The sequence below is a fragment of the Rattus rattus genome, chromosome 12, assembly GCF_011064425.1.
Source record: "Rattus rattus isolate New Zealand chromosome 12, Rrattus_CSIRO_v1, whole genome shotgun sequence".
NCBI classification, from domain to species: domain Eukaryota; kingdom Metazoa; phylum Chordata; class Mammalia; order Rodentia; family Muridae; genus Rattus; species Rattus rattus.
Window position 1 is genome coordinate 58332189 of NC_046165.1, and position 241956 is coordinate 58574144.

The 241956-nt window shown below is 46.3% G+C and overlaps 5 protein-coding genes and 1 pseudogene across 5 annotated transcripts; 5 read left to right on the plus strand and 1 right to left on the minus strand.

Moving 5' to 3' along the window:
• Window positions 1-2272: 2272 nt before the first annotated feature.
• On the plus strand, window positions 2273-45298 carry Ephx2 (epoxide hydrolase 2). Its single transcript, XM_032917970.1, has 19 exons — window positions 2273-2441; window positions 9749-9833; window positions 14014-14173; window positions 16167-16357; window positions 17021-17143; window positions 18741-18809; window positions 20244-20339; window positions 20830-20908; window positions 23313-23347; window positions 26453-26479; window positions 28856-28941; window positions 34741-34852; window positions 39883-39957; window positions 41404-41437; window positions 42527-42629; window positions 43311-43380; window positions 44282-44362; window positions 44669-44727; window positions 44894-45298. Exons 1-19 carry the CDS (start codon window positions 2341-2343, stop codon window positions 44970-44972), a joined length of 1665 nt encoding a protein of 554 aa, XP_032773861.1. The 5' UTR covers window positions 2273-2340; the 3' UTR covers window positions 44973-45298.
• Window positions 45299-51306: 6008 nt separating this feature from the next.
• Adam2 (ADAM metallopeptidase domain 2) lies at window positions 51307-90287 on the plus strand. Its single transcript, XM_032917915.1, has 21 exons — window positions 51307-51379; window positions 51729-51805; window positions 54652-54707; window positions 55661-55739; window positions 60664-60740; window positions 61304-61472; window positions 65158-65214; window positions 66291-66362; window positions 67356-67522; window positions 68472-68553; window positions 70977-71113; window positions 72556-72733; window positions 76167-76268; window positions 77004-77199; window positions 79865-79970; window positions 82480-82663; window positions 84738-84815; window positions 85051-85180; window positions 87961-88120; window positions 89679-89740; window positions 90113-90287. Exons 1-20 carry the CDS (start codon window positions 51307-51309, stop codon window positions 89710-89712), a joined length of 2214 nt encoding a protein of 737 aa, XP_032773806.1. The 3' UTR covers window positions 89713-89740; window positions 90113-90287.
• Window positions 90288-101885: 11598 nt separating this feature from the next.
• Window positions 101886-125108, plus strand: LOC116913178 (L-gulonolactone oxidase). Its single transcript, XM_032917377.1, has 12 exons — window positions 101886-101981; window positions 103782-103883; window positions 106674-106799; window positions 108386-108480; window positions 109941-110031; window positions 112444-112629; window positions 116012-116119; window positions 116762-116838; window positions 120929-121078; window positions 121658-121822; window positions 123589-123679; window positions 124163-125108. Exons 1-12 carry the CDS (start codon window positions 101886-101888, stop codon window positions 124289-124291), a joined length of 1416 nt encoding a protein of 471 aa, XP_032773268.1. The 3' UTR covers window positions 124292-125108.
• Window positions 125109-130830: 5722 nt separating this feature from the next.
• Window positions 130831-143006, minus strand: Clu (clusterin). The gene is made up of 8 exons (XM_032917191.1): window positions 142856-143006; window positions 139779-139899; window positions 138148-138296; window positions 136614-136784; window positions 135647-136058; window positions 134645-134749; window positions 131767-131993; window positions 130831-131010 (listed from the first exon to the last, which is right to left on the minus strand). The coding sequence occupies exons 2-8, from the start codon at window positions 139870-139872 to the stop codon at window positions 130831-130833; spliced, it is 1338 nt and encodes a 445-aa protein (XP_032773082.1). The 5' UTR covers window positions 139873-139899; window positions 142856-143006.
• Window positions 143007-144538: 1532 nt separating this feature from the next.
• Window positions 144539-149489, plus strand: LOC116913179 (annotated as a pseudogene).
• Window positions 149490-157344: 7855 nt separating this feature from the next.
• Scara3 (scavenger receptor class A member 3) lies at window positions 157345-192107 on the plus strand. Its single transcript, XM_032917192.1, has 6 exons — window positions 157345-157605; window positions 172992-173090; window positions 174272-174391; window positions 178610-178708; window positions 179927-180970; window positions 190364-192107. The coding sequence occupies exons 1-6, from the start codon at window positions 157599-157601 to the stop codon at window positions 190813-190815; spliced, it is 1821 nt and encodes a 606-aa protein (XP_032773083.1). The 5' UTR covers window positions 157345-157598; the 3' UTR covers window positions 190816-192107.
• Window positions 192108-241956: the final 49849 nt, after the last annotated feature.

Here is a 241956-nt window from a genome sequence, read left to right on the forward strand (position 1 = left end):
GCATTAAATACATACATATTAAGTATGAGTGATGAGGTAGGCCAACAAAATCTCTGAGATGATCTGTTTCCAGGAAGCCAAACCTTTAAGAAAGAAACACTGCCATGGATCTAGAATCTGCCACCTCTGTCCCAGTCAGCTGACCAGGAACCAAGTTTCAGAGCATGTGGTTCAGTGGTCAGCCAGGGGTCAGCAAGTAACTCTAAGGTCTCGGGATGGAGCAGCTGAGCCAAGGTTTATGCTGCTCCTGTTTTCCGGCCAGTTTTCTACTATCATGGCAACACCAGAGCTTATTAGCTTAGAGAAGGGAAAGGTATTTCTGGCTCACAGATTTGGAAGTGTCTTCCTATGAATGGTTGGTCTGATTGCCCACAGCAACAGCACGTAATAAAACCAGTCACCTCAGGAACAGGATGCAAGGGAAAGACAAAGTAAGGGGCCAGAGTCCAACCATACTCTTGAAAGACATACCTCCACTGACCAGAAGACCTCCCTTGGGCCTTCAACTCTTCAAAGTTCAGCTATCTCCTAATAGTGCCATTGGTTGGGGGACAAGTCTTTAGAGGAGACTTAAGCAAATCATAGGTTCTTGGAAGAAGCAGTTGCTGAAGGTGAGACCAAAGCAGAGTTCATAGTCAGGAGCTATGGAGGACCATTCCTGGGTCAAGCAAAGTTGCTGGATGTGTAAATCTGGAACCCAAAGGAAAGTCTGTCAAGTCAGAGGTTTATTTAAGAGTGTGTATGCAAGCTTGTATACAAGTTGAGGCTAATACTGAGCCCTGGAACCTTCTACTTCTGCATCCAGAACGTTAGAATCACAGTCAGACAGGACCATACCCACCTCAGATTCTCTCTTCTTCTGTCTTCAGGCCAGGGCCACCTAATTTCTTTCTCCAACACTCTACTACAAGTGCTCCCCAAAGACTGTGTCTGTTCTCTGGGCAACACCCCACATTTTCAGCCACTTTCTGCTTCTTAGGTATGAATTTCAGAAAACACAAACTACTCCAGACAAGACCTGAGGCAAGAAGTGGAAGTGTCTGACTCTCAAAAATTAATCCATAGTAGGACCATTTTCCATCACCTCACTGGCAGCAGCTAGAGCAAAGGAAGAAGTCAATTTCTGAGTCCAGTAAAGGAGGGAGGTTTTTTTATTTGCATTTAAAATGTTATTCCCTTTCCCAGTTTCCTAACCACAGGCCCCCTATCTCCAACCCCTCCTCTTCTTCTGTAAGGGTGTTCCCCTCCCCAACCACCCCCCTTCTCTCCCACCATGACATTCCTCTACAATGGGGGGTCCAGCCTTGGCAGGACCAAGGGCTTCTTCTCCCATTGGTAGCTGGAGCCATGGGTCTGTCTGTCCATGTGTACTCTTTGGGTAGTGGTTTAGTCCCTGGGAGCTCTGGTTTGTTAATATTGTTGTTTTAATGGGGTTGCAAGCCCCTTCAGCTCCTTCAACCCTTTCTCTAATTCCTCCAAGAGGGACCTCGTTCTCAGTTCAATGATTTGCTGCTAGCATTTGCCTCTGTATTTGACATGCTCTGGCTGAGCCTCTCCGGAGGCAGTCTTTTACTAAAGGCAGCCTTGGACTAAACGGTGGGTTTGTTCATTGAATTCATTAATAGGCGAGGTTTCTCTTTTTCCTCCCAACTAGGAAGAACACTGGGCCAAGGGACAGGAAGGTTCCAGAAACCTCCAAGAAGCCCAGCTCACTTTTAAGCAGTGTTATTTCAAATACAGTGTATAAAGGGGAAACAGACTCGATTCTTTTTTTCTAATCCTCAAGAGAGAAAGCATTCTGGGTTGGCACACCGTGACTGGAGGCGATGTTGTATTTCAGAAACACTGCTAGAAGAAGCAGGCAGATGAGAGGGGGTTGCAAAGATGTAGACCACTTTTAGAGAAGATGGTCCACAGATCCCGACATATATGGGATGCGACATTCAAGACAAAAAACTGAAGGAGGAAACGTTTGGAATATCCCTTCTCCTCCTTCCCTCCCCCTCCAGATCCCTCTCTTCCCATACTAAGCCTGTTTCCAAATAGTCAAAGTCTGAGAATGGGGGAGCCTTGGCAGGGTTTCTAGTTCTTGGGCTAAGCAGGGGGAAGTGGCCAAGTATTCAGGCCAACTTGGTGGAACTACCAGCAGGAAGTTCCCAGCTAGACAGCCAGTCAGTAGGCAGGGCAGTGTCAGTAGTGGGCGTGGTGGGGCGTGGCAGGGGGCGGTGCTGAGCCTGGCGCTGCTCTAATCTTAGGTTTCCCCCAGCCATCCCCTCCACTCTAGGCCACAGCCTTCCAGCTTCTTGTCTGTGTCAGCTTGGCGCTGCAGCCCGGGCCATCATGGCGCTGCGTGTGGCCGCGTTCGACCTTGACGGAGTGCTGGCCCTCCCCTCTATAGCCGGGGTTCTCCGCCACACCGAGGAGGCCCTGGCGCTGCCCAGGTAAGGGGATCAGTTTCCAGCCCGGAGCCCTGTCCACACGTCCAGCCCAGGTTTCAAATTACTTTCCAGGTGAGCCTGGCCAAGATCAAAATCGTTGCCTGGTACTAAAATGCCAGCGTGCACGAGTAGATGCATTGCTAAACACTAAGTAATTAAACTTTGCTTTAAAAAAAGTTACGAAAAGAGTCGTTACTATTAGGCCTATTACGAAAATAGGCTATTTGCTGCAGGAAAAGTTCTATTGCACTAGTTCTTTAAAATACCCGCCTCAGTTTACAAGAAAGTTCAATCGAAGGCCAGCGTTACAGGACAACTAGTGCCAGAGCAGTTTACAGAAATGTCCCACAGCCCAGGGAAATGGGAACCTGGGAGGCACTCCCTGATACCAGAAAGTAGTAGCTCGGTTTCAGACGCGGTTGGGAGGAAGCAGGAGACTAAAGAAAATGTCTGGAATAAATATATCAAAATATCCAGACACTGGACAGGAGAGGTGACTGGGGTTTAATAACGTGTTCTTGCTGAAGTTTGAGTCCCAGCAACCAAGTCAGGCGGCTCACGGGTATCTGACGCCACCTTCTGGCCTCTTAGGACACGTATACGCAAAAAAGGACACACAAACACAATTTAAGGCTGTTTCGTTTTGAGACAAAAGTTTCTCTGTATAGCCCTGGCTATCATGGAACTCGCTTTATAGACCAGGCTGGCCTCGAACTCATCCGCTTGTCTCTACCTTCCAAGCGCTGAGACCAAAGGCGTTCGCTACCACTGCCCAGCTACATGCAATTTAAAACGTAATAAAAATAAATATTTTTTAAAAGATCCAGACATCACTAATCGTATATGAGCTCATGTATGATTTTTCTTCTACTTTTTTCTCTTTATTTTGCAAACTTTCAGTTTAAAAAACGTGTTTTATAATAAGAAAGGTGGAAAACATATTTATTTAAACAAATAAAAAAGATGAAAGGTCACTCTGGTATCACCCAAGGAAAAGAAGGAATGGCAATTTCAAATTACCACTGAGGGGAAGAGACATAAGGCCAGCTTGAGGTCTGGTGATCTATCTCGTTTGATGATTCTTGAATTCTTATGACACCAAAGGCCAATAGGGACTAACCTTTATACTATATAAATCATGCGAGCCACGGAAAGGGTGCTCAACACCTAGACCAGGCACCGTTTCAGATGCAGAGCCTGGGGCTTGGCAGGTCCCTTGCTTGACTCTCCTGCTTGATCACACAGTAGGTAGCCTCAGTGTCTCTGAGAGCAGTGTCCTACACTCAATATACCTTCCTTCCTCTCTGGCTCATTGTGACTTTGTATCTTCCTTGGTTACTGTTCTGGAAAAGTTTCTGTCTGGGGATGAATAAACACTTCAATACTAAGAAACACAAATAAACAAGTGGCTACAAAGTCCACCTTCAAATGGTCAGAGGTGGCTAATTATAATTTGACAGGGAACTACATTTGAAAGTGAAAAGCCACTTACCTTGTGCTTGCCCAAAAGGAGTTATGCATTTGGTTGGGAAACTGAGGAAGGAATGATGAGGTAGTTTCCAAGAAGTGTGCATGCATGCATGTGTGCACATGTGAGGCTATACCAGGTTTTTGTTGTTGTTTTTGTTTTTTATCTTTTTAAAATTTAATTTAACTTTTTTTTCACTTTACATCCTACTCACTGCCTGCCTCTGGTCACCCCACTCCCACAAGCCTTCCCCCCTTCCCTTCCCTTCTCTGCGCAGGTGGGGCCCCCTGGGTATCCTACTCTGGCACTTCAAGTCACTGTGATGCTAGGAGGATGCTATCCCACTGAGGCCAGACAAGACATCCCATCTAGTAGAGCATAACCCATGTATAAGAAAGAACTTTTGGGGGGGTTGGGGATTTGGCTCAGTGGTAGAGCGCTTGCCTAGGAAGCGCAAGGTCCTGGGTTCGGTCCCCAGCCCCGAAAAAAAAAAAAAAAAAAAAAAGAAAGAACTTTTGGGATAGCCCCGTCCCAGTTGTTTGCAGCCTGCATGAAGGCCAAGCTGCACATCTGCTACATATGAGCAGGGAGGTCGAGGTACAGCCTGTGTATTCTCTTTGGTTGGCGGTTCAGACTCTGAGAGCCCCATGGGTCCTGGCTAGTTACTCTGTTGGACTTCCTGGGGAGCTCCTATCCCCCTTTGGGGCCCATAGTCCTTCCTCCTGTTCTTCTAGAAGAGTCCCCAAGCTCCATCCACTGTTTGGCTGTGGGTGTTTGTGTCTGTCTGAGACAGTTGCTGGGTGGAGCCTCTCAGAGGACAACATGCTCCTGTCTGCAAGCATAACAGAGCATCGTAAATAGTGTTAGGGATAGGTGCTTGCCCATGGGATAGGTCTCAAGTTGGGCTGGTTGGTTGGGCTAGCATACCACTAGATGATACCTCACATAGCGCCTCTGTGACTATGGTCAGGGTTGTTCACAGGTGCCATAGAATAGTCCACAGCAAAATGAGCTGAACTCAGGAGGTCAGAGTGCAGGACTCTGAGCTTGTTTACCCATCAGAAGTGAAAACTGATTATGTAGGTTTCAGAAAGTGAAGAAAAAGCCTCTTCCACGCATGGGCATTTTCATCATGCCTGCAAACATAACAGCTCTGCCCATACGATCAAAGATCAAAGGTCAAGGTTCCTGGAAATGTTCTTGTGTCTCTCATTATTTGTGTTTAGTTTTTATTGTATTGTGTGGTAGTTTTGTCTATATGTGTATCACTGTGAAATGTGTATTCTTGGCACCCATAGAGGCAGAAGAGGGTGTTGCATCCTCTGGCACTAGAGTGATTGCTGAATGTAACCCAGGTCCTCTGGAAGAGCAGAAAGTGCTCTTCTTTTCTTGAAGCATTCTTTTCTTTAAATGTTTATTTACTGAATATATTTGTTGTATATGAGTACACTGCAGTTGTCCTCAGACACACCAGAAGAGGGCATCGGATCCCATTACAGATGCTTGTGAGCCACCATGTGGTTGCTGGGAATTGAACTCAGGACCTCTGGAAGAGCAGTCAGTGCTCTTATCCACTGAACCATCTCTCCAGCCCTGCAGGTGAAGCATTCTTAAACTACAGTGCTCAGAGGCTGGGAAGATGGCCAGGCTGACAAAGGTGCTTGCACAACACCTGAATTCCGTCTCCATGAACCATGTGGTAGAGGAAGAGAGCTAACTCCCTCAAGTTGCCCTCTGACCTATACGTGTACATTGTGGCATGTGTGTGCCTGTGTGCCAAGGACCAGCCTCAGCTTGGAGAGGGTTCCTAAGGAAGGGGTGTTCAGGAGCAAGGGATGTTGAAGAGAATGACTCAAAGTCAAATGTGGATACAAGCTGACAACCAGTGTTCTGCTCAAGGTGGCTTTCTAGACATCTCCAGACAGCTCATCCAGATAGCTCAGCTTTCTGACCAGTCTTTTATTTACATATAAATTCAGTCGTTTACTCCAAGTTCCCTTTTGATTATCCCACAAATCAGCATTCTATGACCCCAGCCCTTTGATTCTTAGAAAGAGAGGGCAAGCACATTTTTTAGCATTGCAGATGAATTCAGAGATCTGCCTGCCTTTGTAAGCACAAACATTAAACTTAGCTGTGTGGGATCTTGCCCTGCCTTCACCACCCTCCAAGTCTTTTTGTCTCCTTCCTTATTATCTTTCACACTGGCTCATAGTGCAGCTGCCTTTGTTCATTTAGGTCCAGGAAGCCCCTCATATTATTCATACTGTATCCTTATATTTTGCATTCTTGAGAAATTGTATATTTTTAAACTCATGTTTTCAGAGTTCTCTCCAATAGCCTTAAGGGCTATCCTGAAGGTCCCAGCATTTACCATTTTTCCTTAGGACATAGACACACCCTCACCTCTCAGATTCATGCTGTCTCTGATTATCTTGGAGTCATCAAAGTTGGCAGAGAGCACATTCCCTGATAACCTTGGCAGGCAGGATATTTCCTGATATCTTTGGCAGAAAGAATATTTCCCACAAGAACATGTGTGTGTGTGTGTGTGTGTGTGTGTGTGTGTGTGTGTGTGTGTGTGTGTGTGTGTGTGTGTGTGTATCCACATCCTCCTGACTCTGTTTCAGGGGCAGGAATCATGTCACATCCATACCATGTAGGACTTGTTGCATGTATGCATACGTACACATAAATAAGTGCAATAAAAATTAGAGCTCGTGTTTTCCAATGGCAAGAATAGTCTTGTTATCGCTTTTACTTTAAAACACGCCCTGCCTGCCCTTGCAGTGTCCTATTGCAGTCATGCTGGTCTTGTTCACTCTTCTTTAACCATTCTCCATTTCCCAGGCAGAAAAGGTAATTTCCTTAGTTTCTCCATCTCAGTCACACACTACAGCTATCTGCTTACCAATCACTGCATTGCCTAAGGATGGGGTTGTTATTCTCCCCATCCTTTACATCACAGATTGTAGCCCAAGCCTCAAACACCTTAGACATCTAATGAAAGCTTCTGGCATCCAACTGCAGTTGGATTCTTAAAACTGCAGGGTGACTGCTAAAAGGGCCTGAGGAATCTCACGACACAGATGACACTGGACAAAGGTGATATTCGCATTGCCCTAAGATCACTACGAATTGTTAGATGACAGATTGAAAATGTGTGAATTTGATGTCATTCGTACCTTACTGTGATTGTTCAGAAAGCGCCGTTGGCACAAGCGGAGCAGAGCCGTCACTAACACAACGAAGTTGGTCGAGGCCACACATGCTTTTCTATAGATGCACAGAATTGATTTTACCTGAGAGAGGGTTAGGCTGTAGCAACAACAACAATAACAACAAAAGCTTCATTATAGTCAGAAACAAACTACTGAAGTAGGAGATGGTTGTTCTCACACCTAGGGATGGTGAATAGTTGCAATGGGCCTGGCAGTTGCAGCTGATAGTAGGCAAGGTGGTCCCTTCCTCAGCGTTGAGGAAGAGTGCAGACCACTGGCTTAGCAAGAGCGTATTCCAGGAGCGGGGAAGTCCAGCCTTCAGCAAAGTTCATGTCCTGGTTTGCTTTTCTTTTGCTGTGATGAACACAGTAGCAGGAAGCAACTTGGGGAGCAAAGAGTATGTTTGGCTGACAGGCTGCAGTTCCTCTAGGGAAGCCTGGGCAAGAACTCCAGAGCAGGAAGAACCTAGAGGCAGGAACTGGAACAGAAACAGTGGCAGAATGATGCTTATTGGCTTGCTATTCCTGGCTATTTCTCAGCTGCCTTTGTTATACAACCCAGCGATGGCTCCCACATCAGTCAAAAATGAAGAAAATGCCCCTTAGACATGGCGGCAAGTCAGTCTGATGGAGGCAGCTCCTCAACGAAATGCTCTCTTCCCAGATGAGCCTTGATGTGTGCCGATTTGACAAAAAATAATAACAACTATGACAGGACAGTCTTCCCCATGTCAGCATTCACACACAAGCATGTCCCTTTAAGCAATACCCATTTTATTACTTGTACCCAAGGTCTCCGTGTTCATATTACAGCATAAAATACAGTCTGAGTTTTAGAAGTCCTATTGTCTTTAAAAATTTCAACACATAAAAGTGCAAGATCTCTTTAAAGACAGGAAGTCTTGAAAGACCCCTGGAGTGGGGAGACCCTCACTCAAGTCTCGGGATGACACAACCCCCCAAGAACTCACACAAGACCGTCCTTGTTGTAATCACATGAGGTTTATCGATAGCAACCAGTGCACTGGGGTCGAGACTCGTATCCCACGCAGGGGCAGAGGAGTTCGACCCCGAGAGGCTTGGAGAAGAGGTATTTAAAGGGAGAAACCACAACCCGAGGGGGCAGGGATGGCGTCATAGAATAACAGTGAAAAATCATAAGGAAGAACTCTCTGTCCCCCAAGATTGTTTCCTAGGAGAAGCTGTCTCCTACTTCTCAGATTGTTTAACTTCATGGTCCGCTAGTTCCTAGGAGAAGTTGTTTCTTGCTTCTCAAGATTGTTCTCTAAGATTTATGGTCAGCTAGTTTCTGGGAGAAAGCTGTTGAGCTGGCCAATGTAATTATCCATTCTGTAGCCCTAGGAGAGGCTTTTTGGAACATACAATTCTGGGGCCTAACCTGTTTTTTTTTTTTTTTTTTTTTTTTTTTTTTTTTTTTTTTTTTTTCTGCTCTAAACTTTGTGTCTAGGGGGGGCAACTTTAAAACTTTTATCTTTCAGTCTCACCTGTGAGCTCCTATAAAGTTAAAAACAAGTTACATCCTTTCTTGTTCCAAGGGAGAAGCACCAGAGTACAGTTACAATCAGAGCCCAACTCCAGCAGTGTAACCAGCTCAGTGTCTGGCCTTCTGGGATTCACTCATGATCTCCTGCACTCCAAGGGCTTAAAGACTATGTCTCCAGTGCTGCCAGCTGCAGCATGCACAGTTGGTCTCAAAGGCTCACTCTGGCTCTCCTCCATAGCTGTCACTGTCCTAGGTAGATGTACCATGGTCCTGGCACACCTAATCTACTGGTGTCTTCACTACAACTGAGGCTAGCCTCCCTGCTGACCCCGTCACACAGTGCCAAGATCCAGCTGCTCCCATGTCATCAAAACTAACACCATTGGAGAGGCTCTTAAACATTACCAAGTTTGTCTGCCAGTTTGAGACACAGCCGTGCCCTCCCGCTGGCCCCAACCACAGCTTCTGTGTGCTGACCCTGATGAAATACCTCCCAGACGATTTAATTACAGTGATTCTTGCCTCTTAGTAATCAGATCTGATTCTTCAGTTCCAGAAGCCATAGTCTTCTTCTAACATAGCACACTAAATTTGTGACAGATGGTTGCCTCCAATGAGTCTCTCCTTGGCTTGAGGATAGCATCTTCTCTGTATGTCCAAGAATGCTCTGAGCTCTGTGTGTGCCTGTGTCTAAGTTGCCTCTTTTCATTATAGTGCCAATCATGGTAAATTAGGACCAGCCCCAGAGGTCTCATTAACTTCATTATCACTTTAAGGAGTCCATCTCCAAATATAGCCCCATTGTGAAGTACTGGAAAGAAAAACTTCCGTGTAGGAATTGTGAAGGAGAGATATTTCAGTCCCTAACACAGGAAATGTTTTTAGAAATTACAGATTAAGATAAAATGGGACTATATATGCATAATAAGTACCAGGAAAAGAATTGTGCCTTTTTCAAAGTGTGAGCTAAAAATGGCTATATGTGGACAAACTTGACCTTGGCTTAGATCTACCCATCCTTATCCAAGAGGTTGTCTACAAATATCAATGGCCACCGTCTGTCCCTACCCTGGGACACATGATGTAGCCATCAGATAACTGCTTCTTATATCTTCCAGAGACTTCCTACTTGGCGCTTTCCAGATGAAATTCCCAGAGGGACCCACTGAGCAACTCATGAAAGGGAAGATCACATTTTCCCAGGTGAGGGGACACTGTGTGGACCCCTTGGGGAGGTTCTTTGAATCATTACATTTATGCCCTGCCCTTCGACTCCCTGTGGACATGATCATGTCTTCTTGACTCCTGCAGCCCCACCTCAATCCCCTATGACTAACAAAGTAGCAAGACTGGAAGGTGGGTTTAGAACTGGGTCGTTGTCTGTCTGAGGCAACCTGAGGGACTTTTCAGGCTTTGAAGAACTGTGACAAGAAATTATGACAAGAGTAGTTACTTCAGGACAGGGCCACTCAATTAACTCAATAACTACAGAGTAGGAGCTTTGGAGTTAAGGACTGGGGTTTGAATTTATAGGACCTGCTTACAGATCAAGACCACAACAAGTTACTTAACTTTCCAAAACCTCCATTTTGCTGTCTGTAAAATGGGGTGATATCACCCACCCATGAATGAGTGGTTGTGAAGCCTAGGAATGCTTAGTGTTGTGCATTTCACTCAGTCACTGCCACTAAACATTGTTCCTGGTACTAAATTCTCGGTTATTTTTTAATCAGCTAGTCATAGTATTCATAATTGTGAACTTACAGTTAGTGTGTCCACAAAGAATTTGTTTATAAGCCCACAGTTCTTTTTAAATCTACTTGTTGAAAAGTTGTATTATTGGGGCTGGAGAGATGGCTCAGTGGTTAAGAGCACTGACTGCTCTTCCAGAGGTCCTGAGTTCAATTCCCCAGCAACCACATGGTGGCTCACAACTGTCTGTAATGAGATCTGATGCCCTCTTCTGGTGTTTCTAAGACAGCTACAGTGTACTCACATCCATTAAATAAATAAATCTTTAAAAACAAGAGAGAGAGAGAGGAGTTGTATTATTGTAGACACTTATTACTCTATCAGAGAACCTGGGGACCATCTTGGTAAAAAGAAAAATCATAAGAGACAGTAAAGATCAGGATGTCTGCCAAAGACAGTGTCTCCTATATGGGACATGAAATCTCAATATGGCTGCCTAAAGAAAACCATCCCGATGATAGCATCAATTGCTATGACAACACGGATGGAGGAAATCTCACAGAACCCCCATCCCAAGGTGAAGAACTATAGACAATTAATGACTGCTGAGAGCAAGAGTCAGTTCCCTAGGGAGGAGCCACTTAATTGATTATCCAATCCCTGGTGGTCATACATACATACACACACACACATGTCTGTGCACATGCATACATACACATAAACTACACTAAATTAGAGGGAATAGAGGAAACACAGGAAGCGTTGGAGGAGTAACAGGGAGGGATGAACATGCTATAAATCCAATACTCTTTTACAACATTCTCAAAACACAGTTAAAAACTACACACAAAGCATTATGAAAATCCCATGAAGAAATCCATTACCTTTTTGCTAACTTTTAAATTAATAATAATAAAATAAAATTTAAAAAGAGAAAGAAAAGTCTCACCCATATGTGGTATTGCTGAGAACATTGAGTTACTTTATTATACATGCACACTGCACACACACACACACACCCACACACACACACACACACGGTAGTGAAGGGCGGTTGTGCCAATGCCACGGGAAGCAACTATCTCTGCAGCTACAACCGAGAAGAGTGCCTTCGGCAGCACCTCTCAGGACAGTGCGGGGCACCATGTATTTTCAGGGCTGCAGGGATGGTTTTGGAATGAATTTCCAATAAGCAGCCTCATGACCCGCATCTGATTCAGCCTCCTGAGCAAGTTCCGTTACTGTAGAAATTCTCTGGATTAGAAATCTGAGAACCCTAATTACACCGGGATAAACATGCCTAAAACTTGAATTGTCTTTTTTTTTTTTTAATTATATTAGGAAGCTGTTCTAGTTTGCTTTCTATTACTGTGAGAAGTGCATGACCAAAAGCAACTTGGGAGGAGAAGGATTTATTTGGCTTACAGGTCACAGTTCATGACTGAGGAAAAGTCAGAGCGGAAACTAAAACACCTGGAAGTGGAAACCGGAGCAGAGACCGTGAAGGAGTGCCGCTTGCCGCCTTGCTCGCAGGGCTTATGTGTCGCTACCTTTCCTGCAGTGTCCAGGACCACCTGCCCAGGGGCGGCATTGCCTACAGTGAGCAGGACTCTCTCATGTCAATCATTAATCCAAACAATGCCACACAGATTTACACGCAGGCCAACACAATGGAGGGATTTTCTTACTGAGGTTCCTTCTCAGATGACCCAATCTGTCTCAGAGCGACAAAAAACTATCGGCTCAGAAGTGAGCTTTGTCTCTTAACTCCATTTATTTGTAGTGTGAAAACAGAAGGGTGCACACAGCGTAGGGCAAAGTTTCCAAACTGAACACAGTTTTTAGCACCAGGTTAAGAAACATGTGGGCACAGTGGGATCCTCTACGGGACTGTGGACGTGACCTTTTCACAAGCAACTGCTTAGCTTTCATCGTTCTCATCTGTGTTGGTGTTTGTTCAAGGGGATGTCGCTGTCTGGCATCTTCTGCTCAGCCTTGTTGTTCACAGATGCTATTGCAGGCAATTAGCAATAGCTTATCCTTGTAGCCACCGGGGATCCACTGTATGGATATACCCACTCTGTGTGGCTATCCTGCTTAAAAGGATGAGCTTCTGGGTAGCTGCTTTTAGTCTGAGATGCTCTTGAATAGTTTTGAAGTGGGGCGTGTGTGCTATAATCCATCTGCAGTGAGCTTGCTAGGCTATGCCAAAGCCTAGGCTGCAGTTGTAGATATGCTACAGAAGTCTGGGTGACTCAACTGTCAGATATTCACTTCGCACTCTTCCAGGAGCTAGAGAACACAAGACATCTAGGGAGGGTGCTCTTCCTGGATTTCAGTCAGTTCTCTTCTTGCTGTAGCCTCATAGTAGACAAAAAAAAAAAAAAAAAAAAAAAAAAAAAAAAAAAGCAAGCTCCCAATGCTCCTGTGTCTTATTATAAAGGTACTAGCTCCAGGTATGGGGACTCCACTCTCATGACTCTGTCATCTCTTAAAGCCCCCACCTCCAGATAATATACACTGAGAATTGGGGGCTTCAATATACACATTTAAGTAGAATACAGATGTTTAGTCCACTATAGGCTGCCATAGTAAACCACAGACCAAATATCTCAAACAGAAACTGAGAAGTTATAGACTAGAATCTCAGACGGATTGGTTTCTTCTGGGGTTTCATTTTGCAGACAGCCAGTTTCTCCTTGAATCATTAGGTGACTATCCCTCTATGTATGTGCATTGGCTTTAGGTTTCTAGAATAGAATGCCTAAGGCAAATAAATTATATAAAGAAAATATTTATATAGCTCACAGGTATGAGTCCAGTCCAAGATAGGACAGTTCTGTGGTGTCGGGCATCTGGTTCAGGCAGTACAACTTACATTATGAACCAGTTAAGAGACAGAGGCTGGGAAGCTAATGTCCCACGGTCCCCTATAATTATGTGCTCCCAATGGCCTAAGGACCTTCCACCCCCTGTATCTCCCAAAGTCTCCATCCCCCAACAATAGTGCAGCCAGCCCTGTGGATTAAACTTGGAGGACAGAAGCCCCCCTATTTAAAGATCGCTATGTTCTGATTTCATCCTCTGAGGATACCCAAAAAGATATTGAATTCGAGTCCATCCCAATGACCTAATTTAACCTGACTCTCACCTTTAAAGCCCTAGTCTCCAAAACTCATTCTGAGGTGCGGAAGATGAAGACTTCAATGTTCCAGTTTTGAAAGGACATTTTTCCATTCAACCTCTGGTAGTCATTTGTGTAGTTCCTCTGAAGGCTGGATGTCATCTCAGTGCCTGTGACTGCGTTCCCATTGCATATGTTAAGGTTCTAGCCCGTGTTAGGCTGTGGGGCCTTCAGGGAGTAACTAAATCAGCAGAGTAAAGCCCTTCAGAATGAGGTTAGAGTCCTTGGGGAAGGGACCACAGAGAATTAGTTAGGCTCTGCACCATTCTGTCTGCATCTTGACTTCGGTCTTCACAGATTTCAGAATTGTGGGAAAGGAACTTACCCCGCTTCCAGGTTCCCTAGCTTCTGATATCTTAGTGCAGCCCAAGTACATTCATCCATTACTTTCAGGGAACATGTTTCCGGGGTTGGAACACACACGTTTGAACTTAGTGGCGCTGCCAAACGTTCTCCAAGGTTGTAACCACTGACTCTGCTACCCACCCCCATCTGTCTGCTTTACAGTGGGTACCACTCATGGATGAAAGCTGCAGGAAATCCTCCAAAGCCTGTGGAGCCAGTCTACCTGAGAATTTCTCCATAAGTGAAATATTCAGCCAAGCCATGGCAGCAAGAAGCATCAACCGCCCCATGCTTCAGGCAGCTGCTGCTCTCAAAAAGAAAGGTAAGAGTCCTCTACTGTCCGTTCCATGGCTCAACTACAGCAGAGCCCCCGAGAAGCTGAGGTCAGAATACCATGAAGTCTGTTTCAAGGTCACGGAGCCTTCTTGAGACATGAGACAACCCTGTACTGTTACGATCCCTGGGGGAATGACATAATTGTATATAATAAAGCAATTACCATAACTGCTTTATGAACAAACTCCTGCCCTTTCGTTGGCACTGATTAGTATCAATAATTAGTCAAGTGAGCAAAAATTTTGCCACAGTTTTTAAAACATGTCTTTCAAGCAACTCTGATTTTCCCAGTGTTGGAGTGTCAGAGTGCCAGTCTTTGGGTGTCAGAATGGTCCTATAGGCTGGTGTGAGTTGAAAGGATATCATGTGGCCTAAGACACAAGGTCAAAACCATCCATTAATAGGTATTTTATTTTGGTGCCTGCCTCTTCTTCATAGCGTCAATGAAACCATCCACATGAGACAACACCACTGTGGTCAAGGCATCTGACTCAATCCATCTGTGCTGCTATAACAGAGGCCCCAAGGCCCGAGAGTTTATAAAGGATAGGTATTGCTCCTTATAGTTCTGGAGGCTGGGAAGCACAAGATCAAGAGGCCTGATCTGATGGGGCTTCCATGCTGTAGTTCACCTGTGGAAAAAGGAGAGGGCAGAATAGAGCGTGAATGATGGAGAGACAAGACACCCCACCTTGCAGGTCCAGTTATTTTACAATAAGCACAGGCGTCCTTCCTGAGAAGGCAGAGCTACCATGGCCTGGTCATTCTGTTAGCCATTTGCCCATTAAGTCTATAATGTAGGAACTCAATTTCCAACACAAGTCACATGGCAGCTGTAGCCCATCCCATGTCCGTACATCTTCTCTCACCATTGTCTCATCTGTGTCTTGTTTCCAATATCTCCTCTTTCTTGCCATGGCTGAATGGGTAGACAGAGCCAGGAGATGATGCTGTCTCTATTTGGGTTTCTTCAGTTTGGAAATGGGAATGAGGTTCCTGGTGGTCAAGGCAAGGTTTTTTGTAGAGGGCATGAGGCCCACATGCTCACAGATGAGCGCTTGGGAGGCCAGAAATGTTAAACACGCAATGTTTCTCTTCCAAGGAAGATGTATACCTGTTTTCCGCTGGAGACCCTGGGGATGAATGTAGTTAACGGCCTGGTAACCCGTGGTATTTGGAGGGCCAGCCCACATGTGAATTCCCCAGACTATTGTGTTTATTTCAGTCATTTTCCCTAGGTCCTTATCTTGAGCATTGCTCTGAGTCAACAGACCCATCTTTACGGAGGAGACCATATGTGCTTTGTAAAGAGTTTTAATGAACACGTGTCTTATGCTTTGTTTTACACATGGGATTGATTAATCATCATCAGGAAACATTTTCCAACACTGTGCTCTGCTTAAATATGCCTAAAATAAACTGCCTGATGTCAAACTCAAGAACCAACATGTGCTACTGAGTTTCTCTGGATCAGATTTCCTTCTTGCCTTCCCACCACGGTAGTCACCGAGACCCTCATTGTCTTTAAACAAAGGCAGAGTTTTCATTAATATAGACTACATAGGAGCATTAGACTTCACTGTGGGCTCTGAGTAGTGTGTGCAATGTTCATTTATCAATATGGGATAGGTAGGTCTTCCCTGTCAGTCACGGAAGTGGAGAGAACCACGTGAACTGAGGAAACTTAGACACCCTTATAAAATGAGGCAATAGTGTCAAAATGCTGTTGTTCACACCGTTAAGGAGGAGATACTGGTCTTCAGAAAGCTATGTTCAGGACTGTGCCAGGAGCTGCTGATGGGTAATGTGGTTCTTTCTCAGCTTCTCTAATGAAAGCTGTGTGTGTAGAGATTGGAGTCAGTTAGCAGGAGCTGCAGTAGGGACTTCCCCATCCTCAAGGACCCCTTGGAGGTACCCAGAGTATCAACACACAGAGTTCTCTCTATATCTGATCCAATCCCTGGTAACTTCCTACTCAGGATTCACAACATGCATTGTCACCAACAACTGGCTGGACGACAGTGACAAGAGAGACATCCTGGCCCAGATGATGTGCGAGCTGAGCCAACACTTTGACTTCCTCATAGAGTCCTGTCAGGTCGGGATGATCAAGCCTGAGCCTCAGATCTACAAGTTTTTACTGGACACCCTGAAAGCAAAACCCAATGAGGTTAGTAGGTACTCCCTTTCGGGGGGGAAAGAATGTTCCAGAGATCTTGCAAAAAGGGAACCATTGAGTTCACAGACTGGGGTGCACTTGGGTCTTGCAGCACAGTCATAGGCCATTCCTTCTGCATCAGGAGGAATGTTTTTTAACGTGTAGCTTAGTCCAGAATGTTCCATTGTAGCCCTTCTGTGGCTGTATGTTAAATCAGATGCCGTTAGAGCAGCTGCTCATGTTTACTCATGAAGAAACAGAGACCCTGAGAGACTTTGCCACAAAGTCTCAAGCTATTGAGAGTCATCCCACAAAAGAGTGATCAGGAGTGGTCTCCTGCCACGCCTCCCTGTCCAAGCATCATGTCCCACTTGACTCCTGTCTCTGTACATTAAGTGTCCTAGGAATCACGAGGCTGAAACACTGCATTACAGTCTCCTTCTCTAATCTTAAAGGGTAAAGGAAAGGTCCCTCTCCTTCCTATGCTATCCCTTCCTCCTGTGGGACCCACCTCACCACAAGATGCCAGATCAGAACCTAACCCCCTGCTCCATCCCTGAAGGTCCATGTTCTTCATTTCATCCTCTTAGAGCTGCCCCTGGTCCTGTTCTCCTTCTGAAGTTCTCTTCACACAAGATGCTTCCTCTAGCTGACATCCATATTGTTTGGGTCCAGGTTGTTTTCCTAGATGACTTTGGAAGTAATCTGAAGCCAGCCCGTGACATGGGGATGGTTACCATCCTGGTTCGCGACACAGCCTCGGCTTTGAGAGAACTGGAGAAAGTCACAGGGACACAGGTAACATTAGGTTTGGGTAGAGTCTGGGTCCTTGCCACCCATGACTCAGGAAGTCCACACCCCTGACCAACATCTATCTATTTCCTTCTATGCAGACAGTAAGCAGGAGTTTAAATCAACATTTGCCAACTCAGGAAACTAAGACAAGAGAGAGGCACTTAGGGCTGGAAGATGGCTCAGTTGGCATGTATCTAACATGGAAACATGAGGTCTGAATATGATCTCAAGCACTTGCATGGTGGCACATACATGTAATCCTATACTGGGGATACAGAGCTTTGAAGCTCTGACTAGAGTCTATCCAGTTAATACACTCATATTTGGAGATGCTGGGATCTAGAAATTTATTGTATGTATTTCAGGGGAAGACAGAATCCAGCTTATATCATAATAGCTTACATTTTTAATAAATAAATACATTTGTTTAATACAATAAATTAAATCGTGCCCAAGTTTAGCTGTTCCCTCTAGACCCAGAAGTCTTACAAGCAGAGGGGAAACTGAAGTCAACTTGAATCAAATCATCCATCCCCTCTGTTGCTAAGTTTGTCCCTTCCTCCCAGTAAGCTAGATACCTATTCTTCATCCTTCCTTTCTTCCCATTGGTTATGAGGAAGTATAGTGTATTGCCCAGAGAATGATTCACTATGACCATACTTTGGTCTTTGAATGAGTGAATTTATTAAGAATAAAACAAGCCAAAGTAAAAGAATAAATACCAAGAGAGAGAGAGAGAGAGAGAGAGAGAGAGAGAGAGAGAGGTGAAGATAGATATCAAAACATCACCAAATTGGGTGCTCAAAACATCTAGCAGAAATTATTTGGGGAAGCCCATTTAAGGGAGCCAATAGGAGTTTCTGAAAGAGTCCCTAACAGAGCAGATTGTCCCCTGTGGTGAGGCTTCCAAGAGAAAGAACAAATAGTACAAAGGTGACATCATCAAATCAGGGCTTTATGAGCATCCAACAGAAACCAACTGGGGAGAATGAGGACATGAGCTGGAGTGTCTAAGGCAGTCACAGAGATGGGCTGCAGCTCACTGAGAGGCACAGAGTAGGGCTGCAGTTGACTGAAGGGAGATCCCTTCCTACAGAGGCATCACAGAGAGGCAGCAGCTATGCCTGGCCTGAGCCTGGTGGCCGTCTGAGGACTTCTGTGGAGGATGGTCTGAAACCACAGAGATGTACAAATCTTGTGTTTTCCTGGCTCATATGATGTTTATTTGGCAGCACCAGGGCCTTTGTGGAACACTGCCAGTCATTCGGGGACTTGGGATGACAGAGGACCTACTGTCACTCACTGAGGGCTTCCAAAATCTCACAGGCTGCCCAGTGGGAAGATAGGAGTTGAGGGACTGTAAGAGAGTCATGTGTGGGTTTTGTTGGCTTGACTAGAGCCGCTATGCACTGCTATCTGCATTCCATCGGACAGAACTCAGTCACAGGGCTCCAATGGACAGAAGCAGCTGATGGAGTCCAGCCATGGCTGATCTAGATTGGGTTGATTCTTAAAGTGCATCAGGATTCACTCATGAGCGGTGGCAGGGGTGATGTCTGGGGTCTCACAATGTCCTTCATTGTACCCATCGTACTTTCAGTTTCCTGAGGCACCTCTGCCAGTCCCGTGCAGTCCAAATGATGTCAGCCATGGCTATGTGACAGTGAAGGTAAGTCAGCCAACTTCTCTCTGACCACAGATGATATGTGAAATGACAAGGATCATCGAGTTGTCGGTCCACAAATGTGCATACAGATGGGAAAACTAAAGAAAGCAAAGCAGGCTCAATGGGCGGAGCCCTTGTGGAGCATACACTTCTGATTGGCCAGGACTCAGTCATGTGACTACATCTACTATTACCAGGGGAAGGCTTGTCTACACATGCCAGCATGTTTCAGGGATCTGGGATAAAGCAGACATTAGAAGCCTTAATGGTCATCTTTCCAGTAGAGCCACCCAAAAGGACAATGCAAACAATCATATTTAAGAAACAAACGTCTGAGGAGGGGAGACAACTGGCCAGTCAGGCATTCACTATGCGAGCATGAGGACCTGAGTTTCATGTGAAAACTAAAGCTAGGCATGGTGGTGTGTGTTTGTAATCATGATCACTGAGAGACAGAAACAAACAGATCCCTGGGACTCGCTCACCAGCAAGAATGGCCTCCTTTGTGAGTTCCCGGCAAGTGAGAGAGGTTCTATCTATCAATAGTAAGTAAGTAAATAAATAAACAAACAAACAAACAAAGAAATAATTGGACTGCTCTTAGGAAATGTGTCTTAGTTATTTTTTTATTGTTGTGATAAAATATCATGACCAAGGCAGCTTATAGAAGAAAGAGTTTAATTTGGCTTATTATGTCAGAGGATTAGGGTTCATAAACTGAGCAAAGTCATGACAGCTGGTGGCTAGAGCAGCAGTTGAGAGCTCACATCTTGATCCCCAAGCAGGAGGTGGAGGGAGCACATTGGGAATGGCACAAACCCATCCAACAGGGCCACACCTCCTAATTCTTCCCAAGTAGTTCCACCTACTGAAGACCAATTAATCAAACAGAGGCCTATGGGAGTTATTCTCATTCAGACTATCACAGAATGATACCTCTGGCTGTCACACATGCATGTACCCTCACACCCATCACCCTCTCTCCCTCTCCCTCTCTCTCTCTCTCTCTCTCTCTCTCTCTCTCTCTCACACACACACACACACACACACACACACACACACACACACACAATCATAAAGTAGGCACAGAATTCTATACATCACCATTTGTCTTGTAGAAAATTGGCTCCCAGTTGAAAATTATGAGACACCGCCAGTACTAAGTCACTTTGGAGGGGAAACTAAATTGTTTTGATTCTGTTTGCTCCCAACTGCATAATCTTTTCACATCATTGTGAAAACTGCCTGGTGTGTTACCCACATTGGCCATTGACAGTGCCAGATATTGTTACCTAGCCTTTGGGTCTTGAGCTGAGGTGGCTAGGTCAGGTAAGGTCTGGCTATCCCCAGCAATGGCTGGGAATGTCATCTGCATAAGGAAGCCCCAGTTCTGCCTGCATTGCACCAAGATTACTGTTGCACCCCTCTCTTCCACAGCCAGGGATCCGTCTGCACTTTGTGGAGATGGGCTCTGGCCCTGCTATATGCCTCTGTCATGGGTTTCCTGAGAGCTGGTTTTCTTGGAGGTACCAGGTAAGGGAAATGGGGGAAGGTGTTCCCCAATAGGGGCGGGAACAGAGGCGTTAGATGGTATGGGCCAGCCTGGGATATTATAGATGATGAATCATCTCCGAATTGTGACCACATGGCCTCAACAGTGCTGGCTATAGGAAGTTTCTTGGGGCTGTACTGATCCTCAAGACATCTGCATTAGAAGGTGGCTCTTGAGGACATTCCACAACTCCTGCTGGGAAATCTTAGTAGTGAACACAGTAATACGCAGCGGCGTTGTCAGACGAGCTCTGCTCAGTGTGCTCTGATGCGGTGTACAGCTGCCCCACTGTCCATGGCCGTCGTAGGAGATGGGCTCCTTCTAGCTCCATGCGATTGAGACTAACAAGTGTCATGTGGCACTTTAGGTGGAGCCATTACAAGTCAGAGGGAGAAAGGGATACAAGCAAAGAGCTTCAGCTAGGGCCTGGTGAGTCCAACTGCCATGCCCTTGAACTGCTTTGTTTTCCAGATCCCTGCTCTGGCCCAGGCGGGCTTTCGTGTTCTAGCTATAGACATGAAAGGCTATGGAGACTCATCTTCTCCTCCAGGTGAGTTGGCTGTCTTATAGATTAAAGATGTCCTATACGGTCATGCTTCTCTCTTGTCAACCTCTCTAGCACCCCTGAGCTCTCCAGCCCCCCTGAGCTTGCCCTGTCCAAGTTGAACATGTTTGATGAAGTCCTGATCCTCTCCTGTAGTGTCCCATATCTTAGGTTGGTCTTAGGTTATTCCTGCTCTGTACACTCTGAGTGACCCAGGAGGCACACAGGCTCGTGCTGGAAGGGGCGCTCTGCTGGTCATCAGTGATGTAGAATGTAGGATACAACGTCTATTTCTAGAAAGGTTTTCATAGGCCTCGCTGAAAGACTGAATTCGAATCCTCAGCTTTCCCTCCCCTCTGCCCATTCTCTCTATGAAGGTGGCTGCCCTTGATGCCTCCCTCACATCAATGCACTCTACAATAGCTAACCTCTCATGGCTGGCTGATCTCATCTAGTATGCTGACTCTGCGTTCATCCCTGTCGAATTATAGCAATTCCTCACCTTCCAGATGCATGCTTTCAGTGTTCAATCCGCCCTCTGCCTGTATATTCCTCCTCCAAAGACCACTGAGGCACCCCCATCTTTTGGCTACTTTGATTAGCAATGTTCTAAACATGGGTGCGCGCGCACACACACACACACACACACACACACACACACACACACACACACACACCCCTGTGCATCTCTGCCTTCCATTCTCTAGAACTCCTGGAACGATTCTGCAACCATCGTAGGTCATATCTAAGCCCTGTGTCTACAGAACCCAAGAATGAGCATTAAATAGCTTCTTAACCCTGAGGCCATTCGTAAGTTTATGAGCATTTTCCGGATAGGAAGCGTTTTCCTGTACCAGGTTCAGTAGAGTCCTTAGGTAAAAGGTCTTTGGAGCCCAGGTGTGGAAGCAGGGACAGGATGCAGCCAAGCATGAACGCAGCTCCTCCAAAGGACAGGGATGCTGTTGACAGCTGGGCTCTCTAATCTGCTTCCCACTGCCCTTAACCACAGTGCTCACAGCTGGCAATGCCTGTCTCCTGTGTTTAAAGTCTGCTGACCCAGACTGGGGCATTGGGCACTCACAGGACCATCCTCCACATCCCTTGACATGTCAGGCTGGGGGGAATGGGGGTTGTTCTCTACGTGTGGCAGTGTCTGCTCAATGTGTCCTGTCTCCTGGACAACGTCACTCAACTGTAGACTAAAGGGACGCTTCCATCCCAGGGAAGAGCCCAGGGAAGCCAGATTTCTAGCTTGAGTTATAAGAGTAGTTGCTCTCTCTTTACCTCAGGACAGTCTACTTGGGATTGCCTGGGGATGATATAGTGATGTTACAGCATTCTGAATAGAGCCAGTGAAAAGAGAAGGGTTAGAACCTTTACTGAATGGTTTTATTATGTTTCTTATGTTTTCATCATTTTTGATACTTCTTTGTCTTCATGTTCACTGGAGTGGTTTTTTATTAAAAAAAAAATATTCACTTACACCCCAGCTCCCAATGTGATCTTCAGGTACAATGCTTTTTTCAAAATTCCAGTGGCTTCTTTTGCCCATGAGACTAGGATTTGCTATTTATTTTGTTGGCTGGCTTCAAATTTGCTCGCTTGCTCTGTGTTCCAAGTGCTCAATGGCATATTTTTTAGACAGAAATAGAGAAATTTTACAATGTATGCAGTACCACACATATCCACAGAGTGCATTTTGAGAAAATCCACAAGTCTGTAGGGATTTGAAACTAAATGTTGTGATTTTAAATATTAATCCAAGATCATAGTAGTTAAGTGGTGTGATACCAGTGTAAAGACAGGGTCTCAACAAGCAGAGCAAACTAAAAAGCTTAGAAGTAACACACACACACACACACACACACACACACACACACACACACTCAACTAGCCTTTAACAAGGGTGCCAGGAACACTTGCAACTAGCAAGGAGGAGCTAGTTCTTCAATAAGTGACAGAAAAAAAAGCTCAAACAGTCAAATTAGGCTTTTATCTTATGTCATATTCATAACCCAATTTAAAATACTTAAAAAGTAAACAGAATCAATATATTGGGAGTTTTTGATAAATAGGATTTCTTGTTTATAAAATTAAAAATCACTTTCCCCCTCTCTGCTTCTGTCTTTCTGTCTCTGTTTCTGTCTCTCTCTGTCTCTCTGTCTCTGTCTCTTTCTCCCTCTGTGTGTGTGTGTGTGTGTGTGTGTGTGTGTGTGTGTGTGTGTGTGTGTGTGTGTGTGGTGTAGACCACAATAGTCTTGAACTCACAGAGATCTGCCTGTCTCTGCATCCTGGAGGCTGAGGATTAAAGGCATGTACCACATGCCTGGCATTCATTTATTTATTTATTTATTTATTTATTTATTTATTTATTTATTTATTTATTTATTCCACTTATTTCTAATTACAGAAATAGAAGAATATGCTATGGAATTGCTGTGTGAGGTAAGAAGCCTCTTCAGTAACACTACAGCATCGTTTCCATCCTGAGCTTCTCCCTGACATGAGCTAGGGCACAGGTGTCCATCTAAACCCCAGGAAAGCACAGTGCCTAGCTTGCATGGTGACTCTCACTGAACACGGAGGTGGCAGTTCGAAATGACAGCCAGCACGTATGAAGCATGGTGTGTCTCCCAAATTGAATTAGGCAGCCTGAGGTTGCTGCCATAGTTGACAGGCAGTAGATCCAGCTTTGCCTAGGTCTCCCCACCAAGTCCCCAGGAATTTGCTCCCACTTCCCATCCCGCTGCTGTCCACTCACCGGCTTCACATTTATTTCTATTGGAATCTGTTCCCAGGATGGGTACCCTGGGTTGCTACAAAGATCCACACTCCTGCGTGGGGTCCCAAGGTCAGAACAAACAAGACAAAGAGAACCATCCCTGGGGTTGGGGATTTAGCTCAGTGGTAGAGCGCTTGCCTAGGAAGCGCAAAGGCCCTGGGTTGGTCCCCAGCTCCGAAAAAAAAAACAAAAAAAAAAAAAAAAAAAAAGAGAACCATCCCTATCCTCCACTCTTTTAGGTATCAATAGTACATCCACTACTAACTAGAAACTAGCCCACGAGAACTAATGACGAGAGAACCCAGGCCCCACTATTCAAAGCAGCCCCATCCATAGTAGCTGCAAGTGGAAACAACCAAGCACCACCCGCTAATGACTGGGTGGGTATTACGCCAGCATCTGTGCACTGTAAGGTTACTCAGCCAGGCAGGGTAGTGAGGCAGTGGACCCTGTCCCCACACGAGTGAATGTAGAAGCTACCAAGTTAAGCAGAAGCCAGCTACAAAGCCACACAATGCAACTCCATGTATAGGGAGTGTCAAAACCAGGCAAGCCAGAGGGAACTTAGGTTAGTGGCAGCCAAGACACAGGGGAAACAGAATGGAAGTGGAAGCCTGTTGGGTACAGGGCTTTCCTCCACGGCAGAGAAAGCTTCCAGATACTGGATGGTGGCGACAGTTTCACAACTCTGATTGTTCTAAACTCACTGAAGTGTGGACTTTAAAGGGGGTGGTTACAGTGTGTGACTTATATTTTATAATGCTCCTCTTGAAAAATCACCATGATAATTTTAATGTAAAATTACATTTTAAAAGCTGAAATTGGCTTCAAATATGAGGTCAGAGGAAGTGGAATTAAGACTCACATCACTGCTTGTCTTCAGGTGCCTTTAAAGCTTTCTCTCAGCACAATTCCCCAAATGCCTTGTAAAACCATTCCCTCAGCTACAAATCCCAAAATTGTGTGAGTTCACTACGTGACTCATAGCTTTTCTAAAACCAGGCTCTCCATTTATTTATTTTTTATCTTTAATTGACAAGTCTTCTGTCCCGCATAATGAGATGTTTGATGCCCACTCTAAAACAGTCATGTCCAGGAAACCGGCAGGCGCGTGACTGCACAAACCATCGTCTTACGGTGGCAGCACATGCCAGTCACCAGACATTTCTCAAGAACATATCATCACTGATTACAGCCAGTTTGCTGTACAGTAGGTCCCTTGAAATTTACCTCCCCCTCTTTTGTACATACCAGAGAAGTGAACAGAATCAATATATTGGGAGGTTTCTTTGTTTTGTTTTATTTTTTGATAAAGAGGACTTCTTGTTTATAAAATTAAAATCGCATTTTCTCTGTTTCTGTCTCTGTCTGTCTGTCTCTGTCCATCCTTCTCATGTTCACTGCCTCAGCCTCTATTATATGTTCTTCCATGATGCCTCATAGATAACCGGTCTAGACCTCATAAGAATGAGCCTCTCTCTCTGTCTCTCTCTGTCTCTCTCTGTCTCTGTCTCTCTTTCTGTCTCTCTCTCTGTCTCTCTCTGTCTCTCTGTCTCTCTCTGTCTCTGTCTCTCTGTCTCTGTCTCTCTGTCTGTCTGTCTCTCTGTCTCTGTCTATCTGTGTGTGTATGTATGTGTGTATATGTATGTGTGATGTGTGTGTATGTGTGTGTGTATGTGTGTGTCCGTGTGTGTGTCTCTGTCTGTCTGTCTCTCTGTCTCTGTCTCTCTCTGTCTCTCTCTGTATCTCTCTGTCTCTCTGTCTCTGTCTCTCTTTCTGTCTCTCTCTGTCTCTCTCTCTGTCTCTCTCTGTCTCTCTCTCTGTCTCTCTGTCTCTGTCTCTCTTTCTCTGTCTCTCTGTCTCTCTCTCTCTCTCTCTCTCTGTCTCTGTCTGTCTCTCTGTCTCTGTCTGTCTCTCTGTCTCTCTGTCTCTCTGTCTCTCTGTCTCTCTGTCTCTCTCTCAGCTGATTTTATTTGACTACCATGTTCTCCACGTTGCTACAATAAGTTGACTTCACCCTTTTGTGTGTGGCTGGTAGCCCTTTGTGTATGTTCAGGGTCTTTCATCAACTGATGGACACTTGAGTTGATGCCATCTTTTGGCTCCTGTGAAAACGCTGCAATAAACAGAAGTGACTTTTAATTTAGGATGAGAGCCTTTATTCTACCCATAAGCCTCCTGTACATTTATAGCCTTGGGATTGCAAATTGAGAGTGCTGGATGTAACCTAGCAACAGTACCTTTTAAAGCTCACTGGCGTTGGGTCATTTACTGTGTGTGGCTTGGTGTGGGCGTTTAACCTTTGCAGGTCAGGCTCTCGAGTGTGAGACGCAGTGAACGGCTGGGGGCTGTGCATTGTGCTAGATTCTTAGGATCCAAGTGTGATTCTCAGCTGTGGAGACCGGAGAGGACACTGAACTCACTCTGACCTCTGTGATGAACTGAAATGTGGAAAGCTGCTGTCGTGTACTTCAGCAGGGTGTGTCACCCATGCTGTTGAGGTTTCTTGGGGTCTGGGAGTTCTTAGAAGCAATGGCAGAGTATGAAGTGAAGGTGTTTGTGTGCTTCCCCAGGACAGAACCCAAGGTTTCTATCGGAGACTGCAAGAGGTCTCAGGAGGCAGAGAGACCACTGTGGTTCAGGAAGGGATAGGGGCTCCATGACATGAGTTCCCTGGGGCTTGTGCTGACAGTGTGTGGTGTGTGGCAGGTGGCTAAGCTTCTGTCCACCTTACCTGTCTGATGTCATGTTCCTGTGCTCTCTTAAAGGAGATGGTGACATTCCTGAATAAACTGGTGAGTCATTCCTTCAGGACGATCTCTCTGGAAAATTCTGTGTAAATCTTGGTAATGAAAGGAGATCTGAATGCCGTGGAGGGCTGCCCGTTGGTGACTGTGAGTTGAGAGGACCAGGAGAGGGAAAACACAGGCTTTTGGCAGTGGCAGGGGAGAGGATCTGTCCCAAAATTAAAGATGGCCAACAGTGAGGTTGGAGTAGGTCTTTTTTGCTATTCATTCAAGAAAGGGGAGATAAATCTCTTTATTGGATTCCATCCAGTGAGAGGAACCTTGAGCATCAGGGAAGGATGTGGTGAAATAATTTTAAAGCTTTTATTTCACAACTCATTAAAACTTGAGTCCCTTCTGACAAATCTCAGACCATTACATGATGATGACATTGTTGGGAATGTCAAATTCAGTCACGGGAATGAAAGTCAGTGGCCACAACAATCTGCAGAGTGCGTATACCCCACACTGCTCTGCTATGCCCTCTGCCTCACAGCATTAGGCTGGAACGGAATACAAACACTGCAGGATGGTTTGGAGAGAAGGAATGTTCTAGGACAGTGGCAATGGAGGGAGAGAACAGGGAGTGAGGCCTGGCTTACTAACTGGATATAGGGTGGGCAGGTGATGGCTGTCTCTATTCCATGGAATTGAGTCTGGACATTGTGTGTGTGTGTGTGTGTGTGTGTGTGTGTGTGTGTGTGTGTGTGTGTGTGTGTGTGTGTGTGTGTGTTAGAGAGAGAGAGAGAGAGAGAGACAGAGACAGAGACAGAGAGACAGAGACAGAGACAGACAGACAGACAGAGAGATCTAAATGACCATGGCCCAGTCTTACTCTGTGGTCTTTTTTTTATTATTATTTTACATTATTTTTATGTGTACACTGTAGCTGTCTTCATACATACCAGAAGAGGGCATCAGATTCCATTACAGATCGTTGTGAGCCACCATGTGGTTGCTGGGAATTGAACTCAGGACCTCTGAAAGAACAGTCAGAGCTCTTAACCACTGAGCCATCTCTCCAGTCCCCACTCTTCTTAAGGCATAGCTCTTAGCTGGCTGAGAATGTTTCCAACTGGAAATGGGAACCCATGGATTCAGGTCAGTAGGGTCACGTATCCATCCTCACACAGATCTGATAGGTCCTAGATCGGAGCCTGGGCCAGCTGTGCTCCTACCTCAGGGGTGTAAATTAAAGCAACTGGGACAGATCTGTTCCCCATAGACAATGCCCATTTAAGCAGAAAGTTTCTAAAGGCTGAGCTATGAGAAAATCTGTCATAAGAAGCAGAGGAGAGGGGTTGGGGATTTAGCTCAGTGGTGAGCGCGCTTGCCTAGGAAGCGCATGTCCCCTGGGTTGGTCCCCAGCTCCAAAAAAAAGAACAAAAAAAAAAAAAAAAAAAGAAGCAGAGGAGAGATCCAAGTTGTAAGTAGCTTGAGAAGTCCAGGCTCACTGAAACACAGGAAGAATATGGCAAAGGATGTGTCTGATGTTGAGAATCATCAGAAGGGTGAGGTCCAGCAGAGCCACACAGCGCTGCTCCTGATGGCTACTGGCCTCAAACAGAAGGGAAGGATGGGGCCTGCTGAGACTTATGAAGGCTCTTAGGGAGGGGACTGGTGTTGACCACCATGGAAGCTCCATAATAGATATGAAAGAATGGCAGGGACCTGAGACAAGGAGCCACCTTCAGAGGGGATACAGAGCCACGAGGCATCTGAAAGGCCTGGGAGGGCCAATTGGGCATCGAGGTGGAGGAGAGAAAAGAGCCTGATTTAGTCTGTGTTGGGAGACCTGGGTCACAATGGTGACTGTCACTTACCTTGTGTGGTACAAGGTAGATCATTTCCCACTGGTATAACAGGTATTACAGGCTACTGCAAGGACTCCAGGTGTAGATATGAACACCTCCATAGCTCCCGGATATAGTAGCTGTTCAGTCCAGGGGAGCCATTGTCATCAGCAACAGCAGGAGAAAGGGGGAAAGATGGATTTCTTGTGGCTAAGAGAGAAAAGCTCCCAAAAGAGTAAGGGTAGAATTTTAGTCAGTCAATGACCTTGGAGTGTGAAGAAGAAAGTTATCATTTTAAAGAGACAAAGTGGAGTGAAACAAAAATCGATTTGAGAGAAGAGAGACAGAAAGAGAGAAGAAACTTGTGGTCAGTGGTCTTGTCTTCTAAGGACATTAATTCAAAGCCTAGTCATGTGCATAGACGGAGGAGGGGAAGGGTGATGTGTGAGAGATGCAGTTAAGAATGGTGCATGCCTTTGAGAGGCTCCTGGGGGTTCCTGTTGGTGTCACTGAGTTTGTCAAGGAGAGCCTTTGGCTCTTCACTCCCCGTCCCAGAAATCCATCTTCATCGTGTCTCTTCTTGTTTCTCTAGGGAATCCCTCAAGCAGTGTTCATTGGCCATGACTGGGCTGGTGTGCTGGTGTGGAATATGGCTCTCTTCCACCCTGAGAGAGTGAGGTAAGCAGTCGGGTGCACTAGGATTTACTAGGCTGGACTCAGAGTCCCTCAAGAACTGCTATGGGCTTCTCTGGGAAACGTCTAGACAACAGTATGTAATAGGGAAAGAAACCCACTAAGCTACTGAGCTCCCAGGAACAATCTCTAACAAGGTACAAGTAATTCAGAGACAGAGTATCTTGTGGGAGGAACTCAGGGCTGACTCTGGGTGGGGGAATAAAGAGGCGAGGGTTCATAGAGTCACGCCATGAAGCAGCAAGAGAGAGTTCACCCTGGGCAAAATTCAGAAAATGCGGCCTTTAAGTGGGCAGTGAGGCACATGCCTCTAATCCCAGCACTTAGGAGGCTGAAGCAGGATTATAAATTCAAGGTTACCACAGGCTACAGGGGGTGGGGGAAGACAGGACACAATTCTGTCCAAGACTGAGTGGCAAATCACGCCACCTCCTCGACCTTGGTTTCTTCAACTACAAAGCTACACCTGGAACTGATGGCCAGACCCACATCCAGAAGTGCTGTGTGCTGTGCAGCTCCCACGGCGTGGCATGGTCGCCACACAGCATCTATAGTTACTATTATCAAGGGTCTGTTGGGAGCTTTTGGATGGCCTGGACCCTAGCAAGTGAAGTGGACCTCGTGGCCACCCACAACCGAGCTGGGAAGCTGAAGTTAGTGCCCCTGTCTCAGCGGCAGGTGAGAGGAACATAGACAACAGCCTCTGCATACCACAACCAGCACACCCAGTCCTCATATAGTGAGGTTTTAAACTCTGCTTTTTGGGCTAGTCTGGTTGGGGAGTTCTCTCAGGATCTGCCTCTCTCTGCCCCCTAGTGCAGCAGGTTGCAGGCACTTGTAACCGTGCCTGGCTTTTCACATGGGTGCTGGAGATTTAGACTCACATCCTCATGTCCTTGTGTTTGTAAAGCAAGTTCTTTTACCCACTGAGCTACCTCTCCTGATCCCTCATAAAACACTTATAAAGTTAGTATATTACTGCTACACACACACACACACACACACACACACACACACACACACACACCTTCCCTCTTTCTCCTGTTTCATTTAAACTGAAAATAAGAGGTTTGATTCTTTTTTTTTCTTAGAATTATACTTTGCTATGTTTTATTAAATATGTTATCTCTTTCCCTTTTTTTTTTTTTTTATTTATTAACTTGAGTATTTCTTTTGTACATTTCGAGTGTTATTCCCTTTCCCGGTTTTCGGGCAAACATCCCCTTCCCTCCCCCTTCCTTATGGGTGTTCCCTCCCCACCCTCCCCCATTGCCGCCCTCCCCCGACAGTCTAGTTCACTGTGGGTTCAGTCTTAGCAGGACCCAGGGCTTCCCCTTCCACTGGTGCTCTTACTAGGATATTCATTGCTACCTATGAGGTCAGAGTCCAGGGTCAGTCCATGTATAGTCTTTAGGTAGTGGCTTAGTCCCTGGAAGCTCTGGTTGCTTGGCATTGTTGTACATATGTACATATGTCCCTTCAAGCTCTTCCAGTTCTTTCTCTGATTCCTTCAACGGGGGTCCCGTTCTCAGTTCAGTGGTTTGCTGCTGGCATTCGCCTCTGTATTTGCTGTATTCTGGCTGTGTCTCTCAGGATCGATCTACATCCGGCTCCTGTCGGTCTGCACTTCTTTGCTTTATCCATCTTGTCTAATTGGGTGGCTGTATATGTATGGGCCACATGTGGGGCAGGCTCTGAATGGGTGTTCCTTCAGTCTCTGTTTTAATCTTTTGCCTCTCTATTCCCTGCCAAGGGTATTCTTATTCCCCTTTTTAAAGTAGGGTGAAGCCTTCACATTTTGATCATCCGTCTTGAGTTTCATTTGTTCTAGGCATCTAGGGTAATTCAAGCATTTGGGCTAATAGCCACTTATCAGTGAGTGCATACCATGTATGTCTTTCTGTGATTGGGTTAGCTCACTCAGGATGATATTTTCCAGTTCCAACCATTTGCCTACTTAATTTCATAAAGTCGTTGTTTTTGATAGCTGAGTAATATTCCATTGTGTAGATGTACCACATTTTCTGTATCCATTCCTCTGTTGAAGGGCATCTGGGTTCTTTCCAGCTTCTGGCTATTATAAATAAGGCTGCGATGAACATAGTGGAGCACGTGTCTTTTTTATATGTTGGGGCATCTTTTGGGTATATGCCCAAGAGAGGTATAGCTGGATCCTCAGGCAGTTCAATGTCCAATTTTCTGAGGAACCTCCAGACTGATTTCCAGAATGGTTGTACCAGTCTGCAATCCCACCAACAATGGAGGAGTGTTCCTCTTTCTCTGCATCCTCGCCAGCATTTGCTGTCACCTGAGTTTTTGATCTTAGCCATTCTCACTGGTGTGAGGTGAAATCTCAGGGTTGTTTTGATTTGCATTTCCCTGATGACTAAAGATGTTGAACATTTCTTTAGGTGTTTCTCAGCCATTCGGCATTCCTCAGCTGTGAATTCTTTGTTTAGCTCTGAACCCCATTTTTTAAGAGGGTTATTTGTCTCCCTGCGGTCTAACTTTTTGAGTTCTTTGTGTATTTTGGATATAAGGCCTCTATCTGTTGTAGGATTGGTAAAGATCTTTTCCCAATCTGTTGGTTGCCGTTTTGTCCTAACCACAGTGTCCTTTGCCTTACAGAAGCTTTGTAGTTTTATGAGATCCCATTTGTCGATTCTTGATCTTAGAGCATAAGCCATTGGTGTTTTGTTCAGAAATTTTTTCCAGTGCCCATGTGTTCCAGATGCTTCCCTAGTTTTTCTTCTATTAGTTTGAGTGTGTCTGGTTTGATGTGGAGGTCCTTGATCCACTTGGACTTAAGCTTTGTACAGGGTGATAAGCATGGATCGATCTGCATTCTTCTACATGTTGACCTCAGTTGAACCAGCACCATTTGCTGAAAATGCTATCTTTTTTTTTCCATTGGATGGTTTTGGCTCCTTTGTCAAAAATCAAGTGACCATAGGTGTGTGGGTTCATTTCTGGGTCTTCAATTCTATTCCATTGGTCTATCTGTCTGTCTCTGTACCAATACCATGCAGTTTTTTATCACTATTGCTCTGTAATACTGCTTGAGTTCAGGGATAGCGATTCCCCCTGAAGTCCTTTTATTGTGGAGGATAGTTTTAGCTATCCTGGGTTTTTTGTTATTCCAGATGAATTTGCAAATTGTTCTGTCTAACTCTTTGAAGAATTGGATTGGTATTTTGATGGGGATTGCATTGAATCTGTAGATCACTTTTGGTAAAATGGCCATTTTTACTATATTAATCCTGCCAATCCATGAGCATGGGAGATCTTTCCATCTTCTGAGGTCTTCTTCAATTTCTTTCTTCAGAGTCTTGAAGTTCTTGTTGTACAAATCTTTTACTTGCTTGGTTAAAGTCACACCAGGTACTTTATATTATTTGGGTCTATTATGAAGGTGTCGTTTCCCTAATTTCTTTCTCGGCTTGTTTCTCTTTTGTGTAGAGGAAGGCTACTGATTTATTTGAGTTAATTTTATACCCAGCCACTTTGCTGAAGTTGTTTATCAGCTTTAGTAGTTCTCTGGTGGAACTTTTGGGATCACTTAAATATACTATCATATCATCTGCAAATAGTGATATTTTGACTTCTTCTTTTCCGATCTGTATCCCCTTGACCTCCTTTTGTTGTCTGATTGCTCTGGCTAGAACTTCAAGAACTATATTGAATAAGTAGGGAGAGAGTGGGCAGCCTTGTCTAGTCCCTGATTTTAGTGGGATTGCTTCAAGTTTCTCTCCATTTAGTTTAATGTTAGCCACTGGTTTGCTGTATATGGCTTTTACTATGTTTAGCTATGGTCCTTGGATTCCTATTCTTTCCAGAACTTTTATCATGAAGGGGTGTTGAATTTTATCAAATGCTTTCTCAGCATCTAATGAAATGATCATGTGGTTTTGTTCTTTCAGTTTGTTTATATAATGGATCACGTTGATGGTTTTCCGTATATTAAACCATCCCTGCATGCCTGGGATGAAGCCTACTTGATCATGGTGGATGATTGTTTTGATGTGCTCTTGGATTCGGTTTGCCAGAATTTTGTTGAGTATTTTGGCGTCGATGTTCATAAGGGAAATTGGTCTGAAGTTCTCTTTCTTTGTTGGGTCTTTGTGTGGTTTAGGTATAAGAGTAATTGTGGCTTCATAGAAGGAATTCGGTAGTGCTCCATCTGTTTCAATTTTGTGGAATAGTTTGGATAATATTGGTATGAGGTCTTCTATGAAGGTCTGATAAGAGGTTTGATTCTTAAAGCTTCCGATTTACCGAAAAGTTACCGTATAAGCATACTCCAATGCTATTGAAAACAAACCAATGGGGAAATAGCCACCAGCATGATTGTAGCTTAAAGATGGCCGTATATGTTGTTTTACTCAATTTAATCTCTTCCCAGAAAAAAATTGGAACATTTCACTGGCTGAAAGGAGGTTTTTACCCAAATAGCAGGCTGGAGTGAGACATCTCAGCAGGCCCTGGTCTCAGCTCCTCCTGTGTGTGTTCATCTCAGGCTTCCTAACCCTGATATCTGCTGTGATTGCTCCAGACACTCCCAGGAAGGGTGTGTGTGTGTGTGTGTGTGTGTGTGTGTGTGTGTGTGTGTGTGTCTGTGTGTCTGTGTGTGTGTCTGTGTGTGTCTGTGTGTCTGTGTGTCTGTGTCTGTGTGTGTGTGTCTGTGTGTGTGTGTCTGTGTGTGTGTCTGTGTGTGTGTGTGTGTGTGTGTGTCTGTGTGTGTGTCTGTGTGTGTGTCTGTGTATATGTGTCTTTGTGTGTGTGTGTCTGTGTGTGTGTGTCTATGTGTGTCTGTGTGTGTGTCTGTGTGTGTCTGTGTGTGTCTGTGTGTGTGTCTGTGTCTGTGTGTGTGTGTGTGTTTTGTGTGTGTGTGTTTCTGTGTTTGTGTGTGTGTTTGTGTGTCTGTGTGTGTCTGTGTCTGTGTATGTGTGTGTATGTGTGTGTTATGTGTGTATGCGTGTGTGTCTGTGTGTCTGTGTGTGTCTGTGTGTCTGTGTGTCTGTGTGTGTGTGTCTGTGTGTGTCTGTGTGTCTGTGTGTGTGTGTGTGTGTGTGTGTGTGTCTGTGTGTGTGTGTGTGTGTGTGTCTGTGTGTGTCTGTGTGTGTGTGTGTCTGTGTGTGTGTGTGTGTGTGTGTCTGTGTGTGTGTGTGTGTGTGTGTGTGTGTGTCTGTGTGTGTGTGTGTCTGTGTGTGTGTGTGTGTGTGTGTCTGTGTGTGTGTGTGTGTGTGTGTGTGTGTGTCTGTGTGTGTGTGTGTGTGTGTGTGTGTCTGTGTGTGTGTGTCTGTGTGTGTGTGTGTCTGTGTGTGTGTGTCTGTGTGTGTCTGTGTGTATGTGTCTCTGTGTGTGTGTGTCTCTGTGTGTGTGTGTCTATGTGTGTCTGTGTGTGTGTCTGTGTGTCTGTGTGTGTGTCTGTGTGTGTGTCTGTGTGTCTGTGTGTGTGTCTGTGTGTGTGTCTGTGTGTCTGTGTGTTTTTGTCTGTGTGTGTGTCAGTGTGTGTGTGTCTGTGTGTGTGTCTGTGTGTGTGTGTGTGTGTGTGTCCACATATGTGTACACGTGTCTAAGGCAGGTAGGTTTTAAATGTTGCAATTGAGGGGAAGCCACACCGGGTTAGGAATTGGTTCTCATGCCACCTCCCACCCACCACAGCAATAAGACCTCTGTGTGTGGTTTTCTCACTTCAGCCTTACTTCTGACCTGGAATGTTCTTTCTGAGTCATGTCTGTCTCCCCAACAGGCTCGTTGTTTTAATGTTGCTTATTCCTGCAGGGCTGTGGCCAGTTTGAACACTCCATTAATGCCACCAAATCCTGACGTGTCCCCCATGGAAGTTATCAGATCGATCCCAGTTTTCAACTATCAGCTGTACTTTCAAGAGCCAGTAAGTGCGGGACACAAGAGGGATGATGTCAGTGTTCGTGTCTTCCTCCTCTTCTGCTCCTTCTTTCTCTCCCCCCCTGATCCTTCCCTCTCTCTTTCAGTTTAATCCCTGCTTCCAAAATATTCTAAAGCATTAGTTAGAAATGACTTTGCAAACAGGCTCAGGCAGCCTGACTATAGATCCAGTGGGTTCTTGGTGAGTAGGTGAACAGGTCTCTGTCTGTCTGGGTGGCCACAGGCTGAAGAGCAGGAGACGGTGCCAGGCTGGCTCCTGTGCTTCTGTGATGTGTGGAGCAGAGTGCTGAGAGCCCACGTGAGGCTTTTGGCCTCACACTCTTGCCTTGTACTCTGCTCCTGACAACCGAGCCTTGTGAAGTGGCACTGAATACCAAAGAGACCCACAGCGGGCATGTTGAAGGAGTGTGGGGTTGTTCTAGGTGTCAGCACAAGTTCCACAAAGATGCCTTTCAAACACAGCCCCTGGACTGTGGTGACCCTTGTGATGGGGTCTGACACTACATTGGTGGGCAATTTCTGAGAACACCATGGGTCACCTGATCAGAAGCAGCAAGAGTCTATCTCCAATGCACTCTAACCAATGACTACACAGCTCAGCACCAGCTAACCTGTACTGTGCCACGACTTCTGGCCAGCAGGCACCTTGCTGGCCGCTTCCTTAGTTTAGCAAGACTGAAATTCTCCCAGAAGCCATGCCTCCTTCAGTAATCCCCACCTCAGGAAGCCCTGCTTCCTTCCGCCACTGCCAAATAGCTCTATATCCTTGATCCCACATTGCTCTGTGTGCATGTGTGCGTGCGTGTGCGTGTGTGTGTGTGCGTGCATGCGTGCGTGCGTGCGTGCGTGCATGTGTGTGTGTGTGTGTGTGTGTGTGTGTGATCCTCGTTCACCTTGAGGGCCAGAGCTCACTTGTCAGCATTGGTGTGTGACCCTGGGGTACAATAGGGCTGAACCAATGTTCTCAGAAAGGAGGATCCTACTGCCACATGCATAAAGCCGTGTGGTGACCATGTCCCCAGCCCTTGAACACTTGAAGAGGTCATATTGTTTGGTTCTGCACATTGTGCCCCTTGAGGTAGGTTGACTCTGGATCTTTGCCCTTGCTGGGAAGAGGTGAGGACATTTGTCATCCTCCCCATGCTGAATTTGCAGTTAGAGATTTTTATGAAAGTCATGTGGGCCTGTTAATTGCGAGCCACTCATTTGTAGGATGCAGTTATAGTGGAGAATCGATAGATGCCTTCTGCAAGGTGATGAATGCCAGGCAAGAAATAGCAGCGGGAGGTTTAGATCCACACTGATGGATGAGGGCCTGCCCAGCCTGCGAGTCAATCCTCAGTCAGGATTCGTATTTATTGTGAGCTGACCGCACCCCAGATGCAGCTGCTGCTGGTGAGCACATTTCAGTGTGAGGGAACTTGATGAGATCTCCACAGCGCTCTGATAGGGTGCCAAGAGCTGGTGAAACCCAGAAAACACACAAATAAATAGTGCTGCCCACCCAGAGGGAAGTCCATTGTGCCGACAGGGAGAGAGAATAAAGGTGGGGGCAGAACTGGAGAAGGTAAGAGGGCTTGTGTTCTTGGGTATGTACAGAAAGACTTCATTTTCAAATACCAAATGTTCTGTCAGCCCTGCTAGGAAGGGACAGTTCCTCCTGTGCTCCCTGAGCCCAGCATTAAAGAATGGCCTTTAGAATCTAACACCTGCAGCTCAAGCCTGGTGCTGACACTCATGAGCTGAAATGGTTTACTGCTTTGCTTTATCTTTAAGAATTTCCTTCTGGGGGAGCTGGAGAGATGGCTCAGTGGTTAGGAGCCCTGACTGCTCTTCCAGAGGTCCTGAGTTCAATTCCCAGCAACCACATGGTGGCTCACAACCATCTGTAATGAGATCTGATGCCCTCTTCTGGTGTATAGGTGTACATGCAGGCAGAATGCTGTATGCATAATAAATAAATCTTTAAAAAAAAAAAAAAGAATTTCCTTCTATCGGTGGCACTGTCAGGTGGTTTGTGTAGTACAGAGTTCGTGTTTGTGAATGACAGAAAGACACTTCGGAGGTTAAACTCAAAGGTGCATGCACTGAGGCCTTAGTGGGTGGGGTCCATTAGCCGCTCTGCTGCTCCCGTTGGGCTGCCTTTGATAAGGGGGGGAGGGGATCTTCACAGAGATTTTGTCTTCTCGGGTGACATCCTTGACTCTTGGCCAAAAAGAGAGCCAGGGCTGGGAGTGAGGCTCTCTTTTCTCTTTCTTGTTCCTTCATTTTCTTGGTGATGCTCCCCAACCTGACACACACCTTGCTTCATCCTTATTTTATCTCCCCACTGACAAAGCGAGGTATTAGTAGGTGTTCCGAAAAGGCTCAATGGATGGAAAAGGGGGCAGGTAGGAGTGGAAATAAGAAGGAAAATGAGCAAGGCTTTCAAAATCTTGTTTGTTTGGTTGTTTGTTTGGTTGTTTGGTTGTTTGGTTGGTTGGTTGGTTGGTTGGTTTGGTTTGGTTTGGTTTGGTTTGGTTTGCTTTGGTTTGCTTTGGTTTGGTTTGCTTTGGTTTGGTTGGTTTTTTGTTGTGCTCCTGTGTATCTGGTGGGAAGTTTACCTCCTTTATCATGTACCAGCATAGGAGGTGCCCTGTTCTGGGATAGTGCTCTTTCTGGGCTGCTGTAGGAACTGTATGGAGCCATCAGCAGTGGTCAATATTGGCTAGTGCTCTCTCTGCCTCTGGGTCCAGTCAGACCTTTGGCTTCTGTTCTCCATCAACTCTAGACTTCATGTTTGGCTGAAGCTCATGAGTATATGGAGGAAAGGGTGGCTAGTGTATGCGAGGTGACCCTCTCCACTGGGCAGGGACTATCAGATGTGCCTAGGATGTGGGTCCACTGGAGGATGTGGGTAATGTGAAGCCTGGCTCTGTGGCGTTGCTAAGGACCTGCATTCTAAGCATCTCCCAGGTGAGGAGATGCTCCCAAAGCCAAGTCTGGAGCAACAAGACCCGTAATCAAGTCTCCAATGAATTATTGAGGATTTAGCAAAAGTTACAGTCTCTTGCCCACAAAAGGTAATGCATACTACCCAGTTCTGTGGCAATTCTAAGATATTCTAGAATTTCTGAAGGCTAATATCTTAGTTAGGGTTTTACTGCTGTGAACAGATGCTATGACCAAGGCAACTCTTATAAGGACAACATGAATTGGGGCTGGCTTACAGGTTCTGCGGTTCAACCCATTATCATCAAGATGGGAGCATGGCAGCATCCAGGCACGCATGGCGCAGGAGGAACTGAGAGTTCTGCCTCTTGATCTGAAGGCTGCTAGGAGAAGACTGGCTTTCAGGCAGCTAGGATGAGGGTCTTAAAGTGCATGTCCACAGTGACACCCCCACTCCAACAAGGCCACACCTCCAAACAGCGCCACTCCCTGAGCGATGCATATTCAAACCACCACAGCTACCCTAAGTATATATACCCAGCTGTTTCGTTTGGAGCCCCCTCTCATCCCGTTGCCCTGGGGATTGTTTGCCTAGATCAGGCTGACTAGCATCAAGTTCTAGAGATCTACCTGCTTCCACCTTGTGATAGCTGGGCTTGCAAAAGTGTGCTACTTCATTCAACTTCTTCACATGGGTACTAGACATCAAACTCTGGCCCCCATTGTTGTAGCACAAGTATTTAGCAACTGAGCTGTCTCTCTAGCCCTCCTGTGGGAGAGGAATTTGACATTCAAAGTGCACCCTGGCACTCATCCTCTAGGCCAGCAAGGCTGTGCATTCGAGCTCTTTCATCAAGCCAGAATACCCTTCCTCCATCTGCACAGCCAAGTCCTACTCATAGTCCAGCTCCAGTGTTCTCTCTCTCAGTAAAAACAAGCTGTTGCCTTTTAGACAAATGGGGTCAACTGTCACTTGCTTTGTGAGCCTTGCTGTTTAATCATGAGGTGTTTGCTGCCTGCCCGACTCCCCCCTGAAGTCTTTAGCACATCACAGAATTAAACAGTATTTACAAGGTGAGTTAGTGAACATGAACACTTGCCAAGAAACACCAGACATAATATTTTTGATATTTGACTATATTTGCAATGGACAACCCCTCCTCCACATCGCAGGGGCATCTCTGTTTTGCCATAACAAGCTCCTAGTCATGTGTGTGAAGTTTAAAGGCTGATTCAGAGGAGAAGTAAGTAGAAGAGACGTTGGGAGAAATGTACCTCTGTGTCCCTTCTACCTACTGCTCCTCATTCCTGCAGCCTGGCATCGGACCACAAGGAGTTTGAGAACTTGTCGTAACCTGTAATAGATAAGCAATTATCTGTAATAACACTCTCCCAAGACAGAAGAACCTGGTAATTTAGCACCACCAAGGACGTGATGTCCTGTCCTTAGGAAGATAGCCCTGATAGCATTCTAAAAGTCTGTAATGATTTAGGACTAAATTGAAGATGGTTGAAGCTACTACAGTCAATTGAGAAGCATTAAAGGAAGCTGGGGGGCTGGAGAGATGGCTCAATGGTTAAGAGCACTGTCTGCTCTTCCAGAGGTCTTGAGTTCAATTCCCAGCAACCACATGGTGGCTCACAACCATCTATAATGAGATTTGGTGCCCTCTTCTGGCCTGCACGTGTACATGCAGGTGGAACACTGTATACATAATAAATCTTTAAAAATAAAATAAAATAAAATAAAGGAAGCTGGGAACAGAGCTCACTGCTTACATCCTCAGAGCCTGGCCACCACCTTAAACCTATATCAGCCTCTTTGATTACCACAAGTCATACCTCATTCTAGAGATCTGGGCATTATCGATAGGCCCACCTCCCCGGAAGCACCCCGTTAGCATCTTATATTGTATTTTAACCCTTTCCTAGCAAACATATCACATTCAAGGAATGCAATTCTAACAAAATGTTAAACGGGCTAGATGGAGCATAAGCTAAGGCCATTGGTCAGGTGGGAGAGAGTGCTACAGTTTCCAGGGCATCCTGACGGGATCTTTAACTTTGCTTTCTTGACTGCTTTAGGGAGTGGCTGAGGCTGAACTGGAAAAGAACATGAGTCGGACTTTCAAAAGCTTCTTCCGAGCCAGTGAGGATATGGTAAGAGGTGGGAGATGGAGTGTGTGTGTGTGCATGTACATGTGTGTGCACTCATGTGTATATATGTGAGTGAAATGTACATGTGTGTACACTCATGTGTATATGTGTGTGCATGCATGGGTGTACACACATGCACACACGTGTTCATGTTTGTGTGTGTGTGTCTGTGTGTGTGTGTGTGTGTCTGTGTATGCATAGAACATGAGTTGGACTTCCAAAAGCTTCTTCTGAGTCAGTGATGAGATGATAAGAGGTGGGAGATAGGGTGTATGGGTATGTGCATGTACATGTGTACACTCAAGCATATATGTGTGTGCATGCATGGGTGTACACACATGCACACACGTGTCCATGTTTGTGTGTGTGTGTGTGTGTGTGTGTGTGTTTTATAATTTTGGTTTACGAGCTTATCTTTAGTGACATTTAACCTGTACCAGCCTGTTACTTTGGACTTTGGAGCCTCTCTCTTCGGTGTTTCAGCATCATTTGTTCTACATTCTGTTGGCAGCACCAACCCAGGTTCACTTCTTTGCATCACACCACAGAAGTTTCCAGATCACATGAACTGTGTAAATTCAAATTCATGTACCTGCGGGCGGGCTTCTGAGGACGGGATCGTAGGGACGAATCTCAGTTTGTTCTTAGTGCTAAGCTGGAGTGGATAAACGTTCTGTCGGCCTGACGTGGGAAAGCCTTTCCATTTTACCTTTTCATGGATGCTTCTGAGGAGCCCTGGGTTGTCAAATTTTTCTCTGTGGCAGGCCAGGGCACTGCTCGTTCTAATTCCTCCACCTTCTGTAAGTCTGCGCTTTTGCTCCCAACGGCTGGTGAGCCCAAGCCATTACTCAGGTCCTCAAGTGCCCGCCGCTGCAGCAGGAGCAGTGGACGGGAGTTTCAGCCCCCCTGGGCTGCCTTTCAGGTTTAGCCTGTGTTATAACATAGCCCCATGTGCTATTTTACTTTCTATGATTTCAGTTATTCTTGTCTCACCATGATCCAATAATACCAAAGGGCAAATTCTACAAAGTTTAAGTTATAAATTGTGTGCTACACTGAGAAGTAGAACAAAAATCTCACATCATCCCACTGATGTGAGTCTGCTCTGTGCCAACGGGGTTGGGGGGCGTGGGGGTGTGTGTCTGTAATTCACTATTCTGTTTTAGGATTGGCTGTCATTTCAGATTATCTCACGATAGTGCCTCATTTATGAGTCAAACATTATCATAGGTGTCATTACAGGATATGCATGGAGCACACAGTGTCCAGTGCTCTGTGCTATCCTGTGGTTTCCAGCTTCCGTCCCCTGTATATTTTAACACATGTCCCCACAGGAAAGAGCTCTCCTGTGGGCCTCATGCACGTGAGCTCTTCTGCATTGGGGATTTGAGTCTCAGTCTTCTTGTTTTGCCTCACTTATGACATCCTCTCTAACTTCTCTTCTCACAGGGTCTCCTCACTGTGAATAAAGCCACTGAAATGGGTAAGAGGTACCCCTGGGAGGGAAGGGACAGTGGGGCCACATCTCCTGAAGGCTAATGCTACTGGAGTCCTGTCCCTTCTGCCCATGAAGAAGCCCTAAGCTTGCCTTGCTGTTCTGAGCTTCAACATGCCAACAAAGGTCTCCTGACGATTGATGGTGTTTCCCTAGTCTGCCCCTTAGGGAGTTGAGTGCTAAAGTCCTAAGACACTTTGAGGACTTGCACAGAGTATCTGGGGCAGCCCCTGATGATGGGACCGGAGGGAGGCCTTTTGGTTTAGTACTAACCTTTCTGGTGAGGAACCCGCCCGGGAAGGAGAGTTGGCTGCTCCAGCCACCAGTGTGCACAAAGTAGATCGCACTAGGTCCCACCTAGATCTCCACTGGCCCCTCCACCCCGAGGCCCTGTCCTGGTCACTGTTCCCACTCATAAGGACCATCTTGGTCACCCTGCTGAGTCCACTCCTCCGAGAGGCCCCACATTCAGTGCTGAGCCCACAAATGCTTGCTTCACTTGTAGTCATTATTCATTTGACTCTAGAGGTCTTCTCCTCTAAAGATATCTGCCTCCTTGCCTGTCTTTTCCTACTCAGCCCCTTACTAGTTTGATGATTCTGTGTTCTGAGTGCCTGTCTGGAGAGACCTAGGCTGGGGTGCTACCCACAGAGAGTTCAGTCAGGGTAGTTCAGGGAGGCAGATCATCAGTAGATATGCAGGTGGGAGGGGTGCTCCCCTAGGACCAGCACTGGTTTGCTCTCTTACTCCTCTGACATTTAGCATCAAAACCTGGAGTGACTGTGTCCTTTGCGTCTTAGGGTTGGAGAATAAGAATGATGTGTTTGTCCCCAAGGAACCTTTAAGGGCACTTCCAGAACACTGCATACCTTGGAAGACAACAGGGCATTCTATAATGAGAACCCCACAGTAGAGCAGATCCCAGCCCCGAGGAACTCAATGAAGAGGGGGCAGATGGGCAGACATAAGGCACATGAAGCCTTCGTTCCAAGTTCAGATGGGGCAATATCAGCAGGGAACTGCAACTTTAGAACCAGTGGCTAGCAGCATGAGAGGACACGGGTGTCTTTTTTGCAGGGGGACTCCTTGTGGGAACTCCAGAAGATCCCAAGGTCAGCAAAATTACTACTGAGGAGGAAATAGAGTATTACATACAGCAGTTCAAGAAGTCTGGCTTCAGGTAAAAGGAAGGAAACCCCAGACAGGGTGGAGGGCTGCTCAGCTGTTGGGGGATGGAGGTAGTGCTCCCACCACAGCCCTGTGAGCACCACAGTGACCTGTCTGGGATTGAATACCCCCAGTGCCAGGAGGCTCACTACCTGTGGTGTGTAGCTTCCTGTGGGGTATCCAGCTTGTTCTTTCTTGTGTATTTTGGTTTCTCTAGAAGGTGGAGATTTTTAACTGATTTTCAGCCATAGCTCCTCCAAGAATTGGGACAGCTCTGCAATCTGTCCTCAGAAAAGCAAAAACCATGTGAACGAACCCAAATGTACATGTCTTCTCTTTATCTCTCATCCACCGTGTCCCTTCCAGCTGACAGTGGCTTCTGGGTGCGAATGGGCTGCCCCAAGTTCCACCCTCTGGCCTGTATCTTGAAGATGAGAATGGCCTGTAGGGTCAGCCTCTGTTTGCCCCCAAATCCTGTCAGAGGCACCAGCCTGGTGGCAGAGTTCCGGTATTTGGCCTGGCTGAGGAAGCAGGAGCTGTAGACAGGCAGGCAGCCTGTGTCTGGGGATCCCACTCTGTCCTGCAGCACTCACTGTCCCTGACATAGTTGTCTCTGGACAGTGTGGGTCATTGTGGGCTAACAGTGGCCAAGTCCTGGGAACTCACCTGTGTTACTGTCTGATCCTCTCCTCAGAGGCCCTCTAAACTGGTATCGAAACACAGAAAGAAACTGGAAGTGGAGCTGTAAGGCGTTGGGAAGGAAGGTGAGCACTGTGACCTCCTGCTACACACACACACACACACACACACACACACACACACACACACACCAGTTATACATATACACATACCCTCACACACACCCCACACACCCCACACACAGACATCACATACAATGTGTGTGTATGTGCACACACACACATACCAAACACAAAACACCAAACACAGACACAGGCACACACACACACACACACACACACACACACAGAGAGAGAGAGAGAGAGAGAGAGAGAGAGAGAGAGAGAGCACACTTACACAAAAACACCAAACACAGACACACACAGACACACAAAAACATCAAATACACACACACAGTACCCTCAGAGGCCGGAAGAGGATATCAGATTGACAGGAAATGGAGTTACATATGGTTGCCAGCTGCCATGTGGGTACTGGGAGCCAAATCCGAGTCCTTGGAATGGACCCTGAATCTTCCACAAGAACAGCAAATGCTCTTACCACTGAGCCATCTCTCCATCTCCTGACATAACTTTTTAAATCCAAAGGAGCTTTGTCCTTCATCCAAGGATATCTGTCTTCCTTCCTGGTGACGTAGAATCAGCTTTATGACTTAACTGAGATGCAGACAAGGTCAGCTCCTCCCACTCTTTTAACACACACACACACACACACACACACACACACACACACACGCACGCACACACACACACACACACACACACCATAGCACTGCATTGCTAGATCCAATTCTGATGAACCAGCTCTGAAGAGCTGGGTGGAGGCAGAGGACAGGGCAGGGTAAACAATGTCTCATGCGCTGGTGGTGAGGGCTGGTGGTGGCGGGTCCCCAAGGCATCCTTCCCTGGGCACAGATGGCATCAGGGTAGCTGAGTGACAGATTCCCTTACTACCTGTTTCCCCCAGATCTTGGTCCCTGCCCTGATGGTCACAGCTGAGAAGGACATTGTACTCCGTCCTGAAATGTCCAAGGACATGGAAAACTGGGTAAGGCGTGACCCTGCACGTGGGCTATCAGGGTGTCCCTCAAAGAGAACACGGGTGCCCAGAGGAAGGACATGCCCGTGAGGGTGGAGGGGGGGGTCAGGTAAAGATTTCCCTGACCCAGCTCCCCTCCCTTCCCCCACACTGGTAAGGTCTCCCTGTCATCCCTCATTCCTGTCCTGGATAACACAAGGGTCCTCTGAAACTGGTCTATGGGAATCAAAGAGGACGGGGTCCCCTCCCAGGTGGACCCCACTTAGCCCTAGTAGCGTTCGGCTGCTGATCTTCCTGCATGGGGTTTTCTTTCAGATCCCTTTCCTGAAAAGGGGACACATCGAAGACTGTGGTCACTGGACACAGATAGAGAAGTAAGGAGACTGGGGTCCCTGGGCGAGGAGGACATAGTTCCCTGGTCATCTGACCTATGGGTGCTACAGGCTTACTTCTGCTCAGGTCTGCCAGGATTTTCAGTCATGATGCCTTGGTGAGGACAGTGGGTCAGACAGGCTGACCTGCCCTTTCTTTCCCTTCCAGACCGGCAGAGGTGAACCAGATTCTCATCAAGTGGCTGAAGACTGAAATCCAGAACCCATCAGTGACATCCAAGATTTAGCCAGTGGCATGTCCTCTGCTGGGGACATGTTTCCGTTTCTGGATGTGGCCTTATCCACAGCCAGCAGCATCGTTCTTTTGCCAGCAGTGATTTTCTTTAAATGAAAATGATCAGATGTGATGTAATTTTAGATCAGGAAGAAAGTGGTGTGTCTGATTCTTTTGAGGATGACTGTATCACCAAAGGAGAGGTCACACCCCAATAGGGAGGCATGGGGCAGCCCAGTTTGTACCTTTGCAGCCAAACCCAAGCCCGCTCTTTCTGAAGCAGCTGATCGGAGAGTAGGGACCTTCATTCAATAAAGCTAAGGCCTTGGTGCTCCAGGTGTTTGTGTGCTTGGAGAGAGCACTGCTTCTCTGATGGACAGAAGCCTCATATGAGCCTCCAGGTGACCTAGACCAGCTCTGTCCAGGAAGCCTTCCTCAAAGATGCTGTGGGTGGTCGGTCCATACAGTGTCTAATAAGTGTGTACAGCTACTGATGCATGCTGGATCTGACCTTGCTGAGAGCAGTTCAGGAAGTGAATATCATCTCTCATTCCACCAGGCTCAAGCTGAGTTGGCTTTGTTCCTTCTCTACCCTCTGCCTCCCCACACACCTCCTCCTTTCCCTTGTCACATCTAGGGAGACCCCAGGTCTCACTGATCTTGTCTTCTGCAGTTGTCTGCCTTCCGATCTGCTTTGGGCACCAGAATCTCGCAGAAGCAGCCTCCTAACTGCCCACACCACCCGTTGGATCCTCAGCGATTCACACAGGCTCTGAGACCCACCCAGCCTGACTCATCACCCCGATTTCTATTAATATCTGCTCTCCAGTTTGTCTATCCTCGAATCTTGCACTCACACCAGGCGGGCTCTCCTGACCCTCCACCCAAACTGTGTCTCCTCTCTTATGGAGTCTCCCAGCTGCCTCCTTGGCCAAGCCCCAGTCTGAATGGTGTGTCCTCTCTCCTTGCTGTTCAAGCTGGGTACATTCACATACGTTCACATGCATGTATACCCTCACTCTTACAACTGTCCAGAGGAACTTGACCCAGCGGGGACCTTTGGTTCTAATGACTGAGTCCTTTGTACTGAGAATCTGCCTCCTAAACCTGGAGACCAGCCAGTATAGATATTTTATCTGCTCCTTCCTTGCTGTGACATTGAAGAAGTGCCCTGTACCTAAGTTCCCACAGCTTTAAAGAGAACATCAATACTACCTAACAGGTGGTGGTGGTAGTGATCAATGTGTCATATATAAAAATATATTATATATAGATAGATATAGGTATATATGTTATAGTGTTTGGTGTGTATGTATATATCTAGACTAGGAGCCACATGGACGAACAGCTATAGACAGGTGGTTGTGAGGACCCTTATTTCTATTAAGACAGGACCTTAGAGGACTTTAGATTCAGTGACACCGGGATCACCTTCATCCCTCTGGACATAAAATTGAAGGGCTTATTTGCCAGACAAACATGTGACCTGGCGGAATATCTGTATGAGACAGAAAACAGCATTTTCCTAACGAGATGTATGCAAGCTCGTCTCTAAGGAAGACTATGAGAAGGTTCCCCTAAACCAGCAGAACACCTCAGACATCACAGAGCCCAGTGAATCGGGCCCATAGAATTGCAAAAGCAAAAGAAACACACAACCAGGCTTGCAAGGTTGAAGGTCGTAAGTGATGCTGGATGGGCAAAGGTCTCTAGGTTACATAAGAAAGTTTCAACATGTTCAGATGCTCAGCTCTGAGGAACGTTGGGCCACAGTTAAACTGCTGTAGCTTTGGCAGCCAGGGGGTTAACTGGGGCAGAGAGCAGTTCAGGTACCATTTTTAAGTAGATTTGCTTGGAGTCTTTCCAAAGCTTTTTTACTATAAAACAATAGTCTTTTTTTTTTAAAGAGAGATTTATTTGGTTACTAGTTTATGTATGAGTGCTCTATCTGCATGTACACGGGCATGACAGAAGAGGGCATCAGATCACACTATAGATGATCTTGAACCACTATGTGGTTATGCTGGGAATTGAACTCAGGACCTCTGGAAGAGGCAAAGAGCCAGTGCTCTTCAATTGCTGAGTTGGGCCATCTCTCAAGCCCCTAAAGTGACAGTCTTCCTTTGTTCCTACCGAAGGTGTGAATAGTGTCATCTCTCTCCCTCTCTCTCTGTTTCTCTGTCTCTGTCTCTCTGTCTCTCTCTCTGTCTCTCTCTCTGTCTCTCTCTCTGTCTCTCTCTCTGTCTCTCTCTCTCTCTCTCTCTCTCTCTCTCACTCTCTCTCTCTCTCTCTCTCTCTAAAGAGGCAAGGCAGCCCCATATCCAAGGGAGCAGAACGGCACTGCCTTTGGTGAGCTGAGATGAAGTACCCTCTCCAAAGTGGGTGTGTTAGACTGACAGAGAAGCTATGGCGGTTCTTCTTAAATCATGATGAACCCATAGTTTAAGGCCCTGAGAACTGATAGGCTAGTCTGCATATTGCTCACACCAATATTATCACCAATATAACCAATATTAAGAAAAAAAAGAGTACACACTGAAACCTAAGTGTGTGAAGAGACAGTCGTATAAATGTCCTAGGAAGAGCTATATGTAGGGGACTGTGGATTTGCGGTCATACTGGCCAAAGGATATAATAACAACCAGGTTCAAAGATTAAGGTTCAATCCTTAAAAAGAAGCGTAAGACCTAAAAAGCACACATTCAATGGATCAGGGAATGAAAGTTGTCTTTTGATGAAACATAAAATTGACAAGCTCCTAGTTAGACTGGGGCAGGGGGACACTCAATTGATAACTCAGGATCCAAAGGACATTGAGTAACTAGTTCTCCAGAATGCTAAGAGAGCATGAGGGGCAATAAGAACAAGTATAGGCCACTAAGCCGGCAGGCCTAGGAGGTATGAACAAACTCCTACAGCAGCAACCCAGAGTGAAACCTGAAGAAGCAGACAACCCGGGCAGACTAACAACAGACAAGCGATGGCTTCAAATCAGTAGTAAGAAGCTGCCCAGTGAGAAAGGCCAGGACCAGCTTCACTGCTGACACCTACTCTGACTTCTAAAATAAAACTAGTATCAATCATTAAACTATCAAACGTAAGTGACATCAGGGAATTCTCTAGACTCATCCAATGAGATCAGCATTACCTACCCTGATACCAGAAGCCAACAAAGACTTAACAAAAACTAAAGACCAATAACCCCAATGAACACAGGTTTAAAAAAATCAATAAAATACTAGCAAAAAGAAATTAAATGTCCACATTAAAAAGTGTATACATCATAATCAAGTGTGAAATACACAAGACAAAGAAGAAATCATGGTGAAAATTGGAAACTCTTAGGACCTAATATTAGAGAAATAAAACATTGCTAAATAAAATATACAATGCGGAACATATAATGCTTAGGTATGAAGCTAACGCAGGGGATGCATAGAAATGGGTACATTAAGCAGACATGAGGAAAAGAAAAGTTTTTGAAAAATATATAAACTTCTGTTTTTAGCAGCCAGAAAAAGAGGACAAAGCACATCCAATAAAAACAGGAATCAAGTCTGGAGAGAGATGGCTCAGTGGCTTCCAGAGGTCCTGAGTTCAAATCCCAGCAACCACTTGGTGGCTCACAATCATCTGTAATGGGATCTGATGCCCTCTTCTGGTGTGTCTGCAGACAGTGACAGCATACTCATATACATAAAATGAATACATCCTTAAAAAAATAAAAACTATTAAAAAAAAGAGAGAGAAATAAGAATCAAGTCAATAAGTAATGAAATCTGACTGGATCCTCGTCATAGGTTTTTAATTCAATAACAACTGACCACAAGTAAAGAGAAAAATCATGTTGTCAACTATTTCTATTTTTAAAAGAATATTCATGTAGCAGACTACGGCCTTTAAAAGGTTGACCTAGGAGAGGGAGATGCTTATATTTTTGCAAATACACTTCAAAAATCAGAAAAAAGAAGGATAAAACCATTTAGAAACAAACTGCCTCACACTAGCACAGCTGGAAAGAGACTAGCTGGCTATTTTTAAGAAATTAGATCTACAATAAAACCCATCCTCTGACAAGGAAAATTCTAGCTCTTAACCCTCCTGTACACAAGTGCTGGAGAGCAGGGAGGGAACCGACAGTGTCGCACACTGAGACTGTCCTCCACACCCCTCCACAGTGTGGCACACTCAGACTGTCCTCCACACCCCTCCACAGTGTGGCACACTCAGACTGTCCTCCACACCCCTCCACAGTGTGGCACACTCAGACTGTCCTCCACACCCCTCCACAGTGTCACACACTGAGACTGTCCTCCAGACCCCTCCACAGTGTGGCACACTGAGACTGTCTTCCAGACCCCTCCACGGGGCAAGCACAACTCTGATGCAAAATTCTGGTGAATTCAATGCAGCAAAAAATATTTGCAAGAATCTCATTAAGTCTGGATACAAAGATTCTAAAAGGAAGGTAGGCAAATCAATCCAGAAAAATGTAAAAATGGCAAAACCTAACATGGACACAAGCTTGCATCAGTAGTTTAACTCGAAATGTGGACTGAAAGTGAAGAAAGTCTGGTGACCAGCTTATTTATGCAGACTAGGGATTTCAGTAAACTGGCTATCCATGATAAATCCATAGGAAAATCCCATCCGCTGAAATAAAAGAAAACCTCTGACTATGGCTAATGGTGTTAGCAGAAAGCTACTGAAGGCAATGATTATACACAGATTCTTTTATAGTCATTATTTCCAACAAAGGGGTCCTATCTAGAATGTATTTCCAGGTTCTGTGCACAGTGAGAGAGAGGCAAAGCAACCCATTTAGTGAAGGGGCCAGCATCTCAAAGAGGCAACTGCCAAAGAGGCAACTGTCCCCGAGGCTATGTATGTATGTATGTTTGTATGTATGTATGTTTGTATGTATGTATGTATGTCCTCTATATATGTATGTATGTATACACATATGCATATTATAGACACACAAATATGTATACATATTGTATATGTATCTATATATACATGTATATATGTATATGTATACATATATATTTATGCAAAAACGCAGAAAAGTATTACCCACCAGGAATAAACAAGTTCAAGCCAAAACAAACAAAATAGAGAAAGTAAGGACAGACATTTGTTCTAGTTACATTCTGTCACAGTGACAATCATCATGGCCACAAAGGAACTTAGAGGAGGAGGGGATTTATTTGGTGCACACTTCCAGGTCACAGTCCCTTGGGGGAAGTCAGGGCAAGAACTCAATTAGACACTTAAAGCAGAAACCATAGAGAAATGCTGCGTGATGGCTCACTCCCAAGCACATGTTAAGCCAACTTTCCCATACAGCTCAGGACCAGCAGCCTAGGGAATAGTGCCACCTACAGTGGGCTGTGTGTGCCCTTCTATGTCAATGAACAATCAAGACCACCACCTCACCTCAGCCAACAGCTCAGATTAGACTCCCTCCTCAGGCTGTGTCAAATTAACAGAGCTAACCAGAGCAGTGCTGACAGAATCTAGAATCTTCATACACTTCTGGCGGGATGTAAATTATGAGCACAATCTTGAAGGATTCTTCAGAAGTATTTACAAGACATACTCTTCAATCTGGCAACTTCCCCCTGGGAATAAACTCAGTAGGAATATCTCAGTATTAAACCAGAACCACACACAGGGATGTCATACACAATACCAAACATGGTGAAATATTCAATGTGTGGTATGCACCAATAGGAAACTGCTGTTGTGGGTGGAACCACCCAAGGATCTAGGTGTAGAGGAACACAGTGTTTCACACTCTCTGGAAAAAGGTTAAGGCAGAAAAAACTAGTTTGTGGTTATGAGAATTGTCAGGGAACAAGCCGGAGGTTTGGTGGTTCTGTCGTAGCAGCTGATATGGGCTGTAATTACACTGGTTTGTCTCCTTAAATGTTAGTCAGACTGTCCACGTATGATTGACACTATCCAAATATAGGCAAAGCATTATTAGATACTATAGCATTATTGTTATTAAGAGAGTCACAAAACAAAACAAAACAAAACAAAACAAAAAGAATTAAAACTTAGCGTAAGTATATGTGAACCTTTCTGCTGCTCGACTGTTCCAATGGATTCTGACTCTCCGGAGGAAGGTTTGCCTCCCTCAACTACCTATCCTCCCTTTCCCACCTTTAGTCTCAGAATTCAAGCCCAGCAAGTCCTTCAAACCCCGCCACCTTTCACGGAGCAGCACAAAAGCCTTGCAGCACACAGCTGCGCTGCCCACAGCCCTCACCTCGCGCCCCCAACTGCCCTGTAGAGAGCCAACTGCCATTCCCCGGGGCTGGGGTCCAGGAGGCCAGGCCATGTGGCTCCTCTTGCTTCTGCTGAGTGGGCTGAGTAGACTTGGAGGGCTTAGCGAGCCCCAAACAGAAGGCAGTGAGTAACAACCTGTCCTGGGGCCATTGGAAGCCAGCTCGGCTCCTTTTTCCCTCCATGTTGCCTTGGGCGTCCCAGAATTGCACTTGAACAACCCAGGGTCGCCCCTGAACCAGCTCAAGCCACCAACTCACCACAGCTGAAATGCAAAACGGATACATGGGGCTTTCCCACAGGCCCGAGGACCCTAAGAAACGCGATATTGGGGGACGGGGTGTTCCCAGGCTTGGCTCCCACAACCCTCCAGTTTTAGATCCTGTTTCAGGTTGATGATGCTTCATGGGATAAGGATGAAGTTTTTCAGTGTGCGAGGGGTGTGGCTCTGAGAAATGCCTTTTGCGCCTTGCAGCTCGTGAGAAATTACACGTGCAAGTCACGGTGCCAGAGAAAATCCGGTCCGTCACAAGTGAAGGCTACGAAACACAGGTAATTAACTACCAATTTGCTTTACAACTTAGAAGTCACAATTATTTTTCTTGTCGAGAGGTTACCTTGGTATTTCTCATCCGTGCTTAATAGCTAGATGTTATAGGTATGCCTTGTTTGCCAACATTAACAATGCTTAGAAAAAATACTGCCGATGACACTGGGTTTCTCAGCCCCGCGTCCCTCAGTGCTTTTGAATACTCACAAATTGACCTGATCCACCAAAGGCTCTATTCTCAACCTCCTATCCTTCTGTGTTTGGAGGAGAGGTGATGGTTGTCATTTAATAGAACTATTTTTTCCACTTTGTAAATATGTTCCTCACTAAGACTATTCTTTTCAAACTGTTTTTGCTTCTCTTTAGGATTATTTTCCTTTGTTTTCTGTTTGCTCGCTTGCTTTTGTTTTGAGTAAGCTCTAGAATCCTCCATAAGCTGTGTTCCTTGAAGTAGCAAACCTTTGTGGCTGGGCCGCAAATGCTGCAGTCATTAAATGCTCATGTGTCCTTAGCGTTTCTGTCTGTGACTCTCTGAAGGGTGAAGCTTGTAAAGTTTTATACATCTTTTTAAAAAGGAATGTCTGTGTGTGTTTACGACACTTCAATCGTTAAGTTAAAGGGGCCGTTTTAAAAAGTGGTTGTTTTCTTTTTTAATTGGAAAACAAGGATTCTACATGGAGGGACTCGCCAGTACCGATTTGTAACATGTAGAGTATAAAGTAAAAGAGCAGTTGTCTTAACTATAAAATTTGGGACTCAAATTGTCTCTCTCATTAATGGCTGCATGTCTGTAACCCTGTAAGAGACCTGCTGGCTCCCTTGGAACTAAGAGGCTGTTGTAGTTACTGTCTCGAGGGACACAGGCACGTTTACAGTTAGTGTGTTTAGCAGAGAATAGAGATCCTAAGAGGAAGACACTTAAACTGTTAGGAACTCAGTTTATAAAAAAAAAATTTTTTAAATCTCTTTAAATATTTGTTTTTTTAATTTTAATTATTATGAGTGCTCTCCCACATGTGCACCTACATGCCAGAAGAGGACATCAGACACCTTTATAGATGGTTGTGAGCCACCATGTGGTTGCTGGGAATTGAACTCAGCACCTCTGGAAGAGCAGCCAGTGCTTTTAACCACTGAACCATCTCTCTAGCCCTTTAAATCTTTTTAAAAAAGATGTTGCCTAAGCAATATTATTTTCTGATCACAATCATGTAAATGTGCGCATCCAGTTGCAAATGTTTGAAAATTATTTTTTGTTTATTGTTTAGGGTTTTTTTTTTGATTGAGCAAGGTTATGTTTAAATTACAAGTAAACTTGTAAACACACTCAGTTGTCAATAAAGATCCTTTCATATGTAGCATGCATATCTATCACCACTTTGCTTACAACTGTAAAACAAATGAAAACGAATTCCCAGTAATAGGCTGAATGAGTAAAGTCTGCTGTACTCAGAAAGTGAAGCATCACACTGGAGGGGACAGTGCTGGAGATCAATGTACTGGAACAACGGTCATCACAGGGGTGCAGCAATGCCAACTGTGTCTGAGGCCGTGCTTTAAGCAGATGGACCATGTACTAGGGAAGGATAAAACATATGTAAGTCAACATTTATGCAAAGCAAACCACTGCTTAAATCAATATTCATAGCCAGTGTGACCATGAGTAGTAAACATAAGGTTTAGCATCCTGGCCAGCTGGACTGTCAGAGGGCTGTGCTCTACTGACATAGAGCGTGATGCCACCTTCAAATACTGTCAGTGTTTGGGTTTTTAATATAACTGTTGACGACAGGTATTCTACCGATTTTTAAATCTACCATGGCTAAATAAAGTGCATGACAATTAAAATCTATAACCAAAGTGGCTTACAGAGAAGTCATAACGCCCTTTACAAATAGCATGAGGTTGAGCTATTGGGAGGTATCCCGGAAGAGATCTAGAATGAAGTCAAACTGCCCACCGTTAATGTCTGCCTACCATTGTCCTGGAAGCTCTTACCGACCCACGCAAGAAGGGAAGAACACAAGAGAAAGGTGATGGGCATAAGAATTGGAGAGAAAGGGGGAAAGCCATTATTTGCAGATAAGACAGACAAAATAAAAATCTGTATCAGATCAAAACCCAGCAGCAAAAATTGTATAAGTACGATCGAAATAAAAAAAAAAAAAACACACTGCATCTTTATTTTGGCAAAGGAAAAGGAATAAAGCAGAATTTCAAAAAAAGGGGGGGGGAGATTTAACTCTCACTAATAACAAACAATCTAATTGCACGTAAATCTCACAAATGTGTAATCATTTAACTGAGGACAAGGAAACAAAATGTGCCGAGCTATGCTACTAATTACACACCTGTGGATTAAATGGCACCAAGTCTCTGCTGATGGGCAGACTGAGACCTGGTAACTCCAGGGAGCGTCTCTAAATCATCATCCTGGTATTGGTATAGTAGTTGGTGAGCTCCTGATCCCCATCATACGCAAACTTAACCCACAAACACCACACCCCAAGCTCTCAGCCTTCTGCTCTCGGGTCTGCAGAGTTTCCATGAAGCTGTATCTTGCTGTATTCTGCCCAGATATGAAGTGCGTTTTATACTGACCTCAGTCTTTAGCAAGCTAATACAGTTACTAGATTAAAAAGCAACCTGTTCTTTAGAAGGTCTCAGGTGAAACAACGGATGATAAATCACACCACATTTCATTAAACCAAGTCAACATCAAACTATCGATTTTTTCTTTTTGGTGTATTAATATGATTTGGGGAGTATAGTGTTCATATAAAAATGTTTTCCTTTATAACTCCCTCACCCCATTTTCCTTTTCTTAAAAAATATATTCTCCTTCCAGGTGACCTACAGTCTCAAAATCGAAGGGAAAACATACATCCTGAACCTAATGCAAAAGTACGTGACTGTCACATCTTATCAACAGTCTTTCTTCTCACTTACCACTGTTGTTAATAATTACCTAGAGTGCAAGACTTTATGTTCGGGAATTTTCTGGTTATGGGCCATTCATCTTGTCCCCTTGCTTTCACTTCTGAGACAGAATCTTCCTGTGTAACCAAGGCTGGCTCAGTACTCATTAACTCCCCTCCCCCCTTCTCTCCAGTGCTGGGATCATAGGCTCACACTTGACTTGTGCTTCACCTTTGTGTCTAAAAGACTATGAAGTCTCTGAGACGAATCCCCTTTACCCCCATGAGAAATTTTCCCTCATTCTACATTTTTACTTAACCCATAAGATTCAGGCTTTGGCTCCACCGTCCCACATGTGTGTACCCACTGTTCTGAACTGTGCTTTGTGAGTGTTACTTCCTATGACCCTTTCCTACCGCTCTCTGGGACACGGAGGCCTCTCCATGGAAATGGTCTGTTTCCCATGACCCTCTCCCACATGTCTTTGGGACGTGGAGGCTTTGGGAATGACTTGGTGACGTCTTCTGCCTGATCCTTCTGGGTCTTTCCATGGGGCTAAGGGTTTATATTCATCCTTCATTCCGGCGTCTTAGCAGGGCAGGGGCTGTTGGGAATTCAGTTCTCAGCTTCCTGTAGGGTAGTTTAGGTTGTTACGTATTTGTGTCAAACGTGGCCTGGAATGGGGAGCTTCCTTCTGTCCGTGGTCTGTGCAGAGCAGGTGTCTTTGTCTATTTGGTTGCCAATAGGAAGACACTATCGTTTGAGTGGCTTGCAAACAATGACTATGTGTGGGAAACTCAACAGAGGTAAAAGATCTGGATACTGAGAAACCTTCTGCAAACTTAGAGATAATAATGTCTGATAGTAAATGTTTAAAAGTTAAACCTGTGGGAAGCAATTTTCTATTAAGTGCATTTATTTTCTCTTGGCTTTTGCAGAGCGTTCTTGCCTCCCAACTTTAGAGTCTACAGCTATGACAGCACAGGGATCATGAGGCCTCTTGAGCAGAAGTTTCAGGTATGAGCACCACCTCGCCCTAACCGGGTGGTATGGGCCTGGGATACAACGATGTCCTCCGTTCAGACAGGAACTTAATCATTTCCTTTTTGTTATATGTGCTGAGCCCACTAAGCTGGTGATTACCAAACCAAATCAGAGTACAGTGCTTCCACGATATTGGTTTCCCACCGGTGCACACGTGTTCGTGTGGGAAAAGTCAGGATTTGAATCAGGGAAGGTATATCTAGGAGGCAAGGGAACCCCAAGCTATTCTCTGGAGTTTGCTCGAGGACCAAATAAGAACACATAAACCTTCACATACATTTAGGAAAATATTGCATTTTTCGCACATTTGAAACACTTGGAGCTTTGCTTAGTGATATCTACCCTGGGAGTGGGGGTGGTGAGCAACTGAAATGTGGGTCAAACTGCAGAGCTACCCCATGTCTGAAGTGCACTTTATTATCGCCATTGCCCTGTGCTTGCTGCTTCCTCTCCCTCCTCCTCCTCTTCCCCCTCTTCTTCCTTTTCTCCCCCTCCTCTTCCTCTTCCTCCTCCTCTTCTTCCTCTTTTTCCTCCTCTTCTTCCTCCTCTTCTCTCCTTTGCATTTTCATTTTCTAGATAGTGATGCCATCACTTTTAGAGGCTAAGATTCTAACGAAACATTAAATAGACACAGCCCTGTGTCTTGCTTTCTTTACCTGCTGCTGTGATAAGGGTTTTTTCAGAGCTGGGGACCGAACCCAGGGCCTTGCGCTTCCCAGGCAATCGCTCTACCACTGAGCTAAGTCCCCAGCCCCTCGGCAAAGGTGACTTAAGGGAGAAAAGGTGCGTTCCGGCTCACAGCTGATGTTCACCATGGTGCTGAAGCTGGAGCTTGAAGCAGCCATTCACATTGCACCCATGGGAGAACGCTGGATGCACCCTACCTCCTGGCTCCCTTTCTCCATTTATAAAGCCCTGCATTCCAGGCGGGGAGTAGCGCTAACCCACAGTGGACAAGTATTCCCAATTCAATGAGCAAAATCATGATTCCCCAACAGGCATTCATTCCCAGAGACCCACCTCCCGGATGAGAGTAGATTCTGTCAAATTGACCATTAACATTAACACACCTTAACTGTTGTTTAACAGGAAAAAAGCAGACACACATGAGTTGATTTTGATATATTAAAAAAATTGCATGCTGGGGGTTGGGGATTTAGTTCAGTGGTAGAGCACTTGCCTAGCAAACGCAAGGCCCTGGGTTCGGTCCCCAGCTCTGAAAAAAAAAAAAAAATGCATGCTGTCCATTGGTGCTATAGTGTTAAAGAGAGAAATTTACATGTGTGTTTATGTATGTAAAAGAGACAGCCTAGGAAGCGCAAGGCCCTGGGTTCGGCCCCCAGCTCCAAAAAAAAAAAACCAAAAAAAAAAAAAAAAAGAGAGACAGACAAACACAGGCCACAATAGCGCACACTTGAACATGAAGACATATGCCTTTAATATCAGCACATAGAAGGTAGAGGCAAAAGGACTGAGTTCAAGGTCACCCTCAGATACGTAGGAAGTTTACCAGCCTGGACTATATGGAGAAATAAACAGTAAGGACAACACAAATCAGACGAAGCAAAAGCGTACATGGTAACACATATGTGTAATCTGAGAGTACAGGAGGCTAAGGCAGGAGGATTGGGAGTTCAAGGGCAACTGGGAATCAGTGAGTGTGAGGCCACTTGTCTACATGGTTAAATCTGCCTTCTGTCTCCAAAGTACAACTTTAAGAAAAGGCTGAGAAAAGAACGCTTTACTTAAGACATGCTGAGCTGTTAAATGTTGGTCCCAAATGCAACAAACATAGGGCTTCACATAGATAACCTGGGTTTCTGTCCTTCTCTGAAACCTGTTTCTAGACTAGGAAAATTCAAGGCCATCAAGTAGGTAAAAAAAAATTTACAGAATTGTTTTTCTGATTTTCAAAAACTGTATTCATCCCTAAAAATCAGACTATCCAGTCAAGGAACAAATGAACCACGCTCTGTCTCTTAATACCAGCACCCTGGGGGCTGGGGCTCGACAGATGCATTTTCAGAGAATCCAAGCATGCAGCCCCTAGAAAGTGGGGGGGGGTTCTATAAGATTCCCCCTCCCCAATCATTTTGTGCTCCTTTCTATATCTTGCAACGTTTTGTTTGAAATTAGACATTCTGCACAGTGCCTGTACTCAGCCTGAGTTTCCTCTCCTGCACCCCCTGACACTTGTAACTGTTGCCAGTTCTATTGTCTGATGGCTGCCTGGGGAAGTTGGTCCTCCTGCCAGCTGTGTGCTAAGTCCATGATGTCATTTCATAGGAAGATAAAGGTTAAGTTTTCGCCTTGGCCACCCTGGGTGGCAGTGGTCACACAGGTTCTCTTTGTCCTTTCCCTCTGGTCACACCACTGTCCTCAGACTCTGTTCCTTGCTGGTCACTGCCATGCCTTCACAATGCTCCAGGGCACGTACTATTCTGTAGCTTCCTCCAATCCACTGTGTCCGTCTGTCTCGGAGGGACAGCTGCATAGGTCTAAGTCCCATGTCTGGTGCCACCCAGACACTCCTCCTATCCATCTGCTTTCCACCCGCCCTTCACGGGCTACCTGGAGGCTGAACACTGAGAGAGTTCACACATGTAGCATAGCCCTCTCCCTACAACCTCTAGCCTTCTGCCTGTTTTTAATATGCCTGCAGGCACAAGCTTCTCCTTGAATTCTTGCAAGTAACGTCTCAGAAAAGACTGGCTGTCAGCCGCCCAACAGCCTACTTCTCTCCGAGTCAACCTCTGAGTCAGCCCTGGCAATCAGAAAGTGCTTCCACCACCCTCATCTTTGCCCTGGGGTTAAGCTTTGGGGCTCTCTTGGTCTTTACTAAAAGCTGATGCTAATGAAAGGGTTTTCTAAAGCATGCGCTGGACTAGTTCCTTTGCGCTTTTCTCCATCAGAGCTGGACGGGTACACCAGTGCTGACCTTGAGCACTTGCCTAGGAAGCACAAGGCCCTCGGTTCGGTCCTCAGCTCCATAAATAAATAAATAAATAAATAAATAAATAAATAAATAAATAAATAAATAAATAAATAAAAAGTGGACACTTCAGAGGAGTGGGGGGAGGGGCGGAGGACAGATGACATCTCCAGCTCTGCCCTCACTGGTCACTGAGTTAGACAGTCTTCAGTTTCCCAGCATCCCTTGCTTCTCCCTGCAGGTTTTCCTGTGACCCCACCTCCCTATGCTCTTCTAGCTTCTCTTTCTACTCTGTTTCCTCCCCTGCAGAGCAAGGCCTCGTCAGCATTTCTCACTGGACTGATTTGGAAGGGTTTCTGCTCTGAAACCTACCTGGCGTGTTATGTTAAAGTGTTCTATTCTTTCCTAATTGTTTTTTTATGCTCTACAATTCTATACACACGTGTACACACACACACACACACACACACACACACACACACACACGATGTGTACTGATTTTTTGTTTGGTTTTGGTTTTTTGTTTGTTTTGTTTTGTTTTGTTTTTTGAGACAGGATCTTACTATGTAGCCTTGGCTAGCCTAGAACTTTGTATGTAGACTGGGTTGACCTTAAACTCACAGAATCTACCTGCTTCTGTCTCCTGATGGCTGGGATTAAAGGTATGCACCATCACGCCAGCTAATATTTTTTAATCACATATTGGCCATGTTTGATGATGCAATCAAAATACTTGTGAATCTTTGAAGAGTTTTAAGTCTTGAGCTTGGAACCATAGCTCAGTGGTACAGTTCCTGCCTAGCAGGCATGAGGTCTTAGGTTCAAATCCTAGCACTGTAAGAAATCAACTTCAAGCATCTCCAGTCATGTTCTAGTAACTGGTCTGGAGCCAGTATCTAGCTTGGCAGCTTTCCAGGTCTTAGCTTCTGCCAGATTCCCTGTTATCCACAGATTATTGTCCCTACCCCAGACAGATCAGTGTTTAGTACCACAAAGTGAAAGACAGACCCTAGGCTGAATTTCATCTGCACAGTTTATCCAACAGCCAGAATAGACCACAAGAACCTCAAAAATTCTCAGCTCACATACTCGGGGGAAGTCACACCGTATTTACACAGTCTGGGACCAGGGAACTGCCTCTCTTTGCCTCTTTTATGGTCCAGTGCTTTCTGTTGGGGCTGCTGCTGGTGAGCGAGTCACTATGGAAACTACATAGAGACTAGCTATTGTCATGTGATCAGGCTGGCAGCCATCTTGGATCTGGGTGGATTCTGCCCACCCTTCCCTGAAGAGGAATTTCTGTTCTGTAAGCATCCTGTCCTGTCCTCGGAGACAGGCAAGATGAGAGCAATGTTACTACTCCCCCAGGGGTTGGGGTGGTGGGTGTCTCTGTCATGCCACATCCTCAGCTCAAGGGCAGATATAGGAGTCCCACCTGGGCATGCATCCTGGGATCTCCTTCTGTATCTCCCTCTCTTCCAAGGCTTGTATCTCATTTCCTCACAAACTCTGGCCACCTCCCAGAACCTGAAAGTTCCCTTGCCTGGCAGATGGGGGTGTGGGGAGGAGCCCTTGCAGCAGAGTCTTGAAAAGCCACGAAATGAGATGTTCAGAGAATGTAGTGGCCCTGTTGGGGGGTTATTACTGTTTCTGTGAAAGAGCTCTGTGCAAGCCAATCTAGCAACACACTCAAAACACTCTTGGAAATTATTTCCCTTTTTGATTCATTTTGCTTCTTTAACATACATAGTGAAGCACTTTCTCAGAGAGGACAGACAGAGAGAGACCATATGAAAATATGACCATGAAACATGTTTAAAAATTATATGACACTCTACTCACTCATCTTATGGATCTGCTTTGGAAACAACTGGTATTTGATACACATAGCTGACAATTTTAAGTATTTGATAATGTTATCTTTACCACAAGGGATATATTGTATATTTTATCTTTGTGTTTCAGAATATCTGCTACTTCCAAGGATACATTGAAGGTTATCCAAATTCTATGGTGATTGTTAGCACATGTACTGGACTCAGGTTGTAATACATAATTGTATATAAAAATGGTATTTTTTAAAAAATTAGTGTGTGAATGCATGTATGTGTGTAAGTGTGTAAAAGGCAAAATGGATTATAAATGGAAATTAATTTAAGTGATAGACTCCATCCTCATACTGAATCTAAGTTGTTCTTAAGTTTGAAGTTGGTAAACAAGTCTCAGCATTTGTCTATTATGTTTATGTGTATGTGAGTGTGGCTGCCTGAGTGCTAGGTTAGTCCAGTGCAGCAACAGGTGGCTGCTGGAACTGCTGTGTGGAGCTGGGAACCAATCCCTGGTCCCCTACATGAGCAGGAAGTGCTCTTATCCACTCAGCCATTTCTCCAGCCCCACAAAGGTCATAAAATGTTACTAGCTGGAAGATCCCAATCACATCACTATTGTGTGCCACTTGGTTTGTGACTCTCGAGTAGCTCAGTAGGAACTAGTGACCTTATGAAAATGCAGTACTTAACTGACAATTAACTGCCACTTCCGCGTGCATTCTTTCATTTATAACTAGTACTTTCTTGTCATCGTTGTTCTGGTTTGACTTTGTCAGGGGCGTACTTCAGTTTGGAAACGTTAGCTACGGAATTGAACCCCTGGAATCTTCCAGTGGTTTTGAACATGTAATCTACCAAGTGGAACCTAAGAAAGGAGACACATTACTCTATGCCGAGAAGGATATGGATTTAAGAGACCCGCAGTATAAGATACGAAGTATCAAGGTAGGGGATTAATTAGGTAGTACCGAGTCACTTTCTGATAAACTTACATATCCCCCCACACAGATACCACAGGGATGTGTCCATCAGAAAGCTCATCTGGCACAATCTTTAAAACTAGTTATGTAAGTTTTCCTACTGTCTCTTCCTTAATACTGTTATTGATGCTCTCTTCTTTGTTTCTGAAGTTATTAATCTATGAAGCTTTCATTTTTAAGTAATCGCATTCATTCTTTGCCAATTCCATACATGTATATAAGGGATGTTGATCACATCCACCCATCCCCCTGCCTCATCCCACTCCCACTTCATCTGCAGCCCCTCCTCCTCCTGTTCTGTTCCCTCCTACTTTCATGGCTTGTCTTTTGTTTTCTTTTATTGTTTTTGCTTTTATTTTGTAAGTCACTGAATTATATTAGATGGATTTGCATGTGCATAGGTGTATTTTAAAGCTGAAGATGTCACAGGGAAAAACTTTTTTTCAGACTGTTGTTTTTTAATGTGGCAATTTTGTCTTATTCATGACCAGTTTAATACACATGTGTAGAATAGTCATGAGTTAAATCAATTAAATCTATCACCTCATGTCTTGTGTGTCTCTTGTTGTGTTCTTTTTCCTTTATTCTTCCTCTTACATTGTTTTTTGGTTAACCCTTTTAAATTTGTTCTGTTCTATCCTCCAGGGAACTTTAAAATGACATATTGTTTTGTGTATTTTGTATTATATATTACATTAGCCATATTGGAAAATAAGTACAAAGCTTATTTGAACAATATAACAATGTTAGTGCTTATTCCTCTACTAGATATAGAGAAATTTTAATCTAGCAGCATGGCTGCTCTGGCAAGGGATCACAGTCAAAGATCTTCTAGGTCTGTGTGATCTGTCTGGAATGACACACCTTTAATCCCTCTGGCAGAATACAGACATTCCTTTAGTACACACCTTTAAGCCCAAACAATGAAGGTAAAGTTAGTTTATAGAAGAAAGAAGCCATGTTTGAAAGTGATGTCTAGTTGACTGGCAGATGAAGTGATGAATCAAAGGAAGACTTGACAGAATGAGTGAGAGACAGGTTACACCCAATCTCATGAGAACAGAAAGGAAAGAGGGGCTACTGGAGAACAGTGCAGGGTGAGTCAGGAAGGAGGGCAGTTCAGTGAGTAAAGTCCAGTAGAGGTGAGTTTGTTCATGGATTCATGCAGCTCAGTGCAGTTCAACAGGGCCAGTTGAAGCCAGAGAATAAGAAGGAACCAGAAGATCAGAGCAGATTGCCAGAGTTAGTGTGATGGTGTGTATATGCTTGGCCCAGGGAGTGGCACTATTTGGAGGTGTAGCCTTGTTGGAGGAAGTGTGTAACTGTGGGTATGGGCTTTAAGACCCTCATCCTAGCTGCCTGGAAGTGAGTCTTTTCCAGCATGCCTTTGGAACAAGATGTTGAACTATCAACTCCTCCTGCATCATGCCTACCTGAGTGCTGCCGTGCTCCCATCTTAATGATAAGGAACCAAACCTCTGAACCTACAAACCAGCCACAATTAAATGTTATCCTTTCAAGAGTTTCCTTGATCATGGTGTCTGTTCATAGCAGTAAAACCTTTACTAAGACAGTTAGTTTGAGGCCAAGCAGAGCAATTCAATGAGAAGCCAAGAGAAGCCGGTATGAATCAGTCAGCTTGGAGAGGAGTTTGGGCCAGAAGAGCTGAATTAAACCAGCCAGCCAGAGTTCAGAAAGAACTAAAAAGGGTGAGCTTATTCAGCAGTAAACCTCCAAGATAACAATTACAGCAGGTGAATAAAAGTTACCTTTACAACTAATGAGTGCCTGTTCACATCTAAAATGACTTATTGAGACACACATCACACATCTTCTGGACCTTGTTGGTATCTGCTTTCACAGTTAAATAAAAGTAATGGATCTAAACGTACTTCTCTTTCCATTTGCCTTCCTCATTTTGAAAAATACACAATTCTGCATTTATTGGATGGCTATATACAAATGGAATCTTCAAGTATGTTTCTTTTGTGATTTTTTTACCCATTAATGTGCTCATAGTTGTAGCATTTTGAAATGCAGTTGTTTTTATGGTTGAGTCATATTCCATTTCAGGAATGTGCCACATTTAATTAATCACCAGGTGAGCAATTGGTCATCCCACTATTTAAATAATACAATACTGCTAGGAACATTTGTAAACAAATATTTGTTCTGATAAAAGCTTTAATTTCTCTTAGGTATAAGCTAGGAACTGAATTGCTGGGTCCCTGTCTTGTTTTAGTTACGGCTGCCCTAGTACATGTGAAGACGTGGGTCATCAAACGTGAACATAAAACTCTTTAAAACAAGTCTACTTTGTGTTGCCATGATTATCTTATTTTCATGTATATTACATTCCTCATCTCATAGGACATTGCTTTGACTGTCATTGCCACCAGCGTTTAACATAGACAGTGTCCTTTCTCTTTTTCACTTACCCAACTTCGTTCTATTGTCATAGGTGGAAATATAAGTCACAATTATTTAAAGACAATTTCTGCCCTAGTTATAAAATGACCGGTTATTTATTTTAATAACAATTAATATTTAATGTAACCCCTCCACCCAAAATAACTCCCAATTCTTTTAATAGGAGATGTTTACAAACCTAGGATGTTCATTGGCAAGTAGAACAAAGAAGAATATCCAAAGAAGTCTGTGACTGTCTTAATTAGGGTTTCATTGCTGTGAAGGAACACCATGACCAAGGCAACTCTTATAAAGGACAACATTTAATTGGGGCTGGCTTACATTTCTAAGATTTAATTCATTATCATCATGGCGGGAAGCATGGCAATGTGCAGGCAGACTTGGCGCTGGAGGAGCTAAGACTTCTACATCTTGATCTGAAGGCAGCCACTAGGCAGAGCTTGAGCATAGGACTGCAAATCCCACCCCCACAGTGACACATTTCCTGCAACAAGGCCACACCCACTCCATCAAGGCCACTCCTACTCCAAGGCCACACCTCCTAATAGTGCCACTTCCCATGGGCCAAACATATTCAGACCATCACAGTGACAATGCAGGTGACAGGAACCACAGGTCTCCACCAGATGTGAAAACAGCAGATTGGCCCATACAATACTAGTTTCACAGAGATGACTGTGCAGACAGGACCATGTTGTCAGAAAGGAAACCTGAAAGGCTTGGGGGTGGCTGGATGCTAATTTATTGAACAATAAAATTAGATAAACTCTTAAACAGAGCAGAGATCTAGTAGCTAAAAGCAGTTGAAAACTCAAGATCAATATGTGGGTGAATTCTCTACACCTGGTCTAGGGAATAACTGTGACAACATACCTAAGAGAACCACAAACATTGGCACTGCACACATGCACACACACACACACACACACACACACACACACTCATTAGGTTGTAATTTAAAAATAAAGATAACTTTTAAAAAGAATGTCATTCAGCTAAGAAAACCACACATGAAATCAAAGAAAATATGGAGCGGGGAGGGAGGGGTGGGTTGTTTCCTGGATAGAATAGAGGTTTGATGAGGAGCCTGGTGAGCTTGCTTGGGTAATATTTCCAGTTCTCTTTATGAATGTAAAAAAGTCCTTCCCACTTTAGTGGTAAAACCAAAACTCCTGAGCCACTCTTCAGTGCTGACATGGAGTTGGTGGGTCTCTTTTCAGCCTCAGCGAATCGTCTCGCACTATCTGGAAATACACATTGTAGTTGAAAAGCAGATGGTAAGTGTATTCCAAGTGTATTTGTCCTGTTCGTCTTCATTCCTATTATCAGCAGTGAGGCATGAGAAAGGCTCTTCTCCCGTGCCTCACAGAGTGGGTTTCTGACAGAGGAGAGTTGATAACTCTGTGTTAGTACACTTTAATAAACTCTCAATTGCTTGCACTCTTTCCTTTTTGTCGTAAGTGGAGGGTCATTTATTTCATAGTTCCTTGGAGTTTGTTTACCTTCTTATTTGAGGAGAGTTATACATTCACACATACTTGCAAGAACATGTACACAGCCTGACACCTCCATACACAGACGCCCCTGCCAATGCTGCGCCAGCCAGCACGTGGCAAAATGCAGTCAAGGTAAAGGATATTTGCACCCCAGCACAGAGCCACACACTTCCCACCCTCTCTCCCCAGCCCTCAAATCCACTAATGCATTCCTCATTTCTATATCTTATTTTCACTTCTAAACCATTGGATAAATGGAATTATTCAGTATGCAACATTTGGGAGTGTCTGACATACAGATTCTGGGAATTTTCCCAGTCTTAACTTACTTCCTAGAGGTGGAGAGGTGACTCCGAGGTTAAGAGCACTTGCTGCCCTTTAGAGGACCTGGGTTCAGGTACCAGTACTCCCATGGTAGCTCACAACAGCCTGCTAAATCCAACCCTTGTAATCTGGTGCCCTCTTCTGGCTTCCATGGGCAATGCATGCATGAGGTGCACAAGCACGCATATAGGCAAAACACTGAGATAGTCACATCTAAATTAAAACTAACATTTTTCTGTCAGGAATTATTATCCTTAATTTATTGACAGGTCGTTAATTAACACATTATTATCAGGTCATTTTATATTTTTTACTTTCACAGTATATGCATCACATAATATGAATAATAAAATAAAGTGGATTAAAATATGTTAATGATCTAAGTTTATGATTTTGCTACATTAAAATTGTAACAAGAGAGTTGCCATTATCAATGTTAAGCAAAAAAATATATATGTGTGGTGTGTGTGTGTGTATATACAGATATATATATGCATATATATATACTTATATATGACAATTATGTTTTACAGTTTGAGCATATTGGGGCTGATACAGCTGTTGTCACTCAAAAGATTTTCCAGTTGATTGGACTGACAAATGCTGTAAGTATTTTTTTTTGTCCTTTTAAAAATGTTTCATCCTTGTTATCTTAGTTACTTTTCTATTATTGTGATAAAAAGTATAATGATAATGAAGGCAGCTTATAGAAGGAGGGTTTATTTGAGCTCACAGTCCCAGAGAGTTTGGGTCCTTAGTGGTGGGGACAGCATGGTGGCAGGCAGCAGACATGGCAACTGGAGCTGGAAGTGAAGGCTCATGCATGGGACAGAAAGCAGAAAGCAGAGAGAGTGCACTGGCGATGGTGTGTGGCTTTGAAACCTCCAAGTCCTTCCTCCCATGAAATACTTCCTCCAGCTAGGCCGTACTTCCTAAACCTCCCCCAAACAGCGCCAGCAACTGGTGACCAGCATCCGTATGCCAGCACCTATGAGGGGCAGTGTCTCTTAAACAACCACACTTGCTGTTTCTAACGACCCCCACACTTCCTTTTATGACACTGCATAAGGATTCATGATATAAGGATCATTGTTTGGGTTTGAAGTTTCTGCTCTCCTACCTGTAAAGTAGGTCATTGTGAGGATTATTACATACAAGACATCCCTCACGGGGGCTTGATTAAAGGCAAGCCTTTTGAATTATACACAGGGCTGGAGAGATGGCTCAGTGGCTAAGAGCACTTGTTGCTCTTGCAGAGGACGGAGTCCAATTCCCAGGACCCACATGTTAGTTCACCACCATCTTTAATTACAGTTGCAGGAGATCTGGTGTCATTTTCTGCTTAGATACCAAGCATACATGTGATGTCCATTCACACATGCACTCAAAATACAAAAGGAATACAGTTAATCTAATTTAAAGGATCCAGGGTGACTTTTATGACCAGGACACTTACTGCTGAGTAACATTTAAACACTGAGTCCAGACATACACCGCAGTTATTCAATGCATGACCTGAGCTTGTTTTCGAAGCTCTTTTGCCCGGTCCCTTTAGATCATGTTGTTTGAACAGGTTTTCTGTCTGTGTTCTATTTTAGATCTTTGCCCCCTTTAATCTTACAGTAATTCTGTCTTCCCTGGAATTTTGGATGGACGAAAACAAAATCTCGACCACGGGTGATGCTAACAAGTTGCTGTACAGGTTCCTGAAGTGGAAACAGTCGTACCTCGTTCTGCGACCACATGACATGGCGTTTTTACTCGTGTATGTACATTTTCAAGATATGACAGTCTATGCCAAGAAAAACTGGCCCCCATGGTCCCTTTTCCAACAATCCACAGACCATATGGGAGGAAAACCCAAGTGCTCCATGATTTCTCCCCTCTGTATATAACAGCTGCTATTGGAGCAGTTTACCTACAGTGGGGTTGTTAAGATCTCCCACTTGGTTGGTCTGTAGTTGAAGCTCACTTCTTCAGTCCTGTTTCCAGATGCCTTCTCACCATAGAGCACACAGCACTGCACCAAACACCCCTGGCTGGGCATCACAGGTTCACATCTGTTTGGAAGGCCTGCCTGGATTCTATGAACGTAGCCACTTAGCTCTGATCTTTAACGTAGTGATCATTACAACAAAAAGGAGACAACTCTATGGGGAAAGTGTTTGCTGTACGTTTATGAGGACCTGAGTTTAGAGTTCTAGCACCACGGAAAAGCCAAGTGGCCTCTGTTCTGCAGCCCCAGGGCTGAGGATGTAGAGCAGGCAGATCCCTGGGGCTCGCTGGCTGGCCCGGCTAGCCCAAACAGCAAGCTCCCAGGTTCAAGTAGAGACCCTGCCTCAAGAACTCAGGTGGACAAAAGTAGCTATGATCCTTTAATACAGCTCCTCATGTTGTGGTGACCTCCAATTATAAAATTATTTCATTGCTACTTTATAACTACAATTTTGCTACTGTCATGAATTCTAATGTAAATATTTTTGTAGATAGAGGTTTGCCAAGGGGGCACAACCCACAAGTTGAGAACCATTTTTCTAACATACCATGGGTCTAATGTAGCCACATGGTGTTGCAATTTTAGCATGCAAGCCTTCCCTTTTGTTGTTTTATCACTGATAATTTCAGAACACGCACCTGACCTATGAAAACAGAGCATTAACTGTACTGTGCTTACTTTTGCAAAACTCAATGATTAAAGTCTATTTTCAAATCAGCTACAGGGACACCACTGATTATGTTGGCGCCACCTATCAAGGGAAGATGTGTGACAAGAACTATGCAGGAGGCGTTGCTCTGGTATGCTGTGCCTTAATCTGCTTGATTAAAATGTATAACGGGAGTGGGGGTGGGATAGGGGTGGGGCCCCTTACTGAAGAGTGTTTGCTCCTCTGCAGGGGACACAGTTCAGTTCCCAGCACCCACTCACATCCTCAGCTCACAACAGCACCACTCCAGCTCCAGGGAATCTGATGTCCTGCCGTGGCCTCCATGAATGTGCACTCTCGCTCTCTCTCTCTCTCTCTCTCTCTCTCTCTCTCTCTCTCTCTCTCTCTCTCTCTCTTTCTCTCTTTCTCTCTCTCTCTGACGCACACTATCAGAAATAAATATTTAGTGTATAACAGGCTGCTGTAGAAAACAGTATAAAATTAAAGATCCCTTGATTTATTACTTTCATTAAAATCGTCACTCCCTAGGGCATGGACACTGGTGTGGGCCCCTTCCCTTTATGTATGTTTATATGGTGTCTGCTGGAGTTTCAGAGAGGGAGGCAGCATAGGATCATCTCCCTCCAGGAAGCAAGATGAAGAAGAGTGGGGCTGGGAAAGAGAGGGTTCTTATTTAAAAATCATAAACTGTATTTTGGAAAAATGTAGCCTTTATGGAGAAAGTGATTTCCTTGATCTCTAAGGCATAGGACTTCCTTAAACATTCACATGTAGCACGCACGCACACACACACATGCGCACACACACACGCACACACACACACACACACACACACACACACACACACACACACACACACCATGCAGCAAGAGCTTCACTGGTTAGCAAAGAGGAAGAGCGCATCTGTCTAAAGGCAAACTGGTTACCAAGGGCGGTCCAGATGGAGAAGAAAGCCTGAGATTTGCAGGCAAGAAACAATGGTTCCCACGGACTGGAAGAGGCCTTCCCCAGCACTTTTTCCCTTCCCCCACATTTCTTTGGGAGGTAACTATCATTGATCCTTAGCTGGGAAACTCCAGCAACATCCAACATCCACAGGAATGAGATGTTGAAATACATAGGTGAGCTTGGCTCACCAATGTTCCTCCATTCATCTCTCTCCCTCCCTCCCTCCCCCCTCTGCATAATTTGTCAGGGCCATGCAGTGTCAGTGAGGCATTATGTCCTATTGCCCTGCTTCCTAAAAACCAGCATAGAAAAACAACCCAAGCACAGCTATAGTTGAAAAGCAAATGAGAACCAGTATGTGTTTTTTTAAGTTATATATATATATAGTCGAGTACACCACTTGCTTTACATACATAGACTGTGTAATGGTTATGACAGACAATGAACAGGGACCAGGAGAAGAGTCCATGGATAATGAACCTTCTGTGTAAGCATGGGGACCTGATTTCCCAGTCACCATGTAAGGAGAGCTGAACCTGGCGGTACACACTGTGCTGGAGGCCAGAGAGAAGAGGATCTGTAGAGCTCCCCAGCAGCCAGTCTAGCATCCAAAGTGAGCTCTAAGTTTGGCAAGAGACCTTGTCTCAAAAAATAAAGTGGAGGGCAAAGAGGAAGCCCCCTGAGGTGGACCTCTGGCCTCCACATGCACGCCCGAGATGAGCACACTCGCATACACATACACACACATACAGGCATACACCATAGACACACGAAACAATACATGCACACATATGTAAAACGAAAGAGTGCAGCTCATAAGACACAATACTCGGCCCTGTGAGTCTAACTACTGTAGGTTTCTTACTAAGTGAGATTGTTTCATGGGCATTTTCCCTTCGTAACCTGTGAGCATTTGGTGGTGGACTTGAACACTGAGCTGTGTTGACAGTGGTCGTTCTTGTGTCTTTTCTGATCTACGGGAGAAGCGCTGTCTGGCTCTAGAAGACAAAACATTTGCTCTGGGCTGTTCTTTGACATGATGAAAAGCTCAACTGTGTTTTGAATCAGTCTGCTGAATCAACTAGTTTCTTATCACAATTTTAAAATAATTCTTGATGACCTCTGTATTTTCATTTTACACTCATGACTGTTTTACATCCATGCATGCATATCTGTGCACCACAAGTGCACAGTACCCATCAGGAGGTCAGAAAAGAGTGTCAGATCTCCTGATGCAGGTGGAAAGTTGTGACCATCTATGTGGGTGCCTGGAATCAGACCTGGATCCTCTGGAAGAGCAGCAAGTGCTAAACACTGGGCCATCTCTCCAGACCCTGCAAATGTATTTTTATTTTGCATCTAAATATTCTAACCGGAATTTTATCAAATTTAAATTTATTTAGACTATTTTTCTGAGGGTCTCACATTATTCAAAGGCATAGTTTTAGACCTCTCCTGTGTTTGCAGCATCTGTGACTGGCACAATATATGCTTTACTTGACTGTGTGGCCTCTGTTAATAGCTAACTACATTTCCTAGCCACAAGTAAAATGCCTCCCACGACGTGTACACGCACATTTGTGGTCTGGTGTGTTTTCTTTTCAGCACCCCAAAGCCGTAACTCTGGAATCACTTGCAATTATTTTAGTTCAGCTGCTGAGCCTCAGCATGGGGGTCGCATATGACGATGTGAACACGTGCCAGTGCGGAGTACCCATCTGCGTGATGAACCCCGAAGCACTGTGAGCCTCGACTTCGATGCCCCGCCCCTGGAGTTTATATTAAGCCAATTCCTGTCAAGGAAAACTAACCTTAGAAGCCTGGCATCTTAATAGCTTTCTCTTACTGTTATAAAACACCAAGATCAAAAGCAACTCAGGGAGGAAAGGGTTTCTTTCACATTTCATTGTCACCGTCTATCACTGAGGGAGAAAACAAAACAACAACAAATCAGAAAAAGAAGGCAGCAGAGACCTGGAGGTAGGAGCTGAAGCAGAGGTCATGGAAGAGTCTGTTTGTCTCAGCCTGCTTTCTGATTCCACTCAGGACACACAACCCATAGTGGGTGGAGCCATCCCACTTGGATCGGTGATCAATAAAATGCCCCACAGACATGCTCACAGGCCAATCTGGGTGGAAAGCCTCCCTTATGTGGCCTGCTCCTTACCCCTTAGAAATCCAACAGAATGTCCTTTAAAATGTGTTTTATTGTGTGTGTGTGTGTGTGTGTGTGTGTGTGTGTGTGTATGTGTGTGTTCACAGGCAACGTGTAGGGAGGAATGTACATGCTGCAGCACGCATGTGGAGATTGGAGGACAACTCTGAATTGTCTCCTTTGCCCATATGTGAATTCTAGGATTGAACTCAAGCTACCAGGCTTGTGCGGTAAGCGACCTTATCCACTGAGCTGTCCTGCCAACCATCTATTGCTTTTTCTTCCTTGGCTCTCTGGTTTTTAGATAGGAACCATGCTAGTAAGATGGCTCAGCGGCCATGGCATTAGCTGCAGCACCTGATAACCTGAGTTCAATCCCTGCATCCTACACAGTGAAAAAGGTCCTACCCCTGCAAGTTGTCTTCTAACCTACGCATGCGTGTTGTGACCCACACAAGGCCACACATATACACACACAGGAATCACGACAGTGGCTGGAAATGTATAATCAATCCCATTGTATATGGTTAATGTAACTGAAAGTGATTTTGTGCGTGTGTGTGTATGTGCACACACAAACCTGTACACACATGACATGTACATACACATGCATGTGTATACATAAAGAGTTGCCTACTGGACTTACAGAATTCAGGCATTAAGGTAAAAGATAAAGATATAGGAGTTATTTTAAAACTGCAAAGCCAAGTTGGGAAGGGATCACCTCTGACTAAGTGTAGATAAAGACAAGAAAGCTGTTTGCTTCCCTTGAGGTGAGGGTGCCTCAAAGTTCAGAAGTCCTAGTGGGGAAAGGCAGGGACAAATTCAGAAGAAGTGGCATACTGTGTGAGGTAAATGCTAAACCATAATTCCAGTGTCACAAAAACTCTGCCATGTAAAAGCCGGTCCAATCCCGTGCTATTTACCCCTACTAAAGGATCCACGGGGGTTCCTGCAGTTGGTTTCCTGGGCAGAGAGAGGGCGATGGGAACTCTTAGCACAGACATTTGACACTTGGGCTCCTTTCAGTCATTCCAGCGGTGTGAGGTCCTTCAGTAACTGCAGCATGGAGGACTTCTCTAAGTTTATCGCAAGTCAAAGCTCCCACTGTCTTCAGAACCAGCCACACCTACAGCCGTCGTACAAGATGGCAGTCTGTGGGAATGGAGAGTTGGAAGAAGGAGAAGTTTGCGACTGTGGACAGGAGGTGAGTCTGGCTTGGGGAGGGTGTGGCCAGAATTGCCATATCAATTAATGTCTGTACCATCCCTTTGTCGGTCTGCTTCCTTTCTCATAGTGATCCTTCTACAAAGCTCTTTGTTAGGGACACACAGACACTCAAGAGAGAACTAACATCTTGTCATATGGTTCACTGATTGATAGATCATCTTTAAAATTACATTTGCTTTTTGACTTTCTCTTGTTGGAATATAGCTGACACCTAAAGAAATGGTGCAAGTTGATGAGTTGGTGTTGGCTGCTTGCATGCAAGGCCACCACAGCTAAGCCTGCCGACTCACAGCATCGGCAGGCTCAACTCACAGCATCAGCACACTCAACTCACAGCATCGGCACACTCAACTCACAGCATCAGCACGCTCAACTCACAGCATCGGCACACTCAACTCACAGCATCAGCATGCTCTTTATTGTTTCCTAGCATAGGACGCCTTAGTCCATGCTGGCCCCAAACTCAGAACCTGTGCCAGCTTTCTGAGCACTGGAATTACAAGCTTGCTTGCACCACCATGTCTGGCTTATCTTCCCCTGCTTCTCCTCCCCCACCTGTCCTTCCTCTCTTCTTCTTCCTCCCCTCTCCACCCTGTCCCTCCTCTCTCCCTCCTCTCCTCTCCCTTCCCCCGCCCTCGACTTCCTCCTGTCCCTCCTCTCCAATCCTTCCCCTTCCCTCCTCTCCCGTTAAGAATTAGGATATAACAGCAAGCACTTTGCATAATATATTTTCTTGCAACTGTATGAGATAAACAACCTCTTTATTGAAACTGAACTGAAATGTATGCCATCTCTTAGAAGCATATTGCCTTAATTTCAAATCTGTTGTGGTGATAAAATATCCTGACAAGACCAACTTAGGAGGAAAGGGGTAAACTAAAATAAACCCTCTATCCCAAACTCTTGTAGAGTGGGAAGAATATAATTCATGCCAAGCAAGCTCTCATTTCTCTTTCTTCTGTAAGGATCAGATCACAACCTCTTAACAAACACAATATAGTCTATTAGCTACAGTCAGCACTGAGCATGAGACCTCCAGAGCGTGTTCGTCCTACTCACCTGCTAGTAACACTCCCGGACCACTGTGTCTATTTCTCCCTCCTATGCCCCTTCAGTTCTAATTTGTTTTGTTTTGATTTTGATTTTTGAGACAGGGTTTCTCTGTGTAGCTCTGGGTGTCCTGAAACTCACCCTGTATGTAGACCATGCTGGTCTCGACCTCACAGATGTCTGCCTGCCTCTGCCTCCCAAGTACTGGGATTAATGGTGTGTGCCACCACCATCTGGCCATTGTGATTTTTTGAACGACCCGTTTTGAAGATAATTAAGTCCCATCTTTGAGTGCTCCAGCTTCTTTCTCTTCCTCTTAGGCACACTCTTGCCCAGCCTTTCGCTCAGGCTCATTTGTCATTCAGAAAGGGTTTTACTGCTATGAGCAGACACCATGACCAAAGCAAGTCTTAAAATGACAACACTGAATAGGGGCTGGCTTAGAGGTTCAAAGGTTCAGTCCATTATCATCATGGCAGCATTCAGGCAGACATAGGGCTGGAGGAGCTGAGAGTTCCACCTCTTATTCTGAAGGCTGCTAGGAGAAGACTGGCTTCCAGGCAGCTAGGATGAGGGTCTTAAAACCCATGTCCACAGTGACACACCTCCTCCAACAAGGACACACCTTTTAGTAGTGCCACTCATATAGCAACACTCTAAGCCAAGCATATACAAGCCACACAGCAGGTATGACGCTTTCACTGTGGAATAAGAAAATATGGAGACACGTTTGAGGTTTGGTGTTGGAACTTTATTGGCTTTTACCAATATTTAATCACCATTTTAAATTCAATATCTAAGTCAAAATTATTGGAAAATACCTAGAACCACAGTAAGTTTCTTTTTCAAACTAAATAAATCTTATGTAACACTGGGGTTAGAGGGAAGTGAAAGACGGAATGAAGGTAAATGAGGTAAAAATACAATGATAAAATGAAAGGGGGAACAAGCTGTTCCCATAGCTGCCGAGAGTACTATGTCCCTGGGGACCCAGGAGGCAAGGGTTCATCAGAGTTCTCTATGGGCTGGCTGAGGACACTGAAATGTGTGCCTCCCAGCAGAAAAAGTGTGTTTCTGACACTTAAACGGTGTCCTGCCTCCTTTCCTGTTGCTGTGACAATCTATACTCACAAAGGGTTTATGTTAGCTCGCAGTTCCAAGTCGTAGTCCATCACTGCAGGGAAGGTGAGGCAGCAGGAAGTCGAAGCTGCTGGCACATCCATGGCTGACGGCACCGAGAAAACAAGTGCCTGCATGCGTGCTTACTTGTGCTCAGGAGCCTTTTCCATTCCTATGTAGTGCAAGGCCCAGTCCTAGGAAACAGCGCCCCATGGTGAGCATGCACAGTGGATACAGTCAAGATATTCCTCTCTGACATGCCCACAGGCCCACCTGACCTAGACAACCCCTCACTGAGTCTTTCTTCCTCAGATGTTTCTAGACTGTGGCAAGCTGAACTAAAACTATCAGAAAGGAATCGTGTGCTTTTAAGAAAATATTGCCCATCACTTTGGCTTGAGTGAAAACGCGTTGAAACTTCCCACTCAGATCTGGCAATAGTGTGTCTTTGCTTCATCACGTTCCTAACTAAGTTCTAACCACTGTGCTATCCCTTCCCTGTAGATGTTCGTGTACTGAGCAAGAGCAATGACATTCATTTGGCAGAACAGTTGTGCAAAACACAGAAACCTTCCTGTGCCCTAATGTGTATCTTGCAGAAGTCACACTAAGACAACTGACCTCCACGGCTAATTCCTATCTGCTTAGTGACAAGTTTTCCCATTTTACCATTTCAAATCCCTGGGGATTAAAAGTGTGTGTGTGTGTGTGTGTGTGTGTGTGTGTGTGTGTGTGTGTGTGTGTGTGTGTACGCACGCGTGCGCGTCTCTCTCTCATATATATATAACATGAGAGAGAGATGAGATATATATATATATCATCTTACACACACACAACTTTAAAAATATTATTATTGAGTCTTACAGTATTTAGGTTCAAACGTGGCACATAAAAAGTAACTATAGCTTCTCTTTATCCCACATCTTATATTTACTTGGCCTTTACAAGAGCCAGGGACCACCTCACTGTCTCCACTGTGAAGGATTGTGTGGTATCAGAGGAGTCTACTTCCAACACAGTAGGCTCTATCCTAGAAGAAACGACTACAATGTAATACCTAGTAGGGTGTCAAAAAAATCAGTGTCTGTAGGGCAAGAAAGAAGTGACTCAGTTTCCTTTTCTGTTTGCCAACATGAAAGGCAAGCATCTGTCTGTAGGCTAGGAAATGTGTCGCCATTACAATGTCTGTCCAGTGTGAATGGATTCAGATAGGCACTTGAGGCTTGTGGTTTGGCTTCCAGGGCTGTGAGGATAAGCCTCCTCCATGCTGCAATCCCACCACCTGTCAGCTGTCAGAGGGCTCCACTTGCTCCACCGGAAGTTGCTGCGACGCTTCGTGCAATGTAAGAGCCTTTTCCTTTCTTCATTTTTTCGTTTTTAAAACCACTTTTTCTCCATTCTTATGTGTATGGGTGTTTTGTCAGAGGCCAGAAGGCAGTGTCAGATCCCTTAAGACAGGAGTTACAGACAGTCGTAGGGTGTGCCATGTGGGTGCCGACACTAAGCTTGGGTTCTCTAAACAACCAGTGCTTGTAACCACAACCACCGGGCCAAAGAGTACTGACATGTCTACTCTTTTTTTTCACATTTGTCAGTGATTTATTTTGATATCACAAGTATTACTACATCGTCCTTTTCAAAATTAATGTGTAATTCCTTTTTCCAAATTTATTATATTATATTATTATATTTCTTCCTTTTAAAATTTTCTCTATACAATACATCCTAACCACAGTATTTCCTCCCCCCACTCCTCCCAGTGTGTTGACACCCCCTCCACACACACACACACACGCACACACACACGCACACACACACACTTACATTAGGCTGACCCCTTCGGATGAAACTGCATAACCTATCAGGGGGCTCACCCATTGGGAGACTCATTCTCCCTCTCTCAACAGTCATTAGTTACCTGTAGCTCTCATCTGGGGCGGGGCCTTGTGAGATTACCAGTCCCAACTGGCACAGGTCAGAGTGTTTGTTTCCATATGACCTCCTATGCAGTGCCCTTCAGGGACAAATATCCCTACTTCTCTGCTGCCTTATTCACTGTGATTCACTTTACCCACCAGCTGAAGGCAAAGGGGGAACTTTGCAGGCCTGCCAATCAGGAATGTGACGTCACAGAGTACTGCAACGGCACTTCCGAAGTGTGTGAAGAAGACTTCTTTGTTCAAGACGGTCACCCATGTGCAGAACGGAAGTGGATCTGTATTAATGGCACCTGTCAGAGTGGAGCACAGCAGTGCCGGGATCTGTTTGGCACTGGTACTTTAATCATCTTGTTTTCCATATGGGTGCAGATATAAATAGACAGATCTGTTTGGTTCGGTACTGAGAATCGATCCAAGGCCACGCCTTACACACACACACACACACACACACACACACACACACACACACACACGCACACACACGCCTGAAGGATGGATGAGAGGTAGAGATGGAGAGAGGAGAACAGCTGTTCAGGGTCAGTCTCAGAGGTTTAATCCTTGTCCCCTGGCCCTGATACTTTCAGCACACCATGGGTGGGTGAAATGACAATGGCATTGTAAGATCAGGTGGTAGAGGAAACTGCCCATACTTAATGTTAGCCAGGAAGCAGAGGAACAAGTAGGCCAGGGGTCTGAGTGTCCCCTTAAAGAGCACCTCTCACCTCACACCTTCCACCTCACACCTCACACCTCACGACTCATGACTCACGACTCACACCTCTCACCTCACACCTTCCACCTCCCACCTCACACCTCACACCTCTCACCTCATGACTCATGACTCACGACTCACACCTCTCACCTCACACCTTCCACCTCACACCTCACGACTCATGACTCATGACTCACGACTCACACCTCACACCTTCCACCTTCCACCTCACGCCTCACGCCTCACGCCTCTCGCCTCACACCTCACACCTCTCACCTCACACCTCACGCCTCACACCTCACACCTCACAACTCACGCCTCACACCTCACACCTCACAACTCACAACTCACACCTCACACCTCACAACTCACACCTCACACCTTCCACCTCCCACCCCACACTCCACATTCCCCCAACATGGCTATACTTCCATGAAAACCAAACGTTTAGTCCAGCACCAAGCATTTAACACTGAGTCTTTGGGAATATTCAGAATCCAAACAATAGCTCTGAGTGCTTACTTCTTTTTTTTTTCTTTTTAAGTGTATTTATTATTGTTATTGGTGTGTGAGCCTGTGTGTGTGTGTGTGTGTGTGTGTGTGTGTGTGTGTGTGTGTATGAGAGAGAGAGAGAGAGAGAGAGAGAGAGAGAGAGAGATGCATCACGTGCACAGGTGTGTACATATCATGGCACATGTGTAGAGGTCAGAGGTCAGCTTTCAAGACCCTTTTCCCTCCTCCCCCTGGAGGTTCCCAGGACTGAGAATGAATCTGGTTTGCATGGGAATCACCTTTAACTGCTGAGCCATCATGCCGGCCCAACTGTGAACTTCTGCTTAGAGTTCTCTGAGTTTCTTGCAACATGAACTATGTGTTACAGTATCACGCAAACCTCAAAAAAATCAAATATAAATTTATACCTAATCATCTACTTCCATTTCTATTTTTTATATGATTGGGAATTTATTTTATTTTTATTTTATGTCTGTGGGTGTTGGGAATCAAACTGGGTTCCTCTGATAGAGCAGTCAAAATTCTTAACCATCTCTCTAACCCACCTATTTCTGATAGTTTTTCTTTCTTGTAGATTGTGTCCTTTTGGGATTTTTTTTCCATGAAAATGTTAAGATACTTGTTCAGTCATTTTAACTCAGCTGACAAACTTCGTTCTGTTTAATCCTGAGTGAAACTACAGATAGAGGCATAGCTTTAGTTAGAAGTTGTTGCCCCATCTTCCCTCTTCCGTGGTTGATGTTAACGAGGCCTGTGTGTAGACTGTGCATCCTGCAGACCCTGCCAGTCAGTATTCTGTCGACCCTAAAGATCGAGGGCAGTCGTCTGGATTCATTTGACATTTGTTGATAACTGATATCCATTGGGCATCAGTTAGAATTTGAAGGTTGTTCCTGTGCTGTGATTCACCAGCGGGTCTCCAGGGCTTCCAGCTCCATGCTTGCATGGATACTTACGCAAATAGGGAGCTGGCGCAATCGAAGCCACCTTTTGGACTCCATAGCCTATTCTGCCCCTGTTTACTCTCAAGAGGAAGCTGGAAAAGAGCCAACAGTGTCTGAGGGATCAAACATTGTCCTGGTGGCTATGAAATACTCCGATTCTGCCTGATGTTTTTCTGGTCCACAAAGAACAGTTTGATGTCCTCGCTGAGCTCAAAATCTTTACTTCTTACCCACAACCAATTTGGCAAATGGTTTCCGAGACATAATGAACCGTTACCTTTGGGTTCGCTGGTGTCTCTAGGCAACTTAACTGGGCACCTGGTGTCTGTACAGGGATGCTGTTGTGACAGGTCACTTTCCTCCAGTTCAGCAATGTAGGTGCCAAATGTCCCCATCAGAGGCTTCAACAAGAGTAGAATGGATGGAGGTTGAAAACAGAAACTGTTCTCTAAGTAGTTTGGATCTTGGAAAAACTGAAACTAGGAAAAATCAGAGACAAAACACAATTGGTAATGGTTTGATTAAGAAGACAGGTATGCAAAAAATAAAAGCCCATCTTTATTCACCAGAACATCAATTATTGTTTTTAAAAACTAGCTTTTTGTTAGTCTGCATGGGGATTATTGACATTACATATTGGGCACTGTGGCAGATACATGAAGTTGGAAGTCAATCACTGAGGTGGGTTGAGTCATCAATTTTCAGTTCTATGTGATGCTTGCCTTTTGTGCAAACCATTTCAGAACTGTATAGGTCTTCATTCCTTATTTTAATTCCAGGTATTAAAACCCTCAACACAACTGACACTGTTTCATTTGCCTGACTTCCAGATGCAGACTATGGTACAAAAGAATGTTACGCGGAGCTGAATTCCAAAAGTGACATATCTGGGAGCTGTGGTATCACTCCTACGGGGTACAAGAACTGCGCACCTAAGTATGCCTTTGGAAATGTGACCAGACTCTGTCACTTTACACTTGAAAATGTCACCAGTCACTTTCATACTTCAAGCAAACTAACCCCCTACCATGAAGCCTGACGTTAAATCGAGTGGTAGATGTCAGAGGTGCAGAAAGGGATTCCCTGTCATTTCCAACACACCTGGGCTGTTGTCCCACTTGAACTACTTTGGCCTGAATTTTTAGCCTGTCTTTTTCCACTCGGGGTTTTATTTCAACAAAGGTGTACTTGTCACCCATAAGCATTCAATTTTAAAAATTCTGTATGCTATCTCCATAATTTAATGAAGAATGAGCGATCCTGACTTGGGAAAATGGCTCAGTGTGTGAAGCACTTCCTGCTTAGCCACAAGGACCTGAATTCAGATCCCTAGTACCCACATAAAAGCCAGATGTGCTGGCATAGTTTGGTAGCCCTGCTAGGGAGAACAGTGGCAGGCGAGCCCAGGAACTCCTGACCAGCCAGTCTAGCTGAAATGGTGAGCCCCGGGTTCATTGGGTGCCCCTGTCTTAAAAAAATAAGGTGGAGAGGAATAGAAAAATACCTGTCATTGACCTACGGTCTGATACACATGTGCACAAGCAAATAGACTCTCATATGCACCTTGCCACAAAGGCTTATACAACACACATACACACACGAAGAGTGGATATTCTTTTTTTGTGATTTTCTGTTTACTTGTTCTATTTGTATGGATTTTTGCCTGAATACATGTCTGTGCACCACTTGCATGTCTGATGCCCGAGGAGGCTAGACGAAGGTGTCCCAGCCTCTGTGGCAGGGGTTGGGTGCTACCCACCTGGGTGATGGGAATCAAACTTGGGTCTTCTGCAAGAGCAGCCAGTGCTCTTAGAGGTCAATTCTCCAGCCCCAAGAGTGGACATTCTTTATAGAGTACAAGAAATATACTATACCTGGGACAAATATAATAATGAAAGACCTATAAGGCCGTGACCCAGGGTGCATCAGCCCTTACACACATGGCATTTCTGACATATGGTGACATATGGCAGTGAGCTGTAGACATACTTCAAGCACCTGAGTTTTGGTTCCTAGAATTTGGGCTTGTGTTGGGGGCTCTTTGCAAGTGTTCCAGAAGAAGACCTTTGCTGTAAAAATAGATGTTTTCATGAGGCAGCGTGTTTCAATAAATACATGAAGAGAGAATATGAAAGTGTTAAGGCGAAGAGGCTATGGGTGGCAGAAAAGCAGCAGTCTGTCACACTAGCTGTGTGATGGTGTGATTGTTGAATGTGTGGCATAGACATACTGTGTGTGTGTGTGTGTGTGTGTGCATATGCATGTGTGTAGTTTGCAGTAACAGTTTGCTGAAGGTGCCAGTGTTCTGTCTCCATCTTTTGAGGTTACAGAAATCTACTCTGTAGACCCCATGTCTCACCAGCCTCTCTAGCATAGTTGTGCTTCTCCCTGAGGAGCCTCCCCTGGGTCGTTTGGGTGACTCCCTTCAGCCATTATCATCTGCCTCACTGAGGCTGCTGGTCTCAGTGTTACACACTGAGGGATGTTTGCAATGTACTTCAAAGAAAGAAAGGCACCCGGGTTACTGGTTCTCATCCCTCCGAGGCTAAAAGAATAAATAACCGTTAGCTAAAGAAGGGACCAACAGCACGCCCAAGAGACAAAACCTCCAGGGTCTTTTCTTTTCTGGGTCTGCATTCTTCTTGTGACTAAGTGTGAATCTGTCTACTGTTCAAGGCCCCAGTCCCATCATACACAGAAGTCAGCTAGGTCAGAGACAAAGAGATGTGAGAAAGTGAGCCTCTATGACGAGGAGCTAGCTGCCTGGAGAGTGGAGGACCATCTTGCCAGGAAGTTGGTTAGAAAGTCATTTATACAGGAGACGACCTTTCACACTGTCAAGTAGTCTCTGCATGTGGACCAGGGAGAAGGTACACTTCTTTCCCCTGTTGACCAGACCATTCCCAAGTTTTCTGGTCTACATTCCTGTTGTCTGCCCATCAGTCTTCATTTTCACTATGTTCTTCTGCAGCTAATGTCCCTTTACTGTCTGGCTGTGCTTATGCTTTTGGGGTTTTTTTTTTCTATATTTTTCTGCACTCACATTTAGAATATATATGGTTTTATTGTTTTAATAATATGCATGGTGTATGATGACCTTTTAATACGGAATTCAATATCTTATCAGTTGTTAAACTCAAAAAGGAAACCCAGTGGAGCTGGCAACAAGGCCAAGTGCCCATTTATAAAGTTGGAATAAGCTTAGATTTGATTGTGACCAAATACAAGTGAAAAAGTCACAAACAGTAATCCAGCTAATGGAGGAGCCCATAGTTAAGTAGTTCATTATTGTGAGCGATTCAGGAGGGACTCTGTATGCATTATTCAAAACCAATTGCCTATATCTTATTTGCCAACTCCAATGTTTAAATCTATTTGTTTTTGGAAATTATATTCAAATACTTCTCTGTTAAAATAATGGCTTACATTTATTTGTAAATTATAGTGACCGGATGTGTGGAAAACTAATATGTATATACCAAAGTGAAGACATACTTAAAATGAGGTCTGCCATTGTTATCTATGCCAATATAAGCGGGCAAATCTGCATCTCCCTGGAATACCCCCCAGGTCACAAAGAGAGCAAGAAGATGTGGGTGAGAGATGGAACTGTCTGCGGGTCAGGGAAGGTAGGTCACCTCCTCTCCCCTAACTCCCCAGGGCCCTGTCCTGTGCCCTCCTCTCCCAGTAACTCCCAGTGTTGTGCCTTATGTCCTTATTGGTACACAGGCTTTATACTTTTTGTGGAAGTTGCACAAATCCTCCAAAGAAACAATCTTACGGTTCACCCATTGCATTTTGTTACATTTTCAGAATGTGTGTGTGTGAGAGAGAGAAAGCCAGCCTTCTGATGTGGTGAATTATCTTTTGATGTAATTATTCTTAAATAATAGTGAAAATTAAAGAGGTCACAGAGTAAGGCAAAATCAATTATATTCAAATTTTTCTCTATTAAAATAATGGCTTACATGTATTTGGAATGGTTAGTTTTAGCTGTCAACTTGCTACCTGGGAAGAAAGTCTCAACTGAGGAATTGTCTAGATCAGGTTGGTCCAAGAGCAGGGAGGTCGTTCTTTTGATTGTTAATTGATGTAGGAAGGCACAACAGCCCCTTGTGGGAAGCACCATTCCCTAGCAGGGGGTCCTGAATATTATAAAGTGGAGAAACCTAGCTGAGAGTAGAGAAGCAATTAAGCACATGGGCCTACATGGGTTAATTTCTCTCTGCTTTTGCTTATGAATGAGATGAGACCAGCTGCATCCTCAGTGATTGATCATAACAGGGAAATGTAAGCCTGACAACTTCTCCCTGTCCTGAGTTGTTTCTGGTCAAGGCATTTTAATCACAACAACAGAAATGAAATTAGTACACCATGTGTCTGATACACGCCTGTGATTCCCATTCTCGAGAACATTAATTACCCTAGTGCATATGGTATGGCAAACACCTCAAACCTGTTCTCTCAGACTTCAGGCACACCCTATCAACTGCCATCCCCATGCTGTTGGTCATATTCCTAGATGTATTCATCCTCCGTCATCCTTCACAACTGCAATATTACATGACTTCTCTGCATTCTCTTCTGTCACCGCTGGCCTTCTGACAGTTTCCACAGGCCTCCTAGGTTCCATACATAACTAAGGTCATGACATATGTGTCCTTCTGTGTCTGTGTGATGTCACTTAATATGTAGTTCGGCCATCTCTCTGAAGTCAGAATTGCCTTCCTTTAAAGGCTTGAATAATATTCCATTTCATGGGTAGAAGGAAGATAACATATACATAGATAGAACCACAACTTTGTTTTCCAAATGAACTGTTTAAAATTCCACCTGTATACCAAAACAGTATGTTGTGCCCCATATGCATACAAGATGAAGATTAAACCATTAACTTCGAGTAAAACCCAAGAGAAAGAAATCTGACAAAAGTGGCTCAGTGGCCCCTCAGTTTGCCTGTGACAATGGGCTGGTGTCGCTGGTACTGCCCGGATCATGAACTCTGCAGTTGCACAGTCCGGTTAGAATCTTTACGGTTATGTCATAGCTTTTTTTATGGCAGTATCTGAAGAAATGAGAGGACAGGGTCTTTCCTGTCTGTGAGTGCATTAACACAGTGAGTGGGTATGAGGGTGTGAGTCCCCTCATGTAATAGCAAGGATGAGATAAACAAACAAAAAACTCATTGTGCACAATCACAGCCCAAACCTTGGCCAGCTTGAGGGTGCCCCTTCCGTTCACTTCTCTGGAAGTCCACCGCATAGACTCTTCCACTTCAAACACCCGTCTTCAGCTTCCTCCGTGCCTCTTTCTCCCATGCCCACAACTGCTGTTCTGCCCATGCATGAAGCTTCCAACTGATTCCCTTAGGAATCAATTGTCTAGAACGGGAATCTCCATGTGGTGCCCTTTACAATCAATTAATCGATCAATAAATCGATCAATGTTCTTTACATGCTCTCATTCTTATGCCACCGTCCCAGTATGCTCCAGCTTTTCATGTGTGCCGCTTCCCAAAAGGGATTTTTGAGGATGTTAACTGTGGCCACCTAAAGTTAAATAACAATGCTGTTCATCTGTCCCTTTATCCCTTTAACTAGGATGAGGTGATACTTCAAGGTGGTTTTGATCTTAAGAGGGTACGGATTGGTTTTAATTAAGGGATGAGTCTGGCTAGCATCTCAGTTACCTTTTCTGTTCTAGGTTTGCTTGAATCAGGAGTGTGTAGAAGATACTTTCTTGAACTATGATTGCACCCCAGAAAAATGCAACCACCATGGGGTAAGTAGCAGACCTGTGAGTGAAAAAAGGGAAAGCCACTGAACCTGCTCTGGAGAGCAAGGCTTAAGTCCCTCTCCTTTCTCCTCCTCCCCTTCCCTCTCCTCCTCCCCCTCCCTGCCTCCCCCACCCCTTCCCAATAATGGATGTAATCTTAAATAGTCATTACTCTACAGACTTCTTGGGTGTGACTGAGGCCGGCTGCCTGTCTCAGCCTGTGACTTTATGGTGTTTTCAGGTATGTAATAACAAGAAGCATTGCCACTGTGAGCCCACATACTTACCTCCGGATTGTAAAAATACGGAGGATACATGGCCTGGTGGGAGCATTGATAGTGGCAACCAGCAACGGGCTGAATCCATCCCTGGTAAGTCTTACTAACAAGTAGAAAACGTAACTAGAGTGATGTGGAATAGGGGAAGTGAAATGTTTGCCTCACAAATGTGACGACCTGAGTTTGATTCACACACACACACACACACACACACACACACACACTAACAAAAACTGAGGGGGGCTACTAAGAATGTTAAGTAGGTCCGTCTACAGTAGCCACAGCAAGGTCCAAAAGAGAGAAAAGTTTCTGCTGAAGAGATCCATGACTGTGACCTTACTAGATTTTTTTTAAATCCAACACTCAGAAACACATATTGAAAGTATCCTGTCCTTGTGAACTGGATGTGGTCGGGAGAAGTGTGTATAGTTTGGGCTCCTGTCCACTACCAACAAGAAACAGGCTGAGAAAGCCACCCAGCTGTGATGAGGAATTGTCAACCAAAAGGTAGAGCCAAGAAGCTGGAGTCAAAAATTATCTTCTTTGTGATTTGTGGCTAAGAAAGCTACCAGAAAAAAAGAAAAGAAGGAAGGAAGGAAGGAAGGAAGGAAAGAAGGAAGGAAGAAAGGAAGAAAGGAAAGAAGGAAGGAAGGAATAGGAAGAAACAATTTTTTTGCCAGGAAGAAGTAGCACTTAAAGAAGAGTGGTAGGCTAAGCCCTCCCAACTAATTTATCATTGGAGGAAAACTTGCCCCTGATGCCACATGTGCAAACTAACAAACAAAATTTGCAAAGGAGCATCCTTAAAAATGCACAAGTAAAATTCTTTAACACGCTACTAGCTCATAGTATATACTTATCTGTATTAAAGTTTAAAATTTCATATCAGGTAGGGAGCTTAGACAGCACATACCAGGCCCTGAGTTCAAACCCAGGTACCACCACGAAGGGAAGGAAAAGAATCCATACAATGGGTGTCTCCTGTAAGACTGCGATCCGCACATTCACTATAGCAACAAAATACACCAGACAAAATTCAACACCCACTCCTGAGCATCTCATCACTCTTACTGCTGTTTTGTCTTGAGGCACTCTTTATTCCAGAAGGATATGTTCGAAGGCATGATTTCCTCATGGCTCCTGCCTTCCCTGTGAAAAGTGTGGTATCTTTTCCAATAAACTCTGTGCGTGACAGTTGTACAACAGGACCATAGTTCAGATTTCCCTCTCATTTTTTCAGTTTGTTTGCTGCAGTTTTAGGGACTGCTGTGGGTCACTGAGTTCTCAAATGGAGACTTACAGATGCCTGATCTTTCTAGAATGACTCATACTCCCTCCAAAGTGAGGCCCTTGTCCTGATGTTTTCACGGAGCTACATAAAGGCCAACAACAGCGTTGGAGAAGTTTCTGAAGGTGTCCAAACCCACTTTTAGAAGGACACAGCACCCTACACTAGCCATGTGAAGGAAACATACAATGTAAATCACATACTTTTAAGACCAAATCGTCCCCCAATAAAGCCAATTTTCTGACCAAAACATAGGAAGGGTTCTTCCTGTAACCACACTAACCTGACCTAGAGAAATTAGCATAGCCACTGTTCCCATGAGGGCCTCCTGGCAGCCTTTCCATGACACACAAGAGATCAGGATCCCTTGTTTCCAAGATCCCTTGTTATTCCTAATCATTTTGTCCCTTCAACAGCACCTTGCCGGGTGCTCTATCATTGACTTTGACCCTTTAGTCAAAGACCTCAGCCTCTCAGACTAAGGACCCTTATCAGCAATGGGGACCCACAAAAGAAGGTCAATACCCCACCCCAATATACAGAATGCTTGACCACCAATAAAAACCTGAGGGATTTGTTACCTCAAGGACAGCAGTCATTGCCTCTGTCCAAGTTCAGGGCCCAGAGTTATGTGTGGACCAGGAGCTGAGAGCAGAAATACAGAGGAGTCAAAATGCCTGACTCTGTTAACGCAGACAGCTAGTACCATTCCATAGACCCTGAGGAGATACAGGCAGTAAAGAGACACCCCAGGCCTCAAGAGGAAGCTAAGATGGGACAAGGTGAGGGAAAGGCCTTTTCTCTGTAGGTCCAAGAGAAAGAGCAGAGAACCCAGGCTGTCTGCCCTCCCCCCACTCATCAGAAAAGGAATGGCCTCATCTTTTGTGCCTGGACCTGGGAAAGCGAAAGCAGCTTGAAGGTGTACGTCCTGTTGGAAGAGTGCATGGCTTGTCTGCCTCCGACTGTGGGATTGCAGATGTCCTCCAACATCAACCAGTCCAGTGCAGCACTTGGAACCGAAAAAATAAAATCAAAGGAGAGAGAGAGATTGAGGCTCCTCACCCACCACAAAGTAGCCACAGACAAGGATGACCTGGCCAGATTGAAAAAGGAGGTCAAGTATTGGAACCAGCACATCATGGGATAAGCAATATCTATTTCCCCAAAAAATTAGGAGCAAAACTGAAGCTGAAGAGATGGCCCAACAGCTAAGAGCACCGACTGCTCTTCCAGAGCACCTGGTTTCAGTTCCCAGCACCTACATAACAGCTCACTCTAGACTGCCATCTGTAACCACAGCTCCAAGGGATCCTCATCCAGACATGCATGCAGACCAAACACCAATACACATAAAACAAGCAAACAAAGACACATAACAAGAAAAGCCAAGACAGGATACACAAGCATTCAAAGAGCTTGAGGGCAGGGACTCCAGTGCCATTGTGGTAGCTACACAATATGCAAATGTGTTACACAGTTTTTAAATAGTGTAATGTGTGTCTCAAAAGTCACAACAAGCACACAACAGTATCACTGTTCTATTCCTGGTGATTGTGTCCTAACCCCTGGTACTTTCCTTTGCTAGCACGGTCCTATGTTGCAAGTGCCTACCGCTCCAAGTCTGCACGGTGGCCATTTTTCCTGATCATCCCTTTCTACGTGGTGATCCTTGTCCTGATCGGCATGCTGGTAAAAGTCTATTCCCAAAGGAAAAAATGGAGAATGGATGACTTCTCAAGTGAAGAGTGAGTAAACTTCATACCTGCTTTCTTTCATAATTAGTCAGCGCAATGGGTTGTTAACAACATCAAGACAGACACAGTTCATGACTCAGACTTAACAGTTTTTGTTATATAGAAATTGAGTGGTTAATATATTGATTAATTTAGTGGGTATGAAAATACCACATCTAGATCTGGGGTTTTTGTTTGTTTGTTTTTTTTGGGGTTTTTTTGTTTGTTTGGTTTTGGGGGGGTTTGGTACTGCTAAGAAAAAATCGGCGGGGGTTGGGAGGAGGTGTGAGGACCTTGGTCCTCCTTAGGGGTAAAACTCCTTGGTCTTCCTTAGGGGTAAAAGTCAATGTAAGTTGCTGTCTTCTGATTATTAATTTAATTGTTAAATATGTATTAAGCACTCCTTATTCTTTACTGTTTCCCCATTGTAGAGTTTTGATATGCTGTTTTGAAAAAGATGACTGAGGCTGAGGAAATTCACTTTTCCTTTTATTCAGTGTTTCAGTTAGGGTTTTCCTGCTGTGAACAAACAGCCATGACCAAGGCAACTCTTTTAAAGATAGCATTTAATTGGGGCTGGCTTACAGGTTCAGAGGTTCAGTCCATTATCATCAAGGCAGGAGCCTGGAAGCATCCAGGCAGGCATGGTGTAGGCAGAGCTGAGAGTTCTGTCTTCATCTGAAGGCTGATAACAGAACACTGGCTCCCAGGCAGCTAGGATGAGGGTCTTAAAGCCCACACTCACAGTGACACACCCACTCCAACAGAGCCACACCCACTCCAACAAGGCCACACCCACTCCAACAAGGCCACACCCACTCCAACAAGGCCACACCCACTCCAACAAGGCCACACCCACTCCAACAAGGCCACACCCACTCCAACAGAGCCATGCTTTCTAATGGTGCCACTTCCTGGGCTGAGCATACACAAACCATCACATTCAGTTTTACCTCTTTTTTTTTTTTTAAACAAAATGGGGAGCTAAGCAGCCAAAGGTAAGACTAAAAGACATAGCCACAGCACGGGGCTGCACATTTGTGGCAGTCAGATTATGAGTTCAGGCCAGCCTGGTAGCAAGTCCCAGCCCAGCTCTGAGCTACACAGTGAGACTCTGTCTCAGAAAGGAAACACTTGATGCTGCAGCTCTGGGATAGAGACTGGCTCACTCTAGTTAGCTGACTTTCTTACTCAGCCCAGGCCCAGGGACCCAGAGCTGCCTTTCACAGTGGGCTGGCCCCTCCCACATCAATCCAGCTGCTCTCTCACAGGCTATAGGCCAATCTGATACAGGCAGTTCTTCAAGTGGGATTCCCTTTCCTTAGGTGACTCCGGGTTATTTCAAGTTGACAATAGAAACCAAGCTGGCCAACGATGGGGTTGGGGTGGGAGGAGAATCTATGAAATTTACAGCAATGGATAGTCGAGCTTCCTCTTAAAGCAATGGGTAAAGGTGAAGGTGAATGGTCCCAAAACCTTAAAGGCAGTTTAAGCCAAAAATGCTAAGACTCTGGGAATGCGCTCAGCCTTACACCACTGTCTCTAAGGAATTGCCTCTGTCTCTATCTAGACAATTTGAAAGTGAAAGTGAGTCCAAAGACTAGTGTGGACAGCAAAGATTCCAGTGTCATGGTGAGCCTCCAATATTCCAAGGGAAAGGGAGGGAGGGAGGGGAATGTATGAGACATAATACAACGTATGATGGTCATAGAGTTCTGTATAATACAAACGACCACTGAATAAGTCGCAGTATTCTCATATCGATAACATGAGAGTGTTACAAATGATACCACAATTTGTCATTGAATTACATCAGTCTCAAAGAAATCATTCTTTCAGTTACACCCTTTTAGAATTATTGAGTTCAAATGTTGGTTAACGCTAAGTAAAGAGCCTTGAGTTGCCCTTCCCCATGAGGTTCTCCCAGGGTCTTCGTTGCAGCCAGCATGGTTTAGCCTGGCTCACTCTACAAGTGACGCCTCTCCTTTGTGTGCTCTTTTACAGTAATTCTCTTCAGTGGACAGAAAAAAAAGTGGAAAAGAAAAACCTATGCATCATCTGTTTGCCTGAAAGTCAAGCCTGCATATTGTGGTTTCCATCTGGCCAGAAATCATATCTCTCCATACACATGTGTGATACATATATGTGTATATAATTCCATAAATGATTTACTTGTAAGAAATGAATGATTATGAATTTTATATTATGCTTTGATATTTTACCCTACTTCTGGTAGTCGGTAGGCACAAATTGTATTATCTAGTAGGCACATTACAGGAGAGGCTGTAAGAAAATAAATGTGGTACCATGACTCAAATACAATGGATATTCTGTCATGCTATAGTCAAATATTTCATAACCAGCCAGAGGACAATGAGTCTAGGACTCAGAAGACGCTCTAACACGTGGTGTTACACTACATGGTGTTTATAAAAGATACACATTCAAGAACACGCAGACTCAGAGTGAAGGATGAGAACACACACACACACACAGAGAGAGAGAGAGAGAGAGAGAGAGAGAGAGAGAGAGAGAGAGAGAGAACCTGTGCAAGAGAAGAGAATGGGCTCAAACCTAGGAAGCCTGCGTGGAGGTGAAAGACAAAAATTCAACATTTCCTGGCTGTTCTCACAATCCTGGGATTGAAGCCCAAGGCACTTCCTATGTGCAAGTCAAATACTGTGCCACACAGCCCTTGTTGGTTTTAATCTACCTTTGCCATACACAAAGCACATTTTAGCCAGATAATTAGGAAAATCACTACATTTAGTAAGGGATTCAAACCATGTAATTAACAAATGTAGTCTACTTGACCTATGGGACTCTGACAAAGCATGAAAACCTATACTACAAATTATGTATGTGTCTAGGTATATATGCAGGAATGTATATGTATATGTGTATATGTATGTATTACAAAGGAATAAGGTTTGATTATCATGTAGAATATTCTAGATTATGTTTTTAAGCTAAACTCTGGGGGTACCAGTCAATTGACAGGAGCTAGTCTATCATGCCCTTGTCCGAGCTCTGAAATTACTGGGCACAGCCACACTTTCCCATGGTCCAAGCACCAGGGAAGTGGAAGCAGGAGGATTAGAAGTTCTAGGCCATTTTTGGTGAGTTTGAGGCTACCCTGGGCTACGTGAAATCCTATTCCCTCATGGAGGTGGGGGGAGAAAGAGAGGGGTGGGAGATTTAAGGTAAATATATGGTAAAATGCTTAAATCTCCTAAGTATTTGATCCAGGCAATACATTTATAAATGTATGAATTAAACACTTAGTGGGACTTTACACATATTTTGAACTATGTCTTTTTAAATATTATTGGGAAATGTGTGATACAATTAGGTCTTAAGCTTAGAAAGTATCTAAACTATTTGAAGATACTAGAAGAAAAGTTTTAAAGACTACTATATTGTGTGCTTGTAAATGTGCACTATGCACCCATATATGTATGTGCACCTTTGTGGACATGTGTATTCAGGAACACATGCACATGCTGTCCGCATGTGTACGGAAGCCAGAGATTGACAGAGGTGGGTATCTTCTTTGACTGCTTTCTGCATTATTTGCTGAGGCAGGGTCTCTCATAGGAGCTGGAGTCCTGGGACTACAGGTGAGCTATCATATATACCACCTGGCTTGTTTGTGGAGGCTTGGGATCCAGATTCTGGTCTCCACCTGCCGAAACTCATTCCTGGTCCCTAGTTTACTTTTTTTCTTTTTTTGGTAGGAAACTGTAGAAATTAACAGAAAAGATTGGACCAAAAAAAAAAATAGAAGAAATTACAATATTGAAAGTAAAGCCAAAATGGCTTATTAAAAAAATGATAAAAATAATTACCTTGTTTTTCTGAAGATAGAGGAAGATTTTGAAGACAGATATTAGCATTATGTAGAATAAGACTCGTGCATCATAACAAATAAGAAAGCTGTAATTTTTAGGTGAAATGGAAATCTTTTACTTAAAACAACACCTTGCAAAACTGATCAAAGCAGAATTTTAATATCTGCAAAGGACTACCATATTTTTCAAAGCAATCATAACCATAAGGAAAAGAAACATGAAGTCACAATATGGACAGCGTCCCCAAAAGCCTCACATACCCTGGTGGCTTTCAGGAGGTCAGCAAACACTGATAGCAAAAGCACTCAAACTGTGGAATATCGTTTTCACCCAAGTGCATAGGCTCTGAGCTACAAGGGTAGGCATGCAACTGAGTCAGGGTATCAACCCAAGCTTATTGACTCCAACCTGCACGATCCAGCCAAAACATGCTAAGAGAAGTGTGGGCTTTATTCCAAGTACTGCCAAGGAGAAAAGGGAGGCTGGCAAGACCAGTTCCCAGCCCACTTTGAAAAGTGACCTTAGAGAAGAGATGCTTGCTAATAACAGCCCTGAGAAGGACAAAGATCCTGTTGGAGGTAGTTACAATCAGTGTGAAAGAATCAGAGCTTCTATTGTCCTGGTGCAGCCGCTGAGCTTTATCTGGGAGAAGATCTTGGGTGATGGCTTTGTTCTCAAGCACAATGCTTCTTGGCAGAGACTGTGTTGGACACTCAAATGAGTAGCCTGACTGCAGAAACGAGACTGGAGTGAGTCCAGCCCCCAGCTGAGAATGGTCCACGCAGCCCTGAACTGGACTGGGGGAAGCTCACCCACAAGGCTTACTGCTGGTCTGCCCACTATCCTATCACTGAAGAGGTCAATAGAGGCTTGTCTTTCCTAAGCTGCAAAAGCTCGATGCCCTAGCATAGTCTGACTGATAAGAATCAACTATCAGCTGAGTTGACGTCACTAAATAACCCCTCCTTCCTGCCTCCCTCCTCCCAGCCAGGTCCCCAGAACTCTCCCCTCCCGACAAGATGAGTTGTGTTGAAACCCAAAGATGGAGAATTCCATCTGCAGATCCTGCTGTGGTTTGCTGGGACAAGAGTAAGATCAGACGAGCACAGCTCAGTAATTGCCCTTGTAGCCCTTGACCAGAGAATTTACTGTCTTAGACTACAAAGTCACTTCATCGATAAACACAAAAATGGGACTGTTTTTCTTGTCGGGAAGAGAAAAACTTTTTACACATACAGTGTCGGGAAGGGAAGCAGCAGAGGGGTTTGTATCTGCAAAACAAGTAAAATGCCTTTTTTTTTTTAAAGCATAGCTGGTTCCATGACAACCGTTAGGATGTTTAATGTCCTTGCTTGGCCTGGGATAGTTGCGAGTCTTTTGGAAGCCTGTCCTCTTCTGCCTCCCAACTATGAGTATTTTCATTTCTGGGGAAGGAATGGGTGCGCATGTTCAAGTGTGTGCATGTGCGTGGGTGCATGTGTCTGTGGATGTGGATGTCTGCAGCATGTGTGTGTGTGTGTGTGTGTGTGTGTGTGAAGTCACATGGCACTTAAGGCATATTCTAAGCCTTGTAAGTCCACTTTTGTTTCCAAATTTAGCCAGAAACTAAATAGAGAAACAACTCGGGAAAGATTGTAGGCAGAGGTCACAGCAGAAAGCTTTACCTAACTGAAGGGAATCCCAACACCGGAAAGCGATGGCAAACCTTTTCTAATCTCTGGAGCACAACAGCTCCTTCAGGCTGTGTGGTTAGGTGGACATTAAAGACATGGCTTATAGGTTATTTTGTAGAGCCCACCCTCCCACTCTGTATCCTCACATGGAAAAGGAGGGAGGGAGGGAGGGAGGGAGGGAGGGAGGGAGCTGACCTTCCAAAGGGACAAGGTTAAATCTCTTCCCACCCGCCCAGGAGCTCTTCACAGATAGCTGCTAGCAATAGTTTGGGTGTTTTCCAGCATTTTCTCAAATTTGCTTTTAATTGAATATGTATGCCAATTAGATGAACGTGCATCTCTTTAACTATGATGCAATTTGGCTCACAAGGCTTTCTCATTTGATGGCTCTTGAGCAAACTTCTTTATAGGAGTACAGCTTTATCTTGTTCTTTTTAAAGGTTCATTAGCATTTCCAGACAGATGAACGAGATCTACTGCGTTGACCTTCTGCTGAGGTCATTTGTTTCTACTGTACAGTACAGTTAAGACACGCCGTGCTGCTCGGTGCTCCCTACTCATCGTGTTGTGTGTCTGTCTTACTCTCATAGTTTTAACTGTGGTGCAGGTACATTGCGGAGAAGGGAACCAAATATTGTGAGCTTGAAATCTGGTATTTTCACACCCAGAGTTGCCATGTATACTCTACCTGACCTTGATAGGGGCACTTGACACATCTCAGTTTGAAAGGCTTTGCCTGGGAAATGGTCTGGTCAGCTCAGCGCTACTTGGAGGAGCAAGAGGCAATGCAGTCTGGAAGGGTAGGCGGCACCTGAGCACCTTGGGTACTCTCAGAGCCACTCTGAGCCTGACTCTCCATGTCTCTTCCTCTGATTGGCTGAACAGCAGAGTCATAAGGGCCCGCAAATACTGAGACCTCCACTGGATGGTATCACCTCAGCTGTGCCAGAGAAGTTCCAGAAAGGTAGTGCCACAGAGGTAGGAGAGCACACTCCTTGTGGGCAACACCATTCCCTAAGCTTGGGTGCTGGACTGTATACAGTAGAGAAATCCAACGGAGCTCTAGAAAGCATGCAAGTGTTCGTGGGTCTCTGTTCTTGGTAATTAGCTGCTTCAAGTTACTGCTGCCTTGACTTCTGTGCAATTGTTGGACCCCGAAGGGAGCCCCCCACTCAAGTCTCGGGAGAGGCGCGCACCCAGTAGGACACAGAGACCGACCTGCTGCAATCACACGAGGAAGTTTTATTGTAAGTGAGATAAAACGAGAGCTCAGGCCAGCATGCTGGGGTCGAGACCCATACACCACACAGGGAGTAGAGGAGTTCGACCCCGACCTGACTTTTCACAGAGCTTATAAAGGAAAAAACCACAAACCAGGGGGAGCAAGTGGGAGGGAGGAGGGGAATTCCAAAACCATAAACAGCCCATACAGTTAGATCATATGTTAGTCATGTGTAACACCAGGCAACACACCCAGGGCTTTGTGACATTGTGATTATGGGTTGTGACATTTTACAGGGGCGTTGGGACATTGTGGCCGGAGGCTATGGGTCATTGTGGCTATTCCAGGAAACTTTTCATGCAAGAATGTTTCGGGAACCATTGTGCAGCAGGGGAGGGTGAAAAGTTCAAGCTCTCACAGACCCCACTTCTTCTTTTTGGGTAGTTAGGCGGCTTATTATTAATTTTTTAATTCTTCACAATGATGGGCTATAACCTGGAATTGTGAGCCAAATAAACTTCTCTCCATTAATCCAGCTGCTCTCATTGGTGTTTTATCACAATAATAAGGAAACAAAACGTGACAAGACATTTCCTTTTGAAGTCTGATTTCAGGTTGAAGAGAGGGCAAGAAGCAGGGGGGTGATCTGGATGTGCTGCATTCTGATGAGTCTATGGAGGGCTCCCTTCACACCGCCTCCATCTGAAGTTCTACCGTAGGGACTCTCGTTCCCCAACACTTAAGAGAACATAGTGAGGGGTTGGGGATTTGGCTCAGTGGTAGAGTGCTTGCCTAGGAAGCACAAGGTCCTGGGTTCGGTCCCCAGCCCCGAAAAAAAGAAAAAAAAAAAAAAGAGAGAACATAGTGATGCCCCAACAGGCTTGGAATCCTTCCATGTACCCCCTGGAATGTTTTTGGGTACATGGATACAGCCGAGCAGATCTATTCCACAGGCTGTGAGCCAACGCTCAGTTCTCAGCTCATTTCAGAAGGGAATCTGCTGGGCTGGTGAGTGTGTGCCCTCACTGTGGGCAGAAAAATAAGTCCCTGATCCATGTGGTCATTCAGAGGCATGCTGCAGCCTTCACTACAGATCTCCTCCTCCTCCTCCTCCTCCTCCTCCTCCTCCTCCTCCTCCTCCTCCTCATCCTCCTCCTCCTCCTCCTCCTCCTCCTCCTCCTCCTCCCTTTCTCCTCTGCATCTATCCAGCCTTGCTGAGTACTTTTGTTCGCCCTGATTTGGCAGTAGGAATGAAAATAGAAACGGGATACAATATGAGTCTTTGAGGTGCTCACAGGGTAGTGAGGGCTCCAGACCAGAACTAGACAATTATAGTGCAATGTGATGACAACGACGATGACCATCACTGGGGATTGGCATGACTAATGACAATCAAAACAGAATGAACCACGGTAAAAAGCACGCAGAAGCCCTTCGAGTCCTCACATATCATCCTGAGGCAGATGATGAGTCAACCTGGACCATGGAGAGCTAAGATCAAGAGTCAGTACTGGAGCCTGAGCCATGTTGTGCTGGGTTCTAAAGGGCATCCTTTAGCTCTGGCTCAGGAGCACAGAAGGAGTGTCAGGAGACGTGCCATTGTGAAACGCAGCCTTCCCTTGGCTAACTTGAGGCAGATAACACAGCTGGCACACGCCCAGGAGCACAGGCCCTTTTATCTTCGCCCGCTCTGGCCCTCACCTTTATACCCTCTCCCTGGCGGCAGGATGGACTTTCATGCAAGCAGGCAGAACTATTTACCAGTGTACACTCTCTGAGTCTCACCGACTGTTTACTCTTCTAAACACCATGTGAGATCAGAGCTCTGTGGAGGCCTCTGCATGGCCCAGACACTGACATGTGTCCCTGTGCTGCTGCTGAAGTGAACTCAGTTTTCCATAAATAAGAATACGAATCCTGACTGAGGTCAACTCACAGGCTGGGCAGGCTCTCATCCATCAGTGTGGATCTACAGCCTTTCGCTGCTATTTTCTGCCTGGCATTCATCACCTTGCAGAAGGCGTCCATTGATTCTCCACTGTAACTGCATCCTACAAATGAGTGGCTCATAATTAACAGGCCCACATGGCTTTCATAAAAATCTCTAACTGCAGAGCCAGCAGGAACAATGATCAATGCCCCCACTCCTTCCCTGCTCCCATGGCACCAATCCCGAACTCTCAAGAGGCATGAGGTACAGACCTAAACAAGGTGACCTCTCTAGGTGCCCAAGACCTCAATCACTGTCACTGAACAGCTTTACCCATGTGGCTATAGTTTGCCTCTTAAATGTCCCCGCATGTTAAAGGCTTGGTCTCTACATTGGTATCATTTGGAGGTGGTGGAAAATTGAGATGTGGGCCCTAGTGGAAGGTCTTCTGGTCACAGGGGACAGGTTCTTAACAGCAACCTACCCTTAGCCCCTTGCATCATATCACCACCAACTCCTGAAGCAAAGGGACCAATTGATTATGAAGCAACTGAGTCTTACAACCTCCAAAGCTGTGAGCTGGAATGAACCTTTGTTCTTTTTAGGTTGATTATCTGGTCTATTTGTTATAGCAGTAGAATGCCAACACGATGTAGCTTCTATAGGATCCCCTCTCTATCCCAGGACCAGCTGAGATACTTGCCTTAAAATCCCCTACCTTTCAAGAACGTAATTATCCTTCTCCCATCGGGAGCATGGCTGGAGCGTCTATAACAAAAGGCAGTCTAATAAGAGACAAAGTATGGTAGGTTTGTTTTATAAATTGTCAATACGGGGTTGGGGATTTAGCTCAGAGGTAGAGCGCTTGCCTAGGAAGCGCAAGGCCCTGGGTTCGATCCCCAGCTCTGAAAAAAAGAACCAAAAAAAAAAAAAAGCATAAATTGTCAATACAATAAAAACACAACTACCACCTCAAAGAAAGAAAGCAAGAGGTCTATTCAGAAGTTAAATATGGGTGGCCCTAGCCTGGGAATACAAATTCAAGTTACTTTAAATACCAAATTCCAAATGCTTATAGTTTTGTTTTGGTTTTTGCTTGGGGTTGTTTTGTTTGGAATTTCTTGTCTGTCTGTCTGTCTGTCTGTCTATCTGTCTGTCTTGACAGTGCTGATATGTACCTTGGATGGCCTAGAACTCACCACACCAACCGAGCTGGCTTAGAAGTCATAGAGATTCTTCTGCCTCTACATCCTGGGTACAAATACATATGACACATTATGACATTCCAACTCTGTCATCAGTTAGAAAACCTTGTAGAATGTTTAAAAACAGGTATTATTTCTGGGAATGTTGATTCATGGTATCATGCTAGCCTTAAAGACCCACCACAGGGGCCCCAGCTGTTACGCTTAGACTCGGTATAGAATAGCAGTGCAGTAGAAATATGGTTGAACAGAAGGAACCGTGTAGAGGGCAGGAGGGCCTTGTACTCACAGAGAAGTGCTAAAAGAACCAGGAATGTTAATCATAACGTGGTGTCTTCTCAATGGATGAGATAAAATCAAATACCTGCATTCCATCCAGAAAGCTGAGAGTTGGAGGTTGCTAACAACCTGGTGACCTTTGCTGTTTGAAGGGACAGACCTCGCCCAAATTCTCCATAATGATTATTCCAGTCTCTTCCCTCCCTAACGTTTTACTCTTACTTAGGAGAGATGTCGCCATGCGCTTTATGGCCTGCTGACCTCTATGCTATCAGCCAGGGACCACATTTGAGTCTAGGTCTTTTAGCTATAGAACCCACATGTAAATTGCAAAAGTTGCTATGCAATTGCACTTTAAGCTTTACTGTGCATATGGAATTGGAATTATAGGAATTATTGTTGCCCGCAGACCCTTTTCCAAATCCTATTGTATTTAAATATGCCTACAATAAACTGGCTGGCGTCAGACTCCCGAAGTCTGACGCAAGTCAAGGAAGTCAATCTGCACTGAGTTTTTATTCCTCACAGTTTGCTCCCTGCCTGGATACCTCAGGCAACCAACTGAGCGAGGTGGGAAGCCAGCCGGATGCGTTTCTTCAGTCTTCTGCGCCGTCCTTCCAGAATGGAGCTGGCACCTCTGGAGTGGAGGCTTCCCAGAGAGAAAGCAGAAGCAAGGCCTTTCCTATGGCTTGCTTTGGAATAAGTGGGTTTCAGTGACAGAAGGGAATTGTGGTTGTCATAACTCAGTAAGAGGCAGAGAGAAAGGACCAGTACGGCGAGAGAGCCTTCATATCTGAGCTGTTTTCCATCAGTTCAAAGGGTTCATGCCAAGGATGGAATTCTGTGTCCTGAACCTCAAGAGCAGCAAACTTATCTTCTAATTAAGTAAAAACTAATGTTTTGTTTTTAGAGTTACTGGGTTAGGATTCAAATCTCTTTTTCTGAAGGAGCACTGTTTCCCTGACATTGCTAGTAAAGTAGGAGGGCAAAATCCATCAGCTTGCCATGGGGCTATTTTGAAATTCTCTTAGAATTTCAAAGAAGTGATTCTTTGTCCCTGGGATTCACAGAAAGCATTTCTGGGAAGCTCCATGTGTGCTCGTTACAAGTTGGTGGCTCGGTGAGTGTGCATGTGTGCACGTGGTCTTCATCTGGTGTCCTAGATTCCGATGAAAATCAACTCTGAATGACACAGAATACTGTAGGAACCTCTTTCCTACTTCAGCCTGAGACCCAGGCAACCCAGAGCCTTACAACACAGTAAAGAGGATGATCTGACTGACGGAGGACAAGGAAGCAATAGTCAGACAATGCCAGGGTTGTTGAGGTCAAAGCTCCGGTTCTGGCAGATAGAGCAAGTCGGACTCTGCCACTTCCTCAAGAAGCCGATTAAAGAGACAGGGTAACAGTAAAAGGCAAGGGAACGAGATTTATTTAATATCACCACACTGGGACAAAACAAAAAACAAATAAAGAGGTTCACTGACCTCCCAAACCCATCTTCTGGGTACTGACATAAGGAATTAAGTTTAGATAGAAGGCAAGAAGTCACATAGCTAAGCCATCCTAGTCAAAGTGTATAGACCCTGCATAGCTTGGTCTCTCATAAGGTGGTCAATACACACCATGGCAGAAGGATACACAGACATGTTAGTGTCTTTCCACAATGTCATAACACATAGAGTAACAATCAGGTCACAAGGAATATCACTTTGGTTGGCAGTCATTTTCTTTCTCTTAGTTGCAAATACTAACTCACAGATTGTACATTTCATATTGCACAGATAGATAAATAGATAGGTGGATCCATAGATAGATAAATACAGACAGACAGACAGACAGACGATATCTGTATCTGTATAAATACACATATACTTAGTCTATTATGGCTATGGAGGGCTAAAAAGGCCCTAGTAGAGCCCAAGGAGTTTCAAAGAGGCCTGAGGATACAGAAACTGATAGGAATGCCCAGAGTAAAAGGTAAAAAAAAACAAAACAGACTTCAGGTGTGTGGCTGGAAGGTCAGAGTTGACCTGCAGAAACAGTATGTGCTAGAGACGATAGATAGAAGTAACTGCAAAACTATTTTAAAAAGTAAATAAACAGCAGGTTCCTTGGGACTAAGAAATATTCCAGGTGCTGCCTTTTACCAACAATAGCCACAGCTGTCCCTGACTTTCCTCCCAGGCAGATTTCTCTGGCTAGTGTTTTCTAGAGACAGGAATGCCAGCAGTTTAGTATTACTGACATGTTTCAATATGATTGGATCGATTGATTAATCAATTAATTAGTTGCAAGGAAACGGAGCCGAAGAAGCCTATTAGGCCTTTTTTCTATTTTTGTCTCCTCTCCATGTCTATCTCCAAACTACTCCCATTGTCTGCTCCATTCCAACTTTGTGTCCCTGGACTCCATCCTTGAGCACCTCCTTCCAGGGATTTCCTTCCGCTCCATCCTTTCTACGTTCACAATCCTCCACACAATTCTTTTTCTCTTGTTGGGTTAATTTCCATTCTCAGTGCACCTCTACCCTCCATGCTAATTCTGTGTGTGAGGTGAGTTACCGTTGGGCCTCCATCTTCCTTAGGATACCCATTTTGAGTGAATGTGTGCAAACTGGGGATCCATCATGATGGGAAAACTGATCCTTTTTAACCCACCCAGTAAACTGCCATCCGCATTTAAATAAACAGCAGAGTCAGTTAAAACATCCAATAGCTGAGAAACATCTAGTACAAGCTGCCTGACCGTATAGCAAGCTGGGACTTCAGAGTTGTAGCATCTGGCATGGGCACCTCTTTGGAGACCACGTGGAATTTGTATAGAGAATATACGCTCCTTGTCCTTTCTATAAAAACATTAAAAACAATCTCTGCTACATTTTAAAATCAAACATCAATAGGATGTTTTAGATGTAATTTTAGGCAATACCCCTGGGGTATCTTTAAAAATCTTAGGAGGGAATATTTTGGATTATTATCTATACTGACACACTAATGCAACCTGCCAATTATAACCAGTGTGAAGCAAATAACAGATCTGTGTTTTATTTAATGGCACAATAATTTCTATATGCTCTTACCAGTGAGGGACTATTTCTGTGAGTTACCGCCGCAACAGCTGTGCTATTTAATAAACTGATAACTGGCCCCCACCCCCACTTTAGACAGTTCGTTTCTTGTAGAATTTAACTAAAAGTTTCCAAAAAGCAACTTAAAGAGCAGAGCCAAATCCTGGGCTATGGTAAACAGATAAGAGAACATCCGGTGGTGTGACCTAAAACTTTCAGTCAAGGTTAAGCATTTATTTAAGCATTGATTAGACACGCAGCAGAAAAGAACACACTCTACAGAATGAGTGGTTAATACCTCTGGAAGTTTAAACACCTTAATGCTTCATGCCCTGATTGCAATTGTTTCTGTACTAGAACTCGGACTTGCTTTAACTTTTCCCCCTGTGAAGGAACCATTGATATTGAGTTAGTCTCCATATTAGAGGGGGAAATTTTTCCCATAAAGGGACCTTCAATATTGAGTTATTCCCTCTATGGAGGAAAAGCAAAAACATTTAAACAAAAATCAAGCAAAACAAAAAAGGAAAAGTTAGTGCATGTTGTGATGGTGGAGTTCCACCAGTCATTCCTTGGAGCGCTGCAAGCACTAGATCTGGTGCTCAAAAGACGCTGCAAGCTAGAGGGCAGATCGCTCAGGAGCGTGAGAGCCTCAAAGTGGCTCTGTGGCTCAGGGAAGCCTGAGCCACTGGTGTCCCGTACCCTGCCAAGACCTGCCAAGAAGTGTAGCGAAAAATATTCTCTCTCTCTCTCTCTCTCTCTCTCTCTCTCTCTCTCTCTCTCTCTCTCTCGTCCAGTCGATACATCACTGTACCCCTGCTTCTAAAATAATTAACAGAGATTTTCATCCACCTTGAATGGGCTATAATGTTGCAGAGCTGCAGCTCTGAATATTTTGCTCCTTTGGATCTTAACAAGTTTCTCAATAATTGTACAAAATGCTGTGTATCAAAGGACTAAGAAGAGTCAACCTTTTAAGGCCGATGAGGCAGACTGTCCCAAAGCCAGACACGTAGGCAGCTAGCCTAGTTCTGAGCCTGAAAATAGGGCTTTAGCTCTGGACTCCCAAGGCTGGGCTCAGAGCCCCAGCAATGGGTTTCAGAAGCACAGCAGCTGCTGTTGGACCTCCATTTTTCAAGCTTCCTTGGTGCTCACAGACAGAGGGCAGGGGGCGGGACCCAGCTCCTGTTTACAGGGATTGCCTGGGTCTTGCAGGGGGAGGAGCCTGTTCGACACTGTTTTCCTGCCTTTGTCCCAATGCCTTAGTATGGGTGGCTAAACACCCAGTCCTGTTCTGGCTGAGGTAACCCGGAGCTGAGGTTGCCTGACCACTGCACCTGCCACCCAGGGCTTTGTCCGACTTTCCGTGGGAAAGCTTCAAGTCAAGTCGTCTGATCCTCCTGATCACTGGAATCATGGTAGGAATGCTAGGGGTCCGTGAGACCGCCAGTGTATACAGTCAGCTGTGTCCAGGCTGAACCTGTGGGCCAAATGTGGGAGGGTAAAGTCAGGCCAAAGCTGGGGCCATCGGAGGGACCATAGGGGTTCCCCCAAATGAACTTGGGGAACCATTGGGGTGTTAGAAGAGGTATAAAAGAAGAAGGCCCAGGCTGAACTCTTAACACCTTCATTGGGCTTCTGTGAAAGCTTGGGGCAGACCCTTACTGCTCCAAGCCTTAACTTTGGGAGCTGAAAGAAAGGCTAATGTCTTCTGATTCGTGACATTAATTAAAAAAAGAACCAAAAAAAAAAAAAAAAAAAAAAAAAAAAAAAAAAAAGCTCTAATAAGATAGGACACACAGAAGACCCACGGTGTCTGGCTGGCTATACAGTGGTGCACAGGAGAAACAATGCTGATGCCCAGGCACTGTACCCCTGCTTCTAAAATAATTAACAGAGATTTTCATCCACCTTGAATGGGCTATAATGTTGCAGAGCTGCAGCTCTGAATATTTTGCTCAATAAATATTAATAAATATTAATTAATAAATATTAATACTAAGAGAAACCCCTTCCTGCCTGGGAAGCCAGACCCCAGCCCTTGCCTGCAGGGCTGTTTCCTCCAGCTCTTTCTCAGACCGCCCTACTGGGCTTATCTGCTGAGCCATCAACAATGTACCTGGCGCAGCGATTGACCTGAGCCCTGGCTTATCAGGATTCATGCTTATCTTTGATCCCCTCTATCCCTTTGGCCTCAGAACGGGCAGAATTCCCTTCAGTCTGACCAGGACTGATCAAAGATAACATTAGGAGGCAGGGTGTGGCCTGCCAGTTTCACAGCAGCCGGTCCTGTTTGATCTTCTAGTGGCCCTGACCTAAGAATTCTAGTGGTCAAAGAGAGCCACTATGACTTTGTGACTATGGGGTGTGGGGTTGGCGTTGTGACATACAGTGAGGACAGTGACTGCTCGCCTGCTGAGACCTGGTTTTCTTCCTGGTACAGGTCCATGGGTACAAAGGGGTCCAGTTCCAAAACTGGGCAAAGACCTATGGCTGCAGTCCAGAGGTGTACTACCAGCCCACCTCCGTGGAGGAGGTCAGAGAGGTAGGTGTCCATGAACACCGCATGGCCTGCCCAGCCTGCAGCCACAGCCCTGGCTCTGGAAGAGGCCGGATGTGGGGCTTTCTGCTGGCCTGGTCAGGTAAATGCAAAGCACTTCTTCCTGCTTTCCCCAGCTCCAGGTCTGCTCAGCAGCCTGCTGTAATGTTCTATGCTCACTCCAAGCCTGTTCAGCTGTATGCCAGGGGCAGCCATGTCTGCACTCACCTCTCCAACCTCTGCAATAAACTCCATGCACACACACTTGTGCACATATCTATGCATGTTTGTGCACATGCAGATGCATAGACATACATGCCTGCAGACCTATGCACAGACACACCCATGTACGCACCCATGTATATATGCATATACATTCACACATGCACATATACCTATGCACAGGTGCATTGATAGGCCACAGTGCACAGATACCTGTGCAAATACACATCTATGCACACACACACACACACACACACACACACACACTTAAATCCTGTGCACTTGCTCACATAGGCCTATGCACACACATATGTACACAGACTCGTGCACATCTACATAGATGCATGAACGTTTATGGACACATGCACAGACATACTCATGCTTACATCTGAGAAGAATCAGAGCTTCTGGGGAAGGAAATCGTGAGTGTAGAGACTGAGGACTATACCCTAAGAGACAAGAAAGAAGCATCAGGAGTAGGTGAGAAGCTGGAAGGCAAAGTGGCTTTAATGGAGCTGGGGCTATGAGTGGATAAGGGAAGGAGCCAGGAGTGTGCTTCTGGTAGCGCTACCGTACACTTTCTGGGATGTGCTGGTGAAAGATCCCCGAAGGGAGACCCTTACTCAAGTCTTGGGATGTCGTGGACCCTAGACACACGAGAGACCATCTTGATGTAATACACAAAGGCAAGGTTTATTACGGAGATCTCCGGGCTGACACATATCCCATGCAGGAGACAGAGTGTTGACCCCGAGTGGCTGGGAGAAGGGCTATTTAAAGGAAGAAATCACAAGCCCCAGGAGATGAGGGGAAGTCAAAAGGAAATACCAGAAATGTCACAAGGAGAAACTCTCAAAGTCACAGGATTGTTCTTAAGACTCTAGGGTTTAAATCGGGGAAAGGTCAAGCCCTCATTTTTCTGAGAACAGATCTTGATTCCTGTCCTTTAGGGTAAATGTTTGTCAGAGTTGACGAGGCATCTGCATCTGAAACACATCTGGTTAGGCTTCGGCCCCGGTTTCCTGGAATACTATCTGCAGGACACAATGGCTGGAACATTATCTGTAGGGCACAATGGGGGCTTGAACAAACATCACAGGGGCAGACCAGAACCCGTTACTCATTTACTCAGGTCCGGTGACATGTGGCGGGTCAGTGAGTCTGTACCAGTCCTCCTGCATTTATAACTGTCTTCCTGAGTCAGATCCTGTTGCTGAGTTTTGAGCTAATTTAAAACTCTATCTCTCACTGGCAGCCCATGGGACCTTGTGGTACTAGCACGGTAAGGCATAGTGTTTCCATAGAGAACCAGCAGAATACACTGAAGATTAAAAAAATAATAATAATTGTGTAACCAAGCAGCACCAGGATTGTGGCAGGACACAATGTCTTGCTTAGCTCAGAGAAAAGTGTACTGTGTGGGGAGCAGGCGGTGCAGCCAGCATTGCCAATGGAACACTTTGTGATACACTTGTAAACTGCGTCCCGAGGTACCTGGATGAGGGTGCTTGACACGAGGGGGAAAGGAAGTGGATTCCTTGAGGCAACGTCGTGGATCCACATGTTTTCTGCCAACTATCTCCAGACACAGTCTACCTGAGCCAGCCCTCGGATGGGTCCCAGCCATGCTTCCTGTCCTCTAGGAGCCTTTACTGCAGTGTGGGGGTAGAGTAAGACTTCTTGCAGTCAAGATGAGGCACTTGGGGGTTTATCCTTCATCACTAGGATGGCGTTAGAAGGTTTTGTATGGTCAAGGAGTGCAGTAGGGCTTGTCTTTTCAAAACCTTTAAGCTGGGGTTGGAGATACAGCTCAGTCAGGAGAGTGCTTGCTTATCATGCACAAAAGGCCTGGGTTCCATCCCTAACACTGCACACACTGGTGTGGTGATATACACTGTAATCCCAGCACTTAGGAGGCAGAAAGATCAGGAGTTCAAGGCCAACCTAGGCTACTTGGTGAATCTGAGGCCAGCCTGGGCTACGTGAGTCTCAAAAGAGAAGGGCTTTCAAACTAGCTCATATGGAGGCTCAGATTCCAGCATTAGGGAGGCAAGAAGACCACTAACTAGGGAACGGACTGGGCTACATATCAAGACCTTGGCTCAAAACACCAGAACCAAATAGAAAGGATGCCCGGGGCTGGAGAGATGACTCAGTGGGTAAGAGTACTGGCTACTCTTCCAGAGGTCCTGAGTTCAAATCCCAGCAACCACAGGGTGGCTCACAACCATCTGTAATGAGATCCAATGCCCTCTTCTGGTGTGTCTGAACAGCTACAGTGTACTTACATATAATAAATCTTTAGAAAGAAAGAAAAAAAGAAAGCCAGCCAGCCAGCCAGCCTGGGGCTATAGAGGGAAGAGGGGCAAGAGCTGCAAACTAACAGTGACTCTGTCCTAGCTTACCTCACTTACCTCGCACCCCATCTCTCTGGCTCTCTTTCTAGTGTCAGGCAGGGTCCACTAATGCCAAAGGCACTGCCTCCTCCCCCAACAATCTCTGCAGACTACCCCAGGCCCTGAAAGCCCCCTGGCTTGCTCTCTGAGCAGGACCTTACTGGTATTGTCATGGCAGGTGCTGGCCCTGGCCCGGGAGCAGAAGAAGAAAGTGAAGGTGGTGGGTGGTGGCCACTCGCCTTCAGACATTGCCTGCACTGATGGTTTCATGATCCACATGGGCAAGATGAACCGGGTTCTCCAGGTACTGGGGCCCCTAGTGCCCTCCCAGCTCATTCCCAAGTTGAAGAGATTCAGTCTATGTCCCAGAATCCATGCATGAAATCTCCAACCTTTGCCTCAGTCCTCAGCTTCTCCCTTTTCTGTGTCCTCAGGGTGACACCCTGATCCCTGGCCTTCCTCCTGAACAACTGTCACCTGATTTGGATTTCCCAGGCCACTTGTCAAGTCTACCTGATCCACTGGGGCCACAGAGAGGATGTCCCCAATCTCCTGCTGTAGCTTCCATTCCTCCTCATTTAAAGAGTTATGGAGAGATAGGCTCCCAAAGAGTAAACTAATCCAGCAGAACCCAAAGTGGCACTGACCTAGGCTTACAAATAGGGAAATGAAGATCAGAGACAGGCAGTGACTTGCCTGTGGTCACACAGCAAACAACAGCAAAGCTGGCCCCAGACTCAGGATTGCCACTAGCTTCCTATTGGAATACTATTCATGCAGTTCAGCCAGCACCCGCTTGCCTACCAGGAACTCAGGAACCCTGAGATGTGTGCTTAGGACTCCAGCCCTCACCTTCAGGGGCTGGCTCCCCTAAGCTGAGTTACATAGAATGCTCTCCCCTCCCCGCAGCCAACTAGCAATACCTAGGTTGCTCTACTGTGCCGGTGTTTACTCAAACTGACAGACTGCTTCTTAGCAAACATCGGTCATGGCAGTAATTAACTCTGATAGCTAATTAGTGAGGACTGGGCTCTGGCAATTGATTTTCCAAGCTCTGTGCCCCAGGTGGCTGAGTGAACTAGTGCTTTGTACTCAGGTGGATGTGGCTTCTGGTCTCAGCTTTGCCACTGACTTCTCTGTTTACATGACCTTGGACCTTGGCGTAGCCCCTGTGCTGAGGTCAGATCTCAGGGTACAGTATCTGTATTCAACACAGACACCCAGCAGAAAGTTGTGCTTAGACATGTCTCCTCCCTTCCCAGTTCATAGCCTTTGCTCAGGTCTTGAGGGTGAGAGCAGGCAGAGAATCTCCTCCAAATAGCAAGGCCAGGCCGTGTGGCAACAGAGTCTATCCCACTCTCCCAGTGTGGATAGGGTGCAGAAGCGTGGGTGTGACCCAGTCCCCATCCTAGCCCAAGTGTCCCTGGGCAAAGCTGTTTACTTTCTCTGACTCTCATTTCCTTCCCCTGGGAAAAGAGATATTGCATGGAATATTCTGAAGGGCTCAGTAGAGAGGTTTGCCCAGTAGGTGAGAAGACCCGGGTTCCATTTACAGTACTAAAGAACTGACTTGATGAGACAGTAACCAAGGAGCTGAGACACACTTCTGTAACCCCTCCACTTGGAAGGTGGATGCAGAAGGGATTGTGCATTTGAGGCTAGTCTGGGCTACATACTCAAACTCCATTTCAAAACAAATCCCCTCCCCCACTCCCATCCCCCAACCCCTGCAACATCCCTGCATCCCTGGGCTCTCTGTTCCCCCTCTAGACTGAAAAGTACCTCAGGCTGTCCATGGACTGATATAGCTGTACTCACATCCCAGAGAGGGGTGGCTGGGAAGCAAGGACCCAGCTGTGGCCTCTTCCCAGCCTGTGCTGACTCTTCCAGGTGGACAAGGAGAAGAAGCAGGTAACAGTGGAAGCCGGTATCCTCCTGGCTGACCTGCACCCACAGCTGGATGAGCATGGCCTGGCCATGTCCAAGTAAGAGTCCCTCCGCCAGTCCCACCTGGGGAAGCAGCCACCTCTTCCCTCCTTGCTCTGTGCTATACTCTCAAGGACCGTCACACTTCTTGGTATGCATCCCTTCTTCAGAGCTCTGCCTTTCCTACTCAGGTTGCCTTCCTTGTCATGCCCCATGGATTAAGGGGGAAACAGAGCCAAGTTTAACAGAGTTATAAGCAGTGGTCTTGATCCAGGATGAGACAATTTTAAGGACAGAGTCTTTCCAAAAGGACTCAGCTTGTACTGGGTAATATACATCTCCAGAGCCTGACACAGGAACATAAGCAAAAACAGCTCCGTATGGGGTGGAAGAGCAAGGTGGTCCTTCCTGCGATGATTTTCTTGACCCTCCATCCAAGTGCATTTGTCATTGCCCACCTTAGTGCTAGGGTCTACCATCCACAAAGCAGTCAAGGGCAGCTAACGAGGTGACTCCGTCTGGATTTTACCCAGAAGAAAGTGCTACCTGATGTTTGAACCTGGGTGTAGAAATCTCACTGCTGCTGGAGTTAACTCTGGAATTCTATGGTTTGAGTGTAGGTGCTTGGCCTGCCTCAGCCTGCCTAGCATAGGCCCCACAATTCTTCACTATGAGGACCATTGTCCCTACCTCTCCGAAGATGAGAATGACATGTATAGACCTTGCTCAGGCTCTGGAGAAGGCAAAGACAAACAAAACCCCACCTTCATGGAGCTCCAGCAGGGGGCAGGTGGATACAGACACTGACCAGCACCAAGCAGGAAACAGGTTCAACCTCAGTGACAGGTTGAGTGTACTGAAAGGTTTCAGAGGACCCCAAGTTCAACATTATTCATTCTGGGGTTGGTCCCCAGTCTAAGGAGCTTAGCTTTCTCCTAGGGCCCTGAGGAAGCTGTCCAAGTGGGACAGGTGACTGCTCACTCTCTCTCTCTCTCTCTCTCTCTCTCTCTCTCTCTCTCTTCTCTCTCTCCCTCCCTCCCTCCCTCCCTCCCTCCCTCTCTTCTAGCTCAGGGAGGGTCACCTACAGACCTGTGCTGGGATATTTGTGTGTTTAGAACCAGGACAGTACCATGAGTCTTGGTGGCTTGGGAGCAGAGGAATTTCAGCCAGACCATGTGGCTGTGTTTGGAGAAGATGCCTTTGGTAGAGAGAAAAAAGGTAGGGGAGTGGGGGGTGGGGGAGGCTGTTAAGTTGTAGAAACCTCAAAGATTAAACATATAGGCCTCCCTGCAAACTTGCCCATGTCCCAACCAGCTAATCTGATGGTCCATGGAGATCAGAAAACAGGGACCAAAAGACATGGGCACATCACAAGCTAAGCCATCAAAGGTAAAGGGGAATTCTCAGACAGAAAGAGAACCTTTTGCCCCTAGGAGCACCTATGTCACCTTTGGTTCCCATTGTCCTGAGAAGCCTAACTGATATGTGATGTCCCTCTTGCTCCATCTGCTGAGCCCAGTCTGGGAGCAGTGTCTGATGTGACAGTTGCTGGTGTCATTGGATCCGGAACACATAACACAGGGATCAAGCACGGCATCCTGGCCACTCAGGTGAGTCTCCTATGTTCATGTTGGGTAGGTACAACTCCATAGAGGCCTCAGATAGATGCCCCCAGAAATACCACTTCCTACCCTAAACCTTATCAGGCCTGAAGGAGCCCCAGGTTTATCAATGCTTTAGCCATTCCAAGGGACACCATCATCCCCACGTCTACATATCCTTATAGACAGCACAAGGCAAGGAGTAGGCAGGTTCAACTCCATTGGAAGTTATAACCAGAAACCAGGTGGGAGATGGGACAACCCCCAAGTAGCAGAGGAGGCAGAGCCTGGAGAAGTCATAGGGGCAATCTGTAGCAGAGTCTACATGTCCTTCAACAAAAATCACATCTTAAACTTTGTTCCATGAGAATCCAGTTTGAGGAACTGTTTAAGAGTACTAATTTGAAGATTCAATGCCTGAATCTTAACCTATATCCCACTCCTTGGGTATGTGCACACACCAGTAGACTCCCTTAGCTTCTGGATGCATTGCTGTCAAAATCCTCAGATAAAATGAAGAATTTCAGCCCAATCCACAGGGAGAGAACATAAAGAGTTAAGGTCACAAATTAGCACTCATTAAATGGCTTCTGGCCACATGGCAATTCAGAAGCACCTTCATGAGGAACAGCCTGGCACTGGCAGTTGGCACTGGTAACTTGGAGGCCTTCATGGCTTTTGCCATCTCAAAGCTGTGCTTACTGCCCAAGGGGCCCAGTGCTAACTGGGGATAGAGAGAACCTAACAGTACCCCTAAGATATGAGAACCCAGCTCTTCCCACTGTCTAGGACTGATGTTCAGCTGGTCATGTCAGTTGCTACACACTGGTCATCAGGGAATAAAATTAAATTGGCCACCCATAAAAATGCACATAGGGGGGTTGGGGATTTAGCTCAGTGGTAGAGTGCTTGCCTAGCAAGCGCAAGGCCCTGGGTTCGGTCCCCAGCTCCGGAAAAAAAAGAAAAGAAAAAAAAATGCACATAGGATTTATTGGTTACTTTTCTTTGGACTCCCCATTGAGCAGGCCTAGAAATGCAGGGGAGGGCTTATTCTGTTACAGGCATCCGGGTGACAATTATAGTGACCATTTTTTGGCCCTGTAACAAAATGTCTGAGGAAATCAGCTTCAAAAAGGAAAAGTATATTTTTACTCATGGTTTAAGAGGTTTTGGAAGAAGACATTTCTTCCAGCAAAGCCACTTACCACATAGCAGCCAGGAAAGGACCACAGACATGAGAGGTCTTTCCGGGGCATGTCCCCAAAAGTATATTTATTCCAGTTAGATCCCAAATCTTGATTTTTCACAACCTCCATCAAATTATAGTCCACCCATAGGTCAGGTGTTAGGTGTGTTGTGAGCTAATGGCTTCCCCCAGACCCATCTGCTGACAACCAACACAAGTACCTTGGGGAGACATTTCAGATTCAGGCGAACTGCAGAAGCAAAGTGAAAAGGGGTGGACAGCTTTCAAATCAGCTTACAGCAGGAGGCTAATCACAGGCTTCACACTCCATTCATCTACGATCATCTGTCAAGGTCACATGAGCAGTTAATACAGCGCCCGCCCTTCACAGGCCTTTAGCTGCCTATGAAGCGTCTCACAGGCAAGCTATCTTTCAAGATCCTGAATCTTCAGTAGGGTCCAGGCTTCCGGAACAATCACCCTCTCACCACAGCTGACCACAGTGTCCCATTTCTGTCAGTTCCTCCTCTCTGCTCTCTGGTCACTGTTAATCAGGATTAGTTCAGCTGTAGCTGCCCTCTCTCCCTGAGCAACCAACCACCAACTGCCCATGTCAGAAGCAATTTCCATCCAAATTAGCAGGTAGCTAGTCTTCAACAGTCATGAGAGAGAGCCCTTCTGTAAGTGGGTACCCTTGCAACCGAGCACCTCAATACACTCAGAAACCCTACGTTTCTGGTTAGATGAGGCTAGCCAGGATTTCCTGGGGTGTGGGATGGCGAAGACTACACATGGGGAAGGCTGTTGGAACCCTACTCCATCCACTGTCCCATCTCAGGGCACACGTTTACTCACTTTGCCTTGTCAGGCATCTTCCCTGGGGATCTGTGCCCTCAAAGCATCTTCAGGCAGAGGAGGCTAGCTGCTTCTTGACTGTGAGGTCAGAGAATGAGGGAGGACATGCCGAACCAGCAGCATCCCCATTGGACATCACAAGACCATGGATTCTGCTCTACGAAGAGCTGATGCCAGATGTGGTTCTCCTCTCACCCATTCTTCCCCACCACTACCCCCCATTCCCAAAATGCCCTCTAGGTAGACCTGGTTAGGAAGCTGTGTGGTTGGCCATGGTGGTCCCTGGTGGTAGATGTTATCTGGCTTCTATCGTAAGGACAAGCCAGAAAGTGGGGTGATGACTGAACGGGCTCTAAAGTGTGACACCTCTCCACGGCTAGGTGGTGGCCCTGACCCTGATGACAGCTGATGGAGAAGTTCTGGAATGTTCTGAGTCAAGAAATGCAGATGTGTTCCAAGCTGCACGGGTGCACCTGGGTTGCCTGGGCATCATCCTCACCGTCACCCTGCAGTGTGTGCCACAGTTTCACCTTCAGGAGACATCCTTCCCTTCGACCCTCAAAGAGGTAGTCATGTTTGGCTCTCCATGGACCAGCCTCAGAAAACAAATAGAGATCCTGACAAAGGACCCCAGCCCTCAGTTACCACAGACCTCTGGTGCCCTGAGGGGGTGGGGATCAGGGGCATAGATCTTACTTCACCAGACCTTCCTTGGCCCAAGAGAGACTGTGGTCAGAACCCTGGTGGGCTGTAAAACCCAGAACATCTCAGAGCTTACTGACATGTGCGTGTGGAAGAGCTTGGGTAGAGAACTGCTTCAGGAAAAGTGTGGATTGGCTGCTCTTAGGGCATTGACTCCCACCTGTCTGGTAAAGAATGTGCCAGGACTCCCTTACCATGGAAGGCACCAACAGGCTTAGGTCTGGTCCTAATCTCTAAATAGGAACACATTTTTAGGAAAACTGGCAGAGTTTTCCTTAAACTTAAATCTTCAACTCCCTAGGCAATTGATCTCCCACTCCATTACCCCCAAATGGTGGGCTTTTGTAAAAGAAATGGGCCTTTGAAGACAGGGCATTTGGATGTCAAGAGAACACAGAGAGGCCTCAAGGCAAACAGAGGGGTTAGCTAGGCAGGAATGAAGATGGGGAGGAGAGAGTGGTGTTCCCAAAACAATAGGTAATGGGTACCAGAGGTCATTACCCAGGTCATATCCATCTCAGGAGGTCACTGCTGGCCTCCATGAAGACAGCTGTAAAGGAGGTCTTATAGATTAAGGAGGAAGGGTCATCATAGTCTCGGAAGGGATGGGCAGCTAGGACCATGTTCCATCAGAAAGAGGTGATCTTGCACACTGCACTATTCAGTCTTTTGTCTTCCTGACAACATACTGATGCTCAAGCTGGAGCTTTTGATCAACAGATAAAAGGTTTGATTCTTCCTGCCAAAGAAGGCTTTAGCTCCCATGTTTCCACTAGAGAACCGGATCTGGGTGGATGGGTTGTCTCCTGACTCCTGCCTGTTCCATCTCCTTTGACCTAATTCAGTAGCACTGAAGTCAATTACAGACAAGTCTTAGGTCTATTAGAGTTTCATTTTAGGCTGTCTCCCCAACTCCAACATGCACACAAATGCACGCATGTTGCACTATATACATACTGATGCACACGTAGGCATGCCCATGCACCCTTGCGTGTGAAATGTACATGTACCTATACGTGATCATACAGAAGCACAAATATACATATGCACATATCAACAGATGCACACAAATCAGTGTCAAAGACCAGCTCCAATAGATAATGTGCTCAGCGATCCAGGGAGGGGAGTAAAGCAGGCACACACACATTCACACACTTGGTAGATGAAGTGAGCTTCAACAAGCTCCAACCATTTTACCAACAATATATACATACATACACATATTTGGTGGATAGAGCAAAGCTCCAATAACTTTATTTTTTTTCTCCAATGGCTTATATATACCAGAAAAAAAAATTTCAAGTCGCATAAAAATTACAATGTGATTATATTCTATTTTTCTTCTAGTGAATGATTATAATGACTAAATGTAAGAAAAAGACACGTTTCCCAATTTCCTCCCATGAATAAACCTTTTTACATGTTACAAGCAGAAAGGAAAAAGAAAAACAAGTTATTCCTAAGAACCCACGTACATTCGTAACTAAGCAACTTGTTATATATTAACAAAGTGTAAGCAAGCAAGGGGGTTTTCTCAGCCAGTTTCTCCTACTGGCAGGCTGCAATCTATGGGTACAAAGAAAGGATCGATTATTTTATTATTTATCTTAAAAACTAAACTTTTAAAAATCTTAAAAGAATCGCAAATCCAAGCTTTTATGTGAAAACCAATTAGTCATATCTACTGTAAATCATCAGGGTGCTCACCTACTCAGTAACAATTTTTTCATTAAATTATATCAGGAAACTGAGGGCAAAAATGGGTACAAGAAGTTATTCACGGGGGATGTTTGCCTGGAAACTGGGAAAGGTAATAACAATTGAAATGTAAATAAGAAATACCCAATTTAATAAAGATGGAGAAGAAAAAAAAAGAAGTTATCCACAACAACCTTGTTTACCAGCCCATCTTTAGCAAGAGAGGCCTTTCAGAGCTGGTCAGGCTGCCATTGTTCCTGTGCCCCTAACTTCAAAAAAATCCCTGGCTCAACTATGGAAAGTGACTTTCTGAATTTCAAGTTGTTCCCTAAGATTTTCTGCATCAAAGCCACTAGCAAACACATCTTAACCTAACTTTACTAACCATCCACATCTCCAAATTCTTTTTAGGGGTGGTGGACATCACTAACATCTCCATCTCTAAGTTCTCTCTGGGGGTGGTGAATCAATCATAAACCTACTGCAGCAGCCATGCTGGAAAAAGACCGATCACTGTTATTGTAGGTGCCAAGGACACTGCCCAGGAGGGACCAGAGACCCCCTTAGAATTTTCATACAACTCATCGATTAGGAAGGACATGATGACTCGGGTGTGGGGGCGGGGGGGAGGCAACAAGCAGAGTGAAACAGCTCTAAGTCCTCAGCACCCTACCTCTCTGAGGCACACCCATTGTGGTTGTACTGACTGGTGGGCCGAGTTCCATGAATCCTAAAGCTGTTTGCTGTTCTTCTTGCATGACCCCCAAGAAGTCAGACCATCACATTCCGTACAAGACAGTCTGTGAGCCTGGATGGGAGAGGGCTGTCTTCCTAATGGTTCCATTCGGCAACCATTCAGTGTCATGAAGGGCACCGCCTGGTACCATTTTAAGTACTTTGTGGTCATATCTCATTTGATCTTTATAACAATCCCACTTGCTGCTGACATTGACCCCAGTTTCTCCACACCATTATAATTCTTTAAGCTAGGATAAGAAGTCACTCATCTAAACTACTTGGGGAAGTCAAAAAGTACATGAGCAATTTTAACACCCAGCATATTTTAAGACCTAGACCATGCTATTGGGTAATATTAAGGCAACTTAAATATTTTCTCCTATTAGAAACAAGCCAAGGCACAACTAAGCCTTGACTTCCAGGCTTTCCTGACTTCTTCCTGAGACTAACAGCCTCTCCCTAAAGGAGAAAGGGTTTCTTTGAGTTCACGGTTTCAGGACATTCTGCCCATCATGGGAGAACTCGGGAGACAGAGCAGGAAACAGAAGAAAGGAAGTACAGGGAGGGGCCAGGGCAAATTACCTGCTTCCTTCAACTGTGCCCTACCTTTGACCTACTACCACTTCCAACAATGCCTTCACAGTATGAGTCCATCAAGAGATTGGCTTGCTGATTCGGTCAGAGGCCTCATGATGTCATGGTCTCTGGAGACATGCCCACAGACCCACCCAGGCAGGCTTCACTAACCTAGGTGTTAAATTAGGTTGGCAGTCAACATCACTCTCCTGCTTCCCTTCCCTCTTGTACCAGGTCCTTGACAACCTGGACAGCCACCTGAAGAGGTCTGAGTACTTCCGCTTCCTCTGGTTTCCTCACACGGAGAACGTCAGCATCATCTACCAAGACCACACCAACAAGGTAGCTGCAGTGTGGTCTCAACCTTGCCAGCATGCTGGAGCAGGGGGCTGCCAGTCACTAGCACACAGTCTCCATCCTCACTGCATCCCAAACACACCACCCATCCCAGAGTAGCTGACATTTGTTGTACTGATGGCCAGGGACATGGAATTGTCCACACGATTACAGTTTTGACACAGCAGCAGAAATAATTTTATAGTTGGGGGTCACCACAACATGAGGAACTGTATTAAGGGGTCGCAGCGCTGGGAAGCCTGAGAAAGGTGTAGAATGACTTTGTAGGGTTTGTGAAGGGTGGCTGATGGACATCTAGACCACAGGATCTCAGAAGGAGGGACAGATGACATCTTTGTCTTGTGACAAGTAAATGCAGGCCAGAAACATAGCTCACCTGGAAAGGGGATTTACTGCCAACCTCGATGACCTAAGTTCAGTTCCTCAAACCCACATGGTGGAAATTATATCCACCATGCAGAAATAAGTCTTCAAACTGTCCCGATAGGTGGGTCATCTCACTTTTCTCCCTCCTCATCTAATGTGAAGTCACTCCTGGGACATTTCTTCTACTCAGACATTATCATAAACAAGTCAGAATGCAGTTGAGCCCCTGGTATCTAACTCATGATGCATTATCCTTCCCAGGCCCCCTCCTCTGCATCTAACTGGTTTTGGGACTATGCCATCGGGTTCTACCTACTGGAGTTCTTGCTCTGGATCAGGTAGGAATGTCACAGTGCCTCTGTCCCTTCTCTGTGCCGTGGAGGATGCAGGCCATCAGAAGTGTCCTGCCTTTACACCTGCAATTGGGTCTGTCTCCTGGGTCTATCCCTCACTGCATGTTAGAATCACCTGAAGAGCTTGGGGTCATTCTAAGAGCGAGGAAAATCATTAGAAGGGTTTGAAGGAGTATTTTTAATAAGGCAGCCCAGGGGCTGTGAGCCAGTGGACTGGGAGAGTCAAGGGGAATGTGTGCGTGGGTGTGGGTGTGGGTAAGTCCCCAGGAGTCAGGAGTAGAGGAAAGAAAAGTGGATGAGTGGTTTGGTGGATGCGTGATTTGATGGGTTGCTGTTTGGTGGATGAGTGGTTTGGTGGATGGGTGGTTTGGTGGGTGAGTGGTTTGGTGGATGAGTGGTTTGGTGGATGGGTGGTTTGGTGGGTGGGTGGTTTGGTGGATGGGTGGTTTGGTGGGTGAGTGGTTTAGTGGATGGGTGGTTTGGTGGATGGGTGGTTTGGTGGGTGAGTGGTTGGTGGATGGGTGGTTTGGTGGATGGGTGGTTTGGTGGGTGGGTGGTTTGGTGGATGGGTGGTTTGGTGGGTGGGTGGTTTGGTGGATGGGTGGTTTGGTGGGTGGGTGTTTTAGTGGATTGGTTTGGTGGGGGGATGGGTGGATGGGTGGTTTGGTGGGTGGATGGTTTAGTGGATGGGTCGTTTGGTGGATGGGTCATTTGGTGGACATGTAGATGGACTCGTTTATATTGCTGTGACAAAACACATGAGAAAGTCATTTTAAAGGGAGAAAGGGATATTTTGGTTCATGAGCTCAGAGGTTCCAGTCCACAATCATTGATGTCTCTGCTATGGGATGGAGGCAGAGACCCATGACAGTGAGGGCACAGTGGTGAGGAACTGATCACCTCACAGTGAGAAGGGAGCAGAGAGACAGGAAATGTCTGAGGATAGGTAGACATTTGGAGGCACACCACCAGTGACCTAATTCCTCCAACCAAGTCCTACTTCAAGTACCACCTGCTAAAGACTAAGCCTCTGTGTGTGTGTGTGTGTACATACATATATTTCTGTGTGTGTGCACGTGTACATGTGTGTGCATGTGTGTATGTGTGTATACATGTGCATGTGTTCATTGTACATATGTATACGTGTGTGTATGTACATGTGTGTGCATGTATGTGTGAATGTGCATGCGTGTATACACATGCATATATGTGTGTGAGTGTGTGTGCACATACCTGTATGTGTGCTGTCAACACCAGGCATCCATTTTCCTCTAAGTTTTTAAGACAGGGTCTCACTGAGCTTATCAATTTGACTAGACTCTGGCCAACAAGCCCCAGGATATATTTGTCTCTACCTTATCAGCACAGGGTTACAGGCAAACACTGCTATCCTGGCTTTTTTTTTCTTTCTACATGGGTTCTGGAGAGTTGAACTTAGACCTTCATTCCTACCCAGAAAGATCCCTGAGCTATCTCACTAGTCTCTGGGGTGAAGCTCTTAACACATGGGCTTTGGAGGGGAACACCACACCCAAACCATATCACTGGCTATCTCTGAGAGTAAAAGTGTCAACCAAGAATGAATAGCAGACATAGACTAAATGGCTCTGAGCACCTGCGGCTGGCCTGGTAGCCACTGTCAGAGTGAGTGTCCCAGTGGTCCTGAGACTGTAGATGCACCCATGGCATGCTGTTGGAAGTGGAGGGACATTGTCATTGACGGGGACACCCTTGAGTGGCCGGCCAGGTACTTTGTTCTGGGCCGACCTCCCAGTGGAAGGAGATGGAGAACAAGGATTTCCCCTCCCAGAAGCCTTCCTCATTGCTTTCCAGACCAGCTATAGAGCTTGCTGTCGGGCAAGTTTGTAACCTCTCCATGCCCCGGCTTCCTTGTCTGAGGAGAGAAGGCAGTGATGGCTTCTGTGTCAGGATATGGTGAGATGGTTCAAGCCCTTCACCCAACCATTGGAAGGAGGATAGTGTGTAAGGCAGGCTATCACCCTTTGCTTTTCACACGTCTCTCATTCTGCACTCTTGATGCTCCAAGTCTCCTGTCTCGGGGAAGCTCTGCCTGGGGGCTACAGGCCCAGGCGGGACATGATGGAATGCTGGTTGGTTCTGGTCCAGCCTGACCACTGGGCCATCCTCAGCTGCATTAATTCTCTTCTTTCCTGTTCCATGCTGGCTCCATCCTCAGCCCCACTGCAGCCAGCTCTGTCCAAAGCCTTCCACCCCCACCCTCCCCCCTCTACCTTTCACCGAGCAGTCAAGTTTACCACTATAAATGATAAAAACCACTCTGTTACTTCTGACCAATGGCAAATGAGACCTTCTTTAAGGTGTAATTTATATTTCAGGCAGTGTACTTTTATTGAACCATCAACTGGTTCTTGTGTGTCCAGTCTCCCACAACTGTCCCCTCCTCTATGCCTTAACCAGGCCAAGAAAGCCACCATTAATATGGAGCCTTATTTCTGTGAGCCGTCAGTGGGAGATGTTAAGAGCCAGGTCAGCTAAGGGGGACTCTAAAGTTTTCTTCGTCCTGGTGACCAACTTGGTCCAGGGTCCAGAGTCCCAATACACTTTGGTATTTAAGCCCCAGAGCCTGTTTACTCCCTGCAACCAAGGTTCCCAAAAGGCACAGTTTTGCATCCATCACCTCCTGGAGTAGATCCCCAGCCTTTCCAGGTCCTTGAGTCATCAGTGAGATGTCACAGTGGGAGACCCTCAGCTCTGGGGCCTCAGGCAGACCCAGCTGTGACGCGTGCCCTGGAGGCCCAGCCACAGAGGGCACACAGGAATGTCCGTTGGATATATAGCATGTGACTTTGTCCCTTCCAGGCAGGCACCACCGGTGTTGGGGCCATCCTGCACTACCCTGAGCAATCCTGTGTTTTTGACTCTGCAGTATGCCTACAATGAACAACTATGGTTTTCATAAAGAAAAAGAATCCTGTGACTACTTGTGTGTGTGCACATGCATGTGTATGAATGTCTCTGCATGCTTATGTAAATGCCTATGCATTTGCATCTGTGTCTGTGTGTATGTACGTCTATGCATGTTTCTATGTGTATGTGTGTGTATGCAAGTACGTTCATGGATGTACTCGTGTGTGTGTGTGTGTGTGTGTGTGTGTGTGTGTGTGTGTGTGTGTGTGTGTGTAGATTTTTAAAACAATGGCATGGTGAACATTTTAGAGCCAAACGCGAGGAGGCAGCTGAGTCTTGTCCCAAGAAGCACTGAGCTCTTTTCATAGTTCCCCAGGGAGCTCCCAGCATGGTTTCTAGGGACAAGAGTCTAAACCAAGACCCTCTCCCAGGACACTGGACCATTTAGCTGTTTACTCTTGGAAGCATTGAATCAAGGATGTAGAAGATATCTTAGTTAGGGTTTTACTGCTATGAACAGACACTGTGACCAAGGCAACTCTTTTTAAAGATAACATTTAATTGGGGCTGGCTTACAGGTTCAGAGGTTCAGTCCATTATCATCAAAGTGGGAACATGGTGGCATCCAGGCAGGCATGGTACAGGAGGAGCTAAAAGTTCTACATCTTCAGTGAAGGCTGCTAGCAGAATACTGGCTTTCATGCATCAAGGATAAGGGTCTTAAAGCCCACACCCACAGTGACACACCTACTCCAAAAAGGCCACACGTTCTAATAGTGCCACTCCCCGGGCCAAGAATATACAAACCATCCCAGAAGGAGAGTGAATGGCATGTTTCTTTATGGAGCTAAACCTGGCAGGCACCTGCTCAAATTAAAATTCCACTTACCCTTGCCCTAGCTAGCCAGTAAGGCCTTGAGACATGGACATGTGTTCCTGTGTAGCATGAAGTGACAAGACACTGCGTAGAGTCTTAAGGGCTTTTGGTAAAAAAAAGTGAGATGTGGGATGGGGTGGGGGGTGGGAGGGCTGTCCCTACCTAGACCAATACCACACTGGCCCATCCTGGATAGGAGACAAGGAGTGAGGAGTGAGGGCCTAGTTCGAAAAGAACTCACTCCACGCCTGCATGCAGCCGGCACAGTAAATGCTGGGTCCCCTAAACTCTCTTCCCTGTCACCGGCAGCACCTACCTGCCATGCCTCGTGGGCTGGATCAACCGCTTCTTCTTCTGGATGCTGTTCAACTGCAAGAAGGAGAATAGCAACCTCAGTCACAAGATCTTCACCTACGAGTGTCGCTTCAAGCAGCATGTTCAAGACTGGGCCATCCCCAGGTAGGAGCACCCCCGGTAAGACGTTCCCCAGATAGGGCCATCCCCAGGTAAGACCTTCCTCAGATAGGGCTATCCTCAGGTAAGACCTTCCCCAGATAGGGCTATCCTCAAGTAAGACGTAACCCAGATAGGGCCATCCCTGGGTAGGGCCATCCCCAGGTAAGACCTTCCCCAGATAGGGCTATCCTCAGGTAAGACCTTCCCCAGATAGGGCCATCCCCAGGTAAGACCTTCCTCAGATAGGGCTATCCTCAGGTAAGACCTTCCTCAGATAGGGCTATCCTCAGATAAGACCTTCCCCAGATAGGGCTATCCTCAAGTAAGACGTAACCCAGATAGAGCCATCCCTGGGTAGGGCCATCCCCAGGTAAGACCTTCCCCAGATAGGGCCACCCCCAGGTAAATAGGGCACTCCCCCAGACCTACCATGAAAAAATGTGTTCCTCTAGAGCTGGGAGTCCCTGATGCCATGAGCATCCCAGGCTCAGTTCCCTTGAGGCTAGGAGCCCTATATAAACCCATGGTGGAGGATTGGGGTAGTCCCTTCATACTCTGAAGTCTCTCCTGGGCTGAGGGCAGGGAGAAGACCAAGGAGGCCCTACTGGAGCTAAAGGCCATGCTGGAGGCCCACCCCAAAGTGGTAGCCCACTACCCCGTAGAGGTGCGCTTCACCCGAGGTGATGACATTCTGCTGAGCCCCTGCTTCCAGAGGGACAGCTGCTACATGAACATCATTATGTACAGGTAAAAGCTCACCACAGGGTTGCAGTTTAGGGAGCAAAGGGATTCCCAACCTTCCAGTGCCATTTTCTGAGGCCACCTTCTCTATTGGGAGATTACAGACCTTAGCCAGGGACAGCATCTCACTCCTTTGAATTCTTAGAATGCTTCCTCCTGTAGAATCTTGTGACATATACCACTTATAGGCTATGCTCCATCACTATATTCTAGTGTCAATAGTGAATTAATGCCAATGAGGAATATTTACTATTTGTGAGGATTATATAATGAAATGAGCAATGTATTCTTGCTCAGGTGCCCACCCCAGTGACATCTCCGCTGGCCTGGAAGCCATGCTATGTTGGCATGGGTTCCAAGGCTAGTTTAAGTTCAGTGGAAGAGGGGGTGGATACCTGATGTTGGATCCCTGCCTGCGTCCATTAGCTTGTCAATCCCAGGGACTGAACCCAAGCCCGTGGCTGGCCTTCTTTTCTCTCTTTTCAGCCTTCATGAGTCACCTGAAGGAGTCAGTCTTTTCTGGTTTCTTGCTAAGATGTATCCCTTATCTACCACCCAACCCATCTCCAGTCTCCATTCATGCTTCATGAGGCACAGGCTTTCTCTGGCTTTAAAAAAAAAAAAGTGGCCATCTTGATCCTTCTAGGGCATTCCTCCCCCATGTGTAAGGCCCCAAATCCTTGCAAAGCCAGGGACAACTGAATTCAGTTTTCTTGGGGGGGGGGCTCAAAGAGCCACAAACATTTTTCTGAAAGACTAGTCACCTCGTTCACAGAGGGGTAGCTATGGTGAGGCTCGTGTGTCAGCTGTCTGCATGTCTCAGCTTCTCGCTCCTCCGATGCAAATGAAGAAGTAAGAGTTGCCACCAGATGCATCTGAACATGTTTGAAATGTTAGCATGACGTCATCTTTGGAGATCAGTTGCTTTGAGGCTGAGTAGCTAGGCAAGAGACCGACTGGAAACCTTCACTAGGTTACACAGCCTTGCTTTCTAGACATGAATGAAGTCATCTGCGGATTCCAAGGCACTGGCCAAAGTACTATATGTGTGTGATATATGTGAGGACTGTATGTGATTAGTATGTGTGGGTGCTGTGCAAATTTCGTGTGCATTATATATACATATCGTGTGTGAATACTAGATGGGCAACTATTGTGTGAGTGTTGTATTTACGTATTAAGTATTGTATATAATTATTATTTGAGAATTTGTGTGTTATGTGTATATTATATGAATACTGTATGAATGAACAGTGTGTATGTGTATATTGTGTGACAGTCATGAGTTGCTTGCAGAGGGGAATTATTCTGCCAAACACACCATTAGCAATTTTATCACAATGAGCATCATCCTGTACAGATCTTGATGGCACACCCTTCTGCACACCCCTGCTCTTCCTAGGCTGCATGGCTGTACAATACATTGCATCTGTTGTATACTATTGTATACTGTTGTGGCGAACCTGTGTAAAGCAATGGCCTGGGCAAGAGAATTTTTCAGTTCCATTACCCTAGGGGTCAGTCTTTAGCCAAGATTAAACTCACAGTCATGTCCAGGTACCAACTGATGAATACAAGAGGGGACAAAGTCTTGGGGAACCCGTGGGGATGCGCAGTGAGCAGGCACCTGTCCTGGCTGTGCTTTTCTGCAGGGAGCCAGCCTGATGTCCAGTCACCTGCCAGATTAGGGGCAGGTCAGAGAAGGCACCTGAGACAGTGGTAGCACATCATGGGACAGAGCCGGATAACCACCTTCTTCCTCTCTACACTAGGCCCTATGGAAAGGACGTGCCTCGGCTAGACTACTGGCTGGCCTACGAGACCATCATGAAGAAGTTTGGAGGAAGACCCCACTGGGCAAAGGTAAACATTCAGACATTTCCCCTACACCCAAAGCCAACTGTGTGCCTTGTGTCCACAAGAGGGCGCGCTCCTCCTGTTACTCTGAGGAATCCTAGCCTCTTAACCTGCTAGTGAAAGGGCACCAGAATATGCCTCTCATGCACTCTGGCTCCTGAAGTCCAGACCCCTTGGGAATCTTCCTAGAAACTTCTTTCCTTTTATTCGATTTTCCTATGGAGCTTGGCAGCGGGATAAGGTAGACATCAGCGTGCCCACTTAACAAATAGAAAGTGAAGGCCCGTGTAGTGGTGGGACCTGAGCTGGGCCCTCATTGGTATCACAGGATGCATTCCAAGGCCTTTTAGCTTTGCTTTCCAGACCTTTGTCTGAGAGTCTGATTGTGTGGAGTGGTACGGAGCAGTGCCAGTGCAGGCTCAAGGCCTGCAGCCTCGCTTAACTTAGCTCTGTGAGGACAAAACCCGCTGCTTCTGATTGCTTCCACAGGCCCACAATTGCACCCGGAAGGACTTTGAGGAAATGTACCCCACCTTTCACAAGTTCTGTGACATCCGTGAGAAGCTGGACCCCACTGGAATGTTCTTGAATTCGTACCTGGAGAAAGTCTTCTACTAAAGCAGGAGTGGAAACAAACCACCCTGACCCCTCACACTTCTGCTGCCCCCGGGGGTCTGGGGAGCGGAGCAGTGTCTCACAAGCACAATGGGAACTGACCTCTCCTCCTGACCACAAAGAAAGGCTGGGCTCTGGGCGGGGCCTCTCTGCCTTCGGCATCATTTCCCTTACACCCAGGCAAGAAGTGGCCTCTCACTCAAATTCCTGTTAGCATTTCCATGGGTCACACATAAACTGCAATCCTCTCAGGAGAAGGGGGATCCCTGATACATCATAGCTGTCCAGACTAAGGATGTGGTCCTTCCTAGATTCTATGGCTCCACCAGGTATAGAGAGATTCCTGGGGCCTGCAGTTCTCCATCCCTCTTCAGAAGGAAGGGATCCCTTGGCAAGAGTTTGGCACAGAGGTAGCATGAAGCATGCTCTGCTCTCTTACCCTTGAAGGTCCTTCGGATGCCCAGAGATGTCTGCTGGTCCTGGGCAAGCCACCATTCAAACGGATCCGACCTGGCCTTCTGACTGCCATGGCCTGACCCTCGCAGTGTCTCTTCCAGAGGTGTTTAGAGTGGAACTCGCTTCAACCTCTTAACCAGTTGCTGATCCCTGTGTGTCTCTCCCTTCTCCTTGGAGACAACTCTTGGAGGGGGATCCCACCATGTCCTTGGCTTTCCCTGGGTATTGTTCTCCTCTTCCTCTTCACAAATATGATTTCAGTTTGATTTGTGGCCTTTCTGGAGTGTTCCTTGGAGAACCAAGATGTTCCAGCTACTTTGTAAGAATTAAAAGGCACTGAAGATGTTTTTCTGCCCTTGAGAAATTCATATTTTAATTCTTTATCTCATAGAGAGTTAAAGTACAAAATGTACTTACCAACAGAATTGCCAGATCAGCATAGGGGCAAAGGACTTGGATAGATATTTCTCTACAGCAGAGAGAAATGAACAAGGCCAGTGAACACATAAAGACACGTTCAATGTCATTGCATCTTAGGGAATGATCAGTGCATCGATGATCAATATCATTGCATTAAGGAAGGGCAAATAAAGCCACCACAATGACACAGTACTATTAGCACCAAGAATAACGAACAGTTAAGTATAGATGCTTAAAATATGAAGAGTTTTGAAATTAGTTTTATAACTCGACTGCCTATTTCTTGTGTGTGAACTTTTGTAGATAGCAGGGCCATGTTGACAAGCCAAAAGTTTAGACATGCCCACTGGGAGAAGCTTTGGGGCCACAAGAGTCCATACTGACTCCAGCCAGAGTTTGCAGCCTTCGGGCTGCCTTGCAGACTGGGTCTTGTGAAATCACAAGTACCTAAGTCCAACACTGAATCCCTTGCTGTAGATGTAGCCATTTGTTGTTTTTCTCTAGGGCACTCTGAAACAGATTGGTGCAGCTAACAAGAGTAAATGTGTGGCTGGAGAGAGGGCTCAGAGCGTAAGAGTATGTGTTACTCTTGTAGAGGACCTGTGTTTGATTCCTAGCACAGGATCAGAAGGTTTACAGCCACTGAAGCTCTATCTATCTCTTCTAGACTCTGAGTGTCTGCACTTATGTGCACAAACCCATAGGCATGCATACATACACAATAAATCTTTGGTGTGTTGAGGGGGGATAATAGCAAACTAAACCCCAAAGCATTGAAAATCTCCAGGTCTAACTCACCCCACCCCTGACCTTCCACACAAGAAGAAATTGAGGCCCGGGGAAGTAAAGAAATGTGTCAATATCTCAAAGCGAGCTACCAAAGGGAATGTCTTTAAACTCTTCAACCAGAGTGAGGGGGGAGATGAGACAGGCTGCATAGCATGGGGAGAAAGGTTGACTACTTGCTGCTTAAAGAAAAGGGAAACCACAGAGCTGTCTGATATCAGGATGTTGTGTATCATTCAATCAGTGAAGAACTTGGCCACCCAAACCCAGCTAGGCCCAGCATACCTCCTGACTGTCCTTGGCTTCGTTATAATGGTTCCTTCCACCACTGGGCTTGTAAGACTGCCTTTCCCATTATCCATCTGATGCCATAACATATCTGGAAAATCCCGTAAAAGGACAAAAAGAGGTAAACCCTATTCTGGGAAAATCCACACATGGGACCGCCCACCCCGTTTTAACTCACAAATAACCCCCATTCCATTAAGTTTGCTCATAAAGGGATTATCCAAAGTGACTCCACTCTTGAAAAGTCCTCCCTTCCTCAAATATCCTTTTGTCCTTTCCTTGACTGTGTGTCTCTCCCATGCTTAAACAAGCATGGATTTTTCTTTTTTAATTAATTATTTTATTTATTTACATCCCAAATGTTGCAATCCCCCTCCTAATCCCCCCTCGCTTCTTAACAAGCCCTGGACTTTCCTTCTATACTTACTGGACTCCACTTCACTTCATACTGACTCATCCTGAAAGAAAATGGTAGTTTTGCAGCAGAAGGCTGGACCCAAGCAGCAGCCTGGGGAGGGCATCTCCTACTGCTGGAGACAGAGCTCCTCTTCCAGTGTTTATTTTAGATCTACATTTCAATTCTTAAACGCCACCAACAGAGCACGCTATGGAAGACATATAGGCAGTAAGGGACTTGGTCCAATGACAGATCTAAAACTTCCAAGTTCCTTAATTCTTCAATTCCTAGATTTCTTGGCCAACCCAGTGTTCTGGAAATACACATTCTGATCGCCAGAATACCTGTGTGTCCTTAGGGGTTTTGGCTTCTGATGAATGTGATTTATTCTTTCTTTGGGCTGGTGTCCTGACGACTCTCATGGTGCCACCCTTTTGACCCCGAGTGATGTGTGCTGAGCCCCTACATTGTGCTCTGGAGGGCATTGTTCATCTAAATCCGTCTTCTCTCCTTCCTTCCATTTTTCTCCTCTTACTCCTGTACCAAGCTCCCATTGGCTAGGCTCCATCTTGGCGGCAGCTTCCCAATCAGCAGAACCTGAAACCTGAGGAACCAGCTCTTCTACCTCCTGGTGGCAAACACTAGCCTCCTCTCTGGCTGTGGGAACTTGTGGGTATTGAGGTGTGTGCCTGTCTGCCAAGCCTGGACTCGAATAAAGTGGGCAGTAATCATTAGAGCATGCAAGAATTTGAAATCACATTGACCGATGAGGCCCAGTGGGTGCTCCACCATGGATGGAGAAGGGAAGGGAGAGTTACTAGAATCGCAGTACAGCATCAGCTCTCCAGGCTGGATTTGGTTAAGAAGTAACCAACTACACTTCCCTCCAGATGCCCACTGGTCCCCATACTCCTCAGGCAGGCCTGCAGATGAGGAAAAGAGGGGCCAGGCGAGTGCTGAGCCTCCCACGGGATGCAGTCACCTGTTCCTCACTCTGAGGTTTCTACCAAACCTGAACACAGGGGCACTGAGAGGCCGAAGACATTTGGTCCTTATGCTCTGGAGTCTGTGGCTCAAGATAGGACAAACAGACAAACTGACCAGGCCACCTATTTGGTGGCCCAAATGTGCATGTCCCCACAGGCTCACGGGCCTGATCATTTGGTCTCCAGGTGGTGGAGATGTTTGGGGGAGGTTGTGGAACTATTAGGGGACGAAGCTCTCTGGGCTGTGTCTGGAACTACCAACCAGAATAAGATCTTTTCTCCCTTCGGTTGCTTTCATTAGGGTCTTTTTGTCACAGCAATAGGAGATAACCAAAACCAGAGAATGGATAAACTGTCACCTGGGAGCCTTAACTAGGACATTGTATGTGACCTTCCAGGAAGGCAGACTGGTAGAGGTGACTGGTGAAAGTCACTGAAACTCGCCAACAGAGGGAAGGAACACAGTAGTCAGGGGAAGGGATCTCTCTAGTCATTTCATGGTAGCCTCTTACAGATCTCTGAACTAGGCCTCAAGCTGTCCCCTAGAAGGGGACAAGCTATACACAGGAGAAAATCTAAACCTAATGTATGCCTGCCATGGTCCAGACAATAAACTGACCTTGAATATCTCAGAGAAGGGAGCAGACACTGAACTCAACAGACCATGGCTGACTTCAGATTTGCAAGTGAGGTCCCCTGGTCCCTTGCAAGGTCCCTGCCTGTGGTTTTGCCCAAGACAGATTCTATCATAAGAATGGGAGATTGGAAGCTAGAAATAAAATTCCAAAGAGACTAATCACACAGGCCAAGGGGGGCTTGGAAAGGGAATCCACAAAGAGGCATGACATCACCAGGCAATGGGACGCAGAGATCACTAAAAGCTGGTGATGTCTTCTCTATGAGACAAGGCCTTTTAGAGACTAAGAAAAGCCCAGACATTTCCAGAAATTTTCAAAAAGGAGCCACCTATGTGTGTTGTTGGTTTCATGTCCTTGACATTATAGACACAAGATATCTTTACATAGCCAGAGAAAGGCAGTAGCATGTTATGGTGAAGGCCTTCAAGTGTCAAAGAACTAAGTCTTTCTATCTTTAGGACCTGTTGGTTGCTGTGGCCTTATACATATGACATCAGTGGCAAAGTTGTCGTGGCACCTTGTGAATGTGAGCTGGGAAAAAATGGCCCTTCAGTCACCCCCACCTGTGATGTGCCCTTGGACACTCAGAAAAGCTAGAGACAAGATGGAGTCACAGAGGGCGCCCAGTACCAACCCACGACATAGTCTTTGTTCCCCTGAGTACTGTTCAGGTGAGGGCAGTCAGATCGTGGTCCCCAACCTATAGTAACTCCATTCCGAGCCTAGATGAATCCTTATCCACTTCCACTCGGGTCAGAGATGGTCAGAGATGGTCAGAGATGGTCAGAGCCGCTGCTGGACCATCAGTCACTGAGCCTGGGCAACATCTGTGCAAACACTGACCCTGCTTGGCCATCATGGAGTAAAGTCATAGTCAGTGAGGAACAACAGGAATATGAGGATCAGAGGTGAAACGAAACCTCTGCAGAGGCAAACCGTTCATTCTGAACCTTGAGCCTCTCACTGACAGGCTCGGTGCTCACTGGTTCTACACTGTCTCTTCATTTTCCTCGTGAATACCGGATTGACCAAGCTCTTCCAGAAAATACCTGGCAAGACTAGGTCTGGAGAGGACACTGAGCTAGAAGCCTTGGCCTCTATAAGGCCATGGTGAATTCCTTGGGTTTTCTGGATCTGTTATTTACTAGCTTCATGACTAGCCAATAAATGGCCTCTGTCATTTCTGCAGTGTCACTCACCATGGCTCCTCTCAACTCCTGCAGATAACACATTAGATGTGCTCAATAGAGATGTAGCCTACGGCCTGTCAGCGTCACCTGCTGGCAGCACCTGGTACTGCAGCTAAGCCAACAGCTCTGACTGAGCAATGGATGAATGAACCATGTAAGCAGAGAAATAAACCAACAGAGAGGTAAAGATTGTATGGAGGGACAGTGATGGGAGATGCCATGGTCCAGAAGGTGCCCCAGGTTCCCATGTTCTTACAAACAACAAGAAAACTGCCTCTTCATTTGGCTTCTGCTGAGCAGTTTCCACAGGAAATTGTCAGTTACACATTAACCCATGTGTCCCTGGGAGACTGCCCCACTTTGTCAGAACTCGTGGACAGTGTTGTGGTAGGAGGGAAAGGTTTCTGGCTTCAGGAATTTACCTCGGCAGCTTATTGGAACAAACCTCTCCCCCAAAGCCAGAGGTCCCCCCAGTTGTCATGAGTACTCTTTACTCTCCAGTATATGGAGACTCTTATTCAGTCTCAGCTGTTAACTTCGAGATTTCTTCTACATGTGTGGCCTTGTGTCATTCTTTGGTCTCTTCATACCTGTGTTCTGAGACAAGATCTCTCACTGGGACCTGACGCTCACCAACCACCCACCAGCTCCAGGGACCCTCTGCTCTGAGAGCGCTGAGGTGCCAAGATTAAGTTACAAGAGGGTGCCATCATGCCTGACTTTACCAAACTCATGTCTATGTGGCAAGCGCTTTAGCAACTGACCCAGCTACTTCCTTGTTTTCTCTCCATATCAAATGAAGATGTGAGGCCTGCAGGAGAATCAAGTATGAAAATATGAAAGCGGGCCCAAGGGACACGTATCGCAAGGTGGCTTTATTGGATTAGTTGCGTGGGGGAAGCAGTTCTTCCCGAGAGCATCAAGTGCAGGCATTAGAGTACAGAACCCAGAGGAAGGAGAGGCTGCTGGGGTGGAGGCCTAGGCGCCTGGAGACATGTGGAGTTCTCTAGGGGTCTGCAGCAACCTCGGAAAGCTGGGAGATTCCCTCCTTGAGACTCCTACATATAGAAAACCGATGCTTCTGTCTCATTCCATGCTGGAAAAAAAAAGGAGAGTAGAGAAGAGAATCAATATCCCCCAAGAAGCAGCCACCAACACCCACATCCTGGCCACTGAGGAAAAATGTTTCCCAGAGCAAAGAAAATAAAATCCCCAGGGGGTTTTCCTAGCTCACCCGTGGGGTCTGGCCTCGGGGATAGGCCCTGCATCCAGAATGCATATTTTGCTCCTTCTCTGGGCTCCTTCGGACTTTCCAGCCCTCCAGGGTCTTGTTTAGAAAGACTTGTTTATCAGCCCTCAGGGTCACAGAAAGGCTGCCCGCTTACCGGCTTTTCCTGCGGTATTCCTGTAGCGCTTTCTCTGCCACTGTGTCCATAAACTTAGGGTTATCCTTGGAGACGTCTTCTGGTAACACCACTGTGATGGGGTCAGAGTCAAACAGCTTCACCACCACCTCAGTGACCCGAGAGGGGACCTCTGAGTCAGAAGAATGGGTTGTCACCTAGAAGAAGGCAGGAGAAGTGTCTCTGCACGATGTCTACAGAGCGTGCCCTTCTCTTTGCCCCTGCAACCAAGTATGGAGCTCCAGGTTACCTATTGCTACTCAAGATGTTCAGAGAATTCTGAGCAAAACTATCTCGATTTGAAGGGACAGATGTTATTTGAAAACCGACTAGCCAAGTAGGCACCCCAGAAACTTGAAATGATTGTCAAATGTTTTCTTCTTGTCTTATTTTCTTGTTTTGCCTTGTTTGAGAGAGGCCTTCACTGTATAGGCCAGCCCGGGCTCAAGATCTCCACTTTCCTGCCTCAGTTTCTTTGGTGCTGGCTTACAGACACTCACCACGACACCTGGCCCCAACATTTGCTTTGTACAAATGCTAGCCAGTCTATGGTGGAAAGAGGACGAGGGGGGCTGTGAGCACTAAAGGAAGCCGTTCTCACTGGCTAACACTAATTCATGCGGCACTCAGCATGGCCCTGGGCAGAAAGCAGCAGCTGACAGGCTGACTCAGGGAAGCTGCCCAAAGTTCCCTCTACTTAGCAAGCCACAGAACCTCTCTCTTTCCTCATCTTGGAAATGAGACTTGGATATCTGACCTCGAGGGGTGAAGGCATTTCAATGCTACAACGCACGTATGGTTTTCCCAGTTCCTGCTGGTGTAAACCTTTGTCCCACGGCACCTCTAAGAGGCATCCATCACCTCTGGATCACTCGTGGGCCTTAGCCTCATCAAATAACTGGGATACTACTCACTGTGGAGACCCGAAGGTACTGTTCATCGCCCTGTGTGAGGTTAGCCAGCTGGGACACCCAGCTGAACTGGTCGTTCAGCTGTTCCAGCAGGGATGAGGTGTTGAGCATCTTGGACTGGAGGGAATGAAGCAGCTCGTTGTACTGCTGGGTCAGCCTCTCAGCCACCTGGAGCGAGTCATTTAGCTCCTGGCGCAGGTTAGCCTGGGCAGGATTGTTGGTCGAACAGTCTGGCCAGGGAAGAAAGAAGCAGAAGGCAGAAGCATGAGAGATGTTAAGGGGGGTGGAAATGCCCTTGGGGACCAGCTCCAGCCACTGGGATCTGAAGCAGAGGAGCTCTTCAATGGAAGTCTACAAACCAGTTCTTACAGTTCCCACAGAACAGTGCCCCTGACATGGAAATCAAGAGGCTGCTCCCTTCACGCTTTGGGAGGCAATAGTGCCCATGCTAGGCTGTGTTGGAGCAGTGTAGTTGAATCCTCTCTGGGTGGTAGGCATGACCAATCTTGGTGACCTGTCACAATGCCACTGACCATGTTCTGGAGAGTACTGACACCAACTACTCCATGTTCTCAGACCTAGAGTTATTCTCGTTCCCTTAGCTCCCCCCTTAGCTCATTTCCAAGTAGAAGGAAGCTACTGTTGCACTGGACACTCCACAGAGAAGAGCATTATTTCCTTAGGTGGACCTACTGTGTGCCTCAAAGTATGCTGGGCTTGACATAAGCATCAACACTCCTGATTTACCAGTCATGAAACAGGTTTTTGGAAGTAAGGAACTTGCCCAGATCTAGAGGGGAAGCAATCTCTGGAACCAGGACTGAACCCGCATCTTCAGCTCCTCAACCTGAGCTCTTCCTCCCCTGAGACCCTGGTTCTAGAACATTCTCCAAGCTTATTTTGGAACATATTTGAGAAATTTCACAATACCATTTTCCCAGAACCCAAGCTGCAGAAGAGACAGCCAGGTTTCTAGGCTACAAAACACAGGCGTCCGGTGCCTGAGGGTCAGTCCTTGCCTGCCCCTGTCCACCCACAGCTGGCCAGGAAGACTCCTGCAGAAAACAGGAAAACTGGTGTCTTCCCTCTGGTCCATGAGTACATTGCAGGTATCAGGCATCTGGGTCCTACAAAATGCCCATGTTTTCTGAAAACCATTTTTTCTGAAAACCCCCTCCTCTACTATTTTTAAAACGTCTAGGAGAGTCTGTGTATCAAAACTAAGCAAGACAAGGGAGCCTCTGTGCCCCACGTGACAGCTGCAATCGTTCATACTAAATAAGATAAAATGTTGCATGGGGCAAGAAAGAGGATTAAAGACAAGCAGCACAGATGAGAAGAGATCTTCGAGGAATAGCCTGAGTACCCTTACTCTTAGCCCAAACAAGGAAGAGTCCTGGAGGGGACCGACGGTGTAGAACCGTGGTTCTCAACCTGGGACCACACTACCCACCAGGGGACATTCCAGACGTTCTGAAGATATTTCTGATTGTCTCTTGGCACATGGCAGGTAGAAGCCAAAAATGTTAAATGCTCAGCCATGTTCGGGTCCACCTGCAGGGCTGAGTCAAGTTGTCCCAGGTGAGAGGTCCCTGTGGAGCCTCCCTGTCATTGTAAGCACCGTACACAGAAGCTAGCGGGTGACAGAAACGGTGACTGTTGAGAGGGTCACTAAGCCTGATGGAAGAGATCCCTGACGGTTTCCTGGGGGTCAGCCTGCCGGTGTGGGTACATATTTGTTTATAATTTCACACTATAACCTTTGAAAGCACTAATATATCTTTCCTGGGCTCCTAACATTGCAGGAGTGAGGCTGGGAATATTTAACCAGACTCTGAACGTCTGTCCCTGCCAACTACACATAGGACGGAACAACGAAGAGGACGATTAACTCCGTGTGATCTGAGCAGGAAGCGCTGTACACCGTGAGCCACTGTAAGACCGGACTGAAAGCAGAGACATTTGATTGACCGCCAGACCTGACAAATCGGTGGGAGACAGAACCTTGCTATGTAGCCAAGACTGGCCTCAGAGTCACCACCCTCCTTCCTCAGCCTCCCAGATGTTGGTACTATAGGGATGTGCCGCCGCCATACCCAGACTGACTGGGGAGCCGATGAAGGAAAACAGTTCCTTTCTGAGGGGCTAATCAACCAAAAGGAACGTGGCCAGGATATCAAGGACCACCATCACAAGGACATAGCTCAGGGTTCCCAGGGAGAAACCCCAGCAGGCTGTTCCTGAGCACAGCCTAAGTGAGATGTCTCGTGTCATGTAATCTTAGATAAGTCATGTAGCCATTCTGCAAGATGTAAAGAAAGCTGAACCAGGCTCACAAGATCATTCTGCGAACAAACACCTGTGACATGTTCACAACAGTGCCAGGCATGTGGAACACTGATTAAACAAAATGCATGCTGTCAAAGATTTCATAATCTAAAGTTAAAAAGCAGAGTCTACTGTACTTGGCACTGTGGAACAAAGCAACCAGGGGAATGAGCTGCAGATTGCTGGTGGCTACAGTTAAATTCTATGGAGATATCCACCTCGGGCTGCAGGTTTGCCATGAGCCACCAGGGTGGTGGTGGGTGCTTTAGACAGACCTCATCTACTTGAGAAAAATCTGCCCCTGGATTTGATTCTAAGTAAAACTGGTGTGGCTCAATGGTACAGCACTCACCCAGCATGCATGAGGCACGGGTTCTACCCCAGCTCCCAAATAATGAAGGTGTAGATATGAGCATAGTAAGCTATGCACCGGGGAGGAGTCTCCCAGGGACTACAGCTCACAGGCAGAGAACTAGTCTCTGAAGGACAGTACCAGTTAGTCACTGGTGACCCTTAGTCAGATGCCCAGATTATAGACTGGTTCCCGACTCACCCACAGACAAGATCTCTTGGCACTTCTCACACTGGCCCTTCATCTTCAGGCATCCTGTGGAGTTATGGCGGATCTCCTTGCACACTGTGCGGTCATCTTCACCTTCTGGACACATGAGGAGAAAGGGGCGCAGAATGAGGCATATGGCACATTGGAAGGACACCCACCCCCGAGTCCCCCACACCTGCTCAGCGCTGTGGTCAGGCAAGACGCAGCTTAGTCGTTCGCTTGCAGACATGCGATTTCCCTGGGGCTCCCTAACCATATTCCCATGGCTCTTAGCAGGTACTGCCTGCCTTCTCGCCATCTCCCTCTGAGGAGATCTCACACATTCCCTCAGCTGTGTGCCTTCTGGCATCGTGGCTGTTCTTCATTCTCCTTGGCTGGCGGTACTCCCTAACTGGCCATCAAGCCCCAGAAAGCACAAGTGTGTCCTGACAACATACACCATCCTTGGATAACAGAGCTACAAGAGACGTGAATTGGGTGCCAGGCCTTCTTATGTTTCTCATGCAAACCATACCGTGCAGGACACGGCATTAGGACACACACTGATGAAGAAAATCACTCCTCAGACACGGGTTTCTCGTGTCCACATCACATTTCATCCTTACAGGTGTTACATGCTTAGGCCGCAGTCATGACCATCTTCTTTAAGATGACGCAGACCCACTGCCTGGAAAGGCAGGCCTCCAACACCACACCCTCAAAAGTTCCCAAGAAAGAAAAGCCAGGGTCCTAGAGGAGGTACAGCTGGATCACACCCTGAGCTGGCTGTAAAGAACACAGGCTCCAAGCTCTACAAGTGCGAGATTGAACTGGGTCCCAGTTTGCCTTCTGCATTGCTTTACCCCCATCCTAGCTCCTTTACCCTGCAAATGGGGGAAAATACCAGCCTCAGGGGCTGCGGAACATAAAACCAGCACATGTCAAGCCCTAGCAGAGCCTAAACATCTTGGAGACTCCCATTCCATCTTGGAAAGACAACAATTGCTTTCTGACCTTTTAAGAAGTCCACGTCCGGGAACTGTAAGGCTGGGCTATGGAGCTGGACGTCCATGGCCTGTTGAGCCTGGTGTATCATATCAAAGAAAGGCTGGAACATGTTGTGGAAGCTCAGAGGCCCGTAGTGGGAGAGAGGCATGAGGCTGCGGACCAAGCGGGACTTGGGGTACAAGAAATGAGGCCTCTTGTGTGGGAAGCCCATGGGGGAGAAATGGTGGGTGTCCTGGGGCTCATGGGTGAAGAACCGGTCCTGGAAAAGCGTATCTATGATGCCAGACGCCCGAGTGAAGCTGTCCTGCATAGCATCTAGGACTTGGCTCTGCTGCCGGTCACTCTCCAGCAGGGAGTCGATGCGGTCTCCGTTCATCCAGAAGTAGAAGGGTGAGCTCTGGTTCAGAAACTCCTCTAGCTGGGACCCAGAGAAGTACAGTAAGGCCTTGTGCACCCCAGCCTGCCTCACCCTGGGACCACACAGCAGCTCACCCAAGTTCCTGCTGTTCTGCCTCCTGAATACCCTGTCAGGCCCTGCAGCCACCTCTCACGGGGAAACTCAGAGGGCTCATATTTGGCCATGAAGGACAGCGGCTCCCACTTGGCCGCTCAGCCTTCAGGAAACAGTGAGTTTCACTGAGTCCCAACCAGTGAAGCTCACAGGTAGGGATAGAATTGATGCAAATATACTAAATATTCTTAGTCCCCCTTTCCTGTATGAGCATGGGGTTCTACCATACCATGAGGCCATTTTACCCAGCTGGTTAAAGGTCTTGTAAGACTGTCATGCATACCCATGATGATTGGCTACATGTGTACTCGTGTCAGACATCACCAATCAACCACCACACTAGAAAGGCATGCAGTCAAGCAACGCTAATCAACTGTACCCAGTATATGGAGTGAGGCCTATTTCGTGGATTCTCCACACTCCCCATCCAGAACCCAGGCCATGGACATGTCTCCTTCTCACCTGGCGGCCAACCAGCCCCGAGCCGCTCCTGCAGACGCGTGCGTAGAACTTCATGCAGGTGTGCTTCAGGCAGGGCTTACACTCTTCCCAGAGGGCCATCATGGTCTCATTACACACTTCCGGGAAAGCCTTCAGCTTCATTTCAGAATCCCTGGTGTCATCTAGAGCACCCTTCAGGGAGATGACAAGGCCAGGTGACCCACACAGAGACCCAGCCGATCTCTCCCATCTGTGTACAAGGTGCTACTCAGCCCACAGCTTTGCTCTAGCCCATCCGTCATGGCGTCCCCACACCGCTCACAGGGGCCTCTCATCCTTCAAGGCCCAGCCGTTCTCTAAGTTTTCCCTGTCAGCTCTGATTTGCTGCTCTGACTGTCTCTTCTTCAGGCCCCATCTCTCCCTTATGCCACCTCACTGTCTCTTCTCATCTCCCCAGAGAGGCCAGTCTTCTCTTTCTATTAGAACCGTGGCCCCTGATGTGCAAATCAAAGCTTTCCAACCTGAAGTCAAATCGACCACAACCCCATTACCATGCCCCCAACCCAATTATTGGCTCCAGGGATCACCAAAATAAAAAATTTAAATTCTCCACCTGAAGAAATATTAGTTTACAGCAAATGTGTACATCTACATAAAGATATGGAAAATAAATGAGTGGATGGATCTGTGTATCAGTTCTAGTATGTGTGTTCATGTGTTCGTGTGTTCGTGTGTGTGTGTGTGTGTGTGTGTGTGTGTGTGTGTGTGTACCAGGGTCAACATAGACGTCCACATGTAGAAAAAGCAAGTTAAACAAATGGTAACAGGGCAGTCCCCCGTTATCAGTTCTCAGCTACCCATGGTCAACCACAGTCTAAAAATAGTGTTGCTGAGGCTGAGGAACTGAGATACTCTGAGAGTGGGAGAAATTGCATCTGCATAACCTTTTTTTTGGTGTAACATTGTAACTAGTCTACGTCATCATTGCTGCTCCTACCCTACTGTCTGTAATTTATAAAGTAAGCATTATCACAGGCAGGGACAATCTATAGAGGGCCTGGTTCTACCCATAACCTCAGCCTCAGCTAAGGGCTTTGAAAACGGTCCCCAACCCCACCCCCGGAGCTGAGTGGGGATGAATGGATGTCTAAGGATAGATCATGAGGATTTTACGTTAACTTTAAAATATTGCCATAAGCACATTCATGTTAAAAGCCATTTTGAATACAGAAGAAAAGAGTGGTGGGAAGTGGCCAGGTGCTGCCATGACCCCTCTCCCGAGTCCTGCACCAGGCCCTACACACAGCAAGGGTTAGAAAAACCTATTGAAATGAATCTTGGCTTCAGGCCCTGGGCCAGACTTGCAAGGAAACCCGATCCAAGACCTCAGCCCTGCGGCTCCACAAGCGAATGTACTTTTCCTGGCTCCTTAGTCTGGCCCAGCATTAGCAAAGCCCTGCAAAGACTGCACCAGGACACCATGGCAACCCAGCAAGGCACCTGCCCACCGTGTTCCAGCAGCGAGAGCCAGGGCTCGGTCAAGGCTTGGCCCTACCTCTTTCTTCTTCTTGGCTTCCTCTAAACTGTTGAGCAGGGACTTGCGCTCTGCGTTGGTTTTTTCTATGAGGGTCTTTATGTGCTTCACCCCCTGGACGGCGTTCTGAATCTCCTTATTAACATACCTGCTTCCTTGAGTGGACAGTTCTGTGAGAGACAGGAAGGTACAGTGAGTTGAGAAGGGAAGAAATGGCTGGAGAAATAGCCTGGAAGCCGGCGGGACGGTGAGAAAGCCATGCTCTGATGGGAGTGCTGGGGGCTGTCAAGCTGAGATGCTGTCACTACTACCCCCAGCCTGTGGCAGTCCTGTGGCCTCAGTCCTGTCCCTTGGTCTCATCAAAGGGTCCATGGTAGACCCTGAGTCACAGCTCAGAAGCACAGGAGTGGTGCAAAGAGGGCAGCCATACTATGTATGACTGACCCCACCATGCCACCCTGGGGAGCCAATGGCCACAGAGGATATTTCAAGGAAAACAGAAAAAAAAAAAGATAGTTAACCTAAGCATCAAAATATAATAAAAGTGCCATTTTGGACACGATCTTTGTGACATTCAGGTTAACCCAGTCTTGGCACTTCTTTGCTGCAATGCACAGTGTCAGGTGATGGTGACCAGAAGATGAGTGACTTGGCACCAAACACCATGGAGATAAATGAAGAGCTGCATTCACCATGGAGACCGTAACCAAGACTCAGCCCTGGTGACAAGGCAATGACACATTATGTCACGAGGTACCACTTACTTATCCTGTGTCAAGTGCCATTTCCCACACCTCCGCTGTGTTCTACCTGATGCCTGCCAAACACTTCCAAACAGAAGGGCATGGGTGCGGGGGAGGGGGGGGTCTGCTGAGCCAAGGGCAAGAGTCTCAATGCTGTAGCCGCACGACTGAGCCTGAAGGTCCATGGTCCGAGCAGAGCTCGTGGTTGATAATGCGTTCTACCCTTGAAGTGCGCTAAGTGAATAATGCATCTCACGTGTCTGAACCCAACAATAAGTTGAGGTGCTGGGCAGCTAAGTGCTTGACCACAACAGTCATTTCACCAAGCATACCCATATCAGAGAGTCAGATCATATTATTTTTAATGAAATTCCCACAGAACTGGTCAGCTATGAGCGGGAGATTAGGAGAGAGGGAGGGAGGAAAGGCGGGTTTCCAGAAAAGCGATAGAAGATGGGGAGGAAGGGAGAGAACGCTCTCAGTTGACTGCTTCATGTTGAACTATGCTGCCCTTTTCCAGAGAAGGAAACTGGTAGAGCAAGGTTTCCAGGGGGAAATCAGCTTGGAGACACATTGGTAAGAACTCTGGTTGTCACACAAAGGGGAGACTGACAAACTTTCAAAGGGTCTGGACACAGCTTTGAGAGAAGAATAGGAGAGCCAGGTAAGGGGACCTAGAGGAAACAAAGGTATGACATGCAGCCAACAGAGAAGCTTGAGACAGAGGCCAATGTCTAGAAGGCATCTGACCACAAAAACACCAAGGCAGGAGCTAGAGCTTAGAGACTCTGAGAGTGCAGAGGACATGGACAGTCCCAGGGTGCAGTATCAAACAGCCCTCAGCACTTAGGGACTGAACTTAGGGGCGGCCCTGCCCAGGCCCACCAGAGGGACAGCAGTTTAGTCTACCTTGGAGCTCATTGTCAGAGAACTCCTGCTCTCCCAGGACCATGCCATTGTCCCAGGTCAGCAGCAGTGCCACACACAGCAGGAGAATCTTCATGGTGTGGCCTCCTTGGAGTCTGGAGTCCTGCAAAGAACAGCAGAATGTCATGGTAACCTCTGGGAAGCTTAGGGGTTTTCTGCTCCTGAGAGGGGAGGTGGGATGGGATTGGAACTCGTGGCCCTCATCTGTTTCCCCATCTGGCATCACTGCAGTTTACTTCTGAAGAACGTGGGGACAAAAACAAGATTAAATTCATGCCTTCAAAAGACAATAGAGGCAGCGGGGCCCTGGGAAGAACCATGGTTCAGCCGCACAGAGGACCCAGGCTATCTGGAGTTGGAAGGGACAAGCTCCAAGCTGAGTCCTTTCTTCCCATAAATCCCCGAGGCAGGGCAGATAAGTTTCCTGCATCCAGACCTCTTTGTCTCCAAAGCATATTTAACATGCCAAATGCTAAAGATGCCTCTCCTGAAGCGTGCAAACACGCCTCGCCAATCCCTTCCATGGGACTGAACCCCACTCACAACACAGCCCTGGGCTCCCCTTAGGGGAGGCCTCAGCCTCCCGAGGCTGTCTAAGTGTGCTTTTCAGGAGTCCGTGGTAATATGCACGCCCTTCCATCAGCACAGGAAATTCAACCCAATGCACCATCTCAGGGTGAAGCTTATGCCAGGCTGAGTATGGACTGGGGAGGGGAGTTGGGTAAAAGCAAAAAGGGAAGGGAGGGACTGTTTAGGACTGTAGAGAAGGCAGCGCTAGAAAAGGGAAGGACAAAGCCAGAGATTAGCAGTGAGCCCCCAGGAAAGCCCCTTCAGGAGGACAAGCCCATTGGCTCCAGCAAATCCCTTTCACATGCCTGCTCCCTCTAAGCCTGAACTAGCATGCTCTGCCAAGGTGCCCCAGCCACCACTGGGCCGGCGGCCCTGAGCCAGGGGACACAGGCCGAAGCCCCAGTATTACACAATGGGTCCTTTCCCAGAAGCTGGATTGGTTGCATAAAGAGCACGCACACACACACACACACACACACACACACACACACACACACACACACACCCATCTTGCATCTCTAACCCTGCCCAGAATGGCTTATCTGGGCTCACCAGCTTCCTACAGCCACAAGAACAGGGAAAGGGGAGCGATCTGTTTTCCTGAAATGCCTTGCTCTTAAAACCTGCTCCCAGCTAGGCAGGCCCATCAGGACACTGGGCAGATCATTAATAGGCAAGGCCTTTCCTGAGGCGTAATTATGCACACAGAGTAGAGGAGTGGTGTGGGAGAAGAGACGAGCACTTTCCCAGGGATGGGTGGGTGGCTGGGCCACCCTGGTTCATGATCCACCAGGATGGCCCTGATCTCATAGACCTCCCAGGTGCTCACTGAGGCCTGAAATGCCCCAGGCAGGGACAGACCCCTTGCCACATCAGAGACAAAGCCACGGAGATATCTGTAGGTGGGAGAGGCCTCAAGTGTGACCATTTTTGGAAAAACCATTTAACTGCCTTGGAAATAACTTCTGATGTGAGGACAGTACCATGCCCAGAAGAGGAAGCAGGCAGCAAGGAAGGTCACTGAATGGGAGGGGAAGCAGTAGCAAGATGAGCTGTAAGGAGCCTGGGGTCTAGACAGACAGCCTCAGCACTTCTAAGACACCTGTTGGGCTTCTCAAGACACACTGCAAGCCAGTGGTCACCCCGGGAAAGAACACAGCCCTCCAAAACCTCATTTTAATATTCTTTCTTTGACAACAAAAGTCATTCGCCTCCCAGCTTATTTCCTTGACAACAAAAGTCTCCCAGCCTCTGTTTCTTTATCTGTAAAATGGGCCTGATATCTCAAAGAAGCGATCCTCTATTCTGTAAATCTAAGAATAGACTCCCCTGAGGTCTGCCGGTAATACTGTCTCTGGTCAGAATCTGTTTGTCTCCCAAGCTTCTAAGTGCTGTGGTGCTGTTGGTCCGAGGACAACACGGCTCAGCCCGCTGCCTTCCCTCTACACTGACTCACTTCCTGTCATCATTTGGAGGCTGGCCTACTGCCTGGCTGCCAACTATCCTGCGTACAACAGCCCCACCAGGGCCAAGGACCACCTTATCTAGTAAGAAAACACAGCCTCTTCCATTGTGGCATATTTTCTCCTTTTCTTTCAATGCATTTTTATAAACAATGCCATCATAGGTCCTGTTTTCAAATATTTTTTAAAGTCACACATTTGCTGCTGCCTAATATTCCACCAACTACCATTTGCGGTTTGTTTTCTTATTCTCACAAGGTCAGGCACTAAATGGTATTGTCCCAAGAGCTTCCTGTTAGAGAACTTGTATGAACTCTTGAATTCCTAACTTTGTCCTTTAAAAACAGCACCAGCACCGTTTTTTAAAACTGGGTCTAGAAATTCTGGAAAGCCTAAGGGCTTCAGTTTCTCATTCAGAGAACGTTTGGAGGCTGAACCTCTTATCGTCTCCAGTCCTCAGATTACCATCTATAAAATGATCCGGTGGGATCAGACGTCTCAGGCCTGGGGAAGCATTTCTCTAAAGAACTGAATGCATGCATTCTGTTCAGTAAAGCAGGTCTCGATGGCTGCAGCACGTCTTTTTAAATACACAACATCTAATTTATTATGCGCTGTCCCGGGAGCTGGAGGGAAGGTCCAAATGCAATGACTCATGCAGGTAAGACAACAGCCACTACAGAGATCCGCACCTACTCGCGGCGTTCAGCCACTAGCGCCCTGCGCCTTCCCCATCTCACTGCAGGCTTCACGTCTCAGTTTCCCCATTTTTGCAAAAGGAAGATCTTTGCATGTGGCCTATTGAATAGCCTTGGAATTGTGATGCGGGTTAAAAGACACGGGGGGAGGGGGGCTCCTGAATCTGAGCCAGCGTGCACCCCCTACCCCGAGCTCGACTGCCTGGTGATGGGGCTCTAGCCACCTCCCACTTACCCACGGCAGCTCTCTACCTGGCTCCTACCCTTGCCCTCCCATCCCTGCCGGTGTGCCTTCGGTGTTGGGGTAGAAAAGGTGCAGCTGTCTCACCGGTCTGCGGCTTGGCTCCAGTGCGCTCCTCCTGGTGACGCGGGTGGTGAGCACCGGGGAAGCGCCCTATTTATAGCGCTCTGCTCAAGTACACCCCCCCCTTTGGGGCTGGCTGCAAACCTGCGTGACTCACGCCCAGAGAATGCCGGGGAATGCACTAGGAGCTTTCTGGAAGCCTGGGGGGGCGGGGGGGGGACCGAGAGGCGCAGCACCCAGCGGGGGGCACCAGGGGGCGCAGGGGCATCACAAATGACCGCGCTGGTTGCCTGAGGGCCTCTAGCTAGATTGATGGCTGTTCTATTCTCTCCTAAGGGCTCAGCCAGGCCCCAACAGAAGAGCCTTAAGGGAAGAGGAATCCACACTCTACTCTGGCCCGCTCCTAGCCCCAAACAGGTTCAGGATTCCACCGCCCGACGCCCACGTTCATCTTTCACATTAACCCATTACTGCACTCCTTTTCTTTGTTCCTATTTTAATGGAAGAGTAAAAGAAACTGAAGATGGCACAGGCATCTTCTAGGGAAGAGCATACATGAAGTACCTGGCTCCCTAAATGCTGCACTGGGCTGCCGGTTCCTTGGCAGACAGATGAAGGAATCAGAAACGGGTTAAGAATGAGATAACCTAGAAGGCCTCCCCTGTCTCTGAGATGCATAAAACCTAAACATGGTTCTTACCCACTTGGGACCCAGTCAGGCAGGGTGGGCTTCACTAGCACTGGACAAATTTTTAGACAAAAACTACTTGTCTCAGACTTGGCCTTCACATTGGTTCCTGAACAAGAAGCTATAGTGGAAGTTCTCCATGGAGCCCTGCTGATTAAGTAGCTGTGTCCAGAGGTGCTAAGAGGATTCCTAGCTGCTTTCGGCTAAGAGCGGAAACATCTGTTACAGGCATCTCTGGAAAGGAGAAACAACCTAGAAGCCCCCACCATGCTACTTCTTGGGGGAGAAGCCAAGCTTCCCACTCTGGACCCTGGAACATTTGTCAGGCAATAGCGAGGAACCCATGTAGGCAGCACCGCCGTTTGGGCGGCAGACCTTGAAAACAATGTAAAAGAAAACTGGCTTGAAGGAGAAACCTGTGGTCGAGGGCCGAGCTTCCCTCTCACATCTTTAAAGGAACAGCCATGAGGCCAGATTTCCATTTGCCCAAGGCCCAGAGGCTATGGTGATTTGGTCCTTTCCCAAAAGGCAGCCTACTGGAAATGTCTAGGCTTGGTCAGAAGTGGGCTAAGGCTGGCTTCAGTCCCAGCTGTGCCCCGAGGCATCCAGTGCCTTTAGACAAACCACTCTGCCCTCGGGCCTTAGTTTCTTCAGTCTGGGGCAGATGAATCTGAAATGAGCCCTCTCTAAGACTTCCTTTAGCCTAATCTGGTTCAATGCCAAGTTTGGGAAGATAACTAACCAGAAAAGCAGAGTCAACAGAAACTTGGAGGAATGCCCCCCCCCCCGAAACTTCTCTTTGTTTTCTTTATAAAGAAAAATAAAAAGAAAGAATTATCAGTAACAGCTACATTTTCCATGGACACTGATGTCCTTGTAACTTTTTTTGATCAGCAGCTCCCTCCCGTTGTGTGTAGTAGGGACAGGGTACAATAGCAGTGTCTATAAAAGTCGTCCTTTGGTAATCAGGCAGGGAGATGTGCCTTAGCAGAGGGAGATCTGGGGAGAGGGAGATAAGGATGTCCCCGCCACAATTACAAGTGGTCACTTTTCTCCTGTTCCCAGACCTCGTAAGCTTGGGAATTCAGCTTTAAGCAAACTGACACAAATCTTGAATGCACCTCTTGATTTGTGTGTGTGTGTGTGTGTGTGTGTGTGTGTGTGTGTGCGCAAATGCATACACGTGCATGCGTGAGACCACAGGATGACCTCAGATGTTACACCATCCAACTGTTTGTACCTTAGGCAGGCTCGCTTACTGGTATGGAACTCACCAGCTGCCCAACAATCTGTAGGATCCCAACTCTACCCTCCCAGCTCTGGGTTTATGAGTATGGGCCATGTTGTACACAGGTACCAGGGATCCAATTCAGATCCTCATGCTTCTGTCTTACCAACTACCTCGTCTCTCCAGCCCTAGGTTTTCAGTATTCTAGGGAAACTGCAGAAGGCCACCGCTCTGACCTTCACCCAAGATCCTCTTCCTACTTGTCTCTCAGGGTCCCCGCCAGGGGTTTTCCTGCTTCTATTTTTGGATGCTCCCAACCTGAGAACTGGCTACCTCCCTTGCAAGCAATTCATTCTTTAGGAAAGCCATTTTTGATGGAGCTCCCTGCTCCTGTAAGGGCTGACCCTGAGCTCAGTTCTGTCCTCAGAACCACACAAAGAAATCCTAGTTATATCTCCCGAAGTCCATCTTATGGTTGAAGCCTCAGTCGGCCTCCCTTGGAGACCTGGAACCGGAAGCTCCTTGCTTGTCTTCATCTGCAGACTCTTCCAGGCTTTGACCTTCTGACCTTGCCGCTCTTGAAATCCCCAAACCCAGCTCTGAGTTTGCCAATGCCGAGTGAGTGACCTGACCATGCAGAGCAGACTAGGACCACCCACTTCCTTATCCTAAAGACTCCACATTAGCCTCGAGCGAGGTGCTGAGTCACGGGACATGTGCAGCTGTGACGGAGGACTCAGCCTTGGCTTCTTCCCTCTGTGGTCGTGGGGAAGAGGGCTGGAGTAAGCAAAGAGCTTTGTGGTGATCTATTTTTTCTCTTTAAGCTTTGCTCAGCATCTCTGGCTGCCCAAATGTCTTTGCATCTGACTGTCTACCTGGTGCCCTTCCTGTACATCCCACAGCCCTGCCATTAGCCGGCTCAGTGAGCTCAGCATGCGACCAGCCAGCTTCAGTTACCAAGAAAACAAAGTAGAAGTGGGCATGAGCAGAGTCCCGTGACCCACACTAAGAACCAGTCTCTAGGCAGCACTTCTTTAAGGGTACATCAAGTCAATCACATGACGAAGCCGTGGGTAATAAAATCATAAGTGGTTGAATCTGCCAAGGGTTGAGAAAGTTTCCTTAGCACCTTTTCTTGGGCATCCGTGAGGGCCAGAAATGCTTTGTGGGTTGATCCTTCCCATCTGGGATTTCCCAGGAGAAAGGACAGTGGCTACTCAGTCCTGGACTGCTTAGCGCGTGCCTGGAGAAAGATGATGTTCCTTAAGCCATCTTTAGCTTTCCTCGTGCTGCAGACGGGCCACGCTTTCTGAATTTCATTTTGAAACTTCCCAGTCACAGCCTTTATCTATGAATGTAAGCTAATGAGCCCCAAGACAATTGGCCACAAGAATCGGCTTCAAATCAAGATTTCTTCTACAATCACCCTGGCCCCAATTATTACTTCACAGCTGTGATTTCTGTAGAACCAGTCAATGGCTAACCAAAAGAACTACTTGGTAATTCTAAATATTACCAATGAGGCCCAGGGACAAAGCTTAGTTGGTAGGCTTACCTAAGGCTGCATGAGGATCTTGATACAATTCCCAGAACCACATACTCCAGTTGTGATGGTGCATGCCTGAAACCCAGCTCTCAGGGGGCAAAGGCAAGAGAATCCAGATGTCAAGATCATCTTTAGCTATATAACGAGTTTGAAGCCAGCTTGAGATATGTAAGATCCTGTCTAAATAATTCAATTAAATTATACTAAAATTACCAATAGCTGAGTCCTCCCTATCAGAGAGAATAGTTTAACCTGTCACAGCATCTGAATAGATAAATAGTTAATATATTCTGTCTTACTTAGGGTCTTATTGCTGGGAAGAGACACCATGACCAAGGCAACTCTTACAAAGGACACCATTTAATTGGGGCTGGCTTAAAGGTTCAAAGGTTCAGTCCATTATCATCAAGGGGGAACATGGCAGCATCTAGGAAGACCTGGTGCTGGAGAAGGAGCTGAGAGCTCTACATCTTGATCCCAGGTAGCCAGGAGAAAAGACTGTCTTCCAGACAGCTAGGAAGAGGGTCTCAAAGTCCACAACCACAGTGACACATTTCTTCCAACAAGGCCACACCTACTCCAACAAGGTCACACTTGCTAATAGTGCCACTCCCTGGTCCAAGCATATTCAAACCACCACATATACATAATATATCTTATCTTATTATATATGTAATTTATTAATACATTAATATGCTATGTATGTGCATATATAAACACACACACGCACACACATATATGTATCCCAGTAAAAGGCTCAGTTTGGAAACAATTTGCAAATTGCTGGTTTGTGCTTTACTGTGTTTGATCTTCTCTATATCATAGTGTGTGGTGTTACTCTCGTCACAGAGAGCATGGGGAAGGGGACTCAGAAGACCTCTAGCAGGTATTTGCTCACTCTGGCTGAAGCCCCTGCATTTTCCTCCATACAACAGCCTCCTGTGTCTTATTCCTAAGACAATGCACGATATAGTGTCCTTTCCTCTACAAGCCAACTCTTCAAACAGCTGAAAACCCAACTTGTATCCAATCTTACCCATGTTTCCTTCAATCTCCTTCGCACATGGGCTGCCAATACCTCACTCTCTTCGCCCCACCCCAAACATACTCCATTTTGTCTTTCTGTGTGGCTTTTAGACACACAGGACACCTGGTTGGGTGACCAGGTGGAACAGTAACAAGTACTTTGTACTTGTGATTTCATGGGCCCTGTCTCTGCTCACTTTGTATGATGTTATACAATACTGTGTTCCTCACAGTAAACTAACCTGATGTAAGCTAACCTGTGGGCTAGGCTTGGAGACACAAACACACAGTCATTGCTGGTTCCACGTTCCCTCAGAGATGTAAGGCGAATACACAGTCAGTAACCAACCTCCCTATCCGTCTTACTGTCAGCTTCTTTCTGAATGTCATGCTTCTAGTACAGTGTGTGTATTTACAAACAAACATAAGTAAAACATAGACTGCTGACCTTTTTCTCTTCTTTTTAAAAAGAAATGCCAAGGAGCCAAGACGGCAGCTGTCAACGGCAACGATTCGCTCTACCCCACCATGGTGCTCATAGATGAGCTGTGTGATGAGGACGCTTAGCTCTGTCTCAATTGTATCAAGATGCTCTCCACCATGGCCTTGGCCTTTGTCATTGAATGACCCAGAAGTTAGCTCCTGCCCTTCCTTACAGATGCCATCTGTGACACCAAGGTCCTCTTGGCCTTGGCTGAATAGCTGGGAGCCTCCGCCACTTTGGTGGGAGGTCCTGAGTATGTGACACTGTCTGCTGCCACCTCTTGAGTCACTGGCCACAGTGGAAGAGACAGTAGTAGAGTCCGCGTGGGCCATCTCACATGAGCACCCACCTTCCGTTTTAGAGGCTCACTTGGTGCCTCTGATGAAGTGGCTGGTGGGTAGAGACTGGTTCACCTCCCACACCTTGGCCTGTAGTCTCTTCTCAGTATGCTACCCCTGAGTATCTAGTGCTATTAAGGCAGAACTTTGAAGTCCTTCTGGAACCTGTGCTCAGACGACACCTCCATGATGCGGTGGGCCACTGCCTCCAAGCTGGGGGAGTTTGCTAAGGTGCTGGCACTGGACAACGTCAAGAGTGAGATCATCCCCATGTTCTCTAACCTGACCTCTGACGAGCAGGACTCGGTGTGACCGCTGGCAGCGGAAGCATGTGTGAACATCGCTCAGCTTCTGCCCCAGGAGGACCTGAAGGCCTTAGTGATACCCACCTTGAGACAGGCTACTGAGGAACAGGTGTTTGCTGCATGGTAGCTGGTAAGTTCACAGGACTCCAGAAAGCAGTGGGGCCCAAGATCACCAAGACAGACCTGGTGCCTGCCTTCCAGAACCTGGTGAAGGACTGTGAGGTCAAGGTGAGGGCTGTAGTCTCCTGTAAAGTCAAAGGGTTCTGTGAAAATCTCTCAGCTGACTGCCAGGAGAATGTGACCATGACCCAGATCTTACCCTGCATCAAGGAGCTCATATCAGATGCCACCCAACATGTCAAGTCAGCACTGGGCTTTGGTCCTCTCTCCCATTCTGGGTAAAGACACCACCATCAAACACCTCTTGCCCCTTTTCTTGGCTCAGCTGAAGGACGCGTGTCCTGAGGTGCTTGTGAACATCATCTCCAACCTGGACAGCTTGAACAAGAAGGTTAGCATTTGGTAGCTCACTCAGTGCCTGCTTCCTGTCATTGTGGAACTAGCTGAGGATGCCAAGTGGCAAGTGTGACTGTGGATTTTTTTTTTATGAGAAACTCAACTCTTTGTGTATAGCCTGGCTAGTAGATCATGTCTAAGCTATCAGAGAGGCTACCACCAGCAACCTCAAGGAGCTAGTAGAGAAGTTAGGGAAGGAGTGAGCCCATGCCACTATTGTCCCCAAGGCCACGCTTTGAGACCCTAACTATCCATACCACATGACTACACTCTACTGCATTGATGTGCTGTTTGAAGTCTGTGGGCAGACACTAAACACATTTTGCCCAGCTCTTTCGATGACTGGGGACCCAGTCGCCAATGTCTACTTAAATGTGACCAAGTCACTACAAAAGATAGGACCTATTTTTGACAACAGCACCCTGCTGAGTGAAGTCAATTCCATCCTGGAGAAGCTGACACAGGACCAGGATATGGATGTCACGTACTTCTCCCAGGAGGCCCTGACTATTCTGTCTTTTGCCTGATGCTGGAAAAAGAAACATTGCAGGCCTCTGGTGTCCGCCCCCCAACCCCCACAAAGCTACCTCCCTTAGGGAGGTGGTGGGACCGATGACTGCCATTGCCTGTGCATGAGCTGACCCTCCTCTAGCACAGTTCAGTTCCTCCTCTCTGTTACCTGAGAAGACTTCTCTATCTACCTCCCAAGGAGCTGGGGCAGTACAAGTTGGGCAGGACAGCAGCCTACAAGGAAGGCCTGGTTGTTCCTGTCCATTCTGAGAGAGGTGGGAGCATCCTAGGTCACTAGCTCCTGCTGCTGTAATGGGGACCCCTCCCCCATCTATTTACCAGCCCCCTTTCCTAACCCCAGCCATGTTTTTGTGTGCGTGTCAATTGTGCCATTTTTATTTTATTCCTTTTCTTACTCTCTACACGGGGAAATAAAGGTGTAGAAATAAAAAGATTAAGAGTTAATATTAAAGGCACTGACAAGATTGCTCGGCAGTTAACCAAGCAGTCCCTGCTCTTGCCGAGGACCTAGGTTCAGTTTCTAGCACTCAGGATGGCTCACATCCTGTAACTCCAGTTCCAGGTAACCCAACCTTCTCTTCTGGTCTCCTCGGGCACTGCACACATGTGGTACATGTACATAAATGCAGACAAACATAAGATAAAAATAAATATATATTTACTAAATCATAAGCAAGTTGTTCTCATCCACCTAATGTCAGGTCACAGACATCTCTCTGAGTCAATACATAGGAAGACCTAGCCCATACTTCCGGGAGACTGCATAGCATCCATGGTAAACCTCAATGTATTTTTTCAATCATTCTCTTAATCTAACTATGACTGTTGGAACCAATGGCTCTCAACCTTCCCAATGCTCCACCCATTTAATACAGTTCTTCATGTTATGGTGACCACCCCCCAAACATAAAATTATTTTCATTGCTAATTCATAACTGCAATTTTACTACCATTGTGAATTATAATGCAAATATCTGATATGCATAATAACCAATATTTGACTCTCCAAGGGGTCATGACCCACAGGTTGAGAACCACTGGCCTAAGCAGAGTCAAAAATCATGACCTTCTCTGTGTCTCTGAATTTCTTGATGCCCTATTGCTTCCAGTAAGGTGAAGTTACTGGCAGATAGAACATGCAGCTCATTCTCTCCCTTGTTTTTTAATCTCTGGGCGTGAGGTGTGTGCATGTATTCACCTATGCGTGTGGTTGTTGTGGCACAGGAATGGAGGGCAGAGAACAAGGCTGGGTGCCAGTGCTCACCAACCACCTTGTTTGAGGCGAGATCTCTTGTTCCCTGCTGCATACACTAGGCTATGCACTCCTGTATCTCTCAGACGGGCATGACCACATCCAGGTGTGGGCTCTGGCCATTCAAGCTCTGACCCTTGTGCTTGGACAGCAAGTTCTTTACCCATTGGAGAGGGCTCATTCTTAAGGCTCAGAAGCACTGTCTTTGAATTTCTGTGACTTTAGCTCCTCTAAAAATGTCCCTTCCCACATGACCATGATGAGAGTTACTGTTCTTTGGATGTTCCAACTTGGTGAGCTAAAAACTAACATCTTCTACCAAGAGTAGTGGGACCTGCTGGTATCATGAGTTTGAGGCCAGCCTGGACTATAAAGTAAGTTCAGGCCAGCCTGGGTTACACAGCAAGTTCAGGCCAGCCTGGGCTTTTAAATGAAGCCCTGCCTCATGAAAAAAAAAAAAAAACCAGAAAACAAAAAAAAAAAAAACAGGAGACAGAGAGACAGAAAGTCAGAGACAGAGAGATAAAAAGTCAGAGACAGACTAAGAAACAGAGACAGAGAGACACACATAGAGAGACAGACACACACACACACACACACACACACACACAGAGAGAGAGAGAGAGAGAGAGAGAGAGAGAGAGAGAGAGAGAGAGAGAGAAATAGACAGAGAAACAGAGACAGACAGAGACATGGACAAAGAGGCAGGCATTTTCTGTTTCTTGGCTGTCCATTTACTTCAACAGTGGTTTTCTATCAATTTTAAGACTTTTTTAATAAACAAAATAATCTTTTGTGCATTCTAAGTTTTCATTCTTTTAAAAATTATTTGTAATCTTTATTTACTTGCTTTACATTTTTGAGCATGTGTTATGTACCTACAGAGGTGGAGGAGGGTACATGTTTAAGCGTGTGTCCTGTACATACAGAGGTGGAGGACGGTGTGTGTTGAGCATGTGTCCTGTACATACAGAGGTGGAGGAGGGTGTTAGGGGTCCTGGAGATGGATACCTGGGTGGTTGTCAGCTGCTTGACATGAGTTCTGAGATCCAAACTTGAATCAGGAAAAGCAACAAGTGCTTTTAACCCCTGAGCCATGGCTTTAGATTCCCCCCCCCCCTTCCAGCAAACTGTCATTTATTTGTTTTTTTCCTTTGGATGTGGAGGTTTTCTCAAATTTTCATGCAAGTAAACATGTTTATCTTTTTCTTTAGTCCCCATGTTTCCTGTCTTGAGAATTTCTTCCTTCAGCTCAGAGACTTCTTCAGCTTTTACTGTGTTATGTTTGTATATCTACATGATGAAATATGAGGTATATCAATATACAAAATGAAATATTTGCATCTGACTGTGTATGAGTGTGTGGTGGGAGTGGAGGCAGGGATGAGGGAGTGGTCTAGCTTTATTTATTCTAGACTAGAAACCTACTACATAACATTATTATCAGAGAAAGAACGTTTGTCTTAGTCAGGTTTCTATTCCTGCACAAACATCATGACCAAGAAGCAGGTTGGGGAGGAAAGGGTTTATTCAGCTTACACATTCACATTGCTACTCATCACTAAAGGAAGTCAGGACTGGAACTCACACGGGGCAGGAAGCAGGAGCTGATGCAGAGGCCATGGAGGGATGTCACTTACTGGTTTGCTTCTCCTGGCTTGCTCAGCTTGCTCTCTTATAGAACCCAAGACCACCAGCCCAGGGATGGCACCACTCACCATGGGCTGGGTCCTTCCCCCTTGATCACTACTTGAGAAAATGCATTATAGCTGGGTCTCATGAAGGCTTTTCCACAACTAAGGCTTCTTTTTCTGTGATAACTCCAGCTTGTGTCAAGTTGACACAGAAAACCAGCCAGTACACTGTTGTTGTCACGTTTCCATTTGCTATGGTAAAATACCCTGACAAAAGCAACTTAAGGGAGGAAGGGCTTGCCTTGCTCACAGCTTGAGGGTATGGTCTCTTGTGGTAGAGAAGTCACAGCAGCAGGAGCTTAAAGCAATTTTACATCCCAGTCCTGAAGCAGAAAGCTAAAGGCCAGTGCTCAAGCTCACTTGCTTAATTTATTTAATGTAATATTTTTATTGCTTTTTGGGAATCTTATGTCATGTACCCCAATGGTACTCACCTCCCAGCCCTCCCATATCTGCCCTCCTACCCATCACACACACACACACACACACACACACACACACACACACAGAGAGAGAGAGAGAGAGAGAGAGAGAGAGAGAGAGAGAGAGAGACGGGGAAGAGGAGGAGAAGGAGGAGGAGGAGGAGGAGGAGGAAGAGGAGGAGGAGGAGAAAGAGGAGGAGGAGGAGGGAGAAATGAAATTAATTTTGTGTTGTCCATAAACTCATTAAAGCATTGTCAAACTCCTAGTGGTTAGCCTTTCTAGGGAAGCTGACTCCTTCTCTGCCTCTGTCCCCCATCTCAGGCTTTTTGTTTGTTTGTTGTTGGGTTTGTTTTGTTTTTTTAATTCTTCTTGATGGTTTCCTCTCTATGCTATTACTTTGGGGAGGTAGGGGTTGTCAGAGAAGCCTTTTTGGTTCCCTTTTTTTCAACTGTGTGTCTGCAGTTATCAATAGCACTTCAGGAATAGCTTCCTTGCCCTTCACAGTCAATGAAGCACAGATCCCGGAGTTCCTCATGGCTCTGGCAACAGCACAGACCATGAACGTCCACTTGTCTCCAGCTTCAGAATGAACCTGACCTGACCTGAACTCTGCCTGGTCTCTGGTCAGGTGTGTGTGTGTGTGTGTGTGTGTGTGTGTGTGTGTGTGTGTGTGTGTGTTTCTTTTTTTTTTAACTTGTGTGGAATTGTTTTAATTACGCAGACTTTTTCTTTAAAAGATTTTTGGTTCTTGCATATGAAATTGTTATATGAATTTAAAAATGACGTTGCCCAGTTGAAAAAGATAAGTATAATTGCCTTTAGTCTACACTTTATTTTGGAGATAACTACATTTTTATAATCTCTTCTCCTGTTTCGGTGTGTAGTATGTTTGCAAGAATGCTAAACTATTATTTTTATTATTTGCTTTTAGTTAACAGACTAGTGAACTTATGGCATTTTTCCACGCTTAGGCCTTTGTCCAGCACATCTATGGCGCACATCTTACAAAACCATTAGTGGGCACACAGTGCCATCAGGTATCCTGAGCAGAACTAGCCACACTCACATAGCTTTAAACACAGCATTTTAAACGTTTGTTCCACTTTACCGTCCTTATTGTTAGTCTCTTACTATGTCTAACTTATGAGTTAAACTTTATCATAAGTCTGTGTTTAGGAACAAACATAGTATATCTGTGGTTTCAGGCATTCACAGAGGACCTGGGGACCCATTCCCTGAGCATAAAAGGGGGCAGCTAGATGTGTGTCCTACTGATTCCCTGCAGAGTTCTGAGTAACATCCATTGACTGTGTTCATTGCACACGCTAGAGACTGTGGATGTGGGAACACTGCTCCATCTGGTAATCAGGAGGAAGGGAGAGATTCCTGACTGCTGAGGCTTTCTAGTCAGGTAGCAGGAAAAGTGGAAACGCTTACAGAGTGCCCCTCCTCATGTAGAGTGGGAGGTGTGCAAACAAGGGGTGAGCATTGGGATCTGGGTGACCCAGGGGCTGTGGAAGAGCACAGAAGCTTGCAGGAAAACTGAAGATAGGCTTTTGCCTCAAACAGACGAAAACTGGAGCCTGTGGAACTCCCTGAAAGACTTGAAAGCTGGGTTGGGGGTGGGGCAGATGGATTGGGGATTGGCAACACTTCTCAGGGGCACTGGGCTCCCCACTTCATAAATCCCTGGCACATCTACCATCGTGGTCATATTATTCCTGGAGAGGACTTTTGCCTTTAGCCATCTCCTTTGACTTTCAACACAGGTATGGCCCGCATGCGCACACAGCCATCCTCCTCAGCTTGCCACAGCTAGAATGAAAATGGTACCAAATGGTCCCCCCACCACTCTCTAGAAGCTGCAGGCCTCTGCTCTTGCCTCTGAGCTTTCACCATCCCCCGATGACCTTGAAGCCTCATCTTTGGTGGGAGGAGCTTCAGCTGACCCAGCAGCACCCCTCTAGTTGTGAGTAGAAAGGGTCACCCAAAGGCTGGCACGCACTCTATCAGACCCCATGTTCCTCCCCTCTTGCTGTGTGTCAAGGCTCTGCTCCTTCCGGGTCTCCTCTCTTTCTCACTCTCAACCACACAGATCTTCAGCTCCTGCTCTTTGCTAACTCTGCATCACTCCACAAAGCCCAGTTCTTCTCCCCAGAGTCCTTTTGGAGCACGGAGTATCTTCTGCATCCTCCGGGCTGACCCGAGTCCTTCTCTGCTCACCATAGTCCATCTGCCGGAAGCGTTAGCTCTCGTGGGTGATAACTGTTGTCTTTGAATGATCGGAACAAATATCCAGGATGTAAATATCTTCAGGCCTAGAAAGGCCTGGGAGAGGCTTCCTGCTCCCTCGTGCAAGGGTAAGGCCATCCCCAAGCCAGTTACAGAAAACATCGATAAAATGAAGGGCTCCTTTTAAAACTCATTCCATCCACAAATATCTAAGCACTTCCCACCGCACTTTAACAAGTATTGGACTTAACTGGCACGGGTTCAAATCCCATGATTCCCACCTTACTAGCAAGCCGTAATTAAGCATTTCCATGGAGACAGTGGTGGTGTTTACTTCACCCAATTGCTGCGAGAGCGTGATGGTCAATCTTGTCCACTCCACAGGACCTAGAATCATCTAGGGAACAAACTTCTGTGGGTGTCTGTGACGGTGCTCCCAGAGAGGTTTAACTGAGGCGAGAAGAACCACCCCAAATGTAGGTGGTATCATCCCTGGGATCCTGGATGGAACAAAAAGGAAAAGAGAAACTGAGTTAAGCCAGCATCCGGCTCTCCCTACTTCTTGACTGTAGACACAATGCTTATATGTGGTGTGATGCTTCCAACCATGCCTCGCCTTCCAGTGGCCCCAGCTGGAGAAGCCACTGCTCTTTGCCTCTCTGTGGTAGACCCAGTGCTCACCAGGAGCCCAAACAAGCCCCCCCCCTTTTCCTCTAGCTGTTTAATCCCGATTTCACCATAGCAACAAGGAAAGTAATTAATACAGAGGGTCAAGCGAGTTAAGAAACAGGCGATCGATCGCCAAGATGAGTTTCTTTTGACAGATATGAACGGCTACTTGGTGCCTCCAAAGAGGTGCCCTGATATAGGCTATGACTCTCAGAAACCCAGACTCACATAGCAGACTTAGTGCCCTGGCCTACCTCCCTGCAGGTAGTGTGTTTCCGCTGATAAAGTTGGGGTACACATTTCGCAAACTGTGAACTTCCCAGGGCAAGGCCAAGCAGACTGCAGGCACCAGAGCTCTCTCTGGTCTGCCGGACTAACAGCAGCCCTCTCCCTGCCCCCTCAGTGCTTAATTCCAGCCTTAACTGAGGGGGACATGCAGGGGCCCAGTAGACAGCAGGGCTGTTAGCAATCAGTGTTACAGGGGTGGGTGTGAGTCCCGCGGCCATGAAGAACAGCCACAGGACACATGTTAGAAATCAAGCTTATTTTTTAAGAAAAGGAAAAGCTCCCACCACCCACTCACACCCCCCACCCCAACCAAGAATGAGAGTGAGGTAATAAGATGAGGGAAATCCCCCAAAAGCATTGGGCCAGGAGGTCATTTACATAACACAATTTCTCCCTGTGTCATGGATGTCCAGATGGTGGTCAGGGGGTGGGGGGATGGGAATAGGAGATTGTGAGGAATGGAGATGGGGGGTTCCAGCTCTCCTCCACCAATTGGCTTCCTTTATGTTAATCTTGGTGTCACTGGCTCCAGTCTTAAGGAGCCCAGACTGGGTTGTTCTCCCTCTGGAGTTCCTGTTCTTTGCTGTCATAATGTCTGCCACATATCATTGCTGGCTTTCTGGTCCTTACTGACAAGTCTTCCTCACCTTCTCCCACAGCTTAGGGCAAGATCTGGAAGTTCGGAGGTGGCCTGTAAATGTGTGGTTAACATGTGCCGTTTAATATGAAATAGCACACCAAGAGGGTTTTATGACAACAGTCGACTTCATGTCTGAGGTGGCTTTCCCTCTAGTGTCCTTTACACCAGTGGCCCAGCCACATGTAGCAGGATTTGGGAGTGCTCAGGGCCCAGTTCTCCCTTGCAGACAAGAAATTCAACATTACTGAGCTTGGAGGTGGCAGAACCACAGCAAGCAAGAATTGTCAACTAGAGTCGACCAGGGAAAGAGACAGCTTGGAGTGCAGGGGTGTATGGATGTGAATAGCACAGACCAGAGCAAAACCAACAGTTGGCAGAAGGCTGATGCCCAAGAATTCTTGTTCCTCCTGGTCCAAGGGAACTATGCAGGACTGAAATCCAGGGTCCTGGTCCCCGCCCACCACAACGGTAACCACGCTATCCCCCAGGGTGGTGAACCCTTCCGCGCACCCTTCGCCGCCCACCAGGGGCACAAAGGGTCCAGGCAGCGGCAGTTTTGAAAATATCAAGGAAGTTGATCTGGGCCGGGGCCCAAGCGGTGACGACAAGGGAGGGCAGGAGGCGGAGAGAGGGATGCGCGCGAGGCCAGGACTGCGGGCGCGGGGCAACACAGCTCGCCGGGCTCCGGCGGGCAGCGTGGCGTCCCCAGCCTGCGACCCCCGGGATCTTCCTCCTGCTACGCTGTCTGAGCAGGGGCACAGCGCCGCATGTGTCCCCACGCAAATCCCAGACACGCGGGCCGCACCTAGGGGCGGCGGTCGGTGCTTGGGGAGGACCCCCGCTTCCCGCTCCATCCAAGGCTACTCGAGCACCGCGGGGCCCTGCAGAGGCCCGCGCAGAAGGGACCATGAAAGGTAAGCAGACTTCCTAGGAGCATAAAGAACATCCATCCTTCCTCCCAAGACGTGGGCCGAGCCAGGGCCCCCTGCCGCCTGGGCTGCAGGAGGGCTGAAAGTCCCCAGAGCTAGGGTAGATATTGCAGGTCAGGGGACCTGCCTTTAAAAAAAGAAAGGAAGGAAGGAAGAAACAACAACAAATTATCCCTGAAGAGGTAGTAGGGAGGGATGGGGTGGGATCGGAGTGGGACAGGAAGAACCCTAAGTGCGGGAAAAGAGTAGAGAGGAAGGAAAGAGATGAGAAGAAGGGTGAAGCATCACACAAGGCCCTTGCAGTGCCGGCCTCACCGCCATTGCTCACCCCTCAAAACAAATTTAAAGTCCAGAGAAGATTCTGATCCGGTTCCCCAGTGAGCACAGAAGGATGCTTGGTGTGGATCACAGCTGAGGTCCCACCCCAGAGGCTCCTGCAGACCCTACCCAAGTGTAAGCTGCATCTCCTCCACCAACTCTGTCCCTTTCCCCTAAGACAGTCATGCCTGTCACAGCCCCCCCTGAGTCCTTCCCTTCCCAATGTCTGACCCTGTCTGACCCTTCCCGACCTCTGACTTGGAAACAGAGCAACTGAGCAGGCAAGCCATGAGGGCCAGACAGACTTGGAATGGAAGTAAAAACCCTTCTTGACTCCAAGCTGCTTGTCCTGGGTCCTACAGAGTTCCCTTGCAGGTCATGAGGTTTGGGGTACTCTCTGGGGCCTTTTGGTAACCCTCTTCTAGCAGCCCAGGGGATGCTTGGGTTCCTACAGGGAGAACTTCCTCCAATTTCCTAAGAGGACCTTTGGGATGGTGTTCAGGGCTCCAAAGTTGCACTCTCAACTCTCAAAGTTGCTGCTGAGAAGAGACAGTTGTGACAGGAGGCCAGGCCCCATTTGTCAAGCCCGCTTCAACTGGAGCAGTGGTGGTTTGTCTCTTTGGTATCCAAGGACTGGGTATTCAAGAAGTAAAAGCCTTGCAGACAAACCTCTGACTCATTCCAACCTCTGCATTGTAGACTGGGAGAAATGCAGGCTCAGAGAGTAGGGGCTCTGAATGTGCTGCCTGTTCAGTGCTCCCATAGGACTCACACTTGGTCCCAGGACGGTGCCACTGAGAGTATCTTGAAATGCATAATGTTTTAAACAAGGATTCCCCCCACCCCCTTTCGTTTTGCATTGAGTCCCAGGAACTCCATAGCTAGCAAAATGGAGTAGCAGCTGTTACAATTCATTGCCAGCCAAAGGGTCTAGAACTCTGGCTCTGTCCTCTAGTTCAGAAGAGACCCGTGCTTTTCTGTCTCCATCCCTCCGGCCTCTGGCACCTTCTGCCCATGCTTTCTGATGGCCCCGCAGGTTGGCCAGGGTGAACCAAGCAGTTTTAACCAGCCCTGGGGTGTTTCCTTGGCAGATGAGGCAGAGCCTCGCCCATGGGCCCCTGCTTCTAGCTGCTGCATCCCTGAAGCTCTGTCCTCCTGCAGTTCTGGGACAGGCCATTTTCTGAGACCAACTGAGGACACATCTTATTGTAGTCCACAGGGCCACAGGTTGCCTCGAACTTTGCGGGTGATGCCAAGATGCTGCCCTTTTCAGAGTGCTTTGACCCATCCCGCTGCAGATAAAATAAACAGAGGCAAAGGTGGGGCTGAAAACCTGTGCTGGGGACGAAAGAGCTAGTGTGGATGAACATGTCTTAGGACGTCCCCAGGATAGGACTCAGGCAACTATGGCTCCTTTCTGCTCCCTCCTGCTCCAATCTTGCTGCTTCCCCAGATTCCAGGAAAACGTCCCTCCACAAACCTCCGGGTAGCTCTTCAGAAAACCCTCAATGGTTTCCTGTGACCCCCCACCCCCACCCCAGGGCCTCAAGGGGTGGTAGAGCTGCGGGGGGGTGGGGGGGTTGATTCTCAGCATGCCCCTCTCCAGTGATGCAGGGTTGATCTGAATGGCTTCAGAGAGAAGCTTTCTCTTCACTGAAGTGTGAAGAGTATGGTGGCCCTCAGATCTGAAGGGGAAGGGAGTAAACTTTCCAGAGAGGCCCTTCCCCAAGGGAGGCTGGTTTTTCTGGCTCCTCCAAGGCCCACCAATCTTCCAATTACATCTGCTGGCAAAAAAAAAAACACAGTCCCTTGCTCAAAGCAATCAGTGATGTGATGTTTTGTGGAGAGAGGGAGCCTCGATGGGGACAGTATTTAAACCAGAAGGCAGGCCTGTTGAGGACCCCAGTGTCAAGTCCCTGCTCTGGCCACCAAGATGTTTCTGCTGAGAGTGGATGGGGAGCTGGGCTCCTGCCTTCCTGACTGGCTGGCCAGGCCTCCCAGCTAGCCATGACTTTTTATGTAAGCTGGCACCTGGCCTCTCTCATACATAAGCCTAGGAGCAAACAGCTGTCACCAGTCTCTTGGTGACAAGCCCACCTCAGAGTTTCCCACTGACTTGTGAGCCATTAACAGCCACCTGTGATGGGGCTTAAAAAGCAAAGCTCTCCAGCCTCCGGAAGTAGCCTGGCTGGCTGTGAAGGTGAAAACAAGACTCCAAATCTGTAACCCACATGAGTTCTCCAGTTCTGGTCCTGTCGTTTCCATCCCTGAGTCCCCTCTCTCCCTGAGGACGGGGAGCTGTGGGCCCCAGGACCACTTGGTGAGCAGAAGTGACATGGTGGATGGTGGTGGGAAGCATGTGATCAGTGTGGATCTCTGTCCCTCAGAGACTGCGTCAGGCAGAGCCAGGCTCCACCACTCCCCAGTACTAGAGGAGCAAGCTGTTCCCCCAAATGGAGAGAGGATCCTGAAACACAGAGCGAGGGCAGCCTGGGAGGAAAGAAGACTGCAGAAACTCGGCCTATGGGGCTGGAGAGACAGTTAAGAGTGATGGCTGCCCTTCCAGAGTACCGGGCTTTGATTCCTAGCACCCACGTGGTGACTCGGCTGTCTGTAACTCCAGTTTCAGATTCGATGCTCTCTTCTCCATGCACCAAGCACACACGGTATACATGTGAGCTGTTTCGCCTACATGTATAAAATATAAAGAAATTAGTAAAAACAAAAATACAGTTCTGTGACTGACATTTGATTTTGGCCAAAAGGCTGAGAAATGATCTTCTACACTGTGGAGGCCACTCCTCAGCTAGCCTTGGAAAAGGTTGTTTATTCGTGAGGCGGCAGGCTACGCCCTCCATCCTCAGAACTCTGGCCTCAGAAAGGGTCAAAAACAAGGAGCTAACTGCACAAAGAAGCCACAGAGGTCAGCTCCAAACCATCACAGATCGTCACCCTGGTATCCATCTGGGGTAACTTTAAGACCAAAGATAAGATCACATCTCTGAGCTAATGTGTGAAAGAGGAAAAAGCATTCTGCTTTACAATGAGCGCTGTGGGTGCCTTAGTAGCTGCCATGGACCTACAGCTGGCCTGGGTGTTAGAGTTGGCAGCCAGGGTGGTCTGACTAAACTATTGCACATACTCCATCTGCATTCAATTATGTTGTGCCCTCTGTGTGTGTTGTGTGTATGTGTGTGTCTGTGTATGTGTATGTGCATGCATATGTGTATATTGTATATGTATGTGTGCATCTGTGTATGTGTTGTGCGTGTATTGTGTATATATATGTGTGTGTGTGTATGTATGTGCAGTGTGTGCATATGTGCATCTGTTGTATGTGTGTGTGAATGTGTATGTATGTATGTGTGTGTGTTTGTGTGTGTGTGTAAGTATGTGTGTATGTGATGTGTATATGTATGTGTTGTGGGTGGGTGTGTATATTGTGTGCATATACATGTGTGTCTGTATGTGTGTACATTGTATATGTGTGTGAATGTGTATGTCTATATGTGTATATCTGTGTGTATGTGATTATGAATGTGTATATGTGTGTATGCATGTGTGTGTACATGCATGTATGTATGTGTGTGTTGTGTGTGTATGTGCATGTATGTATATGTGTGTATGATGTGTCTGTGTATGTGTGTATGTTGTGTGTGTGAATGTGTGTATGTCTGTATGTGTATATCTGTGTGTTTGTGTGTGTGTGTGCGTGTGTGTGTGCGAGAAAGAGAGAGAGAGAGAGCGCTTACGTGCATGCATATGTGCATGTGTGATAAGGTCTAGCACAGATCAGCTTCACCACTGCACACTCCACAGCCTCAGTCTCCTCATCAAATGGCCTGGAAGATACCTGAGAGAGGTATCAGAATATGGGGTTTCAGAAGCATTTCTCTCTGTCCATTCCCTGGCACTCAAAGGAGCTCTCAATACATGTTTATTGTATATGTGTTAACCCTCAACACACACTGGACTGAGAGCTTTTAAATCAAGAATCACACCATGGTATCCTCAGAACTGAGCCCAAAAAGCTCATAAAAATGCATGCTTCCATTTAGTGAACATGTATTGATCCAATGTTAGATGCCAGGGTTCTTGACTTGTCAAGAAAAGGCGAATTTGACAGGTCTCACTAGACTCATCCTCTTACAACTTGATTCTGTGTTGGGAAATCTCTACTTTTAGAGGTCAAGAAGAAGCAAGCTTATGATGGAGCCTCGGGGCTTAGTTGAGAACACAGGCAAAGAATTAGGCATGGACTTCGGGAGGAAGAAGCCATGGGAGCTGAGGGGATCGGTAGGCTATGAGAAGGCCGGGCTGTGATGCAATAATTTTACCAGGCCCAGTCACAGGCTCTAGTCTTTTATTCCCCAATCAGAGCTTATTGGGGGCATTCTTTACAGCATCATGGTTAATACAACGTCTATGTAGAGACTGCAACCTGGTCTTGGGGCATAGACCTCACCATCTGAATACACAGCGCACAAGACCGACCCCATCAGGGCATTGAGGAGAGTGAGGGGAAGGTGCAGAGACCTCAGTGTGAGAGTGTCAGGCGGAGCAATGGAGCTGGGTCTGAAGAGGTGGCCAGCAGTCATTGGAAGACAGAGGGCAGACAGAAAGGGGAAAGAGCGGCAACAAGGTGGTGAAGGAAGAGTGGGGGACCCTGTCAACTGTGTGAAGAAGCGCCCAGAAGACTGGGGCATTATGCTTAGTTAGTTCATAAATTCAAAGACTTCAGCAGTGGGGAGGGGAGCGCGGCACTTAGGAAATCCAACACCCCAGAGCCGACAGGTAGCCAGACATACTGGACGTAGCCTGTACAATTTTGTATGTGCACATCGACCTTTCCCCAACAAAGATAAATAGATGCTGTCCATATTCCTCTGTCTTGCACAGTTTTGTTATCTTTATGTTGTAAACTTCATTTTTTGGTGGGGCAAGCAGAGTGTTTTACAGTCTGCATACCATAGCTCAGGTAGACGATAGAGGACAATGTTTGGGAGTCGGTTCTCTCTATCAGGTGGGTTTCAGAGATTAAACTCGGGGTTATCAGGATTGGCAGCAAGCGCCTTTATCCCCTGAGCCATCTCACCAGCTCTTGATGTAGTTTGTTAAATTATCAAAAGGTAATGGGAGGTGAACTTGTGCTTGATATTTGTCAAGCTCTGGATTCAATCTCCAACATTAAATTATTTTTAAAGAATTTTTTTAAAGGATGCAAAATGGGGCCTGGGGACTGGGGACTTAGCTTAGTGGTAGAATGCTTACTCAGAAGGGGCAAGACCCTGGGTTCCAGCCTCAGCTCCTGGGGTGGGATGTATGTGTGTGGGAGGGGTAGAGGTTGCATACATTTCCCTGAGACAATAAACATAAATCTACATTTTTCATTGTTTGTGATATTCTATAGTATAATTCTACAATAGTTTAATCAAACTCTTACTCAAGGGTATTTGAGGCCATCCACATTTCTACTCAGGTTTATTATAGCATGTTGCAGTCAACACCATGGTCACTGTTGCTGGCTGTGTACTTACCCTGTAAGGACAGTTCCTAGAAGGGACACATGGTCAAAGGGGATGCTCATTTACATGTGGCTAACTGAACACTGTCTGCTTGCTCTAAATATACATGCCCCACCCCCCGTCCTGCTCACTTGTGCTCGAATGAGATACAGATGTTTAAAGGGAGCCAGTGACAGATAAAGGAGTTTGGAATTCAAGTGTTGGTCTTTTCAGAACCTCTGCTGCCAGGGTGAAGTCTTCCACAGCACCAAGAAAACGGGCTGAGCACCAAGGGTCTCCCCAGGAGAGAGCTATGGTCTCTCTGACCCTGTGCTGAGCTGCTGAATGGGTTGTGGGTGGGTAGAGAACAGGTATACAGGGTTAGTGTAGCGGGGTTGGGGGAAGCATGGGTGCAAAGAGAGAAGCTGGAGGCCGTTCATGCAGGAGGAATGGCAGTCATGCCCCAGACAGCGGGCAGGCTGAGCTGTATGCAGCCAGCCTGGAGCTTGAGACAGGTAGATTTCAACTAAGAAGCTTCAACATCAGTGTCACTGCATTCACAGGCATGGCAGAGTGTGAAGGAGTCACCTGGCCCAGCACTGGTACTACTCAGAACATCGCCTGGGGCACCTCCGAGTCCCCACTGCATAGGAATAGTCAATGCATGTTTTTTCCAGATTAACCGGAAGTTCTGAGGTCAAGTCAGTCTGAGAAACACAACATTAAACATACATTTAAAGGCCATTCTTTTTCTCTCAAGCCTTTTTGAAATATTTGCTAAGGGCTTTCCCCCCCACACACACACACAAAGGATGTTTTGGAACCAGGTTCTGTGGACACACTTTGTAAAAAGGATTTCTTGGAAGTTGGAAATTAGTCCTCAGGGTGATGGGGGTTGGGATGTGGTAATAGATGACAGCTGCGATTGAGTTTGGGAAAATAACACTACTCAGAATGGCTGCCACCCTTAATCTATGTGTGTGCCCCGTGCTATCCACCTCCTTGAAGTTTCACAGCATCCCCGGCACACAGGGGGCACTGCCACTGTGTTACACACAAGACAAGGGCCCCAAGAAGGACAGTCTCACGGGAAAGGCAGCAGGGACTTTGAGAAGTAGGAAATGGTAGCGTTTCACAGACCAGAGAGGCAACAAGAAACATGGAGACTGCTGGCCCCCATTTCTCCAATCCCTCTAAATTCTTGGGGCTTCAGGGAGTGGAGGAGGAGCTGTTTGCACTTATGAGACAGGAGCTGCGGGGCAATAGGAACAGGTGCAGTGTGTTCTTCAAATAGAAGTGATGGCACTCATTGAGGAGCTGCTTAGAAAAGGGATAGACATTTGGGGTTCTCGGAGGGTTGGAGTTCAGTTAGGCTAGGTTAGGGTTAGGATTACAATGAAAATCGTTGTTACCCGAAATGCCCGTAGTGGGTAACAAAGGAGAGGGAGTATATTATTGAGAGAGATGAAGACTTAGGATAAAGCAAGATGGAACTCAGAACTTCTACAGTCACCAAGAACACTATGAGTGCTCACTGAGGGGGTTCCCCAGGGAGGAGGCAGGGACAGACAGGGCATACAGTACTAGCAACAGACAACTGTAATGGTGGAGACCAGCACTCTAGAGGCAACTGCAGAAGTAGAAAGGCTGTCGGTGTTAACATGCTGAGCTGAGTCTGAGGATCTGAACAAGGAGAGGCCTGGCTTCCTCAGAGCTGAGAGGGACAGAAGATTCCCACCAGGCTTCAGAGGAACCCACAAAGCCACGGAGAGGGGCAGTAGCAGAAGGCTTTTGAAGAAAACAACCCTGAGAGCTTAATTATAGCGTTCCCCGACCTTAAACTACAGCCGTCCTGAAACTTTAAATATAGCATTGGCTCCTGAGAAACCTCTCCAGATCCTTATTTTTTTTTCCTGTCCCAATTGGCTGTTTGGAAAACCCACTATGAACTCGGCTGAAGATAATTATCACAATATGTCCCTTGGAGTGCTCAAAGAAAGACCTTTTATTCAGTTCCTCGAATCTCCCCCCTCCTGACTCCTGTCGAAGAATACAGTCTCAGGAAGAAGAGGAGGAGGAAGAGGAGGAGGAAGATGAGGATGAGGAAGAAGAGGAGGAGGAAGAAGAGGAAGAGGGGGAGGAAGAAGAGGAAGAAGAGGAGAAGGAGAGAAGGAGGAAGAGGAGGAGGGAACAAAGGAAGACGACTCAATCACACATTTCCTGGTCAATGGTGGTGGCTGGGTTAGCAGATGGTTAACAAAGTTGTTTTCTACCCACAGAAGGAAAGGTTGACCCAGGCTCAACCCCAAGAAAGTCAGCAGCTACTGCAACCAGGTGCCAAGACATGCACCTACCAATCCAATGTTCTACCTGGCTCTTGCAAGCAAAAGCTTAAAAACAAGGAACCCCCTCCTCTCTGGCTTTCCTTCTGACACCTAAGTTGGAGATTACACGGTCAGGTACCAGCTGAACAGAGGCCCTTTCAACCTGCAGTGTTTGCTGTTACGTTTTGGAGCTGGCATGCAATGCTGGCCTTTAAAGCCTGTTTGATGTTTTTTGTTTTCCTTTTTTCCCAAGCTTGTGGCCAGCAATGTGGGCCACATGAAGAGTAGCACCTGGCTAGTCTTCTCTAGCTAAGAGCACTCAGCTCAGATCCCTATGGCCTTGGGACAAGGGAGGCAGTGACTGGGTCCTAGAGCCTTGGATGCTTGCCCCTTCATGATTCCCAGAGCACCTAACTGTCCTAGGTGTCCCTCAGAGGGGCTTCATGAAAAATTTAGGTCTGGACATGTTCCGTCTGGTCCAGTGCCCTCTTCCAAGCCCAGCCCCACCAACTCCAGATGCTGAAAGCAGCAAGAGGGGAAAGAAAGCACACACAAACCTGTAGAGAAGCTACTCCTTCCTAGAAGCTTAGCCTGCTCCAGACGCCTCCATCCTGTGAGAAAGGTTCTCCTTGCTCTTCCAGATGCCCAACAACTTTTACATTTTGCATTGAGGTCACCCTACCTTTGGGCAAATCCAAAGTCCTAAATGTCACATATATTCATGTCCCCACCCCTGCCACTCCACCCAAACAGGAATCCTTTCCGTTTAAAGAAAAGAATGTGAAAGGGACGAAGCCTCACCTGGACTCTGCAGCCTCCCTCCGCCCTCCTCCCCATCTTCCATTTCCTGGCAGTTTAAGCCTCATGTCCCACCCTCACCCCTAATATGTATCTGCTGCCTTGAGCTCCTGCAAACCCCATGTGTCAACACTCCCTTGGCCATAGAGAATACCAAGAATAAAACAGATTGAAACCATATTTTAAATGATTGCCCTTCATTTGTTTTTAAATTAAATCGAGCTCGTGGTTAAAACAAGAGGAAACATTCAGGTCTTCACCAAAAGTCCACAAGCTACCTTTACTGTCAGCCACTACAGCATCTGCCCTGGGCTGACAGGAGCCTAGGGGAACGGGGAATGGGGACTGACCTGAAGGAGGTGACACCCTGCAGGGAGTTCTGATGGGTAAACAGATGGCAGGCCTGGGTAGAAGGGTCCTATCCCAGTTCTCCTGGTGATTCTGTGGATGGCCCATGTGCGCTGGGGTCTGGCTCCAGACCCCTGGACACTAAGAAGTCATTACTACTATCCTTGGGTCTTTGTAATGGGATAGCAGTGACTCTGACTTGTAAGCCCTCTTCGGAGAGCTATATCTGCAACACTGAGTCAGCATGCCCCAGAAGGCTGGGAAAATGGGGAGACGAAGGAGAGCTCTTCCCCTGCCGAAGGGGAGCATGTCTGGCTCAGCACCAGGGCTGTGCCCTGGCTCTCACCTAATCCCCATTCATCTTCTCACCAGCCTTAACTCTCTCCCAGCTTTGCTCACTGTCTGTATGTTCATCTGGTCTCCAACCAGAACCAAGCTCAATGACACATAAACAGCTTGGCTTGAGGGAGCCCCACAAATGCTTTGGATTATGTTCTCATTAAAGTGAGAGAGGCTAATGTGGCAAGCCGCCGAAGAGTTCCAGATATAGGCCAATCAGAGTCCCCAAGGGCAGGACTCTAGGCTGGACAGCAGGAAGTCAGGGGATTAGGAAAAGGAGAAACCCTCCTTGGGGACTGGAGAGGACTATGAGTTACAGAAATGAGATGTCATCACCAGGAAGAGGGCCAACACTCAGGAAGCACTGGTAGAGAGAGGACTGGACTCTGGGCAGGCAGCTGTCCTTCCCCTCCGTGGGCCAATTCTCACAGTTCTGGAAAGTGGTGGTCCCTATTGGCTCCCTTTGTTAAGGGCAAGCAATTTAAGGGGCTCTCACCAGGGGAGCAAGGGTGTGGCAAAGCTGCTATGGGAGGGGTGTTTGCTGAAGGCTGGTGTCAGCCAGGCTTCATTTAAATCATCCCAGATTCCTTGCAAAGGCTATAAACAGTGGAGTGATGAAATTGCCTTTGGAGCCAAAACAGGGAGGAGGCCCTGTCCCAAGGGAAGGCCAAGAAGCGCCACTAAAGAGTGGTGAGGAATGAGGAGCAAGGACAGGAAGGAAGGGATATCTCTCTGAGGGGCTCAAATGAAGCCTGAAGACCAGAGCCCCCCTATCATGCAGTGCTCTGCAGAGTTCTTGGGGGTGGGCCTTCCTAGATAGATGCTGAAGTTTCCGTTTAGACAAGCACAGAACGGTCCAGAGAATTCTAGTCCACCCAGCCTGAAGCTTTTGGGAAAGAGATCATCACCCTATAAAGTGCCTGGGCAAAGCAGTCCTTGTAAACAGCTGGCAGATTGACTGAGGGATCCCAGACTGAAGGGCAAAGCAGGGCTGCAAAGGTTGATATACATGTAACAAGATGGGCTGCGCCTCACACACCACCCAGCTGGTCCCTATCTCCCTCTCCCACTAGCTCTTCTTTACAGTGCTTACCAGCAGGCAGGCAGGCAGGCAGGCAGGCAGGCAGGCAGGCAGACAGACGACAGACAGACAGACAGACAGACAGACAGACAGACACACACACACACACACACACACACACACACACACACACACGCCCCATTTCCCCATCCGTCTGTCAAATCCAGAGACTAACTTCTCTAATTTCTTATACCATCTCCTTCTCAGGCTACTTTTAGGGATCCATCAGGACAGGAGAGATAGGAGCACTTTTAAGCCCTAATATGTTCTCATCTTTAGCCTCTCTCAACTCAGACTTCCCCTGGAGGTGGGACTCTGAATCCTGGGGCCATAAGGCACTCAGACATGTTCCAGTGTAGCTATAGGACCACTTAGCAGAAAGCATAGTGAAAACTCAGGCAAAGGTTTCAAGGCACTCTTCCCCGAGCCAGCCACTGTGCTAGACACGGTGCCTGCCCCTGCCCTCTGAGCATGAGAGCTGGCAGCCAGGGCCTTACTCCAGTGTTGGTTGAATTGTGACAGACCTTGGAGCTAAGCAGAGGGGCTGTATGGGAGTTGCGAGAATCCTCCTCAGTTCCTTCCCTGATGAGCCCACTCACGGTTGCCACGGCTTCTCAAGTGTTCTTGCCCACCATCTTTGTTTCTTTTCCTGTTGCTATGATAAATGCTAACAAAAGCAACTTCAGGGAGAAAGTCTTTCTTTTGGCTCACGGTTAGAGGTACAGACTGTCACGGCGAGGAAGTCCAGCCAGTGTGAGCTTGAGCCAGCGGACCACGCCCATCTGCAATCAGGAAACAGACAGTAATGCATGCTTGCTGCTGCTCATCTCCTTTTCTCCACATACACACTCCAGAATCCCAGCCCTGGAATGCTGCCACCCACCACAGACAGGTCTTCCCACCTTGGGTAATTCTAGTCAAGGTACTGCTCCCTAGGCATGGCCAGAAACCCATTCCCAGGTGACTGTAGATTCTGCTAAGTTGGCGTTGAACATTGACCGGCAAATCCACACTGCGTCTCATCTTCTCAGTTGATTACAGAAGACACAAAGCAACATTTGGGACATGAGGTTAAGGAATCAATGGTGTACAAAACCCTAGAGGGCTGTTGGTCATTGTCACAGCCCTGACGTTCCGCCTGCTCAGTCAAGTTCTTGTCCCTTCTTCTTCTCCCCTGATCTTGTAGTTGCAGGAGAAATAGCTCTTAGAACTGTGACGGATTTTTGTTCCTCCCTCCCAGTTAGTACACAAGCCAAGGAGGGAAGATTTTTTTTGAGTGCAAATCTTGGCTTCTCCACTCGTATTGTGTGTACCGTTAGTAACATTCTTAAATGTCTTTGGCCCTCGGTCTATTTGACCATAAAACTGATACTTTAGGCTGTAAAATTTATATGATTGTCAAAATGATTGCCTTGAGGCCAGACCCAACACTTCGGCCACATTTCAAAAATGAAATGGAAGAAAACAGAGAGGACTGACTGCTTCCAGAATGTTTTGGGGCTTTAAATTTTTAGGTAAAAGGTAAAAAACAAACATCTGACCAAATGCAGAGGTGGAGTTGAAAGAAAAAAGAGATTTCCAAGGACCAAGCAAAACAAGCCCCAACGAAGAGGAATTCTTGGAGGAGGAACAAGAGGAGGAGGACAGGGAGAAGGAAATGGAGGTGGCATTAAACTGGGAGCTCAAGCCAGAGGGGACACAAATACAGGACCGAGTGGCAATATCCTGAGCATGGAGTCTGCAGTGTGTACAATGATGGGAACAAGTGACTGAGAGTCCCAAGGGACAACTAGGTCACTGCTACCACAGCAATGCCGGGACCACACCTGTCCTTCCTCAGACTACTGTCTGTCACTGTGTCTCACTAGGGACAGTCCAAGACCTTTCGATTGGTCATGACACTCACTCTGACTGGCCGGTGCCTGATTATACCTGTCAGGAAAGATTCTAACTCGTACCTCAGCTGGTTCCTCTGAAAATGAGGAAGGAGAGGAACAAAAGGCTAAGGGAAAAGAGCCATTTGGCTGAGAGCTGACCAGAGAACAACTCGACATCTCTAGACTCCAGGTAGGGTCTCCAGTGTGTGTGTGTGTGTGTGTGTGTGTGTGTGTGTGTGTGTGTGTGTGTGTGTGTGTGTGTGTGTATGAGTGTGTGTGTATATGTGTGTGTGAGAGAGAAAGAGAGAATATATGTGAGTGTGTGTGTGAGAGAGTGTGTATGTATGAGTATATATGTGCGTGTGAGAGAAAGAGAGAATATATGTGAGTGTGTGTGTGTGTGAGAGTGTGTGTGCGTGTATGAGCATGTATGTGTGTGTGTGAGAGAGAGAGAGAATATATGTGAGTGTGTGTGTGTGTGAGAGAGTGTGTGTGAGTGTGTGTAGTGTGTGTGTGAGAGAGAGAAAGAGAGAGAATATATGTGAGTGTGTGAGTGAGAGAGTGTGTGTATGTGTGTGTGTATGAGTATGTATGTGTGTGTGTGTGAGAGAGAGAAAGAGAGAGAATATATGTGAGTGTGTGAGGAGAGAGTGTGTGTGTGTGTGTGTGTGTGCCTGTGTGAGTGTGTGTGTATGAGAGTATATGTGTGTGTGTGTGTGTGAGTGTGTGAGTAAGAGAGTGTGTGTATGTGTGTGTGTGAGTGTGAGTGTGTGAGTGTGTGTGTGTGTGTGTGTTGTGTGTGTGTGTGTGTGTTAGGGAAAGAACCAGGCTCTCATACATGGTAAGTACTTTTTTAGTCCTTAGGGCCAATGTTCCTTCACAAGCGTTTCACCAACAATGTTTTAGAATACAAGATAAAATATGGGGGTAATTTGAGTTAAACTCATAAATACGTTTGTCTTTATAATGAGCCTCACTGGGGTATGCCAGCAAATCAATATATGTCATGCAGTTAAAAGTATGATTTTAATATCCTTCTTTGAGGATAACTTGTCAATTATCTTATTAAAATATCCTTATGGTCCAGGGGAAGCCAACGCCCTCCTCTGGCCTCTGTGGACATTGCAACCACATACACATACCTCATACAGTTGCACACTCATGCACATAATTAAAAACAAAATAAAGGAGTTGGGGATTTAGCTCAGTGGTAGAGCACTTGCCTAGCAAGCTCAAGGCCCTGGGTTCGGTCCTCAGCTCCGAAAAAAATAAATAAATAAAATAGCTTAATGGCGCATATATATATATATATACATACATATATACATACATACATATATATATATGGCTGGTGTTAAGACACATAAGCAGCTTTCTCTTGAGAAGCCCACAGTCACACTGGGGCATGCTCTGTTCTTCCTGAGTGTCTCTCTATTGACATCCAGAACTAAAAGGGTCAAAGATGCTTCTCCTAAGGAGTTTAGGTTCTGTCCTTGACTTTATCCCCATTTCCCAGAGCAAAGTAAGTCCTAGTGGGCTCAATGGCTTGCTCTGCCTCTTTATTTTTTAAATTAGTTAACTAATTAATTAATTTACAATCCAACTGCCATTTCCCCTCCCTCCTCTGCTCCCTCTCTCCTCCTACCTCCCCGTCCCATTCACTCCTCCTCCTCTTCTCTTCAGCAAAGGGCAGGCCTCCCACAGATATCAACTAACTGTGGCCTATCAGTAAGTCTGGGTGTATTGTCTTCTATTAAGATTAGACAAGACAACCGAGAAGGAGGAAGGGTCCCAAAGGCAGGTCAACAAAGTAAGAGACAGCCCCTGCTCCTGCTGTTAGGAAGACCAAACTTCTACTATATGTGAGTGGAGGACCTATGTCAGTCCCGTGCAGACTCCCTGGTTGGTGGTTCAGTCTTTGTGGGCCTCGATGGACTCGGGTTGGTTGGTTCTGTGGATTTTCTTGTGGTGTCCTTGACCCCTCTGGCTCCTACAATCGTCCCTCCTCTTCTTTCCCAGGCAGAAGCTCCACCTAATGTTTGGCTGTGGGTCTCTGCATCTGTTTCTGTCCAATGCTGGAGTCTTTCTGATGACAGTTGGGCTAGGCTCTGCCTCCTTGTTAAAGCACCTTCCTCATTATTTTCCCAGGAAGGAGGGAGGGAGGGGGTGGAGAGGGAGAACAATTTTCTCGATAATGACACACATCATTTTAGGTCTTATTGAGAAATCACCTGGCCCTGGACCCCTTCTCCTCCATGCTTCCTTTGACAGTTTGGCGGGACACCAGAGACATGCAGGAAGTAGAATGTTCTCATCCCGTATCTACCCACCTCCGGATTCCTGCTTCCTCCTTCCCAGCTGGGCTGGACACAGTCCTGGAGCCCAATGCAGTGCCAGTTTCAGAGTTGTGCCTAGGGCAGGAAAATTCAGCTTCTGCTCCATGTGTTGGACCAGCCAACACAATTTTATGTCTCTTTGCTCCACCCCCAGGAGTCTGAGTGAAGTGCAGAGTAGCCTGTGTGTCCTCCTAGCTTGTGGGAGATGGGCACATCTCTTTACCAGATGGGTGGGATGTCTCAATAACTTGGCCTTCTACATCTTACCTCTACTCCCATCCCCCCTTTTCAGCTTATATCAGCTCACCTGGGGCTCAGGTGGACTGAATTGGACCTAGGAACTAGGTGGGCTTGGGATGTGAACCTCGATATTAGATGGAAAGCTGGAAAGGGAAGGATGTGGCTTGAGGACAAGCTGGGGTCTGAGCCAACTGGTTCCATTGCAGTGAGATCAGCTGGCAGTGACAGGGATGTACTGTGTGTCACTGAAGAGGACCTGGCTGGTGAAGACGAGGACATGTCATCCTTCCCATGCTCCCAAGAGGGTAAGTGCTAGGGACCCCCTATCTCCTCTGTGAGCTGAGAGTTCTTACCTTCATCTAGACTGACGCGCAGTGTGTCCAAGTACATAGCTTCAGAATTCCGGCTCTCATTTTCCTACAGTCCCTTGGAGAGTGAATGACAAGCTGTGTAGCTTGAGGCTGCACAGCATGGATGAAACTGGCATTTGTCATAAGTGTCAAGTCTCCCGGGCTCCACCTGAGCCCTGGCAGGAACCCATGCCATCTCTCCTAGCCACTCACTGTACCCAAGGTCTGTCCTCCACTTTGCTGATTACACTGTTTAAGTTCTGGTTGGACATTCTGTGGCATTTGGTATAGGTTACAGCTTGTGTTCTTTACCTTGACTGGATGCCACACTCACCCGGGGGTGCCCCAGGCCTGCCCTCAGGATTGTGGATTTATTCTAGTATGCCATGTGGAGCAGGCACCATGATTTTAATTGCTGCTGGTCCTCACCATTTGCAGCTAAGCTGATCTCATCCTGAGGGACATCTTACATCCTCAGTGGGCACTGATCACCTCCCAGAGTTGCCAGAAACGCCTGCTCCCTCTTCCCTCCATGCAGCCGCACCCTGACTGGTAGACATTAACTCTTTGCTTGGTCTCCAGAAGAACTATTCTTATTTGCCCAGTTTGAAAACTGCTTACCAACTCCTGGCATATCTGGGGCTGAGGGGGTCCCCAGGTGTGAGATTTTATGCCTTAAAATGGAAACTCTGTAAAACCTTATGATTTACCCCTACTGAGGAACCCTCATTGCAGGAGGTTTTCAGTGCTGTAACTGAGAACGTTAAGGGCAAACTGAGTTGTGTTGAGTGCATGATAGAGCATTGCACTGGCCAGTGGGTGAGCAGGCTGCTGGGATTGTGGGTCATTGGTAGGGCCACTGTAGAGAGGAACGGTGTCTTCTCACTCTGTGGGATGAATAAAGATACTGCCAAGGAAGAATGACTGGGAAGGAGGTATGGGGTGGTTTCTGTCTCCTCTATTCCAGAAAGTTCTAGAAAACTCAGCCTAGGCAGCAGAACAAGTAAGGGAGACAAGCAGAAAACGCCCCCTTGTGAGCAAGTGATGGGGCAGGACAGACCAGAAACATAGAACTGAGCATCCCACCCCAGCCTCTTCACTGACCCAAGCCACTGCCATCTTCTTGTCCTCCACAGGCCGGGCAGGACCCCATTGCAACCGCTGCCAGAAGAACCTATCTTTGCACACATCAGTGCGGATTTTGTACCTCTTCCTGGCTCTGCTCCTGGTGGCCGTGGCTGTGCTGGCCTCTCTAGGTGAGATCAGAGTTTTCTGGTCCTGGCTGCAGGGGGATAGCTGATTAGGTTTCTATACCAAAGGTACTCCCATGGAGAAAAGCACTTCACTTTTGTCACCTATCACCCAGACTAGCATCTTCTTGGCTCAGACATCATTATGGCTAATCCACTAAAAAAAAATTAGACCTGCTTCTAACATCAAGTTAAGATTTAGCTCTAGGAGCCAGGCGGTGGTGGTACATGTCTCTAATCCCAGCACTCGAGGGTTGGGCAGCAGAAGCAGGTGGATCTCTGAGTTCAAGAACAGCCTGATCTACAGGACAGGCAGGACTACAGAAAGAAACTCTCGTCTCAAACAAACAAACAAACAAACAAACAAACAAAGATAGCTGTGGGGCTTTGAGTGGAAGAAGATAACCAGATGAGTTTGGCAGGTCTGTGATAGAATCCTGTGGAAGTTTCCAGAACTACTCAATGCACACCCTATTCCCAGGGTCAGAGAGTGAACCCTGTAACTTCCAGCACTCCAGGTGAAGGTCTTCTAAGGTCTCTGTGTGTATTGTTCAAGCTAAGATTGGGTACCACCTGCATCAAAACTCTCTTCCATAGTCATTAAAATGTAAATTTCCAGGTTAACAGAGTCCTGCAGGTGAGGCCAGGAGACCTGAGTTTTGGTGCTTCTCATCCACAGTGACCATTGTGACCATGGTGATGGTGTATGGCCAGGTTCAGGTAGCTGCTACCTTCTAGATTCTAAGAGTTCAAGATGACTTGTGTAAAATCAGTTTGGTCACCTTCAGGCTAAGATCTATCTGTTCCAACCTGCTTGGTATCAAAGATAAGACTTGGAGAGACAATGGAGGCCTGAACAATGTTTACTGGGGTACAGGCTCTGAGAGTGAACACCCTCCTGGAGAGGCCCTTGATCCTGCTCCTGGTTGAGGGTGGGGAACCAACACCCCTGGCTGTACTCGTCACGCTTCTTTTTGCTATGACAAGAAGCAACTTAAGGAATGGAGGATTTGCTTTGGCTTATCATTTGAGAACAGTCCATCATGGTGGGTTAGGCATAGTAGGAGGAGGAGATAGCAAGACACATGGCCTTTGTGGTCAGGGCCCAGCTAGAAAATCTCAAGGCTCACCCCTGTGACCCACTACCACCTCCCCACTCCTGTGACCCACTACCTCCCCCACCTCCCCACTCCTGTGACCCACTACCACCTCCCCACTCCTGTGACCCACTACCACCTCCCCACTCCTATGACACACTACCACCTCCCCACTCCTGTGACCCACTACCACCTCCCCACTCCTGTGACCCACTACCACCTCCCCACTCCTGTAACACACTACCACCTCCCCACCCCTGTGACCCACTACCACCTCCCCACTCCTGTAACACACTACCACCTCCCCACCCCTGTGACCCACTACCACCTCCCCACCCCTGTGACCCACTACCACCTCCCCCACTCCTGTGACCCACTACCACCTCCCCACCCTGTGACCCACTACCACCTTCCCACCCTATAACACACTACCACCTCCCCACTCCTGTGACCCACTACCACCTCCCCACTCCTGTGACCCACTACCGCCTCCCCACCCCTGTGACCCACTACCACCTCCCCACTCCTGTAACACACTACCACCTACCACCTCCCCACTCCTGTGACCCACTACCACCTCCCCACTCCTGTGACCCACTACCACCTCCCCACTCCTGTAACACACTACCACCTCCCCACTCCTGTGACCCACTACCACCTCCCCACCCCTGTAACCCTCCACCACCTCCCCACTCCTGTACCCACTACCACCTCCCCACTCCTGTACCCACTACCACCTCCCCCACTCCTGTAACACACTACCACCTCCCCCACCCTGTGACCCACTACCACCTCCCCACCCCTGTAACCCTCCACCACCTCCCCCTCCTGTACCCACTACCACCTCCCCACTCCTGTGACCCACTACCACCTCCCCACTCCTGTAACCCACTACCACCTCCCCACCCCTGTAACCCTCTACCACCTCCCCACTCCTGTGACCCACTACCACCTCCCCACTCCTGTGACCCACTACCACCTCCCCACCTCTGTGACCCACTACGACCAGCAAAGCTCCACCTCCGAAAGGTATGCCTTCCCCAACAGCACCGTAGCTACAGACCGAGTGCTCAAAACCATGAGCTCATGGGGCACATTTCTCACTGAAACCATAACAAGACAAGAGGGCAGGATAAATTAGGGAAATGCCCAAACAAACAAATTAATATTTAATTACAAGACGGGAAATGTGCATTGAATAGGGAGAACTGCATGGAAGGAGGCCTTGGCCGAGTAGGCATTATGAAGCACTGGAGTCAAAATAGCAATTATCAGGTCCCCCTATTTCTTTTCCTTTACCTATGTATGGGCTCTTAACTGAGAGAAGGCTCAAACCAAATAACTATTGCCAACTGTAAAGCGCTCCCACAACCCAATTGTGAGATGGTCCTTGGGCTCTCTCAAACGTGTTACTGTTACTAATTAATTTGATCTCTTGACAAATCTGAGATATAAAATGTTCACTAGAAGCCTGGGGATTCTAAGTCACTTGAAGGCATAATGGTTTGGAGGTGGTAAGAATGCTACCTCTATGTTTTCATTTGGTAGATGGCTATTCTTTCTGGAAAAGTTCATTGACCTGCCAAAGCCACCCAACAGACTTTATATCAACCAGTCGCTTTGAGCGATTATAATTCCATTCTGTCAGATGTGGCCTTCAGGGGAGCTGTGTCAGTCATCAGTCCAACCTGTACCCTCTCACCACTGCCAGGGCCATCCATGCTTCTGCTGGATTAACCCAGATACCCTGCTTCTGCTGCAGCATGCTGTAAACCCTGATGACACAACAGCTTTTTTTTCAGGCTGCAGTGAACTGTGAGGTAGTACCAAAAGAAACTTGGTACCAAAGATTTGTACAAATCAAAGAGTTGTGCTTTAAGTGTTTATCCCAAGGGGAAAAAAATCATATCCTCAAACCATCACAGATGGGCTTATTTCTAAGTTGGAATACTAGCTATATCTACAGGTCAGACTCTGTTTATGAGCTTAGGAGAGGAGGCACCTTGAGTGTTCAGTGAGGGAGGATTTTTTTTTTGATAACCCTGATATACTCCTATATAGAGCGTGCTATAGACACCAAAGCTCATGATTTTAAAGTGATTTTGAAGCCTCAATAGAAAAATGTTCCTAAAAACCAACCTCGGTGCCTGACCACAGAAGAAAGGGTAAAAAAAAAACATGGTGTGTATTTATATAATGGAATTTTTTTAACCATGAAGAAGAGGATATGATGTTTGCTGGAAAATGAATAAACACAAATATTATATTTTTCTCTAATTTATAGTTTCTAGATTGTATAGAGAGATATAAAATCTCATGTGTGTATATGCCATGAAAGGAGAAATAAAACTGTGTGGGGAACCAAGTGCAGGGGAAGGAAGCAGGGGCTTGGGATGGGAGGACAATGATGGGTATACACGACAATGATGGGTATACACGACAATGATGGGTATACACGACAATGATGGGTATACACGACAATGATGGGTATACACGACAATGATGGGTATACACGACAATGATGGGTATACACTATATTCATGTATGGAAATGCCTGTGTGTGACACAGTGCCATACATAGTGAATACACACTCTGAAATGGTTTTATAAAAAAAATTTAAAGTATTTTAAAGTTAAATCTTTCAAAGAAAGAATGATAAGATTGTAGGAAGAAGAAAAATGCCCATGATGCTATACCTATAAGAAAAATAGCTGGGATGGTCAGGGTAACACAGTTTTGCATATTATTTTCTAAAGTGTGCATCTGTGTGACTGTCAAGTGGCTATCCATGTGCTCATGATTAGAAGAAATAGATACTTGAAGGTATTGACAAGGGCAAACGCTCTCTGGGTGATGGAATTAAGAATAACTTTATCTGTATGTTTGTGAATTTTTACTATCCTGACTATGAGGAGGTCCTGTTTCTAAAACTCTGGTTGGGAGGTGAATTATGATTCTTGTGAAGGGACATGTGCTGAACTCGGGCAGTAAGAAACCTCTTGGCTTGGCCATTAGGGAGCCTTTCTCCTGGGAGAATTGTGGATGTTTCAGTGGCAGATCGATGGAAATGATCTCACCAATGGTGGCTACTTCTAACCATGACCCCAGTCTCTTCTCTTTCCCCAGTTTTTAGAAAGGTGGACTCTCTCTCAGAAGACATCTCCTTGGCCCAGTCCATCTATAATAAGAAGCTTGTGTCAATGCAGGAAAATCTTCAAGGACTGGGTAAGATTCTAGTGTCCAGAAGCACACAAGCTCCTCTATCCCTTGTTATCCAGAGATGGACAAGTACTGCCTACTTCCTAAGACCAGGCAGTGGTCCCCAGTCCCCTCTCTGGCTGAGCATCATTCATTGAGGAGGGCTGGGATGCTCAGATGCAATGAGGCCTGAGGTGAGAGTTTTCTATATGGGCTGTTGATCTAGCCAGAGGCCATATGCAGAGAAGGAAAGTAAGCATGTCCATTCTCAAAAATCATCATCCATCTCAAATGATTTTTAAGGCCTCCTATTTCAAGTCACTGCCTTCAGTCACAGCACAGTTCACAATGCTCTCTAGCCTCTTAGAACATACTAAGAGAGCGTGAGTCAGAAGGAGCCATCGCAGATGTGGGGTTAAAGGTCATTATCTCTGTTGCAAATAGAAAGTGTTGGCCCGACACCTAATAACACAGTTCTATTTGGCAGGCTAATTCTCTATGCCTTGTTCTCCAGGAGTCACAAGGGAAAAAAGTTCCCAGGGTTACCTTCCCTGCAAGTATATTATAAGATATCAGTCAAGACAACAAATACTAAAATGTGTGTAGAATTTTTAAACGAGTGTACAAGGTTCTTGGCTTCCTCAGAACAGTTAGTTACTAAGATCTACTCTTGAGAATGTGCTGATACTATGGGATAAATATCCAAAGTCTTGCGTTTCTGTTGCACAGTAAAGATGGAATTGCCCGGGGAATGGTGAGGCTTTTCTCAGGGCTGGAGAGGGGTCTTCATAGCAAGAAAGTGAGCAAGGTACAGGAGCCACTTGCCAGTTCCCTGTGCCTGCATTTCAAGAAGGGCCTCTGGGCTAGGGAGATAACTCCGCCATACGAGCTTTGTAACCTGAGTCTAGTCCCAAGAAACCATATGGAATAGGTGGGTGTGGTGGTGGCAGCAGCTTCTGATCCCAGTGCCAGGGTGGTGGAAACAGGTGGATTCTAGGAGTTCACATGCCAGCCAGCCTAGCCTGATTGACAAGTTCCAGGCCAGCAAGAGGACCTATCTCAAAACTCAAGATAAACAATTCCTCAGGTTATCCTCAGACCTCCACGAGTGAGAATGTATTCATTCACACACACATACACACACACACACACACACACACACACACACACACACACACACACACACACACACACCATGACCTTTGTCCCATTTAACTGAAAATGTTGTCCCCTTTTCTCCTGAAGACCCAAAAGCCCTGATCAATTGTTCCTTTTGCCGTGAGGCTGAGCAGCTGGGGCAAGAGATCAGGAAGCTCCAGGAGGAGCTGGAGGGGCTTCAGAAGATGCTGCTGGCCCAGGAGGTCCAGCTGGACCAGACTTCCCAGGCCCATGAGCTGCTCTCCACCACAAGCAGTCAAATCTCCCAGGAGATGGGCACTTGTTCCTTCTCCATTCACCAGGTCAATCAATCCCTGGGACTCTTCCTGGCACAAGTGAGGGGTTGGCAGGCCACCACAGCAGGTATGGACATCAGCCTGAAGGACCTCACCCAGGAGTGCTATGACGTCAAGGCTGCTGTACACCAGATCAACTTCACGGTGGGCCAGACTGCTGAGTGGATCCACGGGATCCAGAGGAAGACAGACGAGGAGACCCTGACCCTGCAGAAGATAGTCACTGACTGGCAGAACTACACCAGGCTCTTTGGAGGTTTGCGAAGCACCTCTGCCAAGACTGGAGAAATAGTCAAGACTATTCAGGCCACCCTGGGGGCCTCCTCGCAGCGCATTAGCCAGAATTCTGAGAGCATGCATGACCTGGTGCTACAGGTCATGGGCCTACAGCTACAACTGGACAATATCTCTTCCTTTTTGGATGACCATGAGGAGAACATGCATGACCTCCAATACCACACTCGATATGCCCAGAATCGCACAGTGGAAAGGTTCGAGTCTCTGGAAGGACGCATGGCTTCTCACGAGATTGAAATTGGCACCATCTTCACCAATATCAATGCCACTGACAACCACGTGCACAGCATGCTCAAGTACCTGGACGACGTACGGCTGTCTTGCACACTAGGCTTCCACACCCATGCCGAGGAGCTCTACTACCTGAATAAGTCTGTCTCCCTCATGCTGGGCACCACAGATCTGCTCAGGGAGCGCTTCAGTCTCCTCAGTGCTCGGTTAGACTTCAATGTCCGAAACCTCTCCATGATCATGGAGGAAATGAAGGCCGTGGACACACATCACGGAGAAATCCTTCGCAATGTCACCATCGTCCGAGGTAAGGATGGGTGGGCAGACCTCTCTCGGGACTCAGGTTATTGTTGTACACAGAAGCACCTGATTTTAGGGAAATCTCCAATTCTGTGTACATAGAGGATGCTAGATATAAGATGCTAGGTAGGAAAATAGATTGCCGAAATCATCCTGTAACCAATTCCCAGGGCATCAGGCAACTTTAAGAAATGGCTTTGAGGATTGGGAGCGATGGCTCAGTGGGTAAGCATACATGCTGCTCTTTTAGAGGCCCTGGTTCAGTTCCCTGCACCCACATAAGGAGGCTGACATTTGTCATGCTAACTTCAGGGGCTCTAAAGCCCTCTTCTGGACTCCACAGGTACATGCACACATACTCTATACACAAATAAAGATAAATAACTTTTAATGTTTGAAAAAGTCTGCCTTTGAGAGCTAGGCTTAGTGGTGCACACCTATAATCCCAACACTCAGGAAGCTAAGGCAGGAGAATTAGAAACTCGAGGTCAGCTTGGGCTATACAATAAGTCAGAGATATGAAGTGAAATCTTATCTCAACAAAGGAGTAAAGCCAAGAAGAAAGGAAGGAAGGGAGTCAGGGAGGTTCTTATAAACCTCATGGTGAAAGTGATACGGCTTTTGACTTTGCCTTTCATAGAAAATTCTATTTTACCCATGACTTTCTTTTAGTCCCCATAGGAAAGTTTACAGACCTTGTCTTTTTGAAACCATTAAGTTCACTTTCTCCCTTTATGCCCCCTCATTAATGCTTTTGTCTGCCTGTCCAACTATTTGTCACTCATAGACCGATTACCCTAATGGATTCTTCTTCTATATCCTATATCTCCCTAAGTTCTCTTGCTCACCAGAATTCTACAAAACAAACAAACCAGAACTAGTAGAATGGAGGTATATAAATGATAGCCAAGTGACAGACAGACAGATACATAGATAGATAGATAGATAGATAGATAGATAGATAGATAGATAGATAGATAGATAGATAGATAGACAGATACATGGATAGATATATAGATAGCATAAGGAATTGGTTTGTGTGACTGGCAAGTCCAATCTGTAGAGACCTAATGGGAAGAATATCAGGCAGGAAGAAGTCTCTTATTCAGGAGAGCCTGAGCTTTATGTTTTATTCTGGCCTTCAACTGATTAGACCAGGCTAACCCTACATTAGGGAGGATAATCAACTTTGTTCAGCCTACCAATCCATATGTCGACCTCAACAAAAATCACCCTCACAGAAACACTCAGAATGAAGCTTGATCAATTATGTAGGAGCCTCATGGCCCCTTAAAGTTGATACATAAAATTAAACATCTTGGATCTACCTCTTGTCCACTTGTTGCCCAAACACAGTTCCTTGTTCCCTACTCTTATTAATCTCCAAATGAAACTCTTAATCTCCAAATGAAGTTGCTAGTAAGGCCATGTTGTGAGCTACCACAAGATACAATGAATTGTCCTGTGTAAAATCAAAGCACACATACTAAAATTTCCCACAGAAGAAGGGTTATAGAACAATTTTCTCTCTCTTCCTTTCTCAGAACTCAAATACTGGGAGGTCAATGTAGTCCATGTGTCCTGTGTTTTAATGGACATATGACAAAGGACTGATTGAGAGAGGAGATGAAACAAAGTTTTAATGTGCACACAGATCTGGTCATAGTGGCAAGGAGGACATACTCATGGCATGCACACCTTATTTTTGTCATCAATCTAGTGGTCATAGCTAGGATTTATAACACTATCTTCTTCTTCTTCTTCTTCTTCTTCTTCTTCTTCTTCTTCTTCTTCTTCTTCTCTCTCTCTCTCTCTCTCTCTCTCTCTCTCTCTCTCTCTCTCTCTCTCTCTGTTTCTCTCTCCCACCTCCCCTCCCTCCCTCCCTCTCTCTCTATTCTCCCCCACTCCCTCCCGCTGGCCCTACTTCAGTTCTTCAAATGTGTCCACTGTCCACTCATAAAAGGAGATGCTCAGAGTATGAGCTTGCAGGCATCCTCAGACATTTCTACTTAGATTGATGGAGATGGAGGAGACAGTAACTGGAGAAGTTCTTGGAGATTGACATTTGCCAGTGCCGTGATCATCACAGAGTTCTTATCACAAAACCTCATCTTTAGCACTGTGGGCCATCTGCTTGAGTCCATGGGACCCTCAGTTCAATGTCTTCACGTTTCTGATACCCCTGAGCTCATTTTCTCTTGGATATAGATTGGTGAGGTGTGGTAGGGGAGAACACATTTAATTGCTGTTTGATTTTATGTTTATACAACAAAGTCAGGCATTGAGTGTTTCCATGGGAATGGAAAGCTTCCCATACCACTTCACTGAGAAGATGCCATGTGTGTGGCCTCTAAGGCACAAGTCTAAGTTATGTCTGTTGGCCATATTCCTCCTGATCTTTCAGTCATCACATCCACAGCTTCTCCTATCTGAAAGAACTTTCCAGGTAAATTGAACACCCCACCCAAGAAGGAACTTGTCACCCACCCTCAAACATGCGCTGAGGCTCAAAAACTGGAGCTGGCATTAAAGGATTGCCTGGCTGGTGTAGAGCTGATAAGCAGAGGAACACAGGTAGGGAGATGGTAGTAACTCAAGCAGTGAAGAGGCTTGCCCAGCATCTACTGAAGAAAATGAGGCTCGGTTATAATTTGCTCTGGGACTTCGGGCAGAATTGTTTCATCTCTGCAACTGTGCTCTGTCATCTGTAAATGAAGGGGTAGGACCAGCCCCTTCCAGCTCTAATTCCAAGTCTCCATTTATGAAACAGAAATCCTGTGGTGTATCCATGCTGGCTACACCTCTCCTAGAATCTTTATCTCTTCTTAGTCTCTGGGATAATTTTTATGTCTGTGGTAGAAATGTCTGTGCTAGACAGTGTCTCTGCTAGGACTATCTTTTGGGAATTAGAGACCAAGAAATCACCACTCATTAGCTGAGTGATGGTAGGGCTCTTCGCCACTTTCAGCTCTGTCTCGTCACCCACTGTGTTCTACTTTGATTTCTGTTGCTGTGACAAAAAGAACTTGAGAAAGAAAAGGCTTATTCATCGTTCAATTCCAGATTACAGCTCATCACTGAGGGGAAGTAGAGGCAGGAACTCAAGCATCTAGTCACATCCCACCAACAGGCGAGAGCAGAGAGAAATGAGTCCATGCAGGCCCACTTGCTCAATTGCTTGTCTACTCTCAGCTGGGTTCCTCCTCTCTTCTACTGTTCAGAGACCCCCTGCTTAGGGAATGGGGCTGCCTACAAGGAACTCTGACTTCCTACATCAATTAACAAATCAAAACAACTCCCTATAGACATGCCCCCAGGCCATCCTGATCGAGATAATTCTGATTAAAACTCTCTTTAGAGGTAATTCTAGGTTGTGTCACATTGACAATTAAAACTAACCAGCATAAACAAGATCATTAATACCTGCCCTGCCTATACCACAGGGGTAAGTTGTGAGGATCAGTGCCAACAATAATGTTAACCTAAAAAGGCTATGTTAACATAAGGTATCCTTCCAAAGTGAAATTATTGATGACACAGGCTCATCGCCCAATTCGCAAATGTCTAACCATTCACTGCAAGGCTCAGTGAACGAATAAATGAAAGTATGAACAGAGGGGAGATGCCAAGTGTGCAGAGGAATTAACCTTGCAGACTTGTTCCATAAGTACCACCTGCTATATCCTGCTGTGACCCATAAGGATTCGGACATCCTAAGAAGGGAACAGCAAGGCTGGCGAGTTGGCTTATCAGGTTAAGGTGCCTGCTGCCAACTCTGATAACTTGAGTTCAACTGCTACGGCCTGAAAGAAAGGGGGAAAAACTGACTCCAGCAGTTGTCCTCTGACCTCCAACCACATGCTCACACACATAATGCAAATACTACACTATACACACAAATAAATAGAATGATAGATAGAAACATAGATAGATAGATGAATAGATGGATAGACAGACAGACAGATACATACATTGATACATAGATAGGTACATGCATAGATACATACATATATACATACATGATAGATAGATACATAGATAGATACATAGATAGTGATTGATAGACAATTTTTTTTTTATTAACTTGAGTATTTCTTATATACATTTGAGTGTTATTCCCTTTCCCTGTTTCCGGGCAAACATCTCCATCCCCCCTCCCCTTCCTTATGGGTGTTCCCCTCCCCACCCTCCCCCCATTGCCGCTCTCCCCCCAACAATCTAGTTCACTGGGGGTTCAGTCTTAGCAGGACCCAGGGCTTCCCCTTCCACTGGTGCTCTTACTCGGATATTCATTGCTACCTATGAGGTCAGAGTCCAGGGTCAGTCCATGTATAGTCTTTAGGTAGTGGTTTAGTCCTTGGAAGCTCTGGTTGCTTGGCATTGTTGTTCATATGGGGTCTCAAGCCCCTTCAAGCTCTTCCAGTTCTTTCTCTGATTCCTTCAACGGGGGTCCTATTCTCAGTTCAGTGGTTTGCTGCTGGCATTCGTCTCTGTATTTGCTGTATTCTGGCTGTGTCTCTCAGGAGCGATCTACATCCGGCTCCTGTCGGCCTGCACTTCTTTGCTTCATCCATCTTGGATAGACAATTTTTTTTAAAGAAAGGACAGGCTGTTCTGTTTGGCACAGGGGTTTTGTATGCAGTTGGCAGTGAAGGGGCATCAGTAGCTGGGAGCCTCATTTTTGTCTGCCCAGCCTTGAAAATATGCTGAGAGTCTTCTTTGGTGCCCTGGCTGCACTCTTCCATTTGGTCTCCCAGCCTCTCTTATATAGAGGCTCACTCTACATAGAATGATCACTCCCCACAGTGCCTTGAGAGGAGAAGCAGCAGAAGTTGGCAGGCTGGCATCAGGGAGCCGCTTCTCCTAGGATCTCAGGACTTGGCATCACTTCAGAGCTCCCAGGAAGACATTCTGCCTCATCTCTAACAGTTCTCTTACCTTTGGTTGGCAGTGTAGGCTGTTTCACACCAGCCCATCCTCAACAGACACACAAGTCCATGAGCATTTTCTCAATGTTCTTTGAGTGATTATAGCTACCACTGAAACTCCCCTGGCTGAGGTCAATGACGTCGTTGAACAGAGGGGGTGGTGGGGAGGACAGGCCCAGCCACCTAACAAGCTAATGCCAGAGCTGGCATTCCAACCTGGGTCTCAGGACAGGGCCTCTTCCATTGGGCTAACCACTCAAGGAATATCTCTTGTATTTCTAGTTCCTTCTTTCTTAGTGAGCAGACTATGAGAGGCATCATGGATGTCTCCTACCAATGGCTCACTAGCCCATGGATAGGTAGTATCATGTCTTAAGATACTAGATTTTTCTGGCCACTCCCATTTCTTTCATCTTCCCTAATCCTGGGTATGGACCACAGAGCCACCACCCACTCTACTTACCTCAGACATACAGTCAGTTGTGGTCGGCTCCTAATGAGCCCAAGAGCCTAATTACAGTCTGTAGCTTCCTGAATAATGACTGGCCTCCCTGAACTCCTTACCTCAGCTACCATGCTGGCGTTTGCTTCTTGGCTGCTCAGAGCAGTTTTGAGCGCCTCCCCTCAACCCCCGCCCTGTACTCTGTCCTCATCAATGTCTTATTATTGACAGGTCATTGAAACCCCATCCTGGTGGGAGCCTTGGTTTTAGCCTTGAGTCATCCCACTGTGCTAACGACTGGTTGTTGACTTTGTCCCTGGATAGACTGGGCTCCTCCAGCTCACAAGTCTTATGATCACCCGAGAATCTAAGAAAAGAGCCTTTCCTCAGTGCTTAAGAGCACTGACTGCTCTTCCAGAGGTCCTGAGTTCAAATCCCAGCAACCACATGGTGGTTCACAATCATCTGTAATGAGATCTGATGCCCTCTTCTAGTGTGTCTGAAGACAGCTACAGTGTACTCATAATAAATAAATAAATAAATAAATAAATAAATAAATAAATAAATAAATAAATCTTTAAAAAAAAAAAAAAAAAAGAGCCTTTCATCCCTTCCCCCTTTTAAGTGTAAGTAACAAAGATAGAACCCAGGACCTTGCACACACTGGCGAGTGCTGTTTCTCGAGTCAGGGTCTTGTTATCTAGCTGTCCAGACTCTATGTAGTCCAGGATGGCCCAGATCCCAATCCTCCTGTCTCTGCTTCTCAAATGCTCAGCTTACAGCCATCATGCCTGGCTCGTCCTACTCTTTATGGACCTCTCAGCGGTCTTCAGAGAAGGGTTCTAGAGCCCCTTCCCTTCCCCAGACAGCTCCAAACTGGATGCAAAAGACTCAGAAATACATTTTGGAGGATGCTGGGGGCAGAGGGGGTGTCTGTGGGATGAAGCCAAGGAGAGAGGCCCATCATTTATTCTGATGATACCTACGATTCATCTGGGTTCTCGGGGCTGGAACAGCAGTGCTGGCCACAAGAGTGTGCACAGAGAAAGAGACGGCCTTTCTCTTCTGCATCCTCCTTGCACTCGTGCTTGGGACAACCAAATGGGGGTGTGACGGAGGCTGAGACTTCTCCTCAAATGTCTACCCTAAGGATGATGGGCACATACTACCTTCCTAGAGAAAGAAAGCTCAGATCTGCCCTGGAAAGACCCAGGGAATGATTGGTGGTGCCTTGGACCTAGCAGGCTTTTGGCTCTGCTTTTTTCCTTTGCTGGCATGGACAGCCTAGATACCCTTCCAGTGGCTTCTGTGCTCCTCTAGGTCAAGGAAGAGAAGCTGTTTTCAGAAGACAGTGGCACTAGAAAAGACAGGCCCCAAGGAGAAAGTGGGGCATAGCAGATGCCTTGGGGGCGGGGCAGAGCACTTTTGTTGTGATGAGATTTCTGAGAGTGGACATGGGTTGTATCCCCTCCCTCCTGAAGTAAAAAAGAGTGGTGAACCAGGGGACTTGGAGATGTCTCTGGGGCAGCCTCTCTTCCCATGGCACGTGGAAGAAGAAACTTCCAAGCAGGAACAGGCAAGGAGGCATGAAGCAAGTACCCATCTAGTCATGGGGGTGGGGTGGGGTTCAAGACAAGGGGCTGTGGAGCTGCAGGGCGCTTTGGTGTTCAGTTGTGAATGCTACATCAAGAACAGCCTAAGCTGTACATGTTAAAATCAATTCAGCTGTATTGCAGATGATACTTAGTAAGCTAGGATTTCTCAGCACTGCCCCATCAGCCGCACAGCCTCACAGGGCCTCTCCACTGTTCAATGGCCCTCTGCTTCTCCAAATCTCAGCTGGTCCAGATGCCAGGAGCAGCATAAGGACAGGCACTGTGATTTTGCCAGTTCCCAGAGAGACCTGCCAGGCTGGGGGAGGTAGACCCTGTGTGGGCATTAGCTTGGGCCTGTGCTGTGCTGCTAACTGCGGTGAGGGACTCTCTGGGAATAAAGGGGAAGGCCCCATCTCTTGGGTTTTCTAGTGCCAGGCTGCTTCTCTGACCCATCAGCTGTCCTCAGCCCGAAACCACCTCTGCTGGCATGCCACGTGAGCTGAGGTGGAGCGGTGTCCCATGGCAGGCAGTGGCAGGAGCTGACTGGAAGATTTTTATTGGCTCTAGTGGGGCTGACTGGTCAGACTCTGGTTTCCAGTTTGGGTTGTAATAGATATTCACTGACCTGGTTCCACTTCCACATAGAAACACTTTGAGAAGGAGATGCGAGGGCCTGCAGAAGGTAAGGAGCTTGGGGCAGCAGGTCACATTAGCCAGCCTGAAGGTGACCCAGAGCCACAGAATAAGAGTCTGGCAACTTAGAGAGCTCTCAGGTCTCAACATTCATCACCCCTTCCCTCAAAGAACCCACTCAGTTCTAGTCTTCACTTGAGAAGTCTGTAGAATTGATTGTGTATACGCATGTGCAGCGCGCGCGCACGCACACACACATGCGCGCACACACACATGCGCGCACACACACATGCGCGCACACACACGGGGGTGGAGGGAGGAGAAGGAGAGGGACAGGGACAGGGACAGGGACCAGGAGAGGGACAGGGAGGGAGAGGGAGAGATATCCTTGAGGTCCTTGTGGATCCATCTGTGTATACAGGTATATGTAGACCTCAGGTTTTGGGCTTTGGGAGACTGCTTTTTTCTAGATCTCATTAACCTGGAGTTTGACAGTAAGGCTAGGCTGGCTAGCCAAAAAGACCCAACAGATCCACCATCCCCCATCCGGGACTCCCCAGCTTACCAATGGGATTTTACTTCCCTATCCAGATCTTAGTTGAAGGAATAGGACTAGATCCCACCTAGCTCAAAACCTTTTGACACTGCATGCTAAAGGTCCGCAGAGTCAGCAGAGTTCTCATGGAGATCTGAGCCAGGCTCCGGGACTCGCAGTTCCCATCAACTCTGACACTCACCCCCACAGAGACTACAGAAGAAAACCGGTCTGCACCAAGCCTTGCCTCCACACTGGTGAGAGCTCTTTTCTCCACAACCGTTCTCCTCATCTCAGATCACGCTCTGTCGCCTGTGGTCTTAAAGCATTCTGCACACCCTGGCAGAGGGGCAGCTACTCTCTGCCATGTGTCCTCAGGGTTGATACTGATCTGAGAGGTGATGACTCTCAGCCTTACACAGAAAGATAGGAGGAAGGGAGGTCAATCAACTCCTGGCGTGGCCTCCATGCTGAAAGTCACGTCTCTTCCACACCATCATCATCAGGCCTAAAGTAAAGTTCCAGGGCTTGAGAAATGGCCTCTTCTAACAATCTCTGAGCTTTCTCAGCTGCACGGCAGACTCTGTGTCCAGTGCTAAGATGGTGAGAAATGGCTCTTGCTGTCTCCCGAGGACTCTGCGGTTTACAAGTATCCATAAGATACACATCTACTGCTGACTTTCCCTACTGATTTCTCCGTGTGTCAATAAAGGACTCCGAAAGCAGCAGCCTCAAGGGCTCATAGATGAGGCTGGAATGGACGGAGTAGGTTTTCCAGAGAGGTAGACTTTCTTAGGGATGCTTCTATGAGTTAGGTCTCACCTTACTTTCTTCCCTTTTTCCTCTGTGTCCCTGACTGCATACACCTGATCCCAGAGGCCCAGCAGTTCAAGGATGTATGGCGGGGAGTAGATCTAGATGATCAGGCTGCCCTGGGGCAGGATGGGAGCATCCTGGATTACTGTGGCCTTTCCTCAATACAGCTATGCTCTCAGTCCTGCTTGCTGTGTGTGAAGCTGCAGGAGAGCCTGGAAGTCAGAACTGGGAGTGTTCACAGTACACCAGACCCAGTGCAAGACACTGACACATGCTCTTGCATAGAACACACTGGTCTAACCCCCAATTCAGCAACAGGAAAGCAGTCACCTAATAGCCCAGAGGTGGCAGCTCTAAGTCAAGTGTCTGTCTAAATCTCAGCTATCCCTGTACCCATTCTGCTCACAGAAAGTCTGGAGAGTGACCAGTCTCTTCTTCTATCTGATCCTAGGTGTCCCCGGCCCTCCAGGACCAAGAGGATTCAAAGGAGATACAGGCGTGAAAGGACCTGTTGGTAACAGAGGACCTAAAGGGGATCCTGGCAGTCTGGGACCCCCCGGACCTCAGGGTCCTCAGGGACAGCCTGGGGAACCAGGACCTGTGGGAGAAAGAGGGCCAGCTGGCCCCCGAGGCTTTCCAGGCCTCAAAGGCTCAAAGGGCAGCTTTGGCACTGGAGGGCCAAGGGGGCAGCCAGGCCCCAAAGGGGATGTGGGACCCCCAGGGCCAGAGGGGCCCCCAGGGTCTCAAGGACCGTCAGGGCCTCAGGGAAAGCCAGGGATTTCAGGAAAGGCAGGGTCACCAGGCCAGCGAGGGGCCACAGGGCCTAAGGGTGAACCCGGCATCCAAGGTCCCCCTGGACTACCTGGACCTCCAGGTCCACCAGGGAACCAGAGCCCCTACTGAAAAGAGTCTTTGGCCTGATGCTGCCATGCAGGTTAGAGAGGGGGTCAGAGAAAGCAGCCAGAATCTACAATCCTTGTTCTTTGATCCTAATATGAGGGTGTCTCTTAGAGCTGAGGTCTCTTAGAGTCTTAGGCCTCTCAGTAATGACTGTACCATAGGAAAACAGCTCACCCACCTCCCCTTTTCTCTGCTGGCCAAAGGGAGACCTACTGGGTTTCTATGGCTGGTTAGAAGGAAAGGCTGTGAGAGCCTGCTGGTGGGGAGGGATAACCTGGGGTAACTAGCTCTGGTCTCTGCAATAACCCACTCAAGCCAGGTCTTGAAAAAAAATCCAGGGAAATGTTTGGGGCATTCTAGATGACTAATGTGTATCCAGGGATAGCAGCAGCCCCCACTTCCACCCCACACATAACAGTCATGGTACAGTCATGTGGAGCTGCCTTGACCCACACAAGGCAGGAAAAAAAATCTGCCTTGGGCTGGCATTCCCAGGCTTCATGCATGGATGGTGACCCTGACAAGTTCGGAGGGTTTTTAGCCACACATCCAGAAAATTCCTCTCTTCAGTCTTACCTCTGTATCTCGAGAGTGGCCTGGAAGGAACCCAAGCAGAGTTTTATCAGCAGGCAGAGAGCCTACAGGTTCCAGAACATTCTGCTTGACTGCTCCCAGGAAGACCACAGGGCCGGAGGTGGAAGGACAAGTCAGGGGTAAACTCCTCCCTCCAAAGCCACCCCTTGTTCATCCTAGTCTGCCATGCCTTGTTTCCAGTAATAGCCAAGGAGGAAGAAGCTAATAACATGGCCGCTCTTGCCTCTTCCTCTTGGTTGACCTGACACAGATGCACACTGACCTCACCCTACTATGACCTAAGATGGCTGGAGTTCTTCCCACATAATAGCAAGCTGGACCAGGCATGCGAAAAGCTGGACATGCACAAGGAACCTTTGATGAACTTCTTTCATGAACTTCTTGCATACACTGGCAGAAAGGGATGCTGGGAATGACCTGCATTGTCTTGACTCACTTTCTATAGAGCTGCCCTGCTCCTTCCACTCCAGCAGACTCAGACACTCCTGAGCAGGGGCTAGAGCTGTCTCCTCCCTTGCCCTGCCTCAGAGACCTGTCATCTTCTTCCTGTTCAAAGCCTTTTTGCCACCTTCCTTGGCAACATCAGTGTGCAACTGGCTTGCACTACCCATCCATCCCTGCTATACAATTGTCCCGTCAACATATGGTAATATCATGCAACACAGTATCACTGGCCCAGTAAAGAGCTGTTTCCATAGGAACGTGTCTTCTAGTGTTTGTTCCCAACCTGAGGATGTGACCCCTTCAGGGATCCATTTCATATTGACCTACAGAGAGGTATCCCTGTCAATGGTTCCGTTGCAGAATCTGAAAACTGAGAGGTCTTCTTGGAGTTCCTAGTGGTTGGCAGTGAAGCCCAAATAAAAATCTAAGGAATTACCCCCAATGGCAAAGCCTTGCTGGAAACAATATGATCCCTAAAGCTTGCATCTGGACTCTGTAGGTATTTGGCTCAAATGAAACTGGAAAACAGGACAGGCCCAGACACTAGAGAGATGCTTCTACTTGTACTCTTTAAGTCAAAGCAACAGAACACAAAGGAGGAAAAGACCAGGCTAGTCTTGCCCCACAGGGGAAAGACCAAAGGTCAACTAGGTTCCCTGGAAATGAGTCAGGGTCTGCTCCACTAGGGGTTTTAAGGGAGAGTGGGTTCGTTTGCTAAGTCAAGTGTGAGCTGGTGTGCAGCCTGCTCTTGGTTTGATGTAGGGTGTGCATGGATCGGGAGTGCTCGGGAGGAGTAAAAAAATTGTGGAAGAACTGCCCTGAGACTCCCACACACGAGCCTTGCCCATCCGTGTGGTACTAAGATACATCCTTCCCACAGCACCTGTCCTATGTGAGTCACTGACTTCACTGCTTAAGGGTCATGAGAGTAAGCAAAGCCTAAAGCCCAATGTGATCACCTTTCCTAGTGAAGGCAGACATGGCTATAGCCTTGCATGAAACCAGGCAGGGAAAGGAGGAAGAAGTCTGGGGGGCCCAGGAGGTGGTAACTCTCAGTAATAGGAACTCTGGGGGTGGGGTGGGGCAAGTCAAGGTGATAAGTCAGGACATGTTCAGAAGGGTGACACCCAGGTAAGTAGCTCAAGGAGGACGGGAAAGACATGTCAGTGGAGTCACCTCGCACTCTGGATTACAAGCAAACCTCCTGCCTGGAAACTTGAACTACTGGTTGACACACTAGTGGTAGGGGAAGAATTAGGCCAGGCTCTGGGATAAAGGGAAGCCCAAGAGAGAGAATCAGCCAGTGTCTTGGAGTTAAAGTCTAACAAAGCTAGATCTGGGACCAATTCTAAGGGATGGGCTTAGGAGACAAAATGACAGACAAGACACAGGAATAAAAAAAATCAATCTAAAACCATAAGAGCAAAGATATAAAAAGTCCTAAGTTATAAACCAGTCCCTGACTGTGTGGCTCAAGGAACCACTTGATGTAAGAGCACAGACAGAAGTCAGAAACCACTGAGCCCATACATGCATTCACAGGGTCGCCCCCATGGAAGGGTTCTGTGGGTAAGCAAGGAGCTATGGAACCAGAAGGCTAGCAAATCCTGGGATTGCTGGGAGAAGACATGAAACACTCCCCTCCCCCCCTCAGGTACCTGGCCACTCTCCCATCTCCCCATCGCTCAGTGGCTACTGATTTCTCTTCTCTAAGCTTGTCTCCTTTTTCTGACCAACATCTTCTGTTTACATGAGGCCCAGCAAAAGAGGACTAAGATTGGCCACCCATGGGTTCACCCAAACCTTTCAGCTATAATTCCTAGATTCTAGGTGAAAGTCCCATTGCTAACCCTTGAGTCAAGGGTTCACCTGACCCAGAGAGCTGCACCAGCAGATGGGTGGAGGGATGGAGCAGGGATGAGTAGCAATAGGATTCACAGTGAGAGGAACTACAGGCTAGCTAGCAGCCAAATCCAGTGGGTACTCTAGCAGCAGGAGAGTGCTGCATGGCTTTATCTGAGAAGCCCATCGCTGTTCCCCACATAGAGAGCAATACCAGAACAAAGAAGCGTGACTTGGACACGCAAGGAGTTAAATTGAGACTACTGACAGGAAAAAGGCAACTTACAGGCAAATGCACCGCCAAGAAACATTCTCTCTCTCTCTCTCTCTCTCTCTCTCTCTCTCTCTCTCTCTCTCTCTCTCTCCCCAGCAGTTGCTAAGTTGCTCTCCACTTACATATCGTCTAGGAAGGACTGAGTCCTCAGGAACTCTCTGAGTCCTCCTGCCCTTCCCTTCCATAAGAGAATATTATGTGGGCCCAATCTTGTCACTTAGGAGTCATCATAGTTGCTCTGATGACAAGGTGGCAGTGGCCATATCAAGCCAAGAGGCAGAGGTCAACACCAGACAACAGCAATGGTGGAGTCAGGCAGAGGCTACATACGGTCCTGGTCACTTCACAAACAGTAACTCACTTGTGGATAATAGTAGTCTTTACTTCCATTCCTAATGTATAATGTTCAAGCTCTGCCCCGGAGGTGGGAGAACTGAGTTTTGAAGCAGTGCATTGACTTCCCTGAGCCACAGACAGACATAACTAGGTTTTTAGACATTATCCAAGTTGAGACAGACTTGGGCAAGGTGTTTAACTGCTCTCTCATTTCCTCCCACGAGATTGCTGAGGAGATCTTCTGACCAGTTACCCAGAGTATTTGGTCTGCTCAACTGCCACTAGAAAACACCTCAGACTGCATAGTTCCAGTAACAGAAATTTATTTTCTCACAATTCAAGAGACTGGGAAGGTTCCAGCTCATCCTGGTTTGCAGATGGCCACCACTGTAATGCGTCCTCATGTGGCAGATAAGGACTCACACGTATGCAAACAGTCTTAAACCCAACCCTGTGGCTTCACACAAGCTTAGCGATTTCACTGAGGTGACAGCTGCATAAGTCAGTGGTACCCAGCAACTGTCAGTCAATCAATCAGGGTACCCAGCAACTGTCAGTCAATCAATCAATCAGAGTACCTAGCAGTCAGTCCTCCAAAGACATCAGACCCCACCCAGGTGGTGACCATTACACAGAATTTAAGCTTTGTAAGTGTCACTAGACGCTCACCTCTCTGCCAATGAACACTTAGAGCAGGTGGCCAGCATGCTTCTTGCATTGTGAGAGGCCAGCCCTTCAGCCCTTTCTTCCTCTCATCCCTCTGTCCCATGTCATCTGTCACACAATCCTTTAGAGGATCTGAACAATTTTTAAATTCTATTGGGATTCCAAAGAGCTGCCGGGGGGTTTAGGAATGGGTGATCAGAACCACAAAGCCTGAAATAAATGGTACGACTCATGAGGTCTGGTGAGATGGGTGTCACTTGTCTGAGAGTAGGGTGGGCTACCTGACAGGGTTCACCAGTGGACCTAGAGCTTGGACAGGTCGCACTCCAGCCCCGCTGGATCTTTCTTTCTTGTGGGACTGTAGGCCCATAACTGACCTCTTGGACCATCAGGTTTTTCTTCAGAAAACAGAGTGGGTGGTCTTGATTGCCCGGGGCCTGGACTCTCACATTTATCTGGCCTAATTAGGCTGTCTTCCTCCCCTACCCTACCCTACCTGCCTCCCATTATGCTCAGTCACTTCACTGGATCTCACTAGAGGCGAGATAAAAGTTTGTAGACAATGATAGCCTGTGAGATTTCAGCTACTAGATCCAAAGCACAGGCTTTGGTGTTGATGTCCCTTTAATTCCAAAGTTTACAAAGCTCAGAAATTATTCCTAGGTTTCTCAAGGAGAGCGTGGGCCTTCCTGGAGGCCACATGCCTGAGCCACGGTCTCTCAGTACCTCTGAAAACTCCAGGCTCAGATCATGCTGGCAACCCCTCCCTCCTTCCTGCAGAACAGGACAGGGCTGGGCAAACCTCCTGCCCTGCCCCCAGCTTTTCTCTCCAAGCCAGGGCTGAGCTGGCAATGCTACACCAACCCTGGGTACACCTGTCAAAACAGAACCTCTGGAGAGTCAAGCAAGAGTTGAAAAACATGATCTGACCACACCGAACTTTCCACCAGGGCCGGGCTGCCAAGGGCTGGCTTTTCCCGAAAGCCTTACCCCCATGGGTGACCGAGCAGCCTTCTTGGGGGCTGCTTGACTGCAGAAGCACAGGCCATTTGGTTTGCTAGCCTTTCACCTGTCTACTCCTTTTGTTTTCTTTTAAATTTCCAAGTGCAAGAGCGGCACCTGATGCATCAGAAGACGTTCAGAGGCTTATGCAATGTCTTCCAGTGGGGCCCACCTACCATGGGACAAACAACCACCCAAAGCCCCCTTAAAATGCACATCCCGTGCTCGCACCCTAAACCCACTGGTTTAGAGCTGTGGGAACGCTGGGAAGCTGGGAGTGGGAGGGAATGTTCTCTACAGACCAAGACCCAGGAGGTTACGATGCCTAATAAATCTGAGATCCCCAGGTGTAGGAGATAAAGAAAGGAACACACTGTTTTTCAGTTTCTGCTTATTACCTTGTTTCCTCTTCATGAGCCTAGCACTCTGGCATGTTATAGGTCAGGAAGCAGGCTCTAAAATGATGAGTAACATAATCTAAAGATGTTAAATGGGGCCTGGAGAGATGGCTCAGTAGTTAAGAATTTATACTGTTCCTGCAGGGGGCATCCAGTTCCCAGCACTCATGTCGGGGGTTGACAACTGCCAGTAACTCCAGCTCCAGGTGATCTGATGCCCGCTTCTGACCTCTACGGGCACCTGCCCTTATGTGCATGTATTCCCACATAGATGCATATGCATAAGCATAATGTTAAAATAAGTAAATAAATTTGGTGGTTTTGAAAAGATGTTCAGGGCTGGAGAGATGGCTCAGCAGTTAAGAGCACTGACTGCTCTTCCAGAGGTCCTGAGTTCAAATCCCAGCAACCACATGGTGGCTCACAACCATCTGTAATGGGGATCTGATGCTCTCTTCTGGTGTGTCTGAAGACAGCCACAGTGCACTCACATATATGAAAAGATGTTCAATCAGATGGATGGAAATCTCTGTTCTGCTGAAATTATCTCTTCCAGAGTGGCGGGGTCAGGAGGTCAGTGAACTATGTGTTTTGGAGAAGGATTAAGTCCACAGAAAGGGGCGTCCTCTCAATCTCAGAGCAAGCTAGTGACAAAGGTGGGCCAAGACCCCAAATAAAGGGCTGCCAGCCTCTGCAGTTCCAACTGCTGTGTTCTAATTACCAAGAGCAGGAGCCTTGCAGGAGCTAGACCTGGGAGGGTGCGTCTACCATGAGAGCTGGAAAGCTTCTCAAAGGAAGTCATGTGCTCTCCTCCAGGAAAGCCAGCACCCAACTTTGTGAGAGTGCAGACCCAGCTCCATCACTGAGAAGCTTGTATCAAATATTGAAACTTATCCTTATAGCATTTCCTTGACTTCATGCCAACATTTTAAAGGATCAGGTCAATGGAACACCAAAGACTGAAGTTATTTCTGCTTCTGATGGGAAGAATCTCCATGTGATGGTTTTACTCGGACTTTGACCTATGACCACCTCTGCACAAGAAACTCCAGGTTCTCTTCATGCCCCAGACAAGCTTGCCCTACCCCCTAAGTTGTAACCTGGAACTCACTTGCTCCCCATCATCTACCACTGACCTTACTCAAAGAACTCCCCTCTTCTAGACATAGAAACATCTCAAAGTTTAGTAGGGAGGGTGAGGACCCCACTGAATGTGTTACTCATCCATCACAGTTGCTATTATATATGCAGAAGGAATGTGAGAGGCAAACATCAGGTCCCCTTCAGCCTTTTGCCCAAGGCTTCTCCTTAAACCTCTGTACAGAGAACAAGGGTCTCTAGCAGGCTCAACCTTCCTAATACTGTGGCCCCTTAATACAGATCCTCATGCTGTGGTGACCCCCAACCATAACATTATTTCATTGCTACTTCATAACTGTAGTTTTGCTACTGTTGTGAATCATAATGTAAATATCTGATGTGCAGGATATCTGATATGCAACCCCCAGAGGGATTGAGACACACAGGTTGAAAATCACTGGTCTACAAAAAGTACTGTTCTCACAGTAGGAAAAAAGAGAAGTCAGGTTGGGGAACTGGGTACTGGACAATGCACTGGGCAAGAAGAGTCTATGTAGAGAAGGAGCCCCCAATTCTGTGCAGACCTCATGGAGCAGTTGATGCTGCAAGGCATGAACTGAGAGAGAACTGAGCATGCACAGCGGTGAGGAGCTGTTGGAAATCTGACCAACTCTGCTTTGTGAGCCACACCAGTTGAGACGGTAGAAAAGCTAAAATAAACCCATAGCAGGCAGCTCACCACCACCACCGACTCCAGTTCCAGGGGATCGGACACCTTCTTCTGGCCTCTTTGGGCTCCTGCATGCATATATGTGTGCATATATGTGTGCATATATGTGTGCATATATGTGTGCATATATGTGTGCATGTGAACCTGTCCCAGCAGGTCTATCATCTGTGCATTCCCCCGAATACAAGATAAAACTCACTGTTCAAGAAGAATCATAAGGCAGTAATTTATTTCCAAAAAGAAATTAGAATAGGAATTAGCTTAAATAAATATAGAATACATCTTTGAACTGTTTTTATAATGAGGAGATTATGTCAGAAGTTTAGGAATGCAGCTGAAGCAAGACTTAAAAATAAAATTTAGTATCCATGAAATATTATTTTAGACAAAGAAGAAAAGCTAGGACGGCAGCTTCAGAGTATGGAAAAGTAAACCAGAACACGGTAAATCAGAAAGAACAAACTAATAAGACTAAAAACGTAAAGAAAAAAATTTGGAATTTAGAGTTGGTTTTCTGGATTTCGGGTTGGCTTTGAGCTAACTTTTTAGTGGAGGGTGGTCTCTAGCTGGGATCCTCCTGCCTCCACATCCCAAGTGCTAGGATTACAAGCATGCGCCACCAAGCATGGTTCATAAAAAGAAAGTCAAAGACCATGTAAACTGAGATACCCTAGAGCAGTGATTCTCAGCCTTCCTAATGCTGAGACCCTTTAATACAGTTCCTATGCTATGCTGACCCCAACTATAAAATTACTTTTGTTGCTACTTCATAACTAAGTTTGTTACTGTTTTGAATCAGAATGTAATCATCTGTGTTTTCCAATGGTGTTAGGTGATCCCTGTAAAAGGGTCATTTGACCCCAAAGAGGTCATGACCCACAGGTTGGGAACTGCTTCCTTAAGGAATGTTGACCAGAAAAAGTTCATGAAGGTATAAATAGTGTTAGCATGAGAAAGGTGGAATTAAAAGTTATTATGAAAAGCCAATGCCAATAACTTTGAAAACTCAGATGAAATAAACAAATTTGTAGGAAAATATAACTCACCAAGAAACTCAAGAAGGAAAAAAATCCTAAAAGGTCTGAAACCACGTAAGTGGTTGAAAATGCTCCCACAAGAAAAACATCAGGTCCATGGAGAAAGACTTACAGGCAAGCCCTACAGATCACTCAGAGACAATGTTCCCATCCAACACAAACTCCTCCAAAGAACAGGAAAAGTGGGGCGCAGTTTCCTGTCTTGTTCTATGGGGATAGAAAGAAAACATTTTTCAAAATCAGAAAATAAAATAGATACAGAAGCAAGGCTCAGTCCTGAAAGCAAGTTTTACAAAATGTTATCAAATTAAGAATAAATATATTAGGCCTAATACTTCATATCTATGAAAAAATATCCCACAACAAGTATCTTTCCTAAAGATGAAACATTGGAAGTGTTCCCTTTAGAAGAGCCAGACGCTGAATGTTTCCTGGTAGGACACCACAGCAAACTTGGCACTAAGAAGGTGTCTTGCCAAAACAAGAAAGAAAAGAGAACAGACTGAAAATATAATGCAGCATCTACACCCCCCCTCCAGTTTACAGTTACATCCAAAGATGGAAATATGGTAAGCCACATTTTCATGGTATTGAGGTGATAGCCAATCAAACCCAGTTTCTTTGACAAATAAGTAGCATGGAAAGTCAGAGAGAATGTTATACACTAAATAGACTTGAAATTAGTCTTCAAATAGAAGTCTACTAAAGGAGGCTGGAGAAATGGCTCAGTGGTTAAGAGCACGGACTGCTCTTCCAGAGGTCCTGAGTTCAAGTCCCAGTAACCACATGGCGGCTCACAACCATCTGTAATGGGATCTGTGCCCTTCTTGTGTGTCTGAAGACAGTGACAGTGTACTCATATAAATAAAAGTTAATAAAAAAAAACTTTTTTAAAAAAAGAAGTCTACTGAGAAGAAAGAATTTAAAAAAAAATCTCAATGAATACAAGATGTGGCCAGGGTTTGGACCTTACCTCAAACAAAACAACTTAAGAAAGTATTTTGAAAAAAAAATGAAATAAATTTGAACCCAAATTTATTATGAGACCACATTAAAAGTAGTGTTAAATGTGGTGGTGCATCATGACTCTAAGTTTTAAGTGTCTGTGTTTTAGAGAGACATTTGTTGACAGAGGAGTTGGATGCACAGATGGAGCTTTGGAAAAGTGATTGGATCATGAGGCCTCTGCCTTTGTTGATGGATTATGGGTTAATTTATTTAAATATTTTATATATTTTGATCATCTTCTCCTTCCCAACTTGTCTCAGATTGTCCTCACCTTTTTATCCACCCAACTTCAAGTTCTTTCTCTCTTTCTCAAAAATAAAACAAAACAAAAGAGGAAAATCAAGGCTAACAAAACCAAAATATAGAAAACTAATAAGAAGAAGAGGAAGAGGAGGAAGAGGAGAAGGAAGAAAAACACAACCAAAACAAACAAAAAACCTCACACACACATACATTAAAAACATGGAGTCTATTTTGTGCTGGCAAACTATTCCTAGGTGTGGAGGCTTCTCTTGAGTGTGGGTCATGTAACCAGTGAGACACTGATTTTTTTTTTCCTTTCTCATCAGATGTTAACTGTAAAAAGTTCTTGGTTAGGGGTGGGGCTTTGTGTCCCTCTTCTCTGTGCTGGGATTTTGTCAGGTTTGAACCTGTGCAGGTCTCGTGTGCTGTCAACGTCACTGAGTTCATATGTGTGTCAGTCCTGTTGTATCTAAAAGATTCTTTCTTTGGAGCCATCCACCATTGGAGTTCTTATGGTCCTTCTACCTACTGTAGAGAGAATTCTAGAATTTTGGTTTCATTTAAAAAAAAAACCACAGAAATATTATAAGAATATGTCTTTGTTTTAATCCCAGGTGTGGGGATATGGGGCTGCTTCACAGCAGATGACTATGATTTGCCTCATGCTCTAGCAGGGGCATGATTTTGCCAGCTACAGATAGTTCTGCGATTATGTGACATTTGTAAATCTGGGGACCTTTCAGAAGGTGTATAAGTTCTAGGGCCTCGAGAGGTATGGTGGGTTGTTGGTTGGTTGTTGTTGGTCGCAGTTTGTTAAGTCGTCATGCACAAAGAAGAAACAACAAGAAGAAATTAGATATTCTGATAGCAATGATCAGATTTGTCCCAAGGGACTGGATGGCCCTAATCAGCAGGAAGTAGTCTAATGATAACAATACCCCCTTTCTGACACCTGGCTTTATTCAGGTAGCTCTTTCCTTTTCCCTCTATCCTCTTCTCTCTTACCTAGTGTGAGAGGGTAGAAAGGATGCAAGAAAAGGCATGGAGAAGGGTGGAAGAAAAAAGAACCCACAAAGAAGCCAAAAACCAGCTACAACCTACTCTTCCACACAGATCCCTGAGTTGAAAAGAGAGATTTGAAAAAGGCATCCCATTTAGGACTGAGTTTATCCAAAGTCTCTTACTCTCTGTCCATTGTCCAGTTGTGGATCTCTGTGTTGGTTACCTTCTACTGCTAGAAGAAGCTTCTCTGATGAGAGGGGTGTGCCAATGCAGTATATGCCATTAGGAGTAATCTTATTGCTGTGTTTCTTTATCAGAACAATAGTAGTAGGCTTCCCCTAGCCTGTGACATGTCTCGTCTCAGGTTTTGGCCACTTTAGCAGTGTAGCACTACTACGTTTAGCTCTTTAATGGGGATGGGCACCATCCCATGGCGTGGACCTTACATCCAATTCTTATAAAAGCAGCTGGTTACCCTTATAACATGTGTGCCGCTGCTGAACCAGAGTATCTTTCAGAAAGCTCTCTGTTTAGGCCACAGAGTTTGTAGCTGGGTGATATTGACATTTCTTTTTCTCCTTCAGTAATGTACATAGCACTCCTAAATGCTAGTCAGCAGGGGTGAAGCCTCTACTGGGCACCAGCTCGGTTTTACCATGTTCAAACAACAACAGGGCGTTACCATCACATTATGAAGAATGACAAACATCCTTGACAATAGCCTTGATATTTGAGGGGTCTATGGGACACAAGATGTAAATTGATAGTTTTTTGTTTTGTTTTGTTTTGTTTTTGACACAGTTCTCACTATGTCATTCTGCAGTGTCCTGGAATTCACTATCTAGACCAGGCTGGTCTCAAAATCACAGAGATCCACCTGATTCTGATTCACAGTGCTGGCATTAAATGTATGAGCTACTATGGAGTAACTATGTATGTAATTAATATGGAATTAATATGTTTTAAACTTGAATAGACTATGCTAGATAGGGGTGATAGAACTGTGGACACAGGGTCTCACTGGAAGAAGTGGGTGACCGGGATCATCCCCTATGTAAAGGTTAATCTTCATTTTCAACTTGACAAGATTTGGAATTATTTAGGAGATACACATCTTGGTCTGTGAGGGTGTTTTCCAGTGAGAATAGAAAACTTGCCTGAATATGGACAGTGCCATATGGGATCCTTTGCAAATAACAAAGAGAAGAAGAGGAAGGAAAACGGCTGAATGTGAGTATCCATACTCTCGGCTTCCTGACTGTAACTGCCTCGCCCCCCCCCATACCCCCTACCCCTGGCTTTCTTATGGCACTCCCAAACTGTGAGCCGAAAGAATGGGAAAAGCAGCAATGGGAAAAGTAACAAATACGTCCTAGGAAGACATATTTGTCCCTGACCCCTTCGTGCTGCTCTCCTTGCTTTCTGGCCTCCAGGAGGGAAGAAGCTTTCCACTGATACCCTTCAACCAGCCCGGAAGCACACTGCCAGGTGACCAGGAACAGAAACCTCTGAATCTGTAAGGCAGAGCAAAGTTCTCTTTCTTTAAACTGTTTGTCTCCAGTATTACATCTCAGCAATGAACAGCTGACTTACGTAATGCAGGACAGGGTTTGAGGAAACCTGACGAGGTGTCTGGGGTTTGTCTTTAGGGCACTCCACTAGGCAGAACATTCATAACTGGGAAGCGGGGTGGCAAGCCCACATGGGTTGGTTATCTGGTCTGTTTTGTCTTTGGGTTTGTTTAAATTCTTCCTTTATGGAACTCAAAAGATGGGAACAACAGGTGTAACAGTAAGAGCCGCAGCAGGCTCTTCTGAAAAGAAGAGACAGCCCCTCCTCCTTTGTGGTCCTGAAGCCCCGCCCCCGGGCACCAGGCTGCTTCCTGGTTAACTGTCTCCAGCCAGCCGGCACCTTGGGCTTGACCTCATCCCCTCCCAGAAAGCTCTTCCGGCTTATTACTGAAGCCCTCTTCAAACGCTGCCTACAGCAGATAATTGTTGTACCAGTTTGCCAAGCGTCCTTCCCCTACACTGCAGATATCAACATCGCTGTTCTACGCATAAACACTTTAAAGAGAGCACCATGTGGTTCATACAGGGCTGACCTCAGCACCCACATTCCCTCCAGAGGATAACAAGTGACTCAGGTCAGGCTGGTGATAGCGCCTCAATGACTGCAGCGTTGGGCATGAGGCCAAGGCTGTCGGCCGGCGAGCAGCAGATTATCTCCCAGACTTACTGGAAGGATCAGATAAGAGACACTTTTCCCCCCACTGGTTTGCCAACTCAGGTGAGACCCTGGATTTCTTGAGGCTATTTGCTTCAGTGTGTAAGCAGAGCCTGCCCAAGACAGAAGCCACCATGCAGAACAGAGACACAGATGTTGGTGCTTAGTGTGATCATACACACAACCAAACAGGTCTCCACCTCAGTCTTCCAGTATATTAGTTAATAAACGACCCCTTTGCCTGAGAAAGGACAGACAGAGGTAGGACAACTAAGATGGGGTAGAGAAGAGGGATTAAAAGATAGTGGAGGTGATGATGACGATGATGGTGGTGGTGACGATGATGGTGGTGGTGATGGTGATGGTGGTGGTGATGAAGATGGTGATGATGATGACCACAACAAGAGTGTTGTTGATTACAGAAAGAGAAAGGAAATGACAGATGGACTGACAGAGGAGGAGATGGAGGAAGAGGGAGAATTTACTCTTTGGGACCAAACACAAGACAACGAGAGAACCCGACACCAATGCTGCATGCATTACTGGAAGGGATGTTCATCGAATTTCAGAGAAGAGGAAGAAAGAAGTTGTCAAGGAGACCAAGAGGCCGACTGCTGTGTGAGCTGTTTCTCACCTCTTGTTTTCTGCAGAGCTGTGTTAATTCAGTCAATAACTTCCCATTACAATGTCTCTTTATCAGGAACTGATGCATCTGGTCTCTGTGTGGTTGCTACATCCGTTCGTCCGTTCGTCAGGGGATCTCATCCCTCTCTGTCTTACTTACTTTAGTTTCACAGTGAGAAAATACCTGAGAGGAACCACCCCCAGAAAGACTGGTTTATTTTAGTTTCAAGGGTCTTCATCAACCATTGTTTGGCAGTGAAGCTCAGCTCGTGGTGTGGGAACTGTGTGGGAGACATCCCAGAAGACAGTGAAGCAGACTCGTGATCAGTTATAACCTTCTAATCCTGCCCTCCTGGTGATCTAGGTCTACCAGCGTGGCCCCTCCTCCTAGAAGTTCCAAAGCCTTCAGAAGAGCGCTACCGGCTGCTGAAGAAGCATTCAAATCAGGAACCTGTGGGGGCATTTTAGACCTAAACCATTGTTTTGCTATTCTCACAGTCTAGCTGGCTCCTCATTAGCTCATGGGAGTGCCAGCAAGATGGCTTCTCAGGCAGAAGTGCTTGCCACCAAGGCTGATGACCTGAATTCGATCCTCAGAACTCATACAAGGTGGAAGGAGAGAACTCCAACAAGTTGTCCTCTGACCTCCACACATGCACCACCGTAATCACATGAGCACCTAGAGTGGATGGACGGATGGATGGATGGATGGATGGATGGATGGATGGATGGATGGATGGATGGATAGATGAATGGATGGATGAATGGCTGATGGATGGATGGATGGACGGACGAACTGATGGGATAAACAGATGGATGGATGGATTTTTTTTAGAATGATTTAGACAGCTCTGGGGAGAGGTGCCCTCTTCCCTTCTAGAACCGGAAGCAGAATTGCAGATGTGCAAACACTTCTGAGTCTTGCTCTTTACATCCTCAATTTGGTTCTCTGTGGAGCAACTGTTTTGTTTGTTTTAAGTTTTATCTGTTTCTGCATTTGTTAGCATAAATCAGATCACTTCTGCTCTGCCTAAAACCTTTGCAGTGTTTCTCATCCCACTTGGAATAAAATTTAAATTTAGTGTGTGTGTGTGTGTGTGTGTGTGTGTGTGTGTGTGTGTGTGTGTACACGCGCGCATGCGCACATGCCATGGCATGCATGTGGAGACCAAAAGACAACTATCTGGAGTTGGTCCATGCTTCTGCTGCAAGTTCCATGGGTCAAACTGAGACCACAGACTTGTGTATAAATTGTTTTTCCACCAAGCCATCTTGCCAGCTCAAATCCATACATTTTACAAGGCTCCTGGGCTGTGCTTACTTAGGACTTGCTGACCTGCTGACTTCTTCATTCTCTCTGTCCTTCAGCTCTCTCTTGTTTTCTCAAACATGTCACCTTCCTGAGCTTCTAACATGGGCCTAGCAGGTACCATTCTCAGGGAATAAACATGTGAATGTCATAGTCAACTATTCTTCCTCATAACCTTTGTATGACTGATTCCTTCCTAGCCTTCAGAACTATTCAAAACTCAGTTTCTCCTCTGAAGGATGCCCCCTGATTACTCTTTCTAAAATAGAGAAATTATTTAGTGTGGGGGTGGATGACTTTAAATTGAGCATATTTCACATGAATGAGATGCATTTTTCGTATGCACCTGGCACCATAGTTATCTGAGTACATGCGTGTTCAGCTGACAAGCTGTAATATGTCCCAGGAGCATCTCTCCCTCACTAATCTCAGAGATGATGTTTGCTCTGTGTGAGTCAAAACAGGAAAGATCTGAGCTAGTGGTCTAAGGGAGTTCTTGTGTTACTCTGCTACTCACTTATGCGTGTCAATAAACTCTGATCCTCAGACCCAGATTCAGTCCTGTGCCCTGTGCCCACTTTACCATGCTGTGCAAGAACTCTTCCCTTGCCCAACCGCATCCCTCTGCCTAGTTAGCTCTGCCCTGAAAATAAAGAGCACAGTCCTGGAGTCCAGAAGGAGATTCACCTCTTCTCCTATCTGCTTGCTGCTTGCCACAGGACAGGGTTCCCATCCAGTGAGCAATGCCCAGTTGAACTTCATTCCATAATCACAGTAGCAATTCCTTCCCGTGGCAGCCAATGAACCTGGCTTAGTTTCCCCAAGGCATGCATCCTCCCTGTGTTGAAAACCCTAACACCAGCCTGTTTTCAGATGTCTAGAACGCCTTCTCCAAGATCAGAGACACCAGAACTGAGTTCCCTCCTCAGATTGCTCTCCTTCAGCTCCGTGGGCTGCTCCTCAATGTTTGTGAGTTTTGACAATGCAGACATTCCTCCTCGTTCTCTAGCTTAGAGGAGTGATGGCGTCCTAGGATTGCAACTTCTGCAACCTTGTAGGGTTTTTCCCCTTGCCTTTTCTCTAGGGCATAAGTCTCTGTCACTAAATCTGTGTCAAATTCTCTCACTACCTGCTATGGCCTCTGCTCCCAACTGCACTATATATTGTACAGCCACCCAGAGAGACCAAGGGAGACAGAGGATGTATGAGTCAGACAACAAGGGGAAGCTAGGGAGCTGACCGGCCTCCTAAGGGTCCGTGGGAAGAGAATTCTAGGCCAGAATAATAGGATGAACCCAAGAAGCTCATTCATCCGAAAGTCCGTATTGAATGCCTCCTGTATCTCGTGGATTCTGGTATTTGGTAACTGGCCTTGTGTCTATAATTAATGGCACATTTGGGCTTTGTCCTCTGTAATTGCTTCCATCTACAGGAGAGAATGTGCTGCACTCATGCCTGGTGATGAGCGGTGACTAATGATGAGGAAGGAAAGGGTAAAGGGGCCAAAAGGAACACAGATGTGAGAGCATGGTTTTAGGGACTCAGAGAGAAGACAGGACGAGCCATGCCTGAATGCGGAGAGGGCTTCTATGGATGTGTCAGGAAAAAACACACTTGAATGAACAGTTTCCAGATTAGCTTAGGAACCTGCAACTCCCACACAGAAAGTGACTGGAGAGGATGGCACAGGGAGGGATTAGGGGCTTTAGGGGCTGACAGTCTCCTACTTCTTCACCTGGGTAAAAAGGGTTCAAGTATTGGCCTTACAATTTCTTTTTTTTTCCCTTTCTTTTTTTTTTTTTTTCCTCCGGAGCTGGGGACCGAACCCAGGGCCTTGCACTTGCTAGGAAAGCGCTCTACCACTGAGCTAAATCCCCAACCCCTTACAATTTATTTTAAAGGTATGTTTTTCTACTACTCTGAATAAATTATCTCACAATGTTTTTAAAAAGGAAGGAAGTAAAGGAGAGAGAGAGAGAGAGAATGGGCGTGGGGGTTCTGTGTTCCGAGTTGCTTTCTGTAACAGCCTCCAGATAAGCCCCTCAGATGCTGGAAGTCCATCAGAAACATTCTGAACACAATGCCAGAACAAGTCATTAAGAAGAGGCCATACAAGCCAGAAGCAGTCTTGCAGAACATTCCAAATAATGTAAGAGGGACCCAAGAAGAACGACCTCCTAAATCACTTGCAGAAATGTCCAGCAGAAATAAAGTCACTCTCTGGGGCTAAGAATCTCTAGACCTGCTCTTAACCAAAGGATACCTGGGGGAGAGTAGAGGTTGCTGTTGTTCCCACCCAGCACATTAAGCAGAGCGGGACTTGTGCCTGGCTGGGACTGGAAGCCTCTGGGGAAGAAGGAAATTAAATAGGATCTGTTGCTAAAAAAAAATCCAGATTAATCTATGACCTTCCAAGATAAGCCAGTGCCAATCGTGGCACTGATGCTATACACTGAGCTGTGGCATATTTGTCCCTCATAATCTTACCACAACACAGACAAGGGACTCAGGTGGGAGAACAGGATTCCCAAAGCCCTGTGTGTGGGAACAAAAGGCCTATTGTACTTGGATGTAAAAGTGCAAAAGGCATCTGATTGACGTAGAATATGGAGGCCCCTGTGTCTGGAAGGGTGGCCCATCCAGGTCATCTCAGTCCCTGGGCCTCACAGAGGTTGGTAGCATAGAAGGAAGGACATATGGGCTGTCTGGGCTCTAGTCAAGCTGTGCTGGACCCAGCAGAGGACCCTTAGCCTACAAGAAAGCTGTGTACTTTCAGAAACTAAATAGATGGACCTGACAGCTCTACAGGCCGATCTGAGTTTGAGGCCAGCCTGGTCCACAGAGTGAGTTATGGGACAGCCAGGGCTACACAAAGAAACCCTGTCAATCAATCAATCAATCAATCAATAAATCAAACAACTGTGTAAAACAACTGTTTTAATTTTTAAACATTTTAAAAGTCAAGATGGAGCTAGGGATGGAGCTCAGTTGGCAGAGGATGCACAAGGCCCTGGGTTCAATCCCCAGCACAACACAAACAGGACATGGTGATCTATCCCTGAGATTCCAAACATGAGAGGTGGAGGCAGGAGTAGTTAGATGGACAGGGGCATCCTTGGTTATGTAGGGAGCTTAAGAACAATAGGGATGCGTGACACCCTTTGTCTCCCCACCTAAACACACACACACACACACACACACACACACACACACACACACACACACACACACATGCACACGCACTCATGCACACACCTCTTTCAAAAAAAAAAAAAACAAGACAAAACAACAAAACAAAAAACAAAAAGCCAGTTAAATAGGGGGGATGCCTTAACAAAACAGGAAGTGCTTGCTTTTAACCAGTTCAGTTTTCTCTCTCCCATCTGACACTTGTCATGACATCATGATTCATTTCAACACACTTTCACAGCCTCTGATACTTAGTGATTTCAGTATGGCAGTGACTCAAGCTAGTGGCAGGCCCCCCACCCCCACACTCCTATCCCAGACACCCCCAGCATCGAGGGGGAGGCTGGCTTCCCACTGTGCTGCCCTCTCTCTTGTAAGCAGCCTGTAGGAAAGCTTTTATCTGCTACATTAAGCCTGCCTCCCCATGCCCATCCCCGCTGGGATTCCAGTAAGTTAAGTTTCAACGCACACATGACCCTGTGTCCTTCCTCTGATCTCATTCTCAACCACCATGCCCATTTCCTTGTTGGTCCTGGAATTCTCTTTCTGCCTTTTGCAGGTACTTAAATCTTTGCTCCCCTCAGCCAAGCTCTCCTACTCTATAGTTTTCCCATATCTGATCCCCTCTCTCCCCCAGGTCACTCAGCTTTCCGGTAGGGAGTTGTAATGAAGGATTCCTAAAATAACTTCAATCCCAAGAAATCAATGCTGGCCCATGAGTCTGCCTCCCACTCTCGTTTCTGACCTTCATGCCAAGATCACTTTCCTCTGTCTCTCTGTCTCTCTGCCTCTCTTTCTCTGTCTCTCTCTATCACTCCTCTCCCATCCCCTCTCCCTCCTCCTCCTCAGTCTCCAGCAACATGCTGCCAGATTCATCCCCAGACCCCATGTGAAAACACTGGGTATAGTGGTGTGTACTTGTGATCCCAGCACTGACAGAATGGGGACAGGAAGACTCCAGCCAGTCTAATCCATTTGATGAACTCCAAGCCAATGAGAGCTCCTATCTCAACAGAGATGGGCAACAGTTTCTGAAGGAAACATTCTGGATTGTTTTCTGACCTCCACATATACATGCAGAAATGTGTTTATGCACTCAAGCACACACACACACACACACACACACACACACACACACACACACAGAGAGAGAGAGAAAGAGAGAGAGAGAGAGAGAGAGAGAGAGAGAACACTCAGATATACATATACACATCACACATATACACATGCTCATTTTTAAAGGTTGGGGGTTTGAGATGTTCTTTTAAATCTGATCGAGATACAATAGTAGTCTGGCAGGGTATTGTGGCAAACTTCAGCACCTGGGAGGCAGAGGCAGGTAAATCTCTTAGTTTGAGGCCAGTCTGGGCTATGGAGTGAGTTCCAGGACATCCAGGCCAATGTAGAGAGACCCTGTCTCAAAAATAAGACATAACAGTCTTGCTCAGCTTAGGAGTAAGAGTCGAGAGTGTAAGGCAACTACAGCAGTTGTGATCTGAAAGCAGGGCATGGGGAAGTAAAGGTTTGCAGAGAGGGAGTCAGGTTGTGTTTGGGCCATTGACGAGGCCTCAGGAAGTACAGAGCTTCACATGTACAGGGAAGCACTGCTGGGGGGTGGGCGGGGCAACAGAGAGGCTATCAGTCAGTTAGGATGGGAGATCTGGAGCACAGAGGTGGGAGAGAGCATCATCTGTGATTCATCAGCATCTCAAACCTCAGGCTGAGGTATGCAGAGGTGAAAGACTGCACATTAGAGTAAGGTCTGTGTCCACACAAAAGAAAGAACCCTAAAGACAAACCCAGAAAAAAAATCTAGATTTGAAGTGTGCATTTAGAGATCAGGAAAATATGTGGGTTTTCTCACACGTTTCTCACAGACTTGCCTAAACTGAGTCCAGGCGAATGGGTGGGACTAAGCTGGTGATAGAACACAAAGTAATGCTCTTAGGGGACAATAAGAGATCCCATGGTTCTAAAGGCACATCTTTGGCAATGTCCAGTAAAAACTACAAGCATTCTCAATTTGAAAAAAAAAAAAGTGAGCCTCTGGTTAAGAAAAAAATAGAAGTTAAAAAATGATAAAAATAGAAGTAAAGATTAAAAGGACACATGCTAACAGGCAAAAATAAGAGACTTTGATAATAAATATGTTCAGAGAACTAAGGGAAAATATGGCCATATTGATGAACTAAATAAGGAATTTTAGCAAAGAACTAAAAGATTTTTAAAAGAAAAAATGGAATTCTAAAAAAAAATTAGAATAACTGATACACATACTGGATGTCTCCAGTGGTTCAGCAGAGGTGGACAAGGAGAATGTATATTTGAAGACAAATCAGTAGAAATTTAACTAGAGAGCAAAAAGAGCAGCAAAAAAACAGAACTTCAAGGGCAGCTGGGGAATTTCCAGATGGTCTAACACACATGAAGTTGGGTACACAGTGAAAAAAACTAAGAAATAAAAATACACTCCTGGGGCTGGAGAGATGGCTCAGTGGTTAAGAGCACTGACTGCTCTTCCAGAGGTCCTGAGTTCAAATCCCAGCAACCACATGGTGGCTCACAACCATCTGTAATGACATCTGGTGCCCTCTTCTGGTGTGTCTGAAGACAGCTACAGTGTACTTATATATAGTAAATAAATCTTTAAAAAAAAAAATACACTCCTGTGCGGTGATATATTTTTTTGAAAATATCTTCAAAGAGACTAAGTTTTTCTGGACCTCATAGACAAGTTATTAACATGTTTTGATATCATTTAAGACTTGTGCTTAACATGATGTCCTACTGTGTGTGTGTGGCCTGTTTAAGTTTAACCTGCCTTTAGGAGAGGACTGGAACCAACCGTACTATGCCTGAGATACCTTCTACCTCATCTGACACAGATTCTCTTGTTTGCCCTAATAAGAGAGTGTAATACAGGAAGTAGGATGCAGATAATAAAATGTAAAGGGAACAATGTGGACTCTAAACAGACGTTTCTAAGCTAAATGTAAAGGTAGCCTGTCAACTTGATCAAACATGGAATGACCTGGGAGTGAGGCCACTGAGGATGCCTGTGACATGATGCTTTGACTATGGTAAGTGAGGTAGGAAGAGCTACCTGGGGTGGGCGGCACCATTCCCTAGGCAGGGGATCCTGAAACTGTACAAGAATGGAAAAAGTGAACTGAGCACTAGCATACATTTATTGCTCCCTTCTGACTGTAGGGGTAATGAGACTAGTTACCCAAGCTCCTTCTGCCATGATTTCCCCATCATGATGAGCTGTGAACTGAAATAAACTCTTTCTCCCTAAGTTGTTCTGTTAGAGTATTCTATTACGGCTACAGAAAAAGCAACTGAGACACTAAGGATTCACATTCCTAACCCTTGAACAAGCCCTAAAATAAAATATGTTGCTAATAAGCAAAAACAAAATAAAGGGGAGTATTTAACACTATCCTGTTAACTCATGAAGAGGCAAAAATAGAGCCATAGATGAGTAGAAAGCAGAACAAACAAATAGGGGGAAAAAAGATGACAGCTGGGATCCCTACTTTATCCAAAGGCATGTTAAATGCTGAAGAACTAAATAACTAAAGTTCAGAGATTTCCATTTATGTACATATAAAGTAACCAGGGCTAGGTGTCTTGGCAGCTAGGAGCGCTTGCTGTTGCAGAGGTCCTAGGCTTGATTCCCAGCACTCACATGGCAGTTCACAAACATCCATAACTCCAGTCCCAGGGGATCCAGGGCCCTCTTCTGACTTCTGTGGGTACCCCCCCCACACACACACAGCACAGATGTAAATGCAAGGGAAACATTCATAAATAAATAAATCTTTAAAAAAAATTAAATTAGCCAACCTGATGTTATCTACATTAGGTGCACTTTAATTACAAGGGTAATGGTTGGCAAAAGATATGCCATGAAAATAATATGCATAAGGAGGCTGGCATGAGAGCTGGGGCTGGGACTCAATTTGTAACATGATTGCCTAGCGTGTGCAAAGCCCTGGGTTCAATCCCCAGCACTCCAGCTGCTATGTGCCCATAATTCCAACTTGCAGGAAATGGATGCAGAAAGAGCCAGGAGAGTTCAAGGCCAGCCTAAGCTGCTTAGAATGTTCCAGGCCACCTTGGGATACATGAGACCAGGTCTCGATTAAATATTAAATATACTGAGAACAGAAAATTAGACTGAAAGTAAACAGAGGTAAAAAGAGCAAGAACTATGAGAATAAAAATCATCATTATCAGCAGCAGCAGCAGCAATAAATCTCTACAAGCAATAGAATGAGAAAATCCCATAGTTATTTGAAAGAATTAATAAAATTGATGTCTCCCCAAAAAAACTAATTGAACTTAACAGAAAAGCATAGGCCTCAATACCACAAAGAGGTAATGCTATTACATAGACCTATAGACATGAAAGGGAAGATAAGGAAATAGTTTGTACAAATAAGGGCCAATCTACTTGATAATACATGAGATGCAGATCATTGACTATTTATAGCTATCTCTTTCTTTATGTTGGTAAAGTTTTCTTCTATTATTTTGTTGAAAATATTTTCTGGTCTTTGGAGCTGGGTTTCTTTACTTTCTTCTATTCCTATTATTCTTAGGAATATTCTTTTTTTTTTTTTTTTTTTTTTGGAGCTGGGGACCGAACCCAGGGCCTTGCGCTTTCTTTGCAAGCGCCCTACCCCTTAGCTAAATCCCCAACCCCTGGAATATTCTTAGTCTTTTCATTATATCCCAGATCTCCTGGCTGTTTGTGTCAGGAATTTTTTAAGAGTTAACTTTTTCTTTGACTGATATATCGACTTCTGTTGTAAATTTTCTTTTCTGTCTCTTGAATTCTGTTGGTGATGTCTGCATCTGTTGTTCTTGTTCTCTTTCCTGGGTTTTCCATTTCTAGAATTCCCTCAGTTTATGTTTTCTGTATTGCTTCTATTTCCATTTTCAGGTCTTGAACAATTTTATTCAACTTATTAAAAAAAAAACACCTCAAAAAGCCGTAACACAGTTAAACCTTTTAAAGAAATTGAATTTTTAAAACTAAAACAAAAAGTTCTCACAAAGAAAATATGGCTTTGGTGCTTCCACAGCTGCATTCTATAAAAGATTTAAGCATTATGTAATGCAATTATTATGCATGGTCAGAAAATAAAAAGTAATCTTGGCTCATTTTATAAGGTCAGTATAAATCTGATAATAAAATCAGACAAAGGCAATAAAGAAGATTGTAGGGTGGACCTCCATTATTCTCTCACCTTTCTGCCCACTTTCATCAGACCTGCAGACCTGGAAGCATACAGATTCATTTCCCTTCCTGCACCCTTCTTCCCTACACCCCCCAGTGGCCCTGCACCCCCAGTGACCCTGAGCTGCCTGCACTCCCCGGTGAACCACCATTATCCCATTACCTCTCCTGCCCACCTTCATCCGCTGATCCAGAATCATACAGCCCAAAGATACCCATCAGAAGCCTGCCACACCATGATCATCAAGGTTAGGCCCCCTCCTAATATCTACTACAATAGGAACATCCAGGGACTGAAGCAATCCAGGTGGCTAAAGGCCCTTGAAAGAATACTATCAACAAACACCAGGGCATTGTGACACCTTCAGGGAACAGCTACCCTACTCCAGCAAGTCCTGGATATCCTAACACAACTGAAACACAAGAAAATAATCTGACTTTACAAAGATGATAAGGGCCTTTAAAGAGGAAATTAATAAATTCCTTAAAGAAGTACAGGAAAATACAATCAAACAGTTAGATGCCTTAGAAGAGGAAACACATCCTTAAAGAAATCCAAGAAAATACAATTAAGCAGGTGAAGGAAATGAATAAAACTGTTCAAGACCTGAAGATAAAAATTGAAGCAATAAAGAAAACACAAACTGAGGAAATCCTGGGGATGGAAAACCCAGGAAAGAGAACAGGAACAACAGAATACAAGAGATGGAAAAGAAAATCTCAAACATAGAACATACAACAGAAGAAATCAATACATCAGTCAAAGAAAATGTTAACTCTAAAAATTCCTGATACAACAGCCAGGAAATCTGGGACATAATGAAAAGAACTAACCTAAGAATTATAGGAATAGAAGGTGAGGAGCCCCAGATCCAAGGATCAGAAAATATTTTCAACAAAATCATAGGAGAAAACTTTACCAACCTAAAGAGATGCCTATAAATATACAAGAAACGTACAAGACACGAATTAAACTGGACCAGAAAAGAAAATCCTCCCATATAATAATTCACATAAAATCCACATTATAATCAAAACACAAAATCTATAGAACAAAGAAAGAATATTAAAAGCAGCAAGGAAAGAAGGCAGACCTATCAGAATTACATCCGACTTCTCACAGAGACCCCAAAAGCTAGAAGGTCCTGAACAGATACCTTGCAATCTCAAAAAAAAAAAAAAAAAAAAAAAAAAAGTAGATGTCAACCTAGACTACTATAGCCTCAACCTAGACTACTATAGCCTCAACCTAGACTACTATAGCCAGCAAAACTCTCAACCACCATAAATGGAGAAAATAAGATATTCAAGATGAATTCAAATTTAAACAATATTTATCTACAAACCCAGCCCTACAGAAAATACTAGAAGGAAAACTCCAACCCAAGGAGGATAACTACATCTAAGAAAACACAGAAAATAAGTAATCCCATACCAACAAAAACAAAGGATGCACACACACACACACACACACACACACACACACACACACACACACACTACCAACATCAATCCAATAACAATAACTAGTCACTAATATCTCTCAACATCAATGGACTCATTTCCCCAATTAAAAAGACACAGGCTAACAGAATGGACGTGAAAACAGAATCCATCATTCTGCTGCACACGAGAACACACCTCAGCATCAAAGATAGGTCTTATGTCAGAGAAAAGGGCTCAAAAAAAGGTTTTCTAAGCAAACGGACCCAAGAAGCAGACTTGTGTAGCCTTTCTAATATCTAACAAATTAGACTTCAAATCAAAATTAATCAAAAGAGACAGGGAAGAACACTTAATACTCAACAAAGGAAAAATCTACCAAGATGATATCTCAATTCTGAACATCTATGCCCCAAATGCAAGGGCACCCACATTTGTAAAAGGAACATTGCTAAAGCTTAAATTATACATTGAACCCCACATATTATCGTGGAAGATTTCAATACCCCATTCTCATCAATTGGCAGGTCATCCAGACAAAAATTAAACAGAGAAATAATGAAACTAACTAACAATATGAATCAAATGGACCCAACAGACACCTACAGAATACTTCACCCAAACACAAAAGAATATACCTTCTTCTCAGTACCCCATGGATTCTTCTCCAAAATTGACCAGATTGTTGTCACAAATCAAGCATCAATAGATACAAGAAATTAAAATAGCACTTTGTGTCATATCAGATCACCATGGATTAAAGCTAGACTTCAATAACAGAAGCACTAGAAAGCCTACACACTCATGGAAACTGAACAACTCTCTACTCAATGATCTGTAGATTAGGGCAGAAATAAAGAAAGACGTTAAAGACCTTCTAGAATTCAGTGAAAATGAAGGTTGAATCTACCCAGATTAAAGGGACACAGTGAAAGTAGTGCTAAGGGGGAGTTCATAGTGCTAAGTAAGTGCTTCCATAAATAAATTAGAAAGTTTTCATAACAATAGTTTTAAAAGTACACCTGAAAGCTCTACAAAAAAAAAAAAAAAAAAAAAAAAAAAAAAGCAAACACACAGAAGAGGAGTAGAAGGCAGGAAATAATCAAAATCAGGGCTGAAATCAGTCAATTTGAAACAAAGAAAACTGTACAAAGAATTACCAAAACCAAAAGTGGTTCTTTCAGAAAATCAACAAGATAGACAAGCAGTTAGCCAAACGAACTAACTAACTAACTAACACACACACACACACACAGAGAGAGAGAGAGAGAGAGAGAGAGAGAGAGAGAGAGAGAGAGAGAGATCCAAATAAACAAAATCAGTAATGAAAAGGGAGACATAACAACAAACAAGGAATCATTAGGTCTTATTTCAAAAGCCTAATGCCACAAAATTAGAAAATCTTAACAAAATGGATGATTTTCTAGACAGACACCACTTATCATAGTTAAATCAAGATCAGGTAAACTATTTAAACAGTCCTATGACCTCCAAGGAAATAGGAGCAGCCATTAAAAGTCTCTCAACCAAAAGAAGTCCAGGGCCAGATGGTTTTAGTGCAGAATTCTACCAGATCTCCAAAGAAGAGTTAATAGCAATACTCCCCAAACTATTCCATAAAATAAAAACAGAAGGAACACTGCCAAACCCATTCTATGCAGCCATAGTCACCCTGGTATCTAAACCACACAAAGACTCAACAAAGAAAAAGAACACAGACTGATTTCTCTTATGAACATCGATGCGAAAATACTAAATAAAAAACTTGCAAGCCAAATCATCCTAGAACACATCAAAAACATCATCCATCATGGGTTTCACCTCAGGGATGCAGGGATGGTTCAATATATGATGTAATCCACCATATAAACAAACTGAAAGAAAAAAACACGTGATCATCTCATAAAATGCTGAAAAAGCCTTTGACAAAATCCAACACCCCTTCATGTTCAGAGTACTAGAGAGGTCAGGAATACAAGGCACATACCTAAATATAATCAAAGCAAGCCAATAGCCAACATCAAGCTAAATGGAGAGAAACTTTAGACAAGGCTGCCCATTCTCTGTCTATTCAATATAGTACTTGAAGTTCTAGCCAAAGCAATAAGACAAATAAAGGAGATCAAGTGGATACAAATCGGAAAAGAAGAAATCAAAGTTTCACTATTTGCTGATGATGTGATAGTATACATAAGCAACCCCAAAAATCCTACCAGAGAACTCCTACAGCTAATAAACAGCTTCAGCAAAGTGGCTGGATACAAAATTAACTCAGAGAGAGAGAAAAGAGAGAGAGAGAGAGAGAGAGAGAGAGAGAGAGAGAGAGAGAGAGAGAGAGCGCCCTTCTTCATACAAATGACAGACTGGTTGAGAAAAAAAATCAAGAAACAACACCCTTTACAATAGCCACAAATAATATAAAAATATCTTGGAGTAACCAAGCAAGTGAAAGATCTGTATGATCAGAATTTCAAGTCCCTAAAGAAAGAAAATTTTAGAAGATATCAGAACATGGAAAGGTCTCCCATACTCATGGATAGGTGGGATTAATATAGTGAAAATGGCCATTTTACCAAAAGCAATCTACAGATTCAATGCAATTCCTATCAAAATTCCAACACAATTTTTAATAGGCCTTGAAAGTCCAATTCTCAACTTCATATGGAAAAATTAAAAACCCGAGTTAGCCAAAATAACCTTGAACAATAAAAGAATTTCTGGAAGAATCACCATCCCTGATCTTAAGCTATTCCACAGAGCAATAGTGATTAAAAAAACTGCACATATTGGTATAGAAACAGACAGATTGATCAATGGAATCAAATTGAAGACACAGAAATAAACCCACATACCTATGGTCACTTGATTTTTGATAAAGAATCTAAAACCATACAAAGAAAAAAGAAAGCATCTTCAACAAATGGTGGTGGTCTAATTGAATGTCTACATGTAGAAGAATGAAAATAGATCTATATTTATCAATCTGCAGAAAACTGAAGTCCAAGTGGATCAGAGACCTGGGAGGTGCCCAAAAATCAATGTGGGGGGGGTAGCCTTAACTGTGACACACAGTATTGGGGGTATAGAACCTGAAGAGACCACCTCCTATAGCCAGGCAGGAACCCCAATGGAGCAATAGGAACACCAACTCACCCACAAAACTTTTGGCTCAAAACTTTTCCTGCCTACAAGAAATGTAGGGCCAGGGGATGGAGCAGAGACTAAGGAAATGGCTAATCAATAACTGGCCAAAGTAGAGATCCATCCCATGGGCAAGCACCAATCCATGACACTATTAATGATACTCTGTTATCCTTGCAGACTGGAGTCTAGCATGGCTGTCTTCTGAGAGGCTCCACCCAGCAGCTGACTCAGACAGATGCAGAGACCACAGCCAAACAGTGGACGGAGCTTGGGGACTCTTACATAAGAGTTGGTGGAAGGATTCAGGGCCCTGAAGTGGAGAGGAATCCATAGGAAGACCAACAGAGTCAACTAACCTATACTCTTGGGAGTTCTCAGAGGCTGAACCATCAACCAAAGAGCATACACAGGCTTAAACTAGCCCCCTGCATCCCCACTCCCACTCTTATGGAGCAGATGTGCAGCTCAATCTCCATGTGGGACCCAAACAACTGGAGCAGGGGCTGTCCCTAAAGCTGTTGCCTGTCTGTGGAATCCACTACCCTGACTTCGGCTGTCTTGTCTGGCCTCAGTGGGAGAAGAGGCAAGCGGCTCTGCAGAAACTTGATGTCCCAGGGTTGGGGTATACCCAGGGGAGGCCTCCACTCTCTCAGAGCAGAAGGGGAGAGGGACCGAGAGAGGGACTATAGGAAAGGGGACTGTGAGGGAGGAGAGTGATGGGGATGTAAAGTGAATAAATTTTTAAAAATTAAAGAAAACAAATTGCAGACAAACGCCATGAATAACTTTAGTAACAAAATTTACTAAATAGTAAATTAACAATTATTAAGAAGGGGGGGTTGGGGATTTAGCTCAGTGGTAGAGCGCTTGTCTAGCAAGTGCAAGGCCCTGGGTTTGGTCCCCAGCTCTGAAAAAAAAAAAGAAAAAAAAAAAAAAAGGAGGGTAGGGGGATGGTATAGTTAGTGCCTCACAAGCTTGGCGACCTGAGTTTGATCCCCAGAACCTGTGTGTAGGGCCAGGTGTGGCAATGTGGCCTGTAATCTCAGCTCCCCTTGGTATACAAAGGCAGGTGACTCCCCGCTGTCAGAGATCAGTCCCTGTAGTCTACCAGTGAGAGACTCTGTCTCAAAGAATGTGAAAAGCTGCAATAACATTCGTCATCACAAGATGGCGCTGGCTTCCGCTGCGCCCCACGTGGAAAGCCAGGATAGCATTCGCCATTACAAGATGGCGCTAGCTTCCGCTGCGCCAGCCTGACTTCCTTTCAGGAAGCTAGCTGTGTGCGCATGTGCAAGAGTGTGTTCGTGCCAGGTCTTTGCCCACTCCAGGCGTGGCTTGAGATCATAGGTGTTACCAATCAGGTGTGGATGCGCCGCCGCTAGGGTGTATATAAGCCGCCATGCTGGGCCCCGGTCCCTCCTTTCAAGATGTAATAAACGCTTTGTTACAGAAGGATCCTGGTGTCCGCGTGTTCTTGCTGGCGAGACGATAGCGCGGGACAAAAGAACAAGGAGAAGTACTCCTGAGAAACCATTCTGACGTTGACCTCTAGCCTCTACACCTGTGTGCATGCATACACATAAGTATGAGTCAAGTTGACTATAATAAGTAGGAAAAAATGTATTTTGATCAAATAAGCTTTATTCCAGTAAGTGTAATACTGCTTTGACATTTGAAAAACAACTGGTATCGTTCACCACTCTGGCAAGACAGACGAGAAAAACTGCTTAGCCATTCCAATAGAAAATCATTTCACAAAGCTCAAACCTCCCCACCCCCTTTGAATATAAAAAGCAAATTACAAATTGAGGGAAACCTTTCAACTTAATAAAGAACACTAATTTATATGTTTAAGTCTATTGCTTATCCTATACTCAGTGGTGAGAGGGGAAGCTTTTCTCTTCTAAAGTCAGGAATGAAGTAATACTTTCATTTTCACTTCTATTCAATGCTTTACTTGGAAATCATTTACGATGACACAAGATCAGCAACCAAATCTTGGAAAAGCAGAGACAAAATGTCTTTATCATAGACCTCATAGACAAATACAGAAAATTCGAAGGGACTTACCAGAAAAAATAGTACTAAATTAATTTACCAATGTTACAACATAGGACACATTCTCCGCACTGCTATAAATTAAGAATACTAAGTAGCCATGTAGCAATTACATAAAACAGAGAGAATGAAATAATAAGGATATTTTAAACATCTGTCGTTGTTATTGTTTGTGTTGTATGTTGTTGTTCTGTGTTGGTATTTTTTGTTTTGTTGCTTTTGCTTTTGCTTTTTGAGACAGGGTCTCCTGTAGCCCAGGCTGGACTCTAACTCACTTAGTAGATGAAGGCGACCTTGAACTTCTGATCCCCGTGGGTGTGCTGGGATTACAGACAAGCGCCACCAGTTCTGCCATATGGGGTGCCTCAGGGATCACGGAGTTCACAGACGCTAAGCAAGCTCTCTCCCAGCTCCAGATACACAGACTGGAATGAGCTTTACAAATAGGTTAAGCAGTAGATACATCCAAGAGGGCTTTTGCCACCTCCCAGTCAATCCCCATTCCTGCATGCACTCCTTGGCTTTACCTCCTCCCAGTCAATCCCCATTTCTGCACCCCTTGGCATTCGGTTTCATTTATCAGTACTTTCCAAACCAGGAGCTGTTTGGTCCTAGAGTCCCATGTGCAACTTTCCAAGTACGCCCAGAACTAAGTGGTTTCCTGAGCCTCCCGAGACAGAACAGGCTCTGGATCAAAACTGGGAAAGTCCCAAGCAAGTTGGAGGGCTGACTGTCATCTGCAGAACCCCTGGCCGCCTCTGTCTCCATCCAGGGCTGGGCAACAGGCATGTTATGTATGCTTAGTAATGTTTGCCCGAGCCTAGAATAGACCTCAAAGTTCAACTTCGGGTGGCCAGTGCTGAGCGCGGGGGTTGGGGGGGGGCACGGGGACACAGGAAACCTAAGGCAGTGACTGATTGATCTCTCTGCAAACCAAGGCTCACCCAGGTCTTGAGATCTTACCCCTCTGTGGGGTGTTCTGGAAAGCAGATAAACAGCTGACCTCAGCCCTACTTAAATATTATAGGGTAGCCAGAATATTCCAGAAACAGCCTCCCTCGACTTGCCCGTTCATTTCCCGCTCCAATGAAGTCATCTGGGGGGGGGGGGTAGGAGGGAACTGTAATTTCCTTTCTCCCCACACCTCCCAGATAAGCTGCCCAGCCCCAGGCCTCCTGGGACCAGGACTGACCTTTCGGAGCAGTTTGCTCAAGTGCCCATAAGCAAACAAAAACAGCCTTCAGTTTGCCAGGGCTGGCAGCTTGGGATAGAAAACAACCAGCTGGAGAGAGAGAGAGAGCCTAGTGAGCAAGCACCCTTGCTTCCGTGGGACCCTGGACCTTGTCCTCTCAGCCTTGTCCCTCCAGCCCTCCTTTGTCAGAACTGTGGTCTCTGTGGGGATTGGGGACAGGAGTGGGGGAAGGTAGTGGCTTTGAACAATGCCAGTGTGTCTGGCCAGGGAGCCTGCTTGACCTGATTAGGCTTCTGAGTCTGGGGTGGGGACTAAGGCAGCCTTCAGAAACTGTTTTCCACCTGGGTAGGCAGAATGCCCCTCATGCCCCTGCAGTGGCTCCTTTTTGATGAAAGAGGCTGGTTGGCTCCTTTGCACAGACGTGATGGCCTTTCTGATCTCTGCCTACACTGGCGCTGGGACCTGTAGGTCTACTTACTCTTGTTGCCCTTCCCACCAGGCAGCTCTCCAACAGTGTTTTTCTCACTGCAGCTCTCACTGCCAGGCCCAAGGCACCCGCACCCGAGTCCAGCTGGCATCCACTTGAAAGACTTCCTGCTGAGAGCCTCAAGGTTGCCCCCGCCCATAGCCCTGGCCCTAGGGCCTGAGCACAGGGCCACAGAAACTAGGCCAAGAAAGTCCAGGAGAAAAACCATCCCCCAACCGGAGGAGGACACCTTCCATCCCCTTCCCTAGGTGCTACCACAAGCCCCAGCATGCACCGTTCGCATTCCGCAGTGCCTATCCCTGAGGACACCCTAGGGATTCAGAGAGCGCTGGAGCAGCACTTTTGAGTTTGTTGGTACAGATGGATGGGAAGCCAGAGTGCAGAGATTTCCAAAGACTCTGCAGAAACGGTGAAAATGGAGAAGGTTAGGGTGAGGCCCAAGGAAGGGAGGGGTGGCTGGGTGGGCCCAGCAACCAGGTCTATCCTTTGTGTGTTGGCAAAAGGAGACCATCGGAAAGCTTCTTTGGGAGAGAAATACAGTCTCAGCTTGTGTTGGCCATGGTTACCAGCTGGCATTGCCAAGACCGTTTCCAGGTAAGCCCTGGAGAAACTGAGTCAACCAAGATCACATTACTCTTTCAAACCCAGGCCCCCACTTACAAACACTCTCCTTGTTTATCGTGGGGTCTGTTTGGTTGGGGGCTTTGCTGTTGTTTGGTTCTGTGTTTTTCTTTAATTAAATGGTTATGATTGCTTTGTCTTGCATGTGTGTTATGTGCAACAGATGCATCAGTGCCTGAAAAGGCCAGAAGGGGGCCTAGGATACTGTGAAACTGGGCATTACAGACTATTGTTATTCTCTGTGTGGGAGCTGGAAACCAAACCTAGGTCCTCTGTAAGAGCAGCCAGTGCTCTTAACTGCTGGGCCATCTCTCCAGTCCTGATGGTTTTGAAACAGGGATTCTGTTGGGTACCTCAGGGTGACCTTGAACCCCTGATCCTACTACCTCCACCTTCCATGTACTAGGATTACAGGCTTGACCTCCTAGAAGATCTTGGAGTACCCATTTGTAGACAGAAATGTGAGAGGCTATATAACAGGATGTCAGTATCAACAATGAAATGAGTTTGTTACTCCGTTTCTCAGTTGTGTTTTGTTTTGTCTTTTGCTTAGCCATGTTTCCTGTTGAAGCAAGAATGATCTAGGCAAAAATAAAATAGAGGGGAAAGGGGATTTTGATGAAATGATACACTAGACTTCCGGCACTCGACAGAATGAGGGGCTGGCCAAATACAAGATAAACAAACGTAGACGGTATTCTCGAAGGTGAGAAAGAGGAGAGGAAAGGAATCAGAAAGGAAGAAAAAGGGAAGCTTAGTTGAGGTGTGGGTCAGTTGTTAAGTGATTGCTTTGCTTACTCAAAGCCCAGTGTCCCAGCACTCCAGACACTGCGTGTAGATGCCAGCATGGGCTAGAGGCCTTGTCTCAAGCCCCAGAGGGGGAAGAAAGAAATGTCAGAAGAGAGGAAGTGAGAAAGAAATCAAAGCCAGAGGAGAAGAGAGGAAAGAAGATAGAAAGAACTCAGGCACCAGCCATAGAGAACCTCGAAGGTTCTCAGGGCTCAGCACTGACCTGTTAAAACAGAATCAAGGGCAGTGCCCTCACTCCCACATGGTCACTTGCCTTTGGGTCAGTATTAAAGACCCGTGGACTGAAGGGAGCGGGGCTTCTCCAGCTAGTACTTCCATCAGTCGTAAAATCACTGTCCTTATATGAGTCCCTATATGTGGTGTGCTTTCTGTGTCTGGGTCTCATTTTCCCCCCTCTGTTTCTCTTCTTTCCTCTGCTTGGGCATTCTCTCTCTCTCTCTCTCTCTCTCTCTCTCTCTCTCTCTCTCTCTCTCTCTGTCATCTCTCTCTCTTGTCTCCCCCACTCTTTGCTATTTCTCCCTCCCAACACACACACCCATCCAGAAGCATCTTCCCTCCTATTTAAAACTGTTTTTCTTGTCCCTCCCTTAAGCTAATACAAACGGAGGCAGGAGGGACCTCTGCTGCCAGCTCCCTGCAGGGTAATCAAACCGTCCTCAATGACATCATGTTTTCTAAGTAGATATTTGCTTTAAAAGCTCCAGAATCATCTAAACTTCCAGCCCAGCATCTCCCCAGAGATGCAACCTTACGTGGATTCAGCCAAATAGGAACTCACATTCTGGCTTATTAAGGGGACCATTAGGCCACCAATTAGTGGGAACCTTCCTCACACTTTCCACTCCATGTCCCTATAAAACTCTGCACAGCCTGTATGTCCCTGGGTGCCAGGGCCAGAGAAAATGACTGCTCTAAGGGAGAGGGGAGGGGCAGGCCAAAGAATCCTGGCACCGACAGCAGAGTGACCTCCACCTGCCTCCCTCCAGGACTGGCGTCTTTGGTTACGGGACACTACTTGACAAGAACTTTCTGCTAGACTTTGGCAGACTCAAGTGGGACCAGTTGGAGATCAAGGCTGATGGTAAAGTTGCCCCAAGGGCCCCGGGGAATTTTATCCTCACTGGGTGGAGAGAGCCAAAGTCAACACCACCTCTGTGCTGGAGCAGGACAGGGGTTGGGGGTATTGGGGAGGAAACACGAGCAGCTCTGAAGATGGCGTACTCCATCACCAAAGAAGCTTCCCAGGCTTGAGAACCACGGGGCCTCAGGGTCAGACCCCAATGGGGTGACCTTAAATCATTTGCTTGACTTCTTTAAAACTGTTATTTTTTTGGGGGGGGTTATTTGTTTTTGTTTTGTTTTTCAAGACAGAGCTTCTCTGTGTAGCTCTGTCTGTCCTGGAACTAGCTCTGTAGACCAGACTGGTCTCAAACTCAGAAACTGGCCTGCTCCTCTGTCTCTGCCCTTGCTCCCCTCCATCCTCTGCCCCCATCCCTGCCCCACCCTGCCTCTGCCTCCTTAGTGCTGGGATTAGAGCTGTGTGCCCCCACACTTGGCTCAAACGTTGTCTTAGTTACTTTCCTCTTGCTGTGTCAAGGCACCGTGACCAGGACAACTTGCAGAAGAGTTTATTTAGGTCTCATGATTTCAGAGGACTAGAGTCCTGTGCCATCATGGTAAGAGCATGCCATGGTGTGGAGCAGTATCTGAGAGCTCACATCTTGAAACATAACCATTAGGCAGAGAGACATGGGGAATGGGGAGAGGCTTTTGAAACCTCGAAACTCATCCCCAGTGACATACCTCCTTCAACAAGGTTGCATTTCCTAACTCTCCCCTAGTGGTTCCACCAACAGGGAACCAAATATTCAAATATAGGATCTTCTGGGGCCTTTTTCATTAAAATTACCATACGTCTTTTTTTAACCTGACCAAGGGAATCTAATTGTTATTTATACATTCACATGTCAGATACTATGCTAGGCACTTGGAGACATAACGATCATTTAATTTCTGTCCCCAGAATGAAAGAACATATATATTGTGCTCGTTACAGAGGGTTAGAGTCCATGATGTTGGAGCAGAGACATGGCAACAGAAGCTAAAAACAAGGAAGGAGGGAGGGAGGGAGGGGGAGGGAGGGAAGGAGAGGGAGGGAGGGAGGGAGAGAGAGAAAAACCAAGCATGGTACAAGGCTTTTGAAATCTCAAAGCCCACCACCATCACCACCAGTAGCAGCAGCAGCAGCACTGACAAGGCCACACCTCCTAAAACTTCCCAAACAGTTCCACTCACTGGGAAGCAAATATTTAAACATTATGAGTTTGCAGGGACCATTCCTACTCAAATGATTGGGGGGGCACAAGTGATATCGAAACTGAGGGGGTTTTTTTTGTTTGTTTTTGTTTTTAAGCAAGGAGGAGTCCTGGGAAAGGAAATGGCAAAAAAAGGGGAGGGAGTGCAGAGAGCTGGAGCAGAGGGAGCAGCACAGCTGCATGGAGGAGAAGGATAGGTTCAGCAGAGGGAGTAGAGCGTGTGCTATGGAGAAGTCCAGGAGGAAAGGAGAGTGAGCATGGAGGCCCGGTGGGCCAATCAGAAGCCTAGAGTCGGGGTTGGGGATTTAGCTCAGTGGTAGAGCGCTTGCCTAGGAATCGCATGGGGCCCTGGGTTCGGGTCCCCAGCTCGAAAAAAAAGAACCAAAAAAAAAAAAAAAAAAAAAAAAGCCTAGAGTCTGCACTTGATTGGACAGTTTCCATTTGAGTGCTGTTGCTGAATATAAATCAAGAGACAACACATATTTGAACACAGAGTAATGGGGGCAGAGAGGAAGAAGAAATGGACTCTCCAGAGGGGAGGAGGGCTGGAGACCTGGGAGTGGGAGGTCAGCAACTCCTCCAGCAGAAGGAACCGGTGCAGGTTTGGGAGGATACTTCTGGGGAAAGCTGGCCTACCCCACAGAGCCCAGTGGGGAGGCTCAGAAAAAAGTGAGGGTGCTGGGGAGGGAGGTGGGTAAGGCAAGAAATGGAGGGTGGTAACCCCTCTGCCTTTTAAGTGCTGGAGGTCAGATACCTGCCCTTGGCTGGAGCGTGGGGCTCCTTCTCAAGAGGAAAAGAATGGAGGAAGCAGGACTTTCAAGAAGAGGAATGGAGGGACTTAGGGCTCCAGACCCCATCTTGAAGGTAAGATTGAAAACCAAAACAAAGTGATTGACAGAAATCTAACCTAGTCTGGTTCCCTGGACCTTCCTTTTGTCATCTTTGCCCATGGCCATCTTTCCATGGCCTCTTTGGAGAGCAGACAAGGACTAGAACTTCCAAATGGAGGTCCCAGGTTGTTTATAGACAGTGTCCCTTCTGCAAGACGGGTCATCAGATGAAGTCATCATTAATGTGAACGACATAGAAATTCTGCCTGGGATGTGGCTCAGTGGTATGGTCTATGCTTGTTCTATTTAAGACCTAATGTCCAATCCCTAGTGAGGGCACCCCTAATGTGGAGTAAACACATAGCAGAAACAAGAGGGACCCTTGTCTCAGTAAGCTCGAAGGACAGTTGCAACCTCTGAAAGCTATCCTCTGGCCTCTACATGTGCTCTGCAGCATGCACATGATCTCATGCATGGGGTCCAGTGGACGCCAGTTCAGATTCACCTGCTCACTCTCAGATTCCCCTTACCCTGAATAGCAGTGGCTCCCTAGGCCAGTCGTCAGCTGCTGGACCGTCCTATGTCTAGAGGAATAGGGCTTAGTCTGGAGCCAGAAAATCCAGCTGTGCCATCTGACTCACCCAGATGCCTGAGATGCTTAGCCACAGCAACTCTGATTCACACATTTCAATCCCTCACCAGATCCTAGACACTCTCCTGCTCCTCCCCTGTCCCCCAACCACCCTCTTCTCTCTCTCTAGGTGACAAAGGACTGACCTGGGCTTTCCTGCCCTCAGAGGCAGCATTAACACTCCTAGGTCAATGGATTAGACTGTGGTTGATTGTAAAAAATCAAAGAGAGACTTCTCTAATGCTTGAACAATTCCTCCTCACTCCCATTTCTTATGTTCCTATGGCTTGGGGGCCAAGAACAATCTTCTCTTGAGAAGAAGGAATTGAAAATGAAGTCTCTCCTTAGGTTTATGTACCATTTTCTCTCTTCAAACTCTTCTGCACACATTACCTCACATGTTTGACCTGTACAGCCATGTTTGTTACTGAGGCCTCTGAGACTAGATCCTGCTCTGCCTTCCTCACCAACTTCTCGTTCTTTCTGGTAGGAGTACAGGAAAGGCTGTCTACAAAGGAAATGCTGTGAACACTTGAAAGGGGCTCTGCTGTTCCTCAGGAGTGGTGGGAACTAGGCTAAGGGAGGCACCAGGCCTGGAACAGTAGAGGCAGAAATTCATAGCACACACTGACTTTAGTGTCTCAAGGAAATATGTTCTATAGGAAACACCCCAGCATACCTGGGCCAGGCCAAAGAAGACTGATCTTGGCTTTAATCAGGCTTTGCTTTTCAGTGAATGGCGCAGTAAATGAAGAGACATTCATGGCAAGTGATTTAGGTGGTTAGGATAAGTAATGGTTGAGTGCTTGACCCTAAACAGGACATTAATACCACATGCTTTAAGGTTCGGATAACATCAGAGGAGTGGAAAGAATGTGAGAGTTGGAAGTTAGGGAGAAGGACTTCAAGCAGACACAGCCATGGCAAATGGTCTCATAGCAGTTACGGTGGCCTACACTGGGCCTGCACAAGGTCGCCACATCAACAGCCAGTAACGGATGAAGGAGGGGCTTGTATCAATAACCATGCTGAGCTATTGGCTACTGATGGACTCTGGGGAGGGTGAGTCACTGTCTTCAGTTATGTACCCAATCGTGAGCCCACCAAGCTCTGGTGGGTAGTTCCAAATGCAGTCTGTGCACTCCTGGTTAAAATCAGTGGGTTACGAAGCAAAGCTAAGAGGCATGAATGTGGGAAAGAGATTCGTAAGGAAGAAGAGGGGGAAAATCGGGGTGACAGGAAGATAAAAGGGAGTGAGAGAAAACAGAATACACTATATACATGAGTAAAATTGCCAAAGGATAAGTTTAACCAATAAAAACAATTCGAAAAGACGAGAACTCAGCACTAGCAAGAGTGAAGCGATCCGTGACCCACAAATCCCAGCCATAGAATGTCTAAAAGCAAACAAAAGCGGCACCCATCTTTGGCTATGTGTGCCATCACCACTGATTCCCATTGTGACAAAGGAATTCATTAGAGGCAAAGTCATAATACCACCCAGTACGCAGTCAGAACTCCCATGTCCACACACTCTTTGCTGTCTCTGGGTTTACAGGCTGTTGCTTCCTTTCTCCCTTATAGATGCTATTTGTTGAAGAAACCAGGTTATTTTCCCCACAGAGATTCCGCAGTCTGGATTGTGCTGTGTGAACTCAAAGAGAAGCTGCACCTGTTACACACTCTACAAGGCTGGCCGGGTGGGGAGAACGGATAACATCTGTGGTTCTGGAGAGACAGAGTCTTACAGGCTCAGAATCCGGTTCTTGGGTTGTTCTTAGTTTCCTGATAGCCATTTATTGTGATCTAACATCCCTGTGGTTATTCGGTAAATCCTTTGGAATGTGTAAACAGACTCCCACCTTCTACCAACTCAAAGGTTAAGAATATCACCACATATCATTCGAGGTCCCCAGCAGAGATTTCCCCCACTTAACTCTAACTCACCACCAACTCGATGTTCCCACCAATGCATTTTAAAGTTATTTTTTTTCTCTTTTCTTTTTTTCAGAGCTGGGGACCAAACCCAGGGCCTTGTGCTCGCTAGGCAAGCACTCTACTGCTGAGCTAAATCCCCAACCCCTTAAAATTATTTTTAATTCATGTGCATTGGTGTTTTGCCTGCATGTATACCTGTGTGATGATGTTGGAGCCCCTGGAACTGAAGTTACAGACAGTTGTGAGTTGCTGGGTGGGTGCTGGGAATTGAAACTGGGCCCTCTGGAAGAGCAGAGATGGCTGAAACATCTCTCCGCCCCTCCCCCACACACCAATGTATTTTCAAAAACACCTTTGATTTGAGGCTGAGAGAGATGGCTCAGGGGTTAAGAGCACTTGTTCTTACAAAGAAACCAGGTCCCATTTCCAGCACCCACTGACATATAACAACTGTCTGTAACTCCAGTTCCAGGGGATCCATGGCAGTGGCATGCACATGGTATACACACACACACACACACACACACACACGCGCGCGCGCGCGCAAAACCACCCATACTCATAAAATAAAATAAATATTTTAAATGCCTTGATTTGAGCCCAGCAAGATGGCTTAGTAAATGGTACCTGCTGCCAATCTGAAATGTGGGTTCCATCCCTGAGACCCACATCCAGTAGAGATAGAACTGACTCCTGTAAGTGCAGTTCTGACATGTACACACATGTACACATGTGCATGTAAGGAAGAAAACCAACAAATAAGAATATATATATATGTATATATATATATATATATAACTTAATGTATGACTTTCCTTATTCTGTTACTATAAAAACTTCATAACACTGTTAAAGGAGGTAACTTGATTCTGTGTTACTGGGCCACTTGGTCACTCATATTTGGCTCTAGAGTAAATTCTATTCCCTTTAAGGTGACAGCTATGTTTCTGTGTCAACAGCTGACTACATGTCTTAAATATTATACTGCCCCAGGTGTTTCCTGTAACGAGCTAGAGCCATAATCCCAGAAGAGGAGCTGCAATTCTGAGCAAAAGTCCTTTGCGGAGTCTGCTCCATTAGGACGCACATAGTGTTTCCTGATTCTCTGATGCCCACGGACACTGACAGTCAGTTAAGGTCACTGGCTATGGTTCAAGCGTCAATGAAAATGGCTGTGCTGGTATTAATGTCTGCATTTAATAGCTGTGATTCCTCCAGCCTTACCTCATCACTCCAGTCCTTTCCAGTACTGTTCCTATAAGATGGGTAGATAGAACTGGCTACCCCTTTCCTTGTTCTTTGCTGCTTTTGTTGTTTTACAGTTTTCAGGATAAGTGTTTCAGGTTCAGTCTTTGGCTGTGTATTGTGATGCTAAATCTGACCCCCAAGGCCTTGTTGCCCCCAGGGACAAGAGAATCTGCACATCTGCATGCACATGAGGTAATGGTATGCGACCTTGCTCCTCAATTTAAAACTATTGGTTGAAATAAAGATGCCTACAGCCTATAGCTGGGCAAAAGAGAGGTAGGTAGGGTTTGGGTTCCTGGGCTTGGGGTGAAGGTGGAAAGACCACAAGGGGGAAGAAAAAAGAAGTGGAGAAGAGACAAGAGCCATCAGGTATCTACCATGGTCATGAGGGCTGGCCAATTGGGGTTAAGAGCAACCCAGATGGAACATGGGAAGTTGTAACTCTTGGTCATTGATAGGGAAGTAGACATCATAGCACAGAGGGTAGATATCTGCCCAGCTCTAGTGCTGATTAAGGCTTATCATACATATAAAAGTGGTTGTCTTTTATCTGAGAACTGAATGATCTAAGGCAGATAGAAGCCCCGATCTGAGACTAAATAATTACTACACCAAATAAGTCTGCTCTTTACCATGTCATCCCAGGAGACCTATAAGCTAATTCTTGTTTTACAGTAAACTCGTGTTTTAACAATGTTGGTGCATGTTGTCCATCTCACTGATTGCTCTTACTTCTGTCAATCATCTCATCTTGGCTTCCTCAAATTTGTTTCTTCCTCTAATCCAGCCTCTGTTGTCTCTGATAGCTCCTTTCCCTTCAGGAATGCTATTTTTAAGTTATATGTTTGATTGTGTGTATGTGTGTAAGTATGTGCACACGCATGCAAGTGAGGTCAGCAGAGCAGAGAGCCCTGGAGCCCCAGTTCACGTGGTTGTCAGCTACAAGGTGTGGGTGCTGGGAATCAAACTCTGGCCCTCAGGAGGTACGTGCTCTCAACTGTTGAGCCCTCTCTCCAGCCCAGGAAATGATGTTTTTAAGTTCTTGAATTATCTTGACCATCTCCTGTCTTAGACATTGTTTGAGGAATCCTGACTCCCTTCAGTGGGACCACTATCAGGGCACTAGCTGGACATACTGCTTAGGGAATGTCTATTCCACCTCTTAGACCCCAGGACGAGCCCAGAGCATCAGAAACAGAGGGAACGTTACTAAAGGCCGACAGAAACCTGCTTCCCTCATTCCACCTCGCTCTACCTGCATACTGATTTGTCACTTTGTAGGGAACAAACACCCTTCTTTGCATCCTGCAAGCTGTCCTTGCCTCCCTTTTGCCTTTGCCCTAGTCCATTCTCAATAAAAGGGATGCCTTCCAACAGCCAATCAGAACCTAGATTCCATAAAGGGAAAGAAAACACAATTACATAAAAACTATTGCGTGTAAAGTACACTGTCTGAAGCTCCAAAGACGACAAACTAGGGGGAATTCACTTAAATTGTATCAGAGCAAAAGTCTCATCTGCCTATAAATCAGAATAATTCTTTAACTGAGTAATTCTGAACGTGTACAAAATGACTTCATAGAGGGTTATTCACTCCAGCCTCCCAACAATTAATCCAAGTGCCCATCTAGTAGGACTATTTTTAAAATGGCACATGCAGAATAGAGTACTGGGCCAGTGAGATGAATCAGTGGGTAAGGATGCTTGAAGCCAAATCTGATAACCCGAGTTTGATCCCCAGAACCCACGGGGTAGAAGGAGAAAACTGATTCATGTAGGATCCTCTGACTCTCCACACAAAATGTGGCATCTGCAGCTCACACCTACACACAGAGAGAACAAATAAATGAAAAGGGCACACTCCATACTTTTCAAAAAGGAATGAGGATGTTCTCTGTACATTGATAAGAAAGATGTCCAGGGTATACAATGATTAATCATACTCCAGAAATGGTGTCTATGTGTGTGGCAGACACTGGCAAGCTATTGTCCCCCAAATGTTTCCTATTTTCACCTGGGCACAATGCAGATATGATTCTTAGCGTCCTTTGTAATCAGATGAGTTATCGACTGAGTTCTGACCAAGAGGATGTAAATAAAAGTGGCTGAATGCCACTTATTAGAGGTGATCGATACTGGGAAGCCTTACAAAAATGAATCAGGGCATGTAGGGGAAGTCCAGTGGCAGCTGCATCCCCAGGTTGAGTAAAACACATGTGGACAACAGGGACAGCTCCCCTGCTGTTAGGGAAAAGCAGTATAAACACACGAGGAGGCAGAACAAGGCCAGTCGTGGAGCAGGCTGGAATTGGAAGTAGTGGTATAGTTCCTTCATTTAGTAGAGAAAGAGGGCCAAGAAGGGGACAGAAGGGGAAGAAGTGCAAGAAGGAGGTAGAGAAGCCAGAGAGCAGCAAGACTCCCGTGTAAGCCAGTGCAACTGGGCCTCACGTGGTGCTGTATTAGAAGATCCAGGAGCCCATGTGTGATGGTTTATATTTGCTCTTCTCCGGAAGTGGCGCTAATAGAAGGTGTAGCCCCGTTGGAGTAGGTGTGGTCTTGTTGGAGTGGGTGTGGTCTTGTTGGAGTAGGTGTGGTCTTGTTGGAGTAGGTGTGGCCTTGTTGGAGTAGGTGTGTCCCTGGGCATGGGCTTTAAAACCCTCATCCTAGCTGCCTGGAATGGAGTATTCTGCTAGCAGCCTTCAGACAAAGATCTGAACTTTCAGCTACTCCTGCACCATGCCTGTCTGGACACTGCCATGTTCCTGCCTTGATGATACTAGACTGAAACTCTGAACCTGTAAGCCAGCTCCAATTAAATGTTGTCCTTCATAAGACTTGCCTTGGTCTTGGTGTCTGCTCACAGCAGTAAAACCCTAACTAAGGCACCATGGGAAATGACTGAGTCTATTAAAAAATTAAAATTAATTAATTAATTAAATTTTAAAAAGGCGAGCCTAGATTTTTTTAATAGCAGGAAATAAAATATTCACAGAATAATGAGGAAATATGAAAAGACTTAAACAGTAGCTAGAACTTGTCAAATAGGGTAAATTTTGATTTATCAAGCATACTCCTAGATGAACAGGTACAGGCAAACAGTGAGTGCTGAGTGAGGGAGGCTCTTCTCCAGGGTAAGCCCCTGATAGGTTCTCCAACCCCAACTGGCCAGCCTTAAACACATGTGCGTGTTAGAAACACTAATGTGTGTGTTAGAAACACTAAATGGATCCATTAGGTTTTACGCATAGATGAGCCCATTATGTGCGAATCTGGGAACCGAACCCAGGTCCTCTGCAACAGTAGCAAGTTCTCTGAACTGCTGAGCCAGCTCTCCTGCCTCTGATACATATACATGTTTAAACCCAGCCTGATAGAACGGGTATGTATAGAAGAATGAATGGGTAGAGCCATAGTAGGGCCAGACTTCTCAATATAAAATACGAGTTTTATTTTAAACTATACAATCATAGTTAACTCTCCAGGAAATAAACCAGTTAGAATACACTTAGCCTGGTGACCAGAGGACAAAGGTTCAGGAGAACAGAGAGGAGGTGTATGCCCCTCAAACTTTCCCTGCTGTCCTCATTTCTAGTTTATCCCCCAAGCCCACCCCAGATCCTCAGGCCTGTCCCTGCCATCAGCACACAAAGGTACTTACTATGCACCCCAGGTAACCCTGAGTACTCCACATACTTGTGGCATTGTCTGGTTCACTTGTAGCCACCCTGTAACATTCCGAGCAGCCCTTGGAGAACAGTATGAAACACTACCTTCTCTGTAGAAACCTTGCTGGCCCAGGCCTGGGAATCGCTTCTCCTCTGGGCTCTCAGGGCCCTTGTCATCTGGTCACCATTCAGCTGTTAAGACATCAGACTGCAGTGACCTCACCAGTGCCTCAGGAAGACTTGTCTTCTTCACCAAGCACTCAGACCAGGCTGGAAGGGGACAAGCGACCCATAAACTTTAACATAATTAAAACAGATAAAGAAAAGTTCTCGTGAAAATACTAGACCAGGACAATCAAGAAAAGGATGGGTTTGAAAGAGGGTGGGTACTCCAGGCTCCTCAGAGCCCTGGTGCTCAGCCTGTTGGACCTCTCCTCCAGCTCTGCTGCTTTCAAACACATGGTTCCGGCTCCCTCGGGAATGAGAAGTGTTTCCTGGGGAAAGGGTGCAAAAGAATGGAGTAGTTGACTCAGGCCATAGTGGCAGCTGCTGCTATGTAAAAGTAGCTTTTCAGCCCCCCAAATACGGCAACAGTGGGTGTTCTCTCTCTCTCCTGACAATCAAAATTGCAGCGAACGATGGAAGCAAAAAGTGCAAGCCTTTGTCTTCTCCTTCTTTGAGGTCAGATGTCTGTGTTCTTGTAACCAAAGAAACACAGAGAACAATTCTCATGTGCTTCTTTTGAACGGGAAAGAGCCATCATCACCTCCCTCCCTCTAAATCATCCAAGTTCAGAGTCACGCCACAGCCGGGAGAAAGAGGCAGTGGTTATGTTTGGAATGTAACACTAGAAGGCACAGCAGCCCCCCTTATCAGCAATTTTTTCCCATGGTGTTACCTCCTGTGAACTCCCGTCTGAAAAGTTAAATGGAAAATTCAGAAATAAGCAGTCTATAAGTTACAAATAACTTTCATCGGAGTGTATTATCATCATTGTCCTGTTGCATGAATGGCTGTGTACTCTTTCATTGTGCCTTGTTTATGAACTAAAAGTTACTGGGCGTGTGAACATACAGGAAAAAGTATACTGTACCATGTATGGATGGGGGGTTGACATTCTTATCCAGGGCTCTAGAAGTCTCCCTTAGCCTAGAATGAATTTTGATGTTTGGTATTGAGAAACTCAACTTCAATGAGATGCTGGTAAGTGATAAGACAACATATATTTATTTATGTAGCATATGTTTATTTATTTATTTATGATTATTTATTTATGTATCGTGTGTATATAGGTGTTTTGTCTGCATGTATACCCACCAGAGAAAGGTATCAGATTCCACAGGACAATTACAGTCCCACAATACAGTTGTGAGCCACCATGTGGGTGCTGGGAATTGAACTCAGGACCCCTGGGAGAGCACCCAGTGCTCTTAACTGCTAATCCATCTCTGCAGCCCCAAAGCTGGCTTTTACATGATTATCCTGTGGCTGGCTACTGTCTCAGTCTGGATGGCAGTGCATGTCGTACATCTGTCCCACACCACTGAAAAGGTGCACATTGTGGAGATGGATAAGACCTGGCAATAAACTCCTCCCCGAGCCCCAGCAGGGGAGATAGTATTGCTGGGAGTGCTTGCCCACAGCACACTTCTGGCTTATGGTCAGAGTGCCTCTGGGTTTCTGTGTGTTTAGTGAGGTCATATTCTCCTCGGCGTGAAGCTATGAGTCAGCATCAGATCGCACCGGTCTGTCAGCCCCTTGTGTCACTGTCCACATCATAATCCTCGAGGTATCCTGTCACCATCCCGAATGCTTAGTCCCTGGAGCTGCCTTCACAGAGGCTGCCATTCCTCACCTTCCCCTCTCAGCTTCTTTCATCCTAACTCCATTTCCCCTGTCTCCTTTCTCCTTATCTAAGATGGCTACCTCCTGTCCAGCACCTCTGCCTCTTATTTCCACGGCCATGCAGGACACCAGACCCTTAACTCATCACCATCACCCACAAAAAGCCTGACAGGCCACTGGGTCTGTTACTCTCGCCAACAACCCTCTTCTCTGTCCTCTGGTGTGTTCTTGCTGCCCAGCATCTTCAGTGCCCCTGCCCCCAGCCAACCTGCTCCTTCCTACCTGTGTGCCCTTCTTCAGCAGACTGCCCGGCACCCCCAGACCACACCGCCATCCTTGTCAGTACATCCATTTGTTCAGTCTTACACTCAGCGCCTCCCCCTTGCTACCGTAACCCCTCACTCTCATCAGACACCCCCCCCACACACACACCCGGCTCTCTCACTCACCTTACCATGGCACCCCTTTTCACATCTGGTTTCCTTGCTAGGGGTCTGAGACACTGAGACACTGACTTGACCTTCATCAACTTAAGGTCATTCTAGGGTGTCACTTAGCACTTCTGTCTACAGTATGGCTGTGCTATTCCAGATGGAGAGAGTGGACCAGCTTCAGTCTTTCTGGCTGTCACTTTCCCTGGGACCTCATGATTCATCTCTCCCACGTGTGCTTTCCCTTCCATCCCCAGGCCCTCCATCCCACTGCTGATGCTCAAAGTCATGTGATGTCATCTGCCAGTCTCTCAAAGCTGACTGTTAAGGACTCTGGCCCCATCCCTTCTCTGCAGCAAAACTGGCCCCTAACATTGGTGAGCCCTGACTTCCTGGCCCATGTGAAGGATACCTAGGTATTGGAACCTGTAAAAAAGACCACTCAAGCGCTTCTGTCAAGTATGGAAAGCAAGGCAGGGATCTGAACTTGTGGTTCTGATTTTCCAAGGTCACCGGTGTTCCCAGAACTCTAGAGAGAGTGAGTTTGCCATCGGCCGCAGGTGAAATCACACAGTCCCTAAGCCTTGCTTCCTTCCCTTCAAGGCTGCAAGACTGGTGTACCAGGAAGATGCCAAAAATCCTTATCTGCACTTCAAACAAGGTGTGTTTTAATAACCATGTGAGCAAGGAGGAAAAAAACCAACATCTACATTGAGGCAAAATCAGGAGGATTTGTAACTGGTGGACTGTGCTAAGTAATGCTGAATATTGGATGGATCTCTGTAGGAGGAGATGTTCGGTAAAGGTCCGAGACCAGCTGCATTTGATGCTTCTCCAATTTCCTAATGACAATACAGACAGGGCACTTACAGACACAGAGATAACCGACAGAAGGCATTTGCAGACATGTAGATGATACAGACAGAACACGTGCAGACATGTAGCTGATTCCGACAGAACGTTTACAGACACGAAGATAATATAGACAGAATGTTTATAGTATGTACAGTATAGACAGGGAGTTTGCAGACATATAGATGATGATTATGAGTGTGATTGTGGGGCTGGGGAGGTAGGTCAGCTGATAAAGTGCTTGCTGTAAAAGTATGGTGACTGGAGTGTGATCTCCAGGGCCCAGACACAGTGGTTCATGCTGTAACCCCAGGGCTGGGATAGCAGAGCCTGGGCACAGTGGTTCATGCTGTAACCCCAGGACCAGGATAGCAGAGCCTGGGCACAGTGGCTTATGTTGCAATCCCAGTGCCAGTCCATATTAATCAGTGAGCTCCAAGTCATTGAGACACTGTGACCCCCCTTTCAAACAAAACAAAAACCAAAGCAACCCATCAAACAAAAAAAACTAAAGTGGATGACGCCTGAGGAGTAGCACCTAAAGTTGACCTTTGTCCTCCACACTTTGAACATACATACATGTGTCTGCACACACAATAGCACGCATGCACATACTCCACAAAGTGATCTCAGGATAATTAGAATTCAAATCAGCTCATTGATGGATTCCAGCAAGGGAAATTCATCAAAAACAATATTGAGAGCTAGCAGCGGTGACACGGACCAATAATGTCCGCACCTGCAGAGGTTAATGCGGGAGGACTGAGGGTTCAAGACCAGTCTTCTATGGTACAGCACTTCTGAGAGGACCTCACAGACAAACCAACAGATCAACGATAGTCAACAGAAGTTATGGAGAAAAATGACAGTAGGTTCCCTCTGAAGTTCAAAGTGAGAAGAAACTAACTGTCCCTTGTTTAGAAGAATGCCCATGGGGGCGGAAGATGGAGAAAAGCAAGAAAAAGTTAGGAAAAAGTTAAGAGCTGTAGGAATGGAGCAAACTGTCCATAGCAGGCTTTCGGGGGGGAGGGGGGGCGGTGCTGTTCCGATCTTGGTTAGGGATGTCTGTCATTTGGTGACTCTTTAAATGACTGTATTTGTTCACATACTCTTTTATATATTCGTTGCTAATCTTTTTAAAGGGATACTTTTAAAGTCTTATACCAGAGTGCAGGAAATATCAAATCCCAGAATAATCCGGCCAAGCAGAGCATCCGATCGACAATGCAGGTCCTAAGAGTCAATCCTCTGTGCCATGCTCTGCCCATCTCAGGTCCTGGCTGGAGACCCTGCAGAGCCCAAGGGCTGTTCTGAGGAGTCAGGCGTACTGGAGTTGTTGGGGGCCCACACCCCACAGGATGTGAGGAGCCTGCTTTCCTATTGAATTGTAACAAATGAAGTGTTGAGGAGTGACCGCAGGTGGCAGCTGACAGCTGTTTTCAAACCTCCCAAGCTGTTACTCCACAGGGGAATCTGGCCTGGTCTCTGCGGTGCCAGATGCCAGGATGGCGACTAGCGGAATCCACTGTGTGGCTGACCCTGGATAAACAGCCTAACTCCTAACAAAAGAAAACCTGTGCGAAGTCCTGAGCTCTGTCCCAGACAAGGCTCAGGCCTCCTGTTTAGGCCACTGCAAAGGGTACCCCAGAAGAGTAAGAGAGCTCAGATAATCCCTGAAGTCCCTTCACCTTCCATCCACGAGATGAGACTGTGACACTTGTACTTTGTGTGCACATAAGAGAAACAGACCCTGGACCAGCCTTGTTTTCGAATACAAGCACCATGTCTTCTTGATAGCAAGACTGTTTTTTAAAGTCAATGAGTGTTGCTGTATTTCTACTAATCCAATGATAAAGCGATCTGAGACACCACTGCTGCCCAAGAGCGTAGGTCGTCCAGATGGCTGCAGGACACTGTGTTCAACAGCTAGAGTATTTGCAGGAGTGTGATGGGGATTCACAGACTTACAGAAACAGAAGCCGAGACCGGCTTGCTCTCTCCTGCCCTCTGCTGGTCCTCCCCTCCATCTCTAATTTGTGTAGGATGCTGATGGTCCCTGATTGGGAGGGTACAAATCAAGAGCGTCTATCCCCCAGAGATACAAAGTTCCAGAGAACGACAAACCTTTGGATAAGGGCTTGGAGAAAGCCTGTCGATTCAAGTCAACAAGATCCTGCTTAGAACTGAGAGGTCGTCTGTGGGCAATGGTAGCGTTTAGAGCCAACCTATAAAAATGTGGACATTTTTATCTAGAGCTCTAGATTTTTTTTAACACCATATTAGTGAGTGATCATGATGTCTTAAAATAGAGAGCAAGAAGTGGTTTGTACAACTGTAGTCCTGTTCCAAGACATGGCAGTGTGGGTCTTGCCAAGTGACAGCAAAGCCAGTCACCTCCACAGCCTTTTAAGGCACAACTCAAAAGGGACACACAGAGCACACAGAAGTGAATCCATAGACTTTCAGGGATGGCAGCAGTTCCTCAATACTCAGCGTCCTTCAAGAACCTATGGCTGGCCTGGGGTAGGCAAGGTCCAAGTCCTAGGGAGAGATAGGCAGGTCATCTCCCAGCGAGGCTTCACTGTGCCTGCAGGTCCATCTTTGGTATGGTCTCCCATGGAGACTGAACCTGCCTGGGGAGTTCCATAGACAGGACACAGGTTGGAACTGTCCACGGTGGCCAGGCGAAGAGACAATGCTACAGTTGACCAAACCGAACAGGCCTCATTTGGTGCATAGAATTTCCTTCTGGTTAAATGAAGCAACAGGAGAAAGGTGGGTTACAGGCAAAGTAAACTGAGCCTTCACTGGGAAGACTGGCCTACCAAGGCAAGTGGGCTCCAGACTCAGAGACAGGCATAAAGGAGATACTAGAAATCACCCTGGATCAGATGTGGCATCCACTACTTGTTCTGAGAGAGCTCCAAGAACCCACAGGAGAACCTTGAACAATAGCACTGTGTCATCTGTTCTTGGAGACCACCAGCACCCAGGCAGCCTTTCCCCCTTTATCCAGTCCCTAACCTCTACCCCATCCTGAACTATTCAGTAGCTGACCCCTTAGAGCTGGCTGCTGGGGAAGAGGCAGAGGGAAGGTTCAGGCCTGGAGGTGGGGAAGGGGGCTTGAAGATATATATATATATATATATGATTGTTTCATTTGGAAGTTTTGGTTAAAATGAGAAGAGAAATATTTTAAAAGGAAGCAGTTCTTGGGGCTGGAAAGATGGCTCAGCAGTTAAAAGCACTGGCTGCTCTTCCAAAGGTCTTGAGTTCAAAATCCCAGCAACCACATGGTGGCTCACAACCATCTGTAATGAGATCCAATGCCCTCTTCTGGTGTGTCTGAAGACAGCTACAGTGTACTTATATATAATAAATAAATAAATCTTTAAAATAATTAAGGAAGCAGTTCTTAAGTGGGTTGTGATTGGAGCACTGGGCAATTTAGTCTGTCCCTAAGATGTCACTAAGCTGTGGAGTAGAGAAACCCTGTTGAAAAGGATTGGGAGGAAAGGCTGCCCTTGTCCTGTCCTGTGTCCTCTAGCTCCTTCAACGCAGGTCACTAACTGTAAGCTTGGCTTCCCTGAGGCAGCACATTGCCTGAGCTGACATGCCGTGTCGTTAGGGTGTCTGGAGTCATCTTGCCTGACATCCTTAAATGTCACCTGCCCTATATAGGCTGACACTGGAATTTAGTCTCTGCTTTGGTCTTATTCCTCACTTTCCAGTGGACAAATGGTGGCCCAGAGAGGAGACATGTCACACAGAATAAAAGCTGTGTGCAAATACTGCTTACCTCTCTTCCCTATCTCCTCTCCCACACTACTGGTTTCTCTGATGGGGTGAGATGTCAGGCCCATGTCTGGCTAAGGAAGTGAGTTGAGCGTGGGGAGAGAATCAAAGACAAGAGGGCACTGGCCTGGAATTGCCCAGGGCAAGTCCTGTTCCTACCTATGCATGCTCCCTCTGTACCCTCCAGTAGAGACACACAAATGGCTTTCTCTATGGTTCATTTCCCATGGAGCTCGGGAGCATGTGTGTGCATGTGTGCAAGCTTGCAAGCAATGGTTTGTTACATGTGGAGGTCAGGAGACAACTGTTGGGAGTTGTCTTGTCTTCTAGCTTGTTTTGAGGCAGGATCTCTCTTGCTGTTTCTGCTGTTGGGTGGTACAGCTGGCTGGCTGACCATGAGTTTGCTGTCTCTCTCATTTCACTTGGGGACACTAGGATTACTGATGCTTGTTACTGTGTCCTTTTCCTGTTGTTTTACATAGGCTCTGAATATAAACTCACATCATCTGGCCTGTGTGACAAAGTGCTTTTATCCCCCCAACTCCAGGGCCAGATGGAAGAAGGGAGCACAATACTGACTTTGGAGA

Bases quoted from the DNA above. Each gene is read 5' to 3' on its own strand.
- Scara3 (XM_032917192.1), top strand. The intron at 173,091-174,271 runs GTAAGTGCTAGG...TGTCCTCCACAG, and splicing joins CTTCCCATGCTCCCAAGAGG to GCCGGGCAGGACCCCATTGC. The intron at 174,392-178,609 runs GTGAGATCAGAG...CTCTTTCCCCAG, and splicing joins GGCTGTGCTGGCCTCTCTAG to TTTTTAGAAAGGTGGACTCT.
- LOC116913178 (XM_032917377.1), top strand. From the start codon at position 101,886: ATGGTGGAGTTCCACCAGTCATTCCTTGGAGCGCTGCAAGCACTAGAT. The intron at 103,884-106,673 runs GTAGGTGTCCAT...TTGTCATGGCAG, and splicing joins CCGTGGAGGAGGTCAGAGAG to GTGCTGGCCCTGGCCCGGGA. The intron at 108,481-109,940 runs GTAAGAGTCCCT...TGCTGAGCCCAG, and splicing joins CATGGCCTGGCCATGTCCAA to TCTGGGAGCAGTGTCTGATG.
- Ephx2 (XM_032917970.1), top strand. From the start codon at position 2,341: ATGGCGCTGCGTGTGGCCGCGTTCGACCTTGACGGAGTGCTGGCCCTC. The intron at 20,340-20,829 runs GTAAGGGAAATG...TTTGTTTTCCAG, and splicing joins GGTTTTCTTGGAGGTACCAG to ATCCCTGCTCTGGCCCAGGC. The intron at 42,630-43,310 runs GTAAAAGGAAGG...TCCTCTCCTCAG, and splicing joins TTCAAGAAGTCTGGCTTCAG to AGGCCCTCTAAACTGGTATC.
- Clu (XM_032917191.1), bottom strand. From the start codon at position 139,872: ATGAAGATTCTCCTGCTGTGTGTGGCACTGCTGCTGACCTGGGACAAT. The intron at 136,785-138,147 runs GTAGGGCCAAGC...ATCTCCCTGAAG, and splicing joins AAGCCAAGAAGAAGAAAGAG to GGTGCTCTAGATGACACCAG. The intron at 134,750-135,646 runs GTCAGAAAGCAA...TCATGTGTCCAG, and splicing joins GGACGTGGACTTCTTAAAAG to AAGGTGAAGATGACCGCACA.
- Adam2 (XM_032917915.1), top strand. From the start codon at position 51,307: ATGTGGCTCCTCTTGCTTCTGCTGAGTGGGCTGAGTAGACTTGGAGGG. The intron at 54,708-55,660 runs GTACGTGACTGT...TGGCTTTTGCAG, and splicing joins ATCCTGAACCTAATGCAAAA to AGCGTTCTTGCCTCCCAACT. The intron at 88,121-89,678 runs GTGAGTAAACTT...GTCTCTATCTAG, and splicing joins GATGACTTCTCAAGTGAAGA to ACAATTTGAAAGTGAAAGTG.